The sequence below is a fragment of the Artemia franciscana genome, chromosome 10 (genome assembly GCF_032884065.1).
Source record: "Artemia franciscana chromosome 10, ASM3288406v1, whole genome shotgun sequence".
Classification (NCBI taxonomy): domain Eukaryota; kingdom Metazoa; phylum Arthropoda; class Branchiopoda; order Anostraca; family Artemiidae; genus Artemia; species Artemia franciscana.
Window position 1 is genome coordinate 18,112,359 of NC_088872.1, and position 288,358 is coordinate 18,400,716.

A 288,358-nucleotide genomic window follows, 5' to 3' on the forward strand; every position below is an offset into this window, starting at 1 on the left:
TATCTTGGATGTCTAACCACCTGCCCTAAAGTATTTTTTTTTTAAGTGACTGTTGGAAATAAAACGCCAGACAGTTCAGGAGTCAACTGGTAGATATTTTATTCACTGAAGCATCAATTCTGTTAATTAAAGCGCTTATATTCACTTTCATAGGCTTATGTAGTTCTGTTAATTAGGATTGTCTTACATTGAAATACATTAAGATCGATGTTTTCATTTGTCCAACTCTACTCTTTAGGTTAAAAGTAATTATGTTAACAAAAAAGCTGTAGCGTCAGGGCGGATGAGAAATAAAACACATTTACACCAAAAAGATGGTTACTAAAAAAATAGAAAACATTTCAGGTTAGGTGTCTCCCTCTGAAAGATGCGTCTTTTTTCTTCTTTTTTTTTAGTGAAGCTTGCCATCTGAAATCATAATTCATGACAAATTAATGTACGTATTCGTGAGACTGGACCATCTCTGCCCTATATAGGTGCTATGGTCACACATTTAGATGCCACTTAGCCAATTCGTTTGGCAACAATTCCCTTGTTTTCTTTTATCTATTCACAAAAAAGGTCACTTGTATGTCATCATTGACCCGGGAATGAGGTGTTCGCCACCCTTATAAGAGTTTTAAGGGTATTTAGTGACCTTAAGTAGTAGGTCTGGATGACATAAGTCTCTTATTCGGCACAACCCCATACACCGGAGCCTATGTTCGCTCTGGCTTATAACACATTTAGAAGTTGAAGTCGATGCCACAATACTAACAACTTATTAGGTTCGACAAAAGGCTGGCTCCACAGGAGCAAATTGATACGAAGATAGATTGTTCAGAAGAAGTATTTAATTCAGAGTATCTAAAGGTTTATGTACTTTCACATTTTGCCATTAAGCTATACAAGGTGTTCTCCCAACACCTTGTAAATGATAGGGAATCAACAGTCGACCTCTACGTCGGACGATCCTGAGCAAAAGATTACAGCTCGAGGAGGGATGAACTTAGGCCTCTTGCATCAGCTTCTAGGGCTCAGCCAATTGTGATCCGCTGTCTAGCATTCTTCCGGAGGCCTGGAGGGTTTCAGCACCAGACGTCATATGGAAGTCTTCGCCGTTTCATTTGAGTCGTATGACCCCAGTACCGCCACCTTTGTAGTCTGACTTCTTTAATTATTTGCGGTTCCTTAGTGAAAGGCCTGATCTCGGTATTAGGTACCGACGGTACTCTATCGGTTCAGCTAATCATAAATATTTTGGCAGGCAGCTGTTTGCAAACCCAACCAACCCTTTCTCTACATCTTTAGACAGACTCGAAGCTTTGTATCCATATGTCAGTAAGGATACTACATTGCAATTAAATAGGTCCTTCTTCAGCTTCAGAAAATACTTGCTACATCTCCATGCATTATTTAATTGAGAGACTCCTGAAAATTCATACACAGTTCTCAGCATGATCCCTCTATCACAACTTCGGTCTAGAGTTAGTGTGTTACACTGGTACATGAATTCGCTAACTTCCTCATATTCTCTTTCCCTAAGTTTCAGACCAGCCGCAAGCGAAGTGATAACTCCATTTGGCATTGATTTGGTCTCTAGTCACATTGATCTGAACCTCTGTTCAGTAGGCCTTTCAAGCTAATTCCTCAATATTCTGTTGCCTGTTTTCTGCGAAATTAACAAAAAGCGCTATGGTGTCGACAGTACTGCCATCGTAGAAATGTCTCTGAAGGTTTGATTGTACGCCAGCACAGCATTTACAATATCTCAAGATGAAGTCTGTAATTATGGCAAATAAAATTTAAGATAGAAGACATCCTTGTCTCACACCAGCAAACCACTCTGCCTACCCACGTTCAGTCCGTGCTGCGCAAAACTGCCCTTCATACAGAGCTTTCATTATCTTTATAACTTCTCCAGGGATCCCATAAAGCAAGAGAATTTCCTACATCGGTAAAGGTGAAAAATCGGAAGAGGGAATACATCAGTGAGTAATGCTGTCTCGAATAAAAACACACCATAAAATGTTATTCATATCAGTCCTGGTATACTGAATCAAAAAATTTAATATTAGCCTACAAGTCTCCTTTTTGATTTTTGTTACTAATACTACTATTACTGGCAAATCACCACGAAACTAAGCAGTCTGAGAACAATATTGCCAAGCATGCCCCTCCTTTATCTCACTTTATTTAGAGCTCACGCTTTATTCCCCCCCACCCTATGAAGTTATTACTTCCTCCTGGGAATCATTTCTAAAAACTTCTTCTCATGCCGTTCAACGACATACTGCTTTTCATTTTTTAAGAACTGGATAGACGGGAATCACAATTTTCCTCAGCCCATCATCCTTCATCCGAATGGTGACTTATTTATTACAACCCTAGACAGTGAAATTGAGCATCATCAGTCCTTAAAAGAAGTAACCTAAAACTGTCATTAAGATAATCCCTCTCGAAATTTCTAGCAGACCTTTCTCAACTTCCGAAGCCACACTCGACAACTATCATTATTATCCTAATCTGCTTTAGTTTTTTCATCTACGAAAAAAACATGCACCTTGGCTATTCTACACTTGGCACATTCACTGCTACCCTCTTATTTACTAATGATACTGCTAGTGTAAGTGGAGCTATCCACTCGGTCAATCTTCTCAGTACCCAATACCACTCTACATGCTAATTGATTCCTAGCTTAAGCAACTTAGTTTTATAAGATTAGTTTTCGAGCCAAATTTTGGACTGTGAACTCTCAAAATACAAAATTGCATTTATATCAATAACATTTTACCTAGTGTACCCAAATCTTCTGCGTAATCAGAGCCTAATATAATTTTAGCTTCTCATTTAATACAAGGTTTGTATTGCTATATGTGAAATAAAAGATAAAATACTTGTCCTACATGTTCCACTTGTCGTGTGACTCGGCAATGCTATGTCCGAACTAAACAGTAGTAGTAAAAGACAATTCCCTATTTCTAATTAGTGTTGTTCAAAACGCGCCTTTTTTGTTACTATGGACAAGAGTTCGTCCTTCACAAGGTTTCGTCGGACCCCATAACTATGATATTTACCGTAAGAATCACACCCAGAAAAAGCCTATTTTAGCTGGAGGCTAGTTAAGAACCAACCACAGGGAATGAGGCAGCGGAGTCATTCAAACATGACATTATATAAAAGCGACTTTTCAAAAAATACGAGTGTTATTACATCTTATTATAAAATTCTAGCTGATTAACTTGTGGCTATCTCGGAAAGGGATCCTAATACTCCTTCTCCCTCTAGAGGGCCTTGACCTTTGATGACCTTTAAAGATATGTGTGCTATAAAAGTGAAACCTTGCAAAATAGATCTTCTGCTTGAAGGAAGTGCAACAAAATTGTTTTCAGCTTCACAACTTTGCTCAATTCCAAATTATAAGGTTCTAAAGATATGCAAATACATTTCCTAAATTTTGAAAAATAGCATTGATATGGCTCAGAATTCTACTCAAAGAACAGTTGCATTTTTAGAACTAAAGACAGAGAAAAGGCAACGGGTAACTGAAAATTACGGTAAAATGTTGTTTTGTCAAAATTTCAATAGGTCATATAGGCGAATTTCAGGGCCCTCTAGAGGGAGAAGGAGTGGAGGTCGGTACTTCAAAATACCTACCCGGGACATACTTTAGCCTTTAGACCCATCCCTGAAAGTTTCATTTTCCCAACCTAACCCCTTTCCGAGATACCCAAAAGTAAATCAACTAAAATTTTACCCATCTTATATATGAAAGGGCCGTTTTTATCAAAAATGGTATCTTATTTTAACATTATCTTCTGTAGCACACAAAAAGCACATAGATTTAAAAAATAGATTTCAAAGGAGCCATTAATCATCTCGCTATGATGGTTCAGCGCACCAATATCGTTGAAGAAAAAACCTGCCTCCCATACGAAAAAGTTGATTTCCTTGTTTCTCAAGAGAAGGGAGGGGGACTGTAAGTCTCCTATATGCGGCTATGAAAATTACAAAGGTGTAGGTTCAAGTTAGATCCAACGCCATTTTTGTGTCTCATTAGCACTCTTTGTAATTAATTCAGGCCCAGTTACTATAATTAACTGGGACTAGTCCAAACTGAATACTTTTCCTCAAACTCTTAACAAGGTCATTTGATATCTCACTACCAATACTGTGCTATCTGGCTACATTTTCCAGTATGCTAAGCAATTTTATCCATAGCCTTCATTTAGCGTATTCTCAATTATTACCTTATTGCTATCTCTAATTCCTTTTCTTTCCTCTTATTCTCGTAAAATGTATCCCTTAATTACTGATTATACAAAATCTTTCTCTCTTCTACCAAACCTAAGCTGTTTCACTAATATTTCACTCTGAATTTCATGCTTTCCTTCCAGAAATGGCGTCTGCTAATTCATGAACTTTTGTCTTGACGCCATTCCATCTATATCCTAAACATTATTCTAGTTTCAACATCCATAACAGCCCTACTAAGTGCCCGTGTGTCCTATATCAGCCAGTTTTGATTTTCAATAAATAGTCAATAAGATTAGCTGTCATACCATCATACGAGTACCATATTTAACTTCCGGGTCATTTATGCCCATTTAACTTTTCGATTAGAACTAGGTTGTTACGGCTAAAAAGTTGAAGCACTCTATTACTATTATTATTGAACTTCCGTAGACCAAACTAGTCAAAGATAGAATACAGTCTATTTTGTTCTATATACAATATATAGTATCTATTTTAGTATATATAATATCTACAATCTATTGTATCCTAAATGAACAAAGATGTACAATCTGTAAATGAAAACCCAATTTTTCTACCATGAATGCTGTCTATTTGTTCCTGCAATTTGGCTTACAACCACATAACAGGAAGCCTCCCGGACCTTCAGTTGGACGAAATTCTTGTACAAACCCAGATACATTTAATTATAGGATGTTTAAGACTTTTGGCTATGCACTCTTACTGACAAGAGTCGGCAGCATGTACAATTTATTCCTAGGCGTATCAACTCCGATTCAATACATATCAATGTCTACAAATATATCCACATCAGTGGTGAAAAGAGAATTAGGAAAGGACTATCTGTGTTCTTCTTCTTCTTGTTTAGATTGTCATAGACACTCTTTCCCACATAATCTCATCACCAGAATCACATAGTTCATGCCGAATTTTTGCGGCTGATATTACGGTCCCATATTACCAGGCAGACACATGCCTCATCACAGCATACTATCTGCGTTTGAAACAAAGAATTAATTTTCGGTTCATTCGTGACTTTCGGGTGAAATAGCTAAAGCTACGTCGAAAAATCATCATCACTAAGGGAAAGTTCAATGGAGAAGAGTTCATAGGACCAGGTGTTTCCGAGGAGAAACCAATGGTAATCATATCTACTGAGAAACAGCGAGCATAACAAACCTAGCTACACCTATAATCATTTCTCTTTTCCTATTTAACTTAGTTCACATACACTGATAAAACGCCCAAGTAAGCCTTTAAACAGTACAGAGACACATTACTGTTAATTTCACAGCTCGAATCGCCTCTGGCCATTATCACAATCACTTCCGCCAACCCTGTGTGCTTTTTGATTGGTAAGAACCACTTTATGCTTTATAGCCCGAAAATACCTTGGGAATGAAGCAAGTTTCAAAAGTTATAATTCTACCTTCAATAAGTATCATTTTTTAACCGTGGTGCCATCCAGAACCTACAATAAAAACCTAATATTCAATAAATTAAAATGATAAAATTTACCAATTTTATTTTATCTCGACAAAACAATTGTTGTTGCAATTCATATTCAGTTTTAAGCAAGTAATCGTGAACTCATACTTAAACTTCAAACTATGTCAGTTAAAATAACCATTTTCAAAAAAACAATAGCAATTATAGTAAACACTGAATTATCAAACTTCAAATAAGTATTTACAGTTAAAAACAATTTTACTATCAAATACATTCATCCAAACAGATTTCCCAAATAAGGCTGTACAACTGTTTTTGGTTTTAAATGAAGATAATAAATTGAAAGAAAAAAAAATATTGTATAATGGGCAGAAGGTAGGAGGGGGAGCGCAGCTTACTCACTCAAAACCATATACTCATAATTCATGAAACGACAATTCTTTGCATTTTTTGAACTCCTCGGAACCTTTGGCAAAAAAAACATATATTTAAAAAAAACAAAAAAAAACAGCCCTTTCACAGGAAAAATTTTCGACTACAAGACATTGAATTTCAATGACCAGTGATTAGGTAGAATAGATTAATTTTCCACACTGAGAGCCAGAACTACAAGACAGACGTAAACGACCACCAACAGGTCACAAGTTAAGATCTTAGCTAAGAGCGGTATTTTTAGGAAACTAACGATTTTTAACCATTACTTTCGACTAATCAGAGCCTTTTTCCATTGAAGAATATACAGAAATTAACTGAAATAAGCTCTATGAAACGCGGGGTTGGTCTCTTGAAAAAGATAATGGAACTATAAGGCATTAGAAAGTAGAATTTCCATAGCATCACAAATTCGACACACTGCATAAATTTCACTGCTGTTATCTGTTTTCATATAAATAAATTCCAATGATTTATCACAGATGGCAGCATGTCTGCCAACCGCACTATCAATTGATGCTTGCAGAAGTTCATGAGTTGTTGGATTTTGCAAACTAATGTTTATACCACAGTGACACATAATCAAGTTAATTGAAATGGATAAGGTATGTATTTGGCAGACAGGACAGACCACTTCGTTACTAAGCAAATGATTTAAATTCTGTTCTTCGATTAACAATTCGTCGTCAATTTCTTTCAAAAGACGTGATTCTGAAATAAGAAAACTTCGAGTATTTATGCCATTATAGGAAGCAAGAAAACTATGTCCAAAAAATAAACATACTGTACATACAGTTATTTTTCATCTAGTCTCGACAACCAGTAGCTTAATTTACAGGTTCATGATAAAAGTCGACCAAGTCCTTCGTAACAACTTTTAAAACACTAATATTTTAGCCAGGCTCAAATAATCTCTTAATATGCGAAGAACTGGGCGCAATTCTTCGAAGTGCCACTATTTCTTGTAGTCTATACATTTGATTGCACATTAACACATTAACACATTAACTTGATTTAATTTGATTGCACATTAACTTTAATTTGATTGCACAAATTAATTTGATTGCAAATAACTTTTAATTTGATTGCACATTAACATTAATTTGATTGCACATTAACTGGATTTGCTAGTTTTTAACTTTAATAAAAAAACTTTCCTATAATTTTATTTACTTATTTATTATAATTTTTTTGCTGTCCTTGTTTAGCATCATACCCCCTCAGGCTTAACTTTTGGTGTGCCCCTGATTATTTATTCTCTTTTGGTTATTAATAAAAAAATTTACGACTGCTACTTCAAACAAAAAGTAAGCTTTGATTTGCTAGATGAAAATGATGTAAAAGCTTAGTAGCAGAGAGTGTGTTTCAAAAACCAATTATAATTATCATTAGCAATAATTAATTATTTGTTATTACCTTGATCTCAAAATGGATCAGAACTACAAGTTCAATAACTTTTATATTCAGCAAAAGCTGATTCCTGACTCATACTACAAAGAATCAACCAAGTTCTTTTGTTATCTGGAAAGCTGGAAATAATTAATTATTATCAAAGATAATTGCATTTTGAAACACATCAAGATAAATTGCAGATATTGTTTCCATTTGCAACTTCTTATCTATCTGAAAAATGCTTATACGTGGCATTAAAAGTAAAAACAAAAATTCTTTGTAACCCTAAAAAACGATTTATTTTGGTGTGTTTCAAATATTAATCCACAAAAAGAAAAGGCCATTAAATGCAAAAAAAAACTTGAACATATTATTAGTTATTGACTAGTATGCGTTTATTCATCAATCTAACTTTATTTTTATATTTGCATGTACTTGTTAGAAAATGAAACCTTATTTGAGCCTATTATTAATAAATTCAGTATGTAACAAATTATTATACAGTTAAATAATAATTATTATATATTATTATAATATATTGCTATCACTATTATAACAAGGCATTATTGTTTAGAGGTTCACTATAATCCAAGCACTTTTGGTCAGTAAGCATTGAAAGGCCCTAAAAATTTAGCATTGGCCTCACTGTTAGAGGGAAAGCTTCTTCTAAATGACACGTGTCTAAGGTGTGAGTGCGCTGAGATAATAATAGTAGCCTAGTCTTAGTTAATAGCCTAAACTTACTTAAAGTACTCGGGCAGCATGAAGTTAGAAAACAATCCTTACTTCATAATATGTAGAATAACTGTAGCTAACACATTTTGCATGCAGGCCTGCTATACTTTATGTTATACTTAGTTAAGGGTTTCTTGGTTCAAGGCCTGTGACATTGAATGCTTTCGACAAAACCTAAGTCCAAAATAAAGCATGATATAAAAATGTTTCTTAATTGGTAAGAAGCACATTAGCTTATGGATCATACCTTCATCTTTCAATTCTTGCTGAATTTCCTTCATAATCTGTTCCATTTCCAGAATATCATTTTCACCAATTTGTTGTTTTGAAAATAATGTCTTTGGCTGAAGCCTGAAATGTTAGATGATTAGAAAAAGAAAGTGAATAATTCAAATCGTATTGTCTTTAACTTAGTAACAACTCATGTTCAATCATTGTCTTTCGTTATATTCTACGTGCTAATGATGAACTAATAAAAATCAGTAATACTAGATAGAATAAGATCCAGCTTCACTGGCTCTTTGTCTAACAAAACGGTCGCTTTGACAGCTTATAGTAAAAAGAAAAATACCAGGACTTCGCTCGCTATGATTGGTAGCTGGGACTTTTAACTCCGCAATGCAAACGACCCTCTCTTTCCTCTGGCAGTACTAAGGCTTTCAGACCTCAAAAATTATTTTCAGACAGTTGGTCCCCAGCAATAGACCTTCTCTTCACTTGAACAGGGTTAGGAATTAAGCCATCTCAAGATGTTATTCCTAGTGAGTTAAAAAAAAAAAAAAAAAAATCGTAAAGTTTTTCTTGCTATGTTTAACGGTTTCACGTATCCCTGCTTAATTAGTTTAACTATTCGTTTGGTGCATGGAACCAAAAAACGAAGTTCCTTGATTATATCATTTTAACTGAAAATTTTGATATCCTTCATTTTCATTTATGATTTATTGTGATCCTTGTTGCTGTATGTCTTCAAATCAAGCTGTGCTTCATTTTCGGTCATTCGGACTTTCTTCTGCTTCATTTGGATTATCACTCAGACATTTTTTCCATGCTTTTTACTTAAAGCTCTTCAGATTCTGTCATCCACCTTGTATAATTTTGCATGACGTCAAAGATACCACAAAAATTCAAATTGAACTTTTGAATTTCTTCTTTTTCAGCCTTCCCAGGCAATTATTCTTTTCCTTTAATAAAGTTTGTTACATAATTCAGTACCAACCAGACATGTTTCATCGCATATACCCTCTGAAATATCTAAAGCTAAATTAAAACGTTAGCATAATTATTGTGTGACTCTTTAGTTTTAAGTCGTAGGGTGGCAAATATGCAATTTCAATTGAATTAAGAAATTTTGGCGTGAGTTCAAACCCTCCTTCCTGTTTATCCTAGGTCGTAGCAGTAGCCACAACCTAGTAAGGGATTCTTCACATATGCTATAATAATAAGTTTATTAATTCCATTGAAATTTTGATTTGTCTCCTAACCACGGATTTCGCTTTGAAACATTTTCTTTTGCAAGTTCATGTGATATACGCGCATTTGTCATAAATGTCAAAAACAATTCCTGGGAAAAAGTTATGTAATTTGCTCTTTAAGTCTTGCAATAAGAAAATATATGAATGTGACTTATTTACATGAAGAATGTTTTTCAAAAATTAAGGCTCTAAACAAATTTTCTCAAACTTGTGACCTATCTTGATCGTTTTTTTCCGGCCTGAATATCTCAATCTGCTGATTTTCCAAAAAGAATAGTTTTTGAAAAAAATACATAAATGAATACATACACAATTGCTCACTTGAAGAGTTGTACCAGGAGCCTGGGCTTCGCCCAAGCCCTTGCACTCGGCATGCGGCAGGGTTGTATACATTTTATCCTCTAATTACGCATAAGCATAATTCTTGTTTTATACTTTAGTTTTAAGTCATGAGGTGTCAAATCATCAATTTGAGTTGAATTACAAAGTTATGGCGTGAATTCAATTCTTCTTTCTTGTTAATGAAAATAAAATCATCCATTTTATTGGATGTGTATTTTCCTGGGACTCGTTGTGATTCAAACTGTTGCTTCTCTTCTAACCGCAGATTTTGTTAATGATTGGATATGATCATCCCTATCACTTATTTCTAACCACAGGTTTTTTTTTAACCATTAATCTAAAAAATCAACTAATTCTAATGCATATTCGCCAAAAACTACAATCAACTAATTCTACTGAATATTTGCCAAAAACTTTATATGCCAAATTCCTTGGAAATTTTAAAATGTCAATGGAATCTAAATAGAGACAGGTATTAATAGAAAATCCCCGTCCTATTTCATTTCAATGCTGCTAAACACAAAACCCAAGAAAATATCTTTCCTTTTCTGATTTACACGTGCACCCTGTTCATTTTACCGCGTTTGGTGAGAAAAAGATAATTGGAAGAAGATAATTGGTAATTTAAATCTCTATTCAATACCTCGAGTTTCGATTTTCCATGTAGTCTGACCATTCTTGGCTGATGATTTTCTCGGCTAGAGAGTGTCCACCAGGACTTCTTTTGAGCTCCATCAGGGCTTCACGAGACGATTTGATTCTTGTGAAGCACCTCTAAAATAAATTTTAGTTCAGTAATTAAATTCATACAAACTTTTTAGTTATATACATAGGTGTCAAATTTCAATAGTTTTGAATGAAATGGAATCAGAACAGAACATGTTCACAAAAAGTGTCCTTGTAAAATAATTGAATAAAAAAAACAATTTTCAACTGAAAGTAAGGAGCAACATTAAAACTTAAAACAAACAGAAATTATTATGTATATGAGGGTGTTGCTCCTCCTCAACACCTTAGTTTTTACACTAAAGTTTTTTAGTACTTAAAAAAAAGAAGCTTTGTATTGTTCTAATTAAACAAACCTTGTGTTTCAGGAGTTGTTCTTAAAGAATTGGAACAAAATTCAAGCTTTCGCACAAACAGCAAGGTACTGAGCAGCCCCCCTCATATATGTAATAGTTTCTGTTCATTTCAATGTCCTTATCTTAAGTTGAAATATTTTTTTTTTATTTAATTTGCTAGAAAATCTGGATCCACCTCCACGGGAATATCCCTCCTCCCCACAGATGTATTCTCTAGAGAATTCAATCCCAGTGAAAATGTGCCTATGATAATTACCTTAACATTTCCACATGTGAAATAGAGTTGACAAAGAGAAAGCAAGACATAAGAAGAATTTCGTAGAGGAACTCTGGCAAATTTGAATTCAGTATAAAATTTCCCAGAAAAATTCAAACTCCTGGAAACTTTCCTCTCCATGGGAAATTTTCCACACGAAAAATCCCCCCCCCCCAAAAAAATGTATTCATACTTCCCAATGACAAATACTATAGGTTAACAATTGGCAAATTTCATAACTTAATCGTGTTTATCCAGAGGCTATGGGGGTTCATGATGTCTACAAAATTATAGTTATTCAGGCTTTCAACTTTGCTGAAACAAAATAACTGTCTCAAAATTTTGATTGGACAATTTTGAGAAAAATAGGAGTGGGAGAAGGCATAGTTGTCCTCCAATCTTTTTGGTCACTTAAAAAGGTCACTAGAACTTAAAATTTCGTTTGAATGAGCCCTCTCTCAATATTCTGAGACCACTGGGTTGATATGATTACCTCTAAAAAAAAAGAAATAAACATGCATACCTGGTCTTTCTTCTGGCAAAAACTAAAATATTCCCATGTTCGTGGATGGGAGCTTGAAACATCTACAGTAGAGTTCTCTGATACACTGAATCTGATGGGGCGATTTTCATTAAGATTCTACAGCTTTTAAGGGTATTTCCCCCTTTTTTTGAAAATTGGGCTAATTTTGTCAGGCTCATAGCCTTTGATGGGTAAGACTAAACTGAATGAAACTTATATAATTTGGAATCAGCATAATAAGACGATTCTTTTGATATATCTATTGGTATCAAAATCCAACTTTTCTAAAGTTTCAGTTACTATTGAACTGGGTTGCTCCTTACTTACAGTTCATTATCACAAACTGTTTGATGAAATTGAACTGAAAGTTACAAATATATCTGCTTCATGGTCTTATAGCTGACAGAACTTTAGCCATCACAAATTTCATTCAATTTTTGACCCAGTGTTCAAAAGGAACTCTCAGATCCAGCTATACCCTTTTTAATGAAGAGATTTGCAGGACCAGTAAACTTGATGACATTCTATCACCTAACAAATTATAATAATTAAAATTATTTTTTCTGTAAAATCTGCAATGTTGCTTTCATTTCTTCCTTTTTATACTGAGGGAGAGTACTGAAAAAATGGTATTCTTATAAAAAGAAAACATTATGTAAATATATAGAATTTGTTTTACCAAAACCCCTCTAACCTTGAAGAATTTGAAAAGAGACCTAGAATTTGTGTAGGGCCAATCTAAGATCAGAGGAATGCCCTCTACCCCTACTACATCTGGTGTCAACTAATTCTAACCCAGCTACTTTAAAGAGTCATATACAGGAACATTCATTGTCCAATCCTTTTGGCATGTCATTCTGAGTAGCTTTTTTCCCCTGTTAATAAATGTAAGAAGTTAAGTTAAGCTGAAGTCTTTAGCCTAATGAACTTTTGTAAATTGCAGTAGCCAAATCAGAAAAAAAAGTATTTGGTTGGCTCTAGTTAAGTGCACAGGAGGTGGGCATTTGTTTCTACAGAGCTTGAGCTTGCTGGCTCTGGATTCTTTGGAAAGGTGTTACAAACTTTACAAAGAACAAGCACAAGATTATCTACCATTCCTTATCTCATAAAACAATGTTCTCTCCAGAGATTGCATATTGGCTTCACGAGCTGGGTATTGGGGTAATTATTCATAACTAGTTATTTGGAAATAATTGGTAAATTATACAAAACACAAAAACTGTACATTTTCAGGCAATCATTTTTCAATTTGTCAGCAGGAAAATCCTTTGGGCTAATCTTGAAATTCTCCTAATTCTCTCTAAACTCTGTATAATATAACAAATGATATTTGTTCTTTTCAATAGACCTATTGGGCTTAGTTGGGCAGTTAGTACCATACATCACTTGCAGCTTCCTTTTTGTTTTTTGGTATCTTGCTATTGTGAGTAAACAGCAAATTTTTTTGTTGAAAAATATTATTTATTTATTTATTTGAAAACCCGTCAATCATACGAAATGAAAAAAGACGGAGCACGAACGTATAAATATAAGAAAATATATAAGAACATATCAGAAGAGACATAACTAGAAAGAGACTCAACTAATAAAAGGGCAAACAAAATAGTACTAAAATGAATAAAACGAAAACAGATCTATTGTAAAAGGAGATCTTACCAATCGTGATCTACTATTTTAATATTGTGTCTTTTGATTAAATTTTCAGCTGCAACATGAGGGTCGGTTATGTGATACTTTTTAATGAGGATTGAGTTTCTGTACCAGGGAGGGAAACGTAGGAGGTATTTAGCAAAACGGAAGAAAAGCGCACGGATTTTAGACAGTTCAGCCTTCGAGAATAGTTTCCAAAATGGTGCCAGGTACAGAATATGAGGCAAAACAGTAGCGTTGTATAGGCTGGCAAGGAGGGGGCGGCTAAAACGGAATTTAGCAGAGACTATGGAAGCATACGAGCCGGAGATTCGTCGATTGAGGTGTTTGATCAGTAGAAGACGTGTATGCCTTAGAGACGAGCCAATAGGGACTCCGAGGTAATTTATGTGGTCAGCAGTATTCAAGAGATTTTCACCAAAAAGCAGTGAAGACACGTGAGGTGTTTTTTGCCAATTGAAGAGAACTATATCGGTTTTCTCAGTGTTAAAACTGAGGCCAAGTTTTAGATATTCGGTTTTAAGCGTTTCAAAAATGTCAGAAGCTTTTTGCAATGTTCTACTTAAGTTCAAGACGTCGTCGGCGTAGCATACTAAGGAGGTGTCTATAGAAGAAAGAATGCATGAGGTTGGGCATTTATCTTGTGCTTGAAGAACATAATTATTGAACAAATGAGAGAAGGAGACAGCTCCCTGGCGGGCACCTTTCAAAACGGGGATCAATTTTTCATGAGGCCGGGGAGGCAAATTTTTGTCGGGAGGAAGCTTTAGGCGAATGGACAGCCTCGAGTACATATCACGTAGGGATCGAAATATGCAGGGATTCAGACCTCGTTGTGAAGCTTTTAATAACATTGCAGCGTGTATGAGTGACACGAATGCACGGCTGATGTCATAACTAGCTAAGGGTATGCTCTCTCCAGAAAAATCCGCATCGAGTAGCACACTCACTACAGCCGTCAAGGCATCGGCACAACCAGTGCGGCGCTTAAATCCGAATTGACGTGGCAGGGTGTAGCATTTAGTTTCCAGTTCATTAATGAATAGAAGCTCGAATAGTTTACATAAAGATGTGGCGACTGTAATGGGGCGGAAAGACGAGCATTTGATGTCATGTTTCCCTTTCTTCGGAATGGGGGTAAGATCCCCTACGCAGAAGGAGGAGGGAACAACACCTTGCGTGAAAATCATCTGCATAAAAAGCGAAAGATGCATAGTGAGAACCGAACCACCATGTTTAATATGGATAGAGCTAACACGGTCAATTCCGCAAGAAGACTTATTTTTCAACCGACGAATTGCTTGAATAACTGACTCTAAACTGACAACAAAATCACCGTGCGGAAGCTTATCAAGGAACTCACCCAATTCTCTCTCGTACATGTCTTCAAGTACGAGAGGTTCAATTCACTCGCATAATAAGAATACCAGACCTCGACAGGGATTTCAGACGGCGACAACAGAGGGATAGGCTTTGCCAAAGATACAGACTTGAGAAGAAAATTTCGATCCTGTTTTGCACGGGCAGAATAGCTATCAACGAGAGATTTGCGGTGGAGGGAGAGCTCCTTCGAGAATCTACGCTTCGTAGTCAGTCTGATGCTATTAATGATACCAGATCTTGGGCGCCCACAGTCTTTCTATACCGAAAACCAGAATTTTGCTCGATGACAAGCGGCTACCAGTGAATGATTTTCGGGCCATTTTTGCACCATCCCTTTACGAACTTTTACTTTAGGTACCGCTAACATCTCAGCATGAAGGAGAGCGTGACAAATTTCAGAGCAATAAATATTGAGACAAATTCGGACTTCTTCTTTAGAGAGATCTTTCGGTTTTTGGAGGAGATTAAAGGGAATACAGATTTATTAAGAATTTCTTCTGTCGCCAGAGCAAATAGTTTCTTATCAGCCTTAAGCCAATCAAGACGAAATTTAGGCTGTTGGGTTTTCTGGCGGGTTTGGTGACAATTCGAAGAGACAATATGTACAGAAGACGAGACAGGAAGGTGGTCAGAAATTTGTTAGTCCGTTACTACCCTAACATTTTGAACAGTTAAATTATGAGAAATGACAACATGGTCTAGATTTGACACACTGGAGGAGCTGTAAATATATGTAAAATCCCTATCTTTTCCTACCACAGCAAGGTAATCACCAAAAAGATTCTTAATCAAATAGATTCGAGATGATTGTAGAGAAGAAATCTCAGAAAGGTTGCAGTTGAAATCTCCAATTACTACACAAGAAAAACCCTGGCGCTTAATTTCAGATATACATGAATTTAGTTTCTCACAAGAAAGGGCAAAAAGACGTTCTGAACGCTCATCTTTATAATCTGTTGGCAAATACACGTTAATAAATACACAACTTTCAATTCATACTGCGAGAAAATTGTCAAACTTTTCGAATAGACTGGACAGAACACATGACCGAACAAACATAGCTAGGCCTCCTGAAGGTCTTCCTCGGCTGCAGCTCTGTTTAGCTGGAACTTTGTAGGCCTTCGTGGTATGATTCAGTTATAACAGGTTTTCACTTTGCACGGTAATAAAGTGCTCTTGAATGCACACTACATCATGTTCGACACTTAAATCACTAAGGATCGGGAGCTTCTCAATGAACGAGCCATTGATGTTCCATGAAATGAAGCTATAGCACTTGCTCATGATTTCTGTAGTTGCCTGTTTTTGAGACAACTAATACTGTAGCAGGTATGACCCGGCACTTTACACTCTACACAAAAAGGGAGTTTTGAGCAGGGAGCTTCGCGCGTGGAATTGTGCTCATGCGAGCCACATTTTGAACATGTTGATGGATTTAGAACAGAATAGAATATATTTATTCACTACAATAGCCGGAGCTAGCATTAGCATGTCATGACAAAAATAATTTATACCTTCAAAAACACTCATAGGAAAATTTAAACAAACATTACATTAATCAAACACATATTAATCAAACATTAAATATTGGTCGCGTCAATATTATTAAAATGACGGGTAAAATATGGAACAAATGATTTGCAATATCAACGGCGCGGAAGGAAAACAAATTCTTGTAATCGTTTGTAGCCAATTCTAATCGAGTTTTCAAGGAAAACTTCAAGATCACTCCGCGTCTGAAAATATACTTTATATGTTCTCAACTTTCCACACTGGGTTACCTTCATACATTTTGGTATTAATTCTTCGAGCTTCAAGTGATCGATATCCTCCAGCACGCGCTTGACATCGCCAATTTAAGCAGATTCTTTTAATGAGGCATACAGACTTGGGCTTGATGTTTTCATAGCTTCCACTATTTTCATGGCTGCTGTCTTAGTTCAAACAACAAGTTTCAACTCATTTTTGGTGTGCTTTAATTCTGTAACGTCTTCCACAGAGTTCTGGCATATGGAGTCCAAGAAAATCTTGCATTCATTTGGGCCTTTAAGGTCAGTTGGTGGGTTTTTCACCATAACAGCGTATGACGGCTTTGAGGGGGGGTGCACAATTTAAGCATTGATGAGAGGGCTTAGGCAGGCTCATTTGAGAGTGGGTTAGTGTTGCTAGAACACCGTCCAACTTCCTAGACATTTCGTTTATTTTAGAAATAACTGTGGCGCTAACGGCATCGCCTATTGCGGGAACTTCACAGGGGCTGATTATCACGAATTTAGGAATGTTCACTTTTGGCTTTGCAGCATTTACTAAGGTTTTCGACATTTCGAGAATATTGTCCTCATCTTTGGCACGGATTACTACTCTATTAGGCTCATTAAGTTCTGTATGGAGAATTCGTTTAGCTAGTATAATTGTCTCATGGTTGTAGTAGCCTACCACTGATTTGATAATTGATTCCATTTTAATGCCATTGCTAAGCGCTCTGCTAATGAAGTTCAATACTGCATTTAATATCAGTTTCTCACCCATCTTACAAGTCCCAAAGACAATCCAAAATCATAGTCTGTTAAACAACAATCACCTCTGATTACATTAACTGTTATTTCACTTGGCAAATATCCATAAACAGGTAACACTGATGCAATTAGCAATCACCCGCTTAGTCGAGCATTGAAATGTAATTTAAAATAGGCCAACTTTTAATCCTTAGTTTCTGTCTTTATTATAATCCACTTTTAATGTTAACTCAATGAGAACAGAATGGCAACGAGTGATTGCAAAATAAGTTCATAAAAAACTTGCCAAACAGCTTTGTTCAGTATCCAGAAAAAGGTTATTTAGAAAAAGGTTTGTTCTGTGAAGTTGTTCACGGAACAAAAGCTAGTTCACCCAGACTGAACTAGAATCTCAGGCAGAGATAACGAGTGAGCCTAACTCAAAGAAAACATTTAAATTTATATACATGTTGCTGTAAACACAGCTCCAATACCTTTAAAAGGCATATTTATCAGAGGATTGGGGAACTAGGTAAGAAATATATTCCTTATATATTGATCAATATCATTGAAACTATCTAGATGTAAAAAAAGGCTCATGGGTAGAGCAACTCTAAGGGATTAATTGTCTAAGTATGCTTAACTTAAGTGATTAATTATAAAGGATTTCATTTGGTCAAGCATGCACAATGGGACAAGTGAAAACTCCTAAGGACAATGCAACATTAAAGTGACCCTTTCTTCAACTAATTGAAGAGAACTAAAGGACTGCATTAGAGTAATTTTAAGATTATACAAACAATTTTAATCTTATCTTTTTAATGTGGCAGCCAGATGTAGAACCTATAGCCAAGAAAATGAGGATTTGTTCAATAGTAAAGGAATTCTATAAACTTGATCTGTATCTAATTCCATGAAATAAAAATGTATTGTCTTCTTTTTTCTGCAACCAATAAAAACAAAACAAAATTGCAGCTACTGTTTACAGCAACTGTACAACAGGAAAACACACTTTTCAGGAGGCAGTGAAAACTTGCTTTTGTCTGCATATTAAAATCATCATTTGACTTTTTTCAGCATTTGAACAAAGAACTTTTAAACATTAACTAGTCAGAAAAAAACAGAATGCCAAAGGTTAAGATCTAACAGACAGTCAACATATGTAACCATGCTGGGTACAACTCCAAAATGACAAGAAAATGCCCCTATTCAGGAGGCTATGATTTTTTTTTTGTAGTTTAGAATTGACATTTTACTTTTTTGTAAGAGGTCACCAAATATCAGTGTCCTTTGGAGAGGGGGGGAGAGATAGATAAAAGTACTTCAAAATACATTCCCAGGCAACCATCAAGGCTCTCAAACAATTCCTGAGCATTTTATCTATGCAGCTCAACTGTTTTCCAAGATAGAAAAAAAATCTCTTATGTAGAGTTTTACTAAAAACATACTCTGGGAAGGCAGTGCCAGGCTTCCATGCTAACCCTCTTCTGATTTCTAAGAGTTAATTTTCCCTGGTTTTAGTTTGTAAAATATAATTCCTGTTATTTGATTAAAATTTGAAGCCACATCAATGTTTTGGTAAGATTCTAGTTAATTGACTTCTTGCTATCTCAAAAAGGATTTAGGTTAGGAAAATGAAATTTTCAGGGATGAATCTACAGACTGAAGTATGTCCCAGGAAGTTATTTTGAAGCAAAAACCTCTACTCCTTCTCCCTCTAGAGGGCCCTGACCTTTAAAAATATGTGTGTTATAAAAGTGAAACCTTATAAAATAGATCTTCTGCTTAATTAAAGTAAAACAAAATTGTTTTCAGCTTCATAACTTTGCTAAATTCCATTTTATAAGGTTTTAAAGATATGCAAATATATTTCCTAAATTGTGAAAAAAAACATTGATATGGGTCAAAATTCTACTTAAATAACAGGAATTGCATTCTCAGAACTAAAGGCAGAGAAAATACAACTAGTAACTGAATATTAAAGTAAAATGAATGAAAGTAAGTATGAATTAAAGTAAAGTGTTGTTTTGTCCAAATTTCAATGGGTATAGACCTGCATTGTAGGCACATTTTAGAGCCCTCTAGAGGGAGAAGGAGTAGAGGTGTGTACTTTAAAATACCTTCCCAGGACATATTTTAGCCAGTAGACCCATTCCTGAAAGTTTTATTTTCCTAACCTAAACCCTTTCCAAGATAGCAAGAAGTCAATTAACTAGAATTTTACCCTGAAAATGCAATTCCTGTTATTTGAGTAGAATTTTGAGCCATGTTAATGTTTTTTTTCAAAATTTAGGAAATGTATTTGCATATCTTTAAAACCTTATAAAATGGGATTGAGCAAAGTTATGAAGCTGAAAACAATTTTGTTGCACTTCAATTAAGCAGAAGATCTATTCCCAAGGTTTCACTTTTATAACACACATATTTTTAAAGGTCATCAAAGGTCAGGACCCTCTAGAGGGAGAAGGAGTGGAGGTAAGTACCTTAAAATACCTTCCCAGGACATACTTTAGCCTGTAGACCCATCCCTGAAAGTTTCATTTTCCTAACCTAAACCCTTTCTGATATAGCAAGAAGTCAATTAACTAGAATTTTACCCATTTTCAGAACTAAAGGCAGAGAAAAAGCAACTAATAACTGAAAATTAAGGTAAAATTTTGTTTTGTCATAATTTCAATAGGTATAGACCTGTCATGTAGGCAAATTTCAGGGCCCTCTAGAGGGAGAAGGAGTGGAGGTGGGTACTTCAAAATACCTTCCCGGGACATACTTTAGCCTGTAGATTCATCCCTGAAAGTTTCATTTTCCTAACCTAAACCCTTTCCGAGATAGCAAGAAGTCAATTAACTAGAATTTTACCATTTACCCCCCCCCCCACAAAAAAAAAATATTAATTAGGCCTATAAACTGTAACCAAAGCCTAACCTAACTTTCTTATTTAGTCCAAAATTGAAAAAATAGCCTAATTTTCGGATTATAATAAACACCTTCTTCAATCTTCTATTAGGGAGCAGTAATAAAGACAAATACCTCACGGACATGCTCCTTCCAGGAACCAAAGTCTCTTGATCCCTTCTTGTAAAGTTTAGCACGTCGATCCATTTTGAAATCGTCCGCTTAATTTTAAATTGAAAATTCAGTCGCGTCGGATGTTCAATAACTCTTTCAAAAACGACTAAATGAACCCATTTAGTGCCAGTGCCATGCTAACTGTGCCATTTTTAAGGCAAAGTTGCTCTTTTTTAACTGGAAAATGCAAAAGCTTGGAATCATAGTTTATCGACCTGTTAAGTGAGTCTGGTAATAAATTCAGCCATATAAAATTAGTAAGCAATAGTTAAAAATACCAAAGACACTAAAAATGAAATGTGATTCTTCACAGTGGTTAAGGCGAATGTTACACAGCTATTTACGTCTTAGTAAACTGGGGCAACATGGGGAGCTCAATATTTAATGGAAAAGATGTTCAATGTCGGTTTGTATTTTGTACACTTAGCGGGCGCCAAGTTAAGAACGTGTGTAAAAATCAGTAGAAAATGAGTGGAAAAATAATAATGAGGTCATTATGTATTACGTATTTACACCATTATATATTATACATTATGTTTCGTGGTTGCTGTAGCAAAAAATATGTACTGCCATTTTATGGCAGAAAACTGTGTAAAAGAAAAAGCAGTGGGTAAATGAATAAAATTATGCAAGAATTGATTCCCGACATTTTGTTTCCAACAAAAAAAATGTATATATTGCTAAACGGCCAAAAAACTAAGTTATGTATTAGAATGTTTATTGTTGGACTTCAACAAAATTAAATCTTTCAAACGATTTGTTAGGACAAATGACTTATTTACAGCGGAATATTTTTGAAAAATTAGGCTATCTTGTTTTTTTTTGTTTTTTTTTATTTATCCCATTTGCTGACTACAGAAATATCAATAATATCTTTGTTTATTATGATTCAAAAATATCACCTTTCTTACTTAATTTTGGCATTTTATCAATACCCTATAATAGGTTTACACTTACCAACAGCAGACTTTTTTTGGTCCAATTAGGCTTTCTTTTTTGTTGTATTTATCCTTTAATTGACTACAGAAATATCAGCAATATCTTTGTTTCTTCTGATTTGAAAACATCACCTTTCTTATTTAGTTTTGGTATTTTCTCAATACCCTATAATAGTCGTAAACTTGTTCAGTAGCAAACGGCTGTACCACTCAACTGAATGTTGTAATTCTTGTCTATACTTGGTCTATAAAACCGTTTGGTTCCTCTGTTTAAGGATGCTGAAAGAATTTCCGCTTTATTGGTCCTCACGATTCAGTTTGACAATAAAGTAGAGAATTTTTGTATAAAAAAATATATTGAATATCAACCAAAATAAAAATTGATGAGAATTTCCGTTTCCAGGAATGAATAGACCTGAAATGGAGTAAGAGGGCAAATATGTTTTCATTTTGATGTCCTTGGGGCCTTAAGATTAGATTATTGTTGATAGAAGCTTTTCAAACCAATGTTTTGTATTTCAGTTTTCGTTCCTCTTCTGCTGAAGGGTGTGAAAAATAAAATCCAGGTAAAACACAGGTCGTTAACAAATCTTATTTTTCCATGAATACGGCTGATTATAACGTGGTGCAAATGCAACAGGATGCCAAACTCAAGGCAATTCTCTTTTCATATAGCAGTTCTATCTTTTTAAATTCTATACTGTCATCTACTTTTTTATAAGAAAAGAAAAGGCTGTTCCAACTTTTCACCAGGAGAATACTAATTACTATAGTGGTTGACGCGCGATTTATCTCGCCGATGGAATGCTTACGGTGGCTTTTAATTTTAATTAAGCAATTCTTGACTCAACTCACCAGACTAGAAGCAAAAACAAGCATTAATTCCTCAAATCTAGGAATTTTAAGGCTTGTAGTTTCTTTCTAACAAGTGACGAAAGGCTAGTATTTACCAAATTACCATAATCAGTGATTAGTGCAAGCTATTTTTCACTGTGATCAACAGATTAATATGAAAAAAGCAAGTCAAGTAGAGATAAATAATTGCAAATTTTGAAAGTTGGGACAAATATAATGAATTACGATAGTACAAGGATCTAATGGTATAAGATGAGTAAAAATAAGCTATAGCATCAAACTAGCAAAAAACGTGAACAAATTAGGTTATTAGAGCACAACCAACCAATTTCTTAGCACAGTATTTATTTGCAAAATATATCAGAGAGCTTCTCTTATTAGCCGTTTTCAATAAGAATTTTAAATTCCAAATTGTTCTGAAATTTCAAACTTTTTGAAACTAAAACCAGCATATATGGAAGCGTAATTGCTAGAGTCTAGACTTTCTTTATGAATTGGACACCTGCAGCTGCTAAGGGTTTGGAATAGACGAACAAAACCTACTCCTCAAGACAAGTTTAGCTGTATTCATTAGGTTTATGCAAAGTCCTAAGGCCCACAGAAGGTTTCTAAATGGCACATGAGAATAATTGATCTACGGCGAACAAAGGTTAAACCATATTAAACATGGTTTTAAAAATAGAAAGAATATGAAAGTTCCTTGAGACTTGTGGTCGTTTATTTTAAAGGTTCCATGAGAGAAAAAGCCAAAAATCACTGCTAAGCAATAAACTAAAATTATGGCTGCTAGTAAAATGAAAAAGATTACTGTGTAATCGGATCTTGCTGACAAGTTTAAATACTTATTGACGATAAATAGCTAATCAATGCTTTATTAGTGACCGGCAAAGTCTGTCTAGTAACTACTGAGAAAAAATTCAGGATTTGTACTTACTAATTATAACCGTCTACATCCAAAGCTAATCTTTGCATATTGTATTTGTTTCCAGCTAGCTTTTTTTGGTTTTCGACAAGCATGTAAGTGCACGCTATCATTCAAGTCTAAATTTTAGTGATATTAATAAAGAAATTCGTTTTTCTATTTTGTATGATTTCTATTTTCCTATTACTTCTTTTTTCCCTCTCTCCTTTAAATTTTGTGGCATTATTGATTTTTTTTGTAGAACTTCAAAAATCACTTTTCAATAAATAAGATATATCTTACAATGTGAAAAATAGATTGGCTTATGAGATTGCAAGCTCAGTTCTGTACAGGTGTAGTTTTCTATTGTAACGATCGTTATACAAAATATTTCGGTGAAAGTTTTAATGGTTCACCAACGTGTTATGGCTGATTTGGACGTATTTTTGTTTTCTGAGTTCATAATATAACGTAAAACAAGTATTTATGCCAAAAATCCCTGCAATTTAAAATTTTTATTAAGATAATCTTTCGCTCAAAGATATATAAAGGGAAATCTCTGAACCTTAATGCCTTGATAAATAATATGGTTCAACTCAATGCATAATACTAAAAATAAAATAAGGTATTAATTAAGCTAAAAGTGCTAGAATAGTTTCGGTCTTTTTTAGCTCAACTTAGTAATTAAAAAAAGACATCTTCCTAAATTTATAATTCATTAAAAATACATAATGAGATAGACCATTCCGCTTTTGATTCGATGAGACACAAAGGCCCACATTGGGGGAAACTGATGGCAGCTTGCAACTCATTTTTCTAATGACTTAGAAGAACTTATGATGACTAGAGCATATGCTATATCTGGAACAGAGCTTTTGATAATAGGGTCTCCTAGGTATTGAGCGAAAATTTTACTGTTCTTCGTTTTATTTTATTATTAATTTTATTATTAAGACATTCCTGAAATTTTAGAAACTTATTAAATTTTTTTAGAAATATTAAGAAATAATTTAAAGAAATTTTTCGCCCACCCATCGACAGTTTTAAATATTTAGTTGTTTTTTCAAAGCAGTAGGGCACAAAGCTATGATACTCTTTGGGCATAAGGTATGGTACATAAGATGCTCCATTCTTTCCCCTTGTCCATAAATGTGGTATACTGGGTTATATAAATTATCACCAAATTTTATTTGAAAATCAAACAAAAAAACACTAAAATAACATTAGCCAGCCCTGACTCTTGAACGTATACTCATCATTGAAGCCCATTGACCGTCACAGACCTCGTTAAAGTTCATATCATGGACAGCTCTCCCTCCTAGCTCTCCAGGTCCTCGGCATTTGGGTGAATAATTAGAGGTCTTATCCTGGTTGTCAGCAAGCCACCTGCGAAACCATAGAAAACATTGATTAACTCCATATAAAACTATCTCGTTCATTTAAAATTTAAGAATTCTTTTTTTGGTTTTAGTATTCTTACAACAAAAATAAATGTCTTTTTAGAATATATCTTCGAACGAAGGGCGTCATTTCCGGGGGGAGGGACATTTGCCCCCAATAATTTGAAGAAAAAAATATTACATGGCCTATGCTCATCGACTCTCTTGCCCTCCCCCCAATAGAAATTCTGGAGCTACCTCCCTGTTGGCAAATTGAAAAAAGCAATACAAACTAATTTTTGATGAACGTTTGGTATTTTTAAAGGCCATTTTACATGACTTAATAGCTTCTTGTTTTTGACAAAATATAAATAAAAATTGCTTGATAAATATGTTCAGGGTACAAACCGGAGATCTTTAGGTATTTATCACCGAAGGCTACGATTTTACGAACACTATGTGCTGTATCTACATTTACATCGTATACAAATCAAATTTCAAAGGAGGGGAGATGTGGGGTCCAAAGAAAGTATTGCTAAAGTACAAAGGCAGGTCCGTTTGTATTCTTTTCAGGGGACAAGGGATTTTCTAATCACCAAAAGAGAGGCGAATCAACTTGAAATTATCGAAAATATTTCTCTAGATTTACCTTGTCAAATATAAAATAGAACAGTCGCAATGCCATGGATTCTTGATTAAGTTGACGTATTGAAGATTAGGTAGGTCCAAGGTTCCTTCATGTAGAAACATAAATCTATTGCTGTCAATTTGCCTGAAATAAAAGTTATTTAGAGCCTCTATATTTTCAGAGTTGGAATAAATTTTATTGCAATGTAAAAACAAAGTATATGCAACATCATCATGATAATATTACTTTGCGAATAAAATTCAATATTTTAGAAATAATCTTGCAAATTGCATCTGATTTTTTTTTTTCGTCTTAAGAAAAGCAGGATATAATTTTCACCGGATTCAGAGTTTATACAGCTCCTTAGTAAGTGAGCTTGGTTGCATCAATTAATACCCTCGCAAAAATAAGGGTATCTTCATTATTTTTTTTATATATGTATACCTAAGGCTAATCAAGTAGCATTTCTGTAAAAGTCAATTCTCGACACAAAATCTCTATAAATTTGAGCTTAAGCAGACAACCCCGTTTGCTTAAAAAAACTTGTTTTCTTTTTTACTAATCCTGTGGAAAAATGAATCGCCGATAACCTATATTTGTGTGAAATTATCCTAATATTTTATAGTAAAAAAGACTGGAAAAACACCGGCATTGTTTTTTTTTTGTCATTATGATTTCTATAAATGTTAAATTCAAGCAATTTAAAAACTACGTATTATAATTGTGTTCAGACTCAATAATTATTACATTGTACAAAAATGGGAACGAAACTTGAATCATAGCTAAATACTGCAGGAAATGAGTAACAGTCCATGAACAGGTAATTTTACTTAGTGAGGGTACCTAGGTTTCAGAGAATGATTAAAATGGGATAGGTGATTATATATGCAGGAAGGAGCCCTGTACCCTGATAAAAATGTCAAAGAATGAAGCGCAAAATTTCCTTTTTTTTATATCGCAGTGTTCACTTATTTTCCCGTCGCTTGTAAAATTGCAAAAATCTGAAGTGCATTTATTTTATCAGGCCTTTCACAAACCGGAAGAGGTGAACTATAATTAACATTATAACTTTTTGATTCAGCCTAAAGCACGGAGAGATCGTCCACTTACTTCCCCAGATCTCGATGCTCCGCTACCAATGCGTTTATCATAACGAGAAACAAAATAGAGTCCGAAAAAGTTTCTTGTGGCACACCACGATTAATCTATAGGTTGTCGCAAAATTCACCCTGGAACTTAATTTATTCCCTATTATTAGTGAAAAAACTAGCAATCATTATTGCCAAAAAAGATCAACACCGATTTCATCAAATAGTTTCAGAAGGATGTCGTGCTTAACTAAACTAAATAAATTTCACAAATCAATTATAATACAATTTGGTCATGTTCCTGGTAAATATAGTTATATTATAGTCTTATCAAGGACATTCACAAGTTAATCTGTTGTAGAGGTGTCCAAGCTACCGATCGGCCATAAGAAAGTGAATTGCTACAGGACAAACATCAAATTATTCGGAGCTCCTTTTTGGTATTGCGGATACATGTCAAGCCATGCACAGGATTGGGTTTTCCCAAGTTAGAGTAACAGTATTATATGGAATTGCAAGTAGCTTAGCTAGTTCTTGAAACAAAAGGTTTGATTAGATCTACCGGCATATTTGATTTAGTTAGGCTAGCTGGCTCGATTTATTTCTATTTGTTGTTAATGAGTCTCTTGCAAGTAATCAAGATGCGTAGATTGCAGCTCTCAAAGGCCCGTTGCCTCTACTTGCCAAAAATTACTCTTAGTATATTGTTGTGGGGGCCATTGGTGGTCTTGGCCTCTCAACAACTACCATATATTTTGCCAGCTGTTTGAATTCTTCTTTCCGTGCTATATCCTCTAGTTTGACCTTAATATTGCAAAATACATCAAGCCAGTGTCTTATTCTTGCTGGACCTACTTCTGTCACATGGTTTCTTTTCTCAAAAACGTTCAGAAATTAAATAAAAAAAACTAATTTTTTTAGCTGAAAGTAAGGAGCGACATTAAAACTTAAAACGAATAGAAATTACTCCGTATATGAAATGAGTTGTCCCCTCCGCAATCCCTCGCTCTTTACGCTAAAGCTTTAAATTGTTTTAAAAAGTAGAATTGTGGCAAAAGTCAAACTTTAGCGTAAAGAGCGAGGGATTGCGGAGGGGACAACTCATTTCATATACGGAGTAATTTCTGTTCGTTTTAAGTTTTAATGTCGCTCCTTACTTTCAGCTAAAAAAATTAGTTTTTTTTTATTTAATTTCTGAACGTTTTTGAATTAATGCATGTTTGGTTTTGGCTCTCCGCACATAAATTATTAAAATGAAATTTATATATTAATTCTTTTTTTAGCTAAATGGCTTTCTATTAGTTTTGATCAGACGATTTTGAGAAATAAGGGGTGGAGAAGGAGGCCTAGTTGCCCTCCAATTTTTCGGTTACTTAAAAAGGCAACTAGAACTTTTAATTTTTAACGAACGTTTTTATTAGTAAAAAATATACGTAACTTAAGAATTAACTTACGCAACAAACTTTCATAACCTTATATTTTTATTATGTATACGAGGGGATTTGTACCCTCGTTAATACCTCGCTCTTCACACTAAATCGTAAGTTTTGTCCCAATTCTTTAAGAATGACCCCTGAATCAGAAAGGCCGTAGACTAAATAGTTGAAAATACTAAAAATACTTTAGCATAAAGAGCAAGGTATTTATCTCCTCCTAAATACCTCGCTCTTTATGCTAAAGTATTTTTAGAACCCCTCATATGCGTAATAATCTCTGTTCGTTTTAAGTTTCAATGCTACTTCTTCCTTTCATTTGAAAAAACGTTTTCAATTTTTCATTGTTTTCTTATAGTAATGCTAGAGAATCCTGCGCCCTTGTCATTGAATTTTTCTTCCCCCATGACAGATTCCTCCAAGGAAAGATCCTCCAACATAGCCCCCTCTCCTCAGCCCCACCCCCAAACAAAATAAAATCCCCCTGAAAACGTTTGTACACTTCCCAATAACCATTACTATATGTAAACACTGGTCAAAGTTTGTAACTTGCGGCCCCTCCCCCAGGGATTGCGGGGGAGCAAATCATCCCCAAAGACACAGTTATTATGGTTTTCGACTATGTTGAACATAATGGCTATCTCAAAATTTTGATCCGTTGACTTTGGGAAAAAAATGAGCGTGGGAGGGGGCCTAGATGCCCTCCAATTTTTTTGGTCACTTAAAAAGGGCACTAGAACTTTTCATTTCCGTTAGAATGAGCCATCTTTCCGTTAGAATGACCCCTGGGAAAAAAAAACAAAAAAAAACAAACAAACAAATAACCACGCACCCGTGATTTGTCTTCTGGCAAAAAATACAAAATTCCACATTTTTGTAGATAGGAGCTTGAAACTTCTACAGTAGGGTTCTCTGATACGCTGAATCTGATGGTGTCATTTTCGTTAAGATCCTACGACTTTTAGGGGATGTTTTCCCCTATTTTCTTAAATAAGGCAAATTTTCTCAGGCTCGTAACTTTTGATGGGTAAGACTAAACTTGATGAAACTTATATATTTAAAATCAGCATTAAAATGCGATTCTTTTGATGTAGCTATTGATATCAAAATTCAATTTTTTAGAGTTTTGGTTACTATTGAGCCGGGTCGCTCCTTACTACAGTTCGTTACCACGAACTGTTTGATTGTGACTACTTCATACTTTTGTCGAATTGGAAACTCTGTCTTCTCTATTTAGGATAGATACTTCTTAAGAACTTCAGGTTCCTGTTATGGCTTCTGTGGCCATTCTTAAACCAGACCTTTTCATTCGTATGCGATGTTTGCTGTTGATGGAATAGTTTTGGAATAAATTCTTCGTTTCATCTAAGTCTACTTTACTGATCCAATTTCGATCCGCCCTTCTAATGCTCTAACTTCTCACCATCAACTTCCATTAGCTCTGAAAAATTGGGGATAGGAGGCTCTGGTCCATGATATATCACTGATTATCAAGCCTTAGCTGTATTATCCGCTACTTCTTCATGATCAATCACACAATGGACTGGGAACCACATCACAGTAATTTGGTTTCTGTTTGATGCTAATCTATCCAAAGCTTCATAAAAACCCAATTCTCCCTTTTGCTTGTAATTTACATTCTGGAGAGCCTTTAAGCATGTTTAATTATCAGCTAGGAAGTCATAGAAGTTATAGAACTATATGGAAAATAATTGAAGGCATCTGAAATGTTCGGCACTTCATCCATCGACAGTGTCGGTAATATTTGCCCAACACTTACAAGATGTTAGGTTAGTCTGTTTACAGTCTCAGCTATTGGGTTAGCCAATTCCAAATTAATTGTAGTTACTTGTCCCACAACATGCTAAGCTTCTTGGGCTGAAAAACTATTATTGGTTGGTAGGGTGATAGGACAGGAAGGGTGAGCTGGGGAGGTAAGTGCAGGCTGGGAAAGTAAGAGAGGAGAGGGGGATAAGGTGGGGTTGGGAGGGCAGGTTGGGAGAGGGGGGTGAGTATTGAAGAGTAATGGAGACTGGATTTGTGATTATCATTTTTCTTTTATATTTATATTTATCTATTATCATTTTCAAATTGTTGAGTTAATAGGTAAATAGTTATGTGGATTTTCGTACCACCGCAAACCCTCATAGGTTTTCTTCAGCACGGAAGCTTTGTTTAGTTTATTATTTATCTGTGCGCCATCTTTATCGTAACCCTTCAGCGTGAAACACGCTGAAAAGGTCAAGGAATCTGAACGAAAATCGCACTTTCAGATTTAGTGTATCTAACAACTCGATTTCAAGCTTTTATCTGTAAAAATGAGAAATTGTGTGTTTTTTTGCAGGAAGAAAGTGTTTTTTTTAATTTTTTTTTCCCAGGAATAATTGTATAAAAAATTATCTCAGAAGATCAGGAAAAGGCTCAACTGGGCGAAAATCAATAGGTCTAGTATCCTTTTAAAGTGACTAAACAGTATGGGGGGAGGGCAACCAGAACCCTTCCCACGCCACTTTTCCCCCACAGTCATCCGGTCAAAGTTTTGAGATATCTTTTCTGTTCAATATATTTGTTCAACACAATGCTTTTTGGGATGGCATAACCTTCGACAGCCTTTGAAGGACTGACTTTAAGTTATGAAATTTGCCAACTGTTCACATATACGATTTGTTATTGAAATGAACGGAAATATTTTCTTGAGGGATTTTTCACAGAGGGGGTATTTTTCCACGAGGAGAATTTTCTCTGGGAAAGCTAGTTTCCAGGATTGAACTTCCAAGGGAAAATCTTACACGGGGAAAATTTGCCAGAATTCCTATGCGAAATTCTTGTTGTCTTATATTTTTTCTTTGGTGACTCAATTGTGCATGCGGAGATGTTGTCGGGGAATCGTCAGATGAAGATTTTCAGTGGGGTTGGATTTCTATGGGAAATCCTTCCAATGAGGTAGGGATTTTCCATAAAACATCGGGAATTTTCCGAGGATAAGAACAATTTTCTTAGGAGGTCCGGGAAAAATTGACTTGGAGGGGGTATTTTCGACAGGATTTGGAAAACGATCAGAAATTAAATAACAACAAGTTCTTTTTCACGTAAAAGTAGGCTAAGGAGAATTTTTCAGGTGATATTGGTAGCAGGAAAGTTTCTGTGGTGAGGGAGGGATTTTCAGTGAGATTAGAATGGTCTCGGAGGAATTTTCCTGTGATATTTGGCGTGGGAGGAGCTTTCCATAGAAAAATTTTTCACGGGGGGTGGGAATTCTCCATGGAGGGGTGAGGCATATTTCCTGGCATTATTTGAAAAATGCTTAAAAATTAAACAAAAAACAAGTTTTTTCAAATAAAAGAAAAGAAAAATCTAAAAGAAAAATATTGAAACTTAAAACAAACAGAAATGATTCCGTAAATCAAAGGAGATAATCGCTCCTCAGTATCTCGCTCTTTATGCTAAAGTTTTAGGTTTTGTTCCAATTCTTTAAGAGCTCTTGGAACACAAGAACCGTTCAATTAGAGTAAGAAACTATTTTGAAGTGCTAAAAACGTCAGCGTGAAGAGCCAGGGATTGAGGAGGCTGAAGCACCATCATATATGGATCTATTTCTGTTCGTTCTAAGGTTTAGTATTGCTCCTTACTTTCAGTTGAAAAATTTTTTTTTTTATTTAGTAGGAAGAATTACTATTGTTGGCAACGAAGTATAATAAAATCGATAAATCAAAAATACCATGAGAATGTTTCCATCAGTCAAAAGAAGAGAGAGAGAAGAAAAAAAAAATCGAGAATAAAGGCTTATACTCACAACTTTTCTAATTTAGGAATCGCATGAAATACGTCTGGTGATAGTGAAGTGAGCAGGTTGTTACTTAAGATCAAGATAACCACGCTATCAAGCCCTACAAATCCATCTTCATCAATTTCCTAGGAATAATAAAAATTAAGATGTTTAGAAGAAATGTTAAAAGTAAAAAAAAAAAAAAATCGCATAAAAATCAGAAGTACTGGACCTAGTCCTAATCCGAATGTATATTATATATATATATATTAGTAAATATGATTTATTTCCAAAATCTTTAATAAATCGATTTGAAAATACCCATTAAGAAAAAACTACATATTTAGCAAACGAAAAAACAAAATTTGCTACTTCCCACCATGAGCAAAATTTATAGTAATTTATACCCAATTGTTATGTTAATATATTCGTTTTATAGTTTAGGGTTTTCAAGATCAGCAGTAGATACCAATAATGCGTTTTTAATGTAAGAAAAATATTTCAGCGGAAAACAGTGAAATCCTACCTCGATGAATACATTGTTAAAGCATTTTCTCAGTATGCTATGCTTTCTTTAGCTGTTTACTAAATGCATTACAGACGTGGGACCGGTTCACTCAGTAAAAAAAAAGAAAAAAAAAACTACGAAAACGTAGAATTAAACTTGTAAGTAAAAAGAAGAAATAGCAACACTTACACAACCTTCATAGTTTATAAAAAGTATTCTAGTCCATAGACCAGTCTATTAAAATAAAATTCCTGCAAGATTTTACACTAAGTTGGCATATGAAAAACAAATACCATAACTAACACAGGCTACGCAATTTACACAAAACTACAGCGTATGTCAAAACTAAATCAATCAAAAAACGTTGGAATGTGACGTGAAATTGTTATATTTGATAACATGTTTGAGTTTTTGGATATATTTTTGTAGATTTGGACAATATAGTTAAGTGAACTGTTTTTTCCAAATGTATATTTATCATGTTAAGAAGGATAATTTTTATTCTTTTGAACACTTAAGGTGACCCCATGACTTCGTAGACAATTATATCGACCAAATACACAGAAATCAGAAATAGATTTCTTTTTGGATTCTTGCTGAAAAATGGGTCTTTGATATCGGATCGATATCCATTAAAAAATAAAATTATGGACGACGCTCGTTAATTCCCGTATCTTTGAATCCAATGGTAACCTGAATTGGATATACAGCTAGCTTTTTCTGGTACCCTTGGGTAAATAGAGACGAAGACCACACTGCCTTTCCATCATAAACAACAAATAACAAATGGAACAATAATGGATTTGTCCTTAAGACAGAGGAAATCTAAAAGACGGTTATTACTCTGATGACGATCTTTGGAAGTGGGGTCAAAATATTCATTTAAAGTTTAGATTTCCGCTGTCTTACAGAAAAAATACCCTTGTGCTCTACTTGTTATTCGTTGTTTAGTACCCTTGGATGTATTGGAGTAAAATAATGTAAAACAATTTATATGATTTTTTAGCATGTACATACACTATTTCTAGTCAAAAGAATTTTAACGCCTTTTTGACTTGCCATTATAAGGGTAAGCCGGAAAACAATCAAACAATTCTTTACAATCGAAAAACAGAGTTTATCTTCCCAAGATGTTAGTATTCTGATGACTTTTGTCTTCGAAATCTGATGGACTCATCCGATAAGCCTCTTCCTTGAATTAAACCAGCCCTAGAGAATATCAAAGACAATTTTCTCTTACTGCCTTGCTTGGCTCGAGTAACCTTGCAATCTTTATCGCTTCAATTGTTTTTAATTTTGGCTAGTTTTGAATTTTTGTTGTCAAGGGGAAGGGAACCTTTGAAAACCTTGTGGCTGCTACTGTGCTGGATCATTTGAGCTTTGATGACTAGGTTTTTGGGTATTGAGGGTGGGTAGTGTGGGGAAGTTTGCTTTCAAAAAATTTCTTGTATCAATTTATTGACTTAGGTTTTCCTTGTTTGCCGGTTTTAGAAATTAATGATCTCATAGAATTTATTCGAAAATGGAGTAACTGTTTACGCTACGCTATTCATTTTAGGTAAAGATGGGATTATCAACTTCACCTGAATATTGTCATTTGACTCTCTTTAGCTAATCCTAAAACTGGAAAAAGGATGAGGGTCGGGATGTGGGTGTGCAATTCGCTCCCATAAACCCTTTTATTGCAACCGAAGCATCGATAATCAGTCTACCCGGAATAACACAAGGGATGGCCTAAGCATGCCCCTTGACCGAATTTTTGAATAGGAAAAGAAACTACGAATTAGTTTCTTCAATGTACGCACCAAGACGCAATTATCAAAAACGAATGTGTCAGTAATGAAATGGGGAAATACAACCTTGAAATTCCTGCAGTAACTCGGGCAAGGTAACTTGGAAGTGGTAAAAAAAAACGTTAGACGATCACCACACATCCATTTATAGCGGTCTAACTACAAGACAAGGCAAAGGTGTCGCACGTATCCTCTCGAATCATGCATTAAATGCTCTGAAGCATTGTGTTCCAGTTTTGCCTCAATTGATGACGGTCCGATTTGTTGGACGGCATGCCGGGATGTATCTAGTCATATGTTATACACCTACATTCAACGCAGGAATGTAGGGAGCAATGTATGGATGGAGCAATACTTTTGCTCCCAAAAGTATTCACAAATACTCCTGGATGTCTCTAGAGCGCACTATTCATAACCAAATCGACCGTTATCTCGTAGCAATAGAGATCAAGCAGCAGCCCCCCCCCCATAGAAAGCCTGTCTTTCAGTCTCAATTTGATGTAAGCTTGTTGATGGATTAGACTACAATGGCCAATTTCGTCATCGAGTCGATTAATCAGTTTGAAGCTCTGATATCTATGGCAGAAACTGATAAAGAACATATTTTGCAAGCAATTAAAGTATGAAGCAGCCCATTCAACGCTCAGATTCAGAAAAAGTACCAAATATCGATGGTTGTCCAATAGAACGTTGATTTTGATCAACCAGCGAAAAGAATTAAAGAAGGCCCTACTACAATCCCACTCTACACCCTAAGCAGTCTACAGGAGCAAACAATACTAAAACATTGGTAAAGATTCGAAAAAACACTTTACTCGATAAGCGTCACTACCTGGACCAGAAAGCGTCTGAAGCAGAAGAAGCTTCAAAAAGAGGAGATAGCTGCAGTTTATGTAAGGTTATAAGGGGAATCGTCGGTAAGGACTCCAACCCTGAAGGACTACCAAGAGACGAATCTGAAAATCTAGTAACATACCCAAAAGTTGTCGAGGAAGTATGGGTTCTACACTTTGGAAAAGCTCTAAGTCGTTCACCACCAACTGAAGAGAATAGCCAAAGGAACCACTGTTCTCAGTTGACAATAGTTCTGATTTAAATACAGCCAAAAAAAATCATTGAAGCCTCAAAGAAACGGAAGAGCAATAAAGCACCCGGTGAATATAGGTTCAACAGATACAGTGAATATAGGCCCCTTTAGATTGGGCTTGGAGCATAATAATTCGACTCTTTTAAAAGGTAATGCATGTGTATGCGACAATTGGCACCGAATAAGTCTGCTCTCTATACCCGAGAAGATACTTTCTCTCATTATTTTCAAACATAACAATCAATACATAACGGCAAAGTCAGAGACAAAAAACATGAGTTCAGACCTAACTGCTCCTGCGTAGACCTCATATTCACCCTCCAAATACTCACTGAGGAATACTGTAAATGGCAACGTAAACCTTACATAACGTTCATCAATTTTGAGAAACAAATTGAGTCTTTCTACAGGGAAACCCTTTGGAAGATGCTTTCCATATTTTATTGAATATCATCAAAATAATCTCTGCTATGTATGTGACCACTGAGGCTTGTGTTAGGAGTTAGGCAAGGCTGCGTCTCACCACTGCTTCTGTTCATCACAGTAATTGAATATCATCATAGTAATCACAGTAATTGAATAATTTTATTGAATATCATCAAAATAATCTCTGCTATGTATGTGACCACTGATACTTGTGTCCATACGTCTGAAGGCCTAGCACGGCACTTCAACGTACTCTCGGGAGTTAAGCAAGGCTACGTCTCACCACTGCTTCTGTTCATCATAGTAATCGACTATATATTAAGAAATATAACCGGTCAAGGTATCAGCCTGAATGTGGAAAAAATCTATGTGATATTGAGATCACTAACGACATTGCCATCCTTGAAAATTGTAAGGGCGCCTACTACAGATCGTTGATGAAATCAACACAAAAGTGAAAAACTTCACGCACACAATAAACGTTAACAAAGACAAATGCATGGTGACGTCGAACTCACAAATTCAGATCGAGTACGGTGATGAGGATTTGAACAAGTGTAAATAATTTGTATGTAATAAGTTAAATAATTTGGAAACACATTCGAAAATACTAGCTCATTATAGAAAGAAGTAGTGTCCCGGGAGCAAAGCAAGTTGAGACTTCAACAGGATGAAGACAATTAGGTGATCGAATTTCTTTTTACGCTACATCAAGCTTAAACTCTTCATTAGACATGTTCTGTCGATTCTGAGGTGTTCAGCCATATGATGGCATATTAATGGAAAGCAATAGTGTCAGATCATGGCCTCTGAAAATGCAGGTCTCAAAAGAATCCCGGATATACGCTCAACTGTAGAGACACGGTCCTCCTAAGTGGTAAGATGCACTGTTGGTTGCAGGATATCCAGGTCGATGCCCTAGGGACCACCGTAGGCATAGAAGGATCTAAGATTTAAGGCAGTGGTCGTTGCAATATTATTTACGAAATAGTAATTCTACTTTTAATAAAGAAAAACTGAGAAATGTAGGACTTTTTCTGTTTCCAATACATCGTATTTGCAAAAATTCGTCCTATTTATCCTGTTACGTATTATAATAACCCTTTTTATTTAACATAACATTTGTTTTAAGAAACACCCAACCAAGATCTTTATCTACGAGCATACTACCGTGCACTACTTTGAAATCTTCGTGCATTAACAATAAAAGCGTTTGCTTTACTTTAACAATAAAAGGTAGTGTGCCAGATATATTAATATGTATCTTGATAATCGTCTTGTCGTGACCTTGAGCATGTTTGCATTTTAATCTACTCATGATTGCAGTCTTGCTCATAGGGTCCAATAAATTGAGTAGTGTTAAAAACTTCACATTTCAAATTAATTTTCAATTTACATTTGTTCACTCACCTTGTAGGGTTCATTCTGCGCTGCAAAGATGCAACCGTGAAATTTTCCCCGCTGACAAGAAAAACTATCTATGTTAGCTGTTTTAAATATAAATTACTTGGTCTATCTTTAGATCCCATTTAACGCATGCAAAAATTGAATCATATGGCCACAAACAAGGCTGTATCCAGGGGAGGGGGTTGCCCCCTCCAAAAAAATGTTTGTGTCTGACTCGTAAAAATGTGACAAAAATGAATATAAAAAAAATTTTGATGTTTTTTTTAATTTTTCTTGTACTCCTCCCCCGAGAAAAGATCCTTTTCCCCTGAAAAAATGTCCTGGATAGGGCCCTGGCCGCAAACCAATCCACCATGAGGACAGTGGCTTTTTCCAAAAAAGGTGACCATACCTGGTCTAAGATAAGAAATTGTCAAGCTGTACTCCTAAGTATGTTTATTTTTGAATCTCTTGGGTACGGTCAATAATAAGCTGCTTTTCCAAGCTTGACCCTGGAGAATGACTACCCAGTATGGGAGATTGAAAAATCGAGCTGGCCAAATAAAACAAAGATGGAGAAGAAGACCAAAGCAGTTAAATTTGGTTCAACACCACAACCAGTGTTATAAGCTTTTTTGCGTTTTTAACTCATTTCATAGACAATGATTAGTTTCCTATGTTGTTTGGGTCGTTGACTCGGATAAAAACGACATTAAACCATGCAATATTTTTAAAATCGAAGGAGGAGAAAGGGTGTAAAAGTAAAGAAAAAAATGAAAAGACAAAAGAATAAAATTGATTTCAACAAAAAATGGAAAGAATTCACAACACATCTAACCTTCGAAGTTCAAAGCTCAAGTGGGATACATGTTTACTGAATTTTTTAAATAATTCTGAGGTAATAGCTGAAAGGTTACTCTTTACTATGTGGAATGATATACACATAAATTTTCGGAAGTGTGGCTGATAGGCTTCAATACTTACTTCAATATTATTAGAGAGAAGAAAGAGTTTTTCAAGTTTCTTAAGTCCAAAAAATGTCTTGGCATCAAGTCTTTCAATCATGTTCCCTCCAAGATGAAGCTCTCTAAGATTGCCAAGACTAAAAGAATAAAGCTTTAAAATCAATTTATTCATTTGGACTGGACTTGTTAATATTAGTTATTTCAGAAACTCAAAACAAAAGCCTATTTGCCCTAAAATTGCCTTGTTTCAATTTGTTTAAAACAAAAGCTTATTTGTTTGGAAATTTAAGCATATATTTTGTCTATAGCTTATTTGATATGACAAAGAGCCTTGTGTCAAGATTGGTCGGAAAGACCCTTAGATAAGAAAATTCGGGAACTTTGAGCCCGGAAAAGAATTTTTATGACTCTTGACCCTCTCTCCCTAGAATAAGATTTTGTGAAAACCCCTTCCCCCACTGAAAGGAAACTCCGTTCCCTCTCCCAAGGCTTCTACCTATGTAATAATTTTTAAATGTCTTCTCTACAATGCTAGTTTAACAGAATACAATTATTGGAATCCAAATTTGGCCCCAGCTCCGCCCTGGTCTAAAGCTTTTACTATTTTCTCGCCCAAGCCCAGCCAAATTTTTATTTATGCTTCACGGTTCATTTTGAAAATAAATATTGAGATTCAGGTTGATTTCGGCGATGACTCATAAATGTTTTTTTTGCAACATTTCCTTCTTCCGTACTTACAAGAAAGAGATGTAAGCTAGAAAAAAAGAGTAAATGAGAAAAAAAGAGCAAGAACATAATCTTCACAGGAGAGAAAAAAAATAGTATCTACTGATAAATGAAACATTGAGAGTAATCACTTGGCAATAGTCACAATAAACAAAACCGTAAAATCATACATATTCAAACAGAATTACATTAACTTGAACCTACGCTGCTAATGAATTTGTGCATACAATTTTAGTTATTGAATACTAGTACTACTACTGCTAACAAGCCAATTAAAAATTTATTTGACGAATAACGTCTAATAACTATGGTTTTGGTGATGACATGACCCTCCATAATCCTTTAGAAAAAGGCTTTAAGTTACGCAGTTATGGTCCTACAGAAGCCAACAGATTAAATTAGATTATCAGACGTCGTAGTGCTGTTAGTAGAGTGTTAGACGTCGAATCAGAATGTCAATGGTTCAAGTCCTTATTGGGCATTTTTTCAATCATAGTATTTTACCTTCTGTATGATTACTTTTCTGATAATTCAGTGTTTTTTTGTAAATGTGATGCCTTTCCTTTTTAAACTTACCAAGCCTTTTTATTCAGAAGAGAAAGTAGGTCATCCAGTTTCATGGCTTGCAACTAAATTTCTAGTAGATCAAAAAATCCATTCCCCAACCCCTCAGTGGCAAAATTTCGAGAGGGAAAGATTGAATTCACGACATAATTTCTTAATTCAAAGGAAAATACTGATTTTCCACACTATTATTTGAAACTAAAGAATAAAACGATGATTATGCCAATTTTAGATATTTCAGAGGACATAGGCGTCGGATCACATGATTTTGTATAAATCCGAACAGCTAAAGTAAAAGGCATGGAAAAAAGTCTCGAGTTAATGATGCACGAAAATAAAGTACAAGCGAAACAAGCTGCTAAAGAAAATTAACCGGTAATACAACGAATACATCAAATCGTAAATTAAATCTGCGGTTAGAAGAGAAGCAGCAGTGAGAATTACAACGAGTTCCAAAGAAAATTAATTCTATGAATTGGGTGATTCTTATCTTTAATAGAAAAGAGTATGTGAATTAACGTCATAGTTTTTTTTTTTTTTTTAGCTCAGTTGTTATTGCTTATTTGACACCTCATGACTTAAAACAAGAGAGTAACAAATGTAAATACTCCCTTTAAACCACCAACTGCGCATCTGTTTAAACATTTTTTTGTTATATGCCTTTTTAGTATTTTTTCCAGGGGGGTTGTATCAAACCTACTTAAATTCATGATATGGAGAAGAAGTTCACATTATCTGCGGTTAGAAAATAAGAATCAATATATACAAGCCTGCCACATGCCAACTGCCGGGGCCTGGCCTCGAAATCGGCTACATAGTTTTTTGTTTTTTCTTAAAACTGGTGTATTTACATTTCTGGCCACAAAATGATCTAAATAGGTCATAACTTTAAGGAATTATTTTCACTTTTCCTAGTTTGGTTATACCAAACCTAGTGGGAGGCCATGGCATTAACTAAAGGCTTACATTGTCTACGGTTAGAAGTCAAGCGACAATGAAAATCCATATATACAAGCCTATTGCGTAGCAGTGCTGGGGCCAGTGCTATATATATATATATATATATATATATATATATATATATATATATATATATATATATATATATATATATATATATATATATATATATATGATGTTTCGCCAACTCTTAACAAATGGAATTGCCTTAATTGGTATAATTCATTCAAGAGTAGTGAACCATTAGCCAAATAATCTAAAAAAATTTCTGTTTTACTTTTAACAAGAGTGAATCTGTGTCATTAGTTATATCTTGTAAAAATTCAAAATGTTTTTGTATTTTGTTTTTTAACATGAATTAAAAATTTTTATTTAACACTTTGTGTTACAAGATTGTTACAAGATGTAACTATAGCAAGCATGGACGTCGATGTCATGTTGAAATTGGTCTGTTTGGTCAACAAGTATTTCTTTTATTTTGGTTTTAGAGGAAAATTTTGTCAGCAGGTCTTTGGTTGCTCGTCTGGAAGGAAGCAAACTTTGTTTGTTGACCACGTCCCAGTGGATATGGGGCTTAAACCCCTAACTAATCGCTCCGAACAGGGCTTCCCAAGCCTCATGGCTACAGGTTGATCCTGCCTCAGGGTTTCTCAATCAGAACCCAGGCCTAGGGACGGTTAGGCTTGCGAGCCTCCTCCTGAAATTAATTGCAATGAAAATAAATGTTACTCAAGCCTCGAATCTTATTAGTTGAATTCATTACGACCTTGGGACGCCCCTAAACATCCTTTGAGCCTTGCTGATCAAGTTGGACTGAGAATAGCCACCGGGAATGTTTTAAGCATGAATAACCTGGGATCCAAAGACCTTCTAGGGCTTGAGATCTTGAGATGTGGGACTAACATACTTGAAGTGACAGAAACACACCTGACGGGATCAGGTGATGAAGAAACCGTCAGTTGAGGTCACAGGATGAATCCATCAGGCCAAAACTCTACTAGAAGGAACGATGTAGATCTTATCCTAAACAAGAAGGCTAAAAAATGCCTCATATCCCAAATACCTATATCAGATAGACAACTCGCTGCTCGCTTCAACCACAAGCATTGGAAGATGTCGATTATTATGGGCTACGCACCCTCGACTGTTTCTCCAGTGGACGAAAAACAAAAGTTCTACTCAGCTCTGACATCTCATTTATCTCAGATTTCCCCTCACGATGTTTTAGCCGTGGTAGGGGATGTCAATGTAACTGTATCTAACCCCAGCGAAGCTTTGAAATCTGTATTTGGACCGGTTACCCCTGACTCTTTGAAGGAAAATGGGACTCGACTCCTCCAGCTGTGTACTATGCGCACACTGGTCAATGTCAACCCCCTTTTTCATAGGACATCTAATAGCCAACATAGTATATTAATGACGGGCAAACATTGAAGATGATCGACTATATCAAAGCCAACCAAAGAAAGCGTCCATCAGTTACAAATTGTAGAACATATCGTTTCACTGAGATAGAGAATACTGACCATAGATTAGTTGCCAAAAACCTCTGCGTCTTAAATCCAACCCTTTAGAACGACACCAGCTGAAGCTGAACACCCAGAAACTAAAAATTGAGGCAATTTGCCAAAAGTACTCAGTTGAAATTCAGAATAGGTTTGAATGCCGGAATAACCTTGTTGACCCTTACACGTCCTAGCAGACATATAAAAACGGTTTGCTAGAGGTTGCTACTAATACCGCTGGTCACAAGACGAATTCAAAGAATCCCTGGCTATCCCAAGAAGAACTGCAAATAGTTCAACAGCACCGGAAAGTGCGGCTGGCCGGAAATATACCCTCCTACAGACGGCTGAACTTGATCAAAAGCAAAGCTATTTACCGTGATAAGCAATAATTTGTTGATAAAAAAGCTGAAGAGCTAGAAGATACGGCACGAAAAGGTGACTTCATGTCACTTTTCAAGCATGTCAGAATCCTTAGCGATGAGGAACCACCAAAGATAAGCAGACATCCTGGAGGGGGTATCGATAGTACCTTTAAAGACCTCGGGGTGGGCACGGCAGTACTTGTTGTGGCTACATATAGGGTGCCGTAGTACCTGTAATGGCCACAGGTGGGGTGTCGTAATAGCTATAATGGCTACAGGTAGGGTGCCGTAGTATCTATAATGGCTACACGTAGTCCCTGTAATGGCTACAAGTAGGATACCATAGTACCTGTAACCCTCTGACTACTACTAGGTGGCAGCTATCACAGTAGCCATAATGGAGCTATTGCTGTAATCAACATTTCTCAACTCCCGAAGTTTGCCAAGAGATGGGTCTTTCAAAGGAATCCCTTCACTTGTCTTTTTTCGGTCTTACCACGTATCATTCTGCGGTGTTTTTCAAGTTTAACTTATCTATCCCATTTCCCATGCTCTGATGATTTGCTGCTAATTAGCCATTCTCATATTGCTTGAAGTAAGTTGTTTCAGCTTGTCTTCTTTTTTTTTAGGAAATTGGCCTTAATTTAATACTAATAAAATATTAATATTAGCCTAAGTGTTGAATTTACAATATCAAACTAGCGATGTTAGTTGTGGTTTCTTTTTAGTTAAGTTGGTTCATATGCTGTGACGGCTTAGTATTAGTATTTGCTCTTGTGTATCTACTTCTGACAAACTGGATGATATTAGGAGTATAATAAGAGCTAGCTAGGCTTCCTGGTCAAATCGCAATCAATTTTCTCTAGACTTCAGCTTGAATATATTCAACGTATTGTGATTTTTGCCTTTGAGGTTCGAACACCTTGTTTAATATTCAAGATTGTTTGGTGTAGCCAAAATATTGTTTATAAGTCTGGTAGGATTGATATTTTGATGTCTTATATAGAACCGGACTTAAATTTAAAATAAAAGGCTTAGGCTATTTGCGGTTAGGTGATTGTCACCCTCTTGTTCCTTTGTTTTGGAGGCATTCGATTTTGCTGTTCTATCGTAGGGTAATTTTCTTATTTATTTCCTTTTTGGGTTTATCTTTTCTCTGCGTTACTTCACTTGTTTATATGGGCTGCAGCTAGAACCTTCTGGTTAAAAATGAATTTTTACAAAATACAAGGTTGAAAAATGGGTATAAATTGATTATAACAACAAGGCCAGTAATATAAGTTACTTACTTTTGAAAGAGTCCAGGGGGGAGTTCAACGATTGCATTTGATGTCAGTACGAGATGATCTAAACTCTCCAGGTCATCAAACACTCCTAGTTCCAACTGACCAATTTTATTATTTTGAAGCTGCAGAGTTTCTAACGCTCTTAGGTTGGCAAAACCTCCAAGTTCTATTTCTTCTAAGACATTGTTGTTTAAACGAAGAAACTTTAGTGACTTGAGACCTATGCAATAAGAATAAAATTTCAGCTAAATCTAGATTTTTACATTCAATTCATTCCTAAGATTTTCTTAAATAGTAAGGACTGCACTAAAAGGGCGTGAAACATTCCGTGGCAAGACAAATAGTCCATGAGTAAGGTTTTCAATGAAAGCCTGTTGGCTCAACTCCCAAAAAATTTTTATTTTCCAGTGTTTTTCTTCTGTTAAACTAAAATCATAACCACATATAGAAAAATGACTATTTTTTTTTATTCGGACAATGAAGTCAAAATTAACAGGTATTTTGAGTGATACTATATCAAACAATAGACTGTGCTAAAGTTTTGTGGGATTAAAATTCCTAGGGACATGATTAGGAAAAAACGATGAAGAGAATTAGGTGACGTTTTAATTATTAGGGATATTAGGCTGCCAAAAATTTGCCTTTTTCATCATCCAATTGGGTCAAATAAAAGTTGAATAGGAAAATTCCAAAAGATAAATATTTAGAGGAAGTAAAAATTCATGAGAAGATTGATGAGTTAAGCTCTAAGTAGGGGAAGGTGGAATTCAGCATACAGAGCTTCATGTGCATCATAAATTCATGGGTGCCCAATTAAGTTGTCAGTAGTATTGGTAATGGCTTCAAATATTTTCAAATATTGAAGCCTTACATGCGCCATCTAACATCATTCAATAAAATAACTGATAAATTAGGCGAAATTATTTCTGCCCAAATTCAAATTTTATATTCGCAAAAAACATTAGCATGGTAAGTCCTGTGGTGACGCAGTGGGTTCGACTTTAGCTTGGCTGCAGCAATGCACGACACGGCCGACGCAGGGACCTTAGTAGTCAAGAAGCGTCGTTAATCTGATACAATACAATTAGCATGGTAAAGTCAACTAAAGCCATGCATACGCCTTGTTTTTTCCGTCCCAGAAGAACTCTCAAGACTGATCCTTATAAAAATACGCATTTATGCAAATCCACTGAAAGTTATTCGCGATTATTGTTTTATGCCTTTTATAACTTTTTTTTATGCTTTCGGTTTAATTTTTTTAAATTCCAGCGCAATACATTTGCCTCTGCAAATTACTCCCAGCCAAGTGGTCTTACAATGGTTTTACACAATCACACTTGGAAAGCCTCGGTCAATCTACTTAAGATATTCTTCTTCAGTAGTTCAGACAAAGTACTACTCTACTATTGAGTTCAAAGTAGTTCTGAGCACTACTGAATCATATTCTCAGAAGGGACCTCCCCCAGACGACTCAGCACGTCCCCAGATGGTGGGTAGGGGAACATCTTGCATACATACGGGATACCTCGAGGTAGGGAGGTGCGGACCAGGGGGAGACCCATTCTCTGGCGGTCTATAAATACAGCTTGAACATTCCAAATCTGGGGTTCTTAAATTCAGACGGAGGAGGAGTAAGGCCCCTCTAATGTGCAGTGGATAGGGCCCATCGGCGTATGGATATGTCCCGCCAGTCACAAACCTTCTCCTAGTAATGGGATAAATTTTTGGTGATATAGGTCACCAGAAAGACGCATTATCGGTATTAGATATGGTTGGCCCCTGCTAGGGATGTAGAGGAGTCGCTTATCGCTGTCGTGACATTAACTAAGAAACCTCATTTCTTCTTAAAATAAACATGATGATATGCAAACGATCATAAAAAAGTACCTGTGCTATCGCGTTCCGGGTAACCGACGAAAGCCATGAGATGATAACTACCGCTTCCGGAGTAGCTGAAGAAGACCATAAGAAGATAGCTATCGTGTCCGGTGTAATCGACGATTTGACGACGGAGTATCTTTTAAATGGATGCCAGCTCCAACCCTGGAGGATATGTTATTCTCGAAGTCAATTTTTTTCTTTCGGAACCCTGAACTTTAGGACGTTTGCAAAAATAGGTAAAATTGAACTAATTTTTAATGAATTAAACCGATATAAATCGGATACCGTTGGACTCAGAAACATACCTAGCTACCACTGGCGAAGAAACGATCAGCTGGGCTAGTATAATTGTGTCTGCAAGAGTCGATGGTGTCCATCGCCAGGGTTTTGGCTTTTTGATACATAGTAGAGTACGAAGATCCCTGATTCCCACAACACCTGTGTCAGAACGGCTGATTATGGTACGAATAAAAGGATCACCAATCAACATCACGATCATACATGTCTATTCTCCAGGCTCCAGTATGTCAGATGTAGACTCTGAAATGTACTTCCTTCAACTGCAAACCCTAGTGGGTGCAGTTCCGACAAAAGACATTGTCCTTGTCACTGCCGACTTCAATGCTATTATTGGAATAGATGTTGCTGGAAATGAGGATGCCATGGGTAAAAATGGCCTTGTACGAATTAACAAGAGGGGTGAAAGCCTTATTGAGCTCTACAGAGATAACGATATGCCCATAGCTAACACTCTCTTCCAACATTGAGAACACCGAAAGGCCACATGGACCTCGCTGGATGCAGAAACACGTAATCTCGTTGATTACGTGCTCGTCAGTAGGCGGTGGAAGCAGTCCATGCTATATACTCTTACCTTGCTAGTGGTGATTTTGACAATTGGCAATTCCCTGGTCATGTCTGCATTGAAGATACTTCTTAAAATGGCCACAAACCTGTAAACCTACTCGTTTTAACGCCTTTCTTCTCAAAGACTCTCAAACCTATCACACCTGCATCTTGGAACTGCCTGCCGAAATATTTGATCTTCTCTCAAATACCCCTTTAACTCTATCTAAACAAGAAATTGATAGACCGTTCACCGATTCCTCTACAGTCATCAATGACGTCACGTTATTTTTTTTAGTTAAAAAAGGGCAATGAAAGCCTTGAATAACTGACGAAGTTATCTCAGTATATGTTTAGAAGCGCAAACATAATAATAATTCAGACAGAAAGCGAAGGGAAAAATATAAGGATTGCAACCGTGCTGTAGTGTGAGCATTATTTCAAGAAAGATGACTCAAACTCTATGTACAAGTTCATTCGCGAGCTAGCAAGCAAGGAAATTCTCGATTCCTACACATTGCTAGACGAAAAACGACTCCCATATACAAAATACAGAAGGCATCTGCTCGTGATGAATGGAGTATTTCGGAGAAAATCGTAATCCTAATATCCTTTCAAACCCTGCCGTCCTTGACCTCTTTCCGGTTACTGCCTGGCAAGAGGGATATTTCCCGACTTCGTGGTGCGAGACCACAATTGTTCCACTACCAAGTACTATCTGATAATTACTGTCCTATTAGCCTAACAAGTCAAACCGCCAAAATTCTCTCCATTATTACACTTCAACGTATCAGAGCCGTGTTTTCCTCAGCCAAGAATATAAAGCCGGTTTTTGCCCCTAGAGATCGATCACTAGCCAAATTTATATTCCACATCAGATTTCAGAGAGATATTTTGAATACGGCCGCGTCTTTTACCAGCTCTTCATTGATCTCATAAAGCATTTGACCTTACTTGGAGAAAAGGCCTCTGGCACATTCTCTTCACATGAGTCGTTTAAGGATGGATCTTATCCCCAAGACTGTTAAATCTCTTTCTCGTAGCTGTTTTAACTCTGGTGGAAACAACTTTTGGCGCGCATATAGGTGTTGTTCTAACAGACAAGCTAGCGTATTCTGGATACATCCGCGCAAAGGCCTAAATGCCTGAAGACCTATAAGTCATTGCCAATCAAGTCCTTTTAGCAACTAGCTCTTTTAGTATGATCATAATTGAGTCCAAATCCAAGGATATGTGGTGCTCACGAAGGCTTCGAGATACAATCAAGCCAAAACTGGAATTTAACCGGGAGAGTATTCAGCGGGTCGAAGAGCTCCACTACCTTGGCTGTATAATTATCGATGACAACAACCACTCAAAAGGCATGAAAAGATGGCTCACCTTTCCAGTTCCAGTTTCAAAACTCATATTCCAGTTCGACAAAGCAAGGATTTATCTTTACGACTTAAGCCATGACTTTTTGACACCTTGATTACCCCATTACAATATACTCATGTCAAACTTGGACGTAGAAGATAGATTACCAGTGTCGACTCTATGAGGCATACAGAAGATATATCTACGCCATTAGGAAGAAAGAGGTCCCAAGACAATTTCCAAGGACGGATTAGACTTTAGTAAAGTAGGTCAAGCTCGCACAAAAAAAAACAATATTCAGGGCATCGGTAAAGTGAGTGTAACTTATGAATATTGAGCCGTCCTGATTATAAAAGTTACACCCGTTCTGTTATTTATAAGTTTTTTGTTCAAAATTTAATTTGATTCTCCTAAATACATGCCAAAAAAATACTGCAGAACATAAAAGTTAAAATGATCGGGCTTGAGACATTATGCTGTAGAACATTACTCTTAATTCAAATTGACGAAGATTATATTCCAGACTTTTTTTTAAAGTTATTTATGCCCCCTTCAGCATCTCTCTTCAAAGAAATATCTGAGTTCCTCCCCTAATGATCAGATCGACAAAAAAATAGCTTTCAATGTTACTGACCTACCTTGAAAAACTCCACTTAGTACTTTGCTCAGTAGATTCCGCGATATGTCAATGTCTTCCAATTTCTCAAGAAGACGAAACATGTGTGGCTGCAATTCTGTGATCATGTTACTACTTAAATGTAAAAATGTCAGCTCTCGTAGGTTTTCAAGCGTCTTGGCATCTATCGACTTCAAAAGGTTACTCGATACATCTCTTAAATAAAAATAACTAATTATTGATATATATATATATATATATATATATATATATATATATATATATATATATATATATATATATATATATACATATATGTATATATATATATATATATATATATATATATTATATATATATATATATATGTATATGTATAATGATTGCCCTTGAGCTTTGTTGATGGTGATTGCTAATCGAATATTTCCTGTGTCCCCGTCATCATTTATATATCCCCCTGTGCCCCCCCGGCGTCCCCGTTGTAGTTATGTCCCTGTGTCCTAGTCGTCATTTATATTCCTTGTGTCCCTGTGTCTCGGTCTTCATTTGTGTCCCGGTGATTGCTAATCGAATATTTCCTGTGTCCCCGTCATCATTTATATATCCCCCTGTGCCCCCCCCGGCGTCCCCGTTGTAGTTATGTCCCTGTGTCCTAGTCGTCATTTATATTCCTTGTGTCCCTGTGTCTCGGTCTTCATTTGTGTCCCGGTCTGTAATTTCTCTTTGAGTGTCCCGGTCGTCATTTATATTCCCTGTGTCCCGGCCGTCATTTTCTCTTTGAGACGCAAGCCTGTTTTCACATTGTTTTGTGATTCCTCGGCACGCTTTCTTTTCTTACTTTCTCTATTAGCCGCAAGCCTTTTGGCATCAACTCTTTGAGCAGCTTCCTTGGCTGTTTCTTCTGCCATTGTAGGATTTATACTAAAACTTCTCTTTGAATTAACTCTTTGAGCAGCTTCCTCGGCTGTTTCTTCTGCCATTGTAGGATTTATACTGAAATTTCTCTTTGAATCACCCCCTTATATACTTATAATGACGTCATATACAAAGCCTTATATACTTATAATGACGTCATATGCAGACAAACACACAAACATACAACTTATTTTTACATATATATACTCCTGATGGCAGTGTTCTATTAGACTAGGCACAATGAACAAAGATCAAATAATCAATGCATCCAATTTGGATCCCTATATGTCCAAGAACAAATCGTATTGCATACTTTCGAATTTCCTCAATCATATTCAAAGGGACGACAATACCCTTATCATTAGTAATTGTAGCCCATCTACTATGAAGACGGGATATTGGCTGTACATCTTTCAAACAGCGAAGAATATTGAATTTTTCAATCCTCTTGGCCTGCCATATGCTTACTGCACACCTCACATAAAAAACTTTCTTTAACAAATTGGAAAATCTATAATTCAAATCAGGAGCGAGTACAAGATTTATCAACCTAAAGCTGAGGATTTCATTCACTACTAAGTTTTATTTCTCGATGTCGTGGATATACTTACCGTGAATTTATCACCAATCTTGAGAATCCTCGATTGATTGACTTTCTAGTTGAAAATACCATGTCCTACCTTTGTAACATAGATTTCAGTGCCATAAGAGTGAAATGCTTTAAAAATATTTGTGAATTTCTTTATGAATAGAAATTGTATGTACAATAAAAAGTTTGTGTCCTTTAGATTTCTTCTTCCTCATATAGGTAGCCATCGGTAATGATAAGTGGCGGCCGCTCATTAGGATTCGACATTAGATTCATTACGATTTGCAACTCTTGGCATGCAAAGGTCACATTTTGTACAATGTAATATAACTTGATTTTTACTATATCTCTGCTAAAGTCAATGATACTATTTTGACTCGTATTATAAAATTTACATGTTTCAATTTTCTTACTTGAAGGAATGTCATATCCGATATTCTCATATGAAGAATCACTTTCTCTAACAGCCAAATAAGAATCAGTAGGTTTATAATCATTGTACCAAGTATCTTCAAATTAATGTTGTAAAAACCAGACTCTCTTATTATTCTAGCAATTGAAGCGTAGACCATGTTCATCCTCCCAAAAAATTAAAACTACGACGATACTAGTCTCTTAAAATAAACTGAAATCATGTTTAGAGTTTTTGCAATCATGCCAGGGTAAGTATTGTCCCATTGAATAATCACATTTCTCATAGTGACAATTGGAACATAGGAAACGTCTAGTGTGAGAGTCACAAATATCTTCAAGACAGGAATTACAGTCTTTAATTTGCACTGCATATCCCTTATGCAATTTTACATGCATTGCATAATTTACACTTTTCAATACACTCATCAATAATAGCATAATTCTCACAGGTTGACCAGCTGCCTAATGTATACAAACATAATTAACTTGTGTAAAATATTTTTCAATGTTCATTGTCTCACTTCCAAAAAGAAAGTTACTCACAATCAATAAAATGAATGTCTTCTAGGAGGAGGAGTAATCGTGTGACGTCACACATGAAATCAATTAAACCTGTTCCGACGGAATTTTTTTTAAATGTCGACATATTTAGTGTTGCTTTACAAAATGACCGTATTAAACGGATTTCTAAGTAGTGCTCAAAAGCAAATCCACAATATCATTTTGTATACTAATTAAATGCATCTGGGCCACGACGTAAAAGTTTCAGACAGAAGTCCAAAGACGGAGAATCATTTCCAATTACATCGTTAAGCATTCTTTGAGAATATATTTTCCTTTGCAGAGATAGCTCTTGAAAATCATAATTCAGAATCAAACATTTTTCCAAAGTCACTAGATACCGTATGATTTTTTATTTCTCAAATCCAAGCATTTTTAATCCTGACACTCTATTACCGATTATAGACTAACAATGAATGTAGATTCTTTCTCGTTAGTAAAATATCCAACAAACTCATTCCTTTTTATAGATTGACTCATGGTTCAATGAATGAATCCGTGGGTAAACTATCATTGGCACTAGTAACGTTTATATGGGGTTTGTTTTTCATCAATTCATCTTTAATTTTCTTGCTCATAATGTCTACTAGTGCACTCTTTATGCTACCGGTGATTTTTCTGTCTATTATCACATTATTTTTACATAGATTACAGTCTCGGCATCTAGACAAGATATGTTGCATGATAATGCTAGATGATTACACTTTTCTTCTTTTTACCTTTCGTTTAATGGTAATAGTAGGAGAATAGTGATATGATTTATCAAGTGTTGACACGTTACCAGCAGCAGTAGCAAGAAGTTGGTCATCGTCATCAACTAAAAGTCTCAGATTTGTATTCTCTTTGAGCACTATCATCTCTGGAAATGTTACTTTTGCATATCCATCTCTATAACATTTAAATTTTCTTAGTACTCCAAAGAAATTCAACTCCTTGCTGTCATGACAATGCATGCATACATGTCCAATAGGGTTAAAATTAGCTCTTGTTTCATTATTCAAATGTCTCTCTTTCTCGTTACTCAATGCTGCTGCAAAGCTTTCATGTACACACATCTCCTTTGAACATTTTATCTTCACTTTTAAAAAAATAAGGTGTGGGTGCTTATCCTTCCGATGCACAAATAATACTGAAGCAAATCATAAGATTCAACTAGTCCCTCAAGATTACGTCACCTTCAATAAACTTAACAAGTCACGCAAGTCTTATGACGTAAGAAGCACCCACGCCTTGAAAAAAATTAATAACACCTGCTTCTTAAGGGGATCGCCTTTAAACCTCTTCTTGATCTTAAGTCATTAAGGAAGAAAAGAGTAGTGGCTATGGGTCTCGTCAAAGTACCTATAGCGTCAATACTTTTGTGTCTAGCTGAAGAACTTACAGAACTTGCTGTGGGGGATGTTGAACAAACCAAAAAACAATATTTGCATCCTATTGCTACTGCTTCAACTCATGCTATTACTACTACTACTACATATTGCACTAAACTAAAATGCACTATGAGCATGTAGATTGTCAAAAGGGTGACAAAGCAATATCTCAAGAAGTTATTATATTATTAATTTAGACCTTTAAGGGTAAGTTATGGGGTATTTTGAGCTAGCCAGAAGAGACTGTGTAATTCTAATACAACGGTTACTGTAACTAAATACATTAATCGTATTAAAGTGAAACTTTTAAGGAATATTTAGGGGGAGTTTCATTTACGAAAAGACTGTATGCAAGGAGGCATTCAAAAGGGCATATAAACAATATTATAGGAGGCCCTGCTATATTATAGCTATTAAGAGCATTGAAACTTTTAAAGTATTGTATTGTATCGGATTAACGACGCTTCTTGACTACTAAGGTCCCTGCGTCGGCCCTGCAGTGCATACCTGCAGCATGATTCGATCTCTGGGTCCCGTATTACCAAGCTAAGGTCAAACCCACTGCGCCACCACAGGACAAACTTTTAAAGGAGCTCATGTGATTGGAAATTTTTAAAGTTTTAGCGCCCTTTTTAAGAGCCAAAAGTGATTGGAGGGCAAGAAACCCTCCTCCTTAGTCTATCATTTTTCCAAACAGTTCCAATTAAAATTTTTAGACCGCCATTTTGTTCAGTATAGTTGAACGATCCAGTAGCTATGCCTCTAGGGATATTAGGCATATCGACCCCCACATCTTTGCAATTTGCTCATTATACTTTAAAACTAAAAATTGTGTTAAAACTAAATCAAACATCACTTGATGTATGCCAGCTGCCAAAAAGACATCTCAGCAATACCCCAAGAATGACTAAGGGTATCAAATTGAAACTTCCAGCTTTACTACAAACTGTGACATTACTGTTTCCTCGAAGCGCAAGGAGCCGCTTTTTCAGTGTCTACCCTCAGCATTTAAGGTCCTAACGAAAGATTTCAGCTTTAGATATATCCACTGTAGTGGTTCTGTCTCAAATTTGGACCACTGTATCTGCTATCCTTCATTACAAACTTCCGCAGTACATGTCGATGAAGATGAGAGAGATTATGATCGTTTACCTCTGTATTTCGATATTACGGTTATTTCTGACGTATACCCGGGCCAACCATCACTATCGCATAAGTGGTTTGAAAAACGTTATTGATCTAGTGCGAACATGTCTCTTTACCTTGCTACACTTGGAGCCCTGTCCCCCGTACGGACCACTGTCCACCGTACGTGTCCCTTTCCATCTTCTTTGCACAAATACGTACCCCACTATTGACAATGCTCGTCCTGATTTGAATAGCTATTATCGTGACATTATATCATGCATAAAGCAAGCTGAAGATGCGGCCGTCCCGCTGATCCGTGTCTTGGGGAATACCCAAAAACCAATCTGGAAATGCGATCCTATGCTAAAAAAAAGTCAAGAATAAGGCCCAATTCTGGCTAAGAATCTGGTCTGCCTGTGGTCAATCTTCTCGGGGTACTGTGTTCGATGTAATACAAAAGACGAAACTCGAATATAAGCACCATCTTCGCGCCGTTCGTTACTCTGGTGAAACTTTTCCGAAAAGTAATAGTGAGTGGCGAAAAGTGATAAATTCTGCCAAGTTTCCGGATACAAGTTCTAGTGATATTATACCTCGTCCATCTTGGATCAAACATTATTCAAAAATATTTTCGAAAGTTAATTATGCAGTGCATAAGCGTTTCTCATGTTTGCCCGAAAAAAACTTGCCGTCACGTTTATGTCAGAGACATGTGATTCCAGTTGAAAAGTCGGCTATTGTTAGAAGTATTAAGGGTTTAAAATCAAAATCCTTGGATATTGATGGGATTAGTGTTTCGAATCTTGTTCCTAATTCTTTTGAAGTGGTATCTCATCTCCAACTGTTTTTTCAAATGTGTTTTAGTAGTTCGTGTGTGCCCAATTCGTTCTTATGCGGTAGCGTCACGTCACTTCTAAAAAAAGGAAAAGACCCGGTTTCTTGCAGTTCTTATAAGCCCATAACGGTAGCTTGTACTCTTAGCAAGCTTTTTGAACACCTCCTACTACCTTATATCACTAAGCTTGCTCTAAATGATGATAATCATTTTGGTTTTAGATCTGGGCTAAGCTGTCAGCATGCTCACCGTGCTTTGACTTCTTTGTTAAAAGATGCCCATCGCAATCGTTGCGTACTTCATTTTGCAGCCCTAGACTTGCCTAAAGCATTTGACAGTGTTTGTCATACTCAAGCATGGACCGCGTTATGCCAGAGAGGAGTAGATCTGTCGGTAATTCACGTGCTTCGTTTTTGGTACTCCCAGTCTTACCTTCGCTTTAAGTGATTAGATAATTCTTATTTTGGTGATATCCCTGCTTGTTGCGGAGTAAGACAGGGGAAATTTTTTCTCCGTATATTTTTAATGCTTGTAGTGAAGATGTGTTATCAAAAATATTGACTAAGTGCCTACTAGGACCATCTGATATCTCATGTCTGGCTTATACGGATGACCTTCTTCTGATTAGTCAAACTGAGTCTGGTCTTGCCCGTTCAGTGAAGTCAGTTACTTATGCTTTCCACGATATCGGCCTGTACCTAAATATTGACAAGTGCGAGTTTCTTGTTTTCAACGGTAATAATTGTTCAGAATCACTGTACTGCGGTGGTTTGAGTATTCTCCGTTTTAAATCGTTTCGTTGGCTTGGCATAACAGTTTGCGATTCTATGAATACTCTCTGGTCTCGTGCTGTCAAAGATATTAGTGATAAGCTGAGGCTCGGTTACTCTAAGATTGTGGCAAATCGTGGACACCATAGGAGATGAGCGCTAACTCGGGTTTACTCAAATTTTTGTGATCATTCTGTACTCTTCTGTACTGGTACTCGGCCACTTTTGTTGACCGGTGATATAAAACGTATTCGTATTAATTATTACCGGTACTGCAAATTTTTTTATTTCTGCCTCGTTCTTACCGGAATATAAAACTGGTTAAAAAGTATTGTGCGACAGATATTACTGGTGTTTCCGAAAAATTATCTGCCAAGCTAGCTATTGAAGCGCTTTATAGGCTAGGATGCTTTCATCGCCTTATCCGTCTTTTTTCTGTATTTGATTAACTTTGTTTCTTGTTTTACTTTTGCTGTTTTTCTTTTGTATTTACTCCAGTTAACCTCTGTTTTGTGAAGTGGGTGATAAATAAATTATTATTAATATTATTACTACTTCTGCTCTTATAATTTAACTAATTTAGAAGAGTGTGAGCGTATCCAGACTCTCAAAGAGCATGGATAGAATTTTTTTGCGAATGGTATTAATTTATTTTTCAGGTCATCTAGAGGAGTTATAAAACTAAATTAAACAACACTATTTGTGACAATATTTGCAAAGGGAGTATGAAAATTTGTTTTAAAAATTTCATCAGCATACAAATAGCAAGCCAAACTATGGACTTTTACAGAAAAGTCGAAAAGTAAATCCAAAAAGTTCTAAAGGTTGACAGAAGGGCAGTTGCTTTGGTTACAGAAATTTTAGGGGCACAAAATAAATAATTTAATGGTTATAATCATTTTATAAATTTGAAATTTGTTTTCATTAAAATAAAGTAGACGGTGCAGTTGGCGATAAGTATAAACAATGTGAATCCGAAATTTGTATATTTTCCTTTAAATATTTGTTTTCAATTTTCATATTTATCACCATTCCTTGAAAGTAAAAGCAAATAGCAATAAAATTAAAATATTCCGATGATTTAAATCCTATTTCTTTGTTCCAAGAACTCAAAAATATGAAAAAAAATTCAACGCCAAAATCCAATAGATGGTAAAGAAACCAATATGTGTTAAATATAATTGTGCAATATGGAGATTAAGGGATATTCAAACCGTAAGAGCTGCCTGTCGATGATTGTTAGCGATTGCGGTGTCGGTGGCCAGTAGTGAGCGGTCATTTTCTTTAGACTTTTCATTCTCCAGAGCCGGAGCGGCCCATAGGGTGTCTACGAGATCTTTTCAGACATCACAGAGTTGAGCCGTAGACCTGAAGTCTCCCCACTGTGGTTGAAGAGATATCTCCCCTCTTCTCAGATCATGTTCGTACTTCTGTCGCAAGGTGTGTCTTGATCGGCCTCTTTTGCACCTCCTTTCCAGTCACCACTCATAAAATGTGCATGAGAGTTTATCCTTTCGCATACACGGGACGTGTTCAGGGTACGTCCATCTCCTAGGTTTCAGAAGTTCAGCAACGAAAAGTTGACCAATCCGCCTGCAAACTCTTGTGTTGTTGACCTTTTTATGCCACGGCGTGTTTAGTATTATTCTAAGGCACATTTTTTCAGAGAAGAGGACGCGTTTGTTCAGTTGGTCATTAAATTTCCTGCATTCACTTGTATAGAAGAGAATGGACATCACCTTGCTATTCCTGAAGTGGAGCTTCAAGCGCAGAGAGTTTTTCCTACTGAGCCTGATCGACTTCAACATGTTACAAGCCGATGCAGCTTGTTCAATCCTCCTTTCGATTTTGTTGTCTATTCATGGTTAATTCATCCAACTCCTGAGGTACTTAAATTACTTGACCTGTTCAATTGCTTTATCTTTGCAATTTAGTGCGGAGAGTCAGATCTTGCCATGCTCTTTGTCTTACCGACATTCACTATAAGCCCCACTTTTTTGGCCTTTCTCTCTACGGTGTTGAGTAGGAGCTGCCGTCACTGTTTTTCTTCTTTGAGAAGAACAACGTGTTCAGTACTGTGCAATTCAGAGATCTGTTGGCTGCAATATAACAATAACAAACAGCAATGGGGATAGGGGACATCGCTGTTTAATACCAGACATTATCGTGAAGAAACGCGTACCCCCTAGCTTCTCTGCCCTTGGTCAAATCTTTTGGAGCTTTTTTTTTATTCAAAATAACAGCTAGAAGAGCAGTCCGAAAACACATGCAGTCTCGAAAGGATGTCATCACTATCTCTGCCCTGATCTCATCGCCTCCAAATGCATATCCATTTTTCAACCTATTCAAAGCTGTCGTCACTTTTTCGGCTTTTGGGGAGGACTCAGCATTTACATCAATTAGTAAGGAAGGTCAGATCGACTAATGACCGGGTGTTATTAAAGGATTTAGCGTTAATGAGCATAGTACGTGAAGAACTGGATCCAATCAATTCGGAAAAGATAATTAATTATTTTGCAGAGACTAAAGTAAGAAAAGTCAATTTTAAATAATTATAAACTTTGTTAATAAAGGAATTTTTCTAAGCATTTGGCCTGAAAATTTTTGTAGACAAAAGGGGGGGAACAATATTTTCCCCCAGGTGCGAGAGAGAATAGAACCACAACTTTGGGAAAAATCCCCCCCCCCTCCATGATTTGCTTAGAAAACCACAACATCAGATTCAGCGTATCAGAGAACCCTACTGTATATATGTCAAGTGCATATCTACAAAAATGTGGAAGTTTTTATTTTTGCATTCGAATGCCTTTTCAAAATCAATGAAAAGGATGCATTTTTTTTTCTACTTTTCCTAAACTCTCCAACAATTAGTCTTAGAATAAAAACAATATCAGAGCAAGACACACTAGGTCGAAAGTCGTTTTGATCTTCCCTGGGGTTAATCTAGGGCTGATCTTAGGTTTGTATCTAACTAGGCACAAATGTTAAGTTGATACCTCTCCCGTTGCGATAGGTTAGCATATCACACTTCTTGAAGAGTTTGGCCTGTATGTCCTGGTTCAATCTTTCAGGACTTTTTCGTTATTTATGAAGATCATTTAGAGAGCAGTCCAAACAGTTTTGCAGGGCTGAAGCGAAGTCTTCAGTATTTCTGTCGTTATCCCATCAACTCCGTATGCACGTCAGTTTTCCAACTTTGTCAGAGCTGTCGTAGGGTTATTACTTACTTCAATTAGTAGATACGTTCTAAGACCATACTGGCTAGGCATGACGAATGAAATCAAGAAATGAAATAATAAACGAAAAGAAAAAAGCCAAATAGGTGAAAAAACGAGGATTTTGTCAGTCAGTAGCAAAATATGAAGACGAAAATCAAGCAAATATTTCAACAAAGACTTCGGCCAAGTCGTCCTCAGTGCTGAAGAAAGAAAGAAAGAAAGAGAGAGAAAAAAAAACAACAAAATATAACCTTCTGAAGTGAACTCTGCAAGAGGAGAAAAAACACTGAATCAAAAAAAAAAACAAAGAAAAAAAAAGAAAAAAAAAAAAACAACCAGAGATCAATGAAAGAGAAGTTACTAATTAGATTGAATAATTATCCTCTGCCTCGCAACAGATTTTGCCTGTCTACAATTTCGGTTTTCATTAGATATGTGGACAGGCTGTTTTAAATTGGACTGGGTGAAAATATTGATAGAGTCTTTCAATGTTAAGTTGTTATAAATTGGGTTTAAGTAAATACCTTCCGTGTCTCTAATTATAGCCGAATTTCTGTTTGTTCATCTCAATTGCCTCTTTAAAAGATTGCGGTATGCCATTTACGGTAGATATTAAAGTTGCCTCTTCAAAATGAACTAAATTGTCAAGATTTTCGTATATATTCTGGGCCAGAGCTGAATCAAAGTTATCATTTTTATTTTCAAATCTCAGAGACTTGTATATTGAAATTTTGTGTTCATGCAATCGTTCCCCTAGTTGTTGATGGGCCCTACCAATGCAAAATTTTCCAAATGAATACGGGACTCAGTAGACACCACCACCTAGTATAGAGTCAGTTTTTTCCTTTCCCGAGTTGAAAAAATGTTCAACTTTTTGTTCAGTTTTGAAAGAAACAGAGATATTATGTTTTTAAAATTTTTCCAAGTTTGTCGCCGAGTTTTGAGACGCATGGTAATGTAGTGAAAGTTTTGTTCTCAATGCTATAACGTTATCTAAATCAGATTTTACATGATTAGGTGATCACATTTATAGAACCCTGTCGACTAAAGAAATTACTGCCCCTCTTTTCACAAAAGAAGGGTGATTTGACGAGAAATCTAGATTCTGATCATTATGGGTCGGCTTTCTATATATAGAACTTTCAAGGCTAGGAGTATTTTTTATAATTGAAACATCCAAGAAAGGGAGCTTTCCTTAATCTTCCAGTTCTAGTGTGAATTGAAGATTCGAGTCAAGAGAGTTCAAATGTGCCAAAAAAATCTTTTAGATAATCCTGACCATGTTCCAAAACAGCGAGAATATCATCAACGAAGCGAAACCAGAGAGAGTGTTTAAGGGGAAACTATTCAAAGCAGATTGTTCTTTGAAATCCATGTAAAAATTTGCCAAAAAGGAGGCAAAACAGTACCCATGGGTAGGCCCTTTACCTGAAGAAATAATTTTTCTCGGAACATAAAATACAAAGAGATCTTTTTGCAAAGACTACAAGCGTCATTATTGTGTCAATTTCTAAGGTTTTATAATCTGACCAAGCAGAATTTTCCTCTAATTTTCCTTGTAAGACCTGTTCACATTTATGAACATCGTACGAAGTGTACATGGAAACTGCATCAAAACTAGATAAGATAGTTTTTTCTGTTATACTTTAATTTTTCAGCTTCTCAACAACATCTATGGAATTTTTTATATAAGATTTCTGTGTGGTTAGAAGAGGCTTGAAAAATTGTGGCTAAGAACCTCCCTACACCTGTAGCTGGAGAACTATAGCATGCTACGATAGGACGTAACGGAGTATCCTTCTTATGGATTTTGGGTAGACCATAAAATTTTGGGGCTGAACAACTTTTGGGGTAGAATGTTCTATATATTTGAGGGGTGATTATTCTATTGTCTTTAAAATTTCTAATTCTTTTCTCAACTGCTGGGTGTATTTATCTGTGGGATCAGTGTTTGTTTCTTTGTAAGTATTTTTGACCAATAAAAGGGTATTTATTTTATTTTGATAATCTGCAGAATCCTTAATCACAACTGTGTTTCCTTTGTCCGCTCTTGTAATTACTGTATTTTATCTTTTTTTCAAATTTCGGAGGATTTTAATTTCATCCTTTGATTGAGTTTAAAGCGACCATGACGGCTTATAATCGAGAACACTCTTTACCATTTCTCCTCTTAGTACGTCAGGATTTTCAGCTTCACCACGAGAGCTAAAAATACCGGACTCCGCACTTCTAAGGATTTCTGATATATTTACGTGTGTCTGAGCCATTGCAAATTTAGGTCCTTTTGATAGAATACTTAGCTCCGTGGGTGTGAAAACTTGGAGGATAGATTTTCCAAAGGAGGGCCAGGACAAAATCTAGGAATGAAAATGTGTGTTTGTTGAAAATGTTGAGATTCAAGTATTGAAAATGTTTTTGATAAGTGAGTTTTTGCTAAATTTAAATCGTGTTCAAAAGACCGTTGCGAGATATTTAAAATTTGGAGAAAATCTGGAACGGATAAAGTCTGATGTAGTAAAGATTTTAAATTAGATATTTTATTACTAAGGACATATCTTTTGAGTCTATGGTCTTTTAAAATATGTGTTAGAGTTTTGAAACCCATTCTCTGGATAAACGGGCCTTCAGATTGTATACCTAAGTGTAAACTGTAACGCAAAGAAGGAGGAAGAATTCCTCCTTCTTTGAATACTCTTAGCCTTGAATTTTCTATATATAGAAAGCCAGCCCATAATGATCGGAATCTACATTTCTCGTCAAATCTCCCTCCTTTTGTGAAAAGAAGGGTAGTAATTTCTTGAGTCGACAGGTTTCTAAAAATATGTTCTCGTAATCATGTAAATTCAGAGCTAGATTATGTTAGAGAAATTCTATTCTGCAATGGTTACCCAACAAACCTCATTGAAAACATAATAGATAGACGATTAAAAAAGGTAGTATAGGAAAATAGGGAGCCCGTCCTCCTTGATTCAGTTACACTCGCAATTGAGAACAAAACTTCAACAACATTACCATGCGTCTCAAAACTCAGCGACAAACTTGGAAAAATTAAAAAAAAACATAATCAATAATCAACCAATATCAATCATAATCAACAGATAATAATCAACCAATAATCAAATATAATCAACAGATATTTGGCTATAAAAAGAGACTTGGGAGATATTTCCTTAAGTCCAATTTATAACAACTTAATATTAAAAGACTCTATCAATATTTTCACCCAGTCTAATTTAAGACAGCCTCTCCACATATGTAATGAAAAACCAAAATTGTAGGCAGGCAAAATCTGTTGTGAGGCAAAGGATACTTATTCTAATCAGTAACTTCTCTTTCATTGATCTCAGGTTGTTTTCTGTTTTTGATTCAGGGTCTTCTCCTCTTGCAGAGTTCACTTCAGAAGGCTAGATTATATTGTTGTTTTTTTCCTCTTTCTTCCTTTTTTTAAGAACTGAGGAAGACTTGGCGGAGGTCCTTGTCGAAATTTGTTGATTCCTTGTTGGTCCTTGTTGATTTTCGTTTTCACATTTTGCTACTGGCTGACAAAATCCTCGTTTTTGCACCTATTTGATTTTTCGCTTTTCATTTATTATTTCCTTTCTTGATTTCATACGTCAATTCGACTAAGATCGACTAATAGGTCAGATCTACTAGGTCAGATAATAGGTCAGACTAAATAGGTCAGATTGAATTGGTCAGATCGACTAAGAGTCAAGAGCGACTAAATGATATAGCGTTAAATGAACAAAGAAGAAGAAGAATTAGAAGCAATCAATTAGGACGAGATAATTAATTTTTTTGCAGAGACTAAAGTAAGAAAAATCAGATTGAAACTAATTAGAAATTTTTTTTTAATCATGAAAAATTTTTAACTGGAAATTTTAACAGACGCTGGGGGGCACTGATCAAAATTTAACCCCGGGTGTGAGAGAGGCTAGAACTGCCACTGGTGGAAACACCCCTTAAAAGTCTAGAAATCTTATAGAAATATCAGATAATCCTACTGTAATTGTTTCAAGTGCCTATATACAAAAATGTAGAATTTGTATTTTTTGCCAGAAGGAAGATCAGGATTGCACCCCTTCCGTAAAAGTCACAGATTCCCCGTGGCCATAATGTAAAACCTCTGCCAACAGGTTCTGAGGAGTTTCTTCAACTCCAAAGGCCATGTTACATGATCTTTAGACTGTTCTGGATAAAATCGCTATCTCAAAATCTCAACAGAAACATTTGGGGGAAAGAAGACGTGGGGAAGGGGACTAGACACCCTTCGATCACTGTTGAATCTTAAAAAGGCACTAGGAATTTTCATATCAAATCTTTTTCATATGTACAACGTATGTCTAAGGAAATGATATATTTAAGAGAAAAAATCTACTTGTACATTAATTCTGTTATTAATAATATCGACAATGCACGACAAAATACAGCTAATATTGATAAATAATTTGTATAAATACTATCATGGGAGAGCAACCTATTCATACAGAAAGCACCCCAATACTATCATTTTAGAAATTCGTGAATTTACCTGGGTACACCCAGGTAATCAGCATCTGTCATATGAAGGGCACCAGGGAGTCCAGCTTGAGAAGCTTTAACTCCAAAAAATACACAAATTTCGGGTAAATTTGTAAAATCATTCAGTTTGCGTATATTGAAAGTTCAGACTAGCAACTGTTTCTATGTTCATCTTCTTGGAATAGGGTCCTGCTCCCTCTACAACATTTTTCTTACAAGGATTTTGGCTACAAAAAATCGAATTTTTTTCAAAATAAAAGAATTGCATGAAGTAAATTAATTTCGATCGTTTGCGCACGACGAAACAGAACTTCAAACTAAAAAAAAACCTAGGTAGAACCAAAAGACAGACATATTTAAAAATGAACCTGTTTCTGTATTACTAATTAAATGGTCAATTGTCAGTTTCGTTGATATTTTAGGTTGTTTTTGTGATTGACCTGATGTGAAAAGCTTTTACGCATGCGTTTGCTTTCAAATACAAGCCTACCTCAAACTCCACACAGAATATGTATTAAGCACATTTGCAATGCAAATCTAACTGAAAAGCTCTTAGATGTTATAGCGACCACACCAAAGAAGTGAAGTTAGGTTAATCCTAATGAAATATACTAAAATATGATGAAAATATAATGCTTTAGTAACAACATTATAGAAACTACAATGGAGAATCATGGAAAACAGGCCGCCCAAAACGAATTGTACTAAATACCTAAGCACCTCTGTTTATTATATACTCAATTAGAATATACCTGCATGGTACTTTATGTCACTCAGGTTAAGCTGATTATTGCCGACTGGACACAGAAAACCAGTTTTATTACAGATCAAGAACAAAGTGTGGTCGCTATAACACTTAAGTACTAATTATATAATAATGAATACATGCCTGCATAGGGTTAACTAACTGAAGATGCGTGTACCTTTTAGTTTACACCTTTGTCTTATTTTATAGTCCAGAAGATTCTTGATATCAATACAACAAAATAAAAATTAATAAACCGTTAATGCATATAAATTAATAAAAAAAAAAAAAAAAAAAAAATCAAGATTCAAAATAAACTGTTAAGGCAAGAAAAGGCTGGTAGAGAGAACTAATGAAAATGAATACTTACAAGGTTTCTAGATTGTGGTTCTTCTCAAAGATGCTTGAATCTAAATATTCAAGGCGGTTCTTATGGAGCTTTCTGAAATGGAAAATATAAAATTACAATTGGTTTTATACAATCCTACCAAATAAAACTTTTCAATAACATAGAAAGTAATATAGTATGATAAGGAAATGATGGATATGACAACACTTTTGACTCCTGGAATGCTTGTACTACTCACAATATGAAACCCTTATAATTCTGAATATTTTAAACAAGTTTGTAGCTGTACTCTGTTTGTAATGAATATATATTGAGTGCCAAAACCTACCTATAGTTGTATCATATTCAATAATATAAGCAAAATACTAAAGAACACACATTTCCACCGAATGTGATGCAAAACGTACCCATTTTTTCATATTAAACATAACATTTTAAAGGATGTTTGTAATTGTTGTTTCTGCAAAATCATAAATAGAAACAACAAGTAAAACAATAGGGAATCTTTCCGTAAGACAGTGGAACTTCAACCCTAAATAAATATTTCGACCCTATATCGAAAGGCCTTCCTCAGCTAAACAACGAATGAATGTATAAAAGAAACTTCACATTAAAATAAGACCATAAAAAATAAAAATTTTTAAAACAGTCCTTGCATCATTACTTCAAGAAAGTTCAACCAGGACTTCCATAATGTTCTACATGTTGTTTGTCTTTATAGTGGAAAGAAAGTTTGGTCTTCGTCACTATTTACAAACACAAAATCCTCATAAATTTTGGAGTTGGGGATTCAGAACACCGATAGAACAGCGTAAGGAGAGTCCTCTTGACTATTTTTCACCGTAATTAGATGTATAGACTGCGACAGAGCTCAACTTAAAATTATAGTAAACTATTTGAATGACAAACTATAAAATTGTTATAAAATTTCAGAAAGATCCTTTTCATTAGGTTTCACATTTGATATTTTTCATTTGTTTGGTCAGTTGGCCAAACATTATTCGATGTCTAAGATTTCAAAAACTTAAACGATTTTGTTTTACAAAAAAATTTGTGTAGTTGGTGAAGTGAAAAGATTTATTTTACCACTTTAGATCATAACTGATATGGCCATTAACAAGGATTTAGGATTTCAATAATCCAAAGAACGAACTTTATTCATTTGGAGTACTGAAGGATCAAAATATGAATTTTGACCTTCGAAGGAATATTACTTAAAAAAAAGTGCAATTATTATTATTACTTAAAAAAAGTGCAACAAATTATTTAAAAAACAAATTACTTAAAAATTACTTAAAAAAGTGCAACCAATGCAAAAGATAATGTTTTTAGATATATAGTAGATATATATAGTAATGTTTTTAGATATATATATATAGTAGAATATTAATATGGTTGTCTGATAAAGGAATTTTATTGAATATTATACTTTTACCGATGACTAATTCTCTTATTGTATAAACATACAGTCAATATGAGGTCTGAAGATAAAAGAAGGGTATAACTAAACCTTACTAGTGTGTCCTTAATATATAGTGCATTAAGAACAGGGTTTTTCAATGCATCTAAAATATACTTCATGTTCGACAATGAAAAAGAAGACCGGAGAAAATGTTTCATTTCAAGAAAGTAATCCCAGTTTTTAGTTAATGAAAATGATAGTAAGGTACGTAAGAAAAATAGACTTTGCCTTCAGGGTCGGTAATGAAGATTTATTTTTTTCACTTTGCTTTTTTATCACCATAATCAATTAAGGCTACATATATAAACGCTTATATTAAATAAACATAAAACTTCATAATTCGAAAAAATATAATATTTCAAGCATGCCATATACACTTCAATCTTCCCATAATTGAATTGTAAAAAAAAACACACAACTGATGTTTCCTTTAAAACTAAATTATAGGTGGCACTATTTGGTCAATTCCGCTTAAGTCTTACAGAAGACTCTTTTAAATATCTTATATATCTACTTTAAGGTCTTAGACTTGGTCAATGTTCAATTAACACCATTTTAATCGAAACCGGAAAGATTTTTTTTTAAATATTGGAAGATTTAGAAAAATGGGTGTATCTCAAATTCTTCCGTTTAAAGCACATAATGACAAAAAAAGAGAAAGAAGACAACCGAAAATAAAAACAAAAAACAAAAGGAGGAAACAGATGTCACAACCTAGAACTCCACTCAATATTTTCATATTGAAAAGATGGGTGCCGGAATAGTCCAGGACTTTTAGGGTTTGACCCGGACAAAATTGCAATATAAACGAAAATTGACATCTAAAATTCAATATAGAAAAAGAGTACTACGGAAAACGGGGGAACAGGGGAAAGAGGGGAGAAAAGAGAAGAATACAGGGTAGGGGTAGAAAGCGGTTTGAAAGATATTTTCTGGGGTATTCCTATCTGGTGATTACGAAATTGAGAAATAAAATGATATAAGAAAATCGATTAACATAAAACGGGGAAATGGGGGGGGGGGAGGGGAAAAGGGAAATATACAGGGTAGGGGTAGAAAGCATATGGAAATGTGTTTTCTGGGGTTTTTCTATCTGCCGATCACGAAACTGACCCCTAAAATGAAGGAAAGAAAACGAGAACCATGAAAACCGAACAAAACTGGAGGAAACAACGGAAAAGGGGAAGGGAGGCCTGACTCCTGAGCCAGCTGCTAATGGCTAATAAGTAGGCCTATGGACAAAATAACTCGCTTAAGTATCAAACTTGTACTTACTTGAATCACAGACATTTCTTACAACCATTTGAATTACTAAACATAAAGAAAACAACCGCTTGGCAGTTATATATAAAATGGCTATTATATGTAAAATTTGCACTTTCGAAGGCAGTATAGTTGACTTGAAAAACACAGCATTGATATCACTAGTCGAGCTCCTCGTCTTCGACAATCTCGTTGTCCCTGTTCAAACAGTTGATACCCTGACATTCTCCGCACGCGAACGTACACGCTAATCCATTTTTCTTGCAGCTGCATCGCGAGTTCTCGCAGCCTGTCTTACAGTTGCATCTCACGACACTCAAAAGAGTCTGAGGTGCGGGCAACAAATGGGTCATCACAGGTGAGTATTTATGGTCTCTGAGGACCCAACCCCAGTCAGCCGGGTCGAGGTCAGCTGGTTCCCCTTTCCAACGGGATACCTGGAGGCGCACTCGCTGGGAGTGGAATGAAGCTGCAGCTTTGGTTGGCGGAAGCCTTTCAGGCTTAACAAACGCCGTAGTATTAGACGAAGAAACTTTTTCCAAGAAAATTCGATGTCGCAGCTTAGTGAGATCTTCGTTTGGTCGTGCTTTATACAAGCTGAGGAGAAGATATTCACCCGCTTTCACAATTTCATCTTTGGACGATGATTCATCCAGAAACACTTTGCATTTTTTTTTTCTGAACACTTCGCTCTTCTTCAAAAGAGGTAGCACAGCTTGCTTTCCAAGTCCGAAAACTCGTGAGGTCGTGTCACATCCCAAGAGTGCGTGCCCTACCAGAAGCAGCCTGGATACTTCTCCCATTTTTTTTTTTTGCACTTCGTTGAGGCATCAGAACCGTGTTATCGCTTCTTTAGCGTTCGTTGACGATTCGAAGTAAAGTGTTTTTGCATTAGGCGGGAGGTGATACAAAAGTAGAATCAGAAGGTTAGTGTCGTTGCCAAGAACTATTGTTTCAGAGTTTTCTGCTTTCATTACGGCAGTCTTCACGATTAGATAGTCAGCATCGTCCTTCGCATGGACGACTTCAAATCCTTTGGCTCTGAGTTTTTCCCCGATGTAGCTTATAATTCGCTGTTTGTTCTGAGAGTTGCTCAAAAACTCTTCCTTCTTTTTCTGGAGCTTCATCCCTAAACTGAAATCGATCACTTGATGCTGGCTTCCCTTACACCGTCGGTTGTGCGTAGCATCTTTCGTGGTTGGACCAGCGCTGTATCCATCGAAGACAACAGTAGGGGAGGTACAGCGTCGAGTAACGAAACTAACATAGCTGTCACAGATTGAATCATAAGTATCACCAATCTTCCAAGGTACTTGTTGAAGCAGCCAACCTCCGTCAACTACAGTGACACGATCTGACACTGGCAGGTGGTGAATAGAGTCCGTGTTCGCTTCTTTCCATATTGCTTTCGCTAGTGCAGGTTTGTCTGGCTGACGCATTATGCCAGGATTCTCAAACAAAGCGGGCGGATAACTGCACAGTTCGTAACGTAGAGTTTCTGCCATGTCATTTTCAGATGTATGGGCAGATGTATGCTTAATCTTGACAAAACGCAACTAATAACCATTAATTCGGGCACCCAGGGAAAATAATGAATTAAACTTGGCTTAGTACTGAAAGAAGAGTTGCCGATACGCAAAATTATGCTTGACTTAAAAAAAAATCTCGTCGTACCTTGATTTATCCTGCTACCATGTCACATGTGTAAGCATCCACGCAGACTGGGGACTATTGGATCCGCTAGATGTCATTCCGTCAGGATAGGTTTTGTCGTTGGCACTGGAACTCCGCGGTGACTAGTCTACCTTGCTTCTCTTACTGGATGTCGAATTAGAACAGGATTGTGTTGACGAACCCACGCGCTTGTCGATAACGGCGAGGAATACGGAATAATGTAATTTCAGTATTTTTCCGTATTTCTTTCTCGAATTTTTTTTTTGCCTTTTCTGAACCTATGGGGTAGCCGAACCTCTATAGATCTCCTGTATTTGTTCTCGAACTTTGTTTTAGATGTCAATTTTATAATCAGCAGATAGAAAAACCCTAGAAAACACATTTCCACATGCTTTCTACCCCTACCCTGTATATTTTCCTTTTTCCCCTCCCTCCCCCCCCCCATTTCCCCGTTTTATGTTAATCGATTTTTGTATATCATTTTATATCTCAATTTCATAATCACCAGATAGGAATACCCCAGAAAATATCTTCCAAACCGCTTTCTACCCCTACCCTGTAATCTTCTCTTTTCTCCCCTCTTTCCCCTGTTCCCCCGTTTTCCGTAATACTCTTTTTCTATACTGAATTTTAGATGTCAATTTCGTAATCAGCGTATGTGAAAACCCCAGAAAACTCACTTTAAACTATTATCTGGGCATGTTCGGCATTTTTCCCATTTTCCCCCGCATTTCCCCCTTTTCCCCTGTTTTTCGGGTACTCACCCCAATCGGATTTATGGGGACTTTTAGTATGTTGTACAGAATTTTTTTCTGAGCATTTTGGTACCATTTTCGTTTATATTGCAATTTTGTCCGGGTTCGACCCTTTTTTGAGCTAAAAGTCCTGGACTAGAATGGTGCTTGGATAAATTCGTCAATTTTGGGTGACGGACCACATACTTAAGTTAATTGGAATAATAAAGGTATCCAAATATTAGGAGAACAGCCGAGCAAGGATTTAAAGGATATTTTGGGTTGGAACAAGGTCACTGCATTTGCTGCGTTTGCTGATTTATATGCTTTAACGAATAACTGCTTTAACTTTAACTTTAGCGAGACTTTGATGCACTCCTATAAAATACCCATGATTTTTTTTTGGATGTTTTGTAACTATGGATTATATTTTGATCTACCACTAAGCTTTTAAAAGTAAGCTTCAAGTAAATTGTAGTCAAAACAGTGGATTGATTCAGGTGAACCACAAGATGCATGATGAACCGCAGCTTTGTGGAAGGGTTTGGCAAATTGTATTGTATGACTGGTTTAATTAGTTTAGAGTATCATTATTAAAAAATGTGTTGGCTCTTCTGGAAATGATATTGAAAAACAAAACAAAATTTGATAAGCATTTTACACACCACACTTGACAAGTTGTCAAAAGAAAAGTTCAAAGGGGTTTAATGATAGAAAAGTGAGCAGACAATGTGCTATTACAATACTGGATATGCATTTAAGTTTGAATAGGGCAAATACTGAAATCAATAAAAATCAACCTTTCGGGAAAAATCTTATTTAATAAGACACCCGTTAAGCATAATAATTCAAAAATGATACCTCTTCAAGGAAATTACTGCATAAAAAAAGACAAAAGAGAATATTGGCCAAAAGCTGTTTTTTTAAAGATCATCTAGAAGGTATTTCTCAAGTCCCAACATCCCCCTTGACACTTCCTCCTCGTATGTGCAAGTTTGATAATAAAAATTCTTGCAAGAAGTAGCTGTCGCTGGTGAAGAACACCATAGAGGCAGACTAGTGTCTTGCTACAACATGTCAAAGCTCTTGTACAGGAATGTGCCTTATGGAAACCTTCTGTTGGTAAAAATTATGGATATTGGGTGAAGCAGAGGATCGTCTAAGTTCTTGATCATAGCAAAAAGTAAAGTAACTACCTTAACGGTCGGAAAGACCATCGGAATTTAAGAAAGAATATAATATATATTTTTATTTTTTCTAATTTAAGCGTAGTGGTATTTCTTTCAAAATAATTTTATTACGTGAAGCAGCCGCTTGCTATATCGAGAGTTCAGCTTTGGTGAACTCGGGTCATTTATTAAAATCTAAAACTTTAACGTAATGCGTACTTACATATGAGCAATGTTTTCTAGGTCAAAGAATATACCATCTGGCAGAAAAGTTAGCTGATTGTCGAAGAGGTCCCTGGAAAAAGGAGAAAAACTTCTAGGTTTTGTGAGCCAAACAAGACCGAGAGACAAGCCTGGGAGAGGTTTTTTGTGAAGTTTTGAGCCCCGATAAAAGGTTTAAAATGTTTAGAAGCTAATACTTGATAAATAATAGTAAAGAAGTTATTATTTCGTTAATATTAATAGTCTATCTTGTAAAAAAAAAATTCTAGAAAATAGGAAATTAAAATTTTGGAAATAGGTACTTGAGTAGCGGTTGTGACTTTTTTAGACCCGTTCTTGTTTCACTCAAGGATTTCTATCTCACAGATGACTTTAGTTCATATTTTGACCCCCTCCCCCAGATTGATTTTTTGGAAGCTAAAAACTACAAACTCTTATTATATGCATAGCTGCTTAAAACTACTCGATTTTTTTTGTTAGAAACAGTCTTTTCAGTTTCAAGTTTTCTATCCTTCATGACCTTCATATTGCATTTCATAGTCTGTAAACCTCTCCTTGAAAGTTGAAACATACCTTACTTTTTTCGTGGGTAAATTAAGAATACGTTTTGAAAAGTAAACTTTCTGCGTAAAATCTCTCTCTCTTCGTCTCTTCCTGTTTATCTCTCTCTCCCTCTCTCTCTCTCTCTCCCTCTCTCTCTCTCTCTTCCCCTCTTTTTTTCTCTCTCTCTCTCTTCCCCTAATCCTCTCTCTCCCTTTCTCACTCTATTTTTAAAGGAAGAACGTAAATACCAGAGTTTTCTTTTAATAAAAGCTCAAATAAATATCTTCTGCAAGTCGTTGATCAATTTCGTGGTTCTTTCATGGAAATCAAGATTTCATAGAAATAGTAATAAAGAATGTAACTGACTAGTTCTTTTACATTAGACAGTCCCATTGGCTTGCACAGGGAATAATAATAAAAATATCAGTCAAGCGTACAGTACTTTGATTTCTTTTTTGAATTTTTTTGAACTGGCGAAAAGTTTGAACTTACAGATCCTTGAGAGAAACCATTTTTTTAAAGGTGTCACGGTTCAATGCCATTAATTTGTTCATGCCAAGATCTCTAGAAGAAAAATATTAATGTAACAACATAAATAAACTGAGGCCTAAGCAAAAAAGAAACTTAGTAAAGAAAAGTATCTGGTCCTTGAGCTATTTCCTCATCAAGGGTTTATATCACCTTGCGTGAAACTCTTATAAACCTACTCTTTTGTGTATTTGTATCAAGTCATAGCTCAGACCTTGCTTATTAAGACTATCATGACTAGAGTTACATTCCTTTGGATTACTATTATTATTTAAGAATTAACGACGCTTCTTGACTACTATGGTCCGTGCGTCGGCCCTGCAGTGCACATTCCTTTGGATCAAAATTATTATACAGCATTTTGAACAATGGCGGCAATTTCTGAATATACAAAAATTTATTTTTCTAAGCCTATGGGAAGCAACTTTGTCGTTTGTTTTAAAATTTTTCAATTGAAATAAAGAAAAGGCATTTTTCAATAGAAATACCAAAAAAAACTGTTTTTCAAGTCTAAAGGGGCAAAATACCTTCGGAAGGTAGCAAATAGTCTCTTGACCCCTCCCCACTGACGTCATTCAGGGGGGAGGGCAAGGGAAAGTTGCTCCCTAATGATTTGAAAAAAAACTATCAAGTACCTTTAAAACTGCTGTTCATTTTAAGTGTCAAATTTGGTCTTTATTTTGAGCAGAAAATTTTTTTTAATTAATCCATACTCACTTTTAAAATAAGGAAAACAAGAAAAAATAGCGGTCCATTACACTTCATAAAGTTCCAGATTAATATTTCTCTCAATTTTACTGCCTTTGAAACCTTGTCATCAAGTTAAAATATGAGCCTAGTTAATGGCACAACTGAAAAATTTTCTATGCTTCCTGTTTCACCATATTTGCTTGAGTAAATTTTTACCCTGATGTTTAAGGTCCTTTTACTTCCTAAAATCTGTCAGTTCAAGATTAGATTACCTTGTTTTAAAACTTTCAAAGGCGGAGATGAACACACCCACTACATCTGCAAATAGGACAGAAATGGAATCATTGAAGAATAAGAAGGCAGATATAAAGTGAATATAATTTCCTGAATGAAAAAGAATTCATTAAAAAGGCATATTAAAAAGGAAGTGCGAATACATTAATGGTACTCTTACTATAAGTAGAGAGGCTAAATTGGTTTTAGTTTGGTCATGGAATTTGGTAGAGGGGATCCGCTCCAGGAATGTTTAATTGCTTTAATATTTATTTCGAGTATTTGATTGAAACTCCAATTTTCTTATTTGTTATTGGAATACCTAATAGGCACTAGTAATGTCCTATTTCTTGCGTTTTGGATTCACATACTAGTGCTTAAATATTGAACTGCCTCTAATTACAAAACCTTGCTGACTTTTGCTATTTTCGCTTTTCTAAACGTTTCTTTGGATTACTACTACTACTACTACTAATAATTCACCGTAACACCAAGCCACCTGAGGTCAACATAGCTACGCATGCTCCTCCTCCAACCTAATCTGTTCAAGGCCTCCCTCTTTACACCCTCCCAGGAAGTTCCCATTTCCTGTAAATCTTTATTTATGACATCCTCCCAAGCCAGACGAGGACGACCCACTTTCCGTGTAGACCCAGACGGTTGGCCAAAAAGGACAATCTTCCGCAATCTTTCATCCTTCACCCGCAGAACGTGGCTTTGTCATCTAAACCTTTCTTTCAATATAGCCCTAGAGAGCGGGATTGAACCACATTTTTGTATAGCCTACTGTTTGAAATACGATCAGTCAGCCGGGTACCCATAGGCGATTTCTCTGGAAAACGTCTAGTAAATTCTGATTATTTTTTCAGATGAAATGTAAAACTCTACAAGACTCGCACATTTTACTTCCTGGGCCAAAAAAAGTTTAAGTTTCCTCCGAAAAGTGACTTAAATTTTATTTTCGTAGTTATCAGTTTATTTATTTTTGGGAATAAATTAAAAATGGATGTAAAATTAAGCTGCTTAAGACATATTCCAACTAAGTATTGTATAGTTTTGTTCAATTTTTTTCCTAGCACATGTGTTTTTGTGCACAGGAATTTTTAAGTTTTTTATTATATTTTTGTGCACAGGAATTTTCAAGTTTTTTGACATTTTTTTTTAATGAAAAAACTATCATCACTATGTTGAAATGAATACAGCGTACTAATTTACTAATTGAGCCGCTAATCCCTAACCTAATCCAACGTTTTAGACACAATCCAGACCTTTGAACTCTCCAAAGTAGTAATTCTTAAGCTTTATTTAGCCACTCCTTCTTTATTTACAGATACGTCTTAGTAAATCCTTACCCTAAAAAATTGAGATCATCTATTAGTCATATTATTGATTAATCATATCGATTAATCATGAAAAATCTACAACAAACAAGCGTGTAAGAACGTTTTACAACAAGTAGAAATAAGGTACTAAATAGAATGAGTCTCCCGCCCCTCACCTGCTCAACTACTATGCCAGACCATCTAGCATGAGGGTGAGACGGGGTTGTTTAACCCAATGTTTTGAAATCGCTGCTTTAAAGTCAATCATTGCAAAGCAATTGACAACACGGCTTAGAACTTTTAACGAGGAGCAACAAGCAATAAAGCGCTTCACAATTTAGGTGATTACATAGGGGATTGTTGCAAATTTGCTACCTTGAAATCAACTTGTTTCAGATAAATACTTTAAAAATATATCCTGGATACAGTAAGGGAATTGAACTATATGGGGATCCTTTTCTAGGGAAAATGTAGAAAATACTGACATTGAACGTGTATCAGAAGGGATGTTTTGTCTTCCTGGGACTGACGTTAGATCTTGTCTCCAACAGCTGACACTCCATGTCTCTGAATAGCAACTGCAAGGACCTTCTGCACATCTCGACCATCTCAATTCATCACTTCTTAACTCCCAAACTGAAATATAGAAGCACTGCTTAAGTCCAAAACGGCAAATTATGGCAAGATTTGGTAATTTGGATCTAAATCTTCCGGAATTCAGAAGTGACAATCTTACACGTCCGGTTATTTCTTCAAAATACATCTAGGCTATTTAATTGCATAGAAAAACATGAATTGTTTTCAAAAACAACAGTATGGAATAGGATCTTTAGTGTGTTCCTTTATGTCTTTTTGTGGTCAGTATAATCTTTAGTGCCTTGTCTTTGTCAGCGGTATTCCAACCACTAGAATATCAAACCCAGGCTGGTCAAATCTGACCTTTTCAATTCAGATTTGGACCGAGTGCTGATTGAAATCCAGATCGGTTCAGACTTACAGTTCACACTCTCAATTTCTGTGTCAATGCCTTAAAACTTGTGTCGAACGACAACGTACTGCACCAAGTGGTCTTTTCTTTTTTTCCATTACTTTCTTTGTCAGTAAGATGAGGGCCACTGAATCTCAGAAACTCATATCCCAGGGGTAGGAAGCATGAAATTAGGTGACATAGAATTTGTTTACTCAGGCAGGAAGGATGGGATACATAGACAGGGAGTAGGGCTCAAGATGAATAAGAAAGCTGTTAAGTCTTGTTTAGGATGGGAAGGTATTAATAATAGAATACTAATTGCTCATTTTATGACTAAAAAGTTTCAGGGTATCAGTTATAGTAGTATATGCCCCTGTTGAACCAACTGACGGAGATACTAGTGACTCAGATGAATTTTACTTACAGTTACAGGAGCAAATAGACGGGGTACCAGGTAGAAATATGGTGTCTTTGATAGAAAATTTTAACATGCTAGTGACTCAGATGAATTTTACTTACAGTTACAGGAGCAAATAGACGGGGTACCAGGTAGAAATATGGTGTTTTTGATAGGAAATTTTAACACCCAGGTTGGTAGAAATAGAGATAGATGGTATCCTAGCCTAGGTAAATTTGGTGTAAGAAAAGAAAACAGTAATGGCTATAGACTTTTACAATTTTGTAGGTATAACAACCTAGTTATAACCAATACAGTGTTTGGTCACAAAATGGCCCATAAGTTGACATGGTATTCACGTGATGGTAAGACAGCAAACCTTATTGATTATTATATTGTAAACCGAAGACTAGCAGGATCATTACAAGATACTAGGGTGTATAGGAGTGCTGTTATTGATGTTAAAAGTAAAGATCACCATCTAGTAGTGTCTAAGGTTAAATTAAAGCTCAAATTTCGGAAGGGTAATTACCTCCCGGAACGTTATGATGTTGGTAGACTCCAGGATGAAAATTTGAGAAAAACCTTCCAGGAACAGTTGAATACTAAACTTGAGAGTTTAAAATTTGACAATGTGAAAGATGGATGGAATAATTTTAGAAAAACAATTTGTGAAGTTGCTGATAGTGTCTTAGGGAAGATTGCTAAGACTAAAACTAGGAATATTAGTGAAAAAGCTTTATATTTAATAGAGAGTAGAAGAGGTTTGTACAATTAAGGAGATGTGAAGTGGAGGCCACGGATAAAATTCCTGAGGATCTGGAAGATGCAGCTAGACGGCATAATAGTAAAATGTTATACTGGCATGTTAATAAATTGAAAGGGAGTAGTCAATCGGGACTATTCCCAGTTAAAGATAGGAATGGGGCCACAATTAGTGACAAGGAAAAGTTAAAGAAAGATGAACGGAACATTTTGAGAATGTGCTAAACAGAGATACAGTTGCAGGAAAAGATATAGATGAAAATGAAAGAGTTTGTGATACCTTGGATGTGAAGGAAGATTTGTTCTGTGAGGAAGAATTAGCGACAGTACTAAAAGGATTAAAAAATAATAAGGCTCCGGGTGCTGATAGTGTGATAAATTAGTTTTAAATATGGTGGCTCTAAGGATAGGAATAAGCTACTGAAGATTATGAATATGATTTTTGAAAAAGGGGAAGTACCAAAATTAAAAAAAAGCACTGAATAAGAAAGGTGACAACAGTGAATGTCGTAATTATCGAGGCATTAGTCTGGTCTCTGTAGGTAGCAAATTGCTTAGTAATATGATACTCTTTAGACTGAGAGATGTTGTAGACAAAGTTTTAAGGGAAGAACGGTGTGGTTTTAGAAAAGGTAGAGGATGTGTCGACCAAGTTTCCCTCTTAAGCTAATAATCGAGAGAACTCCTTTCGTTGTAAAACACCTTTGGTCCTCTGTTTTATTGATTTTGATCAAGCTTTCGATTCTGTTGAAAAAGATCGTTAGCAAAGGTCTTATCCTTATATGGCATACCAGAAAAATACATTAAAGTGATTTGTGCTATGTATGAGAATAATACTGCTGCGGTTAAGGTAGGAAATGAGGTTAGCAACTAGTTTTGTATTAAATCAGAAGTTAAGCAGGGTTGTGTTCTATCCCCCTTTACGCTTCATATGGATTATTTTGTTGGACTTCGTCTTAAGGAGCACAGGAAAGACAATTGGAGACCAAGGAATCAAATGGGGAGGAAAAACGCTCCTGGACTTTGATTATGCTGATGATTTAAGCATATTAGATGAAAGTGTGAGCAAAATGAATGATTTTTTTGAGATTTTGCGAGTTCAGGGTGCTAGAATAGGCTTGAAAATTAATGTTAAGAAGACTAAGTCACCAGGGCTAGGAATAAGTGAAGATGAAAAGGTGACGTTGGGTAACAAAAAGATTGATCAGGTTGGCAGCGTCACTTACCTTGGTAGTATTATTAGTAAAGACGGTGGGAGCAGTGAAGATGTTAAAAGTAGAAGAGCTAAGGCTCAGGGTGTTTTTTCACAGTTAAAAAAGTTTAGAAGAATAGAAACAAACATGGCTCTGAAGCATGGGCGCTCCGAAAAGCAGATGAAAATTTACTAGATGTCTTCCAGAGAAATTGCCTACGGATTGTTCTGAGTACCCGGCTGGCCGACCGTATTTCAAACAGTAGGCTGTACGAAAAATGTAGTTCAATCCCACTTTCTAGGGCTATGATGAAAGAAAGGTTGAGATGGCTAGGCCGCGTTCAGCGGATGAAGGATGACAGATTGCCGAAGATTGTTCTTTTTGGCCAACCGTCTGGGGCCACACGGAAAGCAGGTCGTCCTCGTCTGGGGTGGGAGGATGTCATAAATTAAGATTTAAAGGAAATGGGAACTTCCAGGGAGGGTGTAAAGAGAGAGGCATTGAATAGATAAATTTGGAGGAGGAGCGTGCGTAGTTGTGTTGGCCTCAGGCGGCTTGGTGCTGCAGTGAGTTATTAGTAGTAGTAGTTTATAGATTATGAGCAATTGCTTAATTTACCAATAGAAGAGCCCTATCGAAGGTCTATCCTTGGAAAATATACCAAATAAATACATTAAGTAGTTGGCGCTATGTACGACAATAAAATTGATGTGGTCAAGGTAGGAAATAAGGATAGTAGCTGGTTTTGTATTGAATCAGGAGTTAAGCAGGGCTGCGCTCTATCCCCGTTTATATGGATGATTTTAATGGACTTTGCTCTAAGGATAATGGAAAAGGCTATTGGGGAGAGAATAGGATTGAATGGGAAAGCAAAAGATTGTTCAGATGATTTGAGCAATCTAGATGAAAACATTGGCCAAATAGACGACTTTTTTTGAGGTTTTGAGAGCTTGGGGCGCACGAATAGGCTTGAAAATTAATTTTGAGAAGACTAAGTCACTTAGACTGGGAATAAGTGAAGGTAAAAATGTGACTTTGTGTAGCGAGAAGATAGATCAAGTGGATGGTTTCACTTATTTAGGCAGTATTCAGGGACGTTTTTTTTTGTCAAAATCCTGGTGGGGATTGGTCAAATTTGTAGCTGATTTTCCGAAGTAAAGTAAAAATGAGCCATATAGTACCATAAAGACAAAGGCATACTGAAGAAAGCTGATTCTGTTTCTCTGTGTGCTTGAATTTCGTAGGCCTATCTTAGTTTTCATGAGATTTTCAAAAACACTAAATATAAGCTGGGAGGGGCAAACTGGGGTTTACAGTTTGCCCCCCTGCACAAGCAGTGAAGATATTAAAAGTAGAATAGCTAAGGCCCAGGGTGTTTTCAGAGTTGAAAAAATGATAATGGAAGATAAATCTTCGGCCTGAGGTTAAGATATTTGATATTACATTTATTACAGTGGTAAAGTACAGTTCTGTAACATGGGCGCTCAGAAAGACGGAAGAGGATTTATTACACATTTTCAGAGGAATTGTCCAAGAATTTTTTTGGGTGCCCCTCTGATTGACCGTATTTCAAACAGTAAGCTCTACAAAAATTGCTACGAAAAAAATAAACTTTAACGTAAGAGACAGCATAAAATTAAAAATAATGAAGAAAATACGGGGTTTTGGGATATTCACCCTGTATTCTAAAAGATTATATGGGTCAGAATACCTTATAGTGTTTATTTTAATATTTCGTTTCTTTTAATTCTGTTTTTTTTTGTGTTTCGAAGGGGCTTAGTTATCATGGCAGGATAAAATTAAGATTAAAGGTAAGAATTTTGAAAAATTATAATTAGTTGCAAGTGTGAAAGGGGTGCCTAATACCTATGAGAGAAGTGCACAGAAATACCAGCTGAGACTAGGAAATACGAGCAACTAATTAGTTTCATACCTTTATGCCCTGGGAAAGTTGAGCTTGTGAAATTTGCTTAGTGATTAATTATTTAAAAATATAGAAGAGTGATATTTTACAATAATTATAATTTTACTGAGTGTTAATGTCACCAAGAGGAGAAAAGGTGAGTTTAAAAAAAGTGGAATTTAACTTAATTTAAGTAATAAGGAGTCAGACTCCATCTTAAGTTCAAATAAGTAAACAATAGTTGGAGTAAATATATCAAACCTGGTATGATGTTTAAATTTCCCTTGGTAATTGACTGGGGGAAATTCTGCACGGGAGAAATTTATGAAGAATTTTTTTTCGGAGAATTTGCCAGGGAAACTTCCCACTGGAAATTTTCCATGGGAAAATTTGCAGAGGGAAATTTTACGTAGTGGGGGAGGGTGATTTTTCAGGGAGTTATCTGCCTAGAACTGTAATAACGTTCTCTATTGGTCAATTAATCTATTTATGCACCGGATTTTATTCACTTTCAAATTTTTATAAAAATAAATGAATAAGGAGTCTATCTTATTATAAAGAAATAGGCTCTGAGCAATTTTTGTTATTCCCTTTTTTTCATTTGCTTATTAGTAAGATATAGATAAAAAAAAATACTTCTTTAATTTTCTTTTTAATAATAATTAAAGCAATTTATGTAGATTTAGTAATGTGGAAACGCCTTTAGTCTTTTCAGGAATTTGAGGGGTTAGTAAAATCACACCAAATTTATAGTGGTTTTTGATTTTTTTTTTTTTTTTAATTTGACATTTTATTTATGCTACTTTGAGCTTGTTTTCATTTTTAAATTGGCTCTTTACCTCTATGGCAACACTAATTCTTGAAAAGAGCCTGTCGTTTTGTGCGGCAAGGAGAAACAATTTCTTATTGAATTCTATAATAAAAGCAGCAGTGAAATTCGGAAAAGTGATTCCCTTCTCAAATCAGAGCAGGATTAGCCCCAACATTCTAAATATTTCTCATTCCCAGTATTTCGTTTCATCATCAACATCACTTTCATTAAGATACAGCATATGTGCCAATCTTGAATTCAGATGTAGACTCAGAGGCCAAAATTGGACCTTTACTCTCCTTAAACCTCGAAATTCCGTGTTTTTTAATTTATCATCCTACAGTTTTCCTTATTCATTTTAAAGCTTTTGTTTCAAGTGTCCTTGCCTTTCTACAGAATTCTTGATCCATCCATAAGAAATTCCCGAGAAAGTGCGTGTTTACTTTTAATATAATCCCGGTCCCCTCTTATTAATTTCCATACCCTAAAAAACACGGTCTGAAAAGCAGAAACATTTTGATTAATATGAGAAAAGGGGAAACAATTTTTAAATAAAATTGTCCATGAATGTAATTTACTACTACATACATTAACAAATTATCAATAAATATTTATTAATCTATTAATGAAAACAACCATCAATATAGTAATACGAACTTGTAAATGAAAAATAAAAGAGTACCTGGCTGCTCAATGCCCAGTAATCGTCTTTCCAGCAACTCGAAGCCCATTTGTAGTTTTTGAATATCTCCTTTCATTGTCCTCAAAAAACCTTGTACCTGATTTTTTGTTTGAGTCTCATTCCCCGACTTTTGCATTATTGCTGTGAAAAGCTCATCTCTCGATCTACCCAATGCATCACACGCTGTGATTTGACATTCTCCTGTTTCTTCGTCGACAAATGGCGCATATATTTTTCTTTTTGTCCCCCATGTTATAGCTGAAGAAAAGACGACAAGGTAAGGTAGAAGGTATAAAACTTTTAAATGCATCCTTACTTCGATCAAGACGTTTTTAGACTAGTCAATGTTCACTTTGGCTTCGTCAAATTCAGTCTGCAACCTTAATTTGATTAGCACCTCATAGTTGGCTTCTCTTAGGCTAAATCAAAAGCTCTACTTTAGTTTTTTAGTGTCACCCATTTTCTTAACAGATTAAGTGTACTATCAATGCTAGTTGGGCCAACTTAACAGGTTGTGGCAACCAGAAGATTTACATCTATCTTCTGGTGGTTGAACGTAGAATATCAGTGAACTGTTATGACCCACTTTAACTCAAACTTGTTTCATAGTAAAGAAGGAATACAATAAGAAATTGGAGGTGTTTTCGAAAAACTTTACTTTTTTTCCAGGTATGTCATCTGCATGCAGTTATCTGTTTCAGGGATACCATTTTAAGAAAATCCATCGAACTATTACTTAAAAGCCCTTAGTATGAGTAGATTACAAGTAGTTGACAGGCTGGCATCCTTAGGGAATTATCTCTTTCGTCACACCGCACACCCCTAACTCTATTTTAACACTCTAAAAGGACATATAGACCATAGACCTTGATTGTCTGAAATTTTCAGAATTCTTATAAATATCCGCTCTGTTTTTCTTGGAAATTGCCTTCTTCTTTTTTTTATTTGTAGAAGAATACTGAAGGTATTTATGTTGAAATTTACTTTGTTGAATATTGACGGCGTTCCTTGAATATTGTAAAAAAATGAGTGATTTTTCGTTATTAGATATTAATGGATCGGTTAGTCAAAATAAGATTAAAGTTGCAAACGCTATTGTCGTTGAGGGACTAGAGACGGAGGCATCACCAATGGCTCGTCCCAGAGATCCACAGCACCTCTTAGAGAGAAAAAATGATATCATTTAGTCTACCTAATCTCAACGAGCTAAGACGGAAACGTCTTGGTGTATAGTGGACTAAATCAAAGGCCATTAAATGCATCATGACTGTCAAAAGATGCAAATATGCAATATCTCAGGAGCAGCTAAGGGTATCAAGCTGTAATCTTTGAAGGAAAGTTTAAGGGGAAATTGAACTAAATCACAAGACATTATATGCGTCCAAGTGGTCAAAAGGGTGCATCTGCAAAATACCAGGAAATGCCGAGGGTATTTGGTTGAGACTTTTAGGGCCTGTTGAGGGAGATTTTCAACTTAATCAAAAGACTCCATGAGCATTCAAATTGTCAGAATGACGTATCTGCAATATTCTAGGAACGGCTAAGGGTCAGAATGGCTTCAGTTCTTTAGAAGCCATAAAATTTTATACATTTTCAATCAATGTTTTAATAATGTTCCCCGTTCCCGTCAATCCAAGATTTATGTTATCATTGCAACTATTATAGGAAAAAATAATGTTAGAAAATATTGTCCAAAATATAACCAGCAAGTCAAAATCATGGCTTTAAAAGAGAAAAACAGAAAAAAAACTTGACAAACATCCGTTTTGACAACCAACAGGAAACAAAATAACATAAAATCAACACAAATTGGCCAATTAAGTAAGAATTAAAATTAATTAACAAAACTTTGAAATAAAGCTTAGAACGAACATAAGAAAACTAGATCAAGAAAACCCAAAACGAATAAAAATCCCAATAAATATCAATCCAAACTTAAACCAAATAGAAACTAACAAATAGTAGACTACAAACCACCAACAGTAGAAGGCTAATGCTTCCTAAGCCTTCTAAAGACCAGAAAATCATTTGCACTTACTAAAAACTTAATACATTTTAAACGTTTGATGTGATAAATCGTTCATAAGCTCAAAATTGCATAGGCTTTCAGGAATGAGTCTACATTTATTAGTCCTTTTCAAATAATGTTCGGAAAATGCATTTTCCAGGTTGCAGTGGTAGCTAGCAATCCGGGCTGTAGTGGTAGCTAGTAACCTAGTGAGCGACGATCACGTCCCATAGTGAAAAATAAAAAAGCCCATAACTCCTTAAAATAAAGTCAGATAAAAAAAATTACACTATTAGAACCTCCTTGTCAGAAACTCCTATATAAGAAAGTTTAAGTCTCATAGCTTGAACAATAAAGAAAATATGTCGGCTTGAAAAACAAGAAAAGTGGCTCGAACTGCCACTGTTCGAGTGGCAGTCTTTTTTCATCGATATTCTGCATCGACGCCGTCTTTTTTTCATTTTTTTTTCTCCTCAGCTAGCTCGGCACTGGAAATTCATAGAGAATTGTTTCATGACTCATTTAAAAGGAAAATGACGTATTTAAAAACCTTCCATAATTTTAGTAATTTAGTAGATTTGGTAGTTCTTCACCTTGTGATATACGGAATTGAACCATTTTTATCAGTATAGTTGAAAGATCAAACAATTATGTCTTAAAGGTGGAATGACCCCCCACAGTCCGTGGGGAGAGGCCTGTATGTTATGAAATTCGCCCAATGTTTACGTATAGAATTTGTTGTTGGGAAGTATATAGACTTTCTTTGAGAGGAGGTTTGTGCTTTGGGTGGTTTTCTATAGGGAGAATCTTCCTTGGAGAGTGGAATTACTGGGAGGGGTGAATATTCCAGGGGAAAGACACTTTGGGGTAGATTTGACAGAACTACTACACGAAATTCTTTTTAATTGTCTTACGTTCTCTTTGTCAAATTTTTCATGTCGAGATGTTCCGGGAGAATTATGCGGTGTTTTTTTTTCACGTGTTTTGATTTCCGGAAAATAATTTCCATGAAAGGGGGTATTTCTGAAGTAATCGATAAACCGCTTAGAGAATAGATTCTTATTCAAATGAAAGAATCCTAAGGAGAATTTATCAGGCTGAATTGCCCGCGAGCAATTTTACAGGGAGGAGTATTTTCAGCGGTTATGGAACTGTCCGAGGGAATCTCACGGGGAGGGGAGAGGCGGTGCATTTTACGTTGGATAAAATTTGCATGGAGGATTTTTCCGTAAGGGGGAGGGGTATGTTTAATTGAGAGTGAGACCAATTTACCGGCATTATTTGAAAACCGAGCAGAAATTATTCCATAAACGAAGGGTTGCCCCCTCCTCAATACCTTGCTCTTTATGCTAAAGTTTTACTGTGTTTTCTAATTTCTTAAGAGCGTCTGCTGGAATACGGTGGCCTTTTAGTTAGAATAGAAAGATTTTTTTTAAGTGCTAACAGCTTTAGTGTAAGGAGCAAGGTATTAAGGAGGGGACAACCCTTCACATACGGAATAAATCTGCAAGGATTAATGTGCGAATTTTGCTTTAATTTTCCATATACGGTGAGCCAAATTTGAACCTTCATTAGTTGAAAAACCTTCAGAAATTAAATAAAAAAAAAATTTCGTTTAATTTCAGCCTTAAAATTGATGCTAAATTAACGATTCTAGTTACATGTTTGTTTGAAGTATGTAAGGGTTTGTGCCAAGGAGCTCAAATGCAATATAAAATATATATATAAAAAAAAAACTTTTTTGAACCAATATAAACTTAAAAACCCTATGCTCTTAGTTTAAGGGAACAATTTTACAAGAAATAAAAAAATAAGTTTAATTTCTGACATGGGGCTTCCTAAAGGTGGACCCTCAAAATATTATTTATTCCATTTGTCTTGAAACTTAGAAATCCAAATTCCATCTCTGGAAATATTAACTAAGACATACACTATGATCTAAAATTATTCCATTTACTGTTGATACAGTTCCTTTTCCTCAAGGTTCTCTTGTTAATTCTTAAAAATGAGAATAAGGCCATGCCCTTGTCACTTATCCCCCAATGGTGCAATTGATAAAGTCGTCTCTCTTATTCCCAAATTAATATAGATTAAATAAACTTCCCTGTGCAAGTACTCGATTTTAACTTAGCGTATAATATTGCTTCCTAGAATATTCTTATTCATACTTAAGAAAGTTGAAGTATACTAACGCTGGAAGTAGGATATCTAATGGTTTTGCCATGAGTACAACCATATCTGAAATCGTGCCCCTACCTAAAACAGACGGACGTGTCAATTTGATGTTGGCTTGAATAATCGAAATTTATGGGCCAAATATTCAATAAATATTATCATATTTGAGAACACGTGACTTTACAGGGATTAGTTGAGCTTGATTATGCTGAAAGTATCCAAATGCTAAGAATTACTCAGAGGCATATTCACGTTTTCAAACAGTTTTCCTCTTTAACGTAAGGTTTTTACAGAAGAAGAAGATAGGATGACTAGGATAACTCTACAGTTACATAAAATTTCAAGTGAGCTAGGTAATTCTCTAGTCACATTAACACCACAACGACTATACGAGTAAACATATCTCAAAGAATCATAGAATAAACAATTGCTCCCTTTGAGTACTGTAGTGGTCGACAAAGGCTCAGACACAGTTTTTTTATTGGGGGGCTAAGCACGTAAAATGATTTTCAAAGGGAGAGGGAATTAGGAAGCGAAAAATCGTAATTTATCACAATAAGCTTAAAATTACAAGGTATCGCGCAGTTTTACTCTTTTGAGAGGTTTCAAATCCCCAACAACCCAACCCCTGCTTACACTCGCTTATGAGCCAATAATCGTTAATTGCTCTTCCTGAGCCCTGTTAATCTACTGTACTTCTTTACTTTTGTTCTCAAGAAAACACCAGAAAAACTATAAAAAAACTAAAAAAAGAAAAAAAAACTAAAAAAAAGAAAAAACCTAAAAAAAGAAAAAAACACCAGAAAACCGTAAAAGAAAAGACAGAAAAACAAAAAAAAAGAAAATAACACAAGAAAAACTAAAAAAACACACAGAAAAACTAACAATTAAAAAAAAACTTTAAAAAAAAATTAGAAAAACTAAAAAAAACAAAAACTCAGGGTTCAGGGTTCAAGGTGTGGTACAGGCGAGGGGTTCAGGGGCACTTTAGAGGGGGGTTTAGGGGGACTAGCCGACACTCCACGTGTTACTGGGGCGAACACAAATGGCATAATAAACCTTAGAACTTGCACGGTTTTACAGTTGTATAGCACCGGTGTGTCATTTTAGCCAGTCTATCCTTCGTACTTTTTCTTCAGTTCCTGGGATATAAATGTGGATTTCTCCTATATCTTTTGCAGGGCTCTGGCAGGAGCAATGAAAGCTTTCAGCATAATCAAGGTCAACTAATCCCTGTAAAGTCACGTGTTCTCAAATATGATAATATTTATTGAATATTTGGCCCATAAATTTTGACTGTTCAAGCCAACAGCAAATTGACAAGTCCGTCTATTTGTAGATAGGGGCACGATTCCAGATATCGTTGTACTCATGACAAAACCATCAGAGATCCTAGTTCCAGCGTTAGTATACTTTAACTTTCTCAAGTATGAATAAGAATCTTTTAGTAAGTAATATTATATGCTAAGTTAAAATCGAGTACTAGCACAGGGAAGTTTATTTAATCTACATTAATTTGGGAATAAGAGAGACGACCTTATCAGTCATACCATCGGGGGACGGGTGACAAGAGTATGACCCTATTCTCATTTTTAACAATTGACAAGAGAATCTTGAGGAAATGGAACTTTTTCAACAGAAAATGAAATAATTTGAAATCATAGTGAATGTATTAGTCCCCCATTAGAGTTTTTTTTCGTTGACCTTCAGGACTCTGAATTCCCCGTACACCCTTACTTAAATTAATTTCTTAGATTTGACTAAGAATTACGGTTACTTTGGTAATTTTGGTTTTTTTAGATATCAATAGACTTTAATTCACTCTCTCATCAAACATCCTAAGCCTTTCTTGAACAGGGATGAGATGAGATTTAGTAAAATAAACTGAAGAAAGCACGACGCTTTATTATTTCCAAGAAATAGGTTGAAAGATCTTCCAAATTAGATGTTATTGCAAATAGTTAAATTAACCTAACTCCCCTGAATTCTCAAGAAACATTTTCAAGAAAAACTACCCCTTGGCCGGCACCAAAATTGATTTGGAATAGAGCGAACATTTGATCCAAATAAAGATGAATTTAAAAACATGTCTTACTAAACATTTCGTGGAAAAGAACTGCAAGCAAGGAGCCGCACGTGTAGAAATTTTTTGAAAACTTTACAATAAATGCATCAGTAGAACTTTCTTTTTTTTGGGGGGGGGGATTCTGAATATTTAAAATTCTTCAAAGTTAAAGATACTTACCAAAAGCTATGAACCTGAGAAAAGTTGACTAATTTCCCAAAGGGGGGGGAGAGGTAAACATCCCCAAACAAGGAAGCGATCAACAATGAGACTTCGTAGAAATTATACTTTCAAGGTCGGTGTATCAGGGGGGCTCTTTTACAAAGACTTATAGTCCCTTTATAAAAGAAAGCGATTTTATTAAGTTTTTTCGTGAAGTATGATCAAGAAATTGTTTTCATTTGATTTATTTCCAGGGGTAATTATATCGATCCAACAGTCTTAAACTTCTAGGAGAGAGATCACTGTAACGGTAATTCAAAGTTCTAGTGCCCTTCTCAAGAGATAAAAGAGATGGGACAAAGCAAAGTGGGGTTTCCTCCCATTTTGTGACATAAAACGATACTTTCAACCCGAAGAGAATCAAAATGCGATCGTGTGAAAATTATGATTTAGCCAACCACTTTCAAACTATTTAAAAGCTGTATGTTAAGCTTCCCAGTTTCAGAGATCATCGTGCATCACTTTTCGTTCTTAAAGATATACGCAATCCATACAAAATAAAGGGCTAATGGTGATATATATTTGTAAGGGTTCTTCACATTAATGTATCAGTGCGACGTTTTTTGCTCGCCTTCCGCTCGCGATTGCATTACATGGAAGTCTTCACATCTGTGTGAAAAGTTTTCATGCTGGACATGTTGTACATATTCCTTTTTTTGTGTCTTTCTTTCATTTCTATCAATCGTATATGCTTTCATTTTGTTAGCAATACAATTTTCATTTAAATGAATTTAAACTTCTTATGATGAGCTTTCAGTTTAATCAGGAATTGAATTATAAACTAGGTGAATAAAGAGACCATCTAACTTCGGTTGGGGGATTAGCAGAATGGAAGCATATATTTGGTGTTTCTAATAGCTCAGTGAAAATGAGTCAGCACTCATTTATCGTGCGAGAAATTTGCAGCTAAGACTAGATCAGAAGTAAAAAAAAAAAATTATGTGACTGGTCTTACCAGTAACAGGTGGATGCTTTGTTGCTAGTGTCACAGATTAACCCCTATTTACTCTTTGTTTAGGACTGGTTTTAATTGTAGTAATCAGAGAGTTAATATGCAACGATTAAGGTCGTTCTTACTCTAAGTTTTTCAATCTTTCTTTCGAAACGAATTTTATAAATAATCCAAATAGCACAAACTTGACAAGAAAAGAGCTTCGGGTCTGTTCTTGCGTAGTGTTCTGTTTTTCCTGTGCAAGCTCTGAGCTCTGCTGTCGCAAGTTTGACGCAGAACTTGCGTAGCTCGTCATGGAAGGTCAACGATTTAATGTTAATGGGGCTTTAAGCGTCATTTAACTGAGTGGATTCATTTGAGGCTTCATAAAATTATTAGCAGCAATACATAACTGCGCATCATCTACTAGGAAGAAGGTCAGCGTCTATGGAAGAAGGTCAGGTCTGTGAGTAGGTAGAGGGGGAAAGTACGAAGTCTCAAAAAGTGTATTTTGTGCTCAAATTTCTTATCTTTGAGTAAACTGTTAGATAGATATAGTAGTAGAGACAGGGAGGGTCACCCTCTAACCTCCCTTCATTCTTGGAATATGTTTGGACCTAATCTAAAATGTCGTTCCTATAGGGAAACAGCTCCCCTCATTTCGTAACAGTGTTTCAAGTATAACTTAAGAGATGGAAACAGAGTTTTCCGTAAAGAGGGGGAGAAGAAAGAGAGACATCCATAAAAAAGGATTTTCTCGAAGAACTCTCCTTCAAAACTGAAAAGGATCTCCCCTGGAAATATTTGAAGGGATGATTATAGTATATAACTTCGAAGACCACACTGTCTTTCCATGACAAAAGTAAAACAGTTCAAAATATGGATGAAACCTTTTTATTGACAGTGAATAGATATAAAATTATTTAACTGGATATTTCGAACACACATACAGTGTTCATCATCATCAGTAAAACTGCTGATGATGTTTGAGTTTTACTGCTGATGATGAACACTGTATATGTGTTCAAAATATCCAGTTAAATAATTTTATATCTATTCACTGTCAATAAAAAGGTTTCATCCCTATTTTGAACTGTTTTACTTTCGTGATGATTATAGTTTTTGAAACCTTGTTGTAATACTATTAAACTTGAATTTAAAAGTGAGAGCTGAATGAGATATTGGTTGCAGTAGAATCCTTCGCTTGGATTGTACGAAGCCGATGTATCTTCAAATTTACTGTATTCTTTCGCGTCAATGACAACGAAATTAGTTTTTCTGTTGATTAGAATCTGTTTCAAGATTAGAAGTTGTTTGTTTTTTTCCTGGCCAATCTACCAATTAGATAAAGCAGCCTTTGAGTAACTGGTTTTAGAGAAAAAGTCTTTGCGCAATAAGTCATATTCTGAAGTCCACGTCTGAAAATGAGCTAGCACTCATTTATCATGGGAAAAACTTGGAGCTAAGACTAGACCAGAAGTAAAACAAAATTAGTTAATTGTGTTGCGAGAGCAACATCTTGGTTTAGTCCCGGTTTTTTTTTCCTATGCCGCCGATGTTGACTTATTCCTGGAAACTGGTAAGTGTCTAACCTGTGCGGTTTTTACGGAAAGTGTGGACCTCAGGCAGGATTGATGAATATGGCATTACATTTTGGAAAGCTCCGCAGGACTCTTGCCTGGGGCCAAAAAGGATGGTTTTTGCTTGTCCACGAGCCAGAGCCTATGGTGTACGAAGTGAAGTGAAGTCAGAGAGGAGTATCTGAAGTTGTGCAGCCAAGCTTTTGTTTCATCAAACCATGTTTCTGCTTTCGAGTGGAAAGCTCCGTTCTAGCATGCAAGCAGGCAGGCACCACTTTCAAATTGAAGATGGACTAAAATTTATAAGTGTTAAATATATGCAGTAGTTACCCGGCCCCACAGCCACTATATCTTCTTTGAGTGATAAATAGAAAAAATTACAGAAGCAAAAAAGCGGCATTTTCCCGCGGGTCCAAAAGTGCTGCCGTGATTTTCGCTGGGCTTATCATTTGTTTTTTCGAACTTGGGATAGAGGTAGAGAAATGGTATCAGATGTACCTCTTAAACTTTAAAAGTTCTGTCATTGCTAAAGAAATTGGAGCTTATCCTTTGCTCCTTTCTAAGTGGTGACGTTAGAAAGTTGGCCTATGGCAAAAAATGAACTTTTGAACTAAGACAGATATAATTTTTTTTCGACGGCAATCGATAGCTCTTGATGAGCTGATCAAGTATATGTCATCTATTTTTTTATACAAAAATTCCTTCATGAGATATAATAGTTTGAAAGTTTCAAGGGATTGACAACTTCAGTAGTAGGGTACACACTGAAACCAAAAATAAGCAGATACCAATTGTGAGACATGTAGGGGACTTGTAAAGAAAGGTCAGCTGTTAGCTCATAATCATCTTCGGCAGTGAGGGGTTTGCAAATTTTGCTATTTAGTGCATCTATTATTTGTTTCCAGTGTATTTGATGATAAGACCGAGTTGGTTCCAGTGGTAAAACATGTAAGGGACTTGTTTATAGAGAGAAGTTTATTATTAATATTAAATAGAAGACAATACAAAATAAAATTCAAAATCGAATTACAATACCCATAATTCCCCTCGAAAGGCTCCATGGCCAGGGGTACAAGGGGGATAAGAAAAACGAAATTATTATACAAGCAATAAATTCAATAATGGCAATAACATAAAGCAGTTTACAGGCAATATATTTACAAGGGATACAATATAAGCAACAAATATAAGCAAATATAAACAATATAAGCAACAAAACATAGAGAACATAGCTGAGGCCTAGGAGCAAAGTGCAGAGAGGAAAACCACACACCACTAACAAAACACAGAGGCCCTCAACCCCTCAGAGGAAAAAAATTAATGTATTTGATTCTTTATTAAATGATCCTTAAGAATCCTTTTAAAAGTCCTAAACGAGTGGCATTTCTGCACTGAAGAAGGTAGTGAATTCCAGACCTGTTGACAAGCAATGTGGGGATTGAAATCTGATCAAATAGTAGGGGTAGGCGGATTGTGGATATTATTTGAAAAACGAAGGCTATATGGAGCTGAATCAGAAATAAACATAGGAGTTTTCCAAAGAGATTTTAGAAGATTGCCGTGAAGTTGATCAAAGACAAAAGAAGCACCAGAAATAATGTAAATAGACCGTAGACTTAAGAGCTGTGTTGTTGAAGAATGGTTGGTGTCCATAACCACTAACCGTGCTTTATTATACATGACGGAAAGTGACAGCAGCGTAGACGGAAAAGTAGACATATAGGGCAATAAGAAACATATGACTGGACAAGACAGAAAAAAAGAAGTTTCAGAATAGATCCAGGAAATGTGTATCTAAGTTTTCGAATGATACCCAAACTCCGTGAGACCTTAACCCTAATCATGGCTACATGGTTTCTCAATGAAAGATTCTCATCAAGCAGGATACCAAGAAACTGGACCACCCGATTCTCTGGTCTACACAAGGAGCCTTGTGACACCTGAGGGTGTATAAGCTGAGAGAAAGCTACACCAATTCGAGAAAAAATAAGAAAATGTGATTTACCAAAATTCAAGACCAAGTAATTGGCATTAAACCATGACATAACTCTCTCAAATAATGCCACAAGGTTAGACTTGATATCACATTCCGTCTTCCCAAGAGTGGTATCATCAGCAAAAGCAACAAGAAAATCTTCATTAGAAGAAGCATTGGAACACGACTGAGAATCCGGCTGACACAGCTTGCAACATGCCAGAGGCCTCGTGTTTTTTACAGCCGAAATCAGATCATTAACATAAATCAAAAATAAAATGGGACCAAGAACACATCCCTGCGGGACGCCATAATATACTTCAGAAGGGCTCCGGGAAAGTGGATCAATTGAAATAAGCCTACCAGAAAGATATGAATCAAACCAAGAATAACCGTTTGATCTTATACCAATATGTGATAGTTTCCAAAGAAGAATCCGACGAGTCAAGGAATCAAGAGCTTTACGAACATCCAAAAATAAAGCTCCCGGGGTATGACCAGAATCTATTGCCGAATGAATGAAATTCGATAAAGCTGCGCAAGCATGCTCCGTAGAGTGACTCGCTCGGGAATCCAAACTGGAAATCATGCAAAAAATCCTTTGCATCCAGAAAACTAAGAAGCTTGGATAGCATAGCCTTCTCAAACATTTTGTTGAAAACAGATAGGAGAGAAATTGGCCTATAATTAGCAGGACCACTCCTAGAACCACCTTTATAGAGTACTATAGCCTTAGCTCGCTTGAGAGATTCAGGAAAAATACCTTTCTCGAAAGACAGATTGACGAGCTTAGTCAGTGGTGACAGAATAGCAGGCAGAATGGCACGGATAACCCTTGTAGTAATTTTGTCTGGTCAGCGAGACGAGAATTAAGTAGACTTAGCTCAGTATCACCATAACGGAAAAATGGGAGATTAGATGGTGATGCTATACGCTGCGCTTGATCAGCACTCTTATATCGGGAAATAGCGGGAAAATGATTAGAAATATCACTAACCAGCACCAAATTATCTAAAACATCTAGTGACGAAAAAATATTATTGATAAGAGACGCTTGTGTTTCTGTAACTCGTGTTGGTATAAAAACTGAAGGTAGAGTTCCCGAAGAGAGCATCATTGACAAAAAATCAATAGTTGAAGCAGAATTTTGATCCAGCAGGTTGAGGTTAAAATCACCCATAAGGATTAGTTCACAGGGATGTTTTTGGACTGAGTCCAAAACTTCTTCCAGAATTTCCAATAACGAAGGAATAGATCCACTGGGGGACCTACAAACCAAATCCACAACTAAATACTTGCGCATTGACTTAATCTCAATAAATAGGGATTCAAAGATTCCTTCCTCATTTCTGCTCAAATCATTTCGGACATTATATGCAAGACGATCAGAAATATAAAGCGTAAGGCCACCTCTCACCATCTGTTTCCTATTCAGCCTCTCCATCCTATATCCTGGAGTATTTAGAAGGATATCCTTTTTTGAATCCAGGAAAGTTTCACATAATCCTATAACATAAGGAGTTCCATCACTAACGATCCGTTTCAGCTCATCAAAAGACGAGCAGAGTCCCTGAATGTTCAGATGAAACACAGAGAAAATATCATCTCGTTTAGAGGAGGCAGGACCATTTAATTGCGAAACATACTTACTTTTAAAAGCCGAAATTAGAATCATTATTCATCTTATTTCTATTTCCAATTGAATTATTAATAATATTTTCAATATCTAAAGGATTATTTTGTAAATCAAGTAAACGATCCCCCAAAGAGTTGATACCAGCCTGGCCACTACTCATGGTGGATGGCAGTTCCGCCCTTCGACCAAGCCCACCAGACCACAGGTATAAGAAAAAAATATAAGGAAAGAAGGGCAAAAAAAATAATTAAGGTATGGATAAATAATGATAATAAAATCAAGGTAAGAATAAATAAGAAAAAAACAGGGAAAGAGAAGAAAAAAGAAACAAGGAAAAACTAAGAACGTCTCCCCTATGCCTCTCCCATTGAAAAATAAAAGCATTAAAACTCACAGTAAATGGGTTTGTTCTAATACTATACTGTTGGTGCAAAAAAAACAAATAGCAATACAATAAAAGACACACTATTTGTTGTAGCAGAAGATACCACTATACAAGTCACTATTACTATTTTTATTGCATCGGACCAAACTAACTCAACAAATAATTCAAGCAATACTTTTTTTCTTATCAAAACACAAAAGGTGTCCGGGCTTCCACAAACTCACTGAACAAAAAAAAAAAAAATATTCAGTCATGTAATCCAGTCCATAGAATTGCCCCGGCCATTTCCTTACCTTCGCTGTCGTTGCGTTTGAATCAGGCTACTAATATCTGGTGGGATTTCATCAAACAAAAACATTTGCACTGGACCTTCCTTAAGGCGACGAATACATAGAGATGGTGGTATGGATCTCGCAATCCGAGTTTCAAAACCTGTTTTTTCACGAATACTGGTTCGGATAGCTAAAAGTTTTTTTTGAACTTCTCGAACAGACGGAGGAGAATCATCGGATAGAAAAACATTCTGATTGCCCATGATAGTTTTTCCACGTAGATTTCGAGTCTGTTTTAGAACTGCCACTTTCAGCTCCCTGTTCTCCATGATAACCTTTATCAGCCTTTTTTCAGGCTTAACATCAGCTATCGTGTATTTGGGTACCTCATGGATTCCAAGGCATGACGAAATTATACTATCGAAAATCGCCTTAGCGTTTACAGTATCAATCGCTGTCACGTTCCATACTAGAATATTTTTATCAGTTTCTTTACTTTCCAGCTTCATCATTGTATGCCTTAGGCTAGATAACTGCGATTTCAGTAAAGAATTTTCATCAACCAGCACAGAAATGTGGTTCTTCAAATCGTTGGTTTCTACCTCAAGGCTGATCACTTTAGGCTTAATACCTTCCACCTCCAATTTCGATTCCAATACAGATTCTTCGATCTTAGAAATCCTTTGATCTAATCCTTTAAAATTAACATTCAGCTCATTTAACGTAGTTGAATTTTCTTTAACAGTCTGTAAAACTAGACTCAAACTATCAGCTAGTGATTTCAATGAGATTCCTTCCATAGGACTGGATGTGAGAAAAAACTCGTCAGATTTTTCCTTCTTCCTCTTTCCTCCCATTATACAAAATAGTAATTGAACTCCAAGAAAAAATAGACTGTAGAAATATACTACCACATAAAACTCCTTTAATTACTCACTTTGCGTAATATTGGCATCTGAATCTATCAAAAAAAAAAAAAATTTCGACAGCAAATTAACCTTGCTGAACACTAAATGAACGATCCGACGCAAAGTAGGAGTATATACCTCGAATGCATTCTTGTTTTATCAAAACTTTGTGAGAGTAAATCCGGTTTAAGATTTTCACTGAATAAATGCTATATGTGAACTGAAAGAATGCTATATGTGAACTGTGAGTAATAATTGTAAGTAATAATTGTCTGTTAGGCTACAATCATCTTTAGTGAAGAGGAGTTTGTAACTGTTGCTAGTTGGTGTAGCCTACCCATACTCACTGTAACCTAGAATTAAGTGTTTACGCAACGGGTACAAACAATAACGTAAAACAACGAGGCAGTTTCGTAATAATTAATAGAGTGTCATCTATGATATTTTGATCCTGAAAAGTTACGGATAGCTTTATAATACCAACTAGATTATACAAGATATTGTTCCAAGTCTTGATCCGTCACGATGTCTACGATTGAAAAGGATAAAGTTCAACTGGCTGCAAAGTCAATTTACTCCCTTCTTTCGATATTCTTTTGTTATTGTTGTTTTTTTCAACGCTGAGGAATAGCCTTTGATCATGTGATTACTGATCGCGTTCTTCTTTGAACATAACGTTTTAAAAGCTTCGATAGGCTGACAACTTCAGCGTTTAACCGATAGCAAAGAAACAAAACCAAAGTGTTGCTCTTGCAACACTTTATTCGGCGAAGCCGGACAAAGGTTGCCGCAACACTTCACGTTGCTCAGGCAACGTAGGTCTAGTTTTGTTATTGATTTCACCATTAATAGGTAGATGCCTTGCTGCTAGTGTCATAATCCCTATATACTCTTTGTATAAGCCTAGTTTTTATGGCACTTTGTATCAAACCAAGTGACAAATAGCGATCGCAAATTCTGTCGGTCTGTCGGTTTGTCTGTCGGTCTGTCCCGGTTTTGCTACTTAGGCACTTCAAGGTAAGCTAGGATGATGAAATTCGGCAGGCATATCAGGGACCAGACCAGATTAAATTAAAAATAGTCGCTTTCCCGATTTGACCATCTGGGGAGGGGAGTGGGAGGCCGGTTAATTCGAAAAAAAAAGAAAAAAGAAGTATTTTTAACTTACGAACAAGTGATGGGATCTTAATGAAATCTAATGTTTGGAAGGATATCGTGTCTCAGAGCTCTTACTTTAAATTCCGACCAGATCTGGTGATACTGAAGGGAGTTGGAGGGGGGAGCCTAAAATCTTGGAAACCGCTTAGAGTGGAGAACTTGGTGGGAAAAATAAGCAAAAGTTCTAGATGCCGCTATTGACATAATTGGAACGGATATGCTCTGTTTGGGGGAGTTGGGGGAGGGTTAATTCTGAAAAATTAGAAAAAATGAGGTATTTTTAACTTACGAAGGAGTGATCGGATCTAACTGAAATTTGAAGTTTGAAAGGATATCGTGTCTCAGAGTTCTTTTTTAAAATCCCGACTGGATCGGTGACACTGGGGGGAATTGAGGGAGAAACCTAAAATCTTGGAAAACGCTTACAGTGGAGGGATCGGGATGAAACTTGGTGGGAAAAATAAGCAAAAGTCATAGATACGTGATTGATATATCCGGAACGGATCCGCTCTCTTTTGGGGAGTTGGGGGGGAGGCTTAATTCTGACAAATTAGAAAAATGAGTAATTTTTCACTTACGAAGGAGTGATCGGATCTTATGAAATTTCATAATTAGAAGGACCTCGAAATTCAGATCTCTTATTTTAAATCCCGACCGGATTCAGTGTCATTAGGGGGGGGGGGGGGACCGGATATATTGGAAAACGCTTAAGGCGGAGATATCAGGATGAAAGTTGGTGGAGAGAATAAGCACAAGTCCAAGATAGGTGACTGAAATTACCGGACCAGTTCCGCTTTCTTTGGTGGAGTTGGGGGGAAGGGAATAATTTTGAAAAATTAGAAATAATTAGTTTTTTTAACTTACGAACGGGTGATCAAACCTTATTGAAATTTGATATATAGAAGGATCTTGTGCTTTAAAACTCTCATTTTAAACCCCGATCATATCCGATGACATTGAAGGGAGTTGGAGGGGGAAACCGGAATTCTTGGAAAACGTGAAAATCGAGGTATCTTACGAATGGGTGATCGGATCTTAATGAAACTTGATTTATAGAAGAATCGTATGTCTAGATGCTTCATTTTCAATTCAAATCGGATCCGGCGATATAGAGGGTTGGAGGGGGAAACAGAAATCTTGGAGACCGGAAATCTTGGAAAAAGTTTAGAGTGGAGAGATCGGGATGAAACTTGATGGGAAGAATAAGCACAAGTTATAGATGCGAGATTGGCATAATTGGTGTGGATCCGTTCTCTTTGGAGGAGCTGGGGGTTGTTAATTTGGAAAAATTTGACAAATTGAGGTATTTTTAACTTAAGAACGAATTATCGGATCTTAATGAAATTTGATATTTAGAAAGAACTCATGTCTCAGACCTTTTATTTCATATCCCGACCGGATGTGTTGACATTGGGGGAGTTGGAGAGGGAAACCGGAAATCTTGGAAAACGCTTATAAATGTCGTAGATACGTGATTGGCGTAACCGGACTGGATCCGCTCTCTTTGGGGGAGTTAGGTGGTGGGGTTCAGCGCTTTGGCGACTTTGGTGCTTCTGCACGTGCTATGATGATGAAAATTGGTAGGCGTGTCAGGGAGCTGTATAAATTGACTTTATAAAGTTGTTTCCCACGATTCGACCGTCTGGGGGGCTGAAGGGAGAGCAAAAATTAGAAAAACTGAGGTATTTTTAACGTACGAGCGGGTGATCGGATCTTAATAAATTTTGATATTTAGAAGGACCTTGTGACTCAGAGCTCTTATTTTAAATCCCGACCGACATTATTTCCCTGATTTCCTGATTGCCTCTGATTTTCCTTTTAAAGCATTCTATTGATTCTTAGAATTTTGCTGGAGCTCATACCATATGAGCTCTTGGCTCTTGGCTCTTCCGACCTCGTCACAAGTGCCATATGAGCTCTTAGCTCTTGTTATTATAGTAATCAGAAAGTTATTATGCAACGGTTAATACTTCCAGAGCTTGGAATTTGGATTTCTAAGTTCCAAGACAAACGGAATAAACCCTATTTTCTGGATCCACTTGAACCCCATGTCACAAATTAAAGTTATTTTTTATTTCTTTTCAAAATGTTCCCTTAAGCTAAAAAAATACGGATTTTAAATTTGATTTGGTTCAAAAAAAAAAATTTTCATGTGCTTTTTGGCTCTATGGCGGGGAACTACTCTTATTTATAATTATTTTTTTGTTATTTTCTTATTATTTTTATTCCTATTCTGACCATGTTTCTATTCATTCTCTTTCTTATATTTCATATTACATTTGAGCTCCTTGGCACAAACGCTTACATACTTCAAATAAACATGTAACCAGAATCTTTACTTTAGCGTCATTTTGAAGGCTGAAATAAAAAAAATAAAAAAATTAACTGAACGTAAGGAGTGACATAAAAACTTAAAAGGAACAGAAATTATTCTGTATATGAAAGGGGCTGTCTCCTCCTCGACACTTGGCTCTTTGCGCTAAAATTGACTCTTTGTCACAACTCTATTTTTTAAAACAATAAAAACTATAGCGTAAAGAGCGAGGCATTAAGGAGGGGACAGTCCCTTTCATATACGGAATAATTTCTGTTTGTTTAATTTGTAATGTCACTCCTTACTTTCAGTTAAAAAAAAAACTTGTTTTTTTTTATTAGATTTCTTCAGGTTTTCAACTAAAGAAGGTTCGAATTTGGCTCACCGTATATGAAAAATTAAAACAAAATTTGTATATTAATTCCGGCAGATTTATTCAGTAAATGGAGGATTACCCCCTCTTTTATACCTTGCTCTTTACACTAAAACTGCTAGAACTTTAAAAAAAAACTTCCTATACTAATTAAACAGCCCCCATGTTTCAGTAGACGCTCAGGTCAATCTCCGAGGTTTGAAGCCAATGCTATTTTCCTATAGCAGTGAAATGCGTATTAACAACAGACACGAGCAGATTATTTGATGAAAAAATTACTGTGGCTTCATTGAAAGCTTTAAAATGAATAGGCCGAACGAATTTGCATTTTTTTTTCTTTAGAGCTTCATAAAAAATTTATTAGTGGGACACCTCTAATTTTTATAACTAGTAATAAAATTACTTTTAGAAGACGTAGAGAATTGTAAAGTAGCCTCTCGATTTGCCACAAGATTTTAAAATTTTTGGCACGTGGATTTTTTTTTATTATCATCAGTTTCCTTTAAAATTGGCCATTTAAGATATTCTTCTTCTACTATTTAAAAGGGTTGTACTAATCATATAGCCTTGATTTTTGTGTCGTTTTGTAGATCTTATACCGATAAATAATCCCAAAGATTCTGGGGTTATATTGATTCTTTGTAGTTATAAGAGATGATTTTTAGTAATAATTCCTAATATTCAAGATTTCCTCCTCTCTCATTGGCTTAAGCACTCCTTGAGGGGTTTGCCAGAATATAATTAAAAATGCTGACATCTCCCTAGCATTACGACCAGATTTAAAAGGGAGTTGAAAACATGTATAATTGGCAACAACACCTTGAGGCAATATCATTTTTAACACCTTTTTTAACGAATTGGAATTTGTTAGGTTACAAAGCAGATAACAGTTTGGCTTTAAAAGTAAAGAAACACGGATTTTAGGCCTATAAAATGTATGAACATTATTTTTTAAAAGAACATTATTCTTAAAAACACATCATTTTAAACATTATTGGCCTTTAAAAGTAAAAAAAAAAAAAACACCAATTGTAGACCTATAAAATGCATGTACATTATTTTTAAAAAGAACAGTATTCTTAAAAACACATTATTTTAAACATTATTGGCTCTTAAAAGTATTAAATAAAAAAACACTAGTTTTGTAACTGAAAGTAAGGAGCGACATTAAAACTTAAAACGAACAGAAATTACTCCGTATATGAAATGGGTTGTCCCCTCCGCAATCCCTCGCTGTTTACGCTAAAGTTTTTATTGTTTTAAAAAGTAGAATTGTGGCAAAGAGTCAAACTTTAGCGTAAAGAGCGAGGGATTGCGAAGGGGTCAACCCATTTCTAGTTAAAAAAAACTAGTTTTTTTAATTAAAATTTTGAACGTTTTTGAATTAATGCATGTTTGATTTTGGCTCTCCGTTACATAAATTATTAAATTGAAATTTGCATATTAATTCTTTTTTTGGCTAAATGGCTTTCTCTTAGTTTTGATCAGAAGATTTTGAGAAATAAGGGGTGGGGAAGGAGGCCTAGTTGCCCTCCAATTTTTCGGTCACTTAAAAAGGCAACTAGAACTTTTAATTTTTAACGAACATTTTTATTAGTAAAAAATATACGTAACTTAAGAATTAACTTGCGTAACAAACTTTTATATTCTTATATTTTTTATTATATATATGAGGGGGTTTGTCCCCTCGTTAATACCTCGCTCTTCACCCTAAATCTTAAGTTTTGTCCCAATTCTTTAAGAATGACCCCTGAATCAGAAAGGCCGTAGAACAAATAGTTGAAATTACTAAAAATACTTTAGCATAAAGAGCGAAGTATTTATCTCCTCCTAAATACCTCGCTCTATATGCTAAAGTGTTTTTAGAACCCCTTATATGCGTAATAATCTCTGTTCGTTTTAAGTTTTAATGCTACTTCTTACTTTTAATTGAAAAACTTTTTCATGTTTATATTTTCATTTTTTTTTAAATAGTAATGCTAGAAAATCCTATGTCCTTTTCATTGAATTTCTCTTACCCCATGAAATATTCCTCCAAGGAAAGATCCTCCCACTTAGCCCCCTCCCCTCAACCCCACACCCAAACAAAGAAATCCCCCTGAAACCATTACTCTATGTAAACATTGGTCAAGGTTTGTAACTTGTAGCCCCTCCCCCAGGGACCGTGGGGGAGTAAGTCATCCTCAAAGACATAGTTTTTATGGTTTTCTAGTATGTGGAACAAAATGGCTCTCTCAAAATTTTGATCCGTTAACTTTGGGAAAAAATGAGTATGTGAGGGGGCCTAGGTGCCCTTTGGTCACTTAAAAAGGGCACTATAACTTATCATTTCCGTTAGAATGATCCCTCTTGCAACACCCTAGGACCACTTGGTCGATACGATGACCCCTGGGAAAAGGAAAACAAAAAAATTGGAACAAACAGTCAAACTTTAGCACAAAGAGTAAGGTATTGAGGAGGGGGTAACCCTTCACATATAGAACAATTTTTGTTTGTTTTTTCAAATAATGCCGGTAATTCTGGCTCACCCTCTATTAAACTTGCCCCTCCCCCTCACGGGAAAACTCCTCCGTGAAAAATTTCATCCAACATAAAGTGCACCCCCCTCCTCAAATTCCCTCCGGATAGTTCCATCTTCACTGAGGAGCCCTACTATAAAATCTAGGACTTGTGCTTGTCTCTCCCGCCAAGTTTCATCCCGATCCCTCCACTCTAAGCGTTTTCCAAAATTTTAGGTTTCCCCCTCTAACTCTCCCTAATGTCACTGGATCCGGTGGGGATTTAAAATAAGAGCTCTGAGACACGAAATTCTTCTAAATAACAAATTTCATTAAGATCCGATCACCAGTTCATAAGTTAAAAATACCCCATTTTTTCTAATTTTTCCGAATTAACCGTCCCCCCCACTCCCCTCAAGATGGTCGAAATTTAGGGAAACGGCTATTTCTAATTTAATCTGGACTGGTCCCTGATACGCCTGTCAAATTTCATCGTCCTAGCTTATCTGGAAGTGCCTAAACTAGCAAAAACAGGACAGACAGACCGACAGACAGACAGACAGACCGACAGAATTTGCGATCAATATATGTCACTTGGTAAATATCAAGTATCATAAAAACAAATAAACACGCATCCGTGATCTGTCTTCTGGCAGAAATAGCAAAATTTGCAGATAGGAGTTTGAAACTTCTATGCCATGGGGTTCTCTGGTACGCTGAATCTAATGGTTTGATCAACATGAAGACTCCTTTAATTTTAGGGTGTGTTTCCCCCTATTTCAAAAATCAGGCAAATTTTATTAGGCTCATAACTTTTGATGGGTAGCACTAAACTTGATTCATCTTATACATTTGGAATCAGCATTATAAGTTGATTCTTTTGATATATCTATTAATATTAAAGCTCCTTGTTTTTAGAGTTTCGGTTGCTTTTGAGTCGAATCGCTCATTACGTAAAGCTCGTTACCACGAACTGTTTGATAAGTGGAAATACAAGTACTATAATAATTGAAACTACCAACGACCAGAAATTACTAGCAATAAAAGAATGAAACTTTAAACAAACTGAAATTAAAATAAGGAATCACATCAAACATAATGATAACAGATACTGATATGGGTAAATAAGCATATTCTGAAACAAACAGACACTAAAATGAACAATCAAGTCAAACTTAAATGAGCAGAAAATACTAAAAACATGAGTAGAGATACTGTCCTTCTCCCATATCGGGGAGTATCCAACATAATTATTGCATAAATTTTGTCCAATTTAAAATCAAGGTTTAGGATAATATCCAGATAATATATTCGAAAAAATTCTCCTGAAAATTTTCAAAAGATTATATATGAATGGAAATGGAGTCTGAATAAATATATGTCAAAGTCATCGCTCAGCTCTCTTTAATATGACTCTTTAAACTCTCTTAGACGCAAGTGTATACATTTTTGGCAAGGGAAATAATTCATTTTGATAACCAGGATGCACATATTGTTTTTGATTAAACTCAACTTGTGCCTCAACATCAAACAGTTTGTGGTAACGAAAAGTAGTAGGGAGCGACCCGGCTCAGTAGTAAACGAAACTCTAAAAGACGGAAATTTGATACTAAAAGATACATCAAAACAATCAGATTTTCCTGCTGATTTTAAATATATGTCTTATCAAATTTAGTCTTTGTCATCAAAATTTACCAGCCTAAGAAAATTTGACTTATTTTGAAAAATAGGGGAAAACACCCCATAAAAGTCATAGAATCACTAAAGACGAAAATCAAACCATCGCATTCAGTGTATCAGAGAACCCTTTTGCGAAAATTTCAAGCTCCTATCTACAAAAATGTGGAATTTCGTATTTTTTTTGGCAGAAGACAAATCACGGGTGCGTGTTTATTTGTTTTTTTTTGTTTTTTTTCCCAGGGGTCATCGTATCGACCAAGTGGTCCTAGAATGTCGCAAGAAGGTTCATTCTAACGGAAATGAAAATTGCTAGTGCCCTTTTTAAGTGACCAAAACAATTGGGAGGAACCTAGGCCCCCTCCCACGCTCATTTTTACCCAAAGTCAACGGATCAAAATTTTGAGATAGCCATTTTGTTCAGCATAGTCAAAAACCATAATATCTATGTCTTTGTGGATGACTTACTCCCCCACAGTCCCCAGGGGAGGGGCTGTAAGTAACAAACTTTGACCATTGTTTACATACAGTAATGGTTATTGGGAAGTGTACAGACGTTTTCAGGGGGATTTTTTGTTTGTTTGGGGGGGGGGTGATGGGGGGGGGCTATGTGGGAGGATCTTTCCTTGGAGAAATATGTCATGGGGGAAGAGAAATTCAATGAAAAGGGCGCAGGATTTTCTAGCATTACTATAAAAAAAAACAATGAAAAAACAAACATAAAAAAGTTTTTTTCAATTGAAAGTAAGGAGTAGAATTAAAAATTAAAATTAAAAGAGATTATTGCGCATATGAGGGGTTCTTCTCCTCCTAAATACCTCGCTCTTTATGCTAAAGTATCTTTAGAAATTTCAACTATTTATTCTACGGCCTTTCTGATTCAGGGGTCATTCTTAAAGAATTGGGACATAACTTATGCTTTAGTGTAAAGAACGAGGTATTAACGAGGGGACAAACCCCCTCATATACATAATAAAAATATAAGGATATAGAAGTTTGTTACGTAAGTTAATTCTTAAGTTACGTATATTTTTTACTAATAAAAACGTTCGTTATAAATTTAAAGTTCTAGTTGCCTTTTTAAGTAACCGAAAAATTGGAGGGCAACTAGGCCTCCTTCCCCACCCATTATTTCTCAAAATCGTCTGATCAAAACTAAGAGAAAGCCATTTAGCCAAAAAAAAAAAGAATTAATATGCAAATTTCACTTTAATAATTTATGTGCGGAGAGCCAGAATCAAACATGTATTAATTTAAAAACGTTCATAAATTAAATAGAAAAACTAGATTTTTGAGCTGAAAGTAAGGAGCGACATTAAAACTTAAAAAAAAAACAGAAATTACTCCGTGTATGAAAGGGGCTGTTCCCTTCTCAACGCCCTGCTCTTTACGCTAAAGTTTTTATTGTTTAATAAAGTAGAATTGAGAGAAAGAGTCAAACTTTAGCGTATAGAGCGGGACGTTGAGAAGGGAACAGCCTCTTTCATACACGGAGTAATTTCTGTTCGTTTTAAGTTTTAATGTCGCTCCTTACTTTCAGTTAAAAAAACTAGTTTTTTATGTAATCTCCTAAAAGCTTCAACTTAATACCATTAGCTGTTCCTAAGGTTTTGTTGATACGCCCTTTTCACAAACCGGATGAATATTGTCTTGTCATTCATTTCAACATCCCATTCAATTCTCTCCACACATATGTGGATGCAGGTTATCAAAAGCACGTAACAGCTATATCTTAGGAACACCTTAGAGTATTAAGTTGCAACTCGTAGGGCAAAAGGAAGGGGATGTTGAGTCGACCAAAAGGTACAATATGTTTAATACTACTACAAAGGTTAAGGGTATTAAGAAAAAAATTTCAGGAAATATTTAGGGGTATTTTGAATAAATTGAAACCTACTATAAGTATGCAGGCTGTCAATAGGTCGTATCAATAATATTTCAAGAACAGCTTAGAGTACAAAGGAAGCTTGGGGAGTTTTAAGTTCAAAATATGGATTCTTATAGATAAAAATCGAAAATATTCAAAATATTCTTTTGTTTGTAAACAAAAAATACTATATCAATATAAAATGAACAGAAATCAATTCAAAAAAGAAAATTTCCACAAAAGAGTCTTTCTAAGAAAAGTAAAGATCTGCCTTAAATTAAAAATAAGTAGACATAAAGTAAAATAGTTTTCCAAGCGTAAAACTAAAACAAATCAAATTAATATATAAATGAAACCCAAAGTGAACAGAAATGACTATGAATAACCGAGTCAAACTCAAAACAAGCTGAAACTAAGATGAGTAGGGCTGGTGCCCCCATCAATGAAGTAAATCTAGCATTTTATTAGGGGGGGGGGCAAGAGAGGTTCATATCCAGATAGTCATCGGGCATCGGCTGTACAATATTTTTCTCCAACTTATTGGGGGGCAACTGCCCACTTGCCCCCAAATGACGCCCCTGGTCCCCTTGCCTTCTAAATACTTGAACATAATTTGTACTTATTGAAAACAACATACATTCTGAATGTTCTCTCTTTTTTAGCTTTTAAAAAATCCAAAATTATTCAATTGTTTTAAGTAAGTGCAAGCTACGTTCTGATCTCTAGAAGACATAGGGGTTTCACATTTGCTCACCTAAGTTTTTGCTCTTTTTGAGTTTGACTTGGTTGTTGATTGTAGGCCTAATTTCTGTTCGTTTAGGGTTTCATTGGTTTATTAACTCGATTCGTGGTAGTTTTACGTTTGGAAAACTGTTTGACTTTATTTCTGCTCATTTTTGGTTTCATTTTTAATTTTCTTTGAAAAAATCATCTTTTATGGAAAAAGTTTTTTCATTAGTTACTTTTATAAAAGCATAGAAATGTTAAAAAAATAGCGCAAGCCTGTCAAAATTTGGGTTTGTCTTGGGGTCCCGCAGCGTTATAGCCTGGCCTAACATATATTTCCCTTTATCAACAAATATTCTACTCAAAAAAAAAGTTTTCGTAATTTCCCCGGAGAGTTCATATAAAATGGAATAATCGATTCCGTCTCTGGGAAGTTTTCGAAAGTCATTGCGAACGCTAGTACTATTCAGTGTTCTAGACTGGTGTCAGCCATACTTGCTATTAAAAACTTCTAGAATAGAAAGGATTCTACTTTTGAGTGGTAAATTACATTTTTCCTTTATTTGCCAAAGAAAACTCGTCTTAGGCAATGATTGTTGCTAGAAAAATGTCATTTTCGCTAATAACACATACAAGAAGATAGTACAGTATTTTGTTGTGTTCTTTGAATTATTGTTCTCTATAACCCCTCTCCCTATTTGGGTTTTTAAGATTGGCTTATTTGATTAATTATGAAGGTACTTATTACAACCCTAATGAAACAATTCTTACTTCGTAATATGCAGAATAATTGTATCTAAAATATTTGCATGCCGACCCGCTATGTTTGACCCCCACCCCTCCTATTGTGCAAATATATAGCCCAAATATATAGGTTTTTTCAATGCATTTTCCCACACGTAACTTGTTTTCCAGTTTTTGTTTTGTCCCAGTTGATTCGATCTACAAGTATAGGGGCTGAAACAAGAGTTACACATTGCAAGAATAGCTGGAAAAATATATAATTTTGGCTTTATACTTGCACATTTGGGGGAGAGATTAAGTATAGCGGACCTGCATACAGAATGTGTTAGCTACAATTATTCTGCATATTACGAAGCAAGGATCGTTTCATTAGGATTAACCTAACTTCTCTTCTTGGGTTTGGTGGCTAAAGACACAAGTACCATTATGAACATCAATAAATTATAAATTTGAAAATGTGTCTTTTTATAATGTATCGGTCTTTGATCAGTTGATTTTAGTAAAAAAAAAATGAAGGGAATCAGACAGTCGAGCCATTCAAATATGACATCATAGTTATATCTAGAAAAGCAACTTTTAAAAGTATATCTGTCCTATTTTCTTTTCAAAGGATAAATGTACAATATCATCTTCTTTATGAATACTACAGTTTTGTCAAAATTGGAATTCTATTTTAATATTACCTTTTGTTAATCACAAACGGTACTAGATATAGCCAATCCCTTTCAACTGAGCCCTTAAACATCTCTCAATGATGTTTCAGCACCCAACAAGTGATGACAGGAAAAAAAGAAGCAGAAAAAAAGGACACACATCACTGCTCACCGTGCGAAAAAGTGTTTTCCTTATTGTTCAAGATACGGGGAATAATTATTGTACTGTACGGGTCCAATGGTGTAATTTTCATGTACACCATCTTTGCGGGGTTTCGTGCTATTTTCTGAAATTTCCATAAATTAGTTTTCGCAAGGAGCTGTTATTATTAAGATTAATCAAAAAATAGTTAATACTCCTATATCAGCTTCAAATGGCAATTCTTTCTCACTTGACAGTTCTTTTCAAAATGTGTTTTTTAAGTTTTCAGTTACAATGGGCTACAGTTCGCTGTTTGTTTTCTAAAGATCTTACAGTTCGCTATTTTCGCTGGCTCTTTTTTAGGTTGCTACGAATTTTCTGGGGTTCCAGACTATAATTTAAATTTCCATAAAACGATTTTTGCAACAAAATTATATAATTAAGATTCATCGAAATAATAGTGACCGTTCCTGAATAAGCTTCAAATTGGCGATTCTTCCTTACTTGACAGTTCTTTTCAGAATGTGTTTTTTTTAAGTTTTCAGTTACAATGGGCTACAATTTGTTATGTATTAGGTTGCTGCGAATTTTTGTGGGGTTTCAGACTATATTTCAAAATTCCCATAAAGCGGGTTTTCGCAGCGACTTTTGGAAATTAATCGAAATAATGGTTACCGTTTCTGAATCAGCTTTGACAATTTCTCCTCACTTGAGAGTTCATTTCAATACATGTTTTCAAATTTTCGGTTACTATGGGCTAGAGTTATTATTTTATTAAGTTGTGGCAAATGCCGCATGATTAAGAGTAATAATTCGAGGAGGGGGAAATATATTCCTAGAATTTGAATAGATACGCACTTGAACGAGGTTTTAGCCTAACGAACCAATTCAAACACTTGGAACAAACGGTACACCTAAACACAGTGAACGAAGCGATAGGATTCATGGACATACAAATCTATAAGATAAAGAAATCGTAAGCTCAAAACAGAGATCACTTAGTGCTCATCTGAGAAATATTACTAGCCCTTAGGGGTTTTGGCGGTGTTGGTTTCTGATCCCGGCACTGGTACATATGCTATCCATAGGTGACCTTTGTAAAATACAAAATTTTAGGGAAAAATTTATGATTTTTTCATTGAAAAATAAGCGTTTTAATATTAACTATATCATTTCTAAAATATTTGAATCAACTATAAGCGCAAACAAGCGAATTTTTGGTGTTTCTGATGCGTACACTGGCCTGACTAGAATAGAGGTATTCAGATTTCTTGGTGTTTTGAAAAGATTCCTTGACTTCTATGAGATGTTTCCCTCCTTTTTTTGTGTCACTCTTACAGTTCGTTACCACGAACTGTTAAATTATGGTGAAATTTACTCAAGAGGACTTACTCAAGAGAAACAAATTTGTGGAATTCTTCCCTTGTAAAATTTAATGCAGTACCCTTGAAATAGGAGGAGTACGCCGCCTACACGTACAAAATTATACATATGCTAAGAAAAGACCGGTTTAGCAAGTCAAAAATCCTGCGTAGTTGACCATACACTTTAATAAGAGAAACAAGTACTGCTACTTACGTAATTCGTACAGCTTTTATGAAGTGGGCTGTTGCGTAACTTAATTGTAAATACGCGACTAATAACATATCTAACCCCATAAAAAAAATAAGATGTCGTGTCAGCTTAAACGTTTATTAATTTTAAAAGGCGTTTTCCCAAAGAAAGTTTTAAACAAAGGTGAAAAGTGTTCTTTTTTGTTTGTGAAAAATTAACAGAAAATCAAGATAAAATAATATACTATAATGCCTTTCTTTATTTTAAAGACATTAAGAGATAAATATGGAAAGGGTAAAACTTGTCTTTATGTGGGATTTCTGGATCTCCATAAGGCTTTTGATACTGTCGACAGAGAGTTATTGAAGGATGCCATGCTAAATATTGGCCTTCCCCATTCATTTGTTAGATTGATAGTGAGCATGTATACTTGTGTGAGTGGAATCATACAAGTTGGTAATATATTTTCGAAGCTTTTTGATATTAAGCGGGGAGTAAAACAGGGCAGCACCTTTTCACCTAAGTTGTTTAATATTTTTATTAATGATGTTGTTAACTTTCTAGAGAATAGATGAGCTCCGAAAGTTAGCCCAAGGACTCAAAAACTATCTCTCTTATTATTTGCAGATGATATTGCTTTGGTGACTAATAAACCACAAGATCTACAGACACTTTTGAATCTTATAGAAGAATATTTGCAGATAAAAAAATTAAGGCTGAATACTGAAAAGAGCAAAGTTGTTATTTAAAAAAAAGGAATGTTGGGGGCGATGAAAAATATATATTTAAATTTAATAAAAAGGAACTATTTATAAGTAAAAGAATAAAATATTTAGGCTTTATCTTATCGGAAAATGGAAGCCTAAAGAGTCATGTTGATGAAATAATTAAGAGAGGTAGAGTGGCCATGTCAGCAAAATTTAGAAACCCGACAATAATGGGGATTAAAAACCTAAAAATGCATAAAAGAATATTTAACACACAAATTTTTACCCGTGATAGAATATGAAGCAGAGATATGGGGTGGAGAAACGGTGCAGTAACTGGAGTCCCTTCAGCTCCAGCACTATAAAAGAGTGTTTGGTCTACATCAGACAACTCATTCAGAGATTCTGAAAGGTGATATGGGCCTGTTTTCTTGAAAGCTAAGTAGGTATATTTTAATGCTTAGATTCTGGTTGAAGTTAACTAAGAGTAATGAAGATAGACTAGTAAGAGTGGCATATGAAGAGATGTTGAAATGTGGTTTAAAAACCTCGTGGCCATCCCAAATTAAATCATTACTAGAAAAAGTAGGAATGCCTTATTAATGGAATAATGATCTTTGTTCTAGTGATGTACCAACATATTTAGAAAGCCAGGTACAATTTTTGTTAGAGAGTCAGGAAATTCAGCATTCGCAAGGGCTGGTTTTAGATTCTACAACCATACAACATTATAATCAGGCAAAACCTAGTTCTGGAGAGGAAGTTTATTTTAAATTTAATTTACCGGAAATTTATTTGCATGGGATTAATTTGATGCTTCCGGGTGTTCTGCAAAATAATAACCCAACCACAATATTTCGACTAGGAGTGTATATAGATAAATCCTTAATAAGAAGAAAAAGTTGTATATGATTAATTTCTTTTGTTGTTAGATTAGGCACTTTTCGCGTTGAATTCTGTTTTTTGTGCGTGTTTGTAATTCGTACTGTTGTGTAATTTCCTTGCTTGTTTGTTATTTATTTATACTTTTGTGTGTATATGGCCCATGGGTTTTTGAAATACACTTATCTATCTATCTATCTATACTAAAGTCTTATTTTTCAGCACTATAATTATAAAACTGGAACTGTTTTAATACATTTTGTTTTCAGTAAAGGGCAAGTAACGCTATTGCCTTTACAAAATTAAGGGGAGCTATTCCTACTCCTGTTCGTGGTAATTTCTGTTTGTTTGAATTTTGACTTCGCTTGTTCATCTATACCAGTATCTGTAGTATCAATACTTAAAGTACACTTAATCAAGATTACCCGTTAATAACTCATTTTCTAATTTTTCCGAATTACCGTCCCCCCCCAACTCCTCAAAAGAGAGTTGATCCGATCCGGTTATGTCAGTCACGTATCTTGGACTTGTGCTTATTCTTCCCACCAAGTTTCATCCCGATCTCTTAACTCTAAGCCTTTTCCAAGATTTCCAGTCCCCCAACTCCCCCAATGACACTAGATCCGGCCAGGATTTGAAATAAGAGATCTGAGTTACGAGGTCCTACTAAATATGAAATTTCATTAAGATCTGATCACCCCTTGGTAAGCTAAAAATACCTCATTTTTTTTTAATTTTTCAAAACTAACCCTCCATCCAAAAAGAGTGGATCCATTCCGGTTATGTCAATCACGTATCTAGGACTTGTGCTTATTTTTCCCACCAAGTTCCATCCCCATCCCTCCACTCTAAGCGTTTTCTAAGATTTTAGGTTTCCCCCTCCAACTCCCCCAGTTTCACTGGATCTGATCGTGATTCAAAATAAAAGCTCTGAGATATGATATTCTTCTAAATGTCAAATTTCATTAAGATTCGTTCACCTGTTCGTAAGTTAAAAATACCTCATTTTTTCTAATTTTTCCGAATTAACCGTCCTCCTACTCCGCCCAGCTGATTGAATAGGAGAAACGAATAATTCTAATTTAATTTGGTCTAGTCCCTGATACACCTGCCAAATTAACTAGGGTTAGCCTTAACTAGCAAAACCGGGACCGACAGACAAACCGACAGAATTTGCGATCGCTATATGTCACTTGATAAATACCAAGTGTGATAAAAACTATAGATATCGTATACTTTCTCAAACACGCGGACGATCTTAAGAGCGAAGTTAAAGAGCATTGAGAGAAAGGAGTAAAGCTACGTTTCATCAATTTTTTACTGAAGGGACTGAACTGTGTCAAAATATGAAATCAGCATTTGAATGCCCAGATGAGCTCCAATACAAACATATAGGGATAATTACGCAACAGCATAAACGGACCCTGAAACATATTACCGACTTTCTGTATTTATCCCATTTATCGACTACTTTCTGCAGCAGCGATTTCTTAGTCTCAAAAAGTTGCTGGAGTCACTGCAATACCTGCTTCCTTAATATCATATTTTGATCGACAATGAAAAAAGAAAGGATGCATTCGATACTTTAACTAATGTTTGGTATGTTAATGCAGACTCCACAGTTAGCTCTGTGGAGGAGAATACGGACACAGTCGGTAAACGTGGCACCAATAAATTGCATAACGTGCTTCAAAGAATGCGATAAGAACACTTTCCCACTCTACATTGATTTTTGAAGATTGGTGCAACAATCCCTGTCCCTACGGCTACGCGTGAGCTTTCTTTTTCTACCCTCAGATGAGTGAAATCCTATACGAAAATAGCGACGAAGACCACACTGCCTTTCCATAACAAACAAATACAAAGTAAAGACAATAGGGAAAATCTTTTCAAGACAGTGGAAATTAGTTCTGTGGATATCTCGGCCCCATGTCCAAGGATCCAAGGATCTACGTCCATCAGAATCTAGACAAACGGTTACAACAGCATAAAAATGACATAGACAAGGCCCTAATTTCAAATAGTTCCAACAACTCCTTTGATTCTGCTTTAGGTTGGCATATATTTAATAATCCGTCCCACATGATACTTTTTGAAAACTCTTCACTCATCAGTAATGATTTGGGAATAAAACAGGTGGTTCGAGAATCAATCGAAATTAATCCAGGTGACGTCATGTTTGTTCGCATATGACGTCTGAATTATTTCACACTAATACAAAAGAAGAAAAAAACTAAAAAAGGTAAAAACTACAAAAAAAACTAAAAAGAAAAAAAAACTAAAAAAGCTAAAAAACTAAAAAAAACTAAAAAAAGGTAAAAATCTAATAACTAAAAAAAAACTGAAAAAAATAAAAAAAAGGCAAAAACTACAAAAAAAAATAAAAACTAATAAAAAAACTAAAAAAGCTAAAAAACTAAAAAAACTAAAAAAAACTAAAAAAAGGTAAAAAACTAAAAAAAACTAAAAACTGAAAAAGAAAAAAACTAAAAAAAAAGGAAAAAACTGAAAAATAAAAGAGAAAAAGAAAACTAAAAAAATATGAATAAATATATATAAAAATAAGTTGTTTGTGGGTTATGTCTGTCTGTCTGTCTGTCGAGTGACGTCGTGTTTGTCCGCATATGACGTCTGAATTATTTCACACTAATACAAAAGAAGAAAAAAAACTAAAAAAGGTAAAAACTACAAAAAAAACTAAAAAGAAAAAAAACTAAAAAAGCTAAAAAACTAAAAAAAACTAAAAAAAGGTAAAAAACTAAAAACTAAAAAAAAACTGAAAAAACTAAAAAAAGGCAAAAACTAAAAAAAAAACTAAAAACTAATAAAAAAACTAAAAAAGCTAAAAAACTAAAAAAACTAAAAAAACTAAAAAAAGGTAAAAAACAAAAAAAAATTAAAAACTAAAAAAGAAAAAACTAAAAAAAAGGAAAAAACTGAAAAATAAGAGAAAAAGAAAACTAAAAAAATATTAATAAATATAAAAAATATAAATATAAATATAATATAAATTAGCAATCAACAAAGCACCGAGACACAAATGACGACCGGGACACAGGGAGTATAAATGACGACCAGGACATAAGTAAAAAAAAAAACTAAAAAAACTAAAAAAATGGTAAAAACTACAAAAAAACTAAAAACTAATAAAAAAACTAAAAAATCTAAAAATCTAAATAAACTAAAAAAGAAAAAAAAGAAAAAAGGAAAAAAATAAAGGAGAAAAACAAAACTAAAAAACGAATGTATATACAGACCGGGACACCGGGATACAAATGACGACCGGGACACAGGGAATATAAATGACAACCGGGACACAGGGACACAACTACAATGGGGACGCCGGGGGGCACAGGGGGATATAAATGACGACCAGGACACCGGGACACAAGGAATATAAATGACGCCCGGGACACTCAAAGAGAAATCACAGACTGAAACACCGGGACACAAATGACGACCGGGACACAGGGAATATAAATGACGACCGGGACACAGGGACATAACTACAAAGGGGACGCCGGGGTGCACAGGGGGATATATAAATGACGATGGCGACTCAGGGAATGGTCGATTAGCAATCACCATCAACAAAGCTCAAGGGCAATCATTAGAATCATGAGGTATAGATCTGAATACGGATTGTTTTCCCATGGACCATTATATGTTGCATGTTCAAGAGTCGGTAAACCTGACAATCTATTTATATGCACAGACAATGGGACAGCAAAGAATGTTGTATATTCGCAAGTTTTACGTAGTTAAAAACATATATATATATATATATATATATATATATATATATATATATATATATATATATATATATATATATATATATATATATATATATATCTATCTATATTCACAGGTGGGACATAGGGACACAACTACAATGGCGCGTAACTAATATGGCGCGTAACGACTTACGCGCGCGGGGGGGCTTGGGGGGGGGGGCGCGAAGCGCCCCCACCAACTAGGTGTTGGGGTGGCGCGAAGCGCCACCCCAACAGCTAGTATATATATATATATATATATATATATATATATATATATATATATATATATATATATATATATATATATATATATATATATATATATATATATATATATATACATATATATATTCTTCATATGTAGTTGAATTGAGAAATAAAACTGTAGTGACATGATTATGCCCTCGGATGGGGTTTTCAAGCTCAAAGATTAAGCCAAATTTTAATGATTTCCATGAAGATTTATAGAAGGATTTTTCAACTCTCTCGTTTAAATCTCATATGCCAAAGCACTTAAGTAAAATACAACTTATCCTTTTAAGTTTTAGGTCAGCTTTCTTATATAAAAGTGATTTACAATTTAGCTCATGATAACATTCACAAAAAAATCAAACAATAGATTATGTTGGTGATTTTTTTTTTTTTTTTTTTTTTTTTTTTTTTTTTTTACACTGGTGCAAGACTGCCCTTAGACATAGGGCCGAAATATCCACAGAACTAATTTCCACTATCTTGAAAAGATTTTCCCTATTGTCTCTACTTTGTATTTGGTTGAAATCCTATACCAGAAGTACCTCAGGTGAGGAACGGCTTAATGGATTGGGCTTATTATCTACACACAGGGATTTTTCCAGTCAATGCCGAAGACTTTTTGGATAAACTGGCCCAAAAAAAAGCGGCTTGATTTATTTTAGAATTACATATTTACAGTGTTGTCTCAATAAAAAATGTAGCTTATATTCTAAAAACTTTATTTTTCCTTTTTACCCAGTGCTAACATTGCTTAGTCAATTCATCCACCCCCCACCGAAATTTAAGGCTGGGTTTGCCCCTGACCCTTTTGAGTAGAATCTTCACAGAAACTTCATATTTTTGGGTAGAATCTCTGAGAAACCTTAAAATACCCTTTGCACGAAAAAAACAATGATCAAATGCTACCGTTTTAGTCGATATCAATTAACATGTCCTTATTGAACAATTATTTCAATTTTTCTGGCTCAATAACGAGGTTGAATCATTGAGAATTTTCTGGTAAGATGCGCAATATTTTTTGGCAGGCCAAAATGCTTGTTTCCCCTGCGGTCATGATGATGTCAGAACCGGCTTCCTAAATAACACAGAAAAGAATTGAGTATTTTAAGGAACGGAACGAAATGGATTAGACAGGAGTCGGAGAAAATTGAAAAGAATTCAGTTTGTTTTTGGCAGCGATTCCGTTTTGACATACTGATAGATTCAATTGACAAAAAAAGGTTTTTCTTTATTTTCTTTTTAAATGGATATAAGTTAATTATTTAATAGATGTTTGTTCATCAGCTGTAATTTTTGTTTAACAAATAACTAGCCTTGTTTTTTAATCAGACTAGGCTGTTGATTTCTGAAAGGTAGGGTTAGCCTATTGTGAAGTAGCCATAAGATCATTTCAGTGTTTGGCCACTTCTCAAAGGAAACATACTAATAAAATAAAGTTATTTGTATAGGCTAGGATGAAAGTGGATAGGCCCTACATCAATTGATGTCTGCTTTTGGTCTTTCCAATTTCAATGATTGCTTCTGAGGGAAATTGCATTTTGAGCCCTTAAAGGGGCTCAAATCACCCCATAGTAACCAAAGTTTGAAAATGCGTTTTGAAACGAAATAGCAAGAAAAATTTGCCATTTATATAGGCTAGCTGAGTAGCCTAACTAGGGGTAGGGCTAATTATTTTTTCATTAGCCTGGTATTAATAGTAAAATGTTATTTTGAAAACAAATTGCAGGATTTTTAAAAAGAGCTTTAAACCTCTCGAAAATAAAATGTAGGTTAGGCCTACAATGGGCTGTTTTGTGCCCTTTTATCTTCTTTAAGGGCTCGTTTACCCAGAAGTGACTATTGAATTTGGAAAGAGCTAATATAGGCTATTCACTTTCATCGTAACTAAATTAGGCTATCTGAAAATGTAAACAGCCTAGGTCACATATCATTGGGACTGTACATTTGTCGAGTATTTGGGGGGCGAGGGTGTAATGAAGCAAAATATATTTAAATATATTAATATATAATAAGCGCGTTAAAATGTTTTAAGTAATTCCTGAATTTCCTTCGGACATGTGGAAGCACTAGACTATATTGATACCGTATGCAATTAATTGTATATAACATATAGCCTAAGTTTTATTTGAAATGACTTGAAAGGTGGACACCAAATAATAGAAGGAAACATCGTAGTTTAACTAATAGTTGGTGCTGTAAGTTTAAACTAAGAGTATCATTGTGTTGTTTTATGTTATTTTTTTTCATCACCTATTGCTAGAGGCCTGTATGAGGTGTAATCGTCATGTTATCAGTCAGACCCATCGTGCATTGTCATGCGATATTTGGGAAGCGATAAAATAAGGAATCTATTAGTAGCCAATTACTTTTGATATTTAGCATGCTTCTTTTAGAAGTGGCCAACTACTAAGCTATATATTTGCCCTAGATTCAATTGATGGAGAAATAAATAATTAGGGCTATGTTTGGGACAGTCATGGGGGAGGAGATGAGGATTTAGGCTATTGTAGAAAAAGCGACCATGATATTTGGAAAGAACATAAAAGAAGGAATCTAATGTTATAGCTTTTATTTTATTTTTAGCGTAGTTCCTTAAGAAGTGGGCAACCACTAAATATTTACCGAAATTTATTCCGGAAACTGAAGCCTGGGTGTTTTTTTTGGTACTTGTATGATATACCCCCTACTACTCAAGTTGTTCATGCATTGACGCACCTTAAATCGTTTTCTTTCGCTAGTTTCTTTCAAATTGACTTGAGAAAAGACAAAGTGACAGAATAGATGGAAAACATATAATTTGGGCTATATATTGGCACAGTAGGGGGGAGGCTGAAATATTTTGACAGCATGAAGTCAGAAAACAATGATTACTTCATAATATCAGAATAATTGTAGCTACCATATTTTGCATGACGACCCGCTGTACTTCACCCTCTCCCCTAATGTGCAACTAGTCCATTAGTGTTTTCGAAATTATTTATAGATTAATAAAATAGACGCAAACATAAAAGAAAAGGAAAATACCCAAACTTATTTAATATAAAGGATCATAAAGGATTTAACGTAATATATTGATTTGAACGCAAAAATTCACGAAGTTCTTATGAAGATTTGAAATAATCTTAAACTACGTAAGATTTCAAATTTACTTTGGTGGCATAAGCTCATAAATGTACTGAAGTATCTTTTCAAGTTGATTTCAAATAGAAACGTCTTCACAAAATATTTATGGAAAAGTTCCTAATATGGCATTAAAAGAAACACATAAAGCCAAAAAAGTGCATTTGAATAAAACTAAACTCCAGTTACTTTTTTCTTTTCTTTTCTTTTAGTTTTCAGCTAATAGAACAGCACATTTACAGGGTGTTTTTATTGATTTTCCTAATATATTCATTATCTGTCAACATATCGCATAACCTTAATGAGAATAATCAGGTCAAAGAATCCCATAGGATGTTCATCCGAATCACTCTGCATAAATACATAAAAAAGGTAAATGATGTGACATTAGGCTTTACAGTCAATAGCCGCAGTGGTAATATCCATTTCTTGGCTCTTCACCAAGGAAGTGCAGTGGGATGGAGGGACAGTCATCCTGTGCTTTCTCACGCCGTCCTGTTTACCTTCCTTGGATTTTTTGAGGTATTAATTTAGGGGTGGGTCCACTCTGGCCAAGCTTAAAGAGTCACGTCACTAATCCCTGTACCAAATAGTTGGTAACACCAGGACTTGAACCCCCGTATATATATAAATTCATATATCACGATGTGTATTCTATGCTATGGATTGAATAAAAAAGCTATTTTTTTAACTGAAAGTAAGGAGCGACAGTAAAACTTAAAACGAACAGAAATTACTCCTTAGATGAAATGGGTTTTCCCCTCCCCAATCCCTCGCTCTTTACGCTGAAGTTTTTAATTGTTTTAAAAATTAGGATTGTGGCAAAGAGTCAAACTTTAGCGTAAAGAGCGAGGGATTGCGGAGTGGAAAACCCATTTTATATAAGGAGTAATTTCTGTTCGTTTTAAGTTTTAATGTCACTCCTTACTTTCAGTTAAAAAAAAACTAGTTTTTTTTTTATTTAATTCTGAACGTTTTTGAATTAATGCATGTTTGGTTTCGGCTCTCCGCACATAAATTATTAAAATTAAATTTGCATACTAATTCTTTTTTTTTGGATCTGACGATTTTGAGAAATAAGGGGTGGGGACCTCCAATTTTTCGGTTACTTAAAAAGGTAAATAGAACTTTTAATTTTGAACGAACGTTTTTATTAGTAAAAAATATACGTAACTTAAGAATTAACTTACGTAACAAACTTTTATATTTTTATTATGTATATGAGGGGGTTTGTCCCCTCGTTAATACCTCGTTCTTTATACTCAATCTTTACACTAAAATCTTAAGTTTTGTCCTAATTCTTTAAGAATGACCCCTGGATCAGAAAGATCGCAGAATAAGTAGTTGAAACTGCTAAATACTTTAGCATAAAGAGCGATGTATTTATCTCCTCCTTAATACCTCGCTCTTTATGCTAAAGTATTTTTAGAACCCCTCATATGCTTAATAATCTCTGTTCGTTTTAAGTTTTAATGCTACTCCTTACTTTCAATTGTAATGAATCCTTTTATAGTAATGCTAGAAAATCCTGCGCCTTTTTCATTGAGTTTCTCTTCCCCCATGACATATTCCTCCAAGGAAAGATCATCCCACATAGCCCCTCCCCTCAACCCAACCCCCCCCCCCCCAACCAAAAGAATCCCCCTGAAAACGTCTGTACACTTCCCAATAACCATTACTGTATGTAAACACGGGTCAAAGTTTGGAACTTGCAGCCCCTCCCCCAGGACTGTGGGGGAGTATTTTATTAGGATTAACCGAACGTCACTTTTTGGGTGTGTTTCCAAATAAGCGACAAGCACCAGTTTAACTAGTGACCTTCGCTGGGAAGAACCATCTGTCCCTAAGACTACCCACTGGATTCCTATCTGTATGTGATTATGGGGAAATTTCGAATGTATCGCTGGGAAATGGGCCTGGAAGCGTCCCTATGTACTAGCCGGTCTAGAGTAGTCATTATTGAAATAATTGCTGCTTTATTATTATTATTTTTTGCTAAGGTCGACTGAACTTATATTTCTCGGCATTGTCCTGACACATTGTCACAATATCCATTTTTCAAGTTTGATTTAACTCCAAAAGGCGTTCCCTGTTTCCGAGTTTGGTTATCGACCTATGGTTTTAAAGCCTAAATAATTTGGGATTGAGTCAGTTTTAAACCTTAATCATCAGATTGAAACGGTTCTTTTTCCAAATGGCTGGACAAATCGAGCTATGTGGCTGCGTTCGTCGCCTTTTTTCTTATTCTCATTTTTGGACACTTTCTTGGTAGTCATATAGTCAAAGGGAGACTTGAATTCTTGCAAATATGACATTTAGAAGAAGAAGTTTATTATTATTATTATTATTATTATTAGAAGAAGAAGTTTATTATTATTCAATACAATACAAATACAATAAAAATGAAATTACAATACACTTATTCCCCCCTCGAAAGGCTCCATGGCCAGGGATACAAGGGGGGTAAAAACTCATTAGCTAAATTTGGTAACGCTTTTTGTGCGTAAAAATCCAAGCACTAATAGTCTATTGATTCCCAGACTACACATTCTAATGAAAGGTAAACCTTGTTAATCAGTTCGGTGTCACATGCTTTTAGCTTATTTTTTGCTAACATTTCACCTACATTTTTTTACGTTTCTGCCCATTACAACCAAAAACTAGAAGATTTTAAATGTGTATTTTTCTTTAAATCTGAATTCCCAGTTTTCCCTGAGTTTTTAAGATGTATCCGGCTATGCAAATTTCCGCTCAACCAACTCAAAGAATCAGATTTAATTTTCACTGTCCTTAGTGCTTTAAGAAACGCATCGGTATTAGTTTTAGTGGAAACACTACCCACCAAACTTTTGGACAACGCATAGAAGTTCCGATCAGATTATAACATTTTGCCAAAACTAGCGAATGCTGCTACTACTACTACTACTACTACCACTCACTGCAGCACCAATCCGCCTGAGGCATACACGAAAATATGAATTATTTTCTTCATCATGACATTTTGGTGGTTGAGTTGGCCCCTAAGTTACAACATTTTAAATTACAACACTTGGCCGTAATACATGGCTAAAGATTAATATCATATATATCCGTGCTTGAAAGTATGCTCTAGTTCCATTATTTATATTTGTAACCTATTTTTCTTAAGGCAATCACATTGTTCCTTAAGGGTCTGTCAGAGAGCCTAATCAATCTCTTTTTTTTTTACTTGTTGTTGCATTTACCATTTGTTGTTTGGTCGAGTTTTTAGCTAGTAAAATGAACGTATAGCGTGAATGTTCGTTGCATGAAATATTAACCTATTAAAAAATGAAAACCTTTGGAGGCTCATTTTTTTTTTTTTTTTTACAAGTAAAATTTATTTCACTGTGGTAAAGCTTCGAAGACATGTTTTCATAACTAACTTTATCTATTTATTTCTAGGTCACTAAGTTATTGCATTGCCGTAGCTGCACATCCAACATCATCATTTACACTTTTCTAGACCGTTTGAAATATTGAAAATGGAGTCTATTAATTATTTCCATCAAGCTTTCATGGATTCTTTTTTCTGTTAAACCTTCCCGAAAGGTTTTTGTGTGTTCTCTGTGTTTTTTTTTGCAAATGATAAGCTTGAAGTTGGTTGCTACACATTGTTTAAAGCAGCCATAGATTGTTTGACTATTTTAAGCACTTTGTCTCTTTTTACCTTTCACACATCCTAGTACAAATATGGTTCGTGATCGTGATATGAATGCCGGTAGTCCCGAAGGTGGATAATAGTTCATAAAATTAATATTTTGTGAAGACTTGTACAGAGCTTCGCTGAAGCGTGTGATATCCCTTTTAAAAAGGACTTCTTACTGCAAGGAGCAGATATTTGCAACTACAAGAAACTGATATTTTTACATCTACTACTAGAAACGATACAAGCTGGCTGTTAGCGAAGGTTACACAAATAGGTAAGAGACAACGGTTAGCCTGCTCTTTTTTAAAATCTTTTACCAAAATATTATTCAAAAACTGATAAACTGTCCGCAACTAATAAACTACCCCAAGTTTCGCTGCAGGGCCAGATATGGAAATCATTTGAGATATCATAAAAAAATATGTGCTAATAACTCGTGGGAATAAATAGTGATTTCTGGTCGAATAAGTCATTTCAGAATCGGTCGGCTCGCCCAAGAAACATTTTAAAGCTGCTTTATGCTTGGCTTCATTGCCCTGTTGGTTGAGATCAAGGATTATAATCCTATTGCTTGGACACAAGTCCACTCTGGTATCTATACGCCTGTTAATTACCTTAGGAATATTCAATTTCCAGGAACATAGGAATAACCCATAAGAATATGGACTGCAATGTGAGGCCATATAATAAGTATTTACCCCTCCTAAGTTTAACTTTATTTCAACGTGGGAACCAGGCTTCCGGAAATAATTGGTGAGCTTGGATAGTTTGATGGCTCCTGGACTATATGCTGGAAGTCGGTATACAAGAAAAATCCCTTGGGCTTGTTCCTCCTAAATTTGCAGAACTATCTTGGGGTTTTTAATTGTTACGTCCTTTGCAAGTACTCTTAATTTGTTGTTTTAATAACTTTGTCCCTCCCCTTGAAAAACCCCTACATATGGGATTAGCCTAATTGTAGCTTCGTTAAGCATGTTCAAGGTAATATTCAGGATTTTGTTCGTGGGGGGGGGTCTACAAGAGGAACTTTTCAAAACACACCAAAAATTTGTTTATGTGCATTTTTGTTTTACTTTTTATGTCAGAAACTAATTTCTGGTGGCCCAAACCCGATAACCCCCCTGGATACGGTCTTGATAATGTCACATTTTTTCATGAAACAGTTGACGTTAACTGAACTAATTTCATCCAGTACAACTAAGAGGACACGTATGTAACGATTCCTTTGAGACAGAGGGGTAAAATTGCTGAAAATGGCAAAACAGAGATACTCCCCCCTGTACATTGGGCTGCAAAAACTCTTCAAGGAGCGGATGTATTGAACTATGTTACTCCAGGTTGATATAGAAATGGTTTCTGCTTTAGAAGTAAAAAAATGTGTCCTGGCCTTATCTAAGGTTGCTAATTTTCCTAAATACCAGACCCTTAGAAAAAATAATCTTGTCCTCCACTTAAGTCCCGGTTGTGTATGCTTATGGCTGGGGTAAACTCTCTCCAAAGGGTTTTCCGGCCGCCTCCTCTCCAGAATCCTAGAAAATCCGTGCAACATCATAAAGGTTTTGAAGTTTGGTTGAAAACGTGTCTAGGTCCTTAGACCTCCCTGGAAAGACTCATTCCCACGTGAATATTGTCAAAAGTTTTCGAGATGTCAAAATTCTGTGGATTTTCATCCCATGTCTCAAAGTTTTTTTTCTAGTGTAACTCTCAAAATAGAATCTCTACGTGCCCAATGTCTGTTTATCCTCTACAAGTTTCTTTACCTCGATACATGCGAGACTGTTTTGCAATAGATTCCATAGCCATGTCAACCAAAATTCTCGGATCGATTTCCTCTGCTATATACATAGGAACAATGCCTAGACTATGAAGTAACGGGAAAGGAAACCGGGAAAGTGTTCAACTGCGGAATTAGGGACAAAACAATCGATTTGGGGGTTTCCTGTCAAGGTCGGTGCAAGCATTACGTGACTTGAGGTATGCTACTATGTTACTTAATAATATAAACTTGAAATTAAGTAGAAACTAGAAATGCTTATGAATGGCTTCAATGATTTTCTCTTCGAAAAGTTTCTCTGTCATTAAAAATAAATTCACTTTTGGCTTCCGTGGCTTATCAAACCATTTTAAAGATCAAACTGATGCCAGCACACAAGGCTTGCGCACGTGAAGTTTTTTTTCAGGAGAGGGGGGTCAATAAAATAACTTTAATAAGAAGCGTCCATAAATTGGGGGTAATTTAGGAATCGGGGGTGGTGTCCGGGCCTCTTCTTTCTACATCTCCGCAGCAAATACCTGAGGATTCCCCCAGGTTGGTTAAACCTGTAGAGAACTTGGAACTTGGAAAAATAATATTTCTAGAAACCGACCTTGGCTCCTCCTGTACCTCCAAAAATACTGTCTGCATCAGCAAACAACTTCCAATTATCTCTTAGGTGAGGAGCATCATATATATCATCCTTTTCTGGAATTACGCTTGTGTGGATGGCTTATACACCTATCTCACTCTTGTATTGTCCTTCGAAACGTTTGAATTGTTACGACGTTTTCACTCCTGAACCTTTGCGATGGGTCTTTACATAACACGAAGTACTCGATGTTCCTTTTGTATTTGATTTAGAAATAATGCCATACTATTGACCAATTAAAACCGTTGGTATAGAACTGCAGAATAATTGTTCAGTCACTGCAAAAATTTCAAAATAGGCTGAAATTCCAAAAGAGGAAACGTTGACGTACCCCCCCCCCCCCCACTTCTGGCGTATGTTTCCGGCCCATTATGCTTTTCGTTACACTATTGTACCTTTCAGTTTTTTGAATTTTTAAGGTATTTATGTGTTATAAATGAAAAACAAAAATCATTAGCCAAGACGCCTAATTTTGGCATGACCTTCTATCACTTTTTACAGAGCAACTAACCTACTTTGGAAGATGATAGATGTGTTTTATAAATTAATCAGTAGTTTAAACAAAAGCTATAATGACAAAACAGAACTACGACGTCAGCAAAGGGCGCAATCATCAGTTGTCGAACATAAAAAGTAGTGAATTGGTGTTGAGATTTTTCTTTTGCTGATAATTGATTCATTACGGACAAATGCTAATATGTTCTACTGTGCCTTCATTTACATCATGTAGTCCAGGGACGCCAATTTTGCGAAAATTTAGAAGGAGGGAGGTAAATATATTTTTCAAAATATAGGGTCTAAGAGGGGTGATTGTGTTGGTTTTTTCGATTTTTAGCCTCTCACAGATACTATCGGTCTGTCTTGATTTTACTGCAGTTAGGCTCTTAAGTCTTTGATTAGTGACCAAATTTTTTACTTTGACCGGACTCAAAGGACTTCGATTTTTCTATTAAAGATACCAAAAGAAAAGGCATTTTTAGATTAATATACCCAAGAGGTATTTTTCAAAACAAGGGGGGATGCAGTCGGTGGACAGATCAATCTTTGGGATACTGTTAATCATTAAGGAAAGTGAGATATACCGTTTCGTTTCGTTCACAATGCCATTATATTATATTAGTGAAGTCAGTGATCTTTTATTTCAGCTTAATGTTTATAGAAATATTTGTCTACAACTTATTGCAGTACTATCTCTATGTCTGGGGGGCCAGGACATTGAACAATAAAGTGGTGTTGTTTTAAAAGAAGTTGCCCATAGTACCTTTGTTATTTTCTCTTTTTTCAGGAAATCGACTTGGGATCCGAAGCGCCAACTAGATGCATCCGAATCGGAGTCTTTTTGGGCCCAAGCTTTTTCCAGTACTCATGGATGGAATCCCAAACAGCGAGTATTCGACTATTCTACGCCAATGCAATTCCGCTTAGAGGATGTTGTACCAGATAATGACTCAATTTTGGAACCAAGGTGTGTATAGCCTAAGTAGAGCATAAAGGTCTATTACATGATACCACTGCACTTGTTACAGTTATTGCGGCTAGGCGGATACGCGGTGATGATTTATGGGGCCCCCTTCCTCAATTTTCGAGTTTGTCATGATGTTTTGTGTGATTTCTAAGTTTGAATTTAATTCACGTATTTTTTGCGTTTTTTAATTGTTCGCTCCTTACCATGAATTGTCGAAACCCCAACAGAATTTTTTAGACGTAAAAGTTTTAGCGGTATCAAAAATTGGCTTCCTTTGCTGGGGTATTGTTTCCGTGTCATTGTGCCCTTTTTCATTTTTTGTTTTATAATTATCAATTAGTGGTACATTTATATTCAGTTGAACTCAACTGACTGAGATAAATTTTCGGTTGTCTGTGTTGTTTTCACTCGTAATATTGGCGTGGCAAAATGTTTAATTTCATAAGGAATTTAAATTTTTCTAATAATTGAGCACTGTTCACGGGAAAGGATCGGTAAGTAAAGAGCGACCTATGTTAGTACTCGCAAAAACGGAATTCGATAATCCAATAATTATCCAAGGAATCTGGTATTCATGCTGATTCCAATTGTGTAAAATATATTAATTTCAAATCTACGCAACAAAAGGTATTAGCGTAAAGACGTTCCCAGAATTTTCGAAAAATAAGAAAATACCCCAAGAAGTGTTGTGACCTTGATGAACCCCATCAGATTCAACACGTTTCCTAACTCTCGAAAAGTGCTAAGTCAAATGGTTCAAAAGGCAGTTTTAGGTGCGTGAAAGTCTGAAGCCTTATAATTGTGGCTTTAGGGTCGAATTTTCTACCTACGCTGAGAGGTCCTTCAGATAAATATTTAGAGGGGGGAAATTTAGATATGAACCGCTTATTATTTGGGGATTAATATGGGTGCTGTGGGGTGACAGTTCCTCTCTTATTGCGAAATTATTTTGAATGTAGCGTGTGCAATTACATTCCTATCCTCCCCCGCACAATAGGATGAAGAGGCTGGGCAAACCCTAAAGAACAAGATTTTCTCGAAAAGCCCTACCCCCTGGAAAACGTGAAAGTTATGATCCAAACCTTAATGTTTAATCTCGAGAAATATTTTAAGTGGTGGGCTTTTTCGGGAATAGTTTCTTTTTAGAGTATTTTGGGTAGATAATTTTTAAGGGGGTAATCTTTGTCCAAGGTTAAATACTATTTCCGAAGTATTGTTATATAGAAGTTAAACTGTAGCTTAATAAGTGGGAATTCAAGGAGACGGTAGCCCCCTCCAATTTACATAGCCGTGAATATAATATTAAAAGGGTAAGAAACTAAACGCCATTTTTTTTCAAAACGAATGCAAATAGCAGCGTTAAAACGTACAACGAACATTTTGTTTGTTCGAACAACGAACATGTTACCATGAATGTTCGAAATTTGGTGAACGTCGACATTCACTGGTGAATGTACGTAACTCTTTTCTCTGCGTGGATTCAGTTAGCTTTGCAAGTTAGCTTTTTTAGTTTTATGCAAGCTATGATGGTAAAATTTAAAGTTAATTTAGGTTAGCTTATGTTAGTTTGTGTTAAATTTGGTTATAAATATCAGAAATGTGTTGAAAACCTTGTGTCGAACCTTGCAATAAACTGAAAGAATTGACTGGCGACGCTGACTAAATCCAAGAAAAAAGGTAATTCGCTCATTTACCGGTGAATGTCGACATTCACGGTAACATATACACTAAAGAAAAGATTGGACGTGTAATAGATATTGGCCGTTCTATCAATAAAGCATATTTGAAACCCTAGCATAAAAACGTGAGGGCTAAAGGGCGGCAAGTTTCCTCGTATATAGAATAATCATTACTTGTATGACATAGCACCGACCACTCAAGTTTTTGATCCATTGACGCATTATAGAGCCGGTTTCGTTCAGCTTAGTGTGAAATATGACAAAAACGAGTGACAGAATAGATGGGAAATATATAACTTGGGTCATATATTTGTACATTAGAGGGGGGGGGGGTAAATTATTTTGACAGTGTAAAGTCAGAAAATAATTCTCACTTCTTAATATGCAGAATAAATCTAGCGGTACTTGTGTATCATCCCGAACACACTCAAGAAATTTGCTTTGTTTGATCTGAGTAAAGCTGGTTTTTCTCTCCCGTTAGGCTATAACCAGCTTATCCTTTCATGAAATAAATACGATGCAGCTAAGTATTTGATACATAGGGGTGGTTTTGTTAGGTATTTAATGTCATGCGTTCTGGGCGACCTGCTTCCCATAATTCGCTGTTGTATTTTCCCTAATTTTGTAACTAAAGTATTATGTTTTCATTGTATTTGGTATATCTCATGAGGATTAACCCGACTTCACTTCTTGAATGTGTTCGGGATAATGCACAAGTACCGTACATACCACATACCTAAGCATACCTGCCACGTACCTGCTACGTGCAACATACCTGACGTAGAGACATCTTCGTCTTGAAGAATGGTCTTGACTGAGAAAAAATTATCCCTTCCAAGTTCTTAATGCTTTAAATAACCTAACTTCACTTCTTGTATGTGTTCGTGATAATACACAAGTACCATTGTAGCTAACACATTTTGCATGCAGAACCGTTATACTTAAACCCTCCCCCGCCTAATATGCAAATATATAGCCCAAACTTGTTTCTAAAGTATCATATTTTTATCATACTAAGGCACATTTCATTAGATTTAGCCTAACTTGACTTTTTGAGTGGTCGGCGCCATATCAACAAGTACCGAATAACTTATCCGAAATTTTCTCTTTGCGTCTTGATCTTCGAGAAATTTTCTCTTCGTGCCTCTTCGCTACTATCGATAGTAGCGCGATAGTTTTTCCTTCTGTGATTCAACATTCAGCACCCTTAAACGCAATAAGACAAATATTTTTTTTACAGACCAGTACTATGTAGTATACCTTTTTTGCCAGATAGTCTGCAAATTGAAGCCAGTAAAGCAAATGTCTGTTTCATGTTTCTGTATTTCTTTTAACGGGTCCTGGTGGTAAGGCTTCTTTTAAACTTTTCTATTAGAAGAAAAGAGAGAACAAGGTCTTAAGATGAAAGAAACCAAGGGGAATAGGGTCAGATGAAGGAAAAGACACGCTAAAACAGCGTGAAAACAGCATTTTTTGTATAATTTGGTTTTTATACAAAATTTTATCAAAGGAATTAAAGAACCATCTGGAAAATTGTGTTTTTTTTGCATATAGTGTCGGAAGATTCATGAAACTCTGAAAATTATTCTTTAGCCACGGTTCATAGATCGGTTACTCAAGTGTGATAGTTAAGTCGGTTTTGTCAACAGGTTTAGTTAGTGTTCCACTCAATTGAGCTGAAAAGTAAACGTGACGTTCTGGAGAATTTTCCAGATTAGCTACTGTGCAAGGTTAGTAGTGGCTCAAATTCTAGATTCTCCTAATAATTCAGCCGGAATGAAACAATATTTACAACAAAATGATGCCTCTTCATCATAAACTTCTTTGATGCCTCAAAAATATGGTGAAGGTAATCCATTACTAGTGCATCTATGCTCTAGTAATGGATTAGGTTAGCATGCTATAGTATCAGGTTATCAAAGTAGATTAAAATACTAACCATACCATATTGAAACCGTGATATAGTCTTTCTTTGAAACCGTATCTTTCATTAGATACGGTTTCATTCGAAACCGTATTTCATTAGATTTAGCCTAACTTCACTTCTTGAGTGGTCGGCGCCATATCAACAAGTACCGAATAACTTATCCAAAATTTTCTCTTTGCGTCTCTTTATCATCGCTGTTTACTCATTTGATTAACTAATAGTGTAAGAAAATCATTTTCTGTGATTTCACTAATGCGCTGCATATCAAGCAGGATAGAAGTTTATTTGCGGGACTTACCCTTTTACTATCTGGCAAATGTGTGACTGAACTCAAAATTGAGTTAATATATTTTGACTGTTGTCGTCTCTTGACAGGTTTTCTTCTTGGCAATGCTTCTTTTTGGAAAACGGGCTATAATAGATTTGTGTCGTATATCTGGCTGTGTAGGCGTAACCCTTTTTAGGATGACATTGTCTTAAGGGAATTTTATTGTTTATTTTTTCAATATTCCAAGCTCCGTAAAAAAAAGCTGTTTGTCCCCGGGTCGTTCAGAAAGGACATGGCTAACAGAATTTGGTGTCCCCATTTAGATTAAAAAGGCATGTAATTGAAAGCGTGTCCCTTAGGCCCCTTCTTCTGTGTTGATATATCATACTTTTAATGTTGAAATAGTGTCTACGTAAGTTTTTTTAGGGGGGGGGGAGTACAGTTCAGAAAATAACATGAGACACAGACAAAATACATAGGAAACATAAGATATCGGTGTAAAAATGGAAGTTTTGTCGATACTTCATGGTATTGGACCCTCCTCAACCCCATTTGTTTAGAGTATGGAAAACATCTAACTTTATGTAAAAGCTAAAAAAAAGCCTTAGGGCCGGATATGCTTAGAAATTTAGATTCTACTATCAACACTTTAAACTGTTTTTTTTAATTCCTTTGAAAGATCTTTCTAAAAATTGAAGAAAGCAGAACAATGAAGCTAGAATATTGTATTTTGGGCTGCATAAAAATGTTAGGAGGTTTTTCTCATTAGTGTTTACAATCTGTTTCTGAAAAAAAAAAAATAATTATCGATTCTTTAATGTATTTCTTAAAACCTTTGTTAACAAGCTGCTAATACTAATAACTTATCGTTGCAAAAAATCACCAAAGGGCTGAATCAGAAGTAGCCTATACAGCACACTGAATTTGAAAAAAAAAACGAAAAGATTGAGTAAATCAAAATTGAAGCTTTTAACAATTCTTAATTGTGCTTTTTCTTCTATCCATATGTGTTCTAACTGTGGGTGTCAAACTTTTTGTTTTAATACATCACATAAGACATTTTGGAGGTTTTTCCGAGTAAATCTAAATTGAAGCTTTTAATAATTGTTAACTATGGATTTTTTCCTATCCATGATAGTCGTGGCTGTCAAACTTTTTTTTAATGTATGCTTCAGAATGAGCTTTAGAAGTTAATCTATTTCTTTTTATTTTCTATAAAAAGCTATTTTCTCTATAAAAATAACAATGTTGTAATTTACAAAATGCACAAAAAATGTGCATTGATAGACCTAGTGGTCTTTTTTAAAAAGAAAACAAAGATGTTGGTAATATGTTGCTGCTCGAAACTAGCCAATTTAGGATGAATTTGTTAAAACTTTTTCATAAACTAAATAGAAACCAAAGCACAAAACAAAGCATTACCATACATTTGAATTTGGTGTCTATTCGTTTATTGTTAACGTCCAATTATGCAGATAATCGAAAACTGATGAATACAAATTTCATTTCCCACTTGCTTTGTCCAGGGGGCCGGCCGAGCCATCTAGTGTACATCTCCAAATTCTGCGTACCGTACCATTCCGCCACGTGTGGTACAGTCCCTGTAACGCTTGGCAAAGCTCCACCAAACCTGGCACGTGCAACCTGGTGTATGTCATATCTGAAGGTCGGTGGCCCCTCAGATTTTGTTGCACACAGCCAAACAGGTCCTAATACTTTGCTGAAGCCATATACAGCTAATTTGGAAAACGAATCCTCATTCGTTACGCTCCAATTTTAATTAAGACTTTTCTAGCCTCTGAGAGTTGGTTGCACTACGGAGAAACAGAGAGCAGTTTTATGCAAGGTTGCGATTAAACAGTTTCGTTCTTTTTAATTCACAGATAAATTCAAAATTCATAGACTAAAAACTTCATAGAAAAACCAAATCAGGTTTGCTATTCTTTTTTCCGCCTCAAAATTTAAAATAAAAACGACAGGTAAATACAACAATGGGAAAAACTAGATTTATTTGGCTTCCCTTTCTTATATTTTTTCGGATTTATATAGTCTATGTCAGTTCTTCCATTCTCTTGGTTCAAAAACTCCCTTCTAACGTGATTAATTAAGTTCTTTTGTTTTTAATTTTGCCTTACTTTTTCCTATTCTAATTCCTTTTTCTTTACAGTGTCAGTGATGGAAGCAGATGCAACAGCGCTTTGGAAGGCACACTTCCTCCTGATCCGGCTGATGGAATGGAGGTCGAAGAAAGTGGTGACTCACTCTCCCCCTCTCCTGCACCTGAAACCTCTATCTCTCTTAAAATATCAATTCAAAGTCAATGGAACGATATAAATTCAATATGGGTGAGTTTAGTCAACTTGTAATATCTACACGAGTCTTGAGGATCTACTAGTGTATTAAACAATTATTAAATATTTTATATTTTAGCAGAATTCCTCTTCAATGATATTACTTCGTCTATTTTAAAACATGAAAAAATGGTCTAATATGAGTTTTCCTGGGTGCAAACTACAATATTGATCCGTTTTATTTTAATTAGAACTATATTTTCTTGTAAAAACTAACCTAAAAATTACGATTATTTGAGCCTAAAAGTACAATTTTTCGGACACTGAAAATTAATCTTTTTTAACGGCAATGAAAACTTGTCTGGTTTTGTCCTAACGTTTCTTCTTTCTATATTTATAGATGCTATATTAGTTAAGAGGAGGATCCAAGGAGAATATTGTTCCATTAGAGGGCCAAACGTTAGTCGTATTTGTGGTTCGCGGAAACGCTTTTTTTTTAAATTGAAGACTTCATGCAACTTAAGAAAAAGGTGACTAGAGCTGGATAATGAAGGGAGATGGGTGAGGGGGGATCAAGTCACCAGCATAAATGATTGTAATAAGGGAAAGGGACCAAGGGTGCAGAAAATGATGACTTCGAATATTCAAATAATGAAGCATATATTTAAGTCAGAAGCATCTGGATTAGTTCAATAAATAAAAAAAAAGATCAAATTACATTAGTTGGACCAGCAAAGGAGTAAACTCTGATCAATGCCTAGATGTTTGCTATGTTCTATTTTTCACACACTTTTGTCAAGTTTCGCTAAGTTTTTCCATTATTCAGTAAAAAAGAATGACATTGCGCAAACAAAAGTTAATACAAATTAATAAATAAAATCTTGTGCTAAAAAGAAACCCGACGTACTGAAAATAAAATTGCACTCGAAACAAGCCTGAAGAATAATTCTGTCCATGAAAGAATTTTCAGGTTATTGATAATTTTGTCATGAGCATAGCCTAGTATATTAAAACAAGAGATTTCTTTTAATCTAAAAAACGGTTACAGCTGTTCACCAAAAGCTCGAGCAAGGGTTTTTTGTTTTTCTTTATCATTTTGGAAAAAGAATTGTAGAGACTGCTCTTTAACTCATCATTACGAGTCTACTCCCCCCTCTCTCCCCCCAAAAATACATTTCCTGAATGTCTCAACTCGATCTCCCAGCCGTGAGGTGAAACAGATTGTACCCTCATGAAGTTTAAAAATCAACTAGGCTTTTATTGTGTAAGTACTATGGAGAAATAGCGACTGCAACTACTCGTTGTATAACCTCAGAGGATTAGTGAACTAAAAGATTAAGTCCATCGCTTTTATTAGAAGTTTAACTCATTACTCATTATCATACTAGGATACGGAAATACAGTGAGGTCAACCCATGTGATACGTCATATAAGTGGATCCCTCTTGTATAGCTTCCCAGACAGCATTAGAGGCTCTGAATCGGTTTTATCATTTAAATCCCAGGTCCAAGGGGTCGTTCAAGGGGTCCTCCTCAGTTGAGATACAGGGTGAGATCAGGTTCCTCGTGACTGTTATGTATATGCCTGTTTTTTTTCGATTATGTGATTTAATTAGTTATTTGAACCGCTGTGAACAGGTTGTTTGACCTTCTTGTAGTAGCTATGTGCATTTCATTGTTTAATTATTTTTGTGAATTGTTGAAGTTAATGGTATCAATCAAAGAGGAATCATGGAATCATCTGATTGGTGCTGTGTACCAGAATAGCCCTGCAGCGGTTAAGGTAGGAAATGAGGTTAGCTGCGGGTTTCGTATTTAATCAGGAATTAAGCTAGGTTGTGTTCTATCCCCCTTTATATGGATCTTTTTGATGGACTAGTAAGCAGCACGGGAAAGCCAATGGGAGAACACGGAATCAAATGGAAGGAAAAACTTTCTTGGACTTAGATTGAGCTGATGATTTAAGCATTCTAGATGAAAGTATGAGCAAAATGAATGAACTTTTGGTGGTTTTGCGAGTTCAGGGTGCTAGAATTGGATTGACAATTAATGTTAAGAAGACTAAGTCGCTAAAGCTAGGAATAAGTGAAGATGAAAAGGTGACGTTGGGTAACGAAATGGCAGATTCACTTAACTCGGTACTATTATTAGTAAAGACGGTGGAAGAAGTTAAAAGTAAAATAGCCAAGGCTCATGTTTTTCATGCTAAAAAAGACTGGAAGAATAGAAAGATAAGTCTGCAAACCAAGATTAGAATATTGGAAGCTACAGTGATGACAGTGGCCAAATATGGCTCCAAAGCACGGGCGCTCCGAAAAGCGGATGAAGATTTGCTAGATGTTTTCTAGAGAAATTTCCTACGGTTTGTTCCGGGTACCCGGCTGATTGACCGAATTTAAAACTTTAGGCTGTACGACACGCGTGGTTCAATCCCGCTTTCTATGGCTATAATGAGAGGAAGGTTGAGTTGGCTCGGGCATGTTCTGCGGATAAAGGAACACATATTGCCGAAGATTGTCCTTTTCGGCCAACCGTCTAGGGATAAACGGAAAGTAGGTCGTCCGTGGTTGGAGTGGGATAATGTCATTAAGAAAGATTGAAGGGAAATGGAAACTTCCATGGAGGATGTAAAGAGGGAGGTTCTGAATAGATTGGGGTGAAGGAGGAGCGTGCGTAGCTGTGTTGGTCTCTGGCGGCTTGGTGCTGCCGTGAGCTGTTAGTGGTAGTAGTAATCAAATTGGAAGGATATTGTGGTCTAAGAAATTCTTACTTCTGGCAAGAATTTTAAACTTACAGTCGTTCGGAAAGTAGAAATTAAACAGCAGAATATACTTTTTATTCTCACTCAAATTGCAACAGAATTCTGTCCCCTTCCCCCAAACGCAAATTAATAAGTCCCTGTGAGGGAGTATTGGAGGTTTGGAGGGTCTAGTAGACTTTAAATTTTGATTTGAGGAGGGGCACAAAGGCAAATCGAAAGTTGGCAAGTGTTTTTAGTTCAACGAAATATTAGGTGTGCATTACCTTGGGAAAGGCTTGGGGGATGGTGTTGAAACTTTTAGTTACTTTGAAAAAAGGAAGGGAGGGGATCGGACAAGAGAAATTCAGATTTAGTTTTAGGGGAGGGAGAAGGGGTAATGTAGTTTTTGTCCCCAATCGAGACAAAAAGTTCGACCTGTTACACATTTCTTAGTACGTATTGCTTTTTTAAGTAGAAGGACAGTGTTGACATACAAAGTCTCGTTTTTAATAAGACTACAAGCATTAATATTTCTGGAAAATAATTTGAAAGTTATTATTGTTCAAAAAGTAGAAATTAAATCGTTAAAAGTTACATTTTTCCTCTCCCTCAGATAGTTGCAAAAATATGCAATTTTCAAGGAATGGTGATTTACATAAAATTTATATTTAATTTTGGTTTGATAAGGGGCGGGGGCTCCTTAAAAGTTCCGTGATTCCTTAAAAAGTGATATCTTTTAATGAATTAACATAATTTTTAATCTGATTAAGGAATGAACCGGTGTACTACATGTCGATATATAATAACGAGCCTGGAACATATAAAATACGTTTATTATACTCTTATTACAAAATGTGATTAACCTCCCCCCCCCTTCCCTGATTATTGTTATTTCTAGATCAAGTCTGGAAGGCCTCTGACATGCACACTAAACATGACATGACATTTGTTTATTTTTGATGTGTAGAATGCTATAAATTTGTTTATTTCAGAATGCTATTCAAATTTGTAAGTACAGGTAGGTCTACTAAAGACTTATTGAATCTGCATCTGCAAGTGATAAAAAGACCGAGGAAATGATCCTATTCAAGTTTCTGTTGAAATGGAGTTGAATCTTTGCCCCTGTGTGGTATTTTATTAAGTATCAAAGTTTAGCCAACATTCGAAGGGTCGCCAATTTTTGAAAATCATGCACACCAGGTGGCGGATGCCAAGCATAGTAGAACTTTGCTAAGCGTTGCGAGAACTGTGCCAAGCGTGGCAAAACTATGCGGTACACGTGGCGCTCTGAGATGTACATCAGTTGGTGGAAAGCGGGTAACACCTCACTAAAATCTTTACGATATTGAATTGTCGTAAAGTTACAAACTTTTAGTAAGTTGTTGCTGGATATGTCAGGTTTTCAAGTCGGATATAGTTTATTTAAAGAACCTTTATCCTGGCAAGATTTTGATACATTAATCTCTCTGTTTGGTTACGGATTTTCTGTAAACAACCATTTCACCATAGAAATCATAAACGAATAATCTTGTTATCTTAGTTGCGCAATTAATAAAATATATTTCATGTTTTTTACAATTTCTGAGCATAATGTTCTTATTTGTTTTAGATTAAATGAGCAAACTGTACTTTCACAGTTTAATCTTGTGTACCGAAGACTTAAGAAATTTTTCTTCGGATCATCTTAGGATTCTTTGAATATCACGTCAGTGATTTTAATCATTTGATTTGTATTTCCCTAAATCTAAAGTCATTCCAGCCATATAAGATGGCGATCTTTATAGCCATAAGGCGGATACGAGATGTTCAGAATCCAAATTGGTTTACTGCATTTCATTATACTTCGGCAAATTATTGTCAGGCCCAGGTGTGTACGGGGGGTGGGTTCGGGGCTTATCTCCCTTGAATTACCAAATTTTCCCGAGTTTCTGGGCTCTTCTTATTCAAATTATTAACCGAACCTTTTTATTATTGACCCACCTCCGAAAAAAAAATGTCGTGTATGCACCTAGTCAAAACATTTGATGTTTAAGAGAAAAATATAAGCAATATTTTTAGAGGTAAGGATTAATCCTAATGTAGGGACACACAACTCGGTCATCGACATAATTCTTGGATAAAGTTGTTTGACTTACTTCAAACTGAAACATGCTTAAAGATCTTCTACATATTCAAACAGGCTTTAAGACAACTTTAAGACATTTGGACAATTTTTTCACGGCTGTTACATTGTTACAATCCAGACCAGTGATGGATACTTGTCTGTTAAACGAAACACTCCCAAGAAGTGAAGGTAGGTTAATCCTAATGAAATATACCTAAACATGATGATAATATAATACTTTAGAAACAAAATTGTGAAAAATACGACAAAAAATCATGGAAAGCAGGCCGCGCAGAACGCATTATATTAAATATCTTTCCCAACCTAACCTAACCCAACCTAGTATAACCTAACTCCTAAATATAGCTAATCAAAATATAGCTAGTTTTTCTCACTCAAAATAAGCAAATCATAACGGATTCCGATGAGGCAAACCGATTATTGTTAGATCTTAGACAGCTTAATTCTTGAATGTGTTATCGTTTAACAGGCAAGTACCCAGTGACGTCCCTTCTTTTACAGTTTCCTCCGTGGTTTGGCTTAGGGAGCCAATTGATTTGGCTTCTGAACGACTCATACGTAGATTTTGTTTGTTGTACACCAATACCTTTTTTTCATCCCAGATAAGCAAATTTCTCGGACACAAATATTGTCAGTTGACAGCTCTTACTGCGCACGCCTTTTCTTAATCTACTTTTAAGGTATTTTATTTTCAAAATATTGTTTGTTCTTTTAATCAAGTTTTGTTATTGAACAGCTATAAATAAATGCATCAATCACAAGCTCGACCAAGTTTGTCTCTTTTTGGGCATTTTTAGTATAATTCTACTGTGCTTTTTGTTTTCGAATCTGTATTTTATGAATACTCGTAAGTTTTTGCTATTTATATATATATATATATATTTTACCTTGATCGAAACTTTATGTTGAAATGTGGTGTTCACATGAAATTTTCTTGGTTGGTAAAATTGTGCTTGGGACGGAAACAGTTTGCTAGTTTATTGAAAAAATAATAAATTAAATAAATTAAGCGTTGATTTTTCGCCAAGAAGTATTAGATTTTCGTAACAAAATAGTCACTTTTCTGCAACTTTTTAAAGCTCAGACATTATCTGCAAATGTTATGTCTAAAAATCTGTTTTTTGTAGAACACTTTTTTTTGAAAAACTGATAATTTGATAGAATAGTTATTATTTCCTAGAAAGGGTTTCACCCTCTATGGCAACCTCTCTGTAAGATTTCTATTTTTATCCAGTACAAATATACAGCATTTATAATTAATGAAAATATATTTATAGAGTTCAGCAACGTGGGATGGTGTACCTACTGAGGGGTCTTCCAGCCGAAACAGTGATATGTATTTGGGTTCACCGGATAGCGATCCTGGAAGTATAAATTACGACCTTTCTGTTCACGAAGAAAGAAGAAACTTTGAGCGGTTCGAGAGCTTCCCAAAGACAAAAAGCCGCCGAAGAGTTAAGGTAATGTAAACCCACCTGCGCTATTTAATATCTTTTTTTAGTATCGTATAAGACGGTGGTTGTAATCTTTTTGAGGATATTATTTTATGAAGGGATGGGGATTCATACCATTGCGAATTGTAATTAAGTACAAGTGTTATTTGTGATTAACTTACATATTATTATGGATAATATTATACCTGAAAATTTTTCAATATAAATAAAATCTACAATCGTATAATTCTAATAAAGCCGTGCGCGCCGCCAGGAAGGGGTAATGCCCTCCCCCTTTCTGGGAAACAAGAAGATATGAAAAATACTACCATTTAGGTTTTGGTGAAAACAAAGATCCTGGTAGTAGGATACTTTCTACCGTGGGAAAATGCCCTGGCGGTGCTTTTGAACAATGGAAGTTTTCAGAAAAAATTCTGAACCATCGAATAGAATATTGTTTTTTTTTTCAAATACCGTGATTTGAGACTATGTGATCGCCTGTGAAATTCTTGCTTTGCTGTTTGTCAAATAGAAACTACAAAATACTCGTAGATATTCTGGACAAAATCCCATATATTCTCTTTTATGCCAACCTAAATTCCAAAATCCTAGAAAGGATTATATTTTTTCTGGGGGGAGGGGCTCCTTGTCCTCCTCTCCCCCGTGCGTCGTTGAAATTAACAGCATTTCTCAGTTCCAACTATTGGTCAATCATGTAGCACCGACTGTTGAATATTCCTTACCATAGATGAGATGTTGCTTTTGATACCGAAAAGCCTTGTGGAAAATGGCTAATATGACAAAAACATTCTGATTTTTCTATAATACATTATAAAGATATTCCGTATAATTTTTGCTTCTTTGATTTGGCCGGCGTTAGGCCGACTATTCTTGTTATATTATTCTATTTATTTCTACATGGAGATTTGAACTGTTGCTATATTTGAAAAAAATAGCTGCCTTCATATGTGCAAGCGGGGGGATACATGCGGATTTTCTTTCTGACACTGGTCCGAAAGACTACAGTTTAGGAAATTTGGGATTTAAAAGAAACCTTTGACACGCAAAACTCTATCCTCGCTAAAAATCTTTATAATTTTTTCCTTAAAATATAGGCATGTATGCTTATAGCTATCCCAGTTCAAAGCTCTATGCAACAAGACGATAAATTCAATTACTTGATCGCAAGCGTGTTGTAAAAAACGACAACACTGCTCGTTTCAACACTGCATTCATTTATGAGCTAGAAGCATATTTCACAATTCAAGCATCAGCAGAGTCAATATATGTGTGCTCCCATTTTGACCCTCTTGACCTATATTGCTCAGCAAATGGTTTATGGCAATCATCTTGGACTTGTGAAAATCTCGGATATGACCATTCTCCGGAAAAAAGACAACAACAAATTCTTCTACCAGCCATAGCGTATTTGTTACCCTTGTAACCTAACCTCTTGTACGAGGCCCCTTCAGTTATTATCTTGGAACTCAAAATATTTCTTTGCAGAGTGGCTCTAGCTCCCAGCGTCATAAAACTGATAATTCCAATTCATCCGGCCATGCTAAAGCCCAACCGGCCGCTGCAATACCAATCCCAAAGTCGACTCAAAAACTTGACTTTGGCGCCCTCTTCTCTACATCAGAAGCTGAAGAACCGTTGGTTTCTAAAAGTGCTGAGCCTATTCCAGGAGACATGCCAGTTCCTAGCTCATTTAGTCCTAGGTAAGTCTTGTTTTCTTTGTTTATATACTTGTAAATGTATTCAATAATTCATGTCCTCTAGTATGCAGGTACGAAACTTCATAGTCACAATGGTAAAGTTGACCGTGCGAGGTGGGAAAAATCAACGTTGTTTAATTTTCAACCACACGTGGAAGTACATAGTCTTTTCAGATGCGTCTACCTTTTTTTGTATTTGCAACCTGGACCGAATTCTGCAAACTGTTTACCGACATCATATTGTGCCCATACCACTTAATATTTACGTAACGCAGCCATTAAACGTTACTCTGGGAGCGCGTGTCCTCTGGCACGTCTGAATTTAAATATAGCCCTTCATTTAAATAAAACAGTGCTTACTTTAGAAACGACTATTACTTGCTGCGGATAGACCGAATTGGCAATTCAAGTCAATAACAAGAAAAAAGAAAAAGAAAAAAAACATCAAAAACAGCCATAAAGAGAAACCCACCGGGGACAAATCATAACTATAAGAGGAAAAACATTTAAAACTAGAGCAGAAACAAGTTAAAAGGAAAAGATAACTAGAGAAAACTTATCCACGTCTGCTCTGGTGAACAATTGGTTGTTGAGAAATATCAAAATTCCTAAGTTCCTTTTTTGTTCCTAAATCTCATTTTCTGTAGGTTCCGTCCTGAGCCAATGGGAAACGGTTACTCGCCGAAGGATCAACATTATAAAATTAAGCGTTTCGCTGTTTCACCGGCTACAGCAACCTTACGTAACAGGTCAGAAAATGACAGGATCAAAACTCTTGAAGAGGAAATAGCTAGGTAAATCGCGGCTTATACGTGTACTGCTTGCCCACGAATTTTGGCTATTAAAGGGGAGGTGCTTTCACTTTCCTAGTTTTTGTTTTTCACGAATCTTCTGGTTCTAGTCTTTGAGAAAAACTATAAAAAAAAAATTAATTGGTAAGCTGATACTAATAGTCGAAACTTTGTATATCATTGAGACGCTTTACACACTGTTGAATCATAAAGTCTAAATTAATAATTAAATAAAAAGAGTTTTTTTAACTGGAAGTGAGGAGCAACATTAAAACTTAAAACGAACAGAAATTACTCCGTATATGAAAGGGACTTTTCCTCCTAAACGCCCCCTTCTTTACGCTGAAGTTTGGCTCTTTCTCTTAACTCTATTTTTAGAATAGTAAAAAAACTTTAGCGTAAAGAGCGGGGCGTTAAGGAGGAACGTCCGTTTCATATACGGAGTAATTTATGTTCTTTTTAAGTTTTAATGTTGCTCCTTACTTTCAGTTAAGAAAACTTGTTTTTTTATTTAATTTCTGAACGTTTTTGAATTGATACATGTTTTGATTTTGGCTCTCCGCACATAAATAATTAAAACGAAATTTGCATAATTAATTTTTTCTGGCTAAATGGCTTTCTCATAGTTTTAATCGAAAGATTCTGAGAAAAAAGGAGTGGAGGAGGAGGCATAGTTGCCCTTCAATTTTTTGATTACTAAAAAAGGCAACTAGAGCTTTAAATTTTTTACGAACGTTTTCATTAGTAAACAATATACGTAAATTACGAATTAACTTACATAACTAACTTCAGTATTCGTATATTTTTACTACGTATATGAGGGGGTTCGCCCCCTCGTCAATACCTCGCTCTTTACACTAAAGCTTTAATTTTGTCCCAATTCCTTAAGAATGACCCCTGAATCACAAAGGCCGTAGAATAAATAGTTGAAATTACTAAAAAAACTTTGGCGTAAAGAGCGAGGCATTACGAGGAGGTGAACCCATCGTATGCGTAATATTTTCTGTTCGTTTTAAGTTTTAATGCTGCGTCTGTTCATTTTATGTTTTAATGCTGAGCCTTATTATCACTTGAAACAACTTTTCATATTTTTTTTTTCGTTTTTTTTAAATAATTCTAGAAAATTTTGCGCCCACTTCATTGAAATTCTCTTGCCCCGTGACAAATTCCTTCATGGAAGGATTCTCCCAAGTAGCCCCCCTCCTCAACTCTCTCCCCCCCCCCGCCAAACCAATAAAATCCCCCCTGAAAACGTCTGTACAGTTCCCAATAACCATTACTATATGTAAACACTGGTCAAAGTTTGTAATTTGCAGCCCCTCCTCCGGGGACATTGGGGAAGTAAGTCGTCCCCAAAGACATAGTTATTTGGTTTTTCGACTATGATGAATAAAATGGCTATCTCAGAATTTTGATCCGGTGACTTTGGATAAAATGAGCGTGGGAAGGGGCCTAGGTGCCCTCCAATATTTTTGATCACTTAAAAAGGGCACTAGAACTTTTAATTTCTGTGTGAATGAGTCCTGTCGAGACATTCTAGGACCACTGAATCGATACGATCACTCCTGGAAAAAAAAACAAATAAACACGCATCCGTGATCTGCCTTCTGGCAAAAAATACAAAATTCCACATCTTTGTAGACAGGAGCTTAGAACTTCTACTGTAGGATTCTCCGATACGCTGAATCTGATCGTGTGATTCTCGTTAATATTGTATAACTTTTAGGGGGTGTTTCCCCCTATTTTCTAGAATAAGGCAAATATTACCAGGCTCGTAACTTCTGATGGATAAGACTAAGCTTGATAAAACTTATATATTTAACACTTAATCAGCATTAAAGTTCAATTCTTTTGATGTAGCTATTGGTATCAAAATTCTAGTTTTTAGAGTTTCGGTTACAATTGAGCCGGGTCGCTCCTTACTTCAGTTCGTTACCACGAACTGTTTGATTGCTCACTCCCGTTTTATGGTGTGTGCAAGATCCAGGCTGAAACCAAAAGCATTTCAGTTTGGTCAATATAGATTATTATAAGTTTTTGTCATAACTTGAGAAAAATCCACAAATCACAAGTATCCATAAACCATAGGTAAAATTTATGAGACGAATCTGCAATGGTATGACTAGAAAGTGTGTGATTTATTTTGAACTTGTGCGCGGATAAGGAAAGTGGAGAAGTTGCATGTGCTCTAAGATAACTTTCGGTTTCATGAATACAACTGAATGTTGTATATAGAGATATAGAGTCATCATTTCTGCTCGTTATAGTCTTGTTTTTGTTTGTTTTTATTTGTTTTTATTTTGACGTTTCAGGTCCATTTCTATTAAATCTGTGTTCAAATCTAGCTCCAATTTAATAATTTTCTGAGGTTATTCAGTTTTCTTTATTGAAAATTTCATACTGAAATATGCAAATAGAAAGCAGCTTGAGACACAGCTGGTTACTTTTATATCCAACACGTAAACAAAGATACTATAAAAATGTGTCGATTTTTAATATAGTTTGCCCTTAAGGGTATTCGATACCTTAAATCATTTTCCGAGCCTCGGCGTCGCCGAACCGTCTCAAAGACAAAGAATTATCGAATTTTCCCAGGTGACTAGCCACTGTCTAGAGCTATTGATAATCTGTGGTTTGACTATGAAATTTGAATGAAAAGGCAATTGAATTCTACCTCCCCTGTATCGGCAAGGTTTCCAATCAAAGTGCTTAGTACCACAGGAAATCCTGAAGCTACCGAATTGCTCAAATGATATTTCTTCAAGCTGATTGTTAACGTTTTTCATACCCTTTATACTTCATACCTTTATACTTCATATTTTCCCTTCATACCCAAAATACTTCATACCCTTTGCTGCATTTTAAAAAGAAAATCCTGCTCTGTTTAATGGGAAATTCAAAATTAATATTTTCTTTTGAAGGTTTCTAAATAAAGGTCTAATGGTTATTCTGAGATTTCTGGGAAAGTAGGTGCTTTCTGTTGTTGAATTCTGATCTCTTATCCAAGCTTTACGAGGTTATGCCAAGACCACTCAATCAGTTATATATAGTTAGTCCACACAAGCTTAAAGATTCTATAATGGACGGGGTAGGGTGATGTTTTAAGGCATTATCCTCTTAAAACTATACGATACCTTGAAATCATCTTGCAAGGCTCATCGTCGAGCCTCGGCTGACTGTCTAAAAGAAAAAGGGCCAATTATCAAATTCTCCCAGGGGACTAGCTATCATCGAAAGCTGTCGAGAATCTGTCAATTAAATTGGGTGGCATCACAAGGAACTCACAAAGCGGCTAAATTACTCCAGTGATATTTCCTTTGAACTCATTTTTATCGTTTTCCGAGCAGGTGTTCCAGAATATTTTTGGGGTCGCCTTTCCCTGAACTTTAAAAAAAAATTTGTCTCCTCTTAAACGAAAAACAAGTTCACATTTTCTGATGATAAAAGTTTTATTATAACTGAAAATCTCTCCCTGGCACAAAATGGGGAAATAGCTATGCCAGAGGCATAGTCATTTGATCTTTCAACTATGCTGGACAAATTGGATATCTCAACATTTTGATTGGATGAATATGGGGGAAAAGGGGTTAGTTGCCCTCCAATCTTTTTAGTCGCTTGAAAAGAGAAATATAACTTTTACTCTCCATTTGAATGAGCCCTATCGCGATCTTTTTGGACGATTTTATTTGATACGATCATCCGTGGGAAAGAAAGCAAATAAACACTTGTCTAGAGAGCAATAACACTTGTCAGTTAGATTTCCTGTTTTCACGTAACATTCACCTTTATTTAGTCTTTAGTTAATGGTTTGAATAATCCGATTGTGGAACAATTCAGCTCTATTTAGATTTCAAACAACACAAGCCAAAATATTCCGCATTATTTTAATAGCCGCAGTTTCACTTGCTTCTTTGCCTTTTCTTGGTTTGAAATGCTTAAGCTTAACCTTTGCATCAGTGGTACCTTGTGAGGTATGGGGGAGGGGGTCGGAACTATCCCTGAAACAGCACACGGGGACTTGAGCCGCACAATAAACCTTTTGAAAGTGTTTAGGTAATCCGTTTATATTTTCTTTTGGTTTGCTTGGATCTTAAGGAATTTAAAGGATTGAACCCTAGTTCTCTATAAAGAAAAAAACTTGCTGCACATGGATTTGCTTAAGTTTCACGGATTTGCTGTTTTTTTTTTCTTCTTTTTATTTCCTTATCTAATTTTATATTTACCGAAGCTAAAATTTCTTTGCCCTGGATAATTTTTGACTGTTTATCCTTTGATACGTTGCGACTGCCCAATCAACGTGTTTTCTTTAGAATTTTTTACGTATTAATTAAGTTTTCCGCGTCGAAGGGTGTGCCAAATCAAGAAATATGCAATGGCATTGAGAAATCAGAAACTAATTTATGCTTTAAAGTTTGCATACTCTCCGGCTGTAAATCCCAGTCAACTACATGCTTGCACATTATTTTACGACAAAAGTAGATTTTTTTTTTTTTAAACAGAATTAAATTACATTACACAAGAATTTACAACATTTTTTAAACTGCTTTGAAAGAATTTACAACATTTTTTATATCTTTGAGTTGCTAAAGGCGCAAATAAAAAGGCTCATTATGACAGTGTGAAGGACAAAAGGTGTATGTATACAATTGTCGTTATTCAGATAAGTTGTTGCACAAAGTTAACGTCAGTATGGTTTTGAATAAGGATTTGGCTCGAATTTGAGTCGACTTGAAGAAAACCTGAGTTCGAGGACCTTCCCTTCGAAGGTCTTGAGCTGTGTCGAGGAAGCAAGATTCAAAAGCTTCCTTATTTGTACATGAGCCTATGTAGCCTATCATTCCTACCTAAGTAAATAAATACTAATATCATCTAATTTCGTGTTGAGTGTCTGAAACTCCTAACAAGTTTTGATCAAAACGTCGGATTTTGTCAGTCAAAATGGCAATATGATGGTTGTCTTTCAATTTCCTACTCTCTATGGTGAGATTTTCATATTATTTAAATCACTTGAAAGTTTATGATCTCGAGAAAAGCAAAGCACCAGTGCAGGTCAGTGAGTAGCAACTTCTTTTCAAGTCTAGACAAGTCCTTCAGCCGGCTTAGAACCGGGTAGCAAGAAGTCCCAGAGACCTCCAGTTGATCAGAGTATCTGTCCAAGCCTAGGCTCATTTTGGTCACTGCATGGCTTTCCGTTCTTGTTGACGTAATCCGATCAACAAGACGACCTTCACAAGCAATGTCAAGCCTATTACGGTAATGGGGAGGGAGCAAATAATAAATACACTAGCTAAGAAGAGGCTATTTAGCCCCAAAATTTAAGGAATACAGACAAAACCTATAAGAATTATACATTAATCAAAATCCAGCGCAATGCTGTTTTCTCTTCTATACTATAATAATTTCCTCAAGAGGCGGGTCTCTTCATGGTCAGCCTTTGGTGCTGTTTGCAGTCACAGTTCTGTCTAAGAAAACTCGTGAAAACCCCATCCTGAGGCCACGTAGGCAGAATTTCCCCTCCGGGAACAGGGACGGAGGAAGGAGCTTATGACACAGCGGACACCGAAAACCGTCTTACCCCCTTGAACAGCTCTAGTCTTTTACATCCAGTCTATCCTCGCCAGGGAATTTATCTCTGCTGCTTAGTATAGTAATATAGTATATTTAAATCATAAAAGCCATACGAGTCATGGTTTACAAATGAACATTAAAAGTGGTAGGTAAAGCTTTCAGATAGATAAGAAAACTGGCGAAAAATAAATTCAAAAATCATTATTTGAAGGAGCTATTACTATTCTTTTCTTTAATTTCAGGAACTATGAGAAGGTTCGACAATTTGAAGAATCGTTCAAGGGAAAGTACGGCTTCCCACCATCTTATCGTCAAAAGATGAGTGATGAAGCTACTAAAAAGTATTTAACTGCCATTGAAGAAGCCAAAACGGAGTTGAAAGGTACGAACTTAATGGCAGTTCTGGTACTGCTTCGGTTGACTGCAAGTGACTTTATCACTCAGTCAATAAACAGCGAAGCAAAAAACAGAGCAAAAAAGGGCATTTTGTGTATCGTTTTATGTATCATATTCAACCACCTTCTATTTTAGTGAAAAAGTTTAACATGGCCTTCGGCCTCTTACTGTCAATTTCACTTTTTGGACCAATGTATGGGAAAATATTTGTGTTTGTATGTGACATAATTCATAAAAAGCAAACAGTAGAGAAAATTAAATCATAAAAGTGTTTGCTGGTTCTGAGTTTAACGCACATATTGGTGGTTCTAGGAATTGTCCAATATCCTGAGAGTTACTACTCTATGATTAGGGTAAGTGTTTTTGAGTGTAGTTTAGTATGGCCTTAGTAAAGCTGGCCTTTAAATCAGTTATTTAGCGGTCGAAGGAAATCAAGTTTTTATTTTAATTTTTTTGCTCTGTTTCTTATTTTTTGGAAGGATTTCCTTATAGTTATGCACAGTTAAGAGTCAATCAAGTTCTTGAACAGAAAATTTAGAACACTAAATATGAATTTGGCCAGTTTTGGCTCTTGAAAGATTCATATGTACGCACTGTTCATATATGTAGATTATTCGTTAGCCACTTTCTTCCCATCTTCCCATCTTATCACGAAGATTTTATCGATATGTTTTGACTGACGAAGTTTCAATTCTGTACACGTGCTATTTCGATTGAACCATTGTTCTCCTTCGTTTATTTAGATTTTCTTGAGCAGCGTTAAATGTCAGTAATTTTGCCAAATATTTCCGAGTGTGTATGCTTGCCAACTGATAGGGGTCATTGTTATTTCTCTTGGAACTTGCGCTTTCCAATAGTCATAGGAAACATTGTGACAAACTGAGAGGATTCGAATTGTAGCGATTTACCTTGGCTCTAATGAAATTCAATTGTATTGCGTGTTGTAGACGGATGCAGCTTCACTACGTGGGTACATTGCTGTACACTTGTTGTATAGTGACAATAAGGTTTCTACCTCCTTGCGTAAATAAATTTGTTTCCTCTTTTTCTATGATTTCAATAGAGAACACCTGTGAGTATGAATTTGACTATTACAAGGACACACAATTACATCACGCATTCCGTGAGCTAGATGTATTGAACTATATTTTCCTTAACCACGGATATTCTCCATTTCTTTATATGAAGTAAATTATGTCTTCAAATGTGATCGAAGAGTAGAGCCCCCAAAGGGACTTCAGATAACTCACCATAAAAAGAAGGTACTGGATCCTTTTTTTTTATTTCGAAATGACGATGTGAGGAATGGTAGTACTTGACTTTTGGATCAGAATATAGAAATGGAGACTTGAAAGAGCTCGTCAGTTTTCAACAGTCGATATGCTGAAGCCTGTAGCAATATAGAAAGTGAAAAATGTATATAATGAGTCTTGGTTTCAGAGGACTGAGTTTCAGTGAATGGCATATAAATCTAATTGTATGAACAGATTGCTAAAGCGGTAACACTAAACCAGAGGTGGGAGCTAATTGATGACACAGAGTATTTTCTTAGGATCCCGCCCATCCCAAAGCCAAGTTTTGGCCAATCACAAGCCCAAGTTTTGGAACATTTTTATCCATTCATTGTCGCCTAATTTGGGGTAGTTAATTTGGCCTCTCTCTCAAAACCTGTGGGTTAGTTAGAACTTCTTTAGAGGCTTGTTTTTTAATGACTCAATCCAACGAAGTTTAGTGTAGGTCTTCTGACGCTTACTTTGTCTTGAGAATTCTTGTTTTATCACGGAGTAATTCCTAGCTTGTTTATTATTTTATTTTTTATTTAAGAATTAACGACGCTTCTTGACTACTAAGGTCCCTGCGTCGGCCCTGCAGTGCATTCCTGCAGCGTGATTCAATCTCTGGGTCCCGTATTACCAAGCTAAGGTCAAATCCACTGCGCCACCACAGGACAATTCCTAGCTTGTCGAATCTTCTTCAGCTCAATTTGAAAAAAAGAAAAACTAAGTACTTGAGCTCTTACTATACCTCTTTCGTTGGCTGCATCCCAGAAAAGAAGCAAATCGTCAGGTGCTGATGATGAACCAACTGTAATGATTGCCTTTTGATAAAACAGCCCTTATCTGCAAGTGGTATCTGCTGTGGTAGCACAGTGGATTGAGGGTCTGTTTACCAATACGGGGCGTGGTTTTCGATTCCTGCTGGCGCAAGGTTAGGCTACCTGTCCCTGTGAAAAAGACCCAGCTGTATAAAACGTCGTTTCGACGCCTTATGCTACATTAATGGCTCTTAAGGAACTTTATTTTATCCGTCCTAGGTTTGTCATCTGCTCTATCTGAAGGATAAGCCGATTTCATCATTTCTTGTCTAATTCGTTTTCTGTAAATTTTTGGTTCAGACACTATTCTAGCTAGTGTTCTGTCTTCCAGGAATAAACAAAGAGCAGCCCTGGACTTTCCCTAGTCATTGTTTTCTGATCTGATGAGTTTCCTATATTTTTTTTGGACAGAAAACTTTTTTTTTCAGGAACATATTGACTTACAGAAATAAACACATTACCGCACAGTATATGTCCAACTCATCATTTTCAGGTCTAATTAGTTTACTGCTATTTTTTAGTTTGAACCCTATCTCATCTGGCTTCTAGCAATAAACATAACACAGCATAGAACATGTCATCATTTCCTGCTTTAATAATTGTCTGTAATTTTTTAGATAGAGCTCTGTTAGATCAATTTGCGTTTTTATGAGATTAATGTTAGTCACGAAAAGTAATCCTAAATTTTTTATGATTTAAGAGTAATAGAAAAGACAATACAAATTAATTTATATTTTTTTTTTGCTCTTAGTAGTCACATATCGTTTGTGCACACTGAATTTCTTTATAAGACATGACTAACCTAACATAGGTGTTCACCAAACATAGGTCGTGGCACAAAATTTATTTTTGAAAATTTAAATGGAGAGAGCAGCTTTCTTGAAATTCTGCAAAAGGTGCTTTACAAAGAAAGTACCAAGAGATGCATTTTTCAAATTCTAGGGGGCTACTGTCCCCTCCAAGTGACGCCACTTAACCTAACCTGAACTTGCTTTGTCTAGAATGGATTTTTGGCCTAAAATAATTTTTGAAAACCAAAAAAATGCTGATTAGTTAAAAATTGCTGTGAAATGTCAGGTTTAATGCTAAAGCATTGTAGATTAATCCAATCGCCACTTTAATTTCTTGATGAAGTACTAAAAAAAAAATCAGGACCATATCCAGGATCTTGTTCATTGGCGGGGGGGGGGGGACAAAATGAATTTGAAAACGCATCCAAAATTTGTTTATATGCATTTTTTTTGCTTTTACGAGTCAGACAAACATTTCGGGGGTGAGGACTCAAACCCCTAACCGTTAGGTACGGCCTTGACAAAGACAAAACAAAAACAGTTTTGGTATCAGAAGCTGAATTTTCAAACTATTTCAGCAAGTGAGAAACGATAATATTTTTGAAAAAAACGAGACTTCTAACAAAACAAGATATGCAAAACTCACTAAGCCAATCGATAAGCCCTGTTGATATTGCAACTATAGGTTGCTAAATTCAATATGACAATAAACGTCACATGACGCCTTTTAATTTACTGTAGCTCGGGTGTCCTTTGAGATGCTTTATTATTTTTATTTTCGTCTTTTTAGTGTGTGTGTTATAAAATCAGTTATAATAATTTTCAGTTGCAAATGATATGTATGTTTTACCAAAGAGTAGAAGAAAAAAGAGCGTCAAATCATTGTTATATTGAACAATTTACATATTTTTATGAGATGGTTGTTTTTGGTAAATATTGTAAATAATTTGACTTCAGTTATCGCTGACTTTGATTTCTTCGGGATAACTGAACATATGTCATACTTTAGTTTCAACTTATTAATAAAATAAAAATATATAGATACATAAGTAGTGGACAATAATTTTAGTTAAGACAGTGAAAAATAAACAAAAAATGCTGCTTCAAGTTTGAAAGCCTTTCAAGAGAAAAAACTAGAGCAAACTAGGCTAAAAAGCTAAAACATGAAAGAAAACAAAATGAAAAGTTGAAAACACGATATACGCCAAAAAAACGAAAGAACTCGTATCTGAGAAACTACAATAATTATTTTGTTCTAAGTAACTCCTTGCGGTGACAAAACTACTACTACCAACAACACACTAAAGTACCAAGACGCCTGAGGCCAAAAGTGCTACAGAGACTCCTCCTCTAATCCAGTCTATTCAATGGCTCCCTCTCAGGAAGCTTTCATTTCCCATAAATCTTTCCTTACGATATCCTCCAACCCCATTCGGGGACGACCTGCATTTCATTTGACCTTTGACAGCTGGTTGAAAAGGACTTGATGGATGGCCGAAAATGTCAATCTTCGGCAATCTGTCATCCTTCATCCGCAAAACGTGCCCAAGCCATCTCAACCTTTCTCTCATTATAGCCCTAGAAAGCGGGATTGAACCGCACTTTTCGCACAACCTACTGTTTGAAATACGATCAGTCCGCCGGGTACCCAGAACAATCCGTAGGTAATTTCCGTGGAAAACATCTAGCAAATCTTCATCCGCTTTTCAGAGCGCCCATGCTTCAAAACCATAATTGACCAATCTCATCACTGCAGTTCCCAATATTCTAATCTTGGTTCGCAGATTTATCTTCTTATGCTTCCAAACTTTTTTCAACTGGGAAAAAATACCTATTCTATTTTTTACTATCTTCACAGTATTCGCCATCTTTACTAATAATACTACCTAGGTAAGTGAAGGTGGCCATTTGAGCGATCTTTTGCTTACCAAACATCACCTTTTCACCTTCATTTATTCCTAGTCTTTTTGACTTAGTTTTCTTAATGTTACTTTTCAAACATATTCTTGCTCCTCCGAACTCGCAAAACCTCTAAAAGTTCATTCATTTTGCTAACATTTTCATTTAGGATGCTTAAATCATCAGCATGCTTTAAGACCACGAGAGTTTTACTTTCCCATTTGACTCCGTGTTCTGGAGGCCATCAAAATGATCCATATAAATGGGGATAGAACGTAACCCTGCTTAACTCCCGAATTAATACAAAACCAGCTTCTAACGTCATTTCCCACCTTAATCCGAGTAATTTCATTCTCGTACATAACACTAATCACTTCAATGTTTTCACCTGGTATACCATGCAATGGTAGGACGTCTGGTAGAGCTTTTCTCTTAACTGAATCAAATGCTTGTTCATAATCTGTAAAATTGAGGACCAATGGTGTTTGATAGCTCGAGCACTTCTCCATTATTAATCTAAGAGTGAAAATTTTGTCGACGCATTCTCTACCCTTTCTAAAACCACACTGTTCTTCTCTTGTACCTTAATCTACAGCATCTCTCATTCTTAAAAGTATCGTATAACTAAGTAGTTTCCTACCTACAGAGACTAGGCTAGTGCCTCAATAATTACCTTACTCACTCTTATCACCTTTCTTATGCAGTGGTTTAATCTGGGGTTTCCTGAAATCGATAGATACTTCTTCTTTTTGAAAAGTCACTTTTGTAATCTTCAGCTATTTATTTCTAACCTCAGAGCCACCGTCTTTAAGAATCTCAGTTACCACACTATCGACACCTTGGCCCTTATTATATTTTTTTTATTCTTTTAGCACTTTCCCGAATTCTTCCTCACAAAACAAATCTTCCTTCACATCCAAGGTATTACAAACTTTTTTATTTTCCTTTATTTCTTTTCTTAGCTACTCTGTCTTGGTTTAGCATATTCTCAAAATGTTCCGCCCATATTTGTTTGAATCTTTCCTTATCACTAATGTGGCCCCGTTCCTATCTTCATATAGGACAAATCCAGATCGACTGCTCCCCCCTTAATTTATTAACTACCAGTACTATATTTTACAATTCTATCGTCTGGCTGCATCTTCCAGATCTAAGGCAACTTATCCATGTCTTTCACTTCACAAAGCATTGCAGCACAAATGCGATGAAACTAACTTCTGATAAAGTTCTATGTATTCTCCCCATAAGGAACTGTATCGAACTTTTTTAAAACAACCACTAGTTTTTCAAATGTGTTCTCTCATCATTTTCCTTTATGTCTAGAGTGTTTTCTTTGATGTCATTTTTATTGAAGTTTTAGTTGTCTTATTTTTTTTTGGTTGATGAAGAATTCCGGAAGTGAAGCCGAAATACTTAAGTCTGTGTTTCACCTTTTTAACCAAAAGTTTTATCCTTTGTTTGTATATATCTATATATTTTAATTTTAATCATAAAAAGAAGCGATGTTTGAATTAAAAAATTATTTATTTAAAGTGTTTGAGAATATACTTTTTTTTCAAGTGTTTGAGAATAAGAAGATGACAGCTATGTTTGCTGATAAACAGTCTTTTCGTAGACGACGTGGCTCTGGACCCAACTTAGAGGATACTGTACGAAAAATCAAAGAGGTAGATTTTTAGCTTTCTTTTATTTTATCTTTTTTATCTGTTCTATGCCGGATTATCCGTTTCTGCTTGGTTTGATCATTTTCTCCTAACTTGTTTTGCATGCGCCTTAAGAACTTTTTTCAAACTGTGCAGTGATTTGGCTACAAATGATTATCAGCATGTAAAATTATCGGGTAAAGAATATTCCTACTTTGCAATCATCAGCCTCTGGTTTTTCTCTCCAAACGTAATTTTCCTGATAACGATTTTCTTTATTTAGCTACTCAAGTGGCAACTCTGCCAGTGTTTCTGCCTTTATGCAAGGCATCTTTAAAGTTTCCAAGATATAGCAAAAGGACAATTTATTAGACCTGTAAGCTACAGTGTTTCCAAATTATTGTCGAAATATAACTAGTTTTTGAACGGTAAATTTGTTTTTTCAAGTAAACTGAGATGAATGTCAAAATGTGACATCTAAATGTGAATAGATACGGAATAACTTTTCTGTTCATACTCTTATACTGTATCTTCTGAAAAGTTCAATTGCATGAACAAGTCATGCATGATAAAAATCATGGATAAAATCAAAACTATGCGAATATCGAGCCAATATTATACCCAGTTCGTAATATTAGTGACTTTAGCACGTTAGCACGTTGAATTTTCAACCGTGATTTCATGATTCACTATTCATAGCGGATATTCATTGCTAGACTGGGAAAAGACTAGCTCGGGGTTACCAGACGTCCTTCTTTCGGAGGCCGTCCTTTAGAAAAAACTCAGATTTGTCTTCCTTTTTGTGTTTTTAACCAGCATAAAAGACTTGCATAGTCATGATTCTCCGACAGAACAGTAACATTTAACATTTTGCTCATAAGAAATTTTTATTTTGGGATATTTAGAAATGGCATTTATGAAGGGCGGAGTAATAGTCCGTGCTATACTTTCAGATAGTCTTCTAAAATCTTGTCATCACCATATGAGTTGTCCATGTAGGTCCATAGTGATACTAAAACACTGGGAAGCAATGTCCGCCTTTCCTCATTAACAGGCTTTTCTATAATTTTTTCTTTTTTGACATTAAAGGAACTCGGTGATTGATGTAATTGTATGTATAAACCCTGATTATTATTTATTATTAATTGCTGAAATCGTTTGGTATAAGAGGAGTCGGAGTTGAGCTCCATAAACCTCTACCATTTGAATTTACATGTATATTTTTTATTTCCATGGAGACCATCGAAATTAACGAATAACATGGAGTACACTGGAAATATCGCTTTTTTTAATTAACTGGTGTGACAATAGTTTGGCTAAAATATTGCCTTTGCGTGATTACTACAACCCGACCAGATATCATATAGACTAACGAAATTTCGAACTTGGCAAAATTACACTATTCAGATTTGGTATTTTAGGATAGGAATGTGTCGCTAAAGAAATTTGGGTATCCAAAATTCATGGTATTAATTATATGAACTTCCAATAAAAGTCTTTCATAATCAGGGTGTACACCATGTTGAGATTGAGTCGTGATCCAAGTTATAGAAGATCAAAAGTTACATCAAAAGAGATAGTCCCATAGCAGAGTTTGATTTACATCATTTTACCCTGGGAATTGACATTTTAACTCAAAAAGGACTATATTGATATGTAACCGAAAAAAGTAGAGAGCTGATTTTTCTGTGTGTATGTGGGGGGGGGGGATTTAATCTTTAAACACACTTTCTTAAAAATGCAACATATTAAACTATCAATTTTTATAGTAAGAGTTTATTTTATCTAGACTAGCTGTATCTGGATCTTTAAAATGTATTTGCTTTGGTTGCCGTTATTATGACTTCTCGTGCAAGTGGGTGCAAAGCGCGTACTAGCTCAGTAATTAAAAGTTAAAGTTGTATACTAATTCCATTTGAAAACTCCTGTTGGAGTCAAGATGTAGTTTAGGACTAGTTTCATGTTTCTTTTGTAAAACAGCCTACAAACTACCTTGTTCAAAAATAGTTTTACCCATTAGTATTGACGGGGGGGGGGTATTTATTGTTAGAGCGTACTTTTGTTTGTTTGACTTGAATCTAATCCCCCTTAGTTGTACCGAAGAAAACTCTTGGTACGAATATTTTGGACTTTTACTATCTCGGTTTCCTTGATCAAAATCCATTTTGTAGTTGTTTTGTTTTTTGTTTTTTTACGGCCTCGGATCACACGCATAAACATGATTATTGGTTATATTGTAACGATTGGAGGTATTTAAGAAACTGTTTGATTTCCAGTTTTAATTAAGTTTAAATTCAAAGTAAATTACACTCAAAGTATATTATGTCCAATCTAGCAGTTTACAACTCAAGTTCCGCAAATAGTTTAAAGATCTTTCGATCCAAGCGGAAAATGTACATTATAAGCTGCAAATTAACTTGTATGATAACGATGACGTCTATATTCCAGCCACAGTGTAATTTTACAAGATTATGCTTGCTCTATTACTCTGTCCTGATAAATGTAAAACATGGATTCCAAGAAACTTTAACTTCTGGTGATAAATAATTCATCGACGTTATTAACATGGTGGGCTTTGCATGCGCACCTAGTATGTGACATTTTAGCCGAAATTTGGTTAATCCTTCTTCTATAGTCGGGTTTTATATTGCGTGAAATACTGCAACTCAAACATTGCCAAAATTTAGTTTCAAAAATGAAATATTATTCTATGGAAAACTCGTACAAGCTCTTCGAAATTCATTACATACTGTCTAGTTTCTTCCCTTGAAACTAGACATTTTTATTCTTTCCTGTGTGTTGTTTATATTTCTCACCAATGGAATAGTTCTAAAGTTTTGTTTTTTTCACCTCAGAAGTTGACATTTTTTCACATCCGAGGTTTGCAGTTGAGGCCAATAGTATTTTGTCTTGTAACTGATTTCATTCGAGTGAAGTATTCCTTTTCTGTAGAAGAGTCCTGTTGATTAGTTTTGTGACTGGCCTTCAATACCAAAAAAGTTTATTTCAAGAAACTACAATTTCGATAATGAGTGTTTTAAGAAAGTCTTCTTTCATAGAACAAGACTATTCTCCGTACTTGGTTAGTAAGATTGGGCTATTCCTAATTGAAGCATGTCTTTTCACGAATGAAATCATCTGGCTCCTAAATATTTGTAAAAAAAGAAGAAAAATGATATGCACAAAGATTGAGATGCGTCTGTGTCCGTTAGCATAGCAGTTTACTATTAGTTTGTGATGTATTTACTTTGTCTCTTTTAGCACTTGGATGAGAGAAGAGCATCTTTAAACATTCCAAGTTCTTGCGACTTAATGACGCGAGAGCAGCTCGTAGATGAGAAGGAGAGACTTCAAACCGCTTTGCTTCACCTTGAAACTACACATGGACGCCCTTTGCTGAGGAATGACAAAGAAATGGTTAAACCTCTGTATGATCGATACCGTCTTTTAAAAAGACTTATCATCAGGTCTGGCGTGGTAAGTTCTTCAGTTTCAATTACAAAAAAAAATTAACCTGCCACGTTGTACGCACCTATGAATTGACTTCTGTGTTACGAATGGGATATGTACCATGTTTACTGTCTAAGATTTTTTCGGTATTCAGGCGGACTGATTTTTTTTTTTGCATACACCTCTTTGAGGCAGTACTGTTGGTAGTGGCTCTGGTCAGCTAAACAAGGGTTAACAACTTATGAATTCAAAGCCTAGCCTGATGGGTGCAAGAGCCATTCAAGGGAGGGGGAATGGGGCATGTTGTATGGGGTGCCGTGGCAGTTTGGGGGCTGTGGACGGGGGGGGGGATGTGTCGCACACTTCGATCATGTTTTTTACTTTGATTGTTTTGTTTGCTTGTATTTGAGTCTGGAGAAGGGTATTGTAATGAATTTTTCCTTGGGCGGTGCCAAAACTAGGAACAGCTGTGACAGGTGTTGCAGGGTGAATAGATTCATTGACATGAAAAGCCATGGACGTACATGAAAGAATAACTTGTCAGGGACAAATAAAGCTAAATTCTGCGTAATTGCCATTTTAAGAGGATAAACTATGTGCCGACAATTCTACGTAGAGTGTATTTCAGTACTCGTTTGTCATTAGCATTAACGGTTCTTCATTACTTGTTTATTTTCTGTCCAAAACAAGGGATAACAAAGAATTATAGGCAGCTTATGTAACTATGAGTGCAGAAGGAACTACAATGCTAACCCTTTTTATGTATTAGCCTCTAGTATTTTAGAGGCTAAATTTGCTGTTTTCCTCCATTCAAAATTGGAGATAATAAGAAAAAATTGAGCATCGTTAATGTTGATTCAGTTCTGGAAATAGTCGTAATTTAAGGGACTGATACCAATCATGTAGACTCTTTCAATCAATGCACTTCGTCAATGTAGTAAAGACAATAAAGTAAATTTCCCCCAATCTTTGGCAATCTGTCATCCTTCATCCGCAGAACGTGGCCTAGCCATCTCAACCTTTCTTTCATTATAGCCCTGGAAAGTGGGATTGAACTGCATTTTTCGTACAACCTACTGTTTGAAATGCGGTCAGTCAGCCGGGTACCCAGAACAATCCGTAGGCAATTTCTCTGGAAAAAATCTACTAAATTTTCATCTGCTTTTCGGAGCGCCCATGCTTCAGAGCCATATTTGACCACCGTCATCACTGTAGCTTCCAATATTCTAATCTTGGTTTGCAGACTTATCTTTCTATTCTTTCTAACTTTTTTAAATGTGTAAAAATACCCTGAGCCTTAGCTATTCTACTCTTAACATCTTCACTGCTCCCACCGTCTTTACTAATAATACTAAAAAGGTAAGTGAAGCTGCCAACCTAATCAATCTTTTCGTTACCCAGCGTCGCCTTTTCATCTTCACTTATTCCTAGCCTTCGTGACTTAGCCTTCTTCACTTTAATTTTCAAGCCTATTCGTGCACCCTGAAGCAAAGCCTCTAAAAATTCATTCATTTCGCTCCCAGTTTCATCTAATATGCTTAAATCATCAGCATAATCTAATTCCAGGAGCGTTTTTCCTCACCATTTCCGTGGTCTCCAATTGCCTTTCTTGTGCTCCTTAAGACGAAGTCCATTAAAATAATCCATATAAAGGGGGATAGAACACAACCTGCTTAACTCCTGATTTAATACAAAACCAGCTTCTAACGTCATTTCCCACCTTAATCCCAGTAATTTCATTCTCGTACATAACACTAATCACTTCAATGTTTTCACCTGGTATACCATACAATGGTAGGACGTCTGGTAGAGCTCTTCTCTTAACTGAATCAAATGCTTCTTCATAATCTGTAAAATTGAGGACCAATGGTTTTTGATAGCTCAAGCACTTCTCAATTATTAATCTAGGAGTGAAAATCTTGTCGACGCACCTCCACCCTTTCTAAAACCACACTGTTCTTCTCTTGTAACTTAATCTACAGCATCTCTCATTCTTAAAAGTAACGTATTACTAAGTATTAAAGTATTACAAAATACAAAACCATTAATGATTTAAATGTTTAAATGATTAACTTAACTCCTGATTTAATACAAAACCAGTTGCTAACCTTATTTCCTACCTTAACCGCAGCACTATTATTCTCGTACATAGCACAAATCACTTTAATGTATTTTTCGGGTATACCATACAAGGATAAGACTTTCGCTAACGCTCTTCTGTCAACAGAATCGAAAGCTTGCTCATAATCGATAAAACTGAGGACCAAAGGTGTTTGACAACGAAAATACTTCTCAATTATTTACCTAAGAGTGAAAACTTGGTCGACACATCCTCTGCCTTTTCTAAAACTGCACTGCACTACAGCCCTTTAAAAAGTATCATAAAACTTTGTTCTTCTTTAAAAAGTATCATATTACTCAGTAATTTGCTACCTACAGAGACCAGACTAATGCCTCGATAAACGACACTCACTCTTGTCACCTTTCTTATACAGTGGCTTAGTTAAGGCTTTCCTAAGATCATTAGGTACTTCCCCTTTTTCAAAAATCATGTTCATAATCTTCAATAGCTTATTCTTAACCTCAGAGCCACCATATTTAAGAAACTCATTTATCACACTATCAGCACCTGGAGCCTTATTATTTTTTAATCCTTTTAGTGCTGTCGCTAATTCTTCCTCTCTAAACATATCTTCCTTCACATCCAAGGTATAAAAAACTTTTTCATTTTCATCTACATCTTTCCCTGCAACTGTATCTCGGTTTAGCACATTCTCAAAATGTTCCACCCATCTTTCTTTAACTTTTTCCTTATCACTAATTGTGGCCCCATTTCTATCTTTAACTGGGTCTTGTCCGGATTGACTACTCCCTTTCAATTTATTAACATGCCAGTATATTTTACCTCAGCAATTTTATCCAAGGCCTCCACTTCACATCTCGTTAGTTCATATTTTAATGCTTTCTCCACTTTCTTTATATTCCTTTTGTTTTCATACGACCTATCACTCAGATAATTCTTGTACAAACCCCTTTTACTCTCTATTAAACCTAAAGCTTTTTCACTAATATTCCTAGTTGCAGTCTTAGCACTCTTGCTTAAGACACCATCAGCAACTCCACAAATTGTTTTTCCAAAATGTTTCCATCCATCTTCCACATTGTCAAATTTTAAACTCTCAAGTTTAGTATTCAACTGTTCCTGGAAGTTTTTTCTCAAATTTTCATCCTGGAGTCTACCAACATCATAACATTCCGGGAGGTAGTTACCCATCCGAAATTTCAGCTTTAAATTAACCTTAGACACTACTAGATGGTGATCTTTACTTTTAACAGCAATAACAGCACTCCTATACACCCTAGTATCTTGTATTGATCCTGCTAGTCTTTGGTTTACAATAACATAATCAGCAAGGTTTGCTGTCTTACCATCACGTGAATACCATGTCAACTTATGGGCTATTTTATGACCAAACACCGTATTGGTTATAACTAGGTTGTTATGCCTACAAAGTTGCAAAAATCTATAGCCATTACTGTTTTCTTTTCCTACACCAAATTTACCTAGGCTAGGATAACGCTGTTCGTCCGTAAAAATTCAACTTTGCCAATTTGTTGATTCCCAAAGCAACTATACCTTCAAAAAAAAGTTAGCTTGCTTCGGCTATTAAGTGCCACATGTTTTAAGCTTAGTTTTTGTGGATTTTTCATCCATGTTTTTTTTTCTTGTTATTATTTTTCTTTGTTTTGTGCTAGCTACTACGAATTACGGCATAACTGCGTATGCAATTCTTTCTCATTAGAAACTAAATTCCCTATTTTTTCAATGTTCTAAAGATATGTGTAGTATTGTTAAGTTTCAATTAAACAGTTCAAGGAATCAGGTTTCATTTTCACTATATTAGAAAATTACACATCTTCCAAAATTAGAATTTTTTTATGCGCATCTGTAGTATTACCTTTAATAATTAACTTTGTTATAACTATTACTTGTGGTATTTTACAGAATCAGAACAATGAAAATGCTGATTTGGTCCCTATACTTGAACACCAACTACTAGAATTTGACAATGACAATACTTGGCCAAAGAGTTCATCTTCGAGTCAACGTTCGTCCTTCCATCAGTCTGATGAAAGCCTTTCAGAAAAGGATGAAACCGCAGACATAAAGAGGCAAAAGTTTGACTTTGGAGAAAGCTTTCATGCACTTCCATTGTAAGTACACCTATATTTCGTTTTTTAGATCTTCCTCTTCCTCGGAAAAATCTTCACACACTCACTATAAATCATGAATCTGCGCACAGCTATGCTTAATGATATATAGAAACATAACTAAGTTGTTGTAAGGTCACAACAGTTGTAATCACTCTTTAAAGGAACAGAATCCTTAAAAAAAGGCTGAAAAAAAATTGAATGCGACTGTCCTAGCCTTATGCAAATGGCACCGCTTCTACAAATCCTTGTAACCTTCAGGTACCCGAGGCCTCCACTCTGGTGAATGCTCCTCCTAACCTGATTCAGGGGTTTCTGCTATAAAAACCTCCTTTGGAACCCCTCAAACAAAGATACCTTAAGACTTTTAAATTCTGTCCTACTATAGTCAGATTTTTTTTTGCATATGGTCGCCTGTTTGTGATGCTTTTTTTAAGTTGGCAACGTTCCCTTTCTAGAACGGAATCCTGCATAAGTACCCGAATGCAAAGATAATATAAGGATAAAGGATAAAGATCCTCCAGAGGAGGATCTTGATAAAAATCAATTTTGATATTAAATGTTATAGAAACATCATTTTCATTGACTATTAGATCGTTAAGCAGTTCAAACAGAAAATCCAGATTGTGTCTGAAAAAGTTTTGTGGTTTTGGTCCCATTCTGAATTGTCCTTTAAAGGTTCTAGGCATGAAATAAGCAGTTGCTGTCATGGCATGACAAAAAAAAATTTCCAAAGAAAAATTTATGACAAAGAAAATCAGCCTGATCTGTTACTTCTGGAGTGCTCATTATATATTGTTGTCTTTCCAGCTAATGAGCATTGTATATAAAAGTGAAGAGGCACTTCGCGAAAAAAAAGTAAAACAAGAAGTCCAATACCTGAGCTTGCATGGAACGCTCCAAATAAATTATATACATTCGTAACCTAAAATGTTATACTGATGTTATAAGATGAAGCAAGGGTTCATAAAACATATCTATTAAAAACTCAAATAAAGGTCATTGTATGTCAGAGCATCCAGATTGTGGTTCTCAGTAGTCCATGGATGATATGCCTCTCAACCACACCACGCACACGCCCAGAAATCATATATCACTCATTGGGCAGAACATTACGTATAGAAAAACATGCAAACATTCTGTTAAAAAAATTATAAGTTGTTTCTGCACATTCTAGGAAAACCTCTACAATAAAGGAAAGTACTCAACCACATCACGAGATTGAATGACTCAACTCCTTAACTTAACTCTAGATTGAATCACCTTTCTTTTTCAGGCATGAGCTAATAAGTCGTCTGAGTGAGGCTCGCCAAGAAAAGCGCCGTCTGCGTCGTCTCATGGGTGAAGCTGAATCATTCATTCTTGATCGCTTCGCTGTCAGTCCTGTTTCTCAGGATGAGATCTACCATCAGTATAAGCATGCAAAAGCAAAAATCCGATTGCTTGACGCCCTCGTTGCTAAACATCAGCGTTCATTATCTTTCTAGTTCTTGCAAAAGGAAAACAACTATGTCAAATTTATCGTATCTTATGTCTGTTTGTTTTTGGTAATTACAAGAGTTCATTTATAAAAAAAGGTAAAAAGGTAAAGGATACGGCATTAGACTTTACAGTCCGTACCGGCGGTGCTGATCTCCGTTTCTTGGTATTAAGTCAATAAATTGGCACTGTGTTCTCCCTCGTTTCTTTGGTATGTGCGATCTTCTCAAGCCAAATCAATCTAATGAAGAAGTTTTCAAATGATAAGGATTCATTCTGCAAATGCAAAAGAGCATTGGCTGCTATGGTTCTAAAGCTGGTTTATTCACACCGTTCTCAAATCTATTTAAATACACTTTCTAGCGTAAAAAAATGGTATCGAAAAAAGAAGCTCTTCTTCCGCTAAATTGTTGCTACATTACAATCACACTAAGTAGCCTATTTTTTTGACAATTTTCTTTGTCTGCCTTTGCATTTGATTGGTTTGGCATGAGAAACGGGTCATATGTTAAAACTGTGTCTTCTATTTATGGAACATTTGGTATATATATGCCACAGTTAGCGCTAGATGTGTGTTGTCGCTTAGTAATGTATTTCATTCACAGTTGCAATACGGCTAAATTCTTGTAGTTCTTCAAAACATGTGCAAATGTCTACTTTTTTCCCCTTGGTTGTTTTTTTTTTTAAAGTAAATCATACACTTACGCAAGTATCTATAGGGGTGGGTGTATTCTGAGGATTATAATTATCAGAATAACACTTTAAATAGGCTTTTATGAAATAATTGAACATTATGAATAAAATGTTTCGATTTTTGGGACCCCTCCCCTATTAAGTAAGTGCTTGAGTAAAGCTGTTTAACAGTTTTTTGTAAAGTTTTCCTGTATCATCTGACTTAACAAGCATAGAATGTTCTTGATAGAGTTTTCAACTTCTTAAATTTTGCCGTGTAGATGAGAAGTAATCTTACCTGAAAGGCATTTTGTTGAATTCATGGCTAAGGGTACGCCTGCCGTGGCTGAAGAATTGTGTTGTGTAGATGTGTTGGCTTAAAGCTGCAAGAACATTCAGTTATATATATACATTATTTAGTTTATATAGACAAATATCTTTTGTATCTGATTATGTTACTAATAAAGTGGCCTGGCTTTCATTATCTATTTCAAATTTTTCAAAGCCAGAAACTAAGTATTTAAAAATACTGGGTCTCCAGTGATTTAGCCTCTTTGAATAGGGTAGATTTATGCGTAAATACCTGTTTTACAGATACACAAATTGGCCTGATTTGGGCTAATGCATATACTACTTCAAAGGCAGGCTATGAATATTCTGGTGTATTGGTGATTAAAAGGCTGGTGGCGTAGCCCCTGATGGCTATATGGCTATGCATGCGGTGGGCTAATTGCTAGTCATATATGACTAGGCCGTACAGCCTAATGCCTATATGCATTGAATCCGCCCTCCAAGATCATATAAAGAGAATTTTATCACCGCCCTGTCCTTTTCGATTAATAATTTGCATAGATGGTTCTTAAGAATTAATATTTCCCAAAATTTACTATCTTAATTTCCTAACATTTTTACAGTAAAACTTCACAGAAATAAGTAATTTTGTCTTTACATTTTTACAGTAAAACTTCACAGAAATAAGTAATTTTGTCTTTACATTTTTACTATATATTACTGTTAATTTATTTACAAAGTTAGTTGTTAGCATAGTTACAGCCAATGAGGGCAAATCTCAAATTGTTGTTCTTTTTCAAGAATATGAAAGAATATATAGAGAGATATAAGAATATAAAGCAGGGGTCAAAAATATGTCACTGGAAGAAAAGGCTTGCAACGTAAAATGAACAAGCTCTAATCTCGTATAATTATATTTCTATTGTTTTCGGCCTGTGGTTCTGTCTTTTTTTTCTGGAATAGGGTTGGGGTTCCTATAAAAATTTTAGGCAAAATCTCTATCCCCCTTGTGTGTAGGTATGTTTGTAATCTTTTTTCGCTATGCAGGAACTTCGTTACTGCATTTTCATCACTGCACCATGCTGAGTAGGTTGAGAATTTGAATATAGTTTTCCAAAAGTCTTTGTAGATTGAGAAGAAAAGCAGCTAATAAACATATATATATAACCAAGAAATTATTCAGGTTTGTCACCTTAACACTGTTTTGAGTCTTAGTCCTAGTCTTAAACTTTTCTTTATAGAAAAAGTTAAACAGAGGAATGACATTTTAGTTATTAGATTAAGCTTCAAAAACTGGGCAAATGAAGTACATGTGGCCAAATTCATGTTTTTGTGAAAACTAAGCTTTGTTCATGACTGGAATGTTTCAGTGTTCTATTGGCCGGCTTGCAGATTTTCTTTGAAAAATATTCAGGCAACCCTGAAATCAACAGTTGTTTATTTACTGATTTAACCGGTGTCTTATTAATGCATACGCTTTGAGGCATTCATTACACTGCAGTGCCAAATAACATAACTGCTCAATAAATACTATACATCTCTGCAAATTTTTCTATATATTCTTTCTTAGATTTGAACTACACATATATTTAAGACAAAATAGCATTTGGAATACAGCAAAAACATCTGACTTTCGAAGTGTGATCATTTTTAGAAAGACTTTTAAGTTTGGCTCAAATAACCTGTTTTGATAAGCATTTTAACTTATTCTTTGCTCTATTTTAATCAATGGTTACCCTGGAGGATTTTATTTATCATAGTCCCCTGGTGTGTGTGTTCTATCTTACTTTGTTAGTTGCTAGTAATAAAATCATGTTCAATAAACTTTTTCTATCAACTTCTTTTGGTAGTGTCTTCGTGTAGTTAATTCGGCGTGTCTGTTTTTTTTTTAATTTCCAAATTGACAGCTTTGGTATCTGTGGTATAGCGAATTTCTGGAAATTAGATTTTTTTTTTTACTTAGGATTGTCTTATTGAGCAATCTGGTGAATCAAATATTTTTCAAATGAAAGTAAAGAGCGGTACTGAGACATATATAAAGCTATTGTCACCTCCTCGCCCTTGGAGTTTTACGTTGAAGCTCGGCTTTTTTCTCAATGCTTCAAGAATGACTGCTTTAAGACATGGACAATGAGATAAAAGATTAATTCTTTCCATCCTATTGATTCAAGAATGAAAGGATTTATTTGTTCATGTTTGCTAGAAAGAATAAAATATTCAGTTCAAAGTCAGTTTTTACCAATGGAATATTTTGTGTGACCTAAAATGCGTAAGAAAAGTACTAGTCAAATCGTAGCGCATATTAAAACGTTGAATGGGTAGCAGCTTGCAAATATGTAAGATAGTTTTTTTTTAAAGTCTTAATGTTGCTCTTTATTTTCATTTCCATAAACTGAGCTGCTAACCTAGTCGTCCTAGAGGATGAATGGTCTAAAAGATCTTTCACCTTGTGTGGACATGGTTGTTCAGATAAAAATATGCCAATGTATTTTTGCTGTATGCATGTTAAAACAAAACTTTAATTATGAAGGAAACAAAAACTTTGGCACTTGTCAAGTCAAAACGCAGCAAAGTGAAAATTATCAGATACCCTATGGATAGTGTTTTAACTGGTAAAATTGGTGATTGTGAAATTCGGCATTATATATATTTTACAGTAATTTTACGAGCCCCCTTAAAATTAGAATTTTACATTTTTTCGTAATTTACCTATTTTATCGGTAATTTACGTACTTTACCGGTATCTTACACTTTTTACAACGCCTAGCTATTTTCACAGCACAAAAGTGCGAAGAGGGTGGCAGAAACAGGTTTTGATATGATATTGTTTTGTGTTGAGCTGTATTCCCCGGTTTAAAAAGATGTCTGTCTGACTCTAGTCTCTTGTTATCACAACGATAAAATGTATTATAGTACAGGTAATATAGTTTTAAAATGGTGAAGTATTAGATGAAACAAAATTATGTTTATTTTTTGAGCTGTTAAAGACAGAAAGGCTACAAGCAGCATGGACGTATGACAAACAAGAAAACATGATAAGATTAAATAGCCGAGAAAAACAAGAGTAATGTCAGCCAATGAACAGAAAAGAAGCAAAAATGAAAGAATAGATATTTTGTCAAAGATCTCCGCCCGGTCGTCTTCACTGCGCAAAAAAAAAGAAGTAAAACCAACCTTTTGAAGTAATTAATCAGACAGAATTTATTTATTTATTTTTAAATTAGTAATTAATCAAGACTGAATCAAAGAAACCGAAAAACTAAGGCATAAAAAATGAAAGACCATTCACCAATTAGATTGGGCAAGAACCCTCTGCTTAGTGATTGACTTAGGTTGTCTACTCACCTAATTTTTATTAGAAGTATGGTCAGAAAATCTTTATTTAGACTGAAGAGAAATGTTACTCGTAGCTGTTAATTTTAAGTTATTGTAAGTTGGGTTTATAGAAATATCCCCAGTATCTCTATTTAAACCAAGGTCTCTTTATGGATTATCAATTTTAATTGCCTTCTCAAAAGAATGTGGAAAGACATTTTCGTCGGAAACTAAAGTTGCTTCATCAAAAAGGACTAAACGCTCTGAATTTTCGACGAAGTTGAGGGCCAAAGCAAAATCAATATCCTCAATTTTATTTCACATTTCAAAGAAATCTTGTGTTCCTCCTGTCATTCTCCAGGGGGCCGGCGTTCCCCCCCCCCCAAAGAATATTCCCCCTCCCTTGCTGATAATCCTCCCTAATTTCCCCCTGGATAATTCCGCATCTTCACTAGAAGGGAGATTGAAATTTCTACTCTCCTGTTTAATTCAGAGGCAAGCGTATAGCCTTGCCTATAGTAAAGACCCGTAAGGATTCAATAGAGTAATATTCGTTCATTTATTTTTTCCTAGAGGCACTTCATGTTGAAGGGGTGGTTCAACAAACTTTGGAGGGGACTCAATCAATTGGAAATAGAAAGTTCCAACACCCTTTTTTTAAGATTTAGCCTACTTTTCAACCATTTGCTTCTGAATGAGCTGCTACTAACTACAGTGTCTTTAAGAAATTCTATTCCTAGTTTAACGGCCCTTGTGTTTCAGCAGTTGTTTTGAAAGAATCTACAGGTAAATACAGAATTAGTTCTTAAGGAGAGACGAAGGGAAGGTGGAACATCTGATATCAGGGCCATATCTAGGACTTGTTTTTTTTTGGGGGGGTGGCATCGGAACAGGCACAGTCACCTGAGTCTGAAGAAGAGGAGCTAGATTTGCCTGCAGATCCTATTGAAAACTGTGTTAATAACTATGAAAGTGGCTGAATGTTCTGATATTAGGATCCAGTGCTTAGTTAATAAGTCATAAAATTTTTACAAACCACTTTTCTACTTGTATTTGACGCTTTTATAAATAAATGAGAAAAAAGATGTATATGTTACGAAAAATGCAGCTGAATACGGCAGTTTAAATAGGCAGGGCTGTTAGGGTAACATTTCCTAGGTTTAAATGAAGAGAAAAACTGCTACTGTGATTTTACTTCCAAATAATGTTTTTTTTTTTGTTTTTTTTTTTTTTTTCAAAAGGTATGTCCAAAATCAGTCACTGCCCGAGTGTTGAGGCACTACTCCAGGCACAAGACTATCGAAGGGATAAACTAGACTGTTAATTAAATTGACGAAAGTAGATGAAACAGCAATACCTTTTTTATGCACAGGAAAATACAGAATCACTAAAAAACTTCATTAAAAGGCGAAAGTGATGCTTAAAAAGAAATGCTCAACTGGTCTTGAAGCTACGGGGCAACTCTAAAGCACAAACGTTACCCTGTATTTCCTAGGGAGTACCTCATATTACCAATATTACAAATTTTACTTACCGAGTTTTTATTTTACGGTAATTTTACAAGACTACCTATGGATATAAAATAATATAAAGTTAATGATATAAATTTTCATTTCCAAGGGTGGTTCTGCCGTGCAGATATGTCGAAGGATATACTTTTATGTTTCTCTTCTGGCCGCTTTTCTTTATGGTTTCCGAGAACTGTAGATTAAGTATGTCACGCAGCAACGTCCAGTTACTATATTACTATGAGGTTTATCAACCTCCAGTTACTATGAGGCGTGGGTCAAGTCGATGAGGGTAGTAAAAACCTCGTCTTCATATTTTTTTTCTCCATATTATTCGTGGCAGTGGAAAAATGACGTAAAATTAAAATTTAATGGGATATATTATGCGCAGAACCATACATCTGGTATGCATCTAGGATGCTACGAGTCGTAAAAACATTCCGGGGGAGGGATCAAACCCCATAGCCTCTCTCCGTAGTAGGACTTCGAAGTCGTGTACTTCCCTCAAAACTGGATATACAACTACGACCTTTACTTTATTTTAATATAAATACAATTTCAAAAACTATAAAATAATTCTAAATGTTAGATTATTTATTTCAATTTTGAGCCTATAAAATTTCTACACTGGCTTGATTGCCCTGACAATTCCCCCTCCTCAAAAATCATCTTTGGGGAAAGGGGCGTTGGAAAACTTGTGAAAAACACAAACCTAAATGCATTTTAAAGATGTCTGAAAATCCAGAAAATTCTGTTCCGAATTTTTTCAGTTTGTCTAAATGAAAACCAAGTCTCTTTGGTGAAAGGGACCATCACAAATACGAGCCACAGGTGAGACCAGACAATCAATTTGATCATGTTTGTTAATTATTGTGGTCAAGGTTGAGCTGCTTTTATTTTTAAGGTTGTCTTCACTCTCTGCTTTTGTTTTACCATAAGAAGGCGTAGATGGGAATCAAATCCCTTTCCACTTCCTTCTTCTTCTTGTTCTACTTTCTGTTGCTTTTTACAGTTTGCACTGAGCCAAAGAACGAAAATAAGGAGCTCTGTCCTTTCTTGGTTTTAATAGCCTGCTACAACCAAATAAAATTTAGACAAATTATAGCTTTAATAATGTTATAAGACACATTAAAGCTGGACAAAGCTGGTTATTAAAGAACTGGTTAAGAAACCGAAAGTTTATCCATCTTAGATCGCTGAGCATACGCACACGCTTATTCTGAAGTAATAATTTACATAACGTGTAGCAGCCGCTGTTTCGATCCCGGGATCATATATGCATGTGCTCTTTCACCAGATAGGGGGGAGGGGCGATGCGCCAAGTGGTTAAGAATTAAAGACGGTTTTTTCCTTTCTTAAGTCTTCAATAAGACATTTTTCTTCAAGCGACAACGAAGAAAAGTTACTATTTACCATGGACGTTACACGACTAAATTCAAAAACATCACAGAATACATAAATAAGCAATGCACACGCATCAAACAAACATAAATTAAGTAGTGGACTTTGCTTTTACTAGGGCTGTCAACAATGAGTTGCTTCAGACGACAGTAGTGTACTGTAAACAAGCTTTTGGGTGGATGATGGTGAGTTTGATAAGTTCGGCTTTTTTTCCAGCTTTACCATCAGAGGAGACTACATCTCGCAGTTGAACTACGCACTATTCCAACTCTCGTCATTCAGTTGCATGTGATTTGAAAATGATGTCTTAGCACACATCAAAAAATACACCATTTAAGTTGCCATTGTTGAAATATTATAAGGAAAGTTACTACCCTCCTCATTGAACAATAAAAAAAATCATTTTTTACATGTGTAGCTGTGACATGTCTTCTAAACCTGAACGTTGTGGTAAAACTGGATCGTAGTCACTCGAGATAGGCAGGAAAAGTGACAATTTTTTAATGAAACGTAGCCGGATTTCGTGGCATTATTTAAAAAACGACCAGAAATTAAATGAAAAATACAAAACAAGTTTTTTCAACTGAAAGCAAGAATCACATTAAAACTTAAAACGAACAGAAATTATTGCATATGTGAGAGGGGTTGCCCCCTCCTCAGTACCATGCTGTTTACGCTAAAATTTTAATTCCCATCCCAATTATCTAAGAAAGACTCCTGAAACATAAGGGCTATTTAATTAGAACAATAAGAAGCTATTTTTAAAGGCGCTAAAAAACTTCAGCTTTCAGACCGAGGTATTGAAGATGCGACAACCCTTATCATATGTGGAATAATTTCTGTTCATTGTAAGAATTAATGTTGCTTCTTACTTTCAGTTGAAAAGACTTGCTTTTTTTATTTACCGTTTTTTATTAACGAAACCTGTTTTTGTAACGTGAATGTCCTGAAACTCGTGAATGTCCGAAATACCTTTTTCCCTCCTTGGATTTAGTCATTGTTGCCTGTCAACTTTTTCAGTTTAATGCAAGGTTTAATGATGACAGGTTAGGTTAGGTTTTTGTCCCATTCCTGATATTTAGAACCAAAAATAACCTAATTTAACCAAACTTTAACTTTTTCGTCATAGTTTGCATAAGACTGAAAAAGCTGACTAGCAAAGCCAGTTGAATCCTAGTGCAGAGAAAAAGGAATTTCGGACATTATGTATATATATATATATATATATATATATATATATATATATATATATATATATATATATATATATATATATATATATATATATATATATATATATATATATATTGTATGTATTCATTCATATATATTCACTCACTTCATAAGAAAAAAAGAAAAATATTACATTTTGCAGAGAGTGCCTTTAGGTCACTCATGCATATTGAATTTCACCGCATATCAAACGGTTCGTGGTAACGAACTGAAGTAAGGAGCGACCGGGCTCAATAGTAAACGAAATTCTAAAAAACGGAATTTTGATGCTAAGAGATACATCAAAAGAATCGGATTTTTCTGCTGATTTTAAATATATAAGTTTCATCAAATTTAATCTTTGTCATCAAAAGTTACGAGCCTGAGAATATTTGCTTTATTTTGAAAAATAGGAGGAAACACCCCCTAAAAGTCATAGAATCTTAACGAAAATCACACCATCGCATTCAGCGTATCAGAGAACCCTATAAGAATTTTCAAGCTCCTATCTATAAAAATGGGGAATTTCGTATTTTTTGCCAGAAGACAGATCACGGGTGCGTGTTTATTTTTTTTTTTCAGGGGTCATCGTATTGACCAAGTGTTCCTAGAATGTCGCAAGAGGGCTCATTCTAACGGAAATTAAAAGTTCTAGTGCCCTTTTAAGTGACCAAAAAAATTGGAGGGCACCTAGACCACCTCCCACGCTCTTTTTCTTTCCCAAAGTCAACAGATCAAAATTTTGAGATAGCCAGTTTGTTCCACATAGTCGAAAACCATAAAACTATGAATTTGGGGATGACTTACTCCCCCACAGTCCCTGGGGGAGGGGCTGCAAGTTACAAACTTTGACCATTGTTTACGTACAGTAATGGTTATTGCGAAGTGTACACACGTTTTCAGGGGGATTTCTTTGGTTTGGGGTGGGGTTGAGGGGAGGGGGCTATGTGGGAGGATCTTTCCTTTGAAAAATATGTCATGGGAAAGAGAAATTGAATGAAAAGGGCGCAGGATTTTCTAGCATTACGATAAAAAAAACAATGAAAAAATAAACATGAAAAAGTTTTTCAATTGAAAGTACGGAATAACATTAAAACTTAAAACGAACAGATATTATTACGCATATCAGGGGTTCTAAAAATACTTTAGCATAAAGAGCGAGGTATTTAGGAAGGGATAAATATCTCGCTCTTCATGCTAAAGTATTTTTAGTAATTTCAACTATTTATCCTATGGCCTTTCTGATTCAGGGGTCATTCTTAAAGAATTGGGAAAAACTTAAGATTTAGTGTAAAGAACGAGGTATTGACGAGGGGACCAACCCCCACATATACATAATAAAAATATAAGATTATAGAAGTTTGTTACGTAAGTTAATTCTTAAGTTACGTATATTTTATTCTAACAAAAACGTTGGTTAAAAATTAAAAGTTCTAGTTGCCCTATTAAGTAGCCGAAAAATTGGAGGGCAAATAGGCCTCCTTCCCCACCTCTTATTTCTCAAAATCGTCTGATCAAAACTAAGAGAAAGCCATTGAGCCAAAAAAAGAATTAATATGCAAATTTCATTTTGATAATTTATGTGCGGAGAGCCAAAATCAAACATGCATTAATTCAAAAACGTTCAGAAATTAAATAAAAAAAAACTAGTTTTTTTTTTAACTGAAAGTAAGGAGCGACATTGAAACTTAAAACGAACAGAAATTACTCCGTATATGAAATGAGTTGTCCCCTCCGCAATCCCTCGCTCTTTACGCTAAAGTTTGACTCTTTGCCACAATTCTACTATTTAAAACAATTAAAAACTTTAGTGTTAAGAGCGAGGGATTGCGGAAGGACAGCTCATCTCATATACGGAGTAATTTCTGTTCGTTTTAAGTTTCAATGTCGCTCGGCTTCGACTGACAAAAGGGGCCCTCTTTAGGGCCCCACTTAGAGTGGGGCCCTAAAGAGGCCCCACTCTTTACGCCAAAGTTTTTTACTGTTTTAAAATGTAGAGTTAAGAGAAAGAGTCAAACTTTAGCGTCAAAAGCGGGGCGTTGAGGAGGAAAAGCCCCTTTCATATACGGAGTAATTTCTGTTCGTTTTAAGTTTTAATTTCGCTCCTTACTTTCATTTAAAAAAAATTCTTTTTTTTGTTTAATTTCCATCAAGATGGTACCCTTTTTAGGTATAGTTTAATTCCTGTTTCCATATATTATACGAAATTTCGATACATTTTACAACTAAATTTTTTTTAAATTTCGATTTCTATTGACAAGGGTGGCTATTTAATTACAGTTGGTTGTTACGAGCTACTTTTTTTCAATTTAAAGTTGGGCTACTACTTCCTTCTTACATTCCATTTTCTTACATTCAAGTTTAATATTCGTAAAACAGTTTTTTGATAATGATAATCATCCATAAAAAATGCATCCCTCGAATATTTGTTAAGAGCGTGGGGGTTTGAATGTAAAAAATTATTTATGTGCTGTTTCCACTTCTACGGATTTTTCGTAGATACACGGAATTTGAAGTCAATCTACGGACAAAAGGACGCAGTTACAGAATCTACGGAATACCGACATAAAAATTGGAATCCTATTGAAAATTTTGTCTTCTCTCTTACCTTATAATATTTACCCCAATTACCAGGGAATTCTGCAACAAATACAGATTCTTGGTTTGATGTCAGCAGGCTGTCATACCGAAGTTTTGATAAGTCTGATCTAAAACTTTTTCTGTCTGTAGCACTGGGCATTGGCACTGTTCCAAGGGCTTTGGACAAAACCCTTGCACAAAAGAAAAGTTTGAAGAACCTCACTAGCCAGCAAAAGAGAAAAAGGTTTCAAATCATGGCGAAATTCCTCTCTTGTAATCATGGACGATGAGGATGGAAAAAGCTGCCGGACTTTTACAGTCATTTACTTGAACCATAAGGCTTTTGTGACACCTAATTGCTTATGGAAAATTCCACTGAATCCGAAATCTCATCTATGGATTTGCTGCTGAAAACTTCCGACGGTTAAGGGGTTTTAAGAAGGAGCTGGTAGAAGCAGTGTTTATAGGGCCACCATTTCTGCGGTTTCAAAGGCAGATTCATAAGGAGGGACTACTTAAGAAAAGTGTTTTATAAGGATTTTCCCCATGGACGCCAGTAGGAAGTCGATGCCCCCTGGAAATAGGAGGACATTAAATATTGTATGTGAATAGGAAATGAGACATGTAACCATTTAAATTTGCTGAAAATGAAAGTTTTAGCAGTACTGTCCAATCTCCCACCCCAAGAAACTTTCTTCTGAGGCTCATGATGCTCTGCCCTTCCTTTTCCACCTCTGTGCTGTTAAGCGTTTGAATATAATATTTTATGCTACATAGAAAAAGATTGTCGCAACGGAAGAGATTGCCTCAATGATAAAGGCGTAGACCAAACGTATTCCTGGGAAACAAGAAGAATCAAATATCAATTTCTACTCCCCTCCCTTCTTCAGAATACATTCAATATTTACCTTGAGGCTCAATAAGAGCTAGAAAATTGAGGATTAAAAAATACTCTTTGAAGCATCCCCAATCTACATAATGATCCCGCGCCCATCCTTCATGATAGCTGATGCACACTTATGTATTTAAAACTAAAAATTTTTTTTCACATGCTTACCAATGGTCTGCGTCGCGCAGGTACCGATCTCCTGATTCTCTGCCTTCAGCCGGGAGTGCAATGTGTGGTTGTGGGTAAGTCATCAGACGCTTTCCGTGTTTTTCCCCCAGATTTCTCCACGTACCCATCAAACAGCTCATGGTAACGAACTGTAATGAGGAGCGACCCGGCTCAATAGTAACCGGAACTCTCAAAAACAGAATTTTGATGCCAATAGTTACATCAGTGGTCAAATATGGCTCTGAAGCATGGACACTCCGAAAAGCAGATGAAAATTTACTAGATGTTTTCCAGAGAAATTGCCTACGGATTGTTCTTGGTACCCGGCTGACTGACCTTATTTCAAACAGTAGGTTGTACGAAAAGTGTGGTTCAATCCCGCTTTCTGGGGCTAAAATGAAAGAAAGGTTGAGATGGCTAGGCCACGCTCTACGGATGAAGGATGACAGATTACCGAATATTGTCCTTTTTGGCCAACCGTCTGGGGCTACACGGAAAGCAGGTCGTCCTTGTCTGGGTTGGGAGGATGTCATAAATAAAGATTTAAAGGAAATGGGAACTTCCTGGGAGGGTGTAAAGAGGGAGGCTTTAAATAGATTAGGTTGGAGGAAGAGCGTGCGTAGCTGTGTTGGCCTCAGGCGGCTTGGTGCTGCAGTGAGTTATTATTAGTAGTAGTAGTAAGATGGGTCTAAGGGGTGGGGTAAATTTTACTTTATTGTCTTTACTACATTGACGAAGTGCATAGGTTGAAAGAGTCTACATGATTGCGTATCATCAGCGTATCAGAGAACCCTACTGTAGAAATTTCAAGCTCCTATCTATAAAAATGTGGAATTTCGTATTTTTTGCCAGAAGTCAGATCACGGATGCGTGTTTATTTGTTTGTTTGTTTGTTGTTTTTTTTTCCTGGGGTAAATGTTTCGACCCAGTGGTCCTAGAGTGTCGCGGGAAGGCCCATTCTAACAGAAATCAAAAGTTATAGTGTCTTTTTTAAGCGACAAAAAAAGCTGGAGGGCACCTAGGCCCCCTCCAACGCACACTTTTCCCCCAAAGTCACCGATCAAAATTTTGAGATAGCCATTCTGTTCAACTTAGTCGAAAACCTAATAACTATGTCTTTGGGCATGATTTAATCCCCTATAGTCCCCGGGGGATGGGCTGCAAGTTACAAACTTTGACCATGGTTTACATATAGTAATGGTTATCATGAAGTGTACAGACGTTTTCAGGGGTGACTTTTTGGCGTTGGGGTGGGAATGGGTTGGTAGGAGGGGGTTATGTGGGAGGATCTTTCCATGGAGGAATTTATCACGAGGGAAGAGAACCTCCATGAAGGGGGCGCAGGATTTTCTAGCATTATTTGAAAAAAAACAATGAGAAAATAAATAATTTTTTTTCAACTGGAAGTAATGAGCAGCAATAAAACTTAAAACTAACATAAGATATTACGTATATAAGGGGGCTCATCTCCTACACAATACCTTCATCTTTAAGCTAAAGTATTTTTAGTAATTTCAACTATATATTCTACGGCCCTTGTGATTCAGGGGTCATTCTTAAAGATTTGGGATAAAATTCAAGCTTTAGTGCAAAGAGCAGGGTAATGACGAGGGGTCGAACCCCACTCATATACGTAATAAAAATACATAAATATAGAAGTTCGTTACGTAAGTCAATTCGCAAGATACGTATGTTTATTACTAGCAAAAACTTTCGTAAAAAAAAAAAAAAAATATAGTTGCATTTTCAAGTAACCAAAAATTTGAGAGCAACTAGGCCTCATCCCCTACCCCTTTTTTAATCAAAATCGTCCACTCGAAACTATGAGAAAGCCATTTAGCAAAAAAAATTATTATGCAAGTTTCGTTTTGCAAACCAAACATGCATTCGATAGCACCCTTTTTAGACTTAGTCTACATAAGGAGATTGGGATCTTTCTTCAGGAAAAAAAAAAAATAAAATTTCCTCATTTTTGTATATATGAGGGGGTGTTCTCCCTATTTCTCAAAATTCGGACGAATTTTCTCAGGCTCATAGCTTTTGGTGGCAACTTTAAACCTAACAAATTTTACATATTAAGAATCAACATAAAACGCCAATTTTTCTCATGCAATTTTTTTTTTTAGTTTTGGTGACTATTAGCCCGAATCGCTTCTTGCCTACAGTTCGCTACCAAGAACTGTTTGAAAAATGAATATATACTGCACTTAAGAGATTAAATTTATGTGTTGGAGAAGTATCGTTCTTAAGAGCATTTTTTTGCTAACTGTACCTGTTGGAAAGTACCATGACAATCCTACTGATGATTTCAGTTTCCATTGGCCAGCAATTGCATGGCTCTACGCAGGCTCTTTCTCCTTCTTTGTTTTAAAGGTCTTCTTTCATCAATACTAAGCCTAAGCTGAAACAGTCTTCCCCTAGTGATAAAAGAATGAAGCTATCCTTTTTTGACGAGAAAGCGGGCATTGTCCGATGTTCAACGCCATGGGGAAGCTGGTCACAAACTGTTTACGATGTAACGGTCGAAATTGAATTGCCCAAGGGGACTAAAGGAAGAGATGTAACAGTGACATTACTTTCCCGGAACATTTGCTGCAAGAATGCAGGGAATGTTATTCTTCAGGTGAGAGACTATCTATAGGGTATAGATAACGATTTTTTTTAATTTATGAACTAGTTTCTTTTCAAGGGGTAATAACACCCTAAAATTGTTCACAAGAAGGCTGTAGGCTCATTTTAACAAGGTAATTTTAAAAATAATTTTAAAAGGGATAAAGAGAAGCAGGATGCTCGGAAACTAGCGTCTCAGACAAATAGCGACTCTTATTAACAGTAAAGAAAAAAAGCATAGAATGTTATCCCTTAGACTACCCCCCCCCCCATTATAAAAAAAGATAAAGAGAAGAAACAATTATTAGACCTTTCTAATAACCAAATTTTTTGAAGTTAGGAAATTAACTAATCACAAGAAATAGTGTATCTAAGGAAAAGCAAATAGGAGACTAAATAGAGGTGGAGATCTCTGGAACAAAACAGTTTTCTGAACATTTATATATACAGTGTGCCAAAAAGTGTGAAACCCTAATAGGCAATTAGAAAAGGGGCGGTTCCCTGTCACAATTGCCTTTATACCTGCTTGGACATTCTCCCTTAATCTGCGGGAATCAGGTGGAACGGGGACTGACGTTTCCCTTGTTTATTGGGGTAGATCCTATACCCGCCGGCATTCATTGGGTAAACATCGAATTCACCCCTGTATAAAAGTGTAAAACCAGTTTCAAGCATGGGAGAGACTATAATGCTAAATGCCGTGTTGAACCATATATCGCCATCAATGGCTGTCGGAATAAAGAAGCCAGTGTTTTTAAAACGAGCTGTGGATTTTTTTTATAGATACTCGATTTTAAAGGCTAAGCTGCTTGCACAATGCGCTAAAGAAAGAATAAAATTCCCCAAGTTCCTTATATTTGATCCCCGAGAAGTACCAGCCAGTGGAGCAGAAGTAGGTGCAGTTCTCGGGTTTTCTCAAGCGTTACAATCAAGTTCCACTCCCATTGCCGCCCGGCAAGTCTATAAGTGACGGAAGCCAACCTAATCCTGCCCCTGATAGACATTCTCCACTACCCCATTCCTTAGTTCTGATGAACCCTCCCCCCAATTACATGCCAGAAGAACAAAATGATTTCTTACGAGTACGTGAAGAGAAGATCTATCGGTGAATGATGTTGAATTGAAAGGAAACTTATCTGAAAGGCGGCTTGTTGTTAAAACGAAGGACAAGGCAGAGACCTTGGCTTATTTAATCAACCAGAAATCAAAAAGTGTAAAAGCTAAGTTTAATCCCCGGTTTTTATAGGCATTATCAAAAACATTCCAACCACATGTGATGCTGAGACGGTGAAAGCCTGCGTTTCAGGTTGCAAAAGGGCAGAGTGTGGTGCAAGTCGAACCTATAAGTTGTACTTTCCTCCCGTTATCTGTTAGATCTGGCTGTGAAAGGCCTGCCAAAACTAGATTTTTAACAACTTCCGATTGAAGAATTTGTATATCTCCTAAAATGACGCTATAATTACCAGAAAGCCGGTCACATTTTAGCAGTGTGCTCTGCTCCCCAGATTTGTCCATGTTGCGGTGTCTAAGGCCATACGTCGAAATCTAGTACCCCATGCACGAAACCAATTGGATGTGCAGCATGTAAGTCGACAAAGCATACATATCAGTCAATCAAATGCCCTGAAATGAAAAAGCAAATCGGAAAAAAAACGCTCAGATGAATGAAACAGAATACCAGAATTGTGTCTTGGAATGTGAATGAAGGCGTTTATCACAAAACCCCTGTAATTGAAGAACTATATCGGCGTATCAATATTCTATCTATACATCCAATAATATTTGCTGACAAATGATGGCCACAGCCTACTCAAGTTGTCAGACAATCATACATTTAATTTTGTGTCAGTCAAATCTCGTCAACGCGGGAAGCCCCCTGGTGGACTAGCAATTGCAAATAGTTCTGCCGTTGATTTTGAGAGTCTTTATGCAGCTAAGTGCACTTGAAAGTTGGTATCGTGTGCTCCCAAAAAACAAAGACTTCACGTTTGTGCATACTAGTGGTTCAGTCTCAAATATAGACTATGTTCTACTCACACCAAACGTGAGTGGCATGATCAGCGTGCTAATGGGTAGTCACTCTGCTGAACAAATCCCAATTGAGGCATGTGTTAATGTGTGTATCTCGAAGGCCAAAAGTACTAAACAGTGGCATGAAATAAAAGATTGGTCTTAGGCCGACTTCCCATCTTATCGGACAATGCTTGATACGACGCTTCAAAGATCAGCATGGCATTTTGTCTACTACAAGCCAATGCGCAAAGAAATATCCAGGAAGCTGAGATATAGGTTGTTGCCTTCTATGCTGAAATCATCCACGAACTACTAACCGAAGAAAAGGCTGCAATTCTCGTTAGGAAAATTGTAAAGGTACTGAAATCCCGGGGTTCTCAAAGAATCAAGAGTTAGTGAAAACTTGTCAGGATGCTAAGTTAAGTTCTCAGTGTGTAATGAAAGTGGTCGTCCTAAATCCGGTGTGTTGAATTGTTGTTTATGGAAAAACCACATGAAAGATCGCTCAAACACGCACAAGTCCATGCCTAGTGATCCAAATGACTGGCGAGCTTACTTTATGAGCGAATTTAGTGCTCCAAGTCCCAGTATAGCTAGACCACATACCGAACGACTTGAATCTGTGCTATCAAACTCAAGTTATCCGGACTTTACCGTATCTGTTTCTGATGTAACTGCAAATGCCTTTAGGCTGAAAAAGAAAAATTATGCGGAGTTAACGGTTTGTGTGCACTTCACCTTGTAAATGGTATTCGTCTTTTTTATGAAATGCTAGCATTACTGCGCACCAGATCATATTCGTTGTCGGTGTTGTACCCGATGTTTTCTGTACAGGGCAACTAACGTCAATCCTGAAAAAAGGAAAGCCAGCTAACATATGCTCCTCATATCGCCCAGTTACTGTTTCGTCAGTTTTATGCAAGCTTCTAGAAATGCTTAAATGTTAGACACTGTTGCCAAATGTCAAACCACCAGTTTGGGTTTGCGGTAAGGCTCGGTTGCGCTGATGCTCTGTTCGCCCTTGCTGCTATTTTGCCTAATTCTGAGACAACGGGTGATCCACTAGTCATTGGCTCTTTTGATGTAAGCCCGGCTTTTGACTCGTCGGTGCACGCGCAGATCCTTCTAGAAGTGTATAAACAAGGGCTAAATTCGTGTATTGTCAGCACATTATCTATATATCTATATATATAAAAATAAGTTGTCTGTCTGTGAATAGTGGATCTGTCAGGTGACGTCATGTTTCTGTGTCGACTAACGTCATGTTTTCGACTGACGAAATTACAGACCGGGACATCGGGACACAAATGACGACCGGGACACCGGCACATAGGGAATATAAATGACGACCGGGACACAAGGAATGTTCGATTAGCAATCACCATCAACAAAGCACCGGGACACAAATGACAACCGGGACACAGGGAGTATAAATGACGACCAGGACATAAGTAAAAAAAAAAAATTAAAAACTAAAAAAAAGGTAAAAACTACAAAAAAACTAAAAAGAAAAAAAACTGAAAACTAATAAAAACTAAAAAAGCTAAAAAGCTAAAAAAAAACTAAAAAACAAAATAAAATGAAAAAGGAAAAAAAATGAAAAATAAAGGAGAAAAACAAAACTAAAAAAAAGAAAAAAAAACTAAAAAAAGGTAAAAAACTAAAACCTAAAAAAAGACCAATTCAAAAACGAATGTATATACAGACCAGGACACAAATGACGACCGGGACACCGGGACATGACGACCGGGACACAGGGAAACAACTACAACAGGGACACCGGGGGGCTCAGGGGGATATATAAATGACGATGGCGACACAAGGAATCGTCAATTAGCAATCACCATCAACAAAGCTCAAGGGCAATCATTAGAATCATGAGGTATAGATCTGAATACGGATTGTTTTCCCATGGACTATTATATGTTGCATGTTCAAGAGTCGTTAAACCTGACATTCTATTTATATGCACAGACAATGGGACAGCAAAGAATGTTGTATATTCGCAAGTTTTACGTAGTTAAAAACATATATATATATATATATATATATATATATATATATATATATATATATATATATATATAACATATATATATATATATATATATATATATATATATATATATATATATATATATATATATATATATATATTCACAGGTGGGACATAGGGACACAACTACAATGGCGCGTAACGACTTACGTGCGCGGGGGGGCTTGGGGGGCGCGAAGCGCCCCCACCAACTAGGTGTTGGGGTGGCGCGAAGCGCCACCCCAACAGCTAGTATATATATATATATAAATAAGTTGTTTTTTTGTGTGTCCGTCGACTGACGTCATATTTGTCGACTGTCAACTGACGTCATGTTTGTCGACTGACGTCATGTTTTTCGATTGACGTCATTATAAGGATTGAGGATTGTTGTGGACACAGGGAATGTAAATGACAACCGGGACACTCAAAGAAAAATTACAGACTGGGACACCAGGACACAAATGACGACCGGGACACAGGGAATATAAATGACGACCGGAACACAGGGACACAACTGCAACGGGGACACCGGGGGGCACAGGGGGTATATATAAATGACGGCAGGGACATAGGGAATGTTCGATTAGCAATCACCATCAACAAAGCTCAAGGGCTATCATTAGAATAATGAGGTATAGATCTGAATACGGATTGTTTTTCCCATGGACAATTATATGTTGCATGTTCAAGAGTCGGTAAACCTGACAATCTATTTATATGCACAGACAATGGGACAGCGAAGAATGCTGTATATTCGCAAGTTTTACGTAGTTAAAAACATATATACATCTATCTATATTCACAGGTGGGACACAGGGATACAACTACAATGGCGCGTAACGACTTACGCGCGCGGGGGGCTTGGGAGGGGGCGCGAAGCGCCACCCCAACAGCTAGTATTATATGAAAAATATCCTTAAAAAAATCCCTCTCTCTCTATGGACAATAACCTTAGAGCGCCATCAAAATACCCCCAAATCCAATTGATTCCGCTGTTGCACGAGTCAAGTATTGTTAACAGACATCGGTTCCGCCGTAATATCTTGCCGTAAATATCCCTTTCGCATGTACTGTGTATAGCAACTATTTGGAAATACCTGTCGTCCCGCTCAGTGTGCATAAGCAAGAATTCTGTTTTTTTTTTATTCGCAAAGTTCCTTCTGGAACTTTGCGAATCAAGTTACTCATGGACGAGTAACTTCTATATTATGCGTAATTATGGTGTATACGATCCAACAGTCTGTGTTAACTTTTTCGCCAAAAATTTTCTGAAAAACCCAAATTGAAGAGTGAACCCGTGGCTAGCCATCCTGTGCCAGTAGTTTTGCTAATTTAAATAATGTGTAAATATGTTTGATGATGTTCTCTAGTGTCACGTTTCTTTTGTTTTTCCTTTGTTATGCTCCGTTTTATTTCTATGTGAATTTTCGGGCAATAAAACTACTAACTTACTTGCTTAAAACCAGCAGCTCTTCAATAACCACTACTACTACGGTGGAGAGTAAAACTAAAAACTAAAAATATTTATATAAGGCACTACAGACCGCTGTTTTGAAACTAGTACCGAGTAAAATTAAATAAGCACAGATTACTTTGCTGTATTGATGGGTATCTTTAGATAGAGGGAGTTATTTTTTTTTTCATAGAGACCAACTTAAGTTTTTACTTTTGTATGCTAATTTTCAGAATTCCTTGACCTCAAGAGCAAAAAACACTTTGCAAGTTATTTAAAGTGTAATTTTTTTGCTAAATTTTGGTCTTACGTTTAAATAAGATCTAATTACTGTTTCATAGTAAATGACTTCAAATCCGTCACGAATGGTCATAGGGTTTTAGTGTGAGGTAGCCTACCGTTCACAAAGATCTAGAGCTAAAAAATGCAGTGGGATATTTGGAAAAACTATGGCATATATAGTTGAAAGTACTCAATTTTTGCTTCTAATGTCTTAGAAACAACTTTTTGAGGGGAGTAGGAGGGGGGTTGGTATCGCCCTACGAAAGGCTACATTCCATTAAAGTCTTTGTTAGTTTTTTTTATTTATTAAAAGTTTCAGGTCCTCTGTCTAGAGAATAACTTTTTCTCTGATCAGGTTGACCTTTTAATAAGTATCCCAAAAAATTAACTAAAAATCGGTGCTTTGATACCCCGGTTTGAAATGTTTGAAATGAAACAAAATACGTTTGAAATGTTTTCACCTTTCTTACTTTCATAAATAAAAAATTATCAGAACCTTAAGGAACAAATCTAAGTATATTCAATCAAACTGACAATCCAAAGTCAATTTTTTTTTTCAGTAAAGTGCAAACTGCGTTCTGGTCTTGAGAAGACATGGGGGTTATCAGCCCTACTCATCTTAATTTTTGCCGGTTTGGGTTTGACTCGGCTATTTAATGTAATTTCTGTGCGTTTTGAGTTTTATTTATTTATTGATAGTTATTTGTGGTAGTTTCACGCTTGAAAGATTATTTAACTTAATTTTTGCTCATTCTTGGCTTAATGGAGCTCTTTACTTTTCTTTGAAAAATTTGTCTTGTGGAAAAGGTTTTTTTAAATTAATTTGCTTAAAGGCTGCTCGTCTATGCCACAGTTGCAACTGGCTTTGTATCTCAGACCTTGCTTCATGTTCATAAAGATGTTGGTGATCAGACGATACACATCGGCAGTCTGTACTCAGATTTGTTATATTTTTTTATGTCTATTTCTTTAATCATAAAATTCAAAAGTATTTATTTTAATGATTTTTAATCAGAGGCTTCTAAGAAAAAAGAAGGAAAAGAGCTTTCAATTGATTTTTTTTAAGTCATTTATTTTAGGGAATTTAGAAAGTTCAATGAACTCTTCATAGCAGGAAATTTTGCCCCAATGTATCCAGTCAATTTTTAACTTTCTTCATCATGCAAGCACTCGTGACGTTATTCTTCTGGCAGTTTATCTTGCCCATAAGTTCATCATTAGCCGACAAAATCTCCTATTTTCAGTCAATCGCACTTTGAAACTCTACCCTAGCTATTCATTAAAATTATTCTGTTTAACTTTATTTTATTTTTTTGTTTCTCTTCGTGATCTAAACTTGAGCATGATCTAACAGAGCAGGAGGGCTGTTGCTCGATCTATAATTTTTTTTTCTTTTTTTCTCAATTTTTTTCAGGCACATATTTGCTTTACTAGTAAATTTGAGTATGCTCTACTGTAAATTTCTATTTTGGTTTCTCTAGTTTACATGTCCCCTGTTTCTTTTCTTTGTGTATCCTGTAATCAAAAGCATTTCTTGCTGCATCTGTTATGTTTTACCATTCTGTTTTAAGACTCCAACAAGTTAAATTTATTTGGTCTAGCAACCGTTAGCGGTGCTAGTAGAATGTTTTATGATGTGAATAAAATAATTAACTGAATGAACAAAACAAAGAGGCAAGTGCTTTGATACCAAAATCAATGAAAAACAATATTTTTTTTTTCGATTTTACCTCTCTACAAGGAGAGGCTCCAAAAAGCTTCGTCTGTTGAATAGCAACGTCATGTCCATTCTCCTTTATGCAAGTGAATGCTGGAAGCTGAATGTCCAGCTGGAAAAACGTATCCTAGCATTTGAAAATGTCTGCCTCAGAAGATTCCTTGACATTTCATGGCAGGGTCACGAACGTAGTGGTCCGCAGACGAACAGGTCAACCGCCAGTCACTGATCTCCTGAAGCAGAGAAGATGGACCTATCCTGGTCATGTCTTCCGAATGTTAGGAGACCGTCTTCAAATCCTGTCTACGAGTGGTAGCTCGAGGGTGGGTGAAAAAAGGGCAACCGAAACACACCCTCTGACGTACAACTGAGATCTGCTTAGTGCTGAGGTGTCGTTACAACCACAGTAGGACGACGTCACGGCTGCTGCTCCGCTCCGGAACGTCTGGCAAGGCTTATTTACTGCTCTATGTGCCCCACCTGGCTCTGTAGAAACTAAGGTAAGGTCTCAACAAGGAACGGACGTGAGGAGGGGGGTGAGAGCTTGAGGCCCATCCCTTCCTCTAAATTCCAAATTTGTCCAAATGCCTAGAAATTTTATCCATATTATCAAATAAAATTTGTTTTATAATACCCCCCCTCCCCAAAAATTCTGTGTTTGTGCCTGAGTCATTGAGAATTTCTATAAGAACCTTTCTTTTCTTTTGGCTTTTTGTCACGTCTGGCAGTGATGTTTCTCTATAGTTACTATGCAAATGATGTATTAAGTAGGCCTACTTAGTGTTTTTTCATGAATCAATTTTGTTTTTATTGTTTTTTTACAGAAGAAATATGCATTTGCTTTTGTTTATAGGGGATTCTATTCGGGCCTGTAAAGGAAAATGAAATAATTTGGACAATAGAAGATACGAAAATTCTTCGTGTTGTTTTGACCAAAGCTGAGGCTTCTGTGAAAGAAAGTGTTTGGACTTCACTGCTGGAAGACAATTTTGAAATCCCCAAAAATATCCAATTTCAAGTGAAAGAAAAATTGGACCTTGAAAGGTTTCAAGCTCAGGTATTAAGATTATACAGTCAAACTTATGAATTTTTTTTTTCAAATAAAGGATATATTCAAGTTGTTAATTTATAGAACAATTGCCAGAAAAAAAAAGTAAAGATAAATATTAGGGCTATCTAAATAGTTGTGATTTAATTAATTTACAAGAGAGTGTGAGAAACGAATAGACAAGCTATAACGAGCGTTTATTCAAAATTTACCTACTAGTGTAGGTTAAAATCAAACTGTTGTTTGCTGGGTTAGTGTAGGTTAATAATAATAAAAAAAACCTACTAGAATCTCTGACAATACAACACTACTTTCCTTTCTTCAATATATCTTAATGCTGAAAGAGATTCTATTTGTAGTGAGAATTTTAAAACCTTAATTTAGTTTGATAGAAATCGTGAATTTAAGGTCAGTGGAAAACAAAATGAAATACTATTTGAAGTGCAGCTCATCAAGTGACAAAAGAGTTCGAGTGTGAGATGAAAATGAAATAGATTTTTTTTTTTAGAACCCTGAATACAATTTTGTCAACTGGAAATCGACGTCCTACAATTATCCAATCTCTCTGTCCTTCGATCAACTGGAGAATCGAACAAACTTATGAAAAAAAGGAACACGTTGCTTGAAGTAAAATGAGAAATTATTATAGCAGACTTCTTAGAAAGCCAAATGACTTTAGTCCCATATGTCCGTGTTAGATTGATTCTTGAAGTGTTCAATTATTAAATCGATTCTATCCATTAGGACGAATTCTGATTTTGCAATTGCCCATCGACTGGTAGTGACAAAAATATATGGATTATGGGTAGTAAGAATTAAAAATAAGGATAGTGTTTCCTTAGGAGATCGATATAGAAAGTGTTCTAACTAAATTCAATAGTCGAAATATGTAAATTGGCTTTATATAAATATATTATATTACTCGTTGATGAGAGTTTTTGGTCTTCGTTTTACCGAATTAAACTTATGTAAGAATTCTTAAGAGTAAATAAAATTTTTAAGAGCTAAATTCTAAAAAAACTAAAAGTTTGAGCTAATCAATTTGATTCCTTTTAGATAAAAAAAAACTTAAGATTTTCCAAATAAAAGTTGAGTGACATAAGAACTTTAGACGAATAGAAGCTATTTCGTGTATGAGCAGGGCTCCACCTCCCAAACTTTCCACTCATTGCAAAGAAGTTATAAAGTATGCATATATATATATATATATATATATATATATCTATATATATATATATATATATATATATATATATATATATATATATATATATATATATGTGTGTGTTTGTGTGTGTGTGCGTTCATAATATTAATGATTTGGTGTTTTAATGCAGAAGAAATTGCACGAGCCTACGTCTCACACAGCGTTGGAGAGAAGCAAATCCTTTATCATTTTTTTTCTTGTAAAATTCAGCCTTTATAGAGATTTTTATTAACCATCACTTGAACACTGATTTCTGAATTATCCGCACCAAAACGTTTATTGAAGAAGAGCAGAAGACACAATTGCAAATTAAAAAATAGCAGCGTTTATTATTTTTCTTTTGCAGTTGAAAATAGATTTTTTCTTTGCCTTAAAAAATACAAAATCGGAGACCAGTTTGGAAAAAAAAATTTGGGCGTCAGACTGGACTGTTGTGGGAGATCAGTCTTAACGCCATCTATTTTGATGCATTGAAAAATTGTGGTAAGTTCTGAAAAAAATTATCACCTGTATCGACTTAATCGCAGAGCATCTTAGTTGAGAATCTGTCCTGATCTTATTTTCGTTACCTTCTCTGTAAATCACATGATGACACCACACATCTGCCAGAACCACTAATATTCGTATCTTGTTTTTGTTCAAATGTTAAACTGAGTCAACATACGACTCAGACACGCAGTCCTTAAAGGGAATCCCCTGAACACTGTTCTCAGTTGTTTTTGTTTTTTTTAAGTCACCCTACATTGTTTGCCTATTAAAGTTAGTTTATGCATAAAAGACAAAACTTATTGCGTATATTGTACCTTCACAAGAAAACCAGTTTTTTTCTATTTGTTGTTTTTTAATTGTCTAATGAAGCAAGTGCAAAGCCTGAGAATGTTTAGTTCGAATTATTTTGAATGCTGATATTTATGCCAATACGATAATATATATTCAAATTTTAAACTTATCTTCACTTGAGAGCATCCTATATATATATCCATCAAAGAAAACTCAAACAGCCTTTATTCACAAAATTTTGCTGAAGTAAAATATTTCAACAAAATACAGCTTTAGTGGGACATTAATTCATCATATTCCTGTGCAAAAACATCATTCTGTCTATACTAAGATTTAATTATGTATCACAAACAGGAAAAAGCCTACGGGATTTTCTTAGTTGGAATATAGCAAAGACCTTGCTCCAAGACTGATACCCTTAACCTTCAGAGCCAAACCTTGTTCCAAAGTTAAGGATCAAGTTAGCCAATACCCCTTACCTAAATTCATTTATAGCCAAGAGGCTGTTCACTTTAGAGACCTGTTGCGGTTATTGGCAGGGTCTGGTGGGAGAAGTGGACATGGCCCTCACCATAGTTTTCAAGGACCGACAAGAATGCAAAGACGTTGCTCAAGTGCAACGCTCTCCACAAGATGCAAAGAAAACCCTTGCAAAGAAAACTCTTCCCGGCACTCTCCCCTTGACTAGTTCTCGTTGGAAGACGAATATAGGGATCCAAACGTTACCCGCAACTATGTTCTCGAATAAAAACAAGATTCCCTTCGGCCCTTACTACGAGTCTCACGGTCTTCCAAGTCACTACCTCACTTTGTTGGGAGCGAGTAATTTCCGCGTCTGCTGCCTTCCTTAGATACGCTTCTCACAGGGCCCTCACACCAGCTTCCCACGGTCGATTCGCGTTGCCAACACGGATATGAAGATCCGAACGTTGCCCCAACCAAGTTCCCAAATACAAACAAGATTCTCTTTCACCCCTGCCACAAGCCTCACGCCTTGCGATCCACACGTCGACTCATTGTGTAAATTCCGTTCAATCCTCGTCTTGTGGTACCATTTCAGGTTTGGCTTAGGACCGACTAACCTATGTCCAACCACTGTTTACAAGGAATACTTTCCCCTGTCAGGCCTCAAGGTTCTCTCTCGAGTATTTGCAACTACTATTAAGTTGGATCATTAAAACCGTATTGTAAGTGTTAAGCCGTGGCAATGCCAAAGATACAAAAGGATAAGATTCAATTGACTACAGGAACAATGAAGATTTAACACAATTTCCGATAAAAGTTCATTGAATTGTACGTGTCTGCCATAACCCTCTTCGTATGTTCTCGTGTTCAACATCGTTGCACGATTCAACCTTTTTTTTTTAAATAGCTCCTTGCTCGAGACAGGAAATTTACAAGGCACTGGGTTCTAAGGACACAGGACAGCGCTATAGTTTATTTTTTTTTGCAAATTTGGCTTTCTGTATCATGGTTGCATTGATAGCTTTAACCTAGCAATGAATGAACCATGTTCCATGGTAACCAAAACTTAAAAAATACATTTAAACAAAACTAACGGCCATTTGTAGGTGATTTGGGATATTATTTTTAGACAAGAGCACCAAAGAGACACCAAACATCAAAAATGCCAGAAAAAAATATGCCAGCAAAACAAAACATAATATTTAAAATAATTTTTTTTTTTTGACAAGACGGACAGAAATTTCAAAACAAGGTCACCAAAAAGATCTAATAGCTATAAAAGAACGAAACCTACTGAGGTAAGAAATATAAACATCCAGTTAGCCAGTCTTGCTGGTTAAATATAGCACATAGCTAAAATAGAAATAACATGCCCCCCCCCACCAATTGGTTGCAATGTTCAGCACTGGAGCCATTTTATAAAAGAAGGTAGTTAAATTTTGAAATTAATAAAAGTAAGCATATAACTGCAGTTACCCAAATCGTCCATTACGAATTGATATTCGTAATAATCAATTGGAATAAATCTAACGGTGGTATTTGAAAAAACATATATCAGTGCATACTGGTTAAAATTAATTATACTTTAATATATCACCCGCAACGTGTATTTAGCAAATGATTATAACAGCTCAGCATTACAACGAACCCATTCTAGGAAACACAATTGTTGAGATACAATCTTTAAATTACTTTGAAAACACCGAATTTGAATTTACAAAAAAATTCGGGTAACCTACGATGGTGATTGTTCTGAAATTATAGCATTTTACAGGTTCAGAGGGCAACTAAGTTTGTTCATTGAAAAGAAAAAGAAAAATTTAGATGGTTCTATTGAATGCTGTCACTTCCATTTCATGACACACTACTTATAAATGATTACTTTTATAATAAATGGTATGGAAACTAATAGTTGGAACAATTTTATTAAATGTACAAAAGACTTTGAGAACAAATAACTCAGCTGCTGCGCCTGCTATTAATACAAATTTAATATATACACAACGCAAATTTTGAAGAGCAGAAAAAATGTTCAGATACTACCAATATTGTTTGAAGGCCCAAGAAGAAAAAAAAATTGAAGTGATATATTGAAGACAAACTCAATTTTCTGTACCCTTCCACCTTCTCCAGACTCTTTGTATCCCTGAGCGTTCTATAAATTTATTGCTGGATTCAAACTTTTCGTTCTTAAAGACAGGTGCTAAATGTTTGTCTTTTTGTTCTTTATTAGTTTTTTTTAGTACATTTTGAAGTTCACTTGATTCTAAGCTATTCTTTTGATTTTTTGTTTAAACCAAAATTTACTGATTTCACCTTCATTTTCGCAAAGCGCCCAGCAGCTATTTTGGCTTGTGGTGTCTATCTGATTGACAACATTTTTTTTTTCACTTTTTTTTTAAGTTTACAGCAAAGGTAGTTATGTTTTTTTTTAACAGGTTCTTTCTCTTTTTGAATTACTTTTTGTCTATGGGAATTTTTACTTTTTTAGTAAAATATTGACAATCACCTTTGAATGCAACAATCTAAGTTAAAATTGATTGTAAATGTAGAATCGTAACGATAAATTAATAGGACCATGTAAAACATGCAAAGAACAATTTTCCTTTTCAATTGCATAACGAAGAGTGTAGCTGTATAAGAGAACGTTATTTAGCTCTTGTTGGGACACCTATGATTCAGATTAGGACCTTATTTGAACAAGCCACTGAGGCAATTTGAATGGCTTTGTCAAATTAAGTTATAGGTATTGAAGGATTTCGCAAGAGTACAAGAAGAGTACTAACTACCAAATACATTTGTTTGGACAGGCACCACATTAATGACCTGTTTATTTTGTCTTTAAATTAGAGAAACGGTCGATAGATAAACCCGGAATCGTGTCCTTCGACAAGTAATAGACATTCCTCCTTGTGGCCTGAATGACACTATTTGCGTTTTGTAGTATTATTTTCTTTTTGTTGTATCTTTAGAAGTTATTAGATGTTTTTTTTCCAGTGTTGCTTATTTTCTATTACTTTGTAAGCGGGCTTAGAATAAATTATTATTACTGTTATTATTCCCAAAACACCAAAAATAACTGACACAGAGGTGAGCTTAAATCAACAGTAAAAATACAGATTTTTACTGACTATCCTTATAGTCAGTAAACAAGCAAACAAACAAGTTCACTTTTGTCGAATTGTAATATCAGTTAAGGAAAGCTCCAATTTTCTTTTTTGAGTTCTTCTTTTACTATTGAATTGTGTAATTTTGTCAAATTTTGACAGTTGCTATCTAATACTATGATTTTTAAAACTAAATTTGAATATGATATCGCATCAAAATTAATGGAATTATCTGAATGCCCAAAGACCGATTCTATTATCCGTTTGTCATTGCAATTTGTACCAGCCAAAAGATGTGGGACGAAGTACTGATGATTTCAATTAGTGTTCTATTTTATAACGTATCTAAGGTTTAAAAATGTAGTACCCAAGAATTGGTTGGAAATTTGCCAATAAGTAGCCTAACTTTGAATTCATTAGTAGCATTATACTTTCATTTCTCAACAAGAAAGTAAAACTTACATCTTCCTTTCTGAACAACACCAGTTTTGCCTCTTTCTTTTTGTTTGCTTTTTATGGCCAAGAACACCTTTATCATACAAAATTGCAATAGTCCATTAGAAACGTAAAATATAACCCTAAATTTAGTATTCCAGGAAATAAATCATTGAAACATTAGATTAACAAAATACAAAACTATAAAACCATAACAAAACTATCACATAAACTCATATTTTGCAGGCAAGCTGCTTTCATCAACATCCCTATATAATTTTTCTCCTTCCCGTTTCACCTTTAGCCCTATTTTAGCCCCACTAGCCAAGATATCTTCAATAGTCGGTTCTTTAATGTCCGCGCCGATGTCCACAAAAATCTTCACTAAACTTCCCCTAGTAATCTGCAAGGACTCATGAGCAGAAGCTAGGAGGTTTACAACTCGTCTTTCTACTTCATGCTTAATCGATCTAGCACCATAATGGGGATTATATCCATCTGCGAGAGCATCCTCTACATATCCGTCCCACTCAATCATAATCCCGTGTTTCTTCATAGCCTAGAATTCAAATTTGAAGGAAAAAGATGAGAAATAATAGAACAAGTAAACATAATAAAAATTCTATTTTACAATAAAACAAAACATTCTCCTCTTCTATCAAATATCAAACTACTTACACCTCTCCCCCTCAAATATAAAAAAAAAATACACAAAAGAGTAGATAAAATTGAGACCCGGATATTTTTCTCTAAATAAAAACTTTTCAAATGAAGTCCTCTCTCCTCTTTAGAATCGCTGCAGGTTAGTCAAAGCCCGTCCCAACCAGCCAATTCAATTCATGCAGCACCAATGAAGAATAGCGGCTTCAAGAAATCTTTAAACAGCAATATTAAAAACAATAAAAATACAAAATAAGAAAATGGAAAATAAAGTCAAATGAAAAACCACATTCAATAAACTATATTAAAATACAATTTGAAGTTTTTAATTTAAATTTTTGGCTTTGGTCTGATCGTAGAATCATGTTCCATGTTCTAAAGTACAACACTCCTCTATGTAAAGACCCTTCAAAAGGGAGCCGGCGTTTACCCTCTAGAAAATACCTCCCCAAGGATCACCCACCTGAGAATAGGCCCACGAATCTATTAGGATTAGGTCACTTGTTCACCTGCAAGTCCAGGTGACTTGTTGGTCAGCCAATTTTTAAATAATTTTGTGTTAGTGTAATTCAGTCGCCCGCCTGACCCTAATGATCGAAAAATTTATGACTAACCAACTCTGCATGGAAGAATTGCGACAGACAAACTATCATTTTTTTTTTTTTTTTTTTTTTTTTTTTTTTATTTTTTTTTTTTTTTTTACAGCCAAGGACGGGGTTTCGGCACCGGTTTATCAACAAGTAAAACTGAATATTGAATATAGTAAGTTTTAAGTGGCTATAATTGGCAAATTATAATAGAGTTCAAAAAGGAAACAGCTTTTTTATTAGCTGAAATGACCTAGCTCCAAGCTGGATCATTTAAACTAATCAAATTTCATTTTCTAATAGTGACTCCCTCAAAAAGCGGGCTCCAAGTTTCCCGATTATTTATCAAAGTGCTTTTTACCTTCTATAATTATAAAGTTTCATCATTTGTTTCTGACGTCGAATGATGTGTACATTCGACGTCTTGTTTTGCTATTTCTTGTTTTGCACATTATTTCTGACGTCGAATGATGTGTACATTCGACGTCTTGTTTTGCTATTTCTTGTTTTTGCACATTATTTCTGACGTCGAATGTTGTTTCTGACGTCGAATGATGTGTACATTCGACGTCTTGTTTTGCTCTTTCTTGTTTTTGCACATAATACGTCTCGTCTGCTATTTCTTGTTTTGCCCATTATTTGCAAAGAGTCTCCTTACTTTGATATCCATTCGTCTTAGCTGAAGAGCTTAAATCCAGCGCTGCCTCTCCCTATATCCACAATTTTTTTTTTTTACCACACATTATTCCAACCAAGTGTTTTTGATTTCCTAGCAAAGATTTGTAGTGTTTTACGTAAAAACTGCCCCAGGCATATTGCATTAAGGAAATACCATGACAATGGAAGATTGCACCTACACAAGATTCCTCGTATAGAAAGCTGCAAAAACGGAAAGCTTCACTTGCAGTAGATTACTACCAGTGAATACTTAACCAAGGAAGATATATGGAAAATAGTAACCATAGGTGGCTGTAGTCTTCCGTGTGTGCAACATTTCAAAATGAAGTTTTTCATGGGTGCAACTCACTAAGTTACGTGTTTTTAGTTCAACTTTCGACAGGTATGAAAATCTTGGCATTTATTTTAGTAACTAGCGGTGAAGCAAAACAATCCTCTGGGGATTTGGACATAAAAAAGCATCAGCAAAATAAACAATGACAAATATTAACAAGGGCCCTGTTCACAATAACCGAGAAAAACAGTGACATACAGAAATAAATGACACTTTTCCAATAACGGAGATAACAAAAAAAGAAGAAAAATTACACAGAAAATAAGTATAATAGGCAAAAAAGACACTTCTTACTACGAAAGAAGAAAGCTGCGATGTTTTTTTTTTTACATTGACATAATGTGATATCTAAAAATTACTAACTCTTTCCTAAGAACTCATTAAACCAATGTGACAAAGGGAGGATTAGCTGTGAAAACAGATTTAAACTATGGGAGATTACAATAGAAACATGCGCAGACATGTTTGGGAGAGAAGGGTTAACACTCCAGGGAAGCCATACCAACTTTAAGGAGTACATAAAACGGGTCAACTACACAAAAAATGTAGAAAACCATGGAAATATTGAAACAGTCACGAGGCTTGAAGGATAACAATGGCCGGAAGGCCAACTCATTTGTGTCTGTCTGCGGTTGCAAATTATCTCGATGGAAAATAGCAAACATGAAATTAGGGGGTAGGAAGCATGAAATTACGTGATATAGAATTTGCTTACTCAGGCAGGAAGGATGGGGTATATAGACAGAGAGTAGGACTCATGATGAATAAGGAAGCTGCTAAGTCTTGTTTAGGCTGAGAAGATATTAATAATAGAATACTAATTGCTCATTTTATGACTAAAAGTTCAGGGTATCAGTTATAGTAGTATATGCTCCTGTAGAACCAACTGACGGAGATACTAGTGACTCAGATTAATATTACTTAAAAGTTACAGGAGAAAATAGACAAGGTCCAAGGTAGAAATATGATGTTGCTATTATAAGATTTTAACACCTAGGTGGGTAGAAATAGGGATAGATGGCATCCTGCCATCTATCTCTTCCAGAGATAAGCCTGAATATATTCGACTACCTCTTCCAGTAATATTGTTCTCAGACTATGCAATGATCACTTTAATGTATTTATCTAGTATACCATACAAGGATAGGACCTCCACTAAAGCTTTTCTTTCGGCCGATTCAAATGCATGTTCCCTTATCTTTAAATTGAATGCTAAATGGGTGTGATAACTAATAAACTTCTCAATTATTAGTCCGAGGGAAAATTCTGTCAACAATTTTCTCTATACCTTGAATTATAGTTTAAGTGGTGTGTTTAGTTTGATTCTAAACATTCAACTGGTAAAACTATCATCACCCACTTCAACATGGCTTTGATTCTTGCTACCCAAGACAATTTCTTTACATCGACACAGATTTTACAGTTGGGTTGATATGGACTATGGGCCTTATGGACCAGTCCAGCAGAGGTTCTCTCCGAAGGAGATATAGTTTTACTCCTAAAAAATTAATTCCCTGCAGAATTTGAGTGAGGAAATTGTAATATTCGATTTGTAATAGATGTTGGCAAATAGAACGTTCTCTTCTTCTTGAGAATTGGAGCTTTTCATCCAGAAATATCAGGACTAACGACTTCTCGAGGAACAATCAAGTGACCAGAAACGGGCTATGCGAGGTGCAAAGATGTACTCCTTGACGAAAAGCTTTCCTATCTACATCACATCCATGCTGTTGACTTAACGATTTCCTGTAATTTTGGCATAGTGAGGAAACTGAAGCATACATTCCATCTTCGTCTACTTTAAAATGGACTTATCAAGCCTTTGTGACAGGGAATTAATTCCCTGTATTTCATCTCAATGAAATTTGGTGTAATAAAAGAAAACAGTAATGGTAACTGACTTCTGCAATTTTGTAGATATAACAATCTAGTTATAACCAAAGGTGTTTGGTCATAAAATGGTCCATAAGTCAACATGATATTCACGTGATGGTACGACAGCAAACCTTATTGATTATGTTATAGTAAACTAAAGACTGACAGGATCAATACAAGAAACTAGGGTATATAGGAGTGCTGTTATTGATGTTAAAATTAAAGATAACCTTCAAGTAGTGCCTAGTTAATTTAAAGCTGATATTTTGGAAGGGTAACAACCTCCCGGGAAGTTATGATGTTGGTAGACTCTAGGATGAGAATTTAAGAGAAACTATTCAGGAACGGTGGAATACTAAACTCCAGAGTTTAAAATTTGACAATGTGAGAAATGGTTGGAATAATTTTTGAAAAACAATTTGTGAAGTTGCTGATGGTATCTTAGGGAAGAAAGTTAGGACTAGAGCTAGCAATATTAGTGAAAAAGCTTTATGTTTAATAGAAAGGAGAAGAGGCTCGTATAAGAATTATCTGAGTGATAGATCATATAAAAACAAAAGGAATGTAAAGAGAGTGGAGAAAGCATTAAAATATGAACTAAGGAAGTGTGAAGTGGAGGCCATGGATAATATTACAAAGAATCTGGAAAATGCTGCTAGACGGCTTAATAGTAAAATATTGTACTGGAATGTTAATAAATTGAGAGGGAGTAGTCAATCCGAATTTGTCCCAGTTAAAGGAACAGGGCCACAATTAATGATAAGGAAAGAGTTAAAGAGAGATGAGCATAACATTTTGAGATTGTTCTAAACCGAGATAGAGTTGCAGGAAAACAAAGAGAGGAAAATGAAAAAGTTTGTGATACTTTGGGCGTTAAGGAAGATTGTTTTGATGGAAGAATTAGCAACAGTACTAAAAGGATTAACATATGATAAGGCCCCAGGTGCTGATAGTGTTGTAAATGAGTTTCTTAAATATGGTGGCTCTGAGGTTAGAAATAAGTTACTGAAGATTATGAGTGTGATATTTGAAAAAGGGGACATACCTAAAGATTTTAGGAACACCTTAATTAAAGCACTGTGTAAGAAAGGTGACAGAAGTGAGTAATTATCGAGGCATTAACCTGGTCTTTGTAGGCAGCAAATTACTTAGTAATATGATACTTGTTAGAATGAGAGATGCTGTAGACAAATTTATATGAGAAGAACAGTACAGTTTTAGAAAAGGTAGAGGATGTGTCAACAAAATTTTCACTATTAGGTTAATAATTGAGAAATGCCTGAGTTGTCAAACACTGGTGGTCCTCAGTTTTATAGATTATGAGCACGTGTTCAATTCTGTTGAAAGAACATTAAAGTGATTAGTGTTAAGTACAAAAATAACGCTGCTGTTGTAAGGTAGGAAATGAGGTTAGCAGCTGGTTTTGTATTAAATCAGGACTTAAGCAGGGTTGTGACCTATTCTCCTTAATATAGATTTTGTCTTAAGGGGCACAGGAAAGTCGATGGGAGATCACGGAATGAAATGAGGAGAAAAACTCCCCTGGACTTAGATTATGCTGATGATTTAAGCATGCTTGATGAAAGTTTGAGCCGAATGAACGAACTTTTAGAGGTTTTGCGAGTTCAGGGTGCTAGAATAGACTTGAAAATTAATGTTAAGAAGATTAAGTCACAAAGATTGATCAGGTGGGCATTTTTACTTACCTTGGCAGTATTATTAGTAAAGACGGTGGGAGCAGTGAAGATATTAAAAGTAGAATACCCAAGGTTCAGGGTGTTTTTTCACAGTTAAAAAGGTTTGGAAGAATAGGAAGATAAGTCTGCAAATCAAGATTAAAATATTAGAAGCTACTGTCATTTATGGCTCTGAAGCATGGGCACTCCGAAAAGCGGATGAAGATTTGGTAGATTTTTTCAAGAGAAATTGCCTACGGATTGTTCTAGGTACCCGGCTGACTGACCGTATTTCAAACAGTAGGCTGTAGGAAAAATGTGGTTCAATCCCGCTTTCTAGGGCTATAATGAAAGAAATGTTGAGATGGCTAGGGCACGTTGTGCGGATGAAGGATGACAGATTGCTGAAGATTGTCCTTGTCGGCCAACCGTCTAGGGCTAAACGGAAAGCAGGTCGTCCTCGTCTCAGGTGTGAGGACGTCATAAAGAAAGATTGAAAGGAAATAGGAACTTCCTGGGAGGGTTTAAAAAGGGAGACTTTATATAGATTGGGATGGAGGAAGAGCGTACGTTGCTGTGTTGGCTTCAGGCGACTTGAGGCTGCAGGCAGTTATTAGTAGTAGTAATAAAATAGAAAACAGGTGAAGTTTCAACAATGGAATACCCCTCACCCCTCATTAAAAATGGATCCATGGGTTAAAACAATATTTGTTGGTGTAATTTTCCGTCCATGAATATACACTTGGCGGTAATAATCCACTGGTTCCATTCTACTGAGGGTACAATCGTCTGTAGTCCCAATTTTCTACGGATGCCATTTTCACGGTTATCATTCTCCTGGTAGCCCATAAAAATCATTTATGAATATAACTTGGCATGAAACAAGATGCCCATTGTAGGTGTAATGCCAAGCTTGATCCCAAAAAAAAAAAAAAAAAAGAACCGATGACGCTCCTTATTTATACTTAAATCAATATTTTTTCCCAGTTGCTGAAAAAGTAGCCATATTGTGTCCAATGACAGAGACAAATATTGCCGCCCTTATCGTTAGCACTTTTGGCAACGACCTAGAGATATTGATACAAAAAAAGAAAAGAAAAAAGTGGTCTAGAAGTGAAATTCGACTAAATGCAAAGCTCACTAAAAAAAAATGAGGATAATTCCCCCATGAGTTTGATAATGAGAAATACCCTCCAAGAGCCAAATTCAGAAGAGGAAAAATGTGGAAAGGTGGTGAGCCTGAAGCGAGCCAGTGAAAATAGCGCAAGCAACTTTAGACACCATTGTTCAAGCCAGCAATGTCCAAAATGTTGTGTATGCAATCAAAGTCAGTGCCAAGGTACGCCAAGTAAGACTAGAAGGAAAACGATAAAATAGCCACTTATAATGAAGTTTTGGTTCTCAAAAAAGAAGAAGTCTCTTAGAGATCAAAACTTCTTTGAGATTGGCTGAAAGGGATCTTTGGAGGCCATGCGGTCAGTCTCAGGCTGATTTGGGCAGACAACTCATGTCCCAGCACTTAGCAACCAATTTCCTATTCTTTGGATTACTTAGGGATTACTATAATCAACTTAGGAGATTACTCACAGTGCGTCTAGGAAACATTGTTAGACCCAAGGAAACCATTATGAAAGAGACCAGAGCTACCTCCTCAGTGCTTTGCAAACTGGATGCTAAAGTGGGAATTGGGGAACTAAACTGCGGGTCGTCTTGAACATATGATCTAGAATGAATATGAAAAGTCCTATGGTTCTCGAATTTCAAGATGATGATTTAAATGCAATAAACAAGATATTCCAAAAATTTTACTTAATCTTGGCTATCAAACGATGGTGCCCGTTTTAATTTCTGTTTTTATTTCGTGAGCCTATATGAAGCAGCTATGCACAGACCAAAATGTGTGGCAGACTGATAAGAAAAAACTTTTGTCCTTTAACACAGCTTGTACAACTGACAGTGTAGCACTACCCACCTACATCCCATCAACAACTACTAGCACTATTTACTAGTTAGACGTATTTTTAAAAAGCTTAATTTTTATCGTAATTTCAATAGCGAATTCGGGTTTATTTAAACCTAGCCAAAAATCTTTGATACCACAGAAATTGTTTTTCAACTATAAGCTGTGATTAGTCACCTTTAAGCTAGAAGATGGAGCTTATGACTAGAAATAAAATAAAGCATAAGCCTACCAATTGTACCCTTTCAGTGAAAGTAGTTCTTTTACCTCCAGTTTTTTATAATAGGCTTTATTATTGTGTTGGGTGATGTTAGATGTCACTGGTTGTCTTCCTTTTCTTTCAGAAACAAACTTGAGCTTCCTCTCATGTAAGCAATGACCAAAGTGCATTTAACAAGCGATCTCGGGCTTAAAAATGCATGCATCACATGCATTACAGTTACGCTCAGTTACATTAAAAATGCTATATTGCCAAGATAACTCATTATAACCAAAAATGGCTATTTGATCGCGTTGGTGGGGGATGGTAAATTCTAGCCAGACTTCAAAACTTTCCAAAAATCCAAATTAGACAGGAGCAAAGCAGTCTATAGAACGCTTCATAGCGTTCTATAGTGTTTTATAATCTTTATAGAACAAGGAAAGTGGAAAACAGGCAGTTCGCCCGAAGATTTGATGGTGTACATGAAGTATGTGCGATGAGTAATTTCCTTTAACGACCGGAAATCTATTGGCTACATAACTGGACCATTTGAGTAATGAGAATCCTGCAAAAGACCAATCGATAAGGCAAAGTTTCACTGTCTATTCCCTTTCCCGTGGCAGCTATCTCCTTTCAAGCGTCAGTGCCTTAATTAATAGGCAATAAATTAATAGTGTCTTTTTTACTAATTAATTAATGTTTGACTCTTTCTACACAGTGAGGATAAGTCTGAAAAATTAGTTGATGACCTAACCAAGCTAAGGCAGGAAAAACAACTCAACTGCCTGATAGATTTTATTCAAAGTTTGTGTGGATTTCCACTGAATAAGGAGCAGACAACTATAGCTTCCCGCTGGCAATTTCTTTCTCGTTCTTCTTTTTGAAAATCTTACGAATTGGGACAACATTGACATAGTCAGCTAGGCAAACCGAGAATGAAATACGACATGGAGGCGTATTTTCAAATTATTCTTCAGATAAAATCAAGAAGAGTTTTTGGGAAAAAAGAAAGATCCGATACTAAAATGAACACAACAAAATGCTGAAGAATTAAATCTACATTAACTGAGGAGCTACACCGATAAAGTGGAGCCTAATATTTCAATGTCTCACGTATGAGCAAAATTTATTCTCTTTTCAACCCCCCCCCCCCCCCTACCATTCTGGCAATCAGTTGAAATCCTAGACAAAGAGTCAAAAAATATAAAAATGTGATATAAAACTCAGAAAGAATAACTCACCTTTTCAGCCCAGAAATCAAGCTCTCTTTTAACTAATGATCTTAGTTCTGATTTTGAGAATGGTAAGAAATAGACAATTTCATTAATTCTTCCAAGGAATTCATCACGTCGGAAGTGTCGTTTCAAAATCGGACGAACGACATGCTCTCGAAACTCCTTCGATAAACTAATGTCTTCTTCCCGGCTTTCTTGACCTTAAATAGAAAATATGCATTTATTATAATTAATTTTGTAGCAACCAGTTCTTCAGTACGACTAGAATTGCAACACTTAATATTTTGTCTCTAATTCTATTTAATTAGTTTTGCTGTTTTGTTTGAATTTTTCTTGATAGTGTCGTTGCAGGGGCTTTTTCAGTCCCAAAAGTAAAAACGAAAATTAACCAGCAAAATTTTACCTGGTTCTTTTACAAAGCAGTCAAATAAGAACAGAATCTTGGAAGTTTGTTCGATTCTTTTTATGGTCTATTTCATATTTCATTTGTTTCTCTGTTTCTCATTGAAAGATATTACAACAATTCCCCTAGGGATAAAAAATCTTTATAATAAAAAAGAAATAAGTCAACAGTAATATTAAAAAAAGCCGTATTGGATACGCGTTTTTTCAGTATGTACTTACCATTTAGGGGAGATCGAAAGGACGTGAAGACGGATAATAGCCAGAAAATTGAGTAGGCTATTGCTGTTCAATTTCATTCACCAGATTACAAGGCGCAATACCCAACAGCGGAAGATCTGTTTTAAGAGAGGTTTATTTTAATCAGGAGGTCAAGCCTAGGTCTTTTCAAGGGCCAATTTACATTTTAACATACATCTGAGGATGAGAGTTTAGTTTGGTACTTCCTCAGAGTCTTTAAAAACAAACAGGCGTGTTTCATCAGTCTTAAGTAAAACATAACATACATAAACTATAGATATTATACAATTGACGAAAAACTCTTCCAATTATCTATTGTACAAAAGCGCCGATGTCGGTAACATTTACCAGCCATTAGCTAATCTGAAAACTATTGTTGCTAAAATGAAAAAGTGAGTTACAATTAGATCACTCAACTGGTTTTAGGATGTCTAACAAGAGAGCATGCGTTTTTTTTTTTTTACTTTTTGGGTGCCCAAGGGACTTTAGACTTTATTAAGAGACTTTATAATAGAAGTTAGACCCAGTTGTCTTCTCTCGTCTTCTCGGTGCTACCAGATAAGGTTAGGAGTCGTTTTAGGATGAAGGTTACAACAAATATTGATCATAAACCAGTGGCAATTGGCTTCTGGCATTGACACTAATCCCTAAAGAAAGAAAACGATCAAAAATGGGGTTTTTAAAGGCCAAATGAAAATACTGAAGAAAACACAGAAAGCGCACATTTCGAGAGAACAACCACCTCTCTTCTTTAGCGTGAACAAAATAATATGATCAAGGAAAAAACAAAACCAAAAAACAGGCGTGGAAAGTTCAATGAAACCAATGAAAGAAAATCGCCAAAAAATAAATAAAATTCAATAAAAGACCAAAAATTAAAAGAATTAAAATCAAATACCTAGCAAACAATAAAGTGAGTTATTCGCCAATATCCGCAATTTGCACAAAATCCGAACAAATTTGAACTGCCAACGACGGATACTAACGAACAAATGAGAAATATCTTTACATTTGGCCTTAAAAAACCCCATTTTTGGTCGTTTTCTTTCTTTATGTTATGACACGCCAATATGGTTTAAAAAATTATCTTTGCACTAATCCCTTTGTTAATTCTTGTGACTAAACAGAAATTGTAGACTTAAAACTTAAGGGTTCATCTAGCTTTAATTATAACATAATTCTGTTCATTATTTGACCAATAACATTTTTGGCTGATGATAGCAAGGATATACCACATGATTAGAATTTTTCTTCATGCAGTGACCGAGGAATGTGGGTCACCAGTCCCTAGGTCTACATGCACTTTACTTTCATATGAAAATGTCGAGCAAAAAAAAAATCTCAAAGAAAAAAAAATATGAAAGAGCTGCTATGTACAGCCACAAATCCCATTAGCGGTCATACTATAATAAGATATATTTTCGAACTATCAAAAATCTTTCAAATTACAATATGCAGTTGAATAATACAGCTTCGATTTGGTAAGGTGTAAAACCACCTTCAGAATAAACTTACGTTGATACTTTACAGAAGCTAGTTGAGCTGAATGAATTAAATTTTCACAGATTTTCGAAATTTGATCTTTGAGCTGTAAAATAATAAAATGCAGTAAATAATGGTAAAATTGCTAAAAATAGCAAATATTCTGTGGAATAGAAGTACTAAAAAATTTATCACAGCCATTGATGTTCTTACCTACATTTCATGATGCAAAATGCGCCATTGAAAGCGTGACCGGATGATAAAAACTTGGCAAAGTAATTGTTTTGTACCTTCCTTTTGGAATCACAGACATTTTTTCTGTGTTTTATGTAAGTGATGTCTCCAAAATAAAATTTCAGTCACCACGTGAACATCTCACGCTTAGAAAATGCCGAAATCTGAAAAACGCTCTTAGAACTGATCTAAGAGCCACTTAACCAGACTTCCCTAACATTATCAAATACGTTTGTACTCACACACCAGATAGGTAGTTTAGCAAACCTTTTTTTTGAGAGTCTCGATGTCTTGCTTGAAGTAAAGCTTCTCGACGTAAATGTTCACCATGATCCGCAATCTCCTCGTTCGCCAAATTAGACGTCATTATAAATAGTGCGTCTTTACATTCAATTGTATCTCCTTTCCCATCAGTAAGCCGACCCTAAAACCGAAAAACTTAAGTATTATTATTATTTAAAAGCCGTTTTTTTCTTTCTGCTCTTCCATCTAGCCATCGCAAAATATTTTCTGAAAATAAAAGGCCTTTAATACCTCTAATAAGATACCTCCAATTAAGAACCTCTAATCAAGAACTAATTCTAAATTAAGAACTAATTAGAACTAATTAGAGGTATCTCTAATTAGAGATACCTCTAACTAAGTACAACAAAAATAGGGCCACTACTTTAAAACGTGCACCCTGCTGAGCGTCGCACTGGACGGGTAGGCCAATTTGCATAGAATTAACAGAATCCATTTAAATAATACTAATTAATTTATGTCCTCATTCCATACAACAAGAATCGACAAGAATACAACAAGTTGAGGGGAGGAGGCAACGTGGGAGGATCTCTCCTTGGAGGAAATTGTCATGGGGGAAGAGAAGTTCCATGAAGGGGGCGTAGGATTTTCTAGCATTATTAAAAAAAAAAAAATCAAAAAATAAATTTGAAAAAGTGCATACAAGAATCATATACAAGAATACATACAAGAATCTACACAGAGGAGTATAGGAAGTAAACGAAAAGAAAACTGAAAACTAAAAGAGACACTTCAGAGGAAAAAAAATGATAATAAATAGCTCACAGTGCTCACAATGTTCTGATAATATGTGTTCATTTGTTTAATCTAGTTTAGTCTTATGTTCTCTTTTTTTCCATTGACAATGGGTTCTGGGTGTGAAGCTAAAACATCTGGACATTTATTACCAATTGCACTAAAAAGTTTTTTGTTTACCAAGTTCACTGTCTTAATTCAAAGTTTTACCCGTTATTTTGCTTTGACTTCCCTTCAAGTATATATATTATCGTGAATGTCCGAAATCTGATTAATGTCGACATTCTTCGGTGAATGTCCGAAATTCCTTTTTCTCTGCTTGGATTCAATTAGCTTTGCGAGTCAACTTTTTCAGTCTTACGCAACCTATGATGGTAGAAGTTAAAATTAGGTTAGATTATGTTAGTTCAGGTTAGGTTAAATTTGGTTATAAATATGACTTTGGTTAGCTAACCTAACCAAAGCAAATCTAACCTAACCTGTCATCATCAAACCTTGTATTAAACTGAAAAAGTTGACTGGCAACGCTGACTAAATCCAAGGAGACAAAAAATATATTTTGCACATTCACCGGTAATGTCGAGATTCATCAATTTCTGATTTTCACTGTAACATATATACCAATTACGAAACTTCTGGAGCATTAGAATTCTAATTGAAAATTAAAAACTTATGCTACAAAAAGCACTGTAAAAGTGACTAGGCAATTGGCATAATTCTCGATGGCACACTAAGGGATGACACTACTTTCGCGGTCGCAGCCACAGTTTCAACATAGTAAAGGACGAACCATGGCCTATAGTAACCAAAATTAAAAAACACGTTTTAAAGAGCTGACAATTGAGGAAAGATTGTCATTTTTAGCTGATTCAGGACTTTCGTAATTAACAAAATACAACACTCAAAATACAATCAATTTTTTGACAAAAGAAAATGCATCGTCGTACACAAGATGATGAGTGACGACAGTGCTATAATAAAAGGCTGACGGGTTAAGACAGCAATGGAAGCTATGAAAAGAAGTTAAGAGATCTGCGAGGGTGTATGAAATATACTTTAAAAGGTGTCTTGGGTAGCAGCAATGACAACGTAGTTTGCACTTTATTAGTTCATTCTAAGAAAAAATCAATTTCACAGTGTGTAATGCTTTCCATAATGGAAATGCTTTCCACAATGATGGCTGTAGCGGTAGCTGCGACGTAGTTATTAACCCAAGTAAAATCAAATTTAATTCCAAAGTCATTACTTGATCCCTTTAGAGCCATCCTTGTGGAGTGAATGACTCAATGAACTTACAATCCTATGTCTTGCGAGACGCAGGCTCGAGTATTTATGTAGCCAATCTCAAGTCCTGGCTTCGCAAGGGAGTAAGTGGTGTGAATCTGCAAACTTAGCCGCCAGAAGTGTAGAGGCAATGGGCTTTTGAACCCTGACTCTCGATTCAGCTAAGTCCAATCCACCACAAATAACAAATTTCAATATGTTTTTGCCTTCTACGGCTTCATTGCACCTCTGCTAGTTTACCAAGCTATTTCATTGTTGCAGCAATAGCTCAGACCTAGTAAAAAATTAACGAATGATGTTCGGTTTGGTTAAAGAAAAGCAATAGGCAATTACAATATTTACAGAATTTGCCACAACTTGGTAAAGAACGAGCTCTATCCCATAGTAATTAAAGAACAAAAATGCATTTCGAAGAAAAAAGATCAAGAGAGGGAAAGTCGCCATTTAAGCTGATTCAGGATAGGTACATATTTTTTCAATTAATCTTAAGTTTAAATGTGTTTTACAACAAGATACAATATAATAAAAAAACGTAGGTCATATCCAAACATATTATAACGGGATGGAAAACCATCCCTTTCATCTTTTTTTCTTTCGAAATACTGGGACCACACAATCTGTTACGTTTGTTGATCTTTCGAATTTAATAGGCACAACACTAGCAATAAATCCCCCAGACATCCTAGCTATACAGCAAAGGAAAAAAAAAAAATGTAAATAGCTCAAACCCAAACAAAGTCCATGTCAACAAATTGGAAGTTAATTATCGGAATTGACTCAGCTACTTCTTGCATGTAGCTCTTTGCCTTAAATATTTATCATACTCAAAGCTAAATATTAGTAAAAAAAAAAATAAGGATAAAGAAAAAAAGATAAAAGAAAAATAAGGATAAATAATACCTCGTCAAATAACTACAAAAGAGTGGTAAGTACCTCGGCATGCGCTTTATCGACTCATACTCAAAGCTAAATATTTGAAAAAAAAAAAAAAAACAAGGACAAAGAAAAAAAAGATAAAAGAATAAATAAGGATAAACAATACCTTGTCAAATAACTGCAAAAGAGTGGTAAACCTCATCATGAGCTTTATCGACTCAGACTCAAAGCTAAATATTTGCAAAAAAAGAATAAGGATAAAGAAAAGATAAAAGAAAAAATAAGGATAAATAATACCTCGTCAAATAACTGCAAAAGAGTGGTGAGGACCTCGGCATGGGCTTTATCGACTTCATCGAAAAGAACAACAGCATTTGGACATTCCCGAAGTCGGGTGGTCAACTGACCACCCTCGTCATAACCAACATAGCCTGGTGGAGCTCCAATGAGTTTCGATACCTAAAATTAATAAAAGCTCCGATTCTGAATAAAGTAAATCGTTTTATATGGTAAGCAAGAGCATTTGGGTTATTTAAAAGAGAAGATAATAAGGCTGATTTTTGCTCAGTATCAGAAGGACGTTCTGATACTGAAAACGGGTGGGATATGATCATAGAAGTGAACCCTTCATAACCAGCGTTTAACGGTAAATTTCACTCTTAAATAATACTGCAATAAACTTCGTTTTCTACCTTGCATCGATATCAAATTAGTCATCATCTACTTTAGCACAAGAATGCCACTTAATTTCTAATACGTGCAATCCTCCCCTCCCCCTTATACATAAGTGGCTGTGTGGCTTTCTCGAAAAGTTTTGAGAATAAACGTTACCTTATAGTCTTTTAATCTCAAAACATGCGAAATAATAAAAAAAAACCTTTTCAGGCAAGATTCTTCCCTTGAGAAAACCTTGAGATCACAGCTTTTTTTCCTAAGCCTGACTCTTGACTCTTCTTTTCTTAGCTAAACAAGTTTGAATTTCAGAAACATTTATGGAAATAGTATTTTATAATAATATTTGCCAAACAAAATTCTTTACAACTAAAAGGCTGCATGGTTCCTGAATGCTGCCAATACCATGAATGTCCATAAATTGGACACAGCTGAAATATTTATTTTAGTGGAAGTTCCAAGACAAAACAGAAAAAAATTACTCAGCAGAAATTGTCTTTAAAAAATATTTATCCCATTTATAATTGCTGTGGGATGAGCAAAAAAGAACAAAAGAAAAGAAAAAGATACCAACTATATGTCAAACTAAGTAATTTATGTCAAAATGACAAAAAAAATATTCGCGGAACAATGTCTAGGTATCAGCTAGGATACCTCAAGCAACAATTCATTTATTTCTCAAATAAATGAACAAAAAAAGTTCACACAAACGCGGAAAATGTAACTTTTACCTTCCAAAGGCAAGAGCTTGATACCAATTCATGTGTGTTACAAACCGCCCCTAGTTAGTAAACTAGTAAACTATACAAATTTGTATAATTTGGCTTAAAAAAACTTACTTTAAATTTTGGCCCTCTCCCCTAACAAAACCTTCTGATTTCCCTCCATAGGGGGTTGGGGGTTTAAAATGTCAATAACGTAATGCATAGTACCTCATGCTGTTGCTGATATTCGGACATATCAAGACGTATAAATCCTTTCCTATTGTCCCCGTGTATATGCTTGGCAACCTGTTTCGCCAGCTCGGTTTTACCAATTCCTGAAGAGCCCAAGAATAGAAAGACTAAAGGATGATCTTCATCCTGCCAACCACTTTCTTTTCTACGAATCGCTGCAACAAAAAAAACTTATTCTATAGTAAATTCTTCCAAAAAAAAAAAAAAAAAAAATTGCATTTTGAGTCGTGCCAATGTGAAAAATACTTTGTACTTCAATTTACGCAATATGTTGAAAAAACGAAAAAGAAAAATTCTTTTGAAACCAGCGTAACAAATATTGTTTCTGTAATCATGCCCCTCTAAACAAGAACAATTCTGACAGCTTGCCGATTCCTTATTTCCTTCCTTATTTACTTATACCTTATTTTATTATATAAATATGCCGTACCTTATTATATACCTTATTTCCTATCTTATTTACTTGTACATGAGTTATTATACCTTGCTTATACCTTATTTACTTGACAACTCAACCCAAGTGAAAACAACTTTGTCTGCCACCCCACACGATAGTAAGCACAATCGAAGTTACACCTATGGGGAACACAGAAGAACGTTTTCACAAGGCTAACCTTCACTGGAAACATCCTAAGTCGGAAATGGCAGTTACAAATTTAACGTTTATTTTCCTTTTGTCTCCTCCTTACTTTTTTCCTATTGACCTTATTGTCAATATATATATATATATATATATACTAGCTGTTGGGGTGGCGCTTCGCGCCACCCCAACACCTAGTTGGTGGGGGCGCTTCGCGCCCCCCCCAAGCCCCCCCGCGCGCGTAAGTCGTTACGCGCCATATTAGTTACGCGCCATTGTAGTTGTTTCCCTATGTCCCACCTGTGAATATAGATAGATATATATATATATATATATATATATATATATATATATATATATATATATATATATATATATATATATATATATGTTTTTAACTACGTAAAACTTGCGAATATACAACATTCTTTGCTGTCCCATTGTCTGTGCATATAAATAGATTTTCAGGTTTACCGACTCTTGAACATGCAACATATAATGGTCCATGGGAAAACAATCCGTATTCAGATCTATACCTCATGATTCTAATGATTGCCCTTGAGCTTTGTTGATGGTGATTGCTAATCGACCATTCCCTGAGTCGCCATCGTCATTTATATATCCCCCTGTGCACCCCGGCGTCCCCTTTGTAGTTATGTCCCTGTGTCCCGGTCGTCATTTATATTCCCTGTGTCCCGGTCGTCATTTGTGTCCCGGTGTTCCAGTCTGTGATTTCTCTTTGAGTGTCCCAGGCGTCATTTATATTCCTTGTGTCCCGGTGTCCCGGTCGTCATTTATATCCCCCTGTGCCCCCCGGCGTCCCCATTGTAGTTGTGTCCCTGTGTCCCGGTCGTCATTTATATTCCCTGTGTCCCGGTCGTCATTTGTATCCCGGTGTCCCGGTCTGTATATACATTCGTTTTTTAGTTTTGTTTTTCTCCTTTATTTTTTTCCTTTTTTCTTTTTTTTCTTTTTTAGTTTATTTAGATTTTTAGATTTTTTAGGTTTTTTATTAGTTTTTAGTTTTTTTGTAGTTTTTACCATTTTTTTAGTTTTTTTAGTTTTTTTTTTTACTTATGTCCTGGTCATCATTATATATATTTATTCATATTTTTTTAGTTTTCTTTTTCTCTTTTATTTTTCAGTTTTTTCCTTTTTTTAGTTTTTTTCTTTTTTAGTTTTTAGTTTTTTTTTAGTTTTTTACCTTTTTTAGTTTTTTTTTAGTTTTTTTAGTTTTTTAGCTTTTTTATTTTTTTATTAGTTTTTATTTTTTTTGTAGTTTTTGCCTTTTTTTATTTTTTTCAGTTTTTTTTTAGTTATTAGATTTTTACCTTTTTTTTAGTTTTTTTTTAGTTTTTCAGCTTTTTTAGTTTTTTTTTCTTTTTAGTTTTTTTTGTAGTTTTTACCTTTTTTAGTTTTTTTCTTCTTTTGTATTAGTGTGAAATAATTCAGACGTCATATGCGGACAAACATGACGTCACCTGATCCACAGATCCACACACAGACAACTTATTTTTATATATTTTATATTTAACTACGTAAAACTTGCGAATATACAACATTCTTCGCTGTCCTATTGTCTGTCCATATAAATAGATTGTCAGGTTTACCAACTCTTGAACATGCAACATAATAATTGTCCATGGGAAAACAATTCGTATTCATATCTATACCGCATTTTTCTAACGATTGCCCTTGAGCTTTGTTGATGGTGATTGCTAATCGAACATTCCCTGTGTCCCCGTCGTCATCTATATATCCCCCTGTGCCCCCGGCGTCCCCGTTGGAGTTGTATCCCTGTGTCCAGGTCGTCATTTATATTCCCTGTGTCCCGGTCGTCATTTGTGTCCCGGTATCCCAGTCTGTAATTTCTCTTAGAGTGTCCTGGTCGTCATTTATATAGATATATAGATACAGTTTCATTTCAGTTTTTTTTTCTTTTATAGTTTTTTCTTTTCTTATTTTTTTTCTTTTTTAGTTTTTCTTTTTTAAGTTTCTTCTTTTTATTGATAATAAACCTCAATATTTTGGGTATCTGTTTTAAGATTTTCGAATTACCTTAATCTTTTGTCAAAATATATTGAAACATTTGTGGAATTCCCAGTTTTTTTAGTTTTTTCTTTTTTTTTAGCTGTTTAGGTTTTTTTTTTAGTTTTTTTTTTCTTTTTAGTTTTTTACCTTTTTATTTTTTTTACATTTTTCCTTTTTAAGTTTTTTTCTTTTTTAATTTTTTATTTAGTTTTTTTTTTAGTTTTTTCTTTTTAGTTTTGTTTTTAGTTTTTTACCATTTTTGTTTTTTCGAATTACTTTAACCTATTGTCAAAATATTTCGAAATATTTATGCAATTTCCAGTTTTTACATTCTAGTTTGTTTTCTTTTATATATATAGAAGATATAATCTGGCGTAATGGACAGACAACTTATTTTTATATATATTGTCAAAATATATTGAAATATTTGTGCAATTCCCAGTTTGTTTAGTTTTTTAGCTTTTTTAGTTTTTTTTTAGTTTTTTATCTTTTTTATTTTTTTATGTTTTTTCTTTTTGGGTTTTTTCTTTTTTTTATTTTTTCAATTTTTAATTTTTTTTTAGTTTTTTCTTTTTAGTTTTTTTTTAGTTTTTTACCATTTTTCTTTTTTCGAATTACTTTAATCTAGTTTTTACCTTTTTTAGTTTTTTAGATGAAAATTTTTTTTAGTTTTTTCCTTTTTTTCTTTTTAGTTTTTTATTGGTTTTTACCTTTATTTTAGCTTATTTTTCAGTTTTTTCCTTTTTTTTTATTTTTTATTTTTTTTTAGTTTTTTACCTTTTTTTAGTTTTTTTAGTTTTTTTAGTTTTTTAGCTTTTTTACTTTTTTTATTAGTTTTTAGTTTTTTTTTGTAGTTTTTGCCTTTTTTTAGTTTTTTCAGTTTTTTTTTGTAGTTTTTTATTGGTTTTTACCTTTATTTTAGCTTATTTTTCAGTTTTTTCCTTTTTTTTAGTTTTTTTTTAGTTTTAGTTTTTTTAGTTTTTTACCTTTTTTTAGTTTTTTTTAGTTTTTTTAGTTTTTTAGCTTTTTTATTTTTTTTTATTAGTTTTTAGTTTTTTTTTTAGTTTTTTCCTTTTTTTTAGTTTTTTCCTTTTTTTAGTTTTTTTAGTTTTTTCCTTTTTTTTTTTTTTTTTTATTTTTTATTTTTTTTAGTTTTTTACCTTTTTTTAGTTTTTTTAGTTTTTTAGCTTTTTTACTTTTTTTATTAGTTTTTAGTTTTTTTTTTGTAGTTTTTGCCTTTTTTTAGTTTTTTCAGTTTTTTTTTTAGTTTTTTATTGGTTTTTACCTTTATTATGCTACTGCACCATGCTGCCTATTTGATCCGAGGAATACCATACTTTATAGGGCAATGTAACTGCTATCGGAAGGTTCCAGAATTTGATTCCAGTGACGAGACTATGCGAAAGCATCACCATAATAATCCAAACAAGGATAAGAAGAAAAAGATACCGATGGGCTAGCATATATTCTGCACTATCTTATTAGTGTTTTTTATCAGCAGTTATTGATAGATTACCGCGAGTTATCTGCCGTTTCTTGGTTTTAATGGCTGGTAGGGGAGTCGGCGTTTCCCTCCCCCCCCCCTTCTGAAAAATTACCCCACACGCAAAATTGAGTCCTTAGGAATAACAAAAGGACCAGATATCAAAAATAGTTCTAGGATAGGGTCTGGTTTGTCTTCAACCATTTTCGCCTTATAAGAAAGGACTAGAACTTTCATTTTTCGATCAAATGAGCATCCTCCAAGGTTGGCAGCCTCCTCCTATACGGAATAAATTCTTTTTAATTTTGGGGTTTAATGTTACTCTTTACTTTTATAAGAAAAGCGTAGACCTATATTCCCAGAAATAAAGAAGGAATAAATATCAATTTCCAACTCCACCCTCCCCTCTTCTTCTTTAAAGATAATTCTGTATGGCTTTAGATGTTTTGGCATTAAAATGCACCCTTTAAGGCAACTGACCCCCTCCAAAGTTTATATGATCGTCCACCACATAAAAACCTCTTATCTTAACAATAGGTGACTCGCATAGCTTAGAGCCCTTGCCCCAAGGGCTGGAAGGGGGTTGTCGAACCCGGAGGCATGGTTATTATACGTTTGGACTATTTTGAGCAAAATAGCTATCTCAAATTATTGATCGGAAGCGTTTGGGGAAAATGGGAGGAGGGAATAATCCGAGGGGTGGGAATTTGGGGGGGGGGGATTTCCTCGGGGGAAAATCGCCCTAGACTCGGCTGCTAGTATGTGGTTTCATGAAGACATCTTCTTCAGAAAAACTAAGAGCTAGATGGCGATGCTGTTTGTACTTTATGATTATATGTTTGTCCTATATTTTAGTAGATTCTAGAAAAACTATCTTTATTTAAAGCCAAGGCAACATTTTTGATGCCACTAGCTGGCATATTAACTTAAAACATAAATAAACAACAAAAACATAAAAATGATTGGTTAAACCATCAAACAAATCACACAGGACACCAAACTTTTGCATTAGTTGCCTATTAATAATTTAGAGGTATGCAACCGAAAAACGACACTTGCAGATTTATATGAATATGTTTCTGCTACTGCCAACATGAATAAAGGCTAATCGCACCGACAAATCAAATTACAGGACAACCCGAATATACCGTTCCACTGAAAATCCAGGTTATTAACATAATGTTCCACTATCCATCAGGATCGCAAGTTCATAATCTAGATTACAGATTCAACTATCTTGCTGGAAAGTAAGAATGTGGCTCTAGATTTTGGGTGATCATGAGTATTGGACTGGGAGAGTTTATAAATTTTGCTGTTCCACAGCTCGAAATTCAACATTTCACTTGCATAAATTAGTTTTCAAACTGTTTCGCTTGTCACAATTCTGAATCTTGTTTGTCAGTGAAAAAGTATATGTACGAAATATGCCAATACAAAGCATGAAGTTTGGTTAAAGCACTCTTAAAAATTATTATTCTTAAATTTATCTAAAGAGTAAATTTGTATCCAAAGGTAAACTTTCAAATATAATAACACTAATTTTCTTTTTAACACATTATATTATTTGTCATTTTCACCAGCTTTTTAAGTATAAACCACCCCTAGGGTCCCCACACTTTAATGGACTATAGAGCTCAACCAGAGCCTTTCGACTTCAAAGCTCAGTCCTAGGGTGTTTCGTAAATCAATGAGTTGTATACAAATAATACCGGCGTAACACTATAGCCTAATCGCGTGCCAGCCTCAACGGCCAAAAGATTAAGCACGGAACAAGAAAAAAAACTTTTCCTAGTCATAGTTAAATAAAACTATCAACAAAGAAAAATAATTATAACATAGATAACAAAGGTTTCTTACTATTACAGAAAACAAACGACTAGTATCTTTGACTCAATTCATGATGGTCCAAAAGAACGTTCAAGTCATTTGATCTTACGGACCTTCTTCCCTTTGAAACAGATACATTATAGTGGTCTAAAATATAGTCGACTATATTCCAGTTTTGACCTCCCAACCCTCATCCACACGCCCCAACATATTATTTAGTGAAACATTGAATAAGGAGCACTGAAAAACTCTTCCTATACCTGAAGTGACAGCAGCAATTGCACCTCTTTGACCGACCAGATTATCTTTCAATCGTTTTTCTAGGGGATATTTTCGTCTTTCTTCACTCTCTTTCTCTTTTTGAGTTGTTTCGTATTTTTCTGAAAATTCATCAAGAACAGTGAGCAACTCTTTTTGGTTTGGACTTGCGTAGTCAATAGGCCGATGCAGGCTCAAATTTTCCTGAAAAGGCTATTAGGCTTGAATGATGCTAACTTGGTATATGGTAAAACAAGGGACAAGTAACGAAAGCAAAGAAAACATGTATTTCGATTAGGAATGTATACACGAGGAATGGGGGACACAACCGCATGCCTCCTGCAAAAATGTGGAAATTATTATATTATAATTCCTTACATTTTCCATATATATATCAACTACTCTTTTTTTTTCTTTTTTTAACTTGCACTATCCCACTGAAGATCTCAATACACAGTGTCATCAAAGACATTTGCCAGAAAACCTTGAAAAGTACCTCCAACTTAAGTGTAAGTTAAAAGTAGATTTTAAGGTAGCTGATATAACATGATAGAGCAGCTATCGAATCATGTTTCGAATACGACAGAAAAAAATAAATAAAATTGCTTCGTAGACTTGAAAACGAAAATTAGAAGTTATAGAAGTTAAAGGGATTACCGACCAAACACACATAATAGAGCGCAGGAACAGTTAGATCAGGGATGTCAACTGAGGAGGGCCAAGGGTATCTTTCCCCTTATATTCCCCCTTAGATATTGGAAAATACCTTCTTTTGTATTTTCATTGAAAAATAACCCTTTTTGGTATTTTCACTGAAAAATAGAAATAAATAAAAAAGGCCCATTACCAGATTTAGAAAAAATGCACCCCCCCCCCCAGAATTTTTGAAAATTGGTGTCATTGTGTCGAATCAAAGAGAACCCTCAGACATTCTACAAGCTAAAAAACATCTTTTTCAGAGGTCAGTGAGTAACACGAAGTCTAGCTAATTTTGAACCAAAGTTTCTTGCCGTTATAAAGTGGCATTAAATAACAAAATACATAAAATATTCAAAGCCTAACATATGAGGAAAAAATAAACATTGGTCAAAACAAATACATAGTATTCATTTAACTTTGAAAACAACCCATATTGCTTACTAGTGAAATCATTCCTTAAAAAATACACTTTTTCAAACTTGGGGCAAGCATTAAAAAGGGTTAAAGTTTTATGAACACAAAATTCAACCATTCTTTTTCATATTTTGACACGCAGGACTCGGTTTTAAATTTCATACATTCTTTGTAGATATTAATTTGAATCAAATCTCCCATTTATTTGTTTTACTTTTTTATTTAATTTTTGATTATTTTTCTTTTGATTCTCACGCTTACCTTGTTAGGATTGGCTCCAGCTTCCAATAAAGCTCTAACGGTGTCTAGATTTCCAGAGAGAACACCATAATGCAGAGGTGTAAATCCACGAAAAGAGCCTTCATTTGAAAGCCTTTCAGAAAACTCTTCTTCACGAGTCACTAACACTGCAACACAGAACAGCTTTAAGCAAAATTAACAAACAGTGATCTACAAATTTATGTGCGCAATGGAGGGATACATAGATAAAGAGACGGGTCAAGTAAAAAAAAATTGCAAGTCAAAATTTAAGACAAGACTGTTCCTGGACAAACCAAATGGTTTACAATTAATTCCAACATTATACTTTAATTAAGATGACAATATATACGTGTATATAATTTTGTGCGTGTTATATATTGAGTATGTTGTATTTTGTATGTAAAATATCCAAGAACAATCATGGATAGTTACGTGAAAATAAGTTAAATTTAATCTAGAGTAGCGGACTTTTCGGATTCAGGAGCAAGATAAAAAATATTATTTACTCTTTTTAAACTAGCTATATACTCCTAGTTTATACTCCTAGTTTATACTCCCTCAAAAAGAACCTTCTTCTTAATTTTAACAATTTGTTTTTCGATAAAAGAGATGGTTGATGGGTAAAGGAAAATGCCGTTTTTCTCTTTTTTTTTACTTACTCCATCACGAGGATGATTTTAGTGTCGGTTCATGGCATAAGTTCATGGGGGCGTTGTAAACTAAATATTGCTTAATAGATTAATATTTGACGAAGCGGGTAATGGTGGGGCAGCTTCCCGACAAGTCAGGTTCCTGTTTTCTATGCTAATAAGCCTTTCTATAATGGATCTGCCGCCAAAACTAGGGCATGCGATACCAATTTACACTCCCACTATCCACTCGTCCAGGAAAGTGACATATCTTAAACTTAGAAAACTGTGATGCTACACGAGAAAAACTCTCAGGAATCGATCTAAAGCCCAAGTCAGGTCCAAAAACCTGTTTTCAAGTTTCTATTTCCCCCCTTTTCTATTTTGTGACTTACGAAAGGTATTTTAAGATGAGGTGAGCATGTTAAATCTTGTTGAAACAAGTATTATGCAGGAATTTCTTAGTAAGTATGATCAAAGGCCATGATGCTGGGTCATTGGACCCCCCCCCCCTATTCCTACAAATAATAGTTTCCGACTCTCTTTGTCTCAAATTCATTAATTGATTGTTAATGGAATCGTCCTAGACAATTAAATACACATAATTAAAAATCAGTAATTATAGAATAAAGTTTTATTTTCAAAGTGGATCCTACAAGCAAATATGACAGAAATTCCAATTACCGAAGAAAAAAAAAATTAAAAAAAGAAGTTAAAAAAAACCCATGAGCATAGATAAAATAACGTCAATAAATGTTAGTCAGAAAAAAAATGAAATAAAACAGCCTTCGGTTTTCGAAGGCCAAAATTGCAATCTGAGCGGCCTGAAACAGATCACAGTATACAGCTGAAGCCTTACACTTCCAAAAGTGGATTCACATTTCCACAGCCTGCATATATTAAGGCATTTCTTGGCTCGTTGATTTCAAATGAGAGGCTAAAATTATATTATATGAGAAAAAACCTGAACAGAGTTAGCACTTTTTTCAAAGTACTTATTTATACACAGAGTAGATGGCATTTAAGGATTTTTAATTCACTTGCTACAAACTTCAAGCTGAAATTGCAGCTTCAGCATCTTCACATAAACCAGAATATGCAGCATACATGTTTTACAAGTCATCCAATCTACCATAATAGAAATCTCATAGCTGATGTGTTTTCCATTAAAGTTGGACATTTAAGCCAGTTCTAATTTCTTATTTTTTTCTCTCAGGCTTCTCCTCAACTATCTGAAATCCATCTATCCAAAGGCTTTATTGGTAGACCAAAGGATGGCCATGTCCGTTTCCTAGGTATTCCTAGATGAGAATTTATCTTTTAAACAGCACATTGACTAAAACGAAGCACATGGACTAAAACGAAGGTATGCATAAACCTTGGTATTCTAAGAAAACTCAAACATTATTTTCCTGAACCAATTCTGAAAATCCTATTTCACTGCTTAGTTCATTCTTTTTGTCCGGTCATTTGGATGTCTACTTTTCCTTCTCTTCTCAAACCGCTTTGTCACACTTACAATAAAGCTGTAAATCTTATCCAGGACATAAATCGTTCAGAAACTAAACCGTTACTTGATGTCGAAAATTTATTCTTTCCTGTGCGCCATTCGCTTTTCTTTAACTCTACGGTGATATTCCCAGGTTCTTAGATTTAGTTCATCATTTGTGTCTGATCGGTCAAATTACAAGCTCCGTAATTCTGAGAACATTCAAATTCCGCAAACACCAACAATAAGATCTGATTTTAATCCTCTCATTGCGTTTCATTATCCATATGGAACACTCTTCTCAATTCGGCACCTTCAAAAGAGTTGTTTCCATTTCCATATGGTTAGTACTTCTTTGACATATTTAGCGTTATCCAACATTTTTTTTTCTTAACCAATTTTGGTTACTGTTAGCATCAGTCACTCTTTTTAAAGTTCATCACAATTATCTTAAGGTGATTAAATCACCTTACCTTTTTTTTATTCATCTATTATTACAGTTTTAGACACTGGGATCAACTACAGTTGTCATAAAGCATATTTAATGAAGTCACTTTCTCTCTTTCTTTCTGTCTCTTTTTTTTTCTTTTCTCCATTTGTATGAGTAAATGTTTTACATATTGTATGTTTAAATGTTTAAATATTTAATAATTTAGTGTTATGAGTTTTGTTTCATGATCCCCCTCCTTACCAGTAGTGTGGGCTCCCTCCCTACATATGTGGGGTTTGGAGATTGTTGTATTGAAGGTTTTTTGTTATTTTTTTGTTTGAATTTGGTCTTATCTTATCTTTTAAATTAAAAATAAATCCAAAATTATATATACTAAAATAAAACAAGAAAAAAAAAAAAAAAGTACAAAACCAAAGTGTTGCTCTCGCAACACAATACACAATTTGCTGTCAAAATGCATATCCTTATAGTAATGAATTTTACCGTACTTCAAAACCGTGAATAAAACCAGGTGACGCAATTTTATTCTGCTCGGTACATATAAAATATAAAGTACTTGTTCTCAGGGCTTATTTTTTAACTAAATAATTTATCAGTCAAAATAAACTTTTTGATAAAAAAAATTATTTTGAAATATCTTATTCTTTCAATTGAAGTTTCTGTTTGATAAATGTATGTACAGATAAATGTGAAAATCCTTTAAGGCTATAAAACAGCTTACATACCATCAATAGGGCTGACTATCTCTTCAAATACTTGAAAGAAACCACCAAAAAAATCTCTTGTTGGATTTTCAAATCCTATAGCATAAACAAAAATTAGCAATAGAAAAAATAAAAGAAATAAAAAAAAGCAAAGAAAATGCCGCCAAACGGCTGGAAAAAAAGAGCAATCCAAATATAAAAATAGTTTACACTATTAAAAGAATGATTAGAAATAAAGGACTCTGTCAAAGTACTTTATATGGAAGAAACATTATATTTCCTGAGTATAAAAAGTATAAATGTAAAATAGAACCAACGAGACATTTCATACTTGTCTAACTTGGACTTGAGCAAACTATTAAATATTTCCTATAGAAAATTTATAAGCACGATTATTTATGCTTTTGTTTTTGTCTAATAAATACTGTATAGCCAGGTAAAAACTCATGCAGAATGTCGTAAAAACCATAAATTCTCAATAAAATGCAATGATTGTGTAGGGATACAACGAATTTTTTTTTTTTGTGTGTGTTTTTTTATACAAAGAGAAGCGACCATGTAGCAGCCTTGTTATTGAGCGAAAGACGTGATTTGCAAGATAGAAACAGCATTCAAAGTTTCAGGCAAAAAGTCATGACAGCAGCTACAGTAATTCAAAAGGCGTATTACGTCTTTGCGTAATAAGAGTATTACGTTCGTCAAAATAAAATTCATACTCTACATTTCTAAAATTACACGCTTTACAGATAGGTCCAATTATTATGCAATTAAACTTAACAAATTCAAAAGATCAATTCAAAAACGAATATATATACAGACCGGGACACCGGGACACAAATGACGACCGGGACACAGGGAATATAAATGACAACCGGGACACTCAAAGAGAAATTACAGACTGGGACACCGGGACACAAATGACGACCGGGACACAGGGAATATAAATGACGACCGGGACACAGGGACACAACTACAACGGGGACGCCGGGGGGCACAGGGGGATATATAAATTACGACGGCGACACAGGGAATGTTCGATTAGCAATCACCATCAACAAAGCTCAAGGGCAATCATTAGAATCCTGAGGTATATATCTGAATACGGATTGTTTTTCCCATGGACAGTTATATGTTGCATGTTCAAGAGTCGGTAAACCTGACAATCTATTTATATGCACAGGCAATGGGACATCGAAGAATGTTGTATATTGCAAGTTTTACGTAGTTAAAAACATATATATATATATATATATATATATATATATATATATATATCTATCTATATTCACAGGTGGGACACAGGGACACAACTACAATGGCGCGTAACGACTTATGCGCGCTGGGGGGCTTGGGGGGGGGCGTAGGTGTTGGGGTGGCGCGAAGCGCCACCCCAACAGCTAGTATATATATATATATATATATATATATATATATATATATATATATATATATATATATATATATATATATTTATATATTATATATATATATATATATATATATATATATATATATATATATATATATATAAGATAGATAATAATAAATAGATATATATGAAACACAGATAATATAGAAAATATGATACGAGTACTTGTCGGTTATTAGAAACACACCAAATGGTGAAGTTAGGCTCATCCTAGAAGATGTAACCAAACATGATGATAAAATAATACTTTAGAAACAAAATTATGGAAACCTATACCCAGCCTAGCCTACCCCCCCCCCTAATGTGCACATATATAGCGTAAATTATACAAGTAAGTCCAATGCATTGTATCATCCGTCACTTGTTTTTGTATTTATGAAACCGGTCTCCAGAGACGTAGGCTAAGTGTAATTCTTGAATGCGTTTCCAATAACCAACAAGTACCATGATACGAAGTTAATTGTCTGCTTGGCAGTACATACACATTTCAACTTACAAATATGTGTGCCTGAAGAATAAAAAAATTACGCTGACGAACAAAAATGCTCAAACCTCAAGAAAAAAAAAACTTATAAAAGAAAAATTTATAGTATATGTAGTTAAATTTCAAGAGCTGTTTCTGATAAAATTGAAGCCATACCACACCAAATTTAAATTGTTGACCCCTTTCCAGCCTTTGTTGTTTTTCTTTTCTTAATGCCGTGCTCTACTCAGTGGCGTAATTTCGTCAAAATCCTAGGGGGGGGGGACGCAAAGTTGGAGCCAATTTTCCGAAATTAAGTGAAAATGATAGTGAAAACTAAAAATAAGCCATTTGGTACTTTCTACTATAAAAGTACAAAAAAGATGAACTTTCATCGTTGACCAAAGCGGAATGACTAAAGCGACACTGAAATGGGTGAAAACGGTAAAAGTTTTATTATGAGTATGTGCATTCTATAATAGGATCATGCCAAAAGGAAAAGGCGGCATTTACATTTTCTTATTTAACAGAGAGCTAAAATAAGCCTTTTAAGCCTACCCCTGAAAATTTATATTTTCAACGATTAAAATTAAAAAAGAACTACAAAAACGTGTTGCAAAATAATGTGGCTTCAATCTAATATAAACATATTGACTAAATTATGGTAAATTATGGACTAGAGGTGCTGAAACATTTGTATCCCTATTATGACCTAATCCTCAACATCAAATGCGACAAGTAGATAGACACCCAACAAATACATCTTTCTCAAATTCAGAATTAGTTTAAAAAAAGAAGAAAAAAAAGAAGAAAAAAACAAAAAAAACACGTTCTCATTGCTCACACATGTAAAAGACACAATACTGAACTGAAATTTTGATATGTTTCAATGATAAATATTCCTAAGCAAAACTTTGTTACACAACAAAGAACAGCCGCGCTGTTCTGTTTCTTACTCCTTCAATCTGAGTAGTTTTGAATTCTTTTCAACATAACTTAAAATTTCTGCTTGGAAATACGAACAAACTTTGTCCTTACGAGTATGTGCAAGCAACTGACTAGCGAAAACAAATTTCTCAGATCACAAAAAACAAGCTGTGAAAAATTCTAATCCTTTCATCTGGTACCCATAGCAGAAATAGAAGGCTAGCTTATTGACACGCTTCATACATGCGAGAGACACTAGATTGAACTTGAACTGTCAACATCTTCAGCCTCCACTTTTATTCTTTCTACTTCATACCTCAGCAGTATCCATTTTTTTGGCCTTTGCTTTGATTTTTCGGCATTAAATAACGTTCATTTTTTGACTCTATATAACAAATAAACAACTAACTAGTCAATTAGTTAGTCTAATATAAACTAACAAGTCAATGTCTGCTTAGTAATTCGTAAAAAAACTGTTCTTACCAGTATTTACACCTGTAAATGCGAATGAATTCGTGTCTGAACAAATGGTATTCTCGAGGCAAAAAAAAAAAACAAGTTTTGACAAAATATAATCCTTTTGTCATAACTAGTACTCGTAGCAGAAATAATACACTAACTTATTGACAAGCTTCACACGTGCCAAAGGCATCATATCGGACTTGAACATTCGACAATTCAACCCCGACTCTTCCTTTTTTCATTTTATACCTTAGCAGCAAACATTCTTTTTCTTTGCCTTTGCTTTGATTTTCAATAAGCTATCAGTTACCGTTCTGTATTTTTTTTTTAACTCCACTAAACCTTACAAGTCAAATGTCTGCTTGGTAATACGTATGTACTCTGCTCTTGCGAGTACACCTGTTCAAGCAAATAAATTCCTGTCTGACCAAAATATATTCTCAAGGCTCAAGAAAGAAGCTGTGGAAAAAAGTTCAATCCTTTCGTCAAAATTGGTGCCCGTAACAGATGCGGTACGCTATCTTATTGACACGCTTAACATATGGCAAAAGCAATATATTGAACTTGAACTATCGACATATTCAGCATCCACTCTTACTTTCTCCATTATATACTCTTTTTCTTTGCCTTTGCTATGATTTTCACTATTAGTTACCATTCTGTATTTTTTTACTCTATATACCAAATCTAACAAGTCAATTGTCTGCTTGGTAATAGGTACATACTCTGCTCTTACGTGTATGTACACCTATTCAAGCAAATAAATTCCTGTCTGATGAAAATATATTCTCAAAGCTCAGGAAAGAAGCTGTGGAAAAAGTACAATCCTTTCGTCAAAATTGGTGCCCGTAACAGAAATAGTAAGCTATCTTATTGAAACGTTTCGCATATGGAAAAAACATTATTCAACCTCCACTCTTACTTCTTCCATTTCATACCTCAGCAGTATACATTCTTTGCTTCTTTTTTTGCCTTTGCTTCGATTAATCAATGTTAGCCCCCCCCCTCTTTTTTTTATTATACAGACCAAAAGTAACAAGTCAAATGTATGCTTGATAATACGTACATACTCTGCTCTTACGAGTATGTACACCTGTTCAAGCAAATAAATTCCTGTCTGACGAAAATTTATCCTCAAAATTCAAAAAAGAAGCTGTGGAAAAAGTACAATCCTTTCGTCAAAATTGTTGGCTGTAGCAGAAATGGTACACTATCTTATTGAAACGTTTCGAACATATGAAAAAAAAAAATTTAAATTGAACTTGAACTATCGACATGTTCAACCTCTACTCTTACTTCTTCCATTTCATACCACAGCAGTATACATTCTTTTTTTGTCTTTGCTTCGATTAATCAATGTTAGTCCCTCCCAATTTTTTTTATTATACAGACCAAAAGTAACAAATCAAATGTATGCTTAATAATACGTACATACTCTGCTCTTACGAGTATGTACACCTGTTCAAGCAAATAAATTCCTGTCTGACGAAAATTTATCCTCAAAACTCAAAAAAGAAGCTGTGGAAAAAGTACAATCCTTTCGTCAAAATTGTTGCCTGTAGCAGAAATGGTACACTATCTTATTGAAACGTTTCACACATATGAAAAAAAAAAAATTAAATTGAACTTGAACTATCGACATATTCAACCTCTACTCTTACTTCTTCCATTTCATACCACATCAGTATACATTCTTTTTTTGTCTTTGCTTCGATTAATCAATGTTAGTCCCCCCCCCTCCTTTTTTTATTATACATACCAAAAGTAACAAGTCACATGTATGCTTGATAATACGTACATACTCTGCTCTTACGAGTATGTACACCTGTTCAAGCAAATAAATTCCTGTCTGACGAAAATTTATCCTCAAAGCTCAAGAAAAAAGCTGTGGAAAAACTACAATCCTTTCGTCAAAATTTTTGCCTGTAGCAGAAATGGTACACTATCTTATTGACACGTTTAATACATATGAAAAAAAAATTATATTGAACTTGAACTATCGACATATTCAACCTCTACTCTTACTTTTTCCATTTCATATCACAGCAGTATACATTCTTTTTTTGTCTTTGCTTCGATTAATTAATGTTAGTCCCCCCCTTTTTTATTATACAGACCAAAACTAACAAGTCAAATGTATGCTTGATAATAAGTAAAAACTCTGCTCTTACGAGTATGTACACCTGTTCAAGCAAATAAATTCCTGTCTGACAAAAATTTATCCTCAAGCTGTGGAAAAAGTACAATCCTTTCGTCAAAATTGTTGGCTGTAGCAGAAATGGTACACTATCTTATTGACACGTTTCGCACATATGAAAAAAAAAATTATATTGAACTTGAACTATCGAAATATTCAACCTCTACTCTTACTTCTTCCATTTCATACCACAGCAGTATACATTCTGTTTTTGTCTTTGCTTCGATTAATCAATGTTAGTCCCCCCCTTTTTTTATTATACAGACCAAAACTAACAAGTCAAATGTATGCTTGATAATACGTAAAAACTCTTTTCTTACGAGTATGTACACCTGTTCAAGCAAATAAATTCCTGTCTGAAGAAAATTTATCCTCAAAACTCAAGAAAGAAGCTGTGGAAAAAGTACAATCCTTTCGTCAATTTTGACGAAAGGATTGTACTTCTTTCATTTCATACCAAAGCAGTATACATTCTTTTTTTGTCTTTGCTTCGATTAATCAATGTTAGTCCCCCCCTTTTTTATTATACAGACCAAAAGTAACAAATCAAATGTATGCTTAATAATACGTACATACTCTGCTCTTACGAGTATGTACACCTGTTCAAGCAAATAAATTCCTGTCTGACGAAAATTTATCCTCAAAACTCAAGAAAGAAGCTGTGGAAAAAGTACAATCCTTTCGTCAAAATTGTTGGCTGTAGCAGAAATGGTACACTATCTTATTGACACGTTTCGCACATATGAAAAAAAAAATTATATTGAACTTGAACTATCGACATATTCAACCACTACTCTTACTTCTTTCATTTCATACCACAGCAGTATACATTCTTTTTTTGTCTTTGCTTCGATTAATCAATGTTAGTCCCCCCCCCCCTTTTTTACTATACAGACAAAAACTAACAAGTCAAATGTATGCTTGATAATACGTAAAAACTCTGCTCTTACGAGTATGTACACCTGTTCAAGCAAATAAATTCCTGTCTGACGAAAATTTATCCTCAAAACTCAAGAAAGAAGCTGTGGAAAAAGTACAATCCTTTCGTCAAAATTTTTGCCTGTAGCAGAAATGGTACACTATCTTATTGACACGTTTAATACATATGAAAAAAAAATTATATTGAACTTGAACTATCGAAATATTCAACCTCTACTCTTACTTCTTCCATTTCATACCACAGCAGTATACATTCTTTTTTTGTCTTTGCTTCGATTAATTAATGTTAGTCCCCCCCCTTTTTTTTATTATACGGACCAAAACTAACAAGTCAAATGTATGCTTTATAATACGTAAAAACTCTGCTCTTACGAGTATGTACACCTGTTCAAGCAAATAAATTCCTGTCTGACGAAAATTTACCCTCAAAACTCAAGAAAAAAGCTGTGGAAAAAGTACAATCCTTTCGTCAAAATTTTTGCCTGTAGCAGAAATGGTACACTATCTTATTGACACGTTTAATACATATGGAAAAAAAATTATATTGAACTTGAACTATCGAAATATTCAACCTCTACTCTTACTTCTTTCATTTCATACCACAGCAGTATACATTCTTTTTTTGTCTTTGCTTCGATTAATTAATGTTAGTCCCCTCCCCTTTTTTTTATTATACAGACCAAAACTAACAAGTCAAATGTATGCTTGATAATACGTAAAAACTCTGCTCTTACGAGTATGTACACCTGTTCAAGCAAATAAATTCCTGTCTGACGAAAATTTATCCTCAAAGCTCAAGAAAAAAGCTGTGGAAAAAGTACAATCCTTTCGTCAAAATTGTTGCCTGTAGCAGAAATGGTACACTATCTTATTGACACGTTTAATACATATGAAAAAAAAATTATATTGGACTTGAACTATCGACATATTCAACCTCTACTCTTACTTTTTCCATTTCATATCACAGCAGTATACATTCTTTTTTTGTCTTTTCTTCGATTTATCAATGTTAGTTCCCCTTCTGTTTTTTTTTTTTTTTTTTTTTACTCTATACACTACAACTAACAACTCAAATGTATGCTTGGTAATACGTACATACTCCGCTTTTATGAGTATGTACACCTGTTCAAGCAAATAAATTCCTGTCTGACGAAAATATATTCTCAAAGCTCAGGAAAGAAGCTGTGGAAAAAATTACAATCCCTTAATCAAAATTGGTGCCCCTAGCTGAAATGGTAGGCTATCTTATTCACACGCTTCATATATGGCAAAAGCAACATATTGAACTTGAACTATGGAGATATTAAGCATCCACTTTTACTTTCTCTATTTCATACCTTAGCAGCATATATTCTTTTTCTTTGCCTTTACTTTGATTTTCACTATTAGTTACCGTTCGTATTTTATTTTACTCTATATACCGAGTCTAACAAGTCAAATGTATGCTTGGTAATACGTACATACTCCGCTTTTATGAGTATGTACACCTGTTCAAGCAAATAAATTCCTGTCTGACGAAAATATATTCTCAAAGCTCAGGAAAGAAGCTGTGGAAAAAATTACAATCCCTTAATCAAAATTGGTGCCCCTAGCTGAAATGGTACGCTATCTTATTCACACGCTTCATATATGGCAAAAGCAACATATTGAACTTGAACTATGGAGATATTAAGCATCCACTTTTACTTTCTCCATTTCATACCTTAGCAGCATATATTCTTTTTCTTTGCCTTTACTTTGATTTTCACTATTAGTTACCGTTCGTATTTTATTTTACTCTATATACCGAGTCTAACAAGTCAAATGTATGCTTGGTAATATACTAATTATATAGGAATTTACTAAGAGAATAGTTTACCGAAGTTATTTTTTAAGGTGTTAGACTTTAGACTAAGGTTAGACTAGATATTAAAGGAGCATTTGATAATGTTTGTAGGTTTCTATTAATGGAAAGTTTGTTAGAGATAGGTTTTCTGATCCCCTTTGTGTTAGCTTTAGTTCAAATGTATAGGTTTACTAGAGAGGTTGTGAGATTCGGTAGGCAGATTTCAAGGATAGTTACATGACATAAAGGTAATCAAAAGGGTTGCACAGTATCTCCAAAATTATTCGCTCTGTTCATAAACTTGGTAGTAGCGTTAATGAGAGACAAGGAGGCGCCGTTGATGAGTTTAGATATTATATCCAATTACATGACGTTGCTCGCATATGACATAGTTTTGCTTGCAATTACCAAAGGAACTTTCAGAAATTATTTAATATTACAGGAGATTATCTGGATTGGAAAATGTTAGAACTTAACGTGGGTAAAACCGTAGTGTTAGCATTCCGTAAATGTGGTAGACTTGAGGAGGATGTTAAACTTAGCTTTAAGGGTAGATGGGTTTTGCAAGTGGAGGAATGGACATATTTAGGAGTTAAGTTTAAGGCGAAAGGAAATTTGTTTAGTAACCATACAGAAATTAGAAATGAAAAAGGTAAAGTAGCCTATGTTGTAATATGGTATTAAAAAGTCAGCTTACGGATATTAAAAAGATCCAAGTAGTTAAAGTGGTTTTCAGGGCTAAATTTTTAGGTGTTATGCACTATGGATCTAAGGTTTGAAGGTATGCGAAGGGACATATACCAGAAACATTGCAATTAAGATATTACAAGAGGTAGCTATGGATAGGTAAGCATACATATAGTTTGGTAATTGGAGATGATTTAGGTTTGTTTTTAGGTTTAGCAGGCCAATTAACATGGCTAGACTTTGGAATTTTTTTTTTAGAGATGCCTAGGGTTTGGGTGATGAAACAGTTTTATTTTATTTTTTCAAACGGCTCAGGAAGGGGGTGGCCGCACCAAGTTATTATACAAGAGTATATGGGGTCAGTTTGGATTAAGATATTATTGGGGGGGGGGTATAGGGATTTAGGATATGAGGGACCAAGCAAGTGACTTAGTTGAAAGGATCTTATCGGACCAGGAAACTGATTGGAAAATTGAAGGGTTTCGTAAGGAGGATTTTGATTTTGACTGCTTGGTGAGAGTATGTGCGGATGAATGTTTTAGACGTGCCAGAAGTTAGACACGATTTTTCTGTCTCGCGATGGATCATAGAGCTAGATTTTTTGTAGGATTATGTTGAGATTTTTGTAATTTCTGCGTAATTGTTCTTTATTTTATATATTGTGCCATGGCCTATGGGCTTTAAGCGTGAATAAATTCTATTCTAAAGAAAACCTAACAAGTCAAATGTCTGCTCGGTAATACGTACATACTCTGTTCTTACGAGTATGTACACCTGTACAAGCGAACGAAATTGTGCTTGACGAAAATAAAATTTCAAAGCTCAAAAACAAGTAGTGACACAGAAATCTAATCCATTTGTCAAAAGCAATTCTCTTTCTAGAAATATGACGCTAGCTTACTAACACTTTTTATAGGTGTCGAAGATATCATATTTAACTTGAACTTTGGCATATGCAGCCTCTACACTTGTCTATTACATTTCTCACTTCAGCAATATTTGTTGTTTTTTTTTTTTTGCTTTTTTCCACACACGTCTTGTTTTTGGTCCCTTTATAGAGATTTTCAACAATATCCGAGCGTAAGATAATTCAGTCTTTATCCTTCCGTTTTCGTAAGTATTTTTTCAAGTCTCTACTATAGTCTAGTAACTGATATATTTCCATAAGCGTAGATAAGGTAATGTTAAAGATAAAGTACTTGATTGTGCAGTTTAAGCATTAACGATTTGTCCTCGGATTTGTTAGTTTCCCCTCGAGCGTTTTTCGTTAGGGCCTTCATTCCTATTTTAATTTTGTTCTCTGTACACCTCTTAAGTTCATTCGTTTTTACACAGAGGATTGAAATAAATCATCACCATCATCACTAGCCATCTTACATGGAAGCTTTCGTTTATAAAGTCATTTCTATGAAAGAAAATATCAAATGAAAGCAACGCATGGGAATACAGCAACAGCTAGTTGTAATTTGAGAGAATCTATTCTGTTTTGCTTATTAAACTAGCATCGGAAACGGCAAATTTTCCACGATTGCCTTACAAATTACCCCAGCTCTGATCAAGCCAAATGTAGAAATATCACCCGCAGATAACTCAATGGATCAAACAAGCACACAGTAGAAACAATAGGGAATTTTTTCAAGACAGTGGAATTCAATTCAGTGGATATTTCGGCCCTATGTCCAAAAGCCGTCTTCATCACAACACGAAAAAAATTATATATATATATATATATATATATATATATATATATATGTATAAACTTACATTAAAATGTGAGAATCAAAACTAATAATGCTTTTAAAAACAGCCCTAGCATCCTTACTTGAGTCCTGGTTGAACTTCGTTGAAGTAAGGATGCTAGGGTTGTTTTTAAAATCATTATTAGTTTTAATTCTCACATTTTAATGGAAGTTTATATATATATATTTTTTTTCTTGTGTTGTACTGAAGACAGCCCTTGGACATAGGGCCGAAATATCCACTGAATTGAATTCCAATGTCTTGAAAAAAAATTTCCCTATTTTGTCTACTTTGTGTTTGTTTTATATGGAAAGGCAGTGTGGTCTTGGTCGTGATTAACTCAACAATAAGTTAAAATCTCAATGTGTTTCTATTGTTGTCACAAGTCAATGTTGCATCCTTTTCTTCTCCTCTTTTGTATAAGAATCGCTATTTAAAGTTTATGAACATTTGAATTTAAATGGGAGCATAAAGCTTCAAGGGGACCAAGAAATTAACTGAACATAATTTTAAAAAAGATGAGAGAGGGAGAGAAGCAGAGGGAAAAAGAGAGAGGATGAAACGACCAAAACGTCAATTTTAGTTCATTTTTGCTTTACTAAAAACCAGATGGAAAAACTATTTTTGGAAATACATTAAAACCTAAGTAGAAATAGCTGTAAAATCAAATACGGCCAAATTACCATAGACGGAGTGAGACATCCTTTCGCGTGCCATTTGGAATGGATTGCTGAAATCATCACCAGCGTCAGGGTCCGCACCGGCCTCAACTAAAAGTCTCACAATATTAGAATAACCGTTCATTGCTGCTACGTGAAGTGGAGTCCAACCAAGAGGATGACGGACATTTGGATTCACACCTCTTCTAAGCAAACTAAATAAAAGAATCAAGTCGAGCAATCCAATTACAATGATCAAATGCATAATAATGACCATCAAAATTTATAATACATAGAAAGCAAAGTAAGGATGTAGAAAATCACCAAGAAAATGACGAAAAAAAATCTCACTGCCAATGATGGAAAATGTGAAAGAAAAAATGAAAGAAAAAATCATGTGAAAGAAAAAATCCAAAAAAGAAAAAAGCCAAAAAAAAAATCTCACAGCCAGTGATGGAAAATGTGAAAGAAAAAATCCAGTGAAAGAAAAATCCAAAAAAGAAAAAAAAAAACAAAAAAAAAATCTCACTACCGGAGATGGAAAATGAGAGAGCGTCAGAGTAATAGCTCGATAGCTCTAAGAGCCTTCACCATCAACCTTCTTTTTATCAGTTTGACAAGGTCTTTCTTTAATAGTTAAGGGCAAGTGCCTGAATTAGTTATCAAATAAAAAATGCTTACAAGGGGGTCAGACAGCAAATGAAAGAGAACTTTAAACACTGGAGTAGGAATATTCAGTGGATAGGCAAAAGTTGTTTTTAACGAAGTTACTTTTCCTTTTTATTTGAGAACGATGTTTAGCCTAATTGGACAAAAAATGGGACAAGCCTGCCGGAGAAAAAATTTGTCATATTTTCATATGTATTGATAAGTGCTTAATTACTAGGCAGTTAGCAAAATTTCAAATTGAAGTCAAAACCAAGCAGTACAGCATATCAGTCGCGAAACATAATTTTTTCTTTTTTTTCACACGGCCGCAGGTCTAATGACAAATCCGAGACCGTAAACATATGGTCAGTTGGCTATCAAAAGGTCATATCCCCATATTGGACACGAATCAAAAGTGGTATCTGGAGATGAGTTTCTTTGACTGGTATAAATCATTTTATACATAGAAATACGGCTATTGAACCAATATCACTTTGACTTTTTTCTAGCTGGAGCTCGTGATTCAATCCCTAAAGGTTGGTGTTCTGCATTAATTTTTGTTAGCTGTGTGCTCTTTCCTTCAAGTAGTAAATTGGCCAGGAAAAGCATTCAGTACTGACGTTCTTAGATGTTAATATTTGCCTATTTCAAACTGAAAATATGGAGCAACATTAAGCACGTAGTTGACATGCCTACAGCGCCATCTTGAATGAATATTATTTCGTCAAGTTTATTTGTGCAATTATTTTGCAAAGGATTAGCGACGCTATTAAGGGTGATTTATGCCTGTATTGAAGGCCTTAGCGGTGGATTTTATCATAGGCGGCAAGTGGAAATAGACTGAGTGTGAAGGAGCTAAACTGAAGCCGATATGTGGCTCGACTTTCAGTGTAGTTTCAGAGTAGCGCGAAGTTTCAGTGTAGCAAATTTAAAGAAGAAGAGATACAAGAATTGCATAGTAGATTTTGGACGATGGATGACGGCCATAAAAAGGCTTATATGGCCGGTCTTGTCTCTAAGAGCAGCGCAAAACGAGATCCAAAACAAGAAGACAGTTCAAGAAGAAGTCTAACCTTTGAGTACAGTTTGAAAGATTAGTCTGGAGCAACTTTCCCTGTTTATAAGAAAACTTTTCTACATATGTATTCGCTCGGAGAGCAACAAGTCTAAAACTGGATGAAAAAGGTACAGGCACCACATAGCACCAAGAGATCTTGGCATGGCACCCCGCATCTTTATCCGATAGTTCAGAGAAGGAATGGTGGAAAGGAGAAGCTCAGCAGCTCTGAAAAAGAGTTCCTTGATACATTCCTTGACAGCTTGTCAAAGATGCCCAGCCAGTACTACAGGGCAAATACTTCAAAACCATGTCTTGAACTCTGCTTTAGGTCCAAATCGGAAGTTTATGCATTCTACAATGAAAGTTTCGTCAAAGAGAAGCAGAAACCACTAAGTGTGAGGCTATTCGATGACACCTTTCATCAGAAAAATATCCTGATTTTTTCACCCAAGAAGGATTGCTGTGATACTAGTGTTGCTCACGAAAAAGCAAACATTTGCCGACAAATTATGGAAAAAACATTGAATACATTGAAAAACAGAGCACGCGATGTCAAAAATACAGACAAGACTACAACTCGCGATGTTACTGGTGTTTATCTACATGATATCAACAAAATTTTTACAGCTTCCGAAGAGCAATGCTGGAATGATGTACTACCGGAGTAAAATTGACGTGCACAACTTTACATTCTGTGATTTAGGTACGCAAAACGGCTAATGCTACATCTGGGATGATACTCAAAGTGCAATAAATAGCTCCGAGTTTACGAGTATTATTGTGAATTTTATAGAACGATAGATTCAGATGGTAAAGAATGTTCTTATCTTGTGGTCCGGTGACTGTGGTTACCAATATAGGAACTGCACCCTCTCTAACACCCTGGTTATGCTTACTGTCAAATATAAAGTTACTATTATCCAAAAGTATTTAATTGTAGGACACACACAAATGGAAGGCGACTCCATGCACGCCTGTATAGAAAGGAGAATCGGGGGGGGGGGGGGCAGTACCTCTTGTACGAGCTAGTAAACCAAATCAAGAGAGCCCGTCAAGATCATACAACTGCAAGGTCCTTAATCATGAACTTTTCAAGGATTGCAAGAATCTTGAATTCATTCAGTCCTTCGGACACGCAAGAAAAGCCAGCGATCCTGAGGTATAGGACCTAAGACGCCTTTGTTATGCTAATAGAAACATCGAATACATCCTTGACTTTGACCAGGAATGGCGTTCTCTTCCTCAGAGAGTCAGAAGAGTGAAGCCACAAGCTCTGCCACGCCTATACAATGACAGACTGCAGGTGAATCCACTGAAGAAGAAGTGCCTCCTTAAATCACGCCACATTACACCTCCTGAGTCATGATCTTACCATGAGCGCATAGCTGGCGAAGAAGCCGAGTAAATGTGGTGAGTACCAATTTTTTTTTTCCTTTTTTGAATATTCTTAAGCATTTCACAAGAGAAATGATTAATTTTGCAATTTTTTTTATGATAATTCGGACAGTTCAAAGTGACGTATCTCCTTGTTTTCTATATTCACAGGGTCATATCTCCCTTGCCAACTGTTCAGACTGAATTTTTGCATTTGATTGGCTCAGTATCAACAGAACAAATTTTTACATATCAATCTGGTTTTTTTTTTTTACGGTTATCAGAGCAGAAATAAAATAGTTGTGAAGTTTTTGCTCTCCTAAAAATTTAAAAACTATGAAGACACTACCTTTTTGATACCTGACTGACTATATTGGCCTTCAGTCAGCACTGTATTTAGAGGAGGGGGGGGGGAATTCAATCACCCTAAAATGAACTTCACTACTCCACCAGCCCTCCTGTGAGCGATAAGTGTTTTGAAAAATGATAATGAAAATAAGGGCTAGACTAGAAGTACAGTGTTTCTCTTTTGAAGTCTAAACATCATTTTTAGGCTTTTGACATCTCTGGAAGAAAATATTTGTGACTTGAGAATTTCTTTTCTACTCTCCAAGGATAAAATACCAGTTGACAATTGTGAATGCAAACCTGCCGATAAATTAAAAAATATACAAATAGTTCACTATGTAAATATACCGACTTTTTATTCGATATGGCTTTAGACAGCTTAAAATATTCAGTGAATCTATTTTAGTTAACATTGACGTGTATAGTTGTTATTGGGCTTTATAAAGAAGTCAAATAGTTATTTTAAAAAATACTCCAATAGTTGCTAGGTTTAAGGAATAATACAAAATTACATGATTTACTCAATCACCATTGAATAATCTAATGCATACTCCGTTTTTAATCCACGCATATTTGTTAAGTTAATATTTTGTTGCTAATTCTGCCAGTACTATCACCAGAAAATACTTTCTTTTGCATTCTTTATGCTTGGGAAACCAACCTTCATCAGATGTGAGAAGGGAAACCTATTTTGAGTCTGTCAAACAAGATGAAACTGGTGAATTAACAGAAAATATAGGTAGTGAAGAAAAATCACAGGGTTTATTTGGGCACAAAGGTTGGGCAAAAATTGTCAAAGGGATTGTCTTGGGGTTTTTTACATTTTTCTGGTCATAAATGAGGTTTTTGAGGACTTTCGGCAAGGGTTTGAGGCTTCATTTCCTTTCAACCATGGAAATAATGATCAAGTATTAAAATGAACGATTAAACAAGAGTCAATTTTACGTACCGCTTGACATCAGCAACATTACCAGAGTGGCAGGCATGAAGAAGAGCTGATTCACCTCAAAAGAAAGAAAAGAGAATTTAACTGTTTTGTGGAAAACAAAACAGTATTTTCACAGGGTAAAAACACAAAGCAAATAAAAGTATTAGCAGTACATTCTTACAAACTGCAAAAAGAAAACTGGCACAATGTGTAAAAATTATTGAGTATAGTAAATGATACAATAATTTAATGGAGATGGAGCTCTAACATCCGCTACCACCACGCACCCATGATAACATTTAAAACATCCCTTCTATGGTTTTGGATTTTGAGGTCCCTTTTGTTAAATTATCTTAAGAAGACATGTATTCATAGACATCAACAATCTATAGAGAATGATTGATTTAATATTTGGCAATAAGCTCATAAAGTCAATTCTGCACGGTGTTTTCTGAGCGAACAAACAATCCATTGATTTTTACTATGTTCTGAGCAGACATATTTACTATAGATTTTTACATTTTTCAAGACAAACTGTTAAAGCTCGACTCAAAAGGGCAAAATTTATGGATAGTTTATAGAAGAGAATGAGGAAGGCAGTTGAAAGGGAATATTAGGGTAGTTTACAGTAGAATGAATCAAAAAGAATTTCCTGCGAGACCGTCTATCTATTTTACATACTTAATCTTATACAACTAATTCTATAACCTCATCAGTTATATGTTTTAATGAAATTAGCAGATAAGATAGGAACCCTTAAAACAAGCATTCTCAAAGGAAGATAGGAGAAGAAATAGGAAAAAAGATAGAAAAGGGAAAAGAGAAAAAGAGATAAGGAAAAGAATGGGATAAGATTCTGAAAAACTTCGTGGTCAATTTCAACGTTAATCCAGAGTCACACCATATACGGTACTTAGAATAGAATTCGTGTTATGGAGGAATGAAAAAGGCGACCCTCGATTAAAGAGATTTTAGCCTCTACTTCTTTTTCTAGGCCCATGTTTCTGACTGAAAAATAGATATAGTTAGTACTGTTCAGCTTATTGAACGGGTGATCTCCTTGCAGAAATCGTCAATTCTAACCACCAAACATGACCATAATACAAGAAGCAACAAATTTGAAAGCAAAAGCAAGACGTGGTATTTTACGATATATTTATCTTCTAAAGTATTCTTGGTGCAAGATATAGATACAGAAAAAAAATTCTACATTATTATCAGACTATTACTCTATTCTTTATAGAAGCTCCTTGGATAAAGATTTTTTTTTAATTTCTCAAAACTATGCTCATAAAAAATTATTTCAATACTTACTGTGACTAATTTGTTTTCTTTCATCATCCTTTTTCGATGTACAAGCTGCAATTATTCCAACTGCAAGAAGAATAGATTTTCCCTTGAAATCATTTTGATCAAAAGATTTAGGAGGTGACATTTGGGTCTCAAAGAAATTACATTTTCCTAGAAAAGATTATAACATGAACATAAAAGAAGAAAAAAAAATCTAAAATTGGCCGTAATAAAGTTCATTGGAACTGGTCATCTAGCTTTCACAGCATTGTTTCTATGGCAATTTATAAAATAACTGAAAATCAAAATCATTTGAAAATCAATTTTACCGAAAAGAACAATTACAGGCCATTAAGTCTTCATGGGGTCTAAGGATCTTATAGATCCTCATGAATAAAAACATTAGCAAATTTTCATTTCAGGCAACAGAGTTTTGCCAATAAAAAAAAAAAGAAAAAGGAGGGAGATTTCAACAGAGACACCAACAACTAATCAGAGCCAACAATTTAGTGCTACCTTTAGTTAAGAGTCACGTATAATTTTGGCCCTTCCATGTACTTATTTCAGAGCCACCTTTTATGGAAAAGATGATCACAGAGATTCTGGAGTTTTGATTATTTAATTGGAGCTTGAAAGTTCTAGTGCCCTTTTTAAGAATCAAAATTGATTGGAGAGCAAGTATCCCTCTTTTCTCAAGTTTTTTGCTACACAGTAGCTTCCAAAGAAACCCAATCACAATTTTTAGATAGCCATTTTGTTCGAAATAGTTAAAAGATCCTGTGCATTTAAGTTGAAACTTCCAATGAATGTTGGGGGAGAAGTTGAACAAAATCAAAAGACAACATGTGCACCCAGGTTATAAAAAAAAAGTGTCTTCAACATCTTAGGAATGACTAGGAGTATTAAGTAGATATTTTCAGATTGAAACAAGTTTTTCTAATGGCTTTTTGCTTTCCCTCACAACTTAGATATAATAACGTGTCTGTTATTACGAAGCATTTTCTTACATAATAATTTTTGCAGGAAAAATGATTCTTGAGCCTGATATTAGATTAATTTTATAACATACTTCAGTAGTAAAATAGAGAGCCTAATATAGAATCAAAAATTACTTTTGATTTTTTCATTTACCAAGAACTTCAAATGAATAGGCAAGAACTATAAAACGCACCATTTGAAAGTGCAAAGATGAGGGACAATTCTAATTACTAAATTTGTATCTCATATCCAGTGTTGATATATATATATATATATATATATATATATATATATATATATATATATATATATATATATATATATATATATATATATATATATATATATATATATATATATATATATATGTTGGCGTTTTATTATTTTCAGAAAAGAATACCATCATTTCCTAGAGATTGCTGCAGAATCAGCATCTTTGGTAAATGTTGTGCATCTTTTGTTAATTCATATGTAGGCCTAATTACCTTTCCTTTTAACTGAATTTAGCTTACTATTGCGGTTAGGGTCTATTTTCGAGAATTAAGGAGGGGGGAGGGATAAAAGATAACCGAAAGCAAATATACTAATACTACTAACAACTCACTGCAGCACCAGGCCACCTGAAGCCAACACAGCTGCTCATACTCCTAATCCATCCCAATCTTTGTATACTTACCCTTTTTATCCACTCTCCAGAAGCTTCAACTTCTTTTAAATCCTTCCTTAAGACCTCTTCCTACCCAATTTGAGATAACTCGTTTAGCCCTAGATGGCTTTTCGTTTAGCCCTAGATGGGTGGCCAAAAAAGGGACAATCTTTGGCAATCTATCATCCTTCATCCACAAAATGTGTCCTAGCCTTCTCAATCTTTCCCTTGTTGTAGTTACAGAAAGTGAGATAGAATCGCATTGTTCCTACAGCTTGTTTTGGTATCCAAAACTATCTGTATAGGATTCCTCTGGAAAATATCCAAAAATCCTCCTGCATCTTCTGAAGCCTCCATGTTTTAGCACCATACTTGACCACTGCTTCAGTGTAGCTTTAAATGTTCTGATCTTGGTTCAAACAATTATTTGTCCAACCTTTCCTTAACTGTAAAAAAAAAAAAAAAAAAAAATTTGGACCATGGCTAATATACTTTTTTCCATCTCGACCACATCTGCAATCTTTACTAATAATACTACCCAGGTAAATAAAGTCATTCACTTGATTAACCTTCTTGTTGACCAACATCACCTCTTCACCTTCATTTATTCCGAGTCAAGTGACTTTGTCTTCTTAACTTTAATTTTCATACCTATTCTTGCACCGTAGACTCTCAAAAAACCTCTTAAAATCTTTGATTTTGATAACTTTTTATCCCCAAAACAATCTGCATAATCTGAGTCTAGGAGAGTTTTACCTTCCATTTGATTCCATGTTCTCCAATAGTCTTTGCAGTATTCCTTGGGACAAAATCCATTAAAATGATTCTTCTAAATGGGGATACACAACCATGTTCAATTCAATGCAAAACCAGCTACAAACACCACTTCCCACCTTAACCACAGCAATATCATTCTCATACATACCACTAATCACTTTAATATATTTACCTGGAATCACCATACAAGGATAGGACCTTCACTAAAGCTCTTCTACCAGCTGTATCGAACACCAGTTCATGTTCTATAAAACTGAGGACTAAAGGGGATTGATGATTCAGGTACTTCTCAATTATTATTAGTCCAAGAGTGAGAATTTGGTTGATTTGCCCACTCCCCTTGCTAAGACGACACTACTCTTCTCTTAAAAACTTTACCTACAGCCTCTTTATGCTAAAAGTATCATCAAACAGAGTATTTTGCTCCCTACAGAAACTAAGGTAATCCCTCTATAATTTCAACACTAATTCTTGTCATCTTTCTTGTAAAGGGATTTAAGTAAAAACTGTTCCATCAGATTCAGAATATCAGAGAAGCTTGTTGTAAAGGTTTTAAGCCCCTACCTGCAGAAATGTGGAATTTTGTATATTTTGCTAGATGAAAATCAGATACCTGTATATTGTTTTTTTGTTGTTTTTTTTCAAGGGTGATCAGTCAAACCAAACAGGTCATTCAAACTAAAATAAAAAGTTCTAGTCTTTTTGAGTTACTAAAGATTGAAGGGCGACTAACCCCCTCCCATGCCCTTTTTTCCCAAAATTGACTAATCAAATTTTTGAAATGACCATTTTGTTCAGCATAGTTGAAAAGTCCGATAGTCATACCTCTGTGGATTATGTGACCCCCTACAGCCCATGGAGAAAGGGGAGTAAGGTATGAAATCTATCCATTGTAAGCATTTGTTTTAGGAAGTATACCGAAATTTTATGAGGAAGGGGAATTTTCTGCAAGGGATGGGGGAAGGGGGTTTGTTCCACGGGATGAAATTTTCCAAGGGAAAGAAAGTTTCCTGGGATAAACTTTCCAGGACAAATTTTACATGGAGGAAATTTCCAGAATTCCTGTACAAAATTCTTTTTGTTTGCCTCATTTTCTCTTTGGTAAATTAATTTTATGTTTGGAGATGCTCCAGGAAAATTATCCAGGATAAATCTTCAAAAGGGCTGGAATTTTCTGGGGTATTTCACCTTGAGAGGGAGGGGGATTTTCTGCAGGTTAAATTCCTCATGGGGGAATGTTATGCAAGAGGAACTTTCCCCTCGGGGAGGGGAGGGGGGTCCCACAGAGCATGGTTTTCAGACATAATTTGAAATAGATTAGAATTTAATGAAAATCAAGGCTTTTTCAAATGAGAGTAGACTAAGAAGAATTTTCCTTATGGAATCATATGTAAGAAGTTTTCCAGGGGGGATCTTCAGTGAGGAGGAATTGTCCAGTGGGAGGGGATTTTAAAAGGGAGAAACTTTCCATGGATGAATTCGTGTGGGGGGATTTTCCATGGAGGGGGAGCTGGATTTCTCAGCAGTATTTGGAAAATGATCAGAAATTAAATAAGATCATTTTTTTTTCCAACTGAAAGCAAGAAGCAACGTAAACACTTGAAATCAACAAATTGTTCTGTATATCAGGGAGGATGCTTCCTCCTCAATACATTGCTCTTTACACAAAAGTTTCACACTTTCTTCTGGTTCTCTAATACTGACTCCTGAAATACAAGAGCTGTTTGATTATAATAAGAAGCTTTTTAAAGTACTTAAAACCTTAGCGTGAAGAGCAAGGTATCAAGAAGGAGGTATGTATATGAGTCCCCTCATATATGGAACTATTTCTTTTCGTTTTAAGTTTTACTGTTGCTTCTTACTTTTGGTTGAAAAAACTCTTTTTTTATTTCCTGCCATAAAGTGATAGGACCTTCAAATTAAAGCTCTTATAGCAGCTGAATCAAACGCCTCTTCATAATCTATAAAACTGAGGACTAAAGGTGTCTGATAATTCAGGTACTTCTTAACTATTAATCTAAGAGTGAAAATTTGGTGGATGCATCCACTCCCCTTCCTAAAACCACACTGTTCTTCTTTTAAACTTTACCTACACCATCTCTAAGCCTAAAAAGTATCATCATGCAAAATAATTTTCTTCCTACAGAAACCAAGTTAAAACTTATATGATTACCATACTCACTCATGTCACTTTTCTTAAAAAGAGGTTAATAAAAGTTTTCCTAAAATTGTTAGATACCTTCCCATTTTCAAAAATCACCTTCATAATCTTCAGTAATGTATCTCTAACTTTGCAACTACCATATTTCAAAAACTCATTTACGCAATTTTCAACAGCTGAGGCCTATTTTTTTTTTTTTTTCCTTTTTGTACTGTCTCTATCTCTTCTTGGCAAAATAAACCTTTACTTCTAAATTTTCACCAACTTTATCATTCTTTCCTATACTACTTCCTGTAACTTTATCACAGTTTAACATATCCTTAAAATGTTCAGCCCATCTCTCTTTAACACTTTTTGTATCACTAACTGATGCCTGGTTTCTATCTTTAACTGGAACAAGTCTAGACTGACGGCTTTCTCTGGATTTGTTTTACACACAATACAACATATTACTGTCATACCATTTGGCTGCGTCTAAAAGATATTTAGAAATTTTATTAATGGCCTCCAATTCACACCTCTCAATTCATAGTTAAGTACCTTCTCTACTACCTTTACTTTCCCCTTATTATCATACAATCTATCACTCCTATACTTTTCATACAATCCTTCCTCTTTTCTACCAAGCTTAAGGCATTTTTGCTAACATTCCTAACAGTATTTCTAATTTTCTTCCCTAAAAAACCATTTGTAACTTCACAAACTATGTTCCTTGTTCTATCCCATTCATCATCCTCATTTTCAAACTTTAGACTCTACGATTTCATATTCAACTCTTCCTGAAAATTTCCTCTCGAATTCTCATCCTTGAGTCTACCATTGAGTCATCCTTGAGCCATAGCTTCCAGGAAGGTAGTTACACTTCCTAAATTTAAGTTTTATATTAAATCTAGACACTGCTAACTGGTCATCTTTACTTCTAACATTCAATAGTAGCAATCCTTTACACTCTAGTACTTTACATCAATTCTGCCAGTCTTTGATTTAATATAACATAATATTGATAATCTTACCAACAGTTGAGTATTGCAATACTTATGGGCCATTTTATGACCAAGTTCTGAATTAGTTATGACTAAATTTTCATGCTTTCCTACACCAAACTTATCTAGGTTAGAACTCCCCCTCCCTCACAAACCAACTATGTGGCTTAAGTGTCACTTGATTCTTACTAAAAATACAATGTGTTTTGGACAGCACTGTTTTTCTAAATCAAAACATCAAAAACATATAAAACATAATCAAAATAATCAATACGAGTGGAAAGAACAAACAAAAATGGACTGATTGTTTAATATATAATGACATCAATTCCTTGTAATCTCAGCACTTTTTGATTTTTCAAAGTTCTAATTATAAAAGAGGTAATATTCAAAATATATTGTTTCAGGAAAGCATAAAGGATGTTATGGCCTTTACAAGCCATGGCACCAATAGGGGAGGGGGGGGATTTGCCCCTCCTCCCAAGATTTTTACAAATAGTATTGGAGAGGGAGGTGTATTATCATTGAAAATGCCTCTTTTGATGTTTTCCTTGAAAAGCTGAAAAATTCACTCCTCCCTCCTTTAGTATTTTAATTGAAAAGGTGACAATTTTACTCCCCTTCCCTACACTAGATTTTGACACAATAGCAACACCCCCTTAATTTTTGTGCATTGATGCTACTACTTAGATGGTTTAGGGGTGGTAGCCCTGCTCCTGTTTGCATCAATTCCTGTTTGTTTTAAGTTTAATTGGATTATTCATTGTATTTTGTATTTGTTTTAGCATTCCTATGTTCATCTAGCCCATTGCAATATCCTTCACCTTTATGTTTAACATGATTAATTACTTTAATTTAAGTTCATTCAAAGATTGAATTAACATAGGACTTTATTTCCAGGTGTCTTAGGTTTCAGAATGGCTCTTTACTTTTCTTTGAAAAATGTATTGCTTTAATAAATATAGTTAAAATCAGAGTGCTGTAATTTCCTGGTCAGTCTTTTTTTTCTTTTTTTTAGCAAGAAGATGTGTTGGCGCTGATGATATTAGGACAAATGAAAAACACACTGCTCAAAACAAATTTTTTTTCTTAAATTATGAATAATGCTAAAGCTTCTAGAATATTTAAGGGTGGTAGCCCAACTCCTGTTTATGGTAATTTTTGTTTGTGTTAAGTATGACTTGAGCATTCATTAACTTCTGCTTGTTTTAGGATTCATTTATTCAGCTATACCAGAATCTGTTATTTTTAGACCTGAGGTGATTATTGTGTTGTGAGAGCAACATTTTGGTATTGTTGTTTTTTTTTGTTCCAAGCACCCTGATTTCAGTTTATTCCAAGAAAGTGGTAAGGGTCTAACCTCTTTGGTTTTTATGGAAAGTGTGGACCTTAAGCTGGATTGATGAATATGACTTTGCATTTTGGAAAGCTTCATAGAACTCTTGCCTGTGGCCAAAAAGGATGGTTTTTCCTTGTCCTTGAGCCAGAGCCTATAGTGTATGGAGTGAAGTGGAGTTTTATAGCCAATGTTAGAGAGAACTATCTGAAGTTATACAGTCAAGCTTTTGTTTCATCAAATCATGTTTCTGCTTTTGAGTGGAAAGCTCTGTTCTAGCAGGCAAACAGGTAAGCAGGCAGGCACCAGTTTCAAATTGAAGATGGACTAAAATCTATAAGCAGTTACCCAGCCTCACAGCCAATATATCTCCTTTGAGTGATAAGTAGAAAATTTACAGAAACAAAAAAGTGGGGACCAAAAGTGCTGCCATCAATTATTTCTACCCATATCTGTTTGTGACTTCAGCTGAGTTTATTATTCAGTTTTTCTCACATGGGATTGCAGTAGAGAAATGGTATCAGATGTGCCTCTTAAACTTTAAAAGTTCTTTCATTGCTAAAGAAATGAGAGTTTATCCTTTGCTCCTTTCTAAGTGATGACATAATAAAACTTGATGGCAAAACAGTCAACTTTTGAAATAAGACAGATAGATTTATTTTTGATGGCAGTTGAGCTGATAAAAGTATATGCCATCCATCCATTCATTTTTTGGTAGAAAAATTCCTTCATGAGATATATCAGTTTGAAAGTTTAAAGGAATTGACAACTTCAGTAGTAAGGTACACACTGAAACCAAAAATAGGCCAATACCAATTGTGAGACATATAGGGGAATTTTAAGCAACAGTCAGCTGTTAGCTCTTAATCATCTTCAGCAATGAGGGGTTCACAACTTTTGCTAGTTAGTGTTCCTATTATTTGATGGTAAGAACATTTTGGTTCCAGTGGTAAGACATGTAGGGGACTTGTAATTAATAATTGGCTGTTAGGCTACAATCATCTTCAGCAATGAGGGGTTTGCAACTTTTGCTAGTTGGAATGAGAGATTTGTAACTTTTACGAGTTGGCATACCTACTATTTATTTTAAGATCCTTACAGATTAACAACTTCAACATTTAATCAAAGTGAGGAAACAAAACCAAAGTGTTGCTCTCACAACACTTTACTTGGCAAAGCCAAACAAAGGTTGCTGCAACACCTCATGTTGCCTATGCAATGTGGATCTAAATAATTTTGATTTCTTTTTTTTTCCACTTATTCACAAATTTATTATTGATTCATTTCTGTTTGTTTAAATATGAATTATTTATTCATATGGTTCATAAATATGAATTTATGAACCAGAATGGCATCACCCCATCTTCTTCTATAAACCAGAGTTGAGAGTTTCAGTTTACATAGCCTTGTAGGGTAAGGGAATTCAAGCAGTTCACTCAACCATCTTAGTGGCTCTTCTCTGGACATCTTGAAGCATTTTAACATATTTTTTGAAAAAGGGGCATGCAAGGACCCTACCTGTCTCCAGATTAGGCCAAACAAGTCCTTTGTACAAAAGGCCCAGAATTTTAGGAGAATGGGAGGAAATTGTTCCTTTTATGAGCCCTAATGATGAGCTAGCTGAGGCTGCTGCCTTCTTTGAATGAGTACTAAATTTAAGATGATTGTCAACAATTACTCCTAGGTCACGTTCTTCCAACACTGGAGAAAGGGACTGACCATAAAGAGAGTAAGTTGTAAGTTACCACAGCACAGTGGTTTGATGCACTCTATTTAATATATGAGTAAGTTGTATTCATATTCTTGTGTCCAAACTGTAAAACATGGGATTTTGACACATTGAAATTGAAAGAATCAATAAGAATTCATTGTCCTCATTAAGGTATCCTCAGTCCAGTCTAGTTAGCCTGACATTTTCATAATAGTCAAAGAAAACTAATTTTTGACACATTTTAAGGGTTTTCACAAATTGATAGAGCTAACTTCTTTTTTATAATATTGATTTCTGTCTTAGGTTTGTTTGGCCCAGCATACATGTCCAGTAAGTTGCTAGCCTATCAGAGAAGAAACAAATTTAGGCCTATTTTGACATTAAAAATCAATACTGTACAACAATTGTTTCCACACCCTTTTCTTCATTAAGGTCTCCTTGACTCTAACTACATACCCTGTTTAACACAGTCTGATTAAAGAAAATTTGTTGGCCTAGTGTTAGGTATTATCTGTGCAACCAATCTTTAAAATATTTTTGTTTACACTGAGGTCTACCTGGCCTTTAAGTTGTAAGTCTATCAGAGACAAAAACAGCTTGGTGCCAATGTTTAGACATCACATACTGATAGAGCCCAAATTAGTTTCAATTTTTAAAACTTGGCCATTACTATTTGATGAAGAAACTTATGACTGTCATTTCAAGAGACTGTAACTTCAAAATCAATTAGAGAAATGAAACCTAAGACCTTTTTTTGTGTGTGTCAAGAATCATGTAGTGTTTTGGTCTCAAATTATTACAAACATTTAAACCCAAAATAGCTGGGCTGAACCTAAGTATCACCAATCCTGAAATTCAGTTTAACTGTGATAATTAGAACAAATTTGCAGCATTTTTGGGCAAAACTAATTTTTGTGGAAAGCATCCCTTTAACCCAATAACTTATGGATACAAGTTTCAGGCTATTGAGGAAAAACTGTCTGTCCTTTTTTGGATGAACCAGCATTTAGGATATTCCTTTCCATAAACATAATACTTGAAAAAGCCTTGCCCCCTTCCAAAATATTCACTCAAAGTTTACCTTGATGCTCCTAGTCACTTTCAAGCTATTACATACACACTATTTTGGTAACCTTGTTGAATAAACTGTCTCTGGATTGACCTCACCACAATGCTGTGTATAGATCTCAAGTTCTAGAAAATTCCCCAAAGTACTGACAAGGGTAAAATTCTAGTTAATTGACTTCTTGCTATCTTGGAAAGGGCTTAAGTTAGGAAAATGAAACTTTCAGAGATGGGTCTACAGGCTAAAGTATGTACTGGGAAGGTATTTTAAAGTACCCACCTCCACTCCTTCTCCCTCTAGAGGGCCCTGAAATTTGCCAACATGACAGGTCTATACCTATTGAAATTTTGCAAAACAACATTTCACCTTAATTTTCAGTTACTAGGTGCTTTTTCTCTGCCTCTAGTTCTGAAAATGCAATTCCTGTTATTTGAGTAGAATTTTGAGCCATATCAATGTTTTTTTTTCAAAATTTAGGAAATGTATTTGCATATCTTGAAAACCTTATAAAATGGAATTGAGCTAAGTTATGAACCTGAAAACAATTTTGTTGTACTTCAATTAAGCAGAAGATCTATTTTACAAGGTTTCACTTTTATAACACACATATTTTTAAAGGTCATCAAAGGTCAGGACCCTCTAGAGGGGGAAGGAGTGGAGGTAGTTGCTTCAGAATACCTTCCCAGAACATACTTTAGTCTGTAGATTCATCCCTGAAAGTTTCATTTTCCTAACCTACAACCTTTCTGAGATAGCAAGAAGTCAATTAACTAGAATTTTACCCTGACAAGTAATTTCAAGACTTGGATACAAAGACAAAACAACTGCCTTTTCTTCTAATACCAGTCTTTGAATGGTGGGTAATGTATATAATTGTAGGCTAGGAGTGGCATTCTCAAAAGACCTTTCAATATTTCTGACCAAAATGACAAATCACAAAATTTCTTCCTAATACCATAGTAGTTGTGCCAGGTGGAGGAAAGAGCACTGAAGGAATGATGGTTACCTTCCACCTACTTGTGACCCTTAAAACTACTGTTTTAACTGTATGAACCCTCTCCCAAGTTTCTACAACTACCCTTTCCATACAACATTTCTTGGGGAAAGAGTAATATATCCTAAATTATATTTTTCATATATTAAGAAAACAATTCTTACTTAAAAATATGAAGAATATTCATATTTAAAACATTTTGCATACAACCCTGTTTGATTTCACCCAACCCCTAATTCCCCGATGTGTAAATAACCTATATAGCCCAAACAGAACAAAACTGGAAAAACAAGTTACAGATGGCAGAAGGCATTAAAAATGTACAATTTGGGCTATATACGCCTATTTGCACATTAGGGGTGGGAGTAAAGCATAGCAAGACTATATGTGAGGTGTGTTAACTATGATTATTTGGCATACCCTAGCTATTAAGTAGTTTGTTTTCTTAATATGTTTCCTCCTCTCCAGTTAATTTTCAAGCCAAATACCCTTTTTTGTGAGGTGACCAGGCCCTGTAGCAATTTTTGGTACAATTACTGATGTCTGTAAATCTCACTCATCAAAAGTGTAGCCTGTTTGGTATATCTTCCCAGAGCAGCCTATGTTTTTGGCCTTGGATTCAAAAACTGAATATTTCATTTTCCTAACCTAGCCCTCTTCCAAGATATCCAAGAGTGACTTATCTTGAATCTTATCAATTTAAACTCACAGCCTAGGCTACATGGAACTAGGCCTTAAAATAAAAATGACTCTTACTAAGGTGTAAATCAGATCTGATAACAGAAAAAATCCTCAAAAATTCAAAAGTTTTCCTTGAACTGTTTAAAAATTTTCCTAAATAGGCTCCCTGAAGATACTTCAACGATTTTTTCAGAAACATGACGAAAATCTAAGCAATCCACAGTTTTTAAAAATGCATGCGTTAACTTTATCCGACTAATCCAAGCGTTTTATGATGCACATGACGTCAGAGGTTAGTGGATTTTCTTTCTCCTGATTTTTCTGTAGTCCAAGGATCATGTATTCCAAGGATCATGGAGTCCCATTGTCCACCGAAAAAACCAAGGTCATAGTTTTCTATACGAAAAGAAATACCCTCATCAATCCAGAGATCAGGATTAGTGGAAGAACTCTAGAAGTCGCAACTTCAGCAAAGATTCTGGGAGTCTCTCTTGGCAAACTGCCGCAAACTCCGGCCCAAATACACTTGTATTTATACATATAGAATTGCAATCCATTTCTATTTTCGTAGATCGGAAATTTGAAATCGCTAACGTTTTAAGACCGAAAATTGCTCTGTGGCTTTTAGAGACAACATTGTTCCGGTAATACCAACATTGACCGAAGGTTCTATTTATTTATTTATTTATCATTACGAATAGTGGTAAGCATTAATGCTTGTCGCAAAAACACAAAAACACAAAATCATAATACTAATCTAGAGTAAACAGGCAACGACCAATTAAACAGCAAAAACTTCTAAATAAAACGACACTACACAACAAAAGCGTCTAAATAAAAAGGCGTATTTACTAATGCACTCTCAAAATTTCGAACACTCTCTGCCTCGACAACCTCCAAAGGCAAACCATTCCATAGTCCGGCAACTCTACTAACAAAAGATAATTGACCAATTTTTTTTAGTGGTTTTGGGGGATATAATTTATAATCATGCTGACGAGTAGAGTGATAATGGCTAAATTTAAAAAATAAATTCAGATCAACATCATCCACTCCTTTAATTATACGAAACACATTTACAAGGTCATTGCGACGTCTACGAAACTTCAACGACGGGAGTTAAAGCCTAGAAAGTCTCTGCGGATAAGAAAGCCGCTGAAGGTATGGGACCAATCTAGTGGCCCTTCTCTGAACCTTTTCTATCCTATGCTTATCCGTTAGACTTAATGGAAACCAAACAGAAGTATTATACTCAAGAAGAGGGCGGACCATTGATTTGTATAGTAGTAAGAAATTACGAAGGTTGAACCTACTAAAGCTTATCCTTATAGACGATAAACGATAATTCGCATTCTTTACAATTTCCGAAACATGCTTATCAAATTTCAATTGGGTATCAAAGTAAACACCAAGGTCACGCACTATTTCGTTCGAAGGGATTTGTACGCCAGACAGCTGGTAAGTATGCACAGGTGGGAGTTTACGAGCATAGTGTAGAACAACACACTTAGAAGGGTTTATGAACATGGAATTAGATTCGCACCAATAAGTTAGAGAGTCAAGATCCTCCTGTAAAAGTTGAACATCGTTTTGGTCTCGTACTGGTAGATAAAGTTTTACATCATCCGCGAACATCTTGACAGTAGAATACTGAACAGAGGAAGGCAGATCATTAATAAATAAACAAAATAAAATTGGACCCAGGCAGCTACCCTGGGGGACTCCGCTTAACACATCAATTGAGGATGACATAGCTTCACCAACTATCTCAGGCCGTTTGGAAAAAATGTTTCAAGATCTTAGTTCCCCACATGTATCATCTGATAAAAACATTTACAGATCTCACCTCAAGTCACTCTATATCTGAAGATGATTTGGAATCAAATGACTCTGTCCCAATCTCTATTTCACCTGTAAAACCAACATCAGAAATCATGAAAGACCTTCCTAAAAAAAATAGATTCCTCAAAAGAAATGCAAGTGCTCCCTCACCTATTTCAAAACAAAAAGCAACTAAAAACAAACGGAAACAATCTTTAGTATCAAAGACAGCTAACAGGTCAGAATAAAAATAGTTCAATTTAACACAACATGTTTACCCATTGATCGTCTGGTTGAGTTAAAATGGTTTTTGGATATTGAATACCTAGAAATTGTTTGCATCCAAGAATCCCATTTGTCCCCTGGTAGAAATTTTAATGTTACAAATTATACAACACATAGAAAAGATAGGGTCCACCCACCCTAGAGACCCTCAATCATTGTTGCTATTGGATTCAATCTCTATCAGTCAGAATTCCCACACACTAATTTAGGAACTTATGTGCATTCCTCCAATGGCAAAATTCAACCACTGATCTTTGTTTTGTTGGTAGCAGGCTATCTGTTTATAGCAAGGTGTCCAGGTTCCACAACAATCTTAGCAGTCAGCATTACCCAATTATTACAAAACTGTCAAAAGGACCAGTTCTCTCTAGATTCAACATTGCATCTAGATGGATTTTCAATGAGGATAATTGGAAACCACGGGCATTTAAATTGGGAAGTATGGTACCTGATCTAATTAGTGATATTGATGATTTAAATGATAATATCAATAAAGCATCATTGATGCTTCAAATATTTATTTTAGACTCCAAAAACAACTAGCAAAAAATAGAAAAAATACATACACTTTTAAAATAATAATTCAGAATCACTAAGACAAAATAAGTGTAACGCTAGAAAAATCTGGCTTTCAGATAAAAGCAACCTTTACAAAAAAAATTGAAATAAGAAAGGCTGAAGCTATTTTTAAGAAACTTGTCCTAGCAGAAAAAAAAGCAGCTTGGGAAGATATTTGTGAAAATCAGTTTAATCAGTCAACTCCTTCTAAAAAACTTTTGGAAAAGTTTCAGAAAATTTGCAGGATATCAGCTTAGTGAACAGTCTATTCAAGGGATTAAGTCTAATGATGGTCCAATTATGTTCAAGCCATATGAACTGGCAGCAAATAGTTATTTTGCAGGTCAATCTTCAAATAATATTACATATAATAACTCTCTGGCTATGGAAACTCGGTTTCCCCCAGGGGCTGTCACAAAGGGTCGTAATCCCTAGGGTTTGTGTAATCCCTAGGGTCGTATTCAGGACTTTTGCATCGGGGTTATTTTCTCCGGGGGAGTGGAACAAGAAACTTTAAAAACACATCAGAAAGACGAAATTGATAGTTAATCCCTCTTGATTTCTGGGAATATTTTTTGTCTACGCTGTTATTATACAAGTAAGGAGCAACATTACAGACCTTTGTCTGTAATGGTCTGTCACAAAGGTCACAAAGGGTCTGTCTTTACAAAGATTTTGATATGGACGAGTTAACTTCTGCAATACAGTCTCTAAATGACTCAGCAGTGGGTGAATATTTGGTCCACAACAAGATGCTTAGAGCTCTTCCATCAACTTTCTTGGTCCCTCTTCTTTACTTGTTTAATAGATGTTGGGAAAGTGGTTCTGTCCCAACTAGATAGATAGATAAGATTTTATTTTCACCAAAATTTTCATGGCGCTGCCAAATTTCTTTGGTATAGTCACATTAAAAAGCGACGCAAAAAAAAAACAAAACAACTTATCAATCCTCCTGATTCTCGTTATACATTTTTACAAAACTAGGCGTAAAACTCTTCACTAACCGCTGGTGGGCACAGCGTACCGGCTGAAGTTTGTCAACAGGCACTGCAACCCTACGCAGAAGTAGTTTTGTTATTGATTGAGGGGGGAAAGAGTTTTGTGGATTGGGTGGATCAATGATTTTCTTCCGAAATCCAGGCAGAGTTTCTCTCTTCTTTTTTCCAGAGTTTGTATTTTAAACTTTGTCAGCGGCTCTTCATACAACATTTCTGCCTGCTTCAAAACGTTCATTAGAGCTCTTTTCTGAACTCTTTTGAGCCTGGCGCTTTGCTCAGCCGTCAGTCCAAAATGCCATACAGGAGCTTTATATTCCGGAATTGGGTGAATAAAAGATGTAAATATTCGGAGGAGGTGATCTGGAAGGGTGCTATGTTTCGACGTAAGCTTGAGCATCTGCAGCTCAGCATTACCCCTTTTTACTAAACTAGTTGTGTTTGCTCCCCATTTTAAATCACTGGTTATAATAACTCCCAAGAGTTTAATCTTACTGACTTTAAGAGAATCAGAGATAGTTGGTAGGATATTAGGTTCAGAAGAATTTAAAAATTAGATAGTTAAAATAGAAGATTTACTGTCATATTTGAAACAAAAGCTTAAGTCTTAACATTATCAATTAAAATTTGAGCTTTGCTACATTCATTTGCTTCACAAATTTCTCCAAGGGTAAGGTCATCAACATACTACCAACGGACTTCGCAATCATTAGCAATATTATTAATTATAACTAGAAAAGAATAGGGCCCAGGATGGTACCTTGAGGTGCACCACAAAAAGTGGCTCAGATTCAGAGGAAGACTTCTTATATTTTAAAATTTGGAGCCTATTTATTTAAAAACTCTGAATGATTTTCACTACAGCAGGGTTCACTCTAAAATCAATTAAAAGCTTAGAAATTAAAATGTTATAATCAATCAGATGAAAACCTTTTTTAAAATCAATTGCTATTTAGTTTAGCCATTTACCAGGCTCATCAACATGCTTAAAAATAAAATGTAAAAGACTAACTAGATAATGGGATGTTGATGTGTTCTATCTGTTACCGTACTGATGAGGACCAAGGAGGGGTTCAACTTCAGCTTTTAGCCAATTTACTACCAAGCTTTTGTACATTTTGCTGAACAAGGGGGTCAAAGTGATTGGTCTCACGCTGTCGAAATTAATTTCAGTATCTTTTTAGGGATTGGAATAACACACCCCGTTTTCCATATCTGTGGGTAAACTGAAGATGTTGAAATGCAATTAAGAATTTGCGTTAGTGGCTTAGTCAATTTGTCAGGAAGTGCTTTTATAAGTTCAATCGGAATATCAATGGGAGTTATACTAGTTTGCTTAAGTTTCTTTATTTTACTAAAAACTTGATCCTCAGCAATAGTGGGTAAAGGTATGTCATCATGTGGTATTTTCTGATACTCTTGGTTTTTATTTACACCAAGAGGCGGCAAAGATTGGATTATTCTGGCCAAATGACCATTTAACTGGTTAGTAACTTTTTCATCATTATAATCAGAACAAAAATCAACACCTCTAGGTGATTTTCCACAAATCCTTTTTATTTCTTTATACCACATTCTAGGTTTTGATTCAAAAGGTTGTCAATATTTTTGTGCTAATACTCCGCTGCAGTTTTTCTTGTCATTTTACGTATTTTGTTACGGAGCACATTAGTATTTCCTATTTTCCTTTCTTTTCTTAGTAGAATTTTATACCGAATCAAATCTTTGATTTCTTGGGTTATGTAAGGACGATCTGTGTTGCACCGCTTGGAAGTTTTCTCAGGAAAGCATTCTTCATATTTGTTTCTTAATTTATCTTGCAGAAATTTAGCTTTTTCATTGGAGGACTCTAAGTTGCTACCTCATCCCAGGACTCGGATGTAATTCAATTTCCAAATCCAAGAGACCCTTGTCCGAAAGAGGTCGGTAGGAAACTTTCTCAACTACATATTTTGCTTTATACGAAGGTAGTGGGGCCCACTTTATCCTGTAGTGGTAGCTACCACTAAGGGGAGGTAGGTCTTAAGGTTCATTATAATATTCCGACAAATTTGTGCAAATTACGTCGAGTTTAGTATTACCTTTAGTAGTCAGAAACTTTACTATCTCCTTGAGTCCTTGACTTCTGAAGAAGCTTTCAATTCTTAGATCGTTCTTATCACCAGTAACGCAAATTCCAACATTCGGGTACTTAGAAGTAATAAAATCAACACACAAATTTAACTTTTCAGCCAAGACCTTTTTTTGGAAAGATGCCGATACTGGGTGAGCAAAAAACACTCCAATAACAATACCAGTTACAGATCTCGGAAGCTTTTTTGGTCGAATTACAATCTAAATCATTTCATCATCATCATCAATATGTGGAATCTGTAGTAGCCGTGGCACCAACTGCTCACGTACAAAACGCGCTATGCCGCCACCTTTCTTACCTAACGGATTATTCTGATGTCTTAGTTTAATAAATTGTTTGTAACCTTCTATTGTAAGATGTTCAGGACTTTGTTTGTGTACTTCTGTAACTGTAATAATATCAGCTCCGGTTACTTGAACATAACCCTTAAGTTCATCCATTTTATCAACGTTGAGACTTTCCACATTTAAAGTCAAAAGAGAAGGAAAATGAAAATGTGATTGAGGGACTTCCTTTTCAACAACTTTACGTTTGTTTACTTTTGTCTGTTTTGGGAAGGTCTTTTTAGGCGGGAAAAACTTCAGGCTCATCTAATGCAATAACTAGGCTATCTGATTTATCCCGAAGGGCTGTAAAACGGTTACGAGACAGAAACGGTGACAAAGGAGCAGAAAATATATGCGCGTTCGTCTCACTATTTGAAGTTTTGGAAACTCTGGATGGAGCTAATACGCGTGGACCATTCTGCTTGCTATCTGAAAATTTCGAAAAAGTTTATGGCAGGGCATGGTGGGAAAAGGTGGGATAAAAGTGCGCGTGGGAGGGGGGGGGGAACTAAAAGGGGATACTAAAGTAGAGATATTCAGGGAGGGGGGCTTTGGGGATTGAATTCTGGTGCTTGGAAGTCTTCAATTTTAGTCCCAATATATAAAGGTAAAGGAGATCGTTCTGACCCAGCCTAATACAGTCCAATTGTCTTGACCTCATGCATTACTACACTCTTTGAGAAAATGATTAAGCTGAGATTTGAACCCCTTCTTGATAATCTATTTATAGCTGAACAAGCAGGTTTTTGGAAAGCTAAGAGCCAAGAGATCATATGGTATGAGATCTAACAAAATTCTATGAATCAATAGATTAATTTAAAAAGGAATAAGAGGCTTAATGCCGGTCAGGATTTAAAACAAAAGTTCTGAGTCACGATGTCCTTCTAAATATCAAAATTCATTAAGATCCGATCACCCACTCGTAAGTTATAAATACCTAATTTTTTCTAATTTTTCCTCTCCCTTTAGCCCCCTAAATAGTCGAATCTGGGAAAACGACTCTATCAAGTCAAATTTTGCAGCCCCCTGACACGCCTACCAATTTTCATCGTCCTAGCACGTCCGGAAGCACCAAACACGCCAAATCACTGGACCCCTCCCCTTAACTCCTCCAAAGAGAGCGAATCCAGTACGACTTTTTCAATCACGTATAAAGGACATTTGTTTATTCTATCCACCAAGCTTCATCCCGATTCCTCCAATCCCAGTGTTTTCCCAAGATTTCCACCTCCAACTCCCCCCAATGTCATCAGATCCAGTCGGGATTTAAAAAAAGAGCTCTGAGACACAATATCATTCCAAACATCAAATTTCACTAAGATCCCATCACCCGCTCATAAGTTAAAAATACTTCATTTTTTCTATTTTTTTCAAATTAACCGGCCCCCCCCCATATGGTCAAATCTGGGAAACGACTATTTCTGATTTAATCTGGTCAGGTCCCTGATACGCTTGCCAAATTTCATCGTCCTAGCTTACCTGGAAGTGCCTAAAGTAGCAAAACCGGGACCGACAGACAGACTGACAATACCAAGTGCCATAAAAAGCACAGGAGATATTTAACACTATTAAAAGATAAACTGTGCAAAATATTTTTGCTGATATATGAGCTGGATATAGCGTATTTCAGACTAAAATCAGCCGTATTTATTCAACAATAAAAACTGAAGTTAAAGGCTTTCAAACAAAAAACCATTTGTCAATGCTTATTTTAAAACCGTTTTATGGCTAACTTTTTAAGATTAAGAGTTTGAGTCAATAAAACAGAAACAAACAATTCATAAGTTCTTAATTATGAAGCCAAAAAAGGACAGATATTATGACTATTAATAGAAGTATTACAAAATACTTTTAACTGAAAGTTGCTAAAAAGTCATGAAATTTCTTATGCAAAAATCAGCCGTGTTTATTCAAAATTCGAAAAAAAAAATTCAATTCAGTGTGTACAGAAAATTCAGAAAAGAATTCCAACAATCTTGCAATTTTTGGGAAATACACATTTGGGGGAGAAGGGTACACACCCACGAAAACATTTAAGAGGGCAAATAAAAGAAATGGCAAGAAATTCCGATTTGATGATTACTATTTGATGTTGTTTCATTTCATATATAATCTTTTTAATGGTTGACTTGAATATATACAGCTTTATGTGACGCAAAATACAAATTCCATAGCCATTACTAAACAAAATCTTGTTTGATATATAGGATTGTATATAAATAAACACATAAAATTACTCCAAGCAGCATTTTTGATATTGTTTCTTTCCCCTACTCTAACAGTAAAAGTTTTAAAGTCTATTCCGTCACTTGCATTTTACTGAAAACTTTTTCAGTCGATGTTTTTCAAAACATCGACGAATAATAAATGAAAATCACTAGAATAATCATGATGAATGAAAAGAACTAATGAAAATAAACTGAATATTTAATATATAAGAATATTAATCCCACAAAACTCAGCAATTCAAGATTTTTTTGCTTTTTTCGTTTCATTTTTTTCCAAAATTATAATTATATTCATAAGAAATGTATATAATATAATTTGTTTTCAAAACGCACGAATGAAGTAACAGGCTTTAGAACATTTGCATTTAGAGGAGGGGGAAAGGGGCAGTAGCTAAACTCCAGCTTGAATTAAATTTGCTCATTCTAAGTTTGACTTCAATATCCAATTTAGCTTTTACTCTTTTTAAGATTTACTAATTCATCTATATCAGTATCTATAATATTTATGTTTGATATAATTATTTGTTTTAATTTCTGGTCATTTCAAGTTTAAATTACTATTGGACTTTACTTAAGCTGATCTTAAGTTTAATATGGCTCTTTGCTTTTAAAAACTTCTTCTTTTTACTAGATTATTATCTGTTAATTTTTTGATTGCCAAAGTTTATTATTGGTTAATATAGTGAATATTTCTAAAGTTTTCATGTCTTTGGCTTAAAAATAAAAATTTTCCATTTTAATCTAGTAGGGCTAATTAGTGTATTTTTATTTATTTTAATAGCCCCATCAACGTTCCCTGAACGGGGATGTTTAATAATTTTTAGTGTTTTTCAACAGAGAACTGAAAATTAAAGAGAATTAATTAATAAAAAAAAAAAAAAAAAAAACAATTCATACAAAGAACCACTATTCGCACCTATTCATAAAATAATATAATTATTCAAAATTATCAGTTGTGGTGAAAGATAAATTTGTTTCATTTAGTTTTCATTTTAAAGCCAACATGTTTTACTTTTAACACAAGTTAGACCATGGACAAACAGTAAATTTAAGAGCGCCATCTATTTTCAAGCAAAGATAACTTTTTCAAGATTTGAAGCACAGAATAACAATGTGGTGTCTTTCTTGCCGTTGATAGCATCGTGTCGTTTTATTTGTAGCTTTCCGTTTTGGATATTTTCCAAGACAGCTTAAATCATTTGTACAACATATCCTCTTCAATGGGAGCTGTTTTGCCTTGTACGTAAAGTGCTTTTAAAAATTACGCCCATATTCCATTTTAGTTTTGTCTGACATCTACAATTTTTATTTATTAATAACGTGTTGGCCTGCTGTCGGTTATTCCATGGACATTGATAAGGTTTCAAGGTTGTGGGATTAATATTTGGCGATGTTTGACAAAAAACGCCTTTCCATGTCTCATTTGGATCTTTCTGCTCTGGATTTTTTTTTTAAGATTAAAATGATTCTCTTGTAATACAATCTACGCTAACTGATATTTTTAGGGCAAGCCAAAGCTAGTGGAATATTATGTTGGTACGCTTTCAAAATCAGACAGACATACTTTGAAAACCAAATATGGACTCTTGAACATATATGGCTAATCATGCTGTAAGCTTTACATAAAACACTGAAAATGGTCACTGTTGAAGATCAATGACCTTCCCTGAAAAATCAACATAAAAACACTCAAAGGAGAAAAAGAGATATTAAGGGGGGTCTGTTTAATGCTTAAAATCTTAAAACCTTTTTAATGGTTATGACAAGAGACATTTGTTGAAAATATATATTGTTTTCAGCAATAGTATAATCAAGGCAAGGCCTGTAGCTTTGGGGGTTACAGGGGATAGTAGCTCAAATCTCATATGTGATAATTTCTCTTGTTCAAAGTTTGGCAAGAATAATTTCTAATTGTTAAGGTTTCACTTTTCGAATCTCTTCTTTTTCAACTTAGGAAATTAAAATGTAATTTGCAGCGATTACTTATTGCTGCAAATTAGTGCCAGTGAAACATTCTTTTTACGAGCTGTATTTAGTTCTTTTAGGTTTTATTTTTCAGTGCCTGTTTTTATTTAATGTTTTAGTTGTAGGTAGTCTAAAATATTGTCTTCGGAAAACTATTCTGATTAGCCCGAAATTATTCTAGTTTACTTATTTGAAGGGGTTGCCGAAGTCTGAAAGAACATTTTGCTGTATGAATTGTGAGTTGTGAATTTAAGAATGTGTCCTTGTGTGGAGTTGTAGGCTTAGGCTGAAGCCCTCTTCACCAAAATAAATGTGAAGGGAAGTAATGGACTAGCAAAGCAGATGTATTGCGAGGCCACCCCCACCCTCTCTTCTTCAGCGTTACTGTTACGCGTATAATTACGACCCCATTAGGTTATTTATTTGAAGTTTTCTGGTCCTTAAATTTGTATGGTCGATGTAAGTGCCCCCCCCCCCCCACTTAAAGCCAAAATTGAAAATACCTAGGGAGATGTCGAATTAACAAGCAAAAACCATCTTTTTTGGCCCCAGCCAATAGTTCTGCAGAGCTTTCCAAAATGTAATGTCATATTCATCAATCCGGCCTGAGGTCCACACTTTCCGTAAAAACCGCACAGGTTAGACCGTTTCCAGTTTCCACGGATAGACTGAGATCGGCGGCATGAAAAAAAAAAAAAAAAAAAAAAAAAAAAAAAAAAAAAAAAAAAAAAAAAAAAAACGGGACAAAACCAGAGTGTTGCTCTCGCAACACAATAAACGGGTTTCCCTGATAAAAAAATTTCCAACATTAAATGTTAAGCCCTGTAGCGTTCTTTCATATTTTTTTTTATCAGACTAAGACTAACATATAATAAGTAAAGATTGCACATAAAAATGAGAGATATGAAGAATGAGACAAGAAAATAGAGGATAAGAAGAGTGAGAAATATGGAACGAGACATGAGAATGAAGAATTAAAATAAGAAGAATAAGTAGAGAAGAATTAGAAATGTATAATAACTTTGATTCGGACCAGCAAAAAATAGTTGAAAAACTTTTCAAAGGAGTTTTCAAAAGCTCGGGTCTTCCAGGTTCATGTACAGCTCCCTCAGTCCCATCGTTTAGTTGAATAGCATCGGAAGAGGTCAAAGGCAGAGTCTGAATCAGCTGTTGATTCACCAATTCATCTTCAGAGCTTGTCAAGTGTTTCTGAGACCCTTCCCCAATCCATCGATTAAAGAGAATGGTCTTCTCTCTGGACTGAGTTGTAACTGCTGGAAGTTGAGACAGTATTGGAAGAATTAAGGAATTGAAAGTAAAGTAAAATTAAGAACTGAGCCAGTATTGAAAACACTAAATGATACATTGCTAAAAACTCAATATGACAATAAATCAAAGAGGAAAAAATTTGTGGATGTGACCATTCGACAGATTTTCAATAAAATAATCTCATTTATATATACTCTGGTATACTCTGGTTTTTCAGGAGAGGAAAGAAAGTTCGGAAAAAATAGAGGAATTATACATTATATATATATATATATATATATATATATATATATATATATATATATATATATATATATATATATATATATATATATAATTTAATGTTCATGCTGTTTCATTCCATATATTATATTTTTAATGGTTGGCTTGAATATTTACAGCTTTATGTGATGCAAAATACAAATTCCGCAATGCAAAATTACATTAATAATTTAATGTTCATGCTGTTTCATTCCATATATTATATTTTTAATGGTTGGCTTGAATATTTACAGCTTTATGTGATGCAAAATACAAATTCCATAGCCATTGCTAAACAAAATCTTATTTTATATATAGGGTTGGATACAAATAGTTTCCTCACTTTCTTTTACTTTCCTCAGCTCATAGTGTTGGCGATGCGTGTTATAGAGATGAAGGGAAATTGTTTTGAGGTGTTCTTTGAGGCACATAAGAACTTCTTTAGCAGAGCATTTCTTTAGCCAGGTCTTTCTCTAACATAGAACATAAGTAAATTGTACTTTCTCTTCACTCGTGACTTGTGACTCGTGACAAAACGCTTCTTACACTCGACACTTCGATTGTAAGTCACATTTTTTCACCCTGTGGTAATCAATCTCTCACATGGAAACCGCTGGTCTTACTGAGAGTCTCGTTGCACATTCTAGGTCGTGGAGGGACATGACAGAGCTGGACAGGTTGGGACTCGATTCTGCTCGATAATCTGTGCTGTGGGTGAAAACATTACGTGCTCAAACGTGACTTACCCTCGCAGTAAAAACGGGCAGCTTGAGATGAGCAGTCAAAAGTTTATTTCATTAGATGGCGACTGTTGCAAGAACAACAGTTAAGCCTTGTCTAATGATGGCACTGATTTTAGATTTTTTCTGAGAGTAATTATAAGAGATATTTCTTATATTGCCGGACCAGTTCGCGAGGGTAAGTCGCGATAATTTTTCTTTTGATATAAAAAAAGCTCAATTACCGCACTTTTTCTTCTATTATTTATTCTTTATACACATTATTATTATATACACTTTATACACTATTATTCTTCTATACATAACCAAACGATTTGGATTCTTACCTTTCCAATGATGTATTCACATGTCCAAAATTATAACTTTTAGAATTTAGACCATATGTCTGAAATACCGTGTTTTCACCCAGCATTTGACCAGCAGTGTTTTTTGCAATTTATGCATATTGCCAAATAATTATCCTCTACAAATAGGGACAAATTTTTTTTAGAAAAAACTGGATCCGATGATAACATTTAAACTTGTAATTTTGAACAGGTTATGCATAGAGGGAGAGGTCAATAATTTGCAATTTCAGATTCTTATTTGATGAGCAGCTAACTTTAAATCTCATTTTCTGAGCCCCATTTTTTTAGCTATTACATACCACGTAAAATACACACAGAATAAGTTTACCTGACTAATAAAACCCCGAAAAAATAAAAATTATTTTGGGGTATCCCATAATCTTATAGCGTACGCAAAGGAACAAGCCGTTGGGAGGAATACTAGAGCAAGAGCTATCACTTATATATAGAATAGCACATCTATTATAAATAAGAATAATATATATTCAAAACTCATTAGTTTCAAGGTTTGAAGTATCGAAACACAATATGGAGTATTTCTTGTGATTGATAGCATTGTGTTGTTTACTGGTCGTTTACATTCCATTTTGGACATTTTGCTAGACAAATTAAATCTTTTGTGCAAAATAACCTCTTCTATGGGGGTTGTATTACTCTTATATATAAAGTGCTGTTATTAACAACGTCCCTAGTCTGTTTTAATTTTGTCTGACATCTACAGTTCATTATTAATATCATTTTGGCTGGTCATTTGTTATTCTATGGATATTGTTGTGGCATTAATAAACAAACGATATGGTATGAAATAAAAAAAAACTCGATCTTGAATAAAATGGCTACCTCAAAACTTTGATCAGACTACTTTGGGAAAAAGTGGGCGTAGGACGGGGGCTAGTGCCCGCCAAGAAAGGAGATGCGGCCTCTCCAAATATTCTGGCCCATTAGTTCCAAGTCCATTGACCCTATCCCCATAGAGCAAGTAGAATTAGCTTCAAGTGATTTAAGTTAAATCCTTGTCTCATACATTGCTTTTTATTTTAAGAAAAGAAAAAATTTCTAAAAATGATTACAATAAAAACAAATCTCGACCAATCCCAGCTTTAAAGCACAAAACAACGTGTCATATGAAAAATTATAACAGAAAGACATTATTAACCCATTGACAAATAGCAAAAAAAAAAAAATGTTTACTACGAAAACATGTCTTAGTACTTGGCAATAGTTCCAAAGATTTTAACCGTTGGGAACATTTCCAAAAAGGTAAATTGCTTCGTCACTATTTCCATTCAAAACAGAACTATCTGTGAAGAAAATAGCACATCAAAACAACAGTACATAAACAAAGATATGATTGAAATCAACTTGTTGCTATGCGCCACAATAAAAGAGTTGATTCCTTAACTTATTATGAACAAATGACGCCAGGCATTAAACAATGAAAATTGCATATTCTCAGACAATAAAGCAGAGTAAAAAAAAAGAGAAGTACTTATTTGATTTCATGCTTCAAGTACTCGTTGTATAATCTAACCTGATTGTTTTCGGAGTTGAGAATGATGTACATTAGCCAATTAGAATATTTTATCATTTATCTGATTATTAATACTTTTTAACAATGGTGTTTCAAAAGAAAAAGTGTTCATCGAACTTCTGAAAACTAAAATATATTTTAGAGGACATATTGGCAAATGTTATTCCCCCTTTCCTTATTGTTATCACAGCTTAAAAGTTTTTTATAACAATCTAATGTAATCAGCTAATTTTATCAGTTAACCTAAGAACAAGATTAATTGTACCGTTAATCAATCTAATGGTCACAACAGGCTTTTTCTGGTTTATTGTAAACTTTAAGTCAGTTTAGCAATCCACTTTATAGGGGTTCAAACCCCAAAACCTAACCTGGATTTCAAAACCTAACCTGGATTTCAAAACTTAACCCAATTTCAAGAATGTAATTCGAATTAATAATTACAAATATTGATATGCTGGTACATTTCATTCTAGAAAAAAATTAAAAAGATAAAAATAAGCACCCAAAAAAGGTAAATAAGTTCTATTCACAAAAAGAATGTTCCACTGATATTTATTTGAGCCTAATTGCCAGTTTTAAGCGCATTGATTTTTGGTTTCAGCCATACATTTCAATGGCTGAATGTATTTCTAATGATTTGAATCATACTATTTGCTATGCATTGCTTCAAACGTAAAATGCATACTAGGTTTTTTACGACTGTAAGATTTTGGAAAACAAGATTTTAATTACAGCCATAACTAAAATAGCGCTGTTACTGGGCCTTTTATGCAAGGCTGTTACATCCAAGAAACAGCTGAATTGGGCTGTTACAACCGTTAAACGGAATGTTTCCGAAGACCATACGTCAGCAATTCTCTTTGCATTGATTGGTGCAAATATCTAAGAGCTATGTCGTTCATTAATATAAGGAAAAGAATTCGTTAAAACTTTCCAGTTGTGAAACTTACTTACATCAAGCAACAACATAATAGATATTAACATGGATCAAAGTTTTGAATTAGAAATATCTTTTTATTGTGACTGTGCGATTTGTAAAGGCCATTACCACGACTTTAGCAATTCTTATGAGAGTAATGAAGCAAATTTAGAAACAGTGGAAAATGGAATAGACGAAAATAATTTGGAAGAAATGAGGCGAAGAATCTTGGATGAAATAGAGAGAAATTTACTCAAGGCAGGCTCATCAATTTCTACAGTGGAAGGGAGTGACCAATATCACAAGAAACAATACAAACAAAGGGCACATTCTCCATTCCAAGGAAGGTATCGCAAACGAAGGTTGGATATGGCAGAAAAGGAAGAGGAAGATCGAAAGAAAAGGCACAGAAAAGATGGATTTCCCAACAGGGATAGCTCACGGTCTTCAAGAAATAGGAGAGAAGACAACTATGAGAGAACTAGGGAATATGAGGCTCCAAAATCTTTCTGGAGGAGGCCATAGGTTTTATAACAATTTTCTGCTTTAGATGCTGATATGCTTTTTACAGGATTGCAGTTTGGAAAATTCTCGTTTTCTATATATCAAAATTACTTTTTCCTTAGGCTAGTTTTAAATTTTTCGTAAGTTACTTTTATATTATGCTTGTTTTTTTTGAAGATGATCTTTTTGCCTCGAATTTGGATACATATATAGAGAGAAAAAAAGAACATCTTCCCACTTCTTTTTTGGCACTGAAAATGGTAATTTTAGCAAAACCGGGTGACAATGAGTGAAGGTGGCCCCTTCATGAAACCCCTGTCGGCTGAGCAGATAATACTCGCTTCAAAGTAAGCCAGGGGGACTTGGGAGCTTGCTAAAACTATCATAATATGAGTGAGTCTGCCCCTTCCACAACCTTCAGTCTTTATGTTAAAATGTTAATTTTCTCTAGAAATACGCCCATTAAAAATTCAACAGCCCTTCTGTTCGATCAATCTCCTAAAAGCATTGTGACAAAAAAGAAAGATTGAGCAAGGGAGCAGTCCCCCTCATATATAGAATAATTTCTGCTTGTTTTAATTTTTAATAATGCTCCTTACTTTTAAGTCAAAAACTTTTTTTTTAATTTCTGACCCTTACTCAAATCTTGCCAAGAAATCCCCTTTCATTCCCCTGGGATCGTTTTCCCCCATGAAAAACACCCCTCCCACCCAAAAAAAATCATGTATATTTCCCAATAGCAAATAGTATAGCCTATATGAACAATGGGAAAATTACATATCTTACAGCCCTTTCCTGAGGGACTATAGGGGTGAATACCATCTCCAGAGGCACAGTTAAAGGACCTTATAACTATATTGAGTCTAAAAGTTATCCCAAAATTTTTATTGGACGCCTTCAAGGAAAAGAGGGATGTGTGAGGGGGACTACTTATCTTGCAATCTTTTTAGACACTTAAAAAGGGTACTAAAGCTTTTCAATCTCGATTTTGGGGAAATTTACTTTACTTTGCATAAATGGAAAGAAAACCACCTATTTAATATATTTTCTCAAGATCAATCGGAAAAAACTCCCCAAAAAAAATTGTGGCAACTATTGTTTTTACAAATTTAAATACAAGTAAAAGGTTTACAATGGTCTAGTATTTGGCTAGATATTCACCACACCTCTATTGGGAGTGTGGGAGGGACAGGAGACTTGAAAGAGTGCTAGAAATTATACAGCTAAAAATATGGATTAGTTATGCACTGTTTTCATTTCAAGAGGGGGAAGGGTAAACGTAAACTGAAGAAAAAAATCATCAGAAAACAACGAGGGAAATAAGACACAGGAAACCTCAAAGATCTCGGGATATTGGGGATTAGGAACCGAGACTTTGTCCACACGCCTGGTTTCAAAGACGATGCTGGCTGTACTGATGACAAGAATAAAAAGATAAGCTTGCAGTAAGAAAAAAAAGTGCCGACACCTCAATTCAATGAGAATTGAGACACTATAATTAGAATTAAAACTAAAACCATTAATTAAGTCATTAAAATAACTAATAATCATTAATTATCACTATTTTCAACATTAAATCCAGTTATACTCTTGTTGAATTGTTTCAACAATTGCGTTAAAACACTAAGTCCTTGGTTATGATCACTGGGTCTCTGATAAATCCCATTAAAGAACAAAGTCATTTTTCTTACAATGCATTACATTATGTATTTCATTATTGTATTTCTTACAATTACATTATGCCCACAAAATGCAGGCAGAATTAAATAGGCTAGAACACAGTATTTTGAAAGACAAAATAGTAGGATAGAGTCTCTCTCTCCATTTAACTGCATAGATCCATAGTTATGTTCAATAGACTTATTGTTTTAAACATAATAAACTTGTGTTTAACATTTACTGTGTAAATGTTGAGCCTTTTGACAGTTTAATCCAATTATCATTTTTTACACTCTTTACACTAGATTTTTTATTCTCTACAATTTTCACAACTCTATCGCCATCAACAATTACTCTGGCGAATTTCTATATAGTGTTTTCTTCAACCAAAATTGTCATTTAAAATATGGATTTGCTCACTAGCACTGTACACAACAGGATTTTGAACTTCTTTAGGACTACATTCAGCTGAAGGAGGCTAAGCGAGCACCTGTTCAAAATGAGGTTCATTGACTGTTGTCAAAGTTTGTGACCAAGGTAAATAACCGTCCGTTTTATTGACATTTACCTTCTGACATTTGGTAGTTTGCATTTTCACATTGTTTGGTATAACCTGCACTGGTGAGCCAACACTACTTGGAATCACAACTGGAAGATATTTGTGTGAAATCTACTCATGTGTTTGTGCTGGGAGCGTTGAGTCTGAGATGGATGAATGGTAGTTTGTGACATTGGACTTTGGTGTGAAGTCCCTACACTCAAAGTAACAGAGGCATGAGATGGTGGCGAAAACCCTGGAGACTGCATTGGGGCATATGAGCTCACTTGTTGCATTATCTGAAAGGTCAAGTTAAACAGTTCAAAACGAAAATAAAGAAAAAAAGGAAACCAAAAATTTCAAAAAAGAAAGCAAAACAAAATAATTAGCTTCATTCGACGTTGCACTTTGATCTAGAATGATCTTCCTGAAGAAATTATCCCTAAAAGTTTTATCTGTTTTCTCTTTCAAAAGAAGGTTCATTAGTCTACTAAAACCTTGACATAGGACTAGTGACAAATACCTAACAATACCTTGGACCACAAACTAAAAAAAATAATAATAAAAAAAAATTATATACTATACATACTAAAATCAAAAAGCACAGGAGATATTTAACACTATTAAAAGAGAAACAGTATGAGCTGGGTATAGCGTATTTCAGACTAAAATCAGCCGTATTTATTCAACAATAAAAACTGAAGTTAAAAGCTTTCAAACAAAAAACAATTTCTCAATGCTTATTTTAAACAGGTTTTAAGGCTAGATTAAGAGTTTGAGTCAATAAAACAGAAACAAACAATTTATAAGTTCTTAATTATGAGGCCAAAAAAGGACAGATATTATGACTATTAATATAAGTATTAGAAAATATTTTTTACTGAAAGTTGCTAAAAAGTCATGAATTTTCTTATGCAAAAATCAACCGTGTTTATTCAAAATTCAAAAAAAATTTCAATTCAATATTCTTTCTTGCCATTTTGAACACAAATTACTAATTAATTGCCACAGGCAAGTTTCAGAATAGTTTCTCTTTAAACGTGTTGCTTAGTGAATGCAGTTCATGCATATAAGTCTTGATGACTCATCCTCTTTGTCCCGTTTCTGGAAGGGATTATGTTGGCAAGAGGGGAGTTGGGGTTTCAATTTCCTAAATTTTGTGCGGAGGGGGGGGGGGGGTTAATGACAACAACAAAAAAAGTCAACTTTCAAACAGTTTGCTAAATTGAAATGTAACTATATTTTGAGCATTCCAAGGCTTTAAGTAGCGAAAAAAAAAAAGAATATTTACAAAGATGTTAGATACACCCCTTCCCCTAGGATGGTAAATCTTTCTCCACTGTTCAATGTAAAGGTCATCTCCCACCCGTCAGATTTTTTACTCCCCTCCAAGATTTAAAATAAAATACCCTTTTTGGTATTTCGTTGAAAAAAAAAGAAAACAGAAAAATAGACAAATTGCCCCCTCCCAGATTTAATAAATATTGTCCCCTCAACCCAACATTTAAATTGGTTGAATTGCCGCCATTGGTTGTTCATACAAGGATGGTTGTTCATACAAGTATAGATGTTCCCAGATTTAATAAATTTTGTCACCTCAACCCAACATTTAAAATGATTGAATAGGTGCCATAGGCTGTCATACAAGGATGATTGTTCATACAAAGATGGTTCATACAAGGATGGTATTCATACCAGTGTCGACCATATTTTTTAAAGCCACAAATAGCCACAAATAGGGTCATCATTATTTTCAAATGATAATCAAAATTCTTGTAACCAGCCTACTTTCTGTTAGTGCTGAAGTGGTTAGCTTTTCAGAGATTTCTTGAACAGGATCTCGTTTGCAAATAGCAGGATATCGTTGCAATCAGGTTTTGAGTCCAGATAACGCAAAGCCAGTTAAATAAAATTTTTTTTTAAACAATCTGAAGTTAAAAAATTATCGAAACGCTTGTAGTCTAAAAAAAAACTTAGCCGGCATAATCTTAATATTATCTTGATTGAATAAAAAATGAGCCTTTCAACAATTTCCACTCAATGAATAAATAAAAAAAAAGAATCCAATGTTAACAAAATCCGCAGTATAATAAACGAATCAAATTTTTAAATTAAATTAAAAGCTGGATAATAATATGCTACAGTTTGTTGTTTACCTCTTTTGCAAGTTCACCAAATTAAAATGTAACTAAGCATCGAGGTTTCCGAATCTTATAGTCGCAAAAAAAAAAAACACAAAAAGGATAAGGACAGTTATTGACAATGACGTACTTTAACAATTATCTCCTATCTTATACAACTAAATTACATTCAACAGATTTAGAAATTACCTTACTGGGTAGAGGCAGGGTGACTGATGACCAATTATCAAAGGATTGGGTGGAGACATTAGGAAGCTGATTTATAATGTGAGGTGGAAGAGCACCAGATATGGGCTATGCATACACTAAGCATGTCTTAGACTGCACCATCCGCTGGATACTACTCCTTGATGGTATTCCTCTTAGCATCATCTGACAGAAGGACTGTACCATTGGTGTTTGATTTTGACCATTTCAGCAACCTATAAATATCACTCATAATGGAAACTCATTTTCAAATAAATATCTGCAATTTATTATTTATTTATGAAAAACTCGTTGTAACAAAACAGACAGAGATATGTATTTGTCAAACCATTCATTTACAGAAGACAAAAACAAAAGCAAGAATAATAAAATATTACCGTTGTTTTGAGAGGGCCTTTTTTAATTTAGTGTTTGCCTTGTTTCAATTTGTCCTTAGCAATTTCATTGGTATTTTCTCTTTACTGTTTATTTACTTTGGTGCACATGTAAGTCTTAGAGATAATTAATTAACTTAACAAATATCTTTGTGACTATGGGAATAAACTTGTTGGCAACCTGGCTTCAATGTAACTATGGTTCTAGTTAAATGCCTCATCAGGCCACACCGGTTGGCCATTAGAAGTGGTAAAAATACAAACCACCAAATCTAAGTCTTGAAGATAATTAAATACATAACGGAATTCATGACAAAGGAATAGATATGCAGACAACTTGATTTCAATTTAACTTTGGTTCTAGTTTGATGCAGCATCAGGCCACTATGGGTAGCCGTAGAATGTGGCAGTTGGGAGGTATCAAAACATTTAAATGGAAGTCTCGGATGTCAAAACAAAATGAAAATATATTAATGGGTAAAACCTCTAACTAAGAAGGAGAATACCAGTCTTAATTAAAAAGTTTACCTGCTAATATTTGTTTTTCATTTCACTTTAATTAGTTTTTAGAAATAAATACTTCGCTGTAATGTTAATAGTTAACAATTCAATTTACTGATTTTATTCAAAATTTTCAATTATCTGCTACTCATAAAAAGGATACCCACACATGCTCTATATCAAATGGAAATAAAGGGATTTCCCTGATAAAAAATGCCCAACATTAAAAGTTATGCCCTGTAGCGTTCTTTAATTTTTTTTTTTTTTTTTTTTTTATCAGACTAAGACTAACATGTAATAAGCAAAGATTGCACATAAAAATGGGAAATGTGAAGAATGAGACATGAGAATGGAGGATAAAAAGAGTGAGAAATATGAAATGAGACACGAGAATGAAGAGTTAAAATACAAAGAATAAGCACAGAAGAATTAAAATGTATAATAACCTTGTTTAGGACCAGCAAAACAGTTGAAAAACTTTTCAAAAGCACGGGTCTTCAAGGTTCATGCACAGCTCCCTCAGTCCCATCATTTAGTTGAATAGCATCGGAAGAGCTCAAAGCCAGAGTCTGAATCAGCTCTTGATTCATCTGTTCATCTCCAGAGCTTGACAATTGTTTCTGAGATCCTTCCCCAATCCGTTGATTAAAGAGAATGGTCTTCTCTCTGGGATGAGCTGTAACAGCTGTTGTAAGTGGAAGTTGAGGCAGTACTGGAAAAATTAAGAGATTAATTACTAGAACCTAAATTTGCTTTTAAGATACTGACAGCTCAAGAAGCTGAAGTTGCAAGGACCTTAAAAGTTAAGTCGGAAGTTTAGGCAGCACTGACAGCACTATAAGATCAATTACTAGAAACTAAATTTACCAATAAGATAGAAAAAGTCACAGAAGTTGAACTTGAGGAACTAATTGAACAAGAGCTAAGAGCTCAGATGGCACTTGTGACGAGGCCGGAAGAGCCAAGAGCTCATATGGTATGAGCTCTAGCAAATTTCTAAAAATCGATAGATTGATTTAAAAAAAAAATCAGAGGCTTGATGCCGGTGGGGATTTAAAATAAGAGCTCTGAGTCACGAGGTCCTTCTAAATATGAAAATTCATTAAGATCTGATCACCCACTCGTAAATTAAAAATACCTAATTTTTCCTCTCCCTTCAGCCCCCCAGAGGGTCGAATCGGGGAAATCGACGTTATCAAGTCAATTTGTGCAGCTCCCTGACACATCTACCAATTTGCATCGTCCTCGCACGTCCAGAAGCACCAAACTCGCCAAAGCACTGAACACCACCCACTAACTCCACCAAAAAAAGAGCGGATCCATTCCGGTTACGTCAATCACGTATCTACGACAATTGCTTATCCTATCCACCAAGTTTCATCCCGATCCCTCCACTCTAAACATTTTCCAAGATTTCTGGTTTCCCCCTCTAACTCCCTCCAATGTAAACAGATCTGGTCGGGATTTAAAATAAGAGCTCTGAGACATGATTTCCATCTAAATATCAAATTTCATTAAGATCCTGTCACATGTTCGTAAGTTAAAAATACGTAATTTTTTTTCTAATTTTTCCGATTTATCCGTCCCCCCACTGACCCCCCTCCAGAAGGCGGAATCGGGGAAACGACAATTTATAATTTAAATCTGGCCTAGTTCCTAATACGCCTGCCAAATTTCATCGTCCTAGATTACCTGGAAGTGCTAAACTAGAATAACCGGGACAGACAGACAGACAGGATTTGTGATCGCTACATGTCACTTGGTAGATACCAAGTGCCATAAAAATGGTTTCTCATGTTTTAATGGATGTATCATCTGCTACAAACTAGTAATAAACAAACTTTTACCTCCCATAACAACTACTATGCGTAAACTATAGGCAAATTTTAAAGCTTATACCCTTTTCCCGGCTGTTGGGGATTGAAGTTATACCCAAAGACCTAGTTATTGAACTTTTCAACTATGCTAACAAAATGGCCATCTCAGAATTTTGACAATGAGCCCTCTCCCTACATTATAGGACCATTGTGTCCTAGTTCATTTACCCTATCTACATAAAATAAACTGTATTATTTCTAAGTCATTTAAATTAAATAATCTTTTCAAATGTTGTGTTTTATTTTGAAAAAAATTACCATAAAAATAATTATAATAAAAAAAAAAAAAAATCCGGAATAAACCTCTCTTTAAAGTACAAGACAAATAAAGTGTTTTGTATGCAAAATAAATTTGAATACAAGGAAATAATAAACTTATTGACAAACAAAAAACACGTGATTACGATGAAAACGTGTTGCTATCTTTGGCTGAGAGAAGATCACATGTGTCACAGGATGTAAACAAACATATGATTAAAACCAACTTGTTGGTATGCAGCCAGAATAAATAGTTCAGTATAGAAAGGTTGAGTAATTAGATGGCTATGAAAAGATAATTAAACAAGGAAAAAAAATGCATAGAATTATTGAGACAATAGGGCAAAGTGAAAAAAAAAGTAAATATAGTTAATGAGTTACTGAAGACTATATACATAAAACTATACCCTTAAAGCCAAAATTGAATATACCGAGCGAGAAGTCGAATTATTTGAAAAAATGAAGAAAATTTTAAGTGAAATATATATATATATATATATATATATATATATATATATATATATATATATATATATATATATATATATATATATATATAAATATATATATATATATATATCTATATATATAAAAATAAGTTGTCTGTCTGTCTGTGGATGGATCAGGTGACGTCACCTGAAAAAACTGGATCAGGTGACGTCAAAACTGAAAAAACTAAAAAAAGGCAAAAACTACAAAAAAAACTAAAAACTAATAAAAAAAATAAAAAAGCTAAAAAACTAAAAAAACTAAAAAAGGCAAAAACTACAAAAAAACTAAAAACTAATAAAAAAGCTAAAAACTAAAAAAACTAAAAAAAGGCAAAAACTACAAAAAAAACTAAAAACTAATAAAAAAAATAAAAAAGCTAAAAAACTAAAAAAACTAAAAAAACTAAAAAAAGGTAAAAAACTAAAAAAACTAAAAAAGGTAAAAAACTAAAAAAAACTAAAAACTAAAAAAAACTAAAAAAAAAGGAAAAAAACTGAAAAATAAGCTAAAATAAAGGTAAAAACCAATAAAAAACTAAAAAAAAACTGAAAAAACTAAAAAAAGGCAAAAACTACAAAAAAAACTAAAAACTAATAAAAAAAGTAAAAAAGCTAAAAAACTAAAAAAACTAAAAAAAGGTAAAAAACTAAAAAAAATAAAAAATAAAAAATAAAAAAAAACTAAAAAAAGGAAAAAACTGAAAAATAAGCTAAAATAAAGGTAAAAACCAATAAAAAACTAAAAAGAAAAAAAAGGAAAAAACTAAAAAAAATTTTCATCTAAAAAACTAAAAAAAACTAAAAAAGGTAAAAACTAAAAGAACTAAAAAAGAAAAAATAAATGACGACACTCAAAGAGAAAGCGACCAGGACAAAAGGAATGTTCGATTAGCAATCAACAAAGCACCGGGACACAGGGAGTATAAATGACGACCAGGACATAAGTAAAAAAAAAAACTATCTATATATATAAAAATAAGTTGTCTGTGGATCTGTGGATCGTGGATCAGGTGACGTCACCTGAAAAAACTGGATCAGGTGACGTCAAAACTGAAAAAACTAAAAAAAGGCAAAAACTACAAAAAAAACTAAAAACTAATAAAAAAAATAAAAAAGCTAAAAAACTAAAAAAAACTAAAAAAAGGCAAAAACTACAAAAAAAACTAAAAACTAATAAAAAAGCTAAAAAACTAAAAAAACTAAAAAAAAGGCAAAAACTACAAAAAAACTAAAAACTAATAAAAAAAATAAAAAAGCTAAAAAACTAAAAAAACTAAAAAACTAAAAAAAGGTAAAAAACTAAAAAAACTAAAAACTAAAAAAACTAAAAAAAAGGAAAAAACTGAAAAATAAGCTAAAATAAAGGTAAAAACCAATAAAAAACTAAAAAAAAAACTGAAAAAACTAAAAAAAGGCAAAAAACTACAAAAAAAACTAAAAACTAATAAAAAAAGTAAAAAAGCTAAAAAACTAAAAAAACTAAAAAAACTAAAAAACTAAAAAAAGGTAAAAAACTAAAAAAAATAAAAAATAAAAAAAAACTAAAAAAAAGGAAAAAACTGAAAAATAAGCTAACATAAAGGTAAAAACCAATAAAAAACTAAAAAGAAAAACAGGAAAAAACAAAAAAAAATTTTCATCTAAAAAACTAAAAAAAAACTAAAAAAGGTAAAAACTAAAAGAACTAAAAAAGAAAAAAATAAATGACGACACTCAAAGAGAAAGCGACCAGGACAAAAGGAATGTTCGATTAGCAATCAACAAAGCACCGGGACACAGGGAGTATAAATGACGACCAGGACATAAGTAAAAAAAAAAATTAACAAAACTAAAAAGAAGGTAAAAACTACAAAAAAACTAAAAAGAAAAAAAAACTAAAAACTAATAAAAAAACTAAAAAATCTAAAAATCTAAATAAACTAAAAAAGAAAAAAAAAGGAAAAAAATAAAGGAGAAAAACAAAACTAAAAAACGAATGTATATACAGACCGGTACACCGGGATACAAATGACGACCGGGACACAGGGAATATAAATGACGACCGGGACACAGGGACACAACTACAACGGGGACACCGGGGGAAACAGGGGGATATAAATGACGACCGGGACAAAAAAACTAAAAAGAAAAAAAAACTAAAAACTAATAAAAAAACTAAAAAATCTAAAAATCTAAATAAGCTAAAAAAGAAAAAAAAAGGAAAAAATAAAGGAGAAAAACAAAACTAAAAAACGAATGTATATACAGACCGGGACACCGGGATACAAATGACGACCGGGACACAGGGAATATAAATGACGACCGGGACACAGGGACACAACTACAACGGGGACACCGGGGGAAACAGGGAGATGTAAATGACGACCGGGACACCGGGACAGGGAATGGTCGATTAGCAATCACCATCAACAAAGCTCAAGGGCAATCATTAGAATCATGAGGTATAGATCTGAATACAGATTGTTTTCCCATGGACCATTATATGTTGCATGTTCAAGAGTCGGTAAACCTGACAATCTATTTATATGCAAAGACAATGGGACAGCAAAGAATGTTGTATATTCGCAAGTTTTACGTAGTTAAAACCATATATATATATATATATATATATATATATATATATATATATATATATATATATATATATATATATATATATATATATATATATATATATATATATATATATATATATATATCTATATTCACAGGTGGGACATAGGGACACAACTACAATGGCGCGTAACTATTATGGCGCGTAACGACTTACGCGCGCGGGGGGGCTTGGGGGGGGGCGCGAAGCGCCCCCACCAACTAGGTGTTGGGGTACCCAACAGCTAGTATATATATATATATATATATATATATATATATATATATATATATATATATATATATATATATATATATATATAGTAATGTTAAGAGTTTTGACTGGCGAAAATCTTATAAAAATATAAAAAAGCAAACCGAATTTCAAGAATGTAATCCGAATTAATTATAGGTTTACTCAATAGATGAAAGTGTCAGCTTCTCCCTGTCACCGTTTAAATTATTTGAATTCTTAAATCAATTGAAAAAATCCCATTGCTAAATTGAATAATTTAATCATTCAATATATATTATTTTGACTATCTTATTTATAGTGATTAATATAGTGTAACTATCTTGTTTATATTGTAAACCGGCAAAACTTTTAATTAAGACAATACACTGCCAATTAAGACAATGGCAACACTGACGAAAATATGCCCCGGCTTTAAAATTTTCATAATTAAAAAAAAAAATGTATTAGAAAAATCGATGTTTTCACGTATTAATACACGAACGAACAGTCTAGGGGCAAAAAATTTTCCTTTTGATGCCCTTGGTGCATTCACAAATAGGAAAGTTTTGACACCATTCCTCCATTTTTGACACCATTAACCAATTCCAAAAAAAGAAGTAAGTTTAAAGAACGTAATTCGACAGGTTGATAGAGCTGAGTCTCATTTATCGACTGATAGCAAAACCGTTTTATGTCGAAAATCTAAAGACAAGGGATAGCAGAACAAGACATGTCAGAATCCTTATTAAAAATTGATGTTCCAAGATGCATTTGCTCGTATTTTGACTCCCCTTCTCATTTATTTCAGGAAAAGGGACTTCGGCCTAAGCTCACAACTCGACAAAGGACCGATTCTTACAGCGAAATGTTCTTCCAAACTTCGGAAGCCCCTTCTAATAAGTAACTCAGAATAGCTTTGGGCTAATCGGAGTAGTTTTTCCAAGAAAATGTTTTAAGCTACTGTGTTAAAACATTAAATAAAAACATGAATTTTTCCGAGGGTGAGTGGGGGGTTCACACAAACAAAAAAACAACTAATAACGACAAAAATGTGCTTATATCCATTTTTGTTATGTTTTTACGAGTCAGAAAACATTTCAGGGGAGGGGAGGGGTTCAAACCCCAAAACCTAACCTGGATTTCAAAACCTAACCCAATTTCAAGATTGTAATTCGAATTAATAATTACAAATATTGATATGCTGGTACATTTTATTCTAGAAAAAAATTAAAAAGATAAAAATAAGCACCCAAAAAAGGTAAATAAGTTCTATTCACAAAAAGAATGTTCCACTGATATTTATTTGAGCCTAATTGCCAGTTTTAAGCGCATTGATTTTTGGTTTCAGCCATACATTTCAATGGCTGAATGTATTTCTAATGATTTGAATCATACTATTTGCTATGCATTGCTTCAAACGTAAAATGCATACTAGGTTTTTTACGACTGTAAGATTTTGGAAAACAAGATTTTAATTACAGCCATAACTAAAATAGCGCTGTTACTGGGCCTTTTATGCAAGGCTGTTACATCCAAGAAACAGCTGAATTGGGCTGTTACAACCATTAAACGGAATGTTTCCGAAGACCATATGTCAGCAATTCTCTTTGCATTGATTGGTGCAAATATCTAAGAGCTATGTCGTTCATTAATATAAGGAAAAGAATTCGTTAAAACTTTCCAGTTGTGAAACTTACTTACATCAAGCAACAACATAATAGATATTAACATGGATCAAAGTTTTGAATTAGAAATATCTTTTTATTGTGATTGTGAGATTTGTAAAGGCCATTACCACGACTTTAGCAATTCTTATGAGAGTAATGCAGCAAATTTAGAAACAGTGGAAAATGGAATAGACGAGGATAATTTGGAAGAAATGAGGCGAAGAATCCTGGATGAAATGGAGAGAAAATTACTTAGGGCAGGCTCATCAATTTCTGTAGTGGAAGAGAGTGACCAATATCACAAGAAACAATACAAACAAAGGACACCCTCTCCATTCCAAGGAAGGTATCGCAAACGAAGGTTGGATATGGCAGAACAGGAAGAGGAAGATCGAAAGAAAAGGCATAGAAAGGATGGATTTCCCAACAGGGATAGCTCACGTTCTTCAAGAAATAGGAGAGAAGACAGTTATGAGAGAAGAAGGAAATATGAGGCTCCAAAATCTTTCTGGAGGAGACCATAGGTTTTATAAAAATTTTCTGTTTTAGATGCTGATATGCTTTTACAGGATTACAGTTTGGAAAATTCTCGATTTCTAGATATCAAAATTACTTTTTCCTTAGGCTAGTTTTAAATTTTTCGTAAGTTAGTTTTATATTATGATTGTTTTTCTTGAAGATGATCTTTTTGCCTCAAATTTGAATATATATATATATATAGAGAGAGAGAAAAAGAACATCTTCCCAGTTCCTTTTTGGCACAGAAAATGGTAATTTTAGCAAAACCAGGCGACAATGAGTGAAGGTGGCCCCTTCATGAAACCCCTGTCGGCCGAGCAGATAATACTCGCTTCAAAGTAAGCGAGGGGGACTTGGGAGCTGGCTAAAACTACCATAATATGAGTGAATCTGCCCCTTCCACAACCTTCAGTCTTTATGTTAAAATCTTTATCTTCTTTAGAAATACGTCCATTCAAAATTAAACGGCCCTTCTGTTCGATCAATCTCCTAAAAGCATTGTGACAAAAAGTAAAACAAAAAAGAAAGATTGAGCAAGAGATCAGTCCCCCTCATATATAGAATAATTTCTGCTTGTTTTAATTTTTAATACTGCTCCTTACTTTTAAGTCAAAAAACTTTTTTTTAATTTCTGACCCTTACTCATATCTTGCCAAAAAATCCCTTTTCATTCCCCTTGGAACGTTTTCCCCTATGAAAAACACCCCATCCCCCCCCCAAAAAATGTATATTTCCCAATAACAAATAGTATAGCCTATATGAACAATGGGCAAATTACATATCTTACAGCCCTTCCCTCAGGGATTACAGGGGTCAATCCCATCTCAAGAGGCATAGTTAAAGGACCTTTTAACTATCCTCCATTGGGAGTGTGGGAGGGACAGGAGACTTGAAAGAGTGCTAGAAATTATACAGCTAAAAAATATGGATTAGTTATGCACTGTTTTCATTTCAAGAGGGGGGGGGAGGGGTAAACGTAAACTGAAGAAAAAACTCATCAGAAAACAACGAGGGAAATAAGACACAGGAAACCTCAAAGATCTCGGGATATTGGGGATTGGGGGTTGAGACTGTCCAAACGCCTGGTTTCAAAGACGATGCTGGCTGTACTGATGACAAAGAATAAAAAGATAAACTTGCAGTAAGAAAAAAAAGTGCTGACACCTACACAAAACCTTTGCTAATCCATCTTTAGTGAACAATGTAGGCTTCAAAAATACTGAAAAAATGACAATACAAAATTAACGAATCAAAAAAGCTAACAATGGAAGTCATGGAGAACAAAACTAACAAACATCGAATCAACCCAAAAGATACATAAATAGTAGTAATCCTTCTTGTTTTGTCAATAATAGAAGTTAAGATTACCAAAATTTTTTCTATTTGTCTTGTCAGACTTTCAACTCTTCGTTTACTAGCATATGTATCTAATTTACTTGTGCCAATTTAGCGATTAGAAAAACAACAACAAGTTATTCAGTGCTGAAGACTTTAGCGTATAGATCAAGGTATTGAGGACCCCTTCATATGTGGAATAATTTCCGTTCGTTTTCAGTTTTAATGTTGCTCCTTTCTTTAAAGGAGCTTTAAAGTTGCTCCTTTCTCATAATTTTTTAAAAATTATGAAAAATATAAATAGCCTATTATTGAAATCAAAAATTATATTGCAATTGAGGTATCGGGTTGAATTGAACCTGCCTCCTCTTGTATTCTAATTTATTATTTTCAATGCAATTAGTTTATACTTGGATTCGTCAAACGAAAAAATAGATGAATTTACAAGGAAATTAGAAAGGTTAATAAAAGGACAAAAAGGAGGTAAATGGTTCATCTCCCCTTAGGTTTTATGCTAACCTCCCCACCCAAATATATACAATAATGTACAGAAATTGAAAAGGTTAACAAAAAACAAAGAGGGGGTCATCCAAAACTGATGATTTATCCTGCGCCCCCTATCGGAAGAGGGGAAAACATTTCGGCTGATTCCAGAGAAATCCTAATATGATAAAACAATGGTATACACATCCTTCTTATCAATGAGAATTGAGACACTGTAATTAGAATTAGAACTAAAACAATTAATTAAGTCATTAAATAACTAATAATTATTAATTATCATTATTCTCAACATTAAATCCAGTTATATTCTTGTTGAATTGTTTCAACAATTGTGTTACAACACTAAGTCCTTGGTTATAATCACTGCGTCTCTGATAAAGTCCATTAAAGAATAAAGTCATTTTTTTTTTACTTATATGCCCACAAAATGCAGGCAGGATTAAATAGGCTACAACACAGTCTTTTGAAAGACAAAATATTAGGATAGAGTCTCTCTCTCCATTTAACTGCATAGATCCATAGTTATGTTTAATAGACTTTAACTAGATATGTATGTAAAATCTATTTCTGACTAAATTCCTTATATTCTTTTGCCTCTTACATTACCAAAAAACCCTCTTCCTTGTTATTTATTCCATTTACCTCATCAACCCCCTTTTTGTTCACTAGTTTAATTTCTTTTTAAATTCTGCGAGTTTTTTTTATGTTTCCAATGTTTGTAACATGTCAACTTATCAATCTGTCTTTTTCTTGATCAATATTACCATATTTCTCTTTTTTATTGTCTTTGTTTTGTTTCTGAATTGTGAATTGGCTTATTTTGACGTAGGATAAGTCATTTTCTAAGATATAAATCTTATCTAAGTCAACGCATACTAGGAGTGTCCATTCACAAAACTTTAGGGAGAGGGGAGTAAATATGTTTCTCCAAATCTAAGGGTTAATTTTGTTGTTTTTTCGACTGTCCTTACCGCTCTCCCCCTCCCCGTCAATTTATATGTCTAACACAGATCCATCTTGAGGGCTGAACAGCGGGATGGGGAAGTGTATCTAAGACAGAGGCAGTTTTCAGAAAAATACAAGGAAATTTGCAAGAATCTCCCCCCCCCCCATCTTGGAAAGTGAATCTCAAAAATAAATTTGTCTCAAAACTTCAGTATTGTTTTTGGGAGGAAGGGTCTTTCGATTAACCAGATTCAAAGAACAATTAGGGGAGAGTAACAGGTCTAGATATATCCTGATAAAAGCAAATTTCAAAGTATTACAGGTTAACCAAGACAAAACTAATTACCTTGACCTTGTTTGTTTACTATTAGACCTATAGTTTACTATACTGTGTAAGTGTTAAGCAATGATTAAGCACTGTATACTTACTTTTTTTGGCAGAATTAAATAAATAAAGTAATAGGAATGATAATAAAATATTATCGAAAGTAACATAAATAATATTTATAGCATTATATATATATACGATATGAATAAATAATATTATAATAAATTAAAATAAAAGGTTTAATAAAAGAGTGTAAAATAATTAAAGATAAATAAAAAAGTAAAAACTACTCATAAAACCCAAAAAAATTACCTCAGGCGATATTTTGCTGAGTTTAACTATAGGCGATACTTCAGTAACTCATTAACTATATTTACTTTTTTTTTTCACTTTGCCCTATTGTCTCAATAATTCTATGCATTTTTTTTTTCCTTGTTTAATTATCTTTTCATAGCCATCTAATTACTCAACCTTTCTATACTGAAATATTTATTCTGGCTGCATACCAACAAGTTGGTTTTAATCATATGTTTGTTTACATCCTGTGACACATGTGATCTTCTCTCAGCCAAAGATAGCAACACGTTTTCATCGAAATCACGTGTTTTTGTTTGTCAATAAGTTTATTATTTCCTTGTATTCAAATTTATTTTGCATACAAAACACTTTATTTGTCTTGTACTTTAAAGAGAGGTTTATTCCGGATTTTTTTTTTTATTATAATTATTTTTATGGTAATTTTTTTCAAAATAAAACACAACATTTGAAAAGATTATTTAATTTAAATGACTTAGAAATAATACAGTTTATTTTATGTAGATAGGGTAAATGAACTAGGACACAATGGTCCTATAATGTAGGGAGAGGGCTCATTGTCAAAATTCTGAGATGGCCATTTTGTTAGCATAGTTGAAAAGTTCAATAACTATGTCTTTGGGTATAACTTCAATCCCCAACAGCCGGGAAAAGGGTATAAGGTTTAAAATTTGCCTATAGTTTACGCATAGTAGTTGTTATGGGAGGTAAAAGTTTGTTTATTACTAGTTTGTAGCAGATGATACATCCATTAAAACATGAGAAACCATTTTTATGGCACTTGGTATCTACCAAGTGACATGTAGCGATCACAAATCCTGTCTGTCTGTCTGTCCCGGTTATTCTAGTTTAGCACTTCCAGGTAATCTAGGACGATGAAATTTGGCAGGCGTATTAGGAACTAGGCCAGATTTAAATTATAAATTGTTGTTTCCCCCATTCCGCCTTCTGGAGGGGGGTGAGTGGGGGGACGGATAAATCGGAAAAATTAGAAAAAAATTATGTATTTTTAACTTACGAACAGGTGACCGGATCTAAATGAAATTTGATATTTAGATGGAAATCATGTCTCAGAGCTCTTATTTTAAATCCCGACCAGATCTGTTTACATTGGAGGGAGTTAGAGGGGGAAACCAGAAATCTTGGAAAATGTTTAGAGTGGAGAGATCGGGATGAAACTTGGTGGATACGATAAGCAATTGTCGTAGATACGTGATTGACGTAACCGGAATGGATCCGCTCTTTTTTTGGTGGAGTTAGTGGGTGGTGTTCAGTGCTTTGGCGAGTTTGGTGCTTCTGGACGTGCGAGGACGATGCAAATTGGTAGATGTGTCAGGGAGCTGCACAAATTGACTTGATAACGTCGTTTTCCCCGATTCGACCCTCTGGGGGGCTGAAGGGAGAGGAAAATTAGGTATTTTTAATTTACGAGTGGGTGATCAGATCTTAATGAATTTTCATATTTAGAAGGACCTCGTGACTCAGAGCTCTTATTTTAAATCCCGACCGGCATCAAGCCTCTGATTTTTTTTTTAAAATCAATCTATCGATTTTTAGAAATTTGCTAGAGCTCATACCATATGAGCTCTTGGCTCTTCCGGCCTCGTCACAAGTGCCATCTGAGCTCTTAGCTCTTGTTCAATTAGTTCCTCAAGTTCTACTTCTGTGACTTTTTCTATCTTATTGGTAAATTTAGTTTCTAGTAATTGATCTTTTAGTGCTGTCAGTGCTGCCTAAACTTCCAACTTAACTATTAAGGTCCTTGCAACTTCAGCTTCTTGAGCTGTCAGTATCTTAAAAGCAAATTTAGGTTCTAGTAATTAATCTCTTAATTTTTCCAGTACTGCCTCAACTTCTACTTACAACAGCTGTTACAGCTCATCCCAGAGAGAAGACCATTCTCTTTAATCAACGGATTGGGGAAGGATCTCAGAAACAATTGTTAAGCTCTGGAGATGAACAGATGAATCAAGAGCTGATTCAGACTCTGGCTTTGAGCTCTTCCGATGCTATTCAACTAAATGATGGGACTGAGGGAGCTGTGCATGAACCTTGAAGACCCGTGCTTTTGAAAAGTTTTTCAACTGTTTTGCTGGTCCTAAACAAGGTTATTATACATTTTAATTCTTCTGTGCTTATTCTTTGTATTTTAACTCTTCATTCTCGTGTCTCATTTCATATTTCTCACTCTTTTTATCCTCCATTCTCATGTCTCATTCTTCATATTTCCCATTTTTATGTGCAATCTCTGCTTATTACATGTTAGTCTTAGTCTGATAAAAAAAAAAAAAAAAAATAAAGAACGCTACAGGGCATAACTTTTAATGTTGGGCATTTTTTATCAGGGAAATCCCTTTATTTCCATTTGATATAGAGCATGTGTGGGTATCCTTTTTATGAGTAGCAGATAATTGAAAATTTTGAATAAAATCAGTAAATTGAATTGTTAACTATTAACATTACAGCGAAGTATTTATTTCTAAAAACTAATTAAAGTGAAATGAAAAACAAATATTAGCAGGTAAACTTTTTAATTAAGACTGGTATTCTCCTTCTTAGTTAGAGGTTTTACCCATTAATATATTTTCATTTTGTTTTGACATCCGAGACTTCCATTTAAATGTTTTGATACCTCCCAACTGCCACATTCTACGGCTACCCATAGTGGCCTGATGCTGCATCAAACTAGAACCAAAGTTAAATTGAAATCAAGTTGTCTGCATATCTATTCCTTTGTCATGAATTCCGTTATGTATTTAATTATCTTCAAGACTTAGATTTGGTGGTTTGCATTTTTACCACTTCTAATGGCCAACCGGTTGGCCTGATGAGGCATTTAACTAGAACCATAGTTACATTGAAGCCAGGTTGCCAACAAGTTTATTCCCATAGTCACAAAGATATTTGTTAAGTTAATTAATTATCTCTAAGACTTACATGTGCACCAAAGTAAATAAACAGTAAAGAGAATATACCAATGAAATTGCTAAGGACAAATTGAAACAAGGCAAACACTAAATTAAAAAAGGCCCTCTCAAAACAACGGTAATATTTTATTATTCTTGCTTTTGTTTTTGTCTTCTGTAAATGAATGGTTTGACAAATACATATCTCTGTCTGTTTTGTTACAACGAGTTTTTCATAAATAAATAATAAATTGCAGATATTTATTTGAAAATGAGTTTCCATTATGAGTGATATTTATAGGTTGCTGAAATGGTCAAAATCAAACACCAATGGTACAGTCCTTCTGTCAGATGATGCTAAGAGGAATACCATCAAGGAGTAGTATCCAGCGGATGGTGCAGTCTAAGACATGCTTAGTGTATGCATAGCCCATATCTGGTGCTCTTCCACCTCACATTATAAATCAGCTTCCTAATGTCTCCACCCAATCCTTTGATAATTGGTCATCAGTCACCCTGCCTCTACCCAGTAAGGTAATTTCTAAATCTGTTGAATGTAATTTAGTTGTATAAGATAGGAGATAATTGTTAAAGTACGTCATTGTCAATAACTGTCCTTATCCTTTTTGTGTTTTTTTTTTTTTTGCGACTATAAGATTCGGAAACCTCGATGCTTAGTTACATTTTAATTTGGTGAACTTGCAAAAGAGGTAAACAACAAACTGTAGCATATTATTATCCAGCTTTTAATTTAATTTAAAAATTTGATTCGTTTATTATACTGCGGATTTTGTTAACATTGGATTCTTTATAAGAATCCAATGTTAAAAAATAATTATATTATTTTATGAATAGGTGCGAATAGTGGTTCTTTGTATGAATGGTTTTTTTGTTTTGTTTTTATTAATTAATTCTCTTTAATTTTCAGTTCTCTGTTGAAAAACACTAAAAAATATTAAACATCCCCGTTCAGGGAACGTTGATGGGGCAATTAAAATAAATAAAAATACACTAATTAGCCCTACTAGATTAAAATAGAAAATTTTTATTTTTAAGCCAAAGACATGAAAACTTTAGAAATATTCACTATATTAACCAATAATAAACTTTGGCAATCAAAAAATTAACAGATAATAATGTAGTAAAAAGAAGAAGTTTTTAAAAGCAAAGAGCCATATTAAACTTAAGATCAGCTTAAGTAAAGTCCAATAGTAATTTAAACTTGAAATGACCAGAAATTAAAACGAATAATTATATCAAACATAAATATTATAGATACTGATATAGATGAATTAGTAAATCTTAAAAAAGAGTAAAAGCTAAATTGGATATTGAAGTCAAACTTAGAATGAGCAAATTTAATTCAAGCTGGAGTTTAGCTACTGCCCCCTTCCCCCTCCTCTAAATGCAAATGTTCTAAAGCCTGTTACTTCATTCGTGCGTTTTGAAAACAAATTATATTATATACATTTCTTATGATTATAATTATAATTTTGGAAAAAAATGAAACGAAAAAAGCAAAAAAATCTTGAATTGCTGAGTTTTGTGGGATTAATATTCTTATATATTAAATATTCAGTTTATTTTCATTAGTTCTTTTCATTCATCATGATTATTCTAGTGATTTTCGTTTATTATTCGTCGATGTTTTGAAAAACATCGACTGAAAAAGTTTTCAGTAAAATGCAAGTGACGGAATAGACTTTAAAACTTTTACTGTTAGAGGAGGGGAAAGAGACAATATCAAAAATGCTGCTTGGAGTAATTTTATGTGTTTATTTATATACAATCCTATATATCAAACAAGATTTTGTTTAGTAATGGCTATGGAATTTGTATTTTGCGTCACATAAAGCTGTATATATTCAAGTCAACCATTAAAAAGATTATATATGAAATGAAACAACATCAAATAGTAATCATCAAATCGGAATTTCTTGCCATTTCTTTTATTTGCCCTCTTAAATGTTTTCGTGGGTGTGTACCCTTCTCCCCCAAATGTGTATTTCCCAAAAATTGCAAGATTGTTGGAATTCTTTTCTGAATTTTCTGTACATATTGAATTGAATTTTTTTTTCGAATTTTGAATAAACACGGCTGATTTTTGCATAAGAAATTTCATGACTTTTTAGCAACTTTCAGTTAAAAGTATTTTGTAATACTTCTATTAATAGTAATAATATCTGTCCTTTTTTGGCTTCATAATTAAGAACTTATGAATTGTTTGTTTCTGTTTTATTGACTCAAACTATTAATCTTAAAAAGTTAGCCATAAAACGGTTAAACTTTTCATATAGTTAAACTTTTCAACTATGCTAACAAAATGGCCATCTCAGAATTTTGACAATGAGCCCTCTCCCTACATTATAGGACCATTGTGTCCTAGTTCATTTACCCTATCTACATAAAATAAACTGTATTATTTCTAAGTCATTTAAATTAAATAATCTTTTCAAATGTTGTGTTTTATTTTGAAAAAAATTACCATAAAAATAATTATAATAAAAAAAAAAATCCGGAATAAACCTCTCTTTAAAGTACAAGACAAATAAAGTGTTTTGTATGCAAAATAAATTTGAATACAAGGAAATAATAAACTTATTGACAAACAAAAACACGTGATTACGATGAAAACGTGTTGCTATCTTTGGCTGAGAGAAGATCACACGTGTCACAGGATGTAAACAAACATATGATTAAAACCAACTTGTTGGTATGCAGCCAGAATAAATAGTTTAGTATAGAAAGGTTGAGTAATTAGATGGCTATGAAAAGATAATTAAACAAGGAAAAAAAATGCATAGAATTATTGAGACAATAGGGCAAAGTGAAAAAAAAGTAAATATAGTTAATGAGTTACTGAAGATTATATACATAAAACTATACCCTTAAAGTCAAAATTGAATATACCGAGCGAGAAGTCGAATTATTTGAAAAAATGAAGAAAATTTTAAGTGAAATATATATATATATATATATATATATATATATATATATATATATATATATATATATATATATATATATATATATATATATATATATATATATATAGTAATGTTAAGAGTTTTGACTAGCGAAAAATCTTATAAAAATATAAAAAAGCAAACCGAATTTCAAGAATGTAATCCGAATTAATTATAGGTTTACTCAATAGATGAAAGTGTCAGCTTCTCCCTGTCACCGTTTAAATTATTTGAATTCTTAAATCAATTGAAAAAATCCCATTGCTAAATTGAATAATTTAATCATTCAATATATATTATTTTGACTATCTTATTTATAGTGATTAATATAGTGTAACTATATTGTTTATATTGTAAACCGGCGAAACTTTTAATTAAGACAATACACTGCCAATTAAGACAATGGCAACACTGACGAAAATATGCCCCCGGCTTTAAAATTTTCATAATTAAAAAAAAAAAATGTATTAGAAAAATCGATGTTTTCACGTATTAATACACGAACGAACAGTCTAGGGGCAAAAAATTTTCCTTTTGATGCCCTTGGTGCATTCACAAATAGGAAAGTTTTGACACCATTCCTCCATTTTTGACACCATTAACCAATTCCAAAAAAAGAAGTAAGTTTAAAGAACGTAATTCGACAGGTTGATAGAGCTGAGTCTCATTTATCGACTGATAGCAAAACCGTTTTATGTCGAAAATCTAAAGACAAGGGATAGCAGAACAAGACATGTCAGAATCCTTATTAAAAATTGATGTTCCAAGATGCATTTGCTCGTATTTTGACTCCCCTTCTCATTTATTTCAGGAAAAGGGACTTCGGCCTAAGCTCACAACTCGACAAAGGACCGATTCTTACAGCGAAATGTTCTTCCAAACTTCGGAAGCCCCTTCTAATAAGTAACTCAGAATAGCTTTGGGCTAATCGGAGTAGTTTTTCCAAGAAAATGTTTTAAGCTACTGTGTTAAAACATTAAATAAAAACATGAATTTTTCCGAGGGTGGGTGGGGGGTTCACACAAACAAAAAAACAACTAATAACGACAAAATGTGCTTATATCCATTTTTGTTATGTTTTTACGAGTCAGAAAACATTTCAGGGGAGGGGAGGGGTTCAAACCCCAAAACCTAACCTGGATTTCAAAACCTAACCCAATTTCAAGAATGTAATTCGAATTAATAATTACAAATATTGATATGCTGGTACATTTTATTCTAGAAAAAAATTAAAAAGATAAAAATAAGCACCCAAAAAAGGTAAATAAGTTCTATTCACAAAAAGAATGTTCCACTGATATTTATTTGAGCCTAATTGCCAGTTTTAAGCGCATTGATTTTTGGTTTCAGCCATACATTTCAATGGCTGAATGTATTTCTAATGATTTGAATCATACTATTTGCTATGCTTTGCTTCAAACGTAAAATGCATACTAGGTTTTTTACGACTGTAAGATTTTGGAAAACAAGATTTTAATTACAGCCATAACTAAAATAGCGCTGTTACTGGGCCTTTTATGCAAGGCTGTTACATCCAAGAAACAGCTGAATTGGGCTGTTACAACCGTTAAACGGAATGTTTCCGAAGACCATACGTCAGCAATTCTCTTTGCATTGATTGGTGCAAATATCTAAGAGCTATGTCGTTCATTAATATAAGGAAAAGAATTCGTTAAAACTTTCCAGTTGTGAAACTTACTTACATCAAGCAACAACATAATAGATATTAACATGGATCAAAGTTTTGAATTAGAAATATCTTTTTATTGTGACTGTGAGATTTGTAAAGGCCATTACCACGACTTTAGCAATTCTTATGAGAGTAATGCAGCAAATTTAGAAACAGTGGAAAATGGAATAGACGAGGATAATTTGGAAGAAATGAGGCGAAGAATCCTGGATGAAATGGAGAGAAAATTACTTAGGGCAGGCTCATCAATTTCTGTAGTGGAAGAGAGTGACCAATATCACAAGAAACAATACAAACAAAGGACACCCTCTCCATTCCAAGGAAGGTATCGCAAACGAAGGTTGGATATGGCAGAAAAGGAAGAGGAAGATCGAAAGAAAAGGCATAGAAAAGATGGATTTCCCAACAGGGATAGCTCACGTTCTTCAAAAAATAGGAGAGAAGACAGTTATGAGAGAAGAAGGAAATATGAGGCTCCAAAATCTTTCTGGAGGAGACCATAGGTTTTATAAAAATTTTCTGTTTTAGATGCTGATATGCTTTTACAGGATTACAGTTTGGAAAATTCTCGATTTCTAGATATCAAAATTACTTTTTCCTTAGGCTAGTTTTGAATTTTTCGTAAGTTAGTTTTATATTATGATTGTTTTTCTTGAAGATGATCTTTTTGCCTCAAATTTGAATATATATATAGAGAGAGAGAAAAAGAACATCTTCCCAGTTCCTTTTTGGCACAGAAAATGGTAATTTTAGCAAAACCGGGCGACAATGAGTGAAGGTGGCCCCTTCATGAAACCCCTGTCGGCCGAGCAGATAATACTCGCTTCAAAGTAAGCGAGGGGGACTTGGGAGCTGGCTAAAACTACCATAATATGAGTGAATCTGCCCCTTCCACAACCTTCAGTCTTTATGTTAAAATCTTTATCTTCTTTAGAAATACGTCCATTCAAAATTAAACGGCCCTTCTGTTCGATCAATCTCCTAAAAGCATTGTGACAAAAAGTAAAACAAAAAAGGAAGATTGAGCAAGAGATCAGTCCCCCTCATATATAGAATAATTTCTGCTTGTTTTAATTTTTAATACTGCTCCTTACTTTTAAGTCAAAAAACTTTTTTTTAATTTCAGACCCTTACTCATATCTTGCCAAAAAATCCCTTTTCATTCCCCTTGGAACGTTTTCCCCTATGAAAAACACCCCACCCCCCCCCCCCAAAAAATGTATATTTCCCAATAATAAATAGTATAGCCTATATGAACAATGGGCAAATTACATATCTTACAGCCCTTTCCTCAGAGATTACAGGGGTCAATCCCATCTCAAGAGGCATAGTTAAAGGACCTTTTAAACTAACCTCCATTGGGAGTGTGGGAGGGACAGGAGACTTGAAAGAGTGCTAGAAATTATACAGCTAAAAAATATGGATTAGTTATGCACTGTTTTCATTTCAAGAGGGGGGGAGGGGTAAACGTAAACTGAAGAAAAAACTCATCAGAAAACAACGAGGGAAATAAGACACAGGAAACCTCAAAGATCTCGGGATATTGGGGATTGGGGGTTGAGACTGTCCAAACGCCTGGTTTCAAAGACGATGCTGGCTGTACTGATGACAAAGAATAAAAAGATAAACTTGCAGTAAGAAAAAAAAGTGCTGACACCTACACAAAACCTTTGCTAATCCATCTTTAGTGAACAATGTAGGCTTCAAAAATACTGAAAAAATGACGATACAAAATTAACGAATCAAAAAAGCTAACAATGGAAGTCATGGAGAACAAAACTAACAAACATCGAATCAACCCAAAAGATACATAAATAGTAGTAATCCTTCTTGTTTTGTCAATAATAGAAGTTAAGATTACCAAAATTTTTTCTATTTGTCTTGTCAGACTTTCAACTCTTCGTTTACTAGCATATGTATCTAATTTACTTGTGCCAATTTAGCGATTAGAAAAACAACAACAAGTTATTCAGTGCTGAAGACTTTAGCGTATAGATCAAGGTATTGAGGACCCCTTCATATGTGGAATAATTTCCGTTCGTTTTCAGTTTTAATGTTGCTCCTTTCTTTAAAGGAGCTTTAAAGTTGCTCCTTTCTCATAATTTTTTAAAAATTATGAAAAATATAAATAGCCTATTATTGAAATCAAAAATTACATTGCAATTGAGGTATCGGGTTGAATTGAACCTGCCTCCTCTTGTATTCTAATTTATTATTTTCAATGCAATTAGTTTATACTTGGATTCGTCAAACGAAAAAATAGATGAATTTACAAGGAAATTAGAAAGGTTAATAAAAGGACAAAAAGGAGGTAAATGGTTCATCTCCCCTTAGGTTTTATGCTAACCTCCCCACCCAAATATATACAATAATGTACAGAAATTGAAAAGGTTAACAAAAAACAAAGAGGGGGTAATCCAAAATTGATGATTTATCCTGCGCCCCCTATCGGAAGAGGGGAAAAACATTTCGGCTGATTCCAGAGAAATCCTAATATGATAAAACAATGGTATACACATCCTTCTTATCAATGAGAATTGAGACACTGTAATTAGAATTAGAACTAAAACAATTAATTAAGTCATTAAATAACTAATAATTATTAATTATCATTATTCTCAACATTAAATCCAGTTATACTCTTGTTGAATTGTTTCAACAATTGTGTTACAACACTAAGTCCTTGGTTATAATCACTGCGTCTCTGATAAAGTCCATTAAAGAATAAACTCATTTTTTTTACTTATATGCCCACAAAATGCAGGCAGGATTAAATAGGCTACAACACAGTCTTTTGAAAGACAAAATATTAGGATAGAGTCTCTCTCTCCATTTAACTGCATAGATCCATAGTTATGTTTAATAGACTTTAACTAGATATGTATGTAAAATCTATTTCTGACTAAATTTCTTATATTCTTTTGCCTCTTACATTACCAAAAAACCCTCTTCCTTGTTATTTATTCCATTTACCTCATCAACCCCCTTTTTGTTCACTAGTTTAATTTCTTTTTAAATTCTGCGAGTTTTTTTTTATGTTTCCAATGTTTGTAACATGTCAACTTATCAATCTGTCTTTTTCTTGATCAATATTACCATATTTCTCTTTTTTATTGTCTTTGTTTTGTTTCTGAATTGTGAATTGGCTTATTTTGACTTAGGATAAGTCATTTTCTAAGATATAAATCTTATCTAAGTCAACGCATACTAGGAGTGTCCATTCACAAAACTTTAGGGAGAGGGGAGTAAATATGTTTCTCCAAATCTAGGGGTTAATTT

At 34.9% G+C, this 288,358-nt stretch overlaps 5 protein-coding genes and 1 long non-coding RNA gene across 21 annotated transcripts in view; 2 read left to right on the forward strand and 4 right to left on the reverse strand.

The window, feature by feature from the left end:
- Positions 1-5,743: 5,743 nt before the first annotated feature.
- On the reverse strand, positions 5,744-20,619 carry LOC136031864 (RPA-interacting protein-like). Its single transcript, XM_065711792.1, has 4 exons — positions 20,475-20,619; positions 10,699-10,829; positions 8,489-8,592; positions 5,744-6,825 (listed from the first exon to the last, which is right to left on the reverse strand). The coding sequence occupies exons 1-4, from the start codon at positions 20,544-20,546 to the stop codon at positions 6,485-6,487; spliced, it is 648 nt and encodes a 215-aa protein (XP_065567864.1). The 5' UTR covers positions 20,547-20,619; the 3' UTR covers positions 5,744-6,484.
- A 3,752-nt stretch (positions 20,620-24,371) lies between these two features.
- LOC136031866 (insulin-like growth factor-binding protein complex acid labile subunit) lies at positions 24,372-80,191 on the reverse strand. The gene is made up of 11 exons (XM_065711799.1): positions 79,788-80,191; positions 73,552-73,702; positions 70,746-70,817; positions 69,712-69,783; positions 63,208-63,279; positions 47,794-47,987; positions 43,076-43,292; positions 37,686-37,803; positions 31,529-31,647; positions 25,236-25,358; positions 24,372-24,593 (listed from the first exon to the last, which is right to left on the reverse strand). Exons 1-11 carry the CDS (start codon positions 80,095-80,097, stop codon positions 24,431-24,433), a joined length of 1,611 nt encoding a protein of 536 aa, XP_065567871.1. The 5' UTR covers positions 80,098-80,191; the 3' UTR covers positions 24,372-24,430.
- A 44-nt stretch (positions 80,192-80,235) lies between these two features.
- Positions 80,236-163,231, forward strand: LOC136031865 (protein FAM13B-like). Of its 5 annotated transcripts, none has more exons than XM_065711797.1 (12): positions 80,236-80,456; positions 119,814-120,331; positions 123,748-123,927; positions 129,969-130,146; positions 136,234-136,416; positions 137,896-138,110; positions 138,755-138,901; positions 144,709-144,848; positions 151,208-151,314; positions 154,552-154,767; positions 158,747-158,955; positions 160,229-163,231. In XM_065711797.1, exons 3-12 carry the CDS (start codon positions 123,872-123,874, stop codon positions 160,437-160,439), a joined length of 1,662 nt encoding a protein of 553 aa, XP_065567869.1. In that variant the 5' UTR covers positions 80,236-80,456; positions 119,814-120,331; positions 123,748-123,871; the 3' UTR covers positions 160,440-163,231. The 5 variants fall into 5 exon arrangements, with proteins under 5 accessions (XP_065567869.1, XP_065567867.1, XP_065567868.1 ...); XM_065711795.1 differs by lacking the exon at positions 80,236-80,456 and adding an exon at positions 85,381-85,417; XM_065711796.1 differs by lacking the exon at positions 80,236-80,456 and adding an exon at positions 105,004-105,098.
- An 11,627-nt stretch (positions 163,232-174,858) lies between these two features.
- LOC136031867 (nudC domain-containing protein 2-like) lies at positions 174,859-184,563 on the forward strand. Its single transcript, XM_065711800.1, has 3 exons — positions 174,859-175,090; positions 183,434-183,637; positions 184,137-184,563. The coding sequence occupies exons 1-3, from the start codon at positions 174,899-174,901 to the stop codon at positions 184,230-184,232; spliced, it is 492 nt and encodes a 163-aa protein (XP_065567872.1). The 5' UTR covers positions 174,859-174,898; the 3' UTR covers positions 184,233-184,563.
- A 5,224-nt stretch (positions 184,564-189,787) lies between these two features.
- Positions 189,788-245,404, reverse strand: LOC136031868 (mitochondrial disaggregase-like). Of its 2 annotated transcripts, none has more exons than XM_065711801.1 (12): positions 245,224-245,404; positions 233,840-233,986; positions 232,547-232,601; positions 228,192-228,382; positions 216,861-216,935; positions 213,567-213,712; positions 212,195-212,396; positions 205,990-206,168; positions 204,683-204,844; positions 201,455-201,611; positions 198,836-199,029; positions 189,788-190,181 (listed from the first exon to the last, which is right to left on the reverse strand). In XM_065711801.1, the coding sequence occupies exons 1-12, from the start codon at positions 245,345-245,347 to the stop codon at positions 189,846-189,848; spliced, it is 1,968 nt and encodes a 655-aa protein (XP_065567873.1). In that variant the 5' UTR covers positions 245,348-245,404; the 3' UTR covers positions 189,788-189,845. The 2 variants fall into 2 exon arrangements, with proteins under 2 accessions (XP_065567873.1, XP_065567875.1); XM_065711803.1 differs by having other exon boundaries at positions 233,840-233,899; positions 245,224-245,397.
- Positions 245,405-246,995: 1,591 nt separating this feature from the next.
- LOC136031869 (uncharacterized) overlaps positions 246,996-288,358 on the reverse strand; it is a 76,802-nt gene continuing 35,439 nt past the window's right edge. For 6 of the 11 annotated variants that reach the window (XR_010618607.1, XR_010618606.1, XR_010618601.1 and 3 more), the window contains 3 exons: positions 266,898-267,163; positions 265,559-265,791; positions 259,090-263,527 (listed from right to left, as the gene is read on the reverse strand). This is a non-coding gene — a long non-coding RNA (uncharacterized LOC136031869). Of the gene's footprint in view, positions 247,096-256,453; positions 256,735-259,089; positions 263,528-265,558; positions 265,792-266,897; positions 267,164-288,358 lie in introns of those variants that run through there. The other 5 variants (XR_010618605.1, XR_010618604.1, XR_010618598.1 and 2 more) reach the window with 5 other exon arrangements.

Excerpts from the sequence above, each read along its gene's own strand:
- LOC136031864 (XM_065711792.1), bottom strand. The coding sequence starts at position 20,546 with ATGGATCGACGTGCTAAACTTTACAAGAAGGGATCAAGAGACTTTGGT. Across the intron at positions 8,593-10,698 it reads ATGGAAAATCGAAACTCGAG|GCTTCAGCCAAAGACATTAT; the intron begins GTATTGAATAGA and ends CTAACATTTCAG. Across the intron at positions 6,826-8,488 it reads GCAAGAATTGAAAGATGAAG|AATCACGTCTTTTGAAAGAA; the intron begins GTATGATCCATA and ends TTCTTATTTCAG.
- LOC136031866 (XM_065711799.1), bottom strand. The coding sequence starts at position 80,097 with ATGCATTTAAAAGTTTTATACCTTCTACCTTACCTTGTCGTCTTTTCT. Across the intron at positions 43,293-47,793 it reads ACTAAGTGGAGTTTTTCAAG|GTCTCAAGTCACTAAAGTTT; the intron begins GTAGGTCAGTAA and ends CTTATTGCATAG. Across the intron at positions 25,359-31,528 it reads ATTCCTAAATTAGAAAAGTT|GCAAATTGACAGCAATAGAT; the intron begins GTGAGTATAAGC and ends CTTTTATTTCAG.
- LOC136031865 (XM_065711797.1), top strand. The coding sequence starts at position 123,872 with ATGCAATTCCGCTTAGAGGATGTTGTACCAGATAATGACTCAATTTTG. Across the intron at positions 123,928-129,968 it reads GACTCAATTTTGGAACCAAG|TGTCAGTGATGGAAGCAGAT; the intron begins GTGTGTATAGCC and ends TTTTCTTTACAG. Across the intron at positions 151,315-154,551 it reads CTGTACGAAAAATCAAAGAG|CACTTGGATGAGAGAAGAGC; the intron begins GTAGATTTTTAG and ends TGTCTCTTTTAG.
- LOC136031867 (XM_065711800.1), top strand. The coding sequence starts at position 174,899 with ATGAAGCTATCCTTTTTTGACGAGAAAGCGGGCATTGTCCGATGTTCA. Across the intron at positions 175,091-183,433 it reads CAGGGAATGTTATTCTTCAG|GGGATTCTATTCGGGCCTGT; the intron begins GTGAGAGACTAT and ends TTTTGTTTATAG. Across the intron at positions 183,638-184,136 it reads TTGAAAGGTTTCAAGCTCAG|AACCCTGAATACAATTTTGT; the intron begins GTATTAAGATTA and ends TTTTTTTTTTAG.
- LOC136031868 (XM_065711801.1), bottom strand. The coding sequence starts at position 245,347 with ATGTTTCTGAAAAAATCGTTGAAGTATCTTCAGGGAGCCTATTTAGGA. Across the intron at positions 213,713-216,860 it reads GATAGTCAGCCCTATTGATG|TGTTAGTGACTCGTGAAGAA; the intron begins GTATGTAAGCTG and ends TCTGTGTTGCAG. Across the intron at positions 201,612-204,682 it reads TTTTGCAGTTATTTGACGAG|GGTCGGCTTACTGATGGGAA; the intron begins GTATTATTTATC and ends TTTCGGTTTTAG.